Consider the following 288,358-nt stretch of genomic DNA (forward strand, 5'->3'; position numbering starts at 1 on the left):
CGAAACAGTATCAAGGTAGTCCGTTAATATATGTCACAACTTACCTTGCATATTTCAGCTTTAAAGAATATTTTCAAAAGGTCATTTGATCCAACAAACATGCCTAATCTGAACACACATTTGAATTTATTCAGTCTGACTGTAAATCTTCAAAGTTCACTGTTTGAAAACTGGCAACTGAAGAGTTGGCATCTTTCAGTCACCAACTCTACACCCAGCATCTGCTTGTCAACTGGCTGTTTGGGAGGAATGAAAGAAAAAAGCCTCTGATTTTTACCACATTACTGAGAGATGAAGCCAAAGTTGTTGAACCAGACCATTTTGTGTGGGAAACATGTTGAACCTTTTGCCTTGAACTTGTTTTACTTTTATTTTATCACATTTGCAAACTGCTACTTGTAAAAAGAAAATTAGAGTTTGCTATGAAGACTTGTGACGGCTCTCCTACACAGAATACTTGTTCTTTCTAGTACAATTTCAGTATTTTTAAAAAGTAATTTGTAACTTTTTTTACAGAAGCTTTTGTTTTTCTTCTATTGCCCTCTCCCTGCAAATAAGTTAAACCCTGACAAACTTTGTAATACTGGTTTTTGTTTATAAATCTTTCATAAAAAGTGTTGTTTCTCTTTGTGGTTCCTGTTGTTTTACCTTCAGACTGATGTTCTGTTAAAAGACGAGTGCTGCCACCCACTTAGGTCTAATTCAGTCATTTGTCTGGCTCCTTCCCCTCCCCAGGAACACTTCCCCTCAGCCTGTAAAATGATCACCGGATGGCTACTTGATTTCCCTCGTTTTTTCACTGCCTTCAACTCTCATCAGCTCTCCTCCTATTTTCACTTTCCCTGCTCTTCTGCAGCTCACAATCACCCCTTATCCTCTCCGTCTCTCCTTATCCATCATTTTATCTTTCTTCTTTGGGCTTTTTTAAATGGATGCTGTTTCCCAGGAGACCGGTCAGCTGACTGATGCTCCAAAAATCAATGCTGTAAATTCAAAGCATTAACGACTGTTGCTTAAGGATGATGAGGCAGATAGTTTCATCACTGAAATAATTTTGGGTTCTGAGTGAAATTAGATTTATTAAATACTTTGTATCATGTTATTTTTAAGTTCTTTTACGATTTTTAATGTTTTTGCTTTTTTTTTATGTCCATTTCAAAGTGAGGAGGAAAGTGATTCACGATTGGATTATGAAGGTGCAGAATAGTCTGCAAAAGCAGAGATATTGTCAATAGGGTACATTCTATGCACTGACGTTCTATGCTTTTCCTCCGCAGTATCAGTTTTTGTGTCCTCTTTTTGCCCTCAGCTACAGCTTAAATTTAGTGCAACAACTACCATGGTAACCTTTAATCTGCATTTATTGTACAGTAAAACTGCTTTTAGTTTAGTTTAGTTATTTTGAACAGCAGTGGTGTTTAGCTTTATCTTTTTTTGCTGCGGCTTAAACAGAGTTTCAGATACAGATAGAGCAAGGCAGTGAAAGTAAAGAGTGAATATTATAACTGTCAAAAGGCAATAAGTGTTAAATGTAATTTTATTCTGGACGTTATAACTGTATGTTGAAGGCTTTACGAAGATGTCTTCACCTTCACAACACACAGAAAAAGCATTCATCAGCTTCTCCCTTTGCAGCAGTGTCCACTCTCGCTCAAGAATTAAACCATAACCAATGATTCTGTCATATCAAATACTCTTTGTACCTTCAGTAGACTCACTAAAAGTGTTTGGAAATTTGTAACTGTAACTGAAAGGGAGTTTTGTATTTCTTCACTTCTAGGACAAAAACAGAGATGACACAGCTCAGGCTGGGATTAACACTTGGTGATTTAGTCATAAACTAATGATCATTTCACTGCACTTACACTGTGAAACTAAACTATAACCCCTTCAAAATGAAAAGAAGTCTTTACCATTCAGTGTTTAAAGTCTGACAGATTTGACCCAAATGTGATTTACTTTGCTCACACACAAAGCAGCAACAACAGCACAATTAAAAAATGGTTAAAAGATTAAACATCGACTGCGTTTATGGTTTTTATTGTGCCTCGGACAATCAAACCCTACAATAATACTATAAAAGATTTAGGACTTTCTCCCTGTTTTCCCATTTGTGGCTGTGAAGAGTTCCCAAATGTTGAAGAATTAAAATCATAACTGAATTATATTGTTGTAAGCTGATTCTTGGAGAAGGTGCCAGTAGTGGGATGGGCCACATTTTAACTGGATGTTTCTTCAGGATGGAGTAGTTTGTGTTTAAAGCTGCAGTAGATAACCTTGATGAGCTATGTTTTTTTTATTATTTTTAATAATCTGTGAAAATATCCAGCTCTGTCTTCTCCCTGTGCTCCTACTGCCATCTGCAGAAGTACGGCTCAGTCAGAAACAACCAATCAGAGCCAGGATGAGGGTCTTAGTGCTGTCAATCACATGTAATACAGTCAAGATAGCAGATGAACTAAGGTACAGCTTTCCACAATAAGAGCCTTGGACATTCATTCAAGGTCAAAATTATTATACCCCTGCAGATTTAGCTTTTCAGTAATCTTTATTTTACTAAAACATTTCTTCTGACTGGAAGTAGTCTATACTTGTTTATGTAATCCAGCTAGAGTCCCAACTTCAATTGGAGGGAGTCAAAGATTAGAGTGATGGCAAGGAGGCCTTCTAACCTCAAAGACTTGGAGCTCATCACCACACATAAATCTTCAAATACCAATGGAAACATGAAACACCTGCTCAGCAATGAAATTCCATGCCATTTTGAAAAATAATCATTTATCTAATAGGATCAGAAAGCATGTTGCTGGATTGCATTTTGTATTATTTCGCCAGGGAGCCTTATTTTGAGGCAGCTCTGCATCATGGCAATCCTGGTGTCTCTCCGTTGTTGCGTGATCAGCCAGGCTCAGGGGAGCCGGCTGCTCTGGCTGACTTCACTTCTTTTCAATGGGATCATCTTCCGCTGTTATAGTCACCGACACGGGGCTGAATTTCCGCACCCACAAACAACATCCCGCTCGTATCCACCCACATGTGCACACACACTCAGACTCATCCAGGGCGGGAGAGGCTTTAGGCGGGGAGGGCGGGGCCTGGAGGGAGGAGCACATAGGGATAGCCCCGACCGGAGGCACGCTTCTAGACTTGTGGATGAGGCAGAAAAGCCATTATGAATTGTCATGGTTGGCTGATCGCTCCCTTTTAGCTGCTGAGCTGCAAACAAAAGCAGCAGGCAGAAGCTGAAATAATGAATCTAGCCTCCACACACACTGTAGGACTGTATCAGACTTTGTGTGACCACAGATGCTTGTTGGGAGGTGAAGAAAAGTGCATGTTTGCAGGCATGTGTAGATGTGTTTACCGTTTACATTTGGAAAAGGAAAACAAAAGGATCCCATCTTAATTATGTGTTCTTTTATAAAAGCATCAGCAAAATGCATAAAAGTATTTAATGAAAGGATGCTAAACTTTTCAAATTTAACGGATCAAAATGTTTCTGGAGGTTAATGTGCTAACAGCATTGGTAGGATCTGCAGATGTTGCAGGAAAGCTATAATTAGCAGAACGCACAGACCTACATGCACAATTGTAGATTCAAACTCCCACACAAACATAAAATCCCCAGTGTGCTCAGTTTTTCAGTCAAACTGATTTCATTCACAACTTCACAATACTATTGAATAAATGCCAAAGAAATATGGGTGAAAGTATTTCACAAATACTTTGATTCAGGTTGCCTTTTAACAATGTTTGACGGACAACAAGTTTGTTTTTTGGAAGGTTTGTCAGAGATAAGAAGGTAAGTAAAACCATGACTTTAAGCCAGAACACTGACAACAAACTTTGTAGACTTGACAAATTGACAAAAGCATTAAAATACATTACCTTGCCAAATTCTCCAAACCCTCCAAATACTTGAATTTAGGTGTTCCAACACATACACAGGTTTTTGCAATCCCCTACCTTTGCATGGACACTGCTTCTACAAACATTTGTAAAAGAATGTTTTCACCTTGAGACCTCAAAAGCAACGCAAAAAGTCTACTAGGAAATTCTCTCGCTTCAAAATATTGCAGTCCCCTGTAAGTAATACCAGGTTCTGACCCTGCAACACCTGCTGCAGGGTCAGCAGATGCTGAAGGACGTAGTCTGTTAAGGTCACCAACTTACTGCAGAGTCTAAATGACCTTGAGATAAACTTGAATATTTTAAATATGCTGTAAATGTGAGTAGGCACATTTTTGGAGACTAATTTAGAGTTAAGTTTCACAAAAATCAGGGAATAAGTGAATCTGCAAATGCTGAACTAGGAGAGCAGAACCTTCCTGCCATGTGTCAAGTGTCGAGGGGATTATGATTTGGGACTGCTTGTGAGATCCATACTTCCACTATAAGATGATCTTTTGGACATTTTTATGCCCCAACTTTGTGGGAAGAGTTTTGGAATGGGTCCATCTTGCTCCAACATGAGCGAATTCAGTGTGTGAGTCGGTAGATTAAGGGTGGAGAGGGTGAATCAGACCTTCTTGTCCAACATTAGTGTCTGACCTTGTAAATATTCCAATTAAAAAAACTCTTAAATCTTATGAAAGGTGTTTCTAGAACAGTTTAAGATGTAACTGTATAGAGTAGGATTATAATATATGACATATTATGGATTAAGAATATAATATCACGGTCCTATGTGAAGGTAATTAACCCTAAACTCTTGGCGGTACATTGTCAGTCTAGTAGCAGTTGATCATTTGGCTGGATGAGGAGCCAAGAAAAACTAGTATCATTTGATCAGTTGTTCTGTGTTTCCAGATCTAAAACCCAGTATGTCCTGTCATAATATATGAAGATACTTAATATTATGTCCCCTGTATTAAACTGTGTTTAATTGTGAAATTTCAAAAAGGCTCCTTGTCTTTGAACATTGTACAATGAGAGTGACGCATTTGTTCCTGTTACATTAGTAAGCTTCAGACATTGAGGGAGCACATTTATATCAAGCTATAAATAGACCTCAAGTCATTTAGAGACCAATGGCAACTCTTGTCAACTCCCCTCTTTTTCCTTCAACTTTCTCCCCAAACATTCATTATGATGTATTCAAATCTGTCATTTACATTTGATGTTATGATAATTTTGACAATGTTATTTATTAATCATTGCCAGCGGATACAGTGAGAATGCTGATCTTTTGCTTTACCATTTTGGACTTTGGCAGTTTTAGTGGTTTGAGATCTGAAAATGATATCTGGCCAAACATCATTTCATACTAACAATTTCTCATTACACATTGGGGATGTCAAATTGGTTTGCTTTAACTACAGTAACTTTTCTTTCTGTATTCTACTCATTTTTCAGTTAATATGGAGTTGAACAGAGGCCATATTCTTATATTATTTTAGTAGAGTTGGCCGGTTCAAAAGTGAACCAGATTCACAATTTATGGAAATTGGATGGAAGATAAAATATTGAGAAACTAACATGAAATTAAATTGGATGATAAATTACATTTCTGCATCAAAAGACAATGGTCACACATATTAGCAAACTAACCCAGAGTTATCCAGTAAACTTTGATCAGTTAACACTGATCGCCATGATGACATCTTAAAACATTAATAATGTCCCATATTTGATCATCAGTGGAAATAGTGGAGCTAACACATAAATTCAGTCCTACCCATGTGATTTAGCTGCACAATATTTAAATGAATGGAAACATCACAGCTAAAAACTCACAGATCATGGAGGTTATAACAGAGATTGTGATCTGAATAGCTTCATTTCAATATCCTGTTATTTAAATGTGTTATTTAAAACACATTTAAATAACACGTCTGTACATTAGACAGGCAGAGGTGTTATGTCTTTTTTTAACCTCACTGATAACGTGTACATGCTGAACTCTCCAACTCCTGCTCACCTAAAGTGGTGAATCTGTGCTGACTCAGTCTCCAAACTGTTATTTCCTTTCATTGTGATGAATTCAAATCCAGTCACTCACTCACACATACAAGTGGGCAGGTGATGAATTTTCCATCAAATTTTTGTCGCTTGTTCTCTCACCGCCCACCTGACGTCAAATAAAGATATTTTTATCCTCTGGCTGTTTCCTGGAAGTTAAATTTAGACCCAGTAGTCATTTCTAAAATCAGATTAGTTATTGTGTCTGTAAAAAACTAACATCTAGGTATTATTTTTTCTTCATTTCTGTCTACTTCATTATTATTATTATTATTATTATTATTGTTGTTGTTGTTGTTATATTTTAACCGTTACATCAGCCTGAAATTAAAATCTTTGGGTTTTAACTTCTTTCTGAAGTTAAATTATTTCAGAAAGAAGAAGTCAGGTAAAAGTTGTCAGGTAGAAATCAACTTTCTGAAATTAACTCATTTTAAATTGAGAAATTGTGCAACCAAGTTATTCCACAACAGCTTAAAACAAATGCTGTGGTAATAAATAACACTACCAAGTTCTACAAAATAATTCAAATTAAATCATTTCTAAACAGTGCTGTGATGACTTCAGTTTGTTGTATCTTATCATAAAAAATGCAGTTTCATCGGTTAAAATATTCATTTTAATTATGCTAAATATTTTCTCTGTAAAGTTGAAGAAGAAAATTAAATTAATTTAAAATGTCTAAATTCAGAGTGGGAAAGACAGACATTTCTCAAAAACATTTGACATTGAGTCTGAGTTTGTGTCTAACATGATTTTTATGTCATTAAGTCCACATCTACTCGGGATTTAAGTCCCATGTAGATCTAAATCCCATAAATCTACACAGGATTTTTTTTCTTTATTTGAAACAGGAAATTTAAAAATTTTGCACATTGAATTTGCATTTTAGGGGACCCAAAATATTTTTAATAGATTCTAGAGTGAAAATATTTTCCTCAGGTATTCATGTGGACAGCAAGAATGCATCCTTTGTGAAAATGGTAACCATCCTAACATGACCTATATTTCAAGACATATCTTACGTACGAAGAACAATCGTGGATTACAGATGCCTGGTGGTGCATTTCAAAAGTTTCACAAAAGTCTACACTTCACAGAACATTTAGTTCTTTTTCTACCCCCTCCAAAGGCTTCCTAAAGAATAATCCCCTTTGAGGATGTCAGATTGTTAACTTATTTAGGGATTATATTCTGACTAAGAAGCCATGTGTAAAAAAATAGTGAAATGTTGCCTTGAGGGACAGAATATGTGATTTGAGTTCTCTTAGATTCATTATGTCTAAATCATATAAAACGGTTCTGCTCTTGAAGTATGATTTGAAGTAATTTAGCAAAGTAGCAGGAAACTTCTTTATTAGTCAAGCCCTATATCAAGACGTGTAGAAAATAACATTTTTCGCAACCAAACTGGGACAAAGCAGGATATTGGTGTTATTGAGCATAGAGGAGGATAATGGAAATATATCAACTTCATATAACTTCTTGAATTTTGATGTTGACATCTAAGAAAAAGGTTTCATTTAACCTCTTGAAAATTTTATGATTTGCCATTCATCAGTTGAAGGAAAAGAGTAGCCACAAGAAATGGTTTTTTACTGAATAATAAATTGGTCTTGTGTTTTCCACTGCATCTCTTCCCCATCTGTACAGCTTTCATCTTCTCCCTTCTCTCCCCCATTACCAGCTCCTTTACCTACTGAGGTCAGCAGACAATGAACCGCTTCAAAAGACTGGTTTGCTTTGGACTTTCCTTTTGGACAACGAGCGAACAATTATAGCAACTCCTCTGGTCTTGGGAACACACAGAAAGGATGTTGCCTAAAAACGGAAAGGAAAGGAAGTGGGAACAGAATAAAACAGGGAGTGAGTAAGGCCGAAAAGAGAGAGAGAGGAAGCCACAGTATCCTGCAATGATACGGTCACAGCCACAATCAAACACTGTGACATATCAGGGATGTGTGGAATGTAAGATATTTGCCATAAATAGCCTTCAGCTGGTTGTTCTGAGCTCTGTTTTTCTCTAGATATTTTTCCCATTTATTTTCATGTTCTGAATGACAGGAAAGGGAAGAGGAAAGGGAAGTGATAAGAGCTTTAACTTGGACAATTCTTTCCCAGAAAGGAGACTGGGCAACGACGCAAAAAGGAGTGGGAGTAATGGTTTGCTTACGCATGTACAGCCAGAATAAGAATGATTCCATGACGACTTCCAGGAAAAAAAAAAGGCTTCATGAAGGTTTTATTCATCAAGATCATGACACTTGTTAAATTTGCTTTTGCTTTTTTTTTTAGAAGTGGTATTTCCTCCTCTTTTGGCCCATAAAAATAAGAGTGAATTAAAATAATAATTTCTGTTAAAAAATTATTTCTTGACTATACATTTCTTGACTTTCTATCTATACATAAATATAAATATGAAACGTATCATAATTGTACAAAGACAAAAGAGAACATTAAACAATGAGTTTCTTAACCAAAAGTCTAAAATATTATCTATCTCAGATTTGAGGAAAATTAATATTTCAAACCTCTATATCAATACTGTGGAGCCTTTTTACCCTCCAAGTAAACAGATGTTTTTTTTTACAAATTACATACAGCCTCATTTGTACTTCTTGTTGACATGTAAACAGAATTTTTGGTCAAAAACAGTTTCAATTTACACACCCATTATTTTGTTCTGCCCTCAAAGTGGCAATGTTTGCAATTATGCCTCTTTGTCATTTTGTATTTTTGTTATTTTGATATTTTCATAACTCTTTTTTTAAAGTGCAGAACACTTGGCACACATTCGCCACTCAATATTTCATACCAACTCGGGAACAATTTGTTTTTGAGCTCTGATTTCTATACTCAACTCACAATCTCTCGTAAAGCCATGATTTTAATGACTTCAGTAAAATTATTTAAGAAAAAAAAGAGGCACAATTAATTATTGATATTTGTCAAATTAGGCACCATTTTGAATAACTCTGAGCCCCAGACTGTAGAAAATGCCTCCTATATCAGCACTAGCATTAGTGGCCTATGTACTGTACATCATTTTGACCGTCAAGGTTTTAAACTGAGGAAATATCAGGGCCTTACAGTAAGAGGAAGGCAACATCTCCAGTATATGTTTTTTTTTCAGTGGATCTCATTATGTTGCACAGGCACATTTTGTTTCTGTTTTTGTGTTAAAATTGGACAGAAGTATTATGCCAAAAAACATTCCCAGTAGGCTTTTTGAAATGTTCTGAACGTCATCAGGAAGTCCAAAACGTCCGGCATCTGATTTACTGAGAAAAGGTGTTCAAAGCGGAATAAATAGGCACTGAGTAAACCCTGCGATAAACAAGACTTTGGTTTTCTCAACCATTTCTGCTGTATCAGAGTGAAAGACTGTGATTAAAGTCAAACATGGTGTCAGACAGCAGTGCAAGTATGAGTTGTATAAATTGCAAGATGTTGAAAATAAATCCAAGAAAACAGAAAGTCATCTGACTCTTAAAGCCAACTTTTCCATTCAGGATATTTTTTGACTACTACAAGCGTCATCGCCGCAGTTGGTCTTGTGTGTGAGAGTGTATTTGTGTAAGTGAGACATCGCAGCTGAGTAGACAGGCCAGCATCCGGTCTATAGTACATGAGGGGCTGTGTGTGTGTGTGTGTGTGTGTGTGTTTTCTTGTCTAGAACAATAGCTGACAGTTCTTCCTCTGTTTGCTGAAATACAGGCAGTGATTTTGAGTCACACTGAGAACCTGTGACTGTGTCGTTAATAAGTTCTGCTGATTGCAGATGTTAAGGAACAATCACTCTATTTATAATCAAGACATTTGTATGATTGTGACTCAAGGCACAGTTCAGAGGTGGTGATGACTTTCTCTTGCTTTAGAAAGACAGTGTATTCAGTTGAGAGCATAAAGAGCAGAGAAGAAAAGACTTAGCTACAACAATAAACACATATGGAAACATTGAAGAAATGTTCAGTATGGAGAGTTTAATTCCAAATTCCTTTCACACCAAATGCCCAAGATTCTTTGTAAAATTAATGGACCTCAAGTTGCCTTGAGATTTGTGAAGGACTCAAGAAATGGGGCAAAAAAGAATAAATTTACCCCATTCCATTTTATACAAGAATTCTGAGTATGTCTGAGAAAGTTTCACATGCAGTTGTTGCTGTGTGCAACTGCTATCTTTATGTAGCTCACAAAAATCCACAAGAGTTCAAAAGGTCGCCTCAACCTTAGTTTGCCAAGCTTTACAAGAGAAAAGACAAATGATGGAAATTTGAATGTATTATTCACCCAAGGCAAATACGCAATGCCTTATTTTTTATGACAAGAGTCTCGTTTTTTTTTCTCTCCACTTTCAAGCCATGACAGTTCCTTAGTTACAGGTGTCACAACCACAACCTCCTTCCTTTATCTGCGTGCAGCTCAAAACCTACTGGCCCAGATCTGACCTGGTTTCTATCCGTGAAAGAGAAAATTCTATAAAAAGTTAGTCCTACATATTCAACCCCCTGTACTCTGCTACCTGTTAATAAAAGTAACTCAATGCCTTCAGAAGTCAGCTGAATTTGAAATAAAGTCCATCAGCGAATCTCCATAATTAAACATAGAGATGGCAGTGTCATGCTGAGGGAATGCCTTTCTTCAACAAACATAGTCAACTGGTCATAAATTATATAAATGTGAGTGGAGCTGAGTACAAGAAATTCCTGAAGAAAACCTGTTGGAGGCTGCAAAAGTCTTCAGTCCCGATGGAGGTTCGCCTTCCAGAAGACAAATGAGCCTCAAGCGCTAGATCAAATTATTTTCATATTAGAATGAGCCAGTCAAAGTTCAGATCTAAATTAGTTGGGGAATTACTTCGAGTGGAAAATTTACTGCTCTAACAAGCTTCATCAAATCTAAACTAAAGGTATTTTATGATTGGACACGCATGTTAGTCTATGTGCAAGGCTAGTAAACACATGCCCTACAAGACTTCAATTCAATTTATTCACTTAGCATAAAACCAGTTTCAAAACACTTTTCAACTAAAGTCATTTCAAGCCGATATCTTAAACTGTAATTTCAGTGAAAAGTAATTGACTTGTGTTGAATACAAAGAGTAATCACATTTAAAAAACAAAAAATTTAATTTTTTGTTTTTTAACTTCATCAATTTGTGTTGCTGTAACATAAAATTGAACTGAAATAGATTGATGATTATGGTTCTAATGTCTTAGGTAACCCTAAGCCATGCCACTTATTATTCTTAATATCAGAAATATTATAAAGTAATAGAAAATATTTCCATTACTAATTACAAATATACACTACCACAATGAAAAAACATTTGTTTTTCAGGTATGTAAAATATACTATTTAAATAAGAACAAAAAATATCTTCCATATATATATATATATATATAAACTTCTGGTTTCCAATGATTGGCACAAAACTTTAGTATTCGGTATACCAGATTTAAACCAAATTTTTTTCCAAAAAAAATTTAAGTCAAAAGAAGCATTGAAGTTTAACATGTATAATTTGAAGCCTGACAAAACAGTAAATCTGCCCTTTATTGTTGATCTTCAAAAACATCTTACTTTTATTTTTACTAAAGCCCAGCAAGCCTCCTTTGGTCATACTGTCAGTTTCTCTAGTGTATATTCTGAAGAGTCAAATAGTTATCAAATAGCATTTGTTCTATATGAGATTTCTACATGATCGATAATTCCCTAAATCTATCCATCGCACATAAATGATATATTCCTTCAGGGAAAACCACAAACATCTGTGTGACTCTCTTGGCTTTTAAAATGCTTTCTTTATCTCTCCTCATGTCCTTTTCACGCTTGTTTTTATGTTTCTCCCTTCTTCTCTTTACTCTCCTGCCGTCTCAGATAACGGTGGCAGATGGGATACCATTGTCAGCATTTCCAGTTGGATCAGCTGACGGATATGCATCTCCTATTTCTGTTCCTGTGCGTTCGTGTGTGAGCGGGGCAGAGCTTGTGTGGAGGAGAAAGGTGACGGGAATAGCATGCACACAGTGACACTGACAAAGCATATCTGTTTTCATTATCAGTCGAAGAAAGCAGGATGAAGGTGAGGCAGTAGAACGGAGTGTTTCTCCAAAATGAAATGAAAAAAAGGCCATCACAAGTTCTTATGTAGATGATTTTTAAAGATGAAAATAGAAACATAATAAAAGTACATATTAAACCAAATATAGTGAAAGTAAAGATTGAGGCTAAAATGGAAAGTGGAAGACAGACAGGAAGGGAGAGAAGTCAAGATGAAACTGAGGACAAGGAGACGAGTAAAAGATGAGAGACGATGTCTCAGTTCCTGTATGTGTGTATGTGTGTGTGTGTGTGTGTGTGTGTGTGTGGTGTGTGTGTGGGGGTGTGTGTGTGTGTGTGTGTGTGTGCTGGAAGGATTTGTGTTGCAGAGATCTTGGCCGCTGTCAGGCTTGGGGACTCCCAGAGGAAGCCAGTCCTTGTTCAGTTTACAGTGAATGATTCCCTTCCTGCCCTGCACAGCCCAACAGGCCAATGGCCAGCCAGATTGTGTGTGTGTGTGTGTGTGTGTATGTCTGTGTATTTGTCTGGGTTTGTGTGGCCAGCTGGAAAGCGGGTGGGGTCCTGTAAATTAGAGTTCAGACAGGTCGCTTTCTTGTTTTAACTTCCTAAACATATATGTGACACTTCTGTTTGAAAATGCAGGAGTGGGGGTAACAGGATATGGAGATGTAAGGCTAAACTGAATATTTTATCTTTAAACTTTTTCTGATATGATTTATAATTTTTACATTTGCCTGTGATCTCAAGAATTCTCTATTTTACATTTTTACCGTACTGGGATTTTAAATATAAATGTAAAAAATTAAGGCAGTGTGATCTATTTTATTATTTAGGCCAGTAATTTATGCAGAAGATGATGAGATTGGATGTGATCCACCTCTAATATTCCTGTGTTAAACCAATGCTGGAAAAGGAAAATGTAAGAGTATCTTTGTTAGAGTATCTCTGTAATATAGAATTACCATAATGTGATTTGTTTTTTTTGTTTTTTTTACTTTTTATGCAGCCTTATTCTGATTGGGAAACCTTTATATGTTCCATTCTCATGAAGTTACTCACAGGAAAATAATTTGTGGTGCACTGTATCTTTTTCCCATGGAAACAGTTGTATAAATAATCTGTAAGTAACCCACCATTATACATAAAATAACAGCAGCCTGAATCGCAATAAAACTTTAGAGGTTGAAGTATTTTAAGGCAGCAAAAGTCCTCTTTGAACTTAACTCTTCTCATGCTATCCAGTAGTTTTATGTACAATATTTTTGCTCTCAGGAATAGCTGTTGGATCGTCAGACTGGTTGTTAGAATAGAAATCATCTTTATAGTGATTTCCTCATTGGGAAAATTCAGCTGTACAGCAACAAAGTGACAGAAAAGCCAAAGCATTTAGATTTACACAAAAATAAAAATCTAAAAACAGAACTAAGAATAAAATACTGTACTGTTTCTAGTATTAGCTTTTCTATCAGCTATAAGAGCGACGATCAGATATGGATTTGGTGTCCTTGTTCCACTTCATCACTCAGCTATATGTTTCATTTAATATTCTGGTTGGTAGTAGGCAAGGCGAAGCAAGTTTATTTGTATACTAATAGCAACAAGGCAATTCAAAGTAGTTTACATGATGAAAACATATAACAAAATAAGCATTAAACATTAAATTGCAGAAATTTAATAAAGTAAAGAATCTCTGGAATGCAGTCTAACATGAATGATGTTTCAGTTAATATTAATCAAGAGCAACATGACACAAATATAGGAAATAGAGGTTGTAATCTGAAGGAAATCCTAAATATCCCATCAGTAGTCCTGATTCCCTCTACTCAGTACTGACCATAAACAAACTCAGCAGTTTCTACAGTATTCTCACTGTCGACTTTACTTACCTTTACTCATCTGAACACATCAGTCATTGTGTTCAGTCTGCTTAGTCTTTGTGTCATCTGACTATAACACTTCCTTCCGGTTTAAAAATAGCTCCCAGAGGAAACCATATGACTTTACTAAATCACCCCTTTGTTAGTTCTTGACTAAGCTCCTTGAGCTTTCCTGTTGTGCTTTGTATTTGTAAGCCCAATGAACACTGTCAAACAAACCCTTTTCTCAATTGGCACAATAAAATTACCAGCTTGTTTTGAGGTCAGTTATTACTCTTAAATTGAAGTTTAGAAGCTTTCACATTGTCAGAATTTTTAAGCCTTATTGAACTAATAAAAACTGAGTAATTTCAGAATTTTGACCAAGTGTTGTCCTCAGAATAAATTTGTAGTTTTAAGTCTAAAACTACAATGTCAAATTGTTGTATTTGGATAGGTAATCCTACTGGTATGTGTCTGAGATCTCAGTTTGATTCCCACAATAATTTGAAACTTGTCGGAAGATCAGCTGCAGCCATCCCAAACATTTTAAACCATGTTCCAGAAAACGTTTCCTCCCGGAAATTTTTCCTGGCAGGGTGGCCTCTGAAGCAGTCTCTTCAGGCCATGTTCTGTTACAGTCGTTACACATTAAGAACAGATTAGATGAAGAATGCCTTCGCTTCCAAAAACGTTGTGGTGAAAACATTTGATCGGGGTGAATGGAGGTCGTTTTGTTCACTTTGCTGTCATGGTTTCATGGTGAACATTTCAGCAGTCACGCAGTGGGAGTGAGCTCAAATCAGAGCATGTAGAAGAAATGGCCTTCAAATTCAAATTGGACTGCTTTTTGTTGCAATTAAATTTCCAGCTAACATAAAAAAACTTGACAACTACTAATTTTTATAAGTATTATTCATTTGTTATATTTTTTATTTGTTATTTTTCATCAAATTCATATGTATAAACAATCATTTCTAAATTCAGTACAGTAAGTTATAACTTCCCTCAACCGGAACTAACATCTTTCGAAACAATACCAATGCTGCCATCTTGTGGCCAAACAAATCTTTGTTTAATTACAATCAAAATAGGAATAGTCTTATTAACTAAGTTGCTAAAAAATTACACTACCTTGTGAGATGAAATGGAAAAAAAGCATTCCTAAATGCATAATTTAAAGTCATAAAAATTTTGTGCCAAACTGGATAAAATTATAATATTTAGCCCAAAAAAATGGATATTGAAAGAGTGAAACCTTATTGAATTACAGCCAAACCTCTTAAAAACAGCAATCAAGTCCCTAGCTAACATTTTAATCTATTTTGTCTGTATTACCATGGTTGTACATTGAACATGGAGTGTTTTTTTAAATAAAAACAATTTTATTTTGCATATCACAGAAACACAGAATAGAACACAGCGACTGCTTTGGTTGCAAAGATCTTCTATGTGAGAATTTTGGGTGAACTGTATGGAAATGTTCACATTAGGAAGACATATTGCTGACTGAAAACATTCTGGTGGAAACACTTTTGCCCCAGGATTCTTACACAAGCTGACTTTTAGATTTAAGGGAAGGATGAATTTAAAGCTATAAGTCAAACACCTGATTGTTGCTTGTGAGAATACATTTTCCCATGTTAAAAGTGCTTTCTTTTTCAGCAGCTTCTTGTTTTTAATGTATGCTATAATCATCGATTAATCCAGTCAGGTTGAACTAAAACATCTGCTCTCCTCCATGTTTAAAGACAGTAAACAGATAATGCTAACTTTTTAACTGCATTCAATTAAGGAGAGAGTGTTGACAACAGAAACTACCTTTCCATCCACCACAGGATTAAAATTAGCTTGAAGTTGCTTGTTCTACAACTGCTTATTATTGACTTATAGAGTTTGAATTGCACAACGAACTATGTCTTCTGATTTGTGTTTTGTTCTTATAGCAGAGTGATATGGAAAAAAAGTGAGACTAACAACCAGAGTTCCCTATCTACAGGCTATTATGATGACAGTTACTGAAAATAGCATGCTGATAAATGCCTGGGCAAATCAGATTATCACTGGTCTGAACTTAATCAGAATAATTGATTAGAATTCTGTCAGAATTTTAGTACTTCTGATTTTGGCTTACCTTGTGACTTTTCCTACTTGCATATTGCATGTATGTAAATTATCACATACATGCGATAGGGATCATCTTATACATTCATGCCTGAGTTTGGCGTTCAAAGCATAACATCACTTTTAGCTGCCTTGTACTCATGTTTTCTTTTTTTTCCCCACATTTTATTTTTTCAATATATTTCTTAATTTCAGTCCCTGGAAATGAATATGACTGCAGTATGCTATAAGCCTGAGACCAGCAAAAAGAAAGGGTGCAAAAATTATTATCTATGCCCTTCAAACACTACATAATACAAGATGGCTGGAAAAACATGTTTTTAGCGAAGAACCACATGACACAAGATAGTTGATTTATTTTTCTTTTTAACTGTGTTTAATGTTGAACAACAAAAGTTCAAGAAGTGGAGCAGAGATTTTGCTGCCAGAGCGATAAACAGTTATAAAGAGCTTTAATCACCTTTCAAAAGAGTCATCAAAACAACCCAGCTGTTATTCATTTTCACAGTTCTGCCTGAGAAGAAACTTGACTGGAATCATAAGCCATTCCATCCAGATGATACTTTTACAATTTTAAAAAATACATTAAATCACATTATGTACTGAAAATATTTGTCACAATGTTGAGGGTAAAATAACATTTGATTACTGGTAAAAAAACACATAGAATTACACTTACCATCAAGCCAGTACAAAGTTACAACCTATTGTGAAATCCAAACAGGTTTTCAGAGAAACTTCTTCATCTGTCTTCTTCTGACCAGATTCAAATAGCTTCCATTCAGTACAGCAACATATATGGTTTGTTGTTGCCATGAGTGGCTCTGTAGCACATATAAAAGTGGTTCCAGGAATAGATGATTTATTAAACAATTAGAACCGCAACTTCACCCCAATTTAGATTAATTACAAAACAATCATCCCCTGAACTGCACGTCTTAAAACCAGTGTTCAGTTTATACTGTTTGTTCCAGACACAACCAACTTTAAAGTTATTTTGTGAGCAAGATGTACATTTCTTTCTCTCAGCACCAAACTATGGCTCACAGTGAATGCTCATTCTGCAGCAGCGACATGCACTGGAGCCTTTTAGTGAGAAGGGAGGCTTTGTACTAGGGACTATTTTTTATTAGCTTATAAGTATGCATATAAGCTACATTATTTCTGTGTGCTCTAGTAGCCAAGCAATGACATTTTGTTGCCAACACTGTTATGTTTTTGTGCAATGACAATAAAATAAGTCCAAGTCTAATAAATATATTTTCAATCAGCTGTAGTGGGAAAAAAAAACTTTAGGGTTGTTCCTTTGAACTCTTTCAAAGTCACCTTTATAATGATTTGTCCAGCATATCATTCATAAAAATTATGTGAACTAAAATCCTTTCTGCGTTTTTCCAGGTTTTTATTTGAGCTTAGGCTGGTCTCGGCAGGAATAAAACGTTCTTCATACCCTGGTGGGTTTCTGTTCCCTTCATAGGAGTACCATTTGCCTTCAGAGCAACAAACCAGGTGTATTTCTGGGAGCGAAGTGTTGTGTAGCCGTTTGGTTCAATATGTTCCAAGAAGTTACACTCATCATTCACGGTTTCCTGGGAAAAAAGTATGTGCAAACAGCAGCAGTCAGACCATTTGATTCAAGGGTTCAAAGTAAATTCATCTCAATGATTGTACGGATTAATAAAATACGGCAATTTATTTTGTTATGTATATTAGATAAAAATCATTTTCATTTTAAGTACAGTTTTAAAAACGTGTAGATAATTACTTAGATTAAATGGATTCTGATAAGCGTACACTAGAAAAGCCAAAACTCACTCTTCCGCAGAGGTCTCCTTTATCGTTCATGGACAGGTACTTTTCCGATGATTCCCCTTGGATGAGAATAACTCCAACACCCACCGCCTGCAGCTTCATGATTACTGTAACATAATCAACATCACATTTCTGTGTGACTTTTTGTTTCCTTTCCAAGGCTAAATTTTAGAACATAATGTAACAAATGTCTTCCAAAAATGCTGCTTTTGCCCTCATGGAATGCTCCCCCAGACAAATGTGTTCAAAGGGTGAGGAGTTGTGATAAAAATCCCAAATTACTAAGCAGCTTTTACCAGAAATGTATTCTAAAAAGCTTGCACAAGAGATTAAGCTCCCCAGTGGCCACACATACTACAGATTACTTAGAAATGTTATGTTCCATAGTTTATAAGTCATTTTTTATAACTTTTATAGAACTTGTAAAAGTTACTGTTGTGGAAAACTTGTTACTTTCTTGAAGCTTACATGCTAGTTTCACAACGCATTCAATATGCTTTTTTATAGTTTCTAAGTTTTTGTCCTGAAACCTGAAGCTTACTTTTACAGGTTGCTTCCTTGGAAGTTAAAGGAGGATTTTATTGAACTAAAATGCTACTTTACTGAAACAGTCATGGTTCTTATAAAATACTTTTGGGGAATTCACAGGTTACTTCTCTGAAAAGTAGAATTTACTTGTAGAGTCTTTCTGACAGTGAAATGTTACTTTGTTATAATTTACAATTTCTTAAGATTAGATTACGATCACAACACTTAAAGGCTATTTTATCACTAAACTTACAGGCTGTTCTCTGGAACTTACAGGTTGCTTTTTAAAACCTATTGGTTGCATTAGTTGAATTTGTAAATTATTTTAGTGTAATTTATGTTACTTTTCTTTCCACATCTTTCAGATAACTTACATTACTTTCACTAAACTTCCATTTTACTTTACTAAATGATGCACTTTGCTGGAGCCTTCAAGTTACCTTAATGGAGTAATGATTTATCCTTCTACAATGAATAACTTAATGAGACTTTCAGAATTATTTTCCTAAATTTACAGGTAACTTTATTTGAATTTAGAATTTAATTTCCAAGAATATTAAGGCTACTTTCAGGAACTTGCAGGTGGCTAGCCAAATCTTTCAGAGACCTAAGTTGTGTCCGAATTCAAGATCTGCATCCTTCCAAGGCCGTGAAGAAACTAAGACCGGAAGTGGACAGGTTGAGTCTTCACCAACTGTCCCCGCCTCCACCTCACCGTAATTCATGTTGCCTAGCAACGGTGACAGCATGAAGCCTGTGAGCTTCATGCTGTCACAAAAAGAAAAACAAACAACTGAGCTGAAGTTTGTTTTTTAGTTATGCATTACTCCTGATTTCTGTATTATTCTTCATCTTTTGCAGTAAATGTTGTTCCATAGTAAAAAAAAGAAGAAGAAATCAGTTAGTTTGAATCTAAAATGTTCAAACGTGTATTGCACATTTCTACCAGGAATAAATAGCCTATAAGCAAATTATTCATTTTCAAATACAATATAATACTCTCCAAATCTCGGATAAATTATTACAGTTAAATAAAACTAATATGTTTTAAGGCTTCACTTTAATCAATCAAACCGATTTAAATACTTTAGTAGAACAAACAATTTACAACTCGATGTTACCTGCCTGAATAATATCGGTGTTTAACTGGACCGAACCTGCAGCGCCCCCTGGCGGCCGGCGAGGGGAGCTGACATGTCCGATAATGTTTGGGTGAACCGAGACTGACACACTAACATTCTCGCCTGAAAACGTTGTACAAAATCACGTTGTCATTTAAAGTGTAATGAAACAAAAATAATTTCCTACTCTTCGCCTGAACGATGGGACCCGCAATGAATTATGGGATATGGTGGGCCGTGAAGGAGACAAATCTGGGCTGAGGCCGCATGTGAAGGAGAGGCTATGATGTAAGCGACCTACAAATCCGTCCTTCGAAGGATGCAGACCCTGACATTGTTTAAAACGTCTTTGTTATGACAACTTGCCATTAACCAAGGCAAAACCGTTTTTGTCATCACAACTACATTAATCCAGACAAAAAATGTCTTTGTTATGACAACTCGACATGAACCAAGACAAAAACCGTTGTAGTCATGGCAACTTAACATTAATCAAGGCACAAAATGGCTTTGTTGTGACAACTTGATATTAGCCAGTAAATCATAATCTATCATAAATATGCAAATTATCAAGCTTTAAGAAAATGATGTAGCTCTATGTATTAATATTAAATTACTGTCACCTGTTAGTCTTAACTTTCTTCATCCCATTGATCCTGTTATGTCATGTTTATTACAGTGTCGTGTCAGTCTTACGCACACTCCATTAATTAAAGGTTCTCTCTTTTTTCAAGCTCACTCACTTTTGATTTGTCCACCAATGCTTCCAATTTACAAACAACATAATTCAGAAAATATAAAGATTTAAGACAAAGCAATAAATATTGGCTTTGTTCAGAACAAAGTTATCTGATAACTAACTCTGAAACGCAGCTTAAATGACAAAGAATAAACCGATAAATGCATTTTCCTCACTGTATGTGTCATCTTCCTCCCTCACGCCAGACACTGTTCCGTCTTGAGCTATCTTCAGGTGATATCCTCCAGTCTGACAGTAGAGCTTGACTCTTGTGCGTCTCTCCGGAACCGTGCCAAGGTCCTGGTTCTGTTGTAAAGACACAGGCCGACCAATCTCACCACCGCTCTGCTCGGCACCTGGAGGATTACGCCGGAAACATGAAGAGAGGAATGAGCAGCACCCCGCCATGTCTGCTGCTTAATCTGCTGAGTTTTGGAAATGCTCTCCTTTCTCTCCTGCCGAAAACCTGAACCTCTTCTGCTCTTTTTCCCCCCTACTTTTGTTGTTCTAAGTATGAGGATCCAAACTAGACTCAGGCGAGGCTAAGCCCGTTCTCAAACCAAACATAAATTTGAGAATAATTTTCCAATGCCAAACAAAACCAAACAAGAATAAACACTTGTTGCTATGGCGAAAAGTGGCGGTTTCTGATTTGGGCGACGTTGGCAACCGCTAACTCCCTCTTCCTCCCCCCACAACCGGAGGATCTAAATGTCAACAAACTAATAAATGATGCAAAGTATCATCACCCCTCTAACGGTCTCCAGTTAGCCTAGCGGACGCGACATTCACGTACAGAGGTACGTGAATGAAAGTCGGAGTACGAACTCAGGAACGGTAAATAGCTACTGGCCTGAGAGGCGATAAAACTTATGACCGTGAAATGTCGGCCATATTTTCTGCCACGGGAGTTCACCGCGGTGCTGCTATCATCGTTCACATCCCGCAGGGTGCTAATGCTAATGAAGCATCAACAAACCCAGGCGTTTTACGTGGTTGCGGTGAATTTTAATCACGTGAAATTGGCGGACACTCTGCTCAGTCTCTACTAGCATGACACCGTTCCCACGCCGAGAGACACGCTGTGGACTGTACTAACATTAACGGTGAGTACAGAGCTCTTCTTCGCCGCCATCTTGGCCTCTGACCACATCTCAGCCCTGCTGGCGCCAGCATGCCTTCCGCTCACGAAACGGATTAGGGAGTGTTTTTACTACACATTGATAGATCTTCTTAAGGGGGAGAGGGTGAACATGGAGGAACACATCTCCTCTGTTCTGTGTTTTATCTCTAAGTGCGCTGATGATGTCACACCACCAGGGCAGTAGTCTGTCCTCCAAACCAGAAACCCTGGCTGAATGTTGACGTGAGGCCTCTGCTGAAAGCTAGGGATGCTACATCGGCACTCCAAGAAACGAATTCAAGGTCACTTCACCACCAAGACATGTGGAAGGGCATCAAGTGCAACACAGACTACAACATCAGGAATGCACAATACCCCAGGGACTGCTCACTGCCAAGATGCACTCAGTGAGTTCTACACCAGCTTTGAGAATCCTAAAGCCCCCAGCAACAAACTTCTACTACCATCTGGTGAGAAGTCCTTCTGTGTGACCACAGCAGATGTGAGGAAGACCCTTCAGGGAATCAACCCCCATAAAGGGAACTGAGGTACTGTGCACATCAGCTGTCTGAGGTGTTGACAGACATCTTCAACACATCCCTGTCACTGGCACCGGTCCTCTCCCGTTTAAAGACCACCACTATTGTCCCTGTCTCGCAGCGCATCACAGGCCTGAATGACTACCAAACTATAGCCCAAACAACTGTAGTCATGAAGTGCTTCGAGAGGTTAGTCAATGACCCCATCAGAACTTCATCGATGTCACTTTAGACCCTCATCAGTACGCCTACAGGAAGAACCACTACACTGTTGACGCCATCTCATCAGTGGTCCACACAACTGTCACCCACCTGGAGAGCAGAAATTCTGCCATTCTCCTGCTCCTTCTGGATTTCTCCTCAGCCTTCAACACCTTCATCTCACAGACCCTGGTGCAGAAGCTCTTCTCTCTTGGACTGAGTCCCACACTGGGGAACAGGACACTGAACTTCCATGACCAACAGACCTCAGACTGTCTTCTGGCCACAACACCGTCTATTCCCCTATCACTCTCAGCACTAGCTCGCTGCAGGGCTGCATCCTGCGCCCCCTTCTCTTCAATCTGCTGACATGCTACTGCTTGACAAGACTCCCGAGTTCTCATATAGTGAAGTTTGCTGACGACACAGCAGTAGTGGGGCACATCACGAACAATGAGTCCAAATAAGAGGTGGAACATCTGGTACAGTGATGCAGAGACAATTACATGTGCATCAACTTGAAGAAGACCAATGGGATGGACAAGGATCCTCTTCATCCCCTGTACTTTGGAGGAGCAGCAAGTGGTCCATATATGTATGTGTGTGTATAAGTAAATCCATCCATCCATCCATTTTCTGAGCACCCTTCTCCCTAACGGGGTCGGGAGGTGCTGGTGCCTATCTCCAGCTGCATTCCGGGCGAGAGGCGGGATTCACCCTGGACAGGTCACCAGTCTGTCGCATGTGTATAAGTAAATACTTTTAAATACATAAATTAAATGTTAATTTTAATTAATTTATTATTTATTTGTTAGGCTTCTTGATCTGGGATTTGAATCACAAGCAAGCAATTGTGAAATGGTATGACATAAAAAACCATTATTCCTCGCTGGAAAAGTTACAAATTCTGCCATTAATAAATAACAGACCAGGTAGTGGTGATTGTTTGTCAAACCAAATATCCTATAAAAGTTCAATGCATAAGCCACTACTGCACTGAGGTGATATTTTGTATGCAGGCAAAAGAAGTCCAATGTCCAAGACTTGAAAGTGGTCCGAGCCACTTCAAGCCAAGGTTGCATTTTAAGGTTTATTTTTCCATTTGGCGAGCAAATAATAAAGACCAAACTTCTCATTGTTTCCTGCTGCCTCTCCTGCTCTAGGAAAACAAAATAGGCCCCAAACCAGTACTGATGCTTCTAGAAATGCACCCACAGTTCTTCCTGACTAACTTAAAAAGCAAATATAATTTTAAAAAAAGCAATGTAAAAATAAACAGTAAATAATTCAAAATATATAAATTAAACTACGAATACATTTTAACAAAATTCAAAGTAATAAAATAATAAAGAATAAATAGCTTAAACAGACCAGATGGCTTACTAATCCAGAGTTTTGCATGGATGTTGCTAAAACACCCTACATTCTTTATCCTGTTTAAAGGCCACGGTTTCTTGTCTTACCATATCTTTTCCTCAAGAATTTATCCAGTGCAAATGCGTACGCCAAATACAAATAGTTGGGGCTCACTTTCTTTTTATTTATCCTGGAGAACAAAAATCCCAGAGCAGCAGCTATCAAGAACTTTGTCCTGTAAGAACAAAAAACATGGTTGTTGATCCAGTCTGGCAGTGTTACTCCAACAACTCTGGTTCTTTATTACGACTTGTAAAAGAAAGAATCAGGTATTCAGGTATTGCTTCGTCAGAGCCAAGACATTCTGCATTTTGAAAAATGTCTTGGAAGAAAGGAAAGCAGGGAAGTGGGGAAAGAAGAAAGAATGAAAGGCCAGAGCCACAAAAGGAATGTGAAGCCTACCCCTTCACCAAGGAGGTTTTCCCCGAAACAGGACCTGAGGCGCATTAACATGGGATATTTAACATAAGTGCTGCCAGACCAGGACCTTTGGACAGAGTAGCAGCTGGTGATGACGTCAAAAGTCCAACCGACGACCCAGTCAGGATGCCGACGTGTGGGAGGAGAGCTTCAACCTGCGTGTATGTTGATGAGGTCAGGGGGCTTTTGGCTTCAAGTGGTGTAAAGATGTTTGATGTAAAGTGGAGGAAAGTTCAAAAAGCTGTTTATGGAAACAGATGTGTTTTGTTCAGCCTTCAATCATCTGAAGAAGCAGGTTTTAAACTTCTACAATGGCTCTCAAAAGTATGGAGTCGGCTGTTAAGATACCAGGTTCTCTTGATGTAAAACTCAGAACTCGATAAATAATTTTAGTAAATCACAAAAGCTGTTCCTCATATACTGTGATATTTATCAATTATAGTGAATTTTGCTAACCGAAAATATAGCTAAGCTCTTCTGGCTACATTTTTCCTGACACTTGCGCCTTTACGTAAAGCCATAATTTGAAGAGAAATTACAAAATAGTAAACATTTTTCTCAGACTAAAGAGAAATGTTTTTTCATCTATGCTCAGAAATATCTTGTTTCTGTGTTCAAATGTAGTGTAAAGTACTTAATATTTTTCTTTTATCCTGTAATTGATAAAGATTTAATTTCTTTGTTGCTAATTTTTTAATATGGTTGCCCAAATCCCAAAAACTAAAAGAAGAGGAAACTTTATCTGGGTTTAGTTGTTTGAGAAATATCAGTGCCTTATCTCCACATCAGCCTGCTGGACCTGAAAAATAAAAGGTGAAATGCCTTCATGAACTCGAAACACTAAGTTACCCTTTGCTTAGACATCCAGCTTTATTTTGACTTGGGTGACAGAGTCTACATCGACATCAGTAGATAAAAAGTTTGGTAATCCAAAACTCTTATTTCTAATCACATTCTCACTCTGTAACAATCATCTGTCACGTACCTGTGGGAAAGTCACGTGAGTGCCAACATGTCCTCCTTTCTTTTTCTTGTAGTTTGGTTGAAACAAGTTTGTTATCCTTCCGTGCTCTTGAGAAGTGTCTGCTTTTTATATATTAATTTGTATTTGTTCTCAGTCCTTATCTCACTAATATCGCCGGCCCTCCAACAGCATCAGAGGACTCATTTTAACAAGCCAGCGTCAGGACTAAAATTATCCTCTCAGACCACAGAGAGGGGCTGAGAAAGAGTGACACAGGCATCCAGGACACAGTGCTGAGCCAAAATCTGGAAAACAAAAAAGCTTTCTAACTGAGCACTAATGCCTGAGACTAATGCAACTATAAACATTTGATAAAAGAGATGACTGCAGTTCCCTTCTAGAATCCTTTATGGGCTCTCTCCTATGGGATTGGGTCGCATTACAAGGTAATAATTGACTTCACATGCCTGCAGACATTAGGCATTAAATCACTTTGCCGCTCAAATTTATGCATTATAAATTATGTTTTAAATGAGAGGAAATTAAGAAAAGAAACAGCAATAATGAAAATCTTGTGTCACATCAGGAAAATAATTTGCAAATTCGACCCAGTTTTGTTCAGGGCCGTTGGCAGAATTTGAGTTTGGGGCTGATTTTCACCAGCTTCAGAAAAAAAATATTAAAAAGCTGTGATAGTAAGGATGTGACTACAAACATTGAGAGTGCTTTAATAATAATAATAATAATAATAATAAAACCATTCATATTTAAAGTAAGGACTGGTGCAGCCTTTCCTATAATCAATAATCAGAAACTGCTGGATTGCTAGAACAACAGACTCACGGGAGTTACTTTATCCAAAAGAGGTAACACTAGTTACCTCTGTGTGTGTGTGTCACATTACTTCCGGTGTGGATGTGCACGTTACGTTTTTGAACCAGCAGGTGGCAGAACAGGCATCCTAAAAAATGCGTATAGTTGCATATAAATTTATACATTTATATTGATTTATACATTAAAACAATATAAATATATAAATCTCCAACATTTATTTATGACAATACATCAATAAACTTTTATAATTAATTACAATAATTCAGTACTAGATACACCATATGAAACAAATCAAAGCAGAGGTGAAAGTGAAACCTAACCGAGAAAGCGGCCTTTTCCTCTCATAGAGTATAAAGTTTAAGGAGAATAAAGGTTGTAAAGTTTAGCAAGTTAAGAATTAAATGATTACACAGCCTTACCAGTAGTCTTGTATGTCAGAAGGGGAAAATAGTGGTTTCCAGGTTGGCCAAACAAATTCTGATCTGAGTCTTCTTCCACATGTTTGTGTTGTTTCCTATATAGTTTGTGGCAAACTGTAAATGAAAGTAATCAAAGTAAAAAGGTCTGAGTAATGCAAATGCATTTAACCCACTTCAGTTTTTATTTGCAAGAAGAGGCAAAACATATATATATATATATCAAAGTCATGCTTTGTTTTTCTTCCACCTGACCATTTGATAGTTTCTGTGAAATCCCATAAATTGTAAGATGACCAAGTGTCAAGGATGTTTTGTGAGGTGCTTATAATGAAGAAGGAAGAGAAATTGAGATGACTTAAAGCTGTCAAATCCAGAATCTGACATTTTTGTGTTTTGTGTTTGCAAAAAAGAAAGAGAGAAAACTATTTCCTACATAGGAATATAATTTTGATATGTGGATTAAAAACTTAATTTTAAGACATAGTTAGCATGTTCAAAGAGGAGCCTCACTTGCGAAATAAAAGTCAGAAATAGACCATAAGTCAATTGCTTAGCAATTGTTTCAGTCTGTTTTATTAGTCAAGATAAAAACTTACCGGAGCTACTGACAGAAAAAAATGACAAGAGGCCTTGAATATTTAATTAGCTTCATCTTGATAGCCATAAAACATAAGGAGAGGGTTACATTTGCAATTATGCTGATTAGGAGTTTTATTTATGCTGTAAAGATATACTGTGTCTCTGACATATTTTGAGATGAATCAAATGAAGAACCTGATATCATCCACAGATTAATTATGTTATCCATCTAAGCATTGTGAGCCCTGTTTGTGCATAGAATTTAATTTTATAAAGAAAGGCAAAAAAGTTTCAGTTCTTGCAGTACATCAAAGACCAAACTTGTGTTGGATAATAAAACCTCAGACTTAAAGTTAATTTTTCTTGTGTGTTATTAGAGACTCAGACCAGCAGCTGCCAAATCTAAATATAGTTTGCATGTATTGTACCTGATTGCAAACCGGGTAAATCTGGTTTTTGAACCTGCCTACTGCATTTTCGAACATACACAAATAACAGACCACTTCCTGAGTGTGGGTGAACAGTTGAGCAGACTGAGGCAGATGGAGAAATGAGTGAGCAACCAGACGCCAATGTTCTCAGATTTTGGGGAAGGAAGCTGTGCTTCTAAATTTGAACTGTTTTAACACATGAAGCATAAACAAGCTGCGTGTGTCAATGACATATGTGCCATATATTAAAAAAGGGAATTCAAACTTGTGAAGCTTTGAGGAAGCTTGATGAACTACTTTATATTAAGGCAGTTCTTCTGTTCCAGTGCAAGGCAGTTGGCCTTATATAGCCATCTTGTTAAAAACACTTGCTGCAGTTGGATCCCTATGTAATTATATTACAGTTGTTGCCACCTCTGGAAAGCATAACCAGTAACTCGGTCAGAGGCAATGAGGTTTTTATACATATTCTTTGGCTATCTTTGTTTGATTATAAAAATGGTTTGACCATCTGAAACATGTCGGTGAGACAAGCAAAAAATTAATGATCAACACAGTGCTGTGAATTTTTGATAGTAATATAGATATGTCTTAACGTTGTGTAAAACATGCTTTCAACTCTTTTTAGTCAACTAAACAGTCACATATATTTTAACTAAAGGGATATTTTGGTTCCCTGTACAAAAGATCTCCTTTGATTCTTGTTTACTGAAGCAAATATGAATATTTATATATTTTATCTTACAAAACCTGGCAATGAATGGAGACTTTATCTGAGGAAAGTGAAGCCTGCCTGGCTTTAGATGCTGTTCTGTGTTCTTTAATGACTTCTCGTATGAATCGCTTATGTTTTCTCAAAGTGATTTTGGTAGGCAGCAACAGTGGGAAGGTTAACCACTAGCCTATGTTTTCTCTGTTTGTAGGAACATGTTGTTTGCTTCTGTTTTTGAATTTGTTTATTTTGGTGTATTGTGTGATGTTGGTATTGTTGCTTTGGAACAAGAAGATCTTGGGCTTAAATTGGCATGTTGTCCATGTTCAAGTGTGCATTGTTGCCTGGTACTCTGGCTTTCCCCCAATGTCCAAAAATATGCATGATAGGTCAATTATGATGTCTAAACTCTTGTTAGATGTGGGTGTGTTTATAGAAGGTTTTTTGTCCTGAGCTATTGCCAGATAAACTTTTTTTTTTACTGGGTTAAAGTGTGGGTTTAGTTTTTATAGAAATAATATCAACAATGATATATTCTTAGTTCAAACAACACATATTTAGACCAGGTGGCTTAGAACTGCAAAACACAACTGTTTTGTTTGTTTTCAGTGTCAAATTTTTGTCTTTGTAAAGGGGTTTTGTTGCTTTTGGAGACTTGAAACTGTCTGCTGCAAAGAGTTCATCATGGATATTTCACAATGATTTAAAAAACTGTCCTCTAATTAAAAATTTTAACAAACAAAAATATCCTTTATTATTAGTTCTATTTATCACTATAAGAATAATAAAAAAAAATCTATCAACTTAGATATCAGATCGTAATCTGATATCTAAGATCATCTCTTATATATCAGTTGCAGTGCTACATTCTACCAAGAGAGGGCGTTAGAAGTGATGGATTTAGAACCATTAGGCAGAGAAATTCCCTGTTTCCTTTGAAATGACATCAGCGTCTTCTCCGCTATGGCAAGTCATTGGAGTATTTTGCTAAAAGCTCCAGTTAGCTCCGGTCCCGCTAAAAGCAAAGATCGTCTATACCTAAGAGGATGTTCTATCAGATTAAATTAGCTAAAACTTGCCCTTCATCATATGTAAATTGAAACAAACCACCTCAAATATATGTGCATATATTTATCAATCAATCAATCAATCAAATTTTATTTGTATAGCACATTTCAGCAAGGCATTTCAAAGTGCTTTACATCATAAACACAAGAATACAAAGTCATGCAACATATAATAGACAGTACATTGTTACATATTACATTTCAAATGAAACTCTAAACAGGTGTGTTTTTAGTTGCGATTTAAAAGAAGTCAGGGTTTCCACTGTTTTACAGTTGTCTGGAAGTTTGTTCCAAATTTATGAAAACATATTTCCTTTATATGTCTTCTACATGAATGCATTTTAACTGTTTTGGGTTCCCGTTCAGCTCATTGGAGCAGTTGAAACTAATTATTAAAATGACCATTCTGTGAATAAATATACACTGGCAATAAAAGAGTAATACAGTGGGTCACGATGAATAGATTTCTGCAAGAATATTAAGATGAACAGTTGGCTTTACTACAGCCGCTTTTGTAGTGAAAAACTACATTGCTCAAGTTGTATTTGAGCGGTTTTTAGCTTTATGTTACGTAAAGACGTTTGAACCCGGTGTCCTGGTCTTTAAGCCAGAATTTGACACCAAATCCACGATGGTCTGTGCCAACAAGCAAAGAGGAAAAAAACTAATAAAAACTGCACCTGCATAAAGCACTTTGAAGCAATGATATGATGTGATCAGAGGGATATGTGCATAGAAACTTGTTTTTTCTATTATTTTAGCTATATAAAAAAGCTTAATGATGGAGAAACCATTACATGTTGTGAGTTATATGCAATAAAATATCTGTCATATAAAATCACATCTAGAAACATATCTAGACTGAGTCCTCTTTCCTACTTTTCTCTTAGCATTAGAGTAAACAAGTGAAAAACTAAACAATAGCAAATTAGTCAAAACAACCACAATCAGATGTTTTATCTCTTATGTGATGTCACCAGTGGCATGAGCACACAGAATGTTGTTATTGTTAAATATCTTTATTAAACTATAGTTTACAATAGCTAAACAATCAAACCACCCACCCACAATTGTCCTTTTGGCGTAACACAACATTTATAGTAAGTTCAACAATGAACTGCCTTAGTGGAAAAGTCTGAAAAGTAGGGGAGTGGATAATCAAAAGAATGGTGTACAGTAAAATCGCTTATAAAATCGTATTCAAAAACTTGACCAGAGTGAGTGCTCTTTATATTTTTATTATCTGCGCTTCGGAGAATCCCACGTGCGCCCGCCCCATTGGTGACGCTCTCCATTCCATGTGTCCCATTGGACAGAATGGACGTCAATCGGGGGATTATCCGCGTTGGAGTAGGTTTCTGGTCGTCTGCGGGGATGTGCTGATTCTGAACGGGCTTGTTTTAAAGCCGCCCAGTAGAGAACGTGTAGCTCCACGGTAGGAGCTGCTGGGAGCTGGAGCAGAGCTTTGTTTTTTTTCCTCTCCCTTCATCCCTTCTGGGAAGCTTTTTTTTTTAAATCAAAACGTCCTGGTCGAGAGGAATGTAGCACCAGTTTTACCTGAGACTGGATACCTTTGCGTTTCAGCGCACCAAGCTCCTTTATCTGGGACGTTTTATTTCATTTTATTTTATTTTGTTGGATAAATAAGAGAGCTCCTGCTGGTGCGTACAATTCAAAATAAATAGGGTTATGTAGGGACAGCTTCCTGGAACTGCTGTTTTACATGTTGCAATTGTATTTTCCATCATTGCGGAGGCAGTAGAAGTAGTAGTGTTAGCTCCCACCCTCCTGCTTCACTTCTTTTTCCTCTTTTCTCCGCTGGTTCCGAGTTGTTTTTTGTTTCTTTGGTTAGAGGATCAGTAGAAGATGGGACTACCCGCTCTGGAGTTTAGCGACTGCTACCTGGACAGCCCGCAGTTCAGGGACAGGCTCAAGTCCCACGAACTGGAGCTGGACAAAACCAACAAGTTCATCAAGGAGCTGATTAAAGACGGCAAAGCGCTGATCCAGGCTCTGAAATGTAAGTAAAGCTGGACAGGTGTACGTGTGCAGTTTGAACGGGACTGATGGAAACAGCTGATTTAAAGCAAAGAAATAAACAAAAACACATGTCCAAAAGGTTCCTGACAGCGCGCATGTCATTTATAAACAAGCATACTTGCGTCTATTGTAACCTTGGTAAAAATTATTGAAATATTAATTTGTTTTGTAGCATATTAAGCCAGTCTAGGAGAACATCAATATGTAATATTAATATTTATTCCCAGCAATTTATCTGCTCATATAACAAAGTTAGAAGAGCTAGCTACAGTCTGGTACGGATTTCCATGGTGATTTTTTTGTAATGTATATTGAAATGTAAAACAATGGGTAACTTTGCTTTTAGTTAAAAGGGTTATATTTTGTAAAATTAACTTTTATGAGCTTTACATCATGTTGTGATGTTATTCACTCATCAAAAACTCCTCCTTGATTCTTTAATGCTTATTTGAGAAATCCTTTAATATCCAATGGCAACCATAAAGTTGTACAAAACGTCTGGGTGGACCGAGCTCCACCTTTGAGACACAATGCCTCCTGGGTGCTGCAATCCAAACCTCCACCCCACAAATCTCCCAGTTAGCTCCTTCAGACTAGCCAGCAACAATTGGCTAACACCCGGTGGAACTGCAGGTCAGCTGAGCTCATTACACCAGCTACTTCTCAGTGAAATACTGCTAAAAATGTTGTTAAACGATTCATTTCAGCAAGAGCAGGATTTTTAAAGACACTGGCATTAAATTACAAAATCAAATTTCTTTTAGGTATTGTTTGATACTTCTATCACTGCTCCTAATATGTTATCCATTATTCTATTTTCATATTATCTAACATTTTTATAATATTTTCCAACATTTTCCTAGTTCAAGTTTTATGGCAGGCCTAACCAACCATTTTTAGTACTTACTTGAGTAAATACTTTTAGTGGGTGAAGGCGGTAGATGTGGGTACAATCTGGTAGCCACATCTACCAGATCATAGCTATGGCTATAATCATCAGTCTGTGAATGTATGCGTAAATGGAAATGACTGATTTCATGTAAAGCATCTTTGAGTGTCCTACTAAAATCGCAACAGAAGTCTGATTTCATTTGATTTAGATACTTATTATAGCCTTTTGCTATTATGCTTTTAGAGTAACACAAGTAAAACACGCTGGTATTAGTAGGTTAATTAGTCAGGCTATCTGCTCACAAAGCTAGCCTGCAGTCTGATGCTTAACAGTTATCCTGCTTGTATGTTATTAAATGTTTTAAAACAGTGTTAGGTGAATAAAAGTGATTGAGACCGTGACATGCAACATGTGCAACATCTAACTTCATAACTGTTTTTGACAAGCTTTTCATGTTTACATTTCTAATGCTAACATATAAATGGATTTATCCGATCAGATTACGTTTCCTGGCTGATATAAAACTTGGTGTCAGTTTTTGTTCAATTCTCTTACTATAAGCTGAGACTTTTTCTCCCAATTGACAATGAACATACTTACTTTAAGGATGATCTGATTTAACAGTTAAAACTTTATATATTTTCTAAGTTATATTATGCTACTTAAGCTGTAAAGCAGATTTTTAGGGTTTTTGCACATCAACACATCAATTGTGCCAATGAGTTTGTTCCTGTACGTGTTACTGATGACGGACATAACAGGAACAGTTGAGATCAGGCTGATTTGACTGTACAGTGCATAGTGTGCTCTCAAGCTGTCAGCACGTTTGTCCCTTTCGGCTTGTATTATTACGGGGCATTCAGGGAGACTGTTCGCTTTCATCTGAACTGATGAGTGCTGGCATTTATGTTGGTATGCTAATGGCTGTGCTGTCCGCTTTATGCTGATAAAAGCTGATTGCTGAAATACAGTTGAATATTATTTTCAAAAACTTCACGTTTTAATTTTCAGGAAAATTGCAGCATGATTTTAATATTTTTGCTGCACTTGTTTTGATATTTGTGTATGAGTTGATAATTCAGTGACTGTTGTGGAAGAAATGAAAATAAAACAGTGCTGTCACTCTGGAAAAGTGCATTTGAATAAATACAAATGTCTCATATGAAACTCAGTCATTGCTTTTATTTTTATATAACACGATGTGAAGCAGGGCTAATACTTTACATGAATTACTTTGTAAAAACATTATCTCTATTGATATGAATACCTTCTTTACTTTACACTATTGTCATCAATTCATTATCTAATAATAACATATTGATCATTTAATGTTTTCTGTGTTTTGATTTCAAAGTCCTTTACTGTTCCGTTTTCAGAGTCAGAGTTTATAGGATCTACTTTCAGCTTCCACTACAACCAGCGACCTGTCCAGGGTGTTTCCTTCAGAAAATAGCAGTCAAAGCTGTCTAGCAAAATGCGATTAAACCCTCTTATATTTATGTTTTGTTATTCTCTTTACATAATATTCTTTTAGCACTTAAGAAAATGAGCTAACAGTATGGATTGTGCCTCCAGGACAGATTCTGCGGTGACATTCCCAAAGAGAACTACTGTTGCTACTAGCTTTATAAGGTTTATACAACTAGCAGCTAGCGCTTTCCTGCCTCACTGTTTGCATGCAGAGAAGCAGCATTCAGCTTCTATGCACCACAAATCTGGAACAAACTTCCAGAAAACTGTCAAGCAGCTGAAACACTGACTTCCTTTAAATATCGACTAAAAACCCACCGGTTATTGGAGTTGTATTTAAAACGTAATCAATTACGAATTTAATGATGGCATTTGACTTAATGTCATGTTTTGATTGTTGATTCTATGTTGTTTTTGTGTTCATGATTTAAAGTACTTTGAAATGCCTTGCTGCTGAAATGTGCTATACAAATAAAATTTGATTGATTGATTGATTTGATATAAAACTGTAGCGACAGTTAGCATTCTCCTGAATTGCAGCATATTTTCAATTTTAAAAGCTACTTTAATAAATATTATGGAAAAATAATCCTGTGGTTTATTGTGAAGTGACCTTGTTTTTTTGGAGTGACCAAATCCTAGAATATCACTAGTGTCAGAAAATCACATTTAAAATCACATTAAAAATGTAATGTTCTTTGTTTTATGCCAATGTTACTCATCTGTTTGCTTTAAGTCAGCTGGATTTACTTCAGAGTTTGTGAAGTGGATTTTATTTTGAGGGACTGTGAGGATAATGAGAGACTGGAACGAGGGACTGTTTTCTCATGCAATGTGTTGCCAGAGAACTATTGGCAAAACTCATAAAGTTCATTAGACAAATGAAGTTTTCAAAATTTCAAAATATTGTATGACACACAGATGACATTTGGACCGTTTAAGTGGTTCATGTTATATCTTCACATTCACATTACTTTGCTCCTGTTAATTTAATAAAAGAAACAACTGGAGTTGTGGGATGTTGCTTTAGACTCAGAAGGGACTAGCTCAACACCATTCACTGCACAGCCAACATTACTATATATTTTTCTGTTCAGATCACTTTTAAAACAGAGATTTTCTATGTCAGTAGTTGCTTCCTCATTAAATATAGTAACATAAAAATTCTCAGACTCAAGTAATTTTTAAGTTGCAAAAGTTCCAAACAACTTTATATTCAGCTTATGTTTCAAGACTCAGTTCTTGACCAAAACCCAAAATTTGGGACTTGAGTCTCATGAACCAACTGCAGCTCAGCAATGAGGCCTGCATCAGACTACAGAAGGCCTTTTTCAGTGATTAGAGTCTTGTACTTGTAAAACTTGTAAACAATGTTATAGTTGAGATCCAGTAAATGGAAATCTTGCCTCTATGTTTCTTTCTTTATGTGCAACTTGAACTTTTAACCCGTTATATCAGCAACAGCTGTGCCATGCTTTGTTAAAGTAGCATGAATGCTCTGTCACTACCAATCTGCTCAGTTTAGTTTGCAGCTATTAAACACTATACTTGTTTTGTACCAAAAAGCTGGACCACACAAAGGATGATCTGATTTCTTGAGGTCCTTCTGCAAGATGTTGGAGCCAGTCTGACTTCTTACACCTCCACCTCCTCTGCCACTGAGCAGATACATGACTATTTAAATAGCGAAGGACAGTTTCTTGTGTCTATGAAGGCTTTCACTTGTGTTTTTATTCTGAATTAAACATTTAAAAACTGGAACCGACTATTACCATGTGCCATAAAGCATAGTACTTCTGCTCTATGTTCAATTGATTAACATGTTTTCTGTTAAGATCACAAAACATTTTGTAAGGTCAAACTGCTGTTATAAATGTTTTGAATTGTGCAGAAACCATAGAAATATATTATTTATTATTTTATAGACTTGAACCTCTATAGGAATTTACAAAGTAAACTTTTTTCTAGAAGAGAGAAACATAAAGTAGTAAAAAGCCTGTAAAAGATAAGCTTTTAGAGTGATGGCGCTGCCTCCTTGGGTTTTGTTACCAAAGATTATTGCAGATAAGTGTCAAGTATGATGAGAAACATGAAACTTCTTTAAAAAGCTGTTTTGACAAGTCATTACTCATGAGTGTGACTTTTTGAATGCAGCCTAATTTCACACATTCATCCACTGCACATATATAGCAGCTCCATCCTGTTTCTGTGGGTTGAACTGGTTGCTTTACTGTTGCAGCTACAGAGGGTAGCTTGTCACAAGTTGTCAGCACACAAACTCAGGCTCTTGAGTTAAGAATTTTTAAACATTCAAAAATGTAAATAAAAAAATTTCTACATGTATGAAAGTTTTGTATTAATATGTACTTGCATGTCTATGTGTTGACAGACTGACAAACACAGCTTGTCATTATGGAGGTTGTAAATGTGTAGATCACTACTCCACCTCGAACATGACACGACTTAATCGGCCAAATAAACCCTAATTACCAGCCTGACATTCTGGTGCCTTTTGGAAACAAGAAACTGAGTTTACATGACTTTACAAAACTCAAAAGGTTGGAATGTTTTCAGTCTGTCAGAAAGCATCTCTCAGACTTCTTTTCTTTGATATTGATGTCAACAACATTCTTGAAATTGAGTTTTTATCTTGCAAAATTCTGACTGAAATTTTGATTTTTTAAAGCATTTGTTTTATACAAAAAACCAAAATTTTTATGTCAAACACTGGCATAAATGTGTTAATGCAGTTTTTATTGTGTTTAGTCATGAGGATAAGTGCAAAGAAAAACAGCAGTGTTCCTCCATGGTTACATATATTTGGCAGAAATTTGTTGGACCAACAAATAGTGCTTGAATTGGTCAAGATGGAAAGATGCTAAAAACTTGAAGTCATGGCCTTTTTCCTGTTTATTTTTTAACAACACCGCTAACAACCCCCCCTCCCAAAAAAAAAAAACAAACAAAAAAACACATTTTGGATTATATTTACCCACGGGGACAATACAGGCTGAACATTTTGAGACAACAACTCCCTCAGCCCATGGTTCCATAGTAAGACTGACCTGACCTGGGGCTTGATCCTCTAAAGCCCATGCATTGCCCAGGCATGTGCTGTGTGCTTTGGCACTGGTTTAAGAACATCTTCCCATCCATCATCGTCTTGATAGTGGTACTGCTTTGAAGCAATTACTTAACATCAAATAAGATCTTAAAGTGGTCATAACAACCTCACAAACAAGCTGCTGGATGACTGAGGGCTTGTGTGTAATGGTCCTAGAAAAGGAGAGGTGGAAATTCCCTGAAACACACCGCGGTGCTGCAAGTTTCTCTGATTCTTTGCTTTTTTTCTGTAACTCTGTCTTTACATATCTGTAGCCACCCACACTGTTGTTGGAGGGCTGTAGGAAAGGCAATGGGAGTCATTCAGTGGCTCAGCTGTCAACAAGACTGATAGATGAGGGTCATAGACATACAAACACAAAACACCAAAACTAATTCTCTAACAGAGCCTGAGTGAACCTCTTTTTAAAATGTTCGGAGAAAAGGCGGAGTATGTGCCGCTGGGCTAAAGGAAGAAAAAGTGTCTCTGGGAAAGAAAAGAAGAAGAGAGGGTGTTGTTGTCATTCATGCTGCTCATGGAGGAGATCTGAGCGGAGCTATCTAGGTTGTGGATCTGAGTGAAGCAATGAAAAGAATGGGGGCAGAAAATTGAGCTGTGGTGTCCCTAAATCTGAATTCTGAACGTGTCACACGGGAGAATAGCGTCCATATTTTCACTTTTTGTACATATTTATCATTTTGTCTGCAGTTTTGCTCCAGACCTCCAGATCTGGATGAAGAGAATATGTTTATGTTCATTCTTTTGTTCTTTTCATAGATATATAAATTGCATCGCAGTGGGGGTTGGGGGTCTTGCTGTGGTTGTTAGGTAGAATACGAGAGGGAAATTAGGGCATGACTTGCCTCAGCTCTTTTGCTTTTGTTGTCTCGCTTTTTGTTGCAGTAGATTCTCAGTCATGGTTTGAAACACGTGCAGCGACACGCCCTGCATTTTTTTTTTCATTCAGTCCTCTTAAAGCAGGATTCTCAGTCATATTGACACAGTTTTATTTGGGTGGCTAATGCTGGGTCTAACAAAAGTCTAACACAGCAACGATTTTAAAAGGGAGAGGAACCCGCATCGCATTCTTCTCACTAAAAATAGACTAAAACATTTCACTAGACAATGAAAATGAATCAACCTTCAAAGCTGTATGCCTTTCTGTTAACAAGGCAGATTTGCAAAAAACTGTAGTGTTTCAGATTTACTGTGAAAAAAATCGGCCTACTTGGTTCGCTTGACTAAAATTATGCATGTTTGGTTAATTTTTTCGGCAGGGGAAAAACCCCCAATGCATTTTACATGAAATTTTTTAAAAAGTGTACATTCATGGCCCTTTAAACTTTCAGCTTGACAGTTTTACCTGCGTGGCAACAAGTTTTGACAGTAAAACAAAGCAGCCTATTATTGTGAAATTGACTGAAAAATGCATGTTTTTCAATATATTATTGAAAATCTAAATCTAAAAAAATGTGCTGTGCATTAGTACAGATTTAGTTTAGATTTAAATATTAAATCAATATTTAATATTTACAGAAATCAGTCAATCTGACTGAACATAAAGTCAGACTTTATGATCTAAGAACCACCCATCAAGTTGCCATTTCAGGTTCAGTTTAGCTTTCTCAAACATTGCCACATTATTGCACATTACTCCCTTCGCTCAGAAATAGAAATAATTTTATTGGAAATAAAAATCTAATGCATGCTAGAAATTACTTTGATACTGAATCCCCCCATTAGAGATGCTTAAGTAATTAATTGCACCAAACTGCACAAGCTAACTTACTTTTTGCTGATAAAGTATGTGGAAACTAAGATTAAAAACTGATGAAGCTCATCACCAAAGAACTCCAGCCAACGTCATTACTGACACTTTGATATCGACTATCTGACTCCAGCTGGACTAGGCCTGATAAATATTTCAGCGGTGAGGCATATTAGTTGCTCTGCCCTGCTTTATGTTTGTTTTCTCCCATGAGAACAATTTATTTCACTGATGTATAATCTCTGGTATACCCAGTTCTGTTTATGACAGAAGCTTGTTAGTTCAAAATAATATAAAAGCATATTTTTTTCCAGGGTAGCAGGTAAGACAAAAATGGTGATGATTAGTGGAACTGAAAAGAGAAGTGCTAAAGAAGCAGGGTTAGTATTTTCATATCTCTGATATAAAACAAGCTGTTATTAGAATTTCAGACATCATGCAAACTTAAATCAGGAAGTGAGATTCTGAAATCATTTCTAAACTTGAAGCATGCCTGGAACTGTAAGCAGGAGTTTCACATGCACACTTTCAGTGCAGCAGTGCATCTGCTTGACTAAAGTAACACGTTTACGGGTAATGTTCTTCTGATATACACAGTAATTACTCTCCTAATGATTTTTAACCAATAAAGCTGGAATTTCCTGTTGAAGTTAGTTTCAATTAACCTAGCTGAAATAAAACTTTGTCAAGGTGGAGTCATTAAGGCTCTTAAACTTTAATGTCACCCTGTTTAATATGGATATGGGAACTGGAAAACAACTCATAGGCTCACAGTTATTCGGAACTATTCAGAATAATTAAATATGTGTTCATTTAACCGAGAACGTATTTTCTAATAAATAATTAGAATCAAAATCAGATTTACTGGCAACCACTGTGAGCACAAACAACAAGTTCGACTTTTGCTTACAGACACTCACAGCACACAGACATTGAGAATAAATAGATAAACTTTATGGGACAAATATGTACAGGTTTTTTTGAACCACTTTTGATAAACATAGAAATATATGTAGTATTTGAGTGATTAATTTATTTCAGACATTTTCATCAAGAGAAAAAATAAATAAATAAAAGCAGTACTTGCTTAGTGTAAATGCAACCAACCATACAAATAAAGTTACTGGTCTGTCTACATGAACATATACTTATTTAAAGTGACAACCCTGCTAAAGAAAATAGTGAAGTTCTAACAGGCCCTTATCTTTAAAATAACTGTTAGTACTTTCAGATACTTGTAAAGTACTTAAACCAACTTCAGTGAGCACCAGCTTGTCCCATAGTCCCTCTTGTACAAATAAAAGGAACACACCTGGCATAGGGTGTAAAACGGGACATTTAGGAATGAAAGCAATACTGCTGGCTACACATTAATCCGATCACATTACTGGATCATAAAGCTTGAACAAGACGTGGAATCAAGCAGGAAGTGAAGTGAGAAACTCTGAGGAATGCTGTTTAACTTTCTGCACACGGCGACCTGATCACTGTGGTTTGGCTATAAAAACAGCAGCACAGAGACCATATAACACAGGTGGTTATGGAGGCAAATTGTTTAATTGCAGTGCTGTAACAGCAGATGGAGAGTGGTAAACTACTTTAACTTACTTCACCACCTCCTCTCTGTATTCAGTGTGAGATTCTTTACTTTAAGTTGAACATTTACAGTAAAGGGACCCGTTGGGTTTTAAGGTCTATTTCAGCTTAATGCAACAGATTACAAATGTAAAAGTAAACTAATAATAAAAAATTTTCAGTCAAATACCCCCTGGTTATTAATGTGAGTGCTTTTAACTAAAATTATGCGTTAGGCATTGTTTTTGGAAAAACTACTATGTATAATTACTCAGGTGTTATAATATTTTGGAGATAAGCATAGCTTGCATCAAAATACTCTTAGGTAAATACAATTGAGCATATTTGTGTCTCTCGCCTTTGATAGAGGTAATAAAATACTCATCGTTTACATCTGTATAACAGCTGTTAAAGTAATTTACAATAAAGTAAATTACACACAAACATTTCATTAAAATGTTTGCTTTCACATTTAAATAAAAAATGTCAAAGCAAACAATTGGTGTCTATAAAACGTAACAACCGCAAGTTTACAAATTTTGTTTCAGTTCACTCAACATTTCAAAGACGTTGCTTAAAAGAGGTAGTAATATTAAAGCAACACATCATTCCACTGCTAAAATATTTCATAAGGTTTATTAAAAATACTAGTGGCATACCCCACACAAAGCCTCAAATATTGTTTCTTGAGTTCAGGTGATATCCACCATGATGCAAACTTTGGTGTCCAGGGTTTTAGACAATCACCATGTTGGGTTAAAGGTTCAAAGTCTATGTGCCCTGACACGAATGTGTTACTGGGTATTAACCTCTTTTTCTCTTCAGAGTGTTACTGATTAGATGGAAATAAACTGGCAGTTAAATCAACAATATTCAAGTTGAGCCTCAATTTCTATTTAGTCATTTTTCATGAAACAATTTCAGGTATAAACAAGTCAGCATCCAGAGAACCACAGTAATATCTTTAACCTTTGTCTTCCAAATCATCATCCTGTGTAACATAATACTTATTTCAATGCAATGAGGTTTCTGTAAAGTGATAGACTGCCAGCAATAGTCTACAAATAAATAATTTAGTCTATCTCCAAGCGAGTACTGTAATGTTACACAGCAGTCATTTTTGTTCCCTTCAAACCATATTGTTTGGTTGTTTTTGACTGATTATTTTGTGTAAAATTTAATCTCTAAAGGTTTTTCTGGTGGACCCTCAGATGGAAACGTGGCTGCTGTTCTTTTTTTTGTTTTGCCTCCAGAGCAGTCATTGAAATTCAACCCCTTTGATAATGAGCTGCAAACCCACAGCCTGCAGAGCAGCAAAGGTGTGTCTTACAGCTTCTGTCCTTTAATAAGAAACTTCAGGCCTCTGCAGGTTCGACTGTCCGGACTTGCAATTTCAGCAAAAAAAATCCCAAACCTTTTCTCTAATGAATCGTCACACTTTACCAGAAAGCCCTGCAGTCTGAACAAGCCACACCTTCCCGTTTCCTTAGCTTTACAGCAGCAAAGCTCTTAAAGGTAAGACAACAGGTATGGCTTAAGCCCAGCAAAAAGGAGTCCACCAGAGCACATAACACCTACAGGCACGTTTACACATGCTGTAGATAATATAGATGTTTTCCCTTCACATCTAAGCTCTTAAATAAGTCAGAACAAAAGGAAAGAAGGCAGCAGCTGGCAGGCGAATCACGACTTGGCACCGTGTTTCAGGAAACCATGTCTGCAGGTTGTAAGGTGAAAGCAAGCTGTTACTGTACCCAGACACGACGGCACTTTCCTTGGTAAAGGAGGGAACATTCCCTCCTTTTTTAAAAAGCAGAAGCATGATTTGTATTGGACTTGCATTAGTGTGCTGATCAAAATTAAATTCATTTAAAAAATATTCAAAATAAAAATATCAAAAATATTCTATTAGCCAGTCAAGCAAATCCTATTCATACATAATTTTTCAAAAGAATGCTTTACAAAATAATGAAAACAAGAGGCAATGGCAAATAAACAATGAGAACATTTCCAGCCTGATACTTGATGACATGGAGCTCATCACAAATGGAAACATGTAAAAAAAGCTTTTCAGCCAATATAAGAAGGTTTGATTACTGCACTCCCAATAAATATGTTCCCACTGAAAATGGTATGAGTTATTTCGGATGTAACTTCTTTCTATCAAAATGTAAAACAAGAATCATATATTTTTTCAAAGTAAATACTCTTCTACGTTGTTGTATAATCATTTGAAAGTTATCTTCTCATTTCCTAACAACCATCTTGGGTCAATTTAAATCTGTCAGGCATCTGAACAGCTTTTGGATTAGATCTGTAAAGCTACAGACATGAATGAGGTTTAACTGGAAATTCATAATTTCAAATTAAAAAAGCAAACTAACCAAAAACATAAATTAAAAAAAAAATCATCTGCAGGAACAAAAGACTGTTTCTAAGGTGAGGGGCATAATAGAAAAGTGATGGCTCGCCGTCAGTTTTCATTCCTTCTTTCATATTGTGTTATTGTTATCATGTCTTGCCATTCATTGCCATTCTCGAAGCACCAAAGAGAACAAGTTTTTGCATGTTACAAAAGCAGGTTGTGCAGGTTACTGTTGATATTGAAATAATTGCTCTACAATACTGAATTACATTTTGCAGCTTTACGCAGCCACTACTGCTGGTAGAATATGATTTGTACATTTTTACATAAGCTTAAGCCTCTAGCTCATATGTTACCTTATTTATTTTTACAAGCTAACTTCCTGCTTATTCACTGTGAATCATTCTCTGAATTTCTAATTTAGAGGACATTTGCTAAGATATGTTTTCATAATTAGCAAACTGAATATGACTTGCCAATTAGAAAACCAGGTTTGGGTTTGCTGATTCTGATCTGTTAAAATAAACTTTGTAGTAATGAATGCTATCATTTCTATGCACTTTGTGTTTAGATCAGAATGTGGGAGTGGTTGACAGGGAAGTGGACAGAGAGAACAGAAGAGAAAGACAAGGAATATAAATAGCTGGAATCAGTGATCGACATTGTCAGACTTTAAGTTTTAAGTTTCTCCTCCATGTTTTCCCTTTTGGTTTCATGTCTGCTGTCCCTCTCCCTTTTCCTCTCTGTAGTCATTGGAATGCAAAATGTAGAAAAACTGAGTTGATCATCATTCCAAATAGATTACTGAATACGGACAGGAGTGCATGTTACATAAAATGCAGGAATCTTTAACCCCTGCCAGCATTTTATTGTTTAATTTTCTACCACAAGCAAACCCTATAGTGCACTTTGCCAGAGGTTGTGTTATTTTTATAAGAGCGGGACATGAGTGGCCCCCTGCTGTGGTAAAGTAATAACACTGGGCATCAGCTTGAACCAAGCAGAGCAGGCCCGCAGATGTGCTCTGGAACAGAAAGCTAGCTTATTATTTAAAAAAACACTTTTGCTAACAAAAACTACACACTAACACACATACAGATGGATTTTTTCAGGAAGCTGGGTCACCAGGTGGAGGTCTTTTAGACTTTGACATGCGGATAACTTGGGGCTTGAACCCCAAACCCTGTGATTAGTGGACTACCCACAAAGCCTTCTGAGCATCAAACTCAACCAAAATGTGCCAACATTAAACACATGCTTCAAATTATTGAACTTATTGCAGTGACCAAGTTCTGTTATAATATTTGTGTGAATGTACAGTTCCTTTGTAAAGAAAAAAAAACCACAAAAAACCCCAAACCTTTATTTATATTATAATAAACACTTCTCATAGTTTCTGAACAGCGAGTTGCATCATTTCAAAATTCTAAAATGTCTTTAGTTCAGAAGAAACATTCTTGGTAAAACTAAACAATTAGTCTTAACTTATTGGATTTAACTGTACATCGCAGCCTGAAGCCATAAGATGGGAAATGATGGTTCTCTAAATGACTGACCAATAGTAGCAGAGAACAAATGCATCCCATGTTTTTACCACAGAGTTTTCCTGTAAAAATGTTAAGAAATTATTCATTTTCCATTCACTTCACAACCACGAGTGTCTTTCATATTATTATATCAAAAAAGTTTATAGAAAAGCTCAGTTTCTTGTGATAATCTTTGCTATATAGTATGTGTTCTTGGTAGAGAGTTTGTTAGTCAAAAGAAATGCACAACTATTCAGTTGAGGGTTTCTGCAACAAAATGTTTCACTATAAATAATTTTATTTAACTTTGACCCAATTTACTTCATCAGAAGAAGCAGGATAATGATACAGGCAGGCAGGGGTGGGCTGAGAGGGGGACATTCGTCACCCTGCTGCCCAGAGCCAACCCAAACAAACCACATTTGACTGGCGTGGTGAGCAATGAAGTACATGTTTGTGTATTTAACAGTGCGCGTGTCTGCGTTCAGCTGCTGGCTGTTTTTGTCCCGCTTGTGCCAAGAATAACCCCCTGCTAAGAATATTTAATCCGCAGGTTATAACGCTCCTTCCTCTGAGGCTTGCTCTCTGCTCACCCCCATCTCTCTGACACCCAGTCTCACTCAGGCACACACATGTGGACAGCAGAGGGTTACTACTTTATACTGTCTGCTTTTTTTATTGTCACGGGTTACAGATTCCATTCGGAGCCATGCTGTCTCATTAGGAATGTGCACTTATGATCATTATGGTGTCTGATTTGGTTGTGAACACAATGTATCTGGTCAGACTGTGATCGTACTTCAGGTCAGAAGGTCAGGATTAACACTCACTCAAGGTTTTATGATGGTGTAGATGGAAGAGGATTGAGATTTAAGGCGGGGATTTGGGTGCATCTCTACAGGTTTGAGTTTTTTTGGGGGTTGTCTATTAGTGGCAGATGGAAGGGGCTTTAAGATTGTGGATTTGTTTTTTTGACATACTATTTCAGATCATTATGTACAAATTATTTCAACCTTTAAAAACATTTTATTGTCATATTATTCTTTTTTTAAGAGCTATTCAATTACAGGACTAAAATCTACCTACATTTAAAGCTACAGTTCTTGATATATTAATAGAAAACAACAGCTAAGAAATTGTAGTAAAAACATGGCTTTTTTTTGTTTTTTGGAAATTTGTATAATATATATTATTTTATTTATTCTGTTCTCTAACTGCTAGTCAGTTAATGGGATTTGAAGGTAATATTTACCTAAACAATAGATACATATATATTTTTAGCTGCATATATTTAAATGGTGTTTGGTTGTATTGCCTCTAATACATCAAACTAATATCAAACAATTTGGGTATGTTGTTCTAGGCTTCTCAGAATAGTTTTTTGGGATTTTGGTCCATTTCCAAACTGGTCCAATTGAGTCATATTTGTTGGCCACCTTCCTGCGCACACATTTTCAGTTCTGCCTACGTTTCTTTTCTAAAATAGAGATCATGACTTTGTGACAGTCACTCCAAAACTGATTTTTTTGTCCTTAGTAAGGTTGTAAGTTTAAGATTTGGGAATTTGGCCCATCTGAAAGATATATTTGCACCCAGGCTGGGCACTATATTCATGTCTGTTTGGAGTCTCAAAGTAGACTCTACATATACTAAACACAAATGACATTGCTTTCAATGATTAAAGGTCACAGAGTGATGGCAGAACAGATGAGAGGAGATACAGCAACTGAAATCACCATCAGGATATTTACTAATATTATAAACATCACACTTTATTTGTCTATTTTGCAGCTCTGCTTATTATTTGGCTTCTATCTCACTGAGACTTTAGTCTTTGGCTTTTCTAAATTCTTATACATCACCACTTCATTTTTCTTTATGTATTAGAGTTTGGAAGAGACGTCCGCGAACGCTCGTCATAACTGAATAAAGTCTGTTATATGTGGTCATACTACTCTCAGTTATTCTGCAGTCAAAACTGATCATTGAGAAATTCAAAATATTTTTGTCAAAATTAATTAGCATTTCTGTTTCTTTTAGCACAAGTGATCCAATCTTTGGTGTTTTTCATGTAAGAAAAGTTAACATGAAATATTATTATCTCTTGTTACATGTCATAAATATTTCTTGTAGATTCTGTTTTGGTTTGACGCAGTGTTGGTATGTCACCATCTTTTGTTACCATATTAGGATCTGCGCCGACTTTCTCTTTCTTAAGTTTATACAGGGAGTTTTCACAGAATTTGTCTCTAAACCTTAACTCTTATATAACATGTTTTCCCAAAAGATGCATGAGTTACTTTCTGAAGAAAAAAATTTAAGCAAGCATCAAAAAGACTCATTTTACAATATTTTTACATTTTACATTACAGTTAATCTTGCATTGCAGTGTCGAAAGCTACGGTTTTCACTAAGTCTTTCGCTCTGTCAGTAAAAAAAAAAAAGCAGAACATTTATCTTTGCAAATCAAACATGCGACATTAAGAGCCAGCTAAAACGCTGAGCACAGGAATCCTTCCCAGTATCAGATGGTGATAAAAGCATTTTTCCTGGCTCAACCACAACAACATAAAACTCATTTGCTTGGGTGAACATGGGGGATCCAGTAAAGTCAGTCTTTCATTCACTTTCAATGGACCATCACATATTGCAGTCTTTATCTACTCTTTGCTTGTCTAAGGAGCTATTGATTAGCCTCTCAGCTGTCAAGGAAAACATTGAAATTGCTAACTGAGTTGACTTCCTCTTGTTGTCATGCAGTTCTTCTTGTTAGTTGCCAAATATCATTTTATGTCTATGAACTGAAGAAAATAGAGATTTAAATCTCAATTACAAACACTTCTTTCTCTCCTTGTGGTTTTGACAAAACTATTTCCTAACACTATTGCATATAATAAGGTGGATGTAGGAGTTGTATGCCACTGTAAAAATATAGATTAGTGTAAGTGTACTGTCAAGCACAAGTTGAAAACTTAATTTTGTTCTGTTAATTACACATGCTACTATTAGTAATAGTAGTCCCTGATTAATGAAACTAATTTTGTTAATCAGAAATTAGTTTCCGATTTTCGATCACCAGTTTTTGAAAAGATTTGACCTTTTGACAGTTTTTTCTTTAAAACTATAAAAGGAGTAGGGTGAGCAGCATGTACATGAGATTGATTGACAGTGCTGAGATCCGTCTCCTGGCTCTGATTGATCAATTCCAGTCAGCACTGGGAGAACTGGGAAGGCAGGGTGTAGGGTGTTCTGTGTCTATTCTTGGTTTCTCATGTTGGCCACAGAAAAAGCTGTCAAACTGAAAGCCACTCAGCTGTACATCTGGATGGCTTCGATCCAGCCTGAGAGTGGCTGAGGAGAGTGATAGCCACCATGTCTAATAAAAGATACGAAACGTCTTAGAAGACTAAACTTGTTCTTTGCCCTTAGCCAGACAATATGGACATTGTAGCTGCACGAGTGCAATGTGATAATAAGAAATGATTGTGCCTGCAGGGCTGCTTATTTTCTCTTAATGGAAATGAGATGATAGGACACAGTAGACATTTTTTTCTGTTTGCTTTCAGAAGAACATTCCCATTACTCAACCTGTCTAGGAATAAGAGCAGCAGGTTATGTTCCATCAGGACTTGTCTCTCGACCTGTCTTAACCTCACAGCAGCTTGCTCGGGGCTGCAGCAGGTGTCAGAGACAGCTTGCTCACACATGCGTGCTTGCATGCTCACAGCAGCATGTTGAGACATACATCTTCAGCAGTGCAAATTTGCCATACTGCTATGGTCATCAAAATTCAACACATGTACAAATTTGCTGCTTAGAGTGATTCCTCACTGAGGCACTGACTTTAACGAAGCATTATACATGGTGGTGAAATAATAGGATTGGCCTGATAACCTAGTAATGTCTTGACAAGAATGAAGCAAAACGGAGGATACAGAATTAAAGGCAGGGAGATTACAGATCAGAGGTGGATGGTTCACATGGCGTTTTTCTTGCTGATTTCAGCCTTGATAATGGTGGGGGTTGATTTGGGGGGTTGGGCATTAATCTGGAAGACACGGCGACCCATTCATCAGGAACAAGAGCATATTTATTTAAATGCATATTTCTCTGCTTCCTTAGGCAAAGAGGTTCGGAAGAGAAAAGGAAATCAGGTCACCAGGAGAGGTTTAGAAAGAAAAGATCTGGTGTGATTAACATTTTGGTGCACATTAAAGTAAAAAGTATTTTTAGTTATCCAGATTCTGTTTGCTTATTTTTTGAGTTATTTGATACATTTCTACAGTATATAGGAATACCGCATGCAGTACAAAATTGAATCTGGATGACTATTAGCTTGGCTGGTAATTATCAAGCATCCCTGTTGATAATGGTAAGTCTAATTTGTAAATGCTCAGGGATTAACTTGACCAAGTTAAAAATTATCAAGTGGCACTGAATGTACCGTCATCATTTAAAAAAAAAAAGCCTAAATCCAAGTTACTCTTAGTGTATGGCAAGTTAGTGATATAGCTATTTTACAAACAATTTCAATCACAGAAGCTGAGTGTTCTTGTAGTGTGCTGTAGCACAATGTTTTCTTATAATAAATCTATTGCAGTTTTTCTGAATGGAAAACAGTCTGGCTGGAAAATCTACTTCCTCTTCCTGTTCTTGTTTGGGATTTCTTGTTTCAAACTTCCCAGAGCAGCAACACAAAAAGTAGGAAGGGTGGCCCCTGCAAACTTTTGTTAGAATTCTATATTACATATGGGGTGGGAATAAAACAAAATGTAAACAATATGGCAGAATGTTTAAAGAATTTATATTAGTATTCTTTGTAGATTGAAGCTTTTGAAGTAATCAATCAGGTAAACCAAAATAGCCTTAAAACTGCAGCGATGTACTATTTTCAACAAACTGTGAAAGCAGTAAGTGAAACCAGTACTTATTTAGGACAAAATAAATACAGGATACTTTCCTTCCTTTTTGAGTTTTAAATAGTTTTTGTGTCATTGTCTTTCTTTATCCTCCCCTCCATTTATCTCATCTTGATGGAATGAGGTCAGGAAATTTTTCAGTCAAGCCTGCAAGAGACATCTGATTTATTTCCTGGTTTATGTCTTTGCTTTGAACCGCTCATCCTTGTTGTCTTCAAGAAAAAGATCTGGGCCTTTTTACTTTAGTACAACCTCAGTACAGCTTTTTCCTGGTCAGTAGAATCACTGCCACCACTTGGGTAGAGTTTATATATTAGCATATTTGTTTAATTGCAAATTTCGTAGCTGAACAACCCAAACTGGTATCTGTATGATACCAGTTACCAGGGAGGTGTTTGAGTAGTTTTGGAAATGTAACAAATTTATGTGATTTAATTGGAAATTTATAGCTTGTCAGTCCTGAAAGCAATGTTATTGAGGGGCTAATACTATGTAATCAGTGTAATTGAGAATCAGCTTTATTTTTAAATCACTCTGAGTACTATTAATGATTTTATTATGTTAAAGGAAACCTAAATGAGTCTAATGAACAAAAAAAAAATGCTAATTTTACATTAACGCAACTACTGTCTGCTGGCATAAAGATGGATAAACCATCCTTCGGGTCAATATGCTAAATGTAAGTGTAGAAAACCAGTAATAAATAAATAAATACCTTCACTTTAAGAGTGTCACAGAGAATTGCAGGTAGTTTGTTTGTGTTCGTCTTTGGGCCAGAGGCAGGTTTGTGTCCTCATCAGTGGAGGAAGTGGAGAGAGACTATTTAGAGACTGGCACTAATCTGGTTACTGTATTTTCCATCTTCTTCTGTCTCTTTTTGCTTGTCACCACTGCTGCCACTCCGGCCTGATCTGGTCAGGGACCTACAGGGTTTATGTGTAAGGATGTGGCAGCATTTTCTGTCATGTGCCAAATTTGTTTTCAAAGCTGCATAAATGATCTAAAGGTTAACCTGCTTTAGTTTGTATTATTGGCACCTGGTTAAAGAAATGGATGAAACATTTCTGATGCTTTACTGTTACAGTCTGATTTATTTAAAACCTCTGTTTGTTTTGGGATGGCGGTTAGATTCTCTCACACCAATGATAGTCTCAACTGGAAACACAAAGTCTGGTATCCAGAAGGAAAACTAATCTTTTCTCATGCCACTCATTTACTTACCTTTGGAAATGAAATGTTACTTTTAGCTCCTTTTATCACTGTGAGCTCCCCGTTAGAGGAAGGTTGTATATTATGGTTCATTTCCTGTTTTGAAGAGGATGCCTGTGCTGCTAATAGGTCATGGATGTCACATCAGGTTAGGTTATTAGACGAGATGTTGGAGGACTGAATCGTTTTTCTAAAAATGTGTCTTCAGATTGTTTGACTTCTCTAGCAAACCAAAAGGAATTTCAGTGCAACATTGAACTGAACAGATTTTGTTTAGCATGTTTCCAATCTTTTTTCCTTAGGCTTAGATTTACCAGTACTAATTTGAGGAGATTCTTAATATTTGGATTCTTTCTCCTCCTGAGACAAACTGGACATTTCTTGTATATCTTATGAAAATAGTTAGCATGTCTAGCATTACTTTTCAGCAAGACTTTATCTTTCCACACCTCACTTATACTGAAAATGGCTACTACCTTTGAGTCTTATTTACTCTGCAACGATTATAACTTAAGTTAAAATCTCTAAACTGGGGTCACTAGGTGATTTATTTTTAAGGTTCTCTGCTGAGCAATGTTAAAATGTAACAGGAATAGAAACAAACAAATAAAAATGTGGTTAAACTTATTGGTTCCTGCAAGTAATCATTTACCTAATTAATGGGTTAACTTGTGTAGTAAATTGCTTGTACTTTAGTACAAGTCTGAGTCATCCTAGGTTTACATAACAGTCAGTCATTTACCCTTTATAAACACAAAATTAAGCATACTTTTTCTACACACTGATGCTGGTGATCTACATTGTCCATTGGCAAAACTGTGAGTTACTCAACAGGTTGTTGCTAGGTTGTCAGGTAGTTGATGCCACCAAACTCAAGTAGCTCATTGAAAGGTTGAATAGCTAAATCTTTTTCCTAGTCTACGTCTCCCAGAATGCACTGTAGTTCAGTGAATGTTGTTTATATATTTAATATTTATATTATTTCAGATGTATTATCTATTGATATTAATTGTGTGTTTGTCACAATATGTATGCTGTCTTTGATTTATTATTCTGCCCTGGTTGACAGTGAGGAAAACTTGAACTGTTTATTTGTCAGCTAAGAAATGGTAAAAAAACAGGGAAGTAGTTCACTTAACTGTAAACATTTTCATATTTTGTCACAAATCTCACAAATACAATCTTCATTTTGATACCTGCACGCAGCATAAGCTATCTCTGCTGTTTGCCCAAGTTTTTCAGCAAAAAAACACTTCCGGGCGAGAACTGGTGACACTCGTATACTTGTGGAGTCTGTGCTTTCCTCATTTTACAAGAACGCTTTAAAATTGGCAGTACACTTGGTGTTTTCCTTTAATTTTTGGGGTCAGTTCTACCCAGAGCAGGGCATTTTCTGGCTCCCCGCATGGATTCCAAGTCAGATCGTCCCAAATTCCTGGTGTGGATTTTTCCAGTGGCAGCGGGCAGTCTGCAGGATGATTTCACTCCACAAGTGCTCTCTTTTTTTAAACACAGAAAGAGGAAAGCCTCCCTGGTTGTCTCTGTTCGCTGTGTCAGCAACAGGCGTGGCAGTGCCAAAATGAGAGCGGGAGAAAGAGGTTGACTGGCGGTTAGAAAGCTTCAGAGGAAAGAGAGTGACAGAGCATAACGACTGAAAGAGACTGGCAGGAAACATAAGAAAGATGAAGGGTGATAAATATAAATGACAGAGGAAGGAAAAAAATATATGTAATACCAAAACACAGCTATGGACAAGCTAAACTTTCTACACTTTGTTGTGGTCTTTGTCCATGTTGCCAGGATACGACAACTATGTGACCTGGCACAAGAGGCAGCACATTGTGAAAGTGATGTACAGTGGTCCATTTTCCTCCCACAGCAAGACGGAGAACCTATAAATATTAGACTCCATCACACAATTCAACCTTTGGGCCTTTTGGCTTATTGCCCCTGTCAGGCTGTTTTGTCCCAAATACCAATCTGAGTCATTTAAAATTAAAAGGCATTTTAAGATAATTGATATTACACATGCTGATGTTGCAGTTGTGATGCTTTTTCTTTATATAATGCAGCTGTAATTATTGACTTGTATATTAAACTTTAAGTTAAATCCATATAAACAATTTAGATGGAGCAAACTATACCAGTTTTAAAAGTGTTCAGTATAAAGTATGTAATATAAAATAGGTTTGGGTTTACCATTTTTGGAAAATAGTATCTTATGTGAAATATTTTACTGATGCTGAACTAACAAAAGAAAATGAGGCCAAGCTGCTTCATAAACATTGCCAACATTTTTTATTAATCACTATGAATGAAAGATTTCCATTTCAAAACCACATAAACATAATTATCTCTGTACATTATGTGAAAAAAGCTATTTTCCTCGTCCCATAACTAGTGGCAGAAATGACTAATTGTGGCCACTAAAAATTTTTGAAAGAAGAGGAGTCATCTCTGTCAATAATTTCCCTAATCCAGCTTTAACTTTGTTTCCTTCCACCTGTTATGTGGAATATTTCGTTCAGTGATGTACATCTGCGTTCAGTTTTTCTAAGGGATGTGGTTTACAGGTCATTAAATAGCAAACTGTTCTTCTGCAAAATGGTCTCTTGTGCACATTTGTGGTTTGGCAGCATAATCGCTGCTGTTGTCTGTACAACCAGTGTCTGCATTGTCTTTGTGACCATTGATACCTAAAAAACAAAGTTTGATATAATCCATCATGGCTAATTTCAGAGGCAAAAATGGAGAGATCTAGTGCATGATACTTGGGTGATAAAATCTGTTTCAATGCATCAAGATGCTAAAATGTAAAATTATCTTTTAGTTGATTCCCAAATTAATTCTGAGTGATGCAAAAGATGAAATTTGGAAGCCTTTAATATGGAATCCGGATAATTAGAAACAGGAGTGGATGACTGAGCAAGAAATACAGCAGCAGATGCATGGCATGCTGTGTGAAATTAAACAAAAACAGTAGAAACTGCACGACACATTTTGACCCAGAAGTTGAACAGTTAATCTTGCAGGTTGAACATGAAATTTAGCTTTATTGTCTGAGGTATTTATTCTGCTTTGTTAATCTTAAACATCTTGGACTCTTCATTAACAATGCCTGCTAATCACACAGTGTATATGTAATTACTTGAAATAAAGGAAATTAATGGTATTAATAGCAGTTTTTCTCTTGTGATGTTGTCAAACCTGTAATTTCACTGGCTACTTAAATCAGGCAGTCCCGTATCAAATTTTTATCTCCTGCAGCTGTTTCTCAGCTCAGTTCTCTCTTTTCCTCTCTGCAGCTTTAGGATTTTCTCCCGTTCTGCTTCTCTCGGTTTTCCAAAGCCCTTCCTGCCCCCACTTCACCGTCTAACTTTCAGTTCTCTCTAGTTTGAGCTTTTGTTTGTCATTGTTAGCGTCGTTTTGTTCCCTTGCTTTATATAGCCATTGTTTGTCGATTTGTTGGCCTCTGAGTGCCATTCAGTCAGATTCTGATGAGCATGGTACTATTACAGGGCAAAGAACTCTGAACAAGCAGTGACAAGAACAACACTCCACACATTGTGCACTTGCCATTAGAAATGGAAAATTGCTTTAAGATCATTTCATGTTTTTGCTTTTTCAAATTCCATCCATATGATTCCTCTTACGCATCGGCAGTTTGGCTGGCGTTAAAGACAAATTGTGTGTAGTGCTTGATTAAAACGCAACTGGACTTGCTCTGCTTTTGAAATATTTGACATTTGATCCAAACAGGCTTTGTCAGGTAAATTGAAGAAGAAAAAAAACATCCTTAGCACATTCACACTTGTCTTGTTGCACTCTGCATTAAGATGTGCTGGAAGCCATCTGCTGAGATAGACAAAAGGAATGTTTCCAGTGTGCATGTGCATACGCCTGGTGTGCTATGTCAGCCATTGGTGCTGTGTCATGTGTTGGCCCATGTTTGCTTTTTCTAAGTGGTTCCAAATGTGGGGCTCTGAATGCACCGGTAGGTCCTCTGTGAGTTTTTATGTTTTACTGTCATGACTCCCACTTTCAGTGCAACTCAAGCCTCCTTCTTCTCCTGTCTGTGTTTATAGAGATGCTGGTAGCACACAAAGGTTTGAAGAGCATTATATTGTTGTAAATGCAAACAAAGGGTTATGTTATCCCTGCCTTGAGGAGAAAGTTCAACTTCTTCTAAGTGATTATTCTTTACAGCTGCTCATAGCTATAAAGTTGCAATCACCATGTACTTACATTTTGAAAAATCTGTCTCACTCAGAATCTAATTTAATTGTTTAAATCTAGAATAAAGGGTGTCTCATTTTCTTCACAGTCTTCATGGTAAAATGCTTGTTAAAATTAAAACTGAGACATTGGCTGGTGTTGGAGGGTAAGACTGGTGAATAGACTGGTAAGACTGGGTTCAGGCTGTACTTTTGCCACCAGCACAAGTATTTATACAAGTGGCCACAGGAAGTGTGTATCAAATGACTTTTTTCTAACTGGAGGTTTGAGAGTTTTGAAATGTTTCTGATCACGCATAGCCGTTCTACTCTGCTCTGCACAGAGCATCTACATTTATGTGTTTTGATTAACTAGTTACTAGTTTACATATTTCCATATGAAATGTTTTTCATATTCACTCCTTTTTAGTATATCTTCATTTTAATTTCAGTCTCTGCTAAGCTAAACTTTAGGTGGATAACTTTATTGTTTACCTAATAACCTGTTAAAATGATGATTGATAGATTGGTCGATTGATAACTTTGTTAAATGATTGATATACTGCTGTTTATTGATTATTAGATTAATTCAAAGGATTCTCAGTTGATTGATTTTACTGGTTGAATGGTAGATTTATTGGTTGGTTACATAATTTATTGATTGCTTCGTTGATTGGATGGAAGTTTTATTGGTTGATTGATTAGTGAGTTGGTCAGTTTTGGCTTAAATAGTTTGTGTTCTTTGATTTATTGTTTTGATAATTGGTTGTTTCCAGGGATGGACTGACAACCTGTCCACAGTGTTTAATTATTAAACTGGCTGACTAATTGAATTATTCTTAAATATTAATAAGGGATTTATTGATTGGTTGAGGACTTAGGGGTTGATTGAGTGATTGAATTATCTGATATTTGAGTAAATGGTTGAATGTTTGTTAAAATGATTGGTTAGTTAATGAATTCATTGATTTAATATTTTATTGTTTTATTGATTATTTGATTGATTGCTTAAGTGATTGAATTGTTGAGTCATGGCTAAGTTGAACTCATTTATGACCAGAAGACAATGTTGAATTGTCTCCTGGGTGGTTGATTATTTGGTGATATGGTTAACTGGTCAATAAGGAAGATGGCTGGGTGAATAATTAATTACTTGCTTTGTCAGTTAGCTAGCTGGATGGTTAACTGTTGACTGTGATTGCGAGTTGACCTTGTTGTTCATGTTCATTGCATTTGAGTAGAAATGTTTGTGTTGAAAACCTGAAGGTTGTTTTTAGGAGCTTTCCACCAACGTTTATTGAGAGCATGTTTAGTACACTTCCAGTCTGTTGGGGATGAATAATGCTGTTTTGACTTTCCATAACTATTTCTCCTCCATGTCTACACTCTTATGTTAGGTTGTTATTTGTAACCTAACATAAACTATGAAATAACTGTTCTTTATTCTTATCTAGTTGAAATGAAGACTCTTGTAAATTTTTAATTACTACCTTTACATTATTACTGTCCTTGTGTAAGTTGAACTAATTTATTAATAATTATCTTTTTTAATTTTGCATCTGAGCAACAAGCTGCTTTATACATACAATATTCGACTTTATTACAAGCTTTCAGGTGATGTGTATTTGATGATATTGTACATGTATAAGCTGTATTTTCAGATGGTGTTACAGGAAAAAATGACAAATCTGAGACTTTGCTGAACACAAGGCTCTTCTTTCATGGCTACATAAATCATTAATGTGGGAGATCAGGAACAATATGTTGCTCATCAGTGTTCACCCATGCAGCTAGGTTTCCTTAAAGCTGACACAGCAGAACAGACAGACGAAAGGCACCCTTTGGCCTCTACCTTCCCTTAACCCTTCAGTCGCCTTGGTAATATTGAAAAGCAGCTAAGTCCACTTCCTAGGTTTTTTATACATGTTCCCTTCCATTATGACGAATAGCTGCCAAGATGGAAATGTTACATTTTTTCTAAGTTTCAAACTGACCTTGTAAGCTGTGTTACAGGACAGACTGCTCATGCACCAAGATTTATATTAAACATGCAGTGACCTGCATATACATAGGACATTTTTTTTCAAAGGAAATGGGAACAACACCGATCAGATGTGTTGCCACAACAAATATCAACCATTGTGGTATGAGTGACATTCTGTTTTCACACGTATTATGGATATTTTATTTTTTGGATTTAACCCCAACAATAATTACTAACTGTACGTTTATCCTCATGTTAACCTTTTCTCAAGCTTTCATAACAAAACTTAATCATTTATGTTTGTTCAAGCCGTGATTTGGTCCCAAGAAGGGACAAGGCCACAGAGCCCTGTAATGTTACAGTGTTAACAGATTTATGTCCCCACAACATGAGTAATGCAAGTAATCCAAACCATTAACGCTTGTATTACAGTGAAGCAAGAAAGCGGGCCCAGAAAGATTTAGTTGTTGTCAGATGAACTGGGATTTGGCAGGAGTTTAAACAAATTAACATTTCAACACTGCTTAGTTTTTGTCCTAGAATTAGTGGTAAAAATGATGCTTCTTTGATTGGATCAATGTAAAACTAAGCAAGTTACAAAATGAGATTGTTAGTGTTCATCAGATCAGGTTAAGATTTTCTCATTGAACATTGAGTATTCTTTTTTCCTTTTGACTTTTAATATTACCTGGGCAGGGATTTGAAACAACATTTTCAAACACTTGTTCAGTTTTTTAACATTTTCCTAATACTAGCAAAAGCTCTTCTGTTCCCTCAAATACATCGCAGTCTACAAGCAATGCCACATACGGTGAAGATGTAGAAAAAGCTTTAAAACGAATTAATCTCTTATTGCATTCCTAGACAATATAAGCATTTTCACAGTTACTTATCTATAACATTGATTTAATGACTAGTGTAAGAATTTCCATGTCCCTGGGGGATAAATATGACGTGACATAACCTCTTCCTTTTATCAGTCCTTAAGATGGGAAAGATAATACAGCATGCCATTCAGGTAAAGTGGAAATGTTTCATTTATTACTTGCTGTAAAACTGACTGGAAAAGGTCAACTGCCCCCCAAAATGTATCTTTTCTTTCACCTTGTGAATGAAAAGACAAAGGACTGTCCATTTAGAAAACATTTATTAACTGCATGAATGCCAGTAATTAATTCATCCGGGGCAAAAGGCAGGGTACACTCTGTCAGTCCATCACAGGGAAATACAGAGACATGCAAGATACATGACCATGGACACATATAGGCTACACACACACACATGCGTGCACACACACACACACACACACACACACACACACACACACACACACACACACACACACACACACACACACACACCCCCCACACACACACACACACACACACACTTAGATCAAAGGGCAATTTGATCTAAGTTGCCCTTAGATCATGACCCAACCCAAGAGAGCTGGGTCATGTTAACCCAAATCTCATGTTTTTGAGACATGAGAGTCTCAAAACTCTCAAATTTGCATGACCTCAATCTGGAGGGGATGCAAATTCCATGCCAAGTGACACTTGTCTATTTTTGTCTTTATGCAAAAGTTGCTGTCATAAATTATCTTTTTTTCTTAAATCTTTGAATGATTTGAGATGATTTGCGTTTTTTTAGAACATCTTAGAAAATTGGTTTAATCTGCTAGAATTCTGCCGAATCTTCAGCATGAAATATTGTTTTCTAAATGATAATGCTCCCAAGTCTAACTGAAACATGCTGCAGCAAGAGTCACAGATAGTGGAGCTGCACTTTGCTTTGAGGCCACATGGGGTAAACACTATTAAAATAATGTTGTTACGCTTTTAGAAACAATAACAGCCACTAAGTAATATTTACACTTCTTTATATAATCTCTCCTACGTTTCAGTGTTTATCAAAACAAATGCTACTTGTTGTAGGCTGCAGTGTGACTTGCAATGTTTCGCCCTTTAATTAAGTCAGTAGATTCTAGTCTTTGCTTGGTTGCTAGGTTATGCAAAGAATAAAATGAGGGAACTAAAATCTTTCTTTTGTCCCTGCTGATGGATATTGTGTGAATTTGTACCAGTGGATGAATGAGGTTTTTATTCGCATGTGTGTGGAACAAAGCTACAGCAGAGTTCAGGCTACCACTGGATATCCTGTTGATATCACACTAGCCCATTCTTTTGATTGTGTATTTGTGGGTTTGAGCGGACAACACACACACACACAACGGCCCGTTGTGCCGCTGCATGGTTGTGGTTTATTGCACATGCCTTTTGTGTAGCTGACAGTGTTATGTGTGTGTTTTGCTGTGCAAGATGTCACATTCCAGCAGTGGTCCCTGGTATGCAGATGTCATTGTTAAACTAAGAACTGAGCATGAGTCAAATGTTACAGTTCAAAGAATTATTCCCACTCAATTTCTTGCTTGACAAAAACACTTTTGGTTTGAAAGTGACAAATCTCTGTAAAAAGTTAATTTGTCAAAGCCCAAATTCTCTGCCAATTCCAGCTCTCATTTTTATATTCTGAAATAACTGGCCCTTGAATTATTACTGAACAGATCCTCATTTATTGTTCATATTGATAGCAGATTCAGTGGAAGAAAAGAAAGGATTGAGGATTTATGGTGCATAGCGTTTCATTTAAATGAAGACAAAGTGATTACAGTACTGATATTGATTAAAATGTCTGAAATGTCTTATCTGTTGAGATCACTTCCCTCTTTCACACCTGTCAATGTAAATCTTTCTGCAAACTCTGTGACCTTCAGTAATTTTGGGATCATTACACATCAGGTGCGAGTATTTACGGTGAAAATCCAACAGGTGGTTTATAGAATTGGCACACTAAAGATGAATTCATGACTTTTGGAAAATTAAGTCCAACAAACAGTGATGTGGTGATGACAACAGATTTGCGACAAACATATTAGTATGAACAGTAGCTGTTTTGCTTTGCGTCAAGTCCAGGATTGGAATAATTGTGGGGCTCTTTCTCCCCGTTTTCATGTTCTTCTCTGGGTTCACTAGCTGCCTCCCACTAGCCTGGTGAAAACCAGTCTCCTGTTCTTACCTTAGCTTCATACAGAGGGTTTGGACTCACAGCTGTTGAGAAATAATTGCTGAAGGGGTGGACTATGTTGAAGTTTTACATTTTACACAATCGCTAATGTTTGCCCACAATGTATATAATGCGCCAGTTCAATGCTATAAAGCTTACTGGAAATTACCTGTGCTGTAAACAATCAGTCTTCACTGTGAAGAAAGAAGTGCAGAGTCAAAGTGTCCAACACAGGACTGAATGACTTCGTTCGCTTCCTCTGCTGCCATTGCTAAAGCTACAGGTAGATGACTATTCAAAGCAGCTTAGAAAATTAACATCATTGTTCTCAACTTCTCCTACTGTTTGCTGATTGGCCTGGTAGAAATCCACTTTAATGGAAAGAATCCAAGACGGATCACTGAAGCAAGATTAGCATCGAGTGGAATTGTGTAGAATGGCAACTGGCTGGGCATTTGCTGGTTGTGTTATCTAATATTCAGTCTGTTCTGTCTTTGAAATTGGCAAGTTGTGATTGATTTCATAAAATTGATAGACTCTAAAAATTACAGCTATAATAAAACCTTGAATTTAAATAAAGAATCTTAGGACTACAATATAAGATTAATTATTTAAAAAATTAAGCAGAGAGGCGAAAAAGGTTTGGAGATCTATTTTGAAATTTAAGCACAAGCAATAAGCAATTTTATTTATAATGCTAAAAGGCGCTTTAAAAAAAAAATTAATTTGCCTTCATTTCCCAGCATTGTGTGTTTATTAGGGGATGAAGGACAGAGGCATGGCAGGAATCCTTTCTTATAAGTGTGATAGAAGAGAGGAAAAGGACAAGGCCTGTGTCAACAGGGTCACCTATTTTTAGATTTCACCATCCTCTGCTGTCCTTCTAGGCTGGACTGGCTAATAGACTTGCACACACACGTGCACACACACAAACTAAACCGGAAAAAGAGAACATTGTTTATGCATAATCTGCAATCAACAATGTGTTTTCTTTTAATTGTAATATGCTATTGTAGGTTCCAAATATTTCACATATTTCCCTACCCTGGTTACTTTTTGTCACATTAACAGTAGGTCTAGTAATAAATCAGCTGCACCAATGATGGAATGCTGCTGAAGCAAAAAAAACTAAATAAATAAAAATAATTTAACTCTGTTTGACGTTCTTTCTTACATGAGATAAAGTAGTGTGAAAAAGTCATTATTTAGCCCCATTTGCACAGAGCCACTCTTCAGCTAAACTAAGATTTTTGTTTCAATCCAGCCGCTCGTCTTCATGACACCAATGACCTTAGTCTCTCCCACTGGTACCTTTTGAAACCAGGTCTGAGTGAAACTACCCTGTCACACCCTGCTCAGAGGTTTGAAAATACTCTGCAGTGTGAAAGTGCACAAGGTGTGAAAGCTTGTGCACTTTCACACCTGCAGGTTTTAGTCTACTCTTGCACAAGCAGATGACAACAAAAGGAATTGTGTTGTATTATCGATAAGGAATATGTATGTGTTACACGAAAACCGTGTTCATGGGAGAAGGAGACAGGATACCTTTTACAATGAGGTGGAAGGTATTGACGTGGAAGCTAAGGGTCAAAAACACATGTCTATTTGATGACATGCTAAAATGACAGTGCCAGCTAGTGGCTTGGCATGACAACTACAGCTGACTCAAGGCATCTTGATGACGGCGTCTAAATGTGAAGCTTTTCCCAATCAACGCCTGGAAATACTGGCAGTTTATACGCAGCAGTCTCGTTTAAACTTTGCCTTAATCATTACTCAGAAATGGATCATCATTTAATATTGACCAAATAAATAAATCCAAAAAGGTAACTACCAAATGCGGATTTTATACATTAAAGAACAAATATGTGAAAATGGTTTTGTATAATCATGACTAAATGGAAACTAAGATTTTTTTACTTGGAGTCACAGAAAAAAGTCGATTTCTCATTAAACACTGACAAACCTGTGAGTCATTTATACTGTACGTCTCGGAAAGTTTGGTGTTCTATCTGCTTATTGTTGCCATTGTTTAACTATCTGCTAAACATGAACATGTATTTCCATACACTTTAGAACAGATTTCATAAATGTGAAGGCATTACTGATTTGTTATTGGCCTTCCACACAACAGCCTCTCTGGACAATGTACTTGTTGCTACATTGCCTTATTTTATTGGAATCCACTTATTATGGAAATTTTTTAGAGAAATGTGTTGGCCAACAATATGGTTTTGATTTGCAAGTTTAGTTTGAATGACCTCAGAGCTATGATTTGGATTCTGTGTGTGTGTATGTCAATACTGATAGAACTCTCATGGACATGCGGGTTCAAATTTGTTAGCACTGTCTGTACAGTGAACCTCCGCCTATTTACGGTTCAGCACTGAGGTGCATTTCAAAGTAATTATCCTTTGTTTCATGCCAAACCCACCCAGAATGTTTGTAGTAGGAAACCTCAGTCTTAGTCGTATTTGACTAAAAACAGTTCTTGCCATGTTTAGCAAACTCTTATGTTTATGTTTGTGATGCTAGTCAAACAACCAGTTGGTGCATAGAATGTGTCTAATGGTTGTTTTGGAGACGTACAGACCCTAAATCAACTCTCTTTGGTACAGCTCTCCAGTGGTTGGGTGATTTATTTTACTTCTCAATCAGGGTTCCTGTAAGTATCTGTCTTTTACTCAATAGTCAATTGTTTTGTGTAAACAGTAGTTATATAAATACTGAAGCACCTTCAGCATTTGCTGAAGTGTGAACATTTACTGGCTCGATAACATGAAAGTATTTAGTATTTGTATACTTGCACATTAGTCTTCTGTACTTATTAGTCTTCTGTACTTCATGCATGTTGGAGAATCACCTCAAAGTTAAGAAATTATATTTGACTTTGTTTTGAGCAAAGAATGTGCTGGCCCTTACCGCAAAGTGAATTCTGGGATGAGCGTTTACTCTTCTGAAAGCTTCTGCATTGGTTTGTGGTTAGTTTATGAGAGAGACCACTTACAGAAGCAAAGGCTAGAGTCACAGAAGAAAAAGTAATGAGATTCGCTGTTCTTGCAAGGTGCAGAGGGGAACTGTCAGTGGTAAGAGGAAGAAACCAGAAAGAACAGAATGAAGTAAGGATATGTGTTAAATGAGTGATGGCGTTCTTGTAGTGTACACAAATACAAGACGTCATTGCTGGCAGAGCCGACTCTCATTCTCTCAGAGGCTACCCATGCTGCAAACATTGCCCTCATGCATTGTTTAAACAGAGCAAATAAAAGGTTAGTGAAAAATGTGTGATAGAAAGCTTTGTTTGCATCATATACTGTTATATAACGGGAGTTCACATTGCAGCCATGCTCTCTAATGTTTAATGGTTCTGAAAAACTTGACACGGATGAGTGAAGAAATGGAAACATATATTAAAAAGGTCCTTACAATAGGATTAAAGTAAGACAGTGAAATAAAATACTGACACTAAGAGCTAATTTAGATAATAAGCTCCACCCATCAAGGTGGAGGTTGATATGAAAGTACCTTTGCCCTACCAGGGTCATTCATTAGGTCATCTTCTGTCTGAGTAAATATTTTTTTTCCTGATAGATGGAGTGAGCATAAAGGATGGTAAATAATGGTCACAGGCAACTACCCTGTTGGCCAGAAAGATTCAAGTTTTAAAAAAATTTAATATACAAGTTAAGAGATCTCAATAACCCTAGTCTTAAGAATAAACTCAGTTAAATCCTGAGATTTAACTGAACATGATGCTGCACTAAAGTGATCCATTTGCAATGCACATTTTTAGAAAACTATTCACAGAGGTAACAAGTTATGGGGGAACACAGCCTTTTTTATTTGAATACAAGAATTGCCCTCTGGTGGCCATCAGAAACAATAATTGACTAAACATGTTACAGTAATTCAGTTAATTAAACATGTAATAGATGCTGTAGACTGCTACTGTTTACAGTGTGTGGTTCTAACCTGAGACTAGTATTCTCTTAGTATTAATAGATTTTTGGTATTTAAAGTTCTTATCTTTCAAATTCAGACTTTGTCATTATTTTTTGAATAATTTTAATGAGGTAAAGCCACTCTGACTCATTGCTTGGTGACATCCTACAGTGATTCATTGTGTCAGTCTTAAGAGAGAAAATGATGTATGTCTGTGTGTGCCAGCAGCATGTCCAATTCTCTGGCAGTTCTGTCAGGACTTGAGAGGCCTAGGATTCATTTCTGACTGGCAAACTGCACCGATCCTGCAGCATGTACACGAGCAAAGCCAACTACTGTCTGTTTTCTTTACACTCACTGTCCTTCCCATGACTCCCACATGTTTCTGTAAGAGACATGACTTGTCCATTTCTGTCATTTTTGTCAAATCCTATCTTTGTTTTCTGGACTATCATTGGATTTCAAACGGTAATTTTGTTCTGAATATGTCCTGATCCTTCTTAAAAAGTAGGACTTCCCTGCTGAGTTTTACCACATCATAATGTTACCCCTTTAAGTCTTTCTCTTTCTTCTTTGACCACCAGAACACAAGACCAGATATTATCCCCAAACCAACCATATAAAACGATCATTATTTTAAGTCTACTTGAGTGCCTTGATTCCTTTAGTCAGGATTGCATGCGAGACCATGGTTTCAGTGAGTCTCCCCCACAACGTGTGGTTTCTAAGAAACGTATGAATAATGTGTCTCCGTTTGTGCCTTCCTCGTTATCCTGCCCCTATTTCACTCTGAGCCTGTGTGTGCGGCTGACCTCAGCCAGCCCAGCAACAGGAGATGCTGTAGTAAAGCCAAATCTGCCCGTGAGTTATAATGCAAGAAAAGCCAAACTTGCTGCGAGTGTCTATCTCCTTGGCGCTTTTAGTGCCTTATGTTTGATTTGGATTCACATGCAACTGTTGAAGGACTTTTACTGCCTCATGTGGCGAATGTGACTTAAGGTTAATAGAACTTTTTGAACTTTTGAAGCACGAACATATGTGCAGATAAACAAGAGATGTAATTACAGAAGACAGGTTACGTATTTTAAGGAACTGCAATACAAGGCAGATATCTAGCATATTTTAAGGCAAGTTTACACCAACATGCAATGCCTTTTATGAGTCTGTGCAACCGATTGCATCCACAGTCAAGAATTTCATTTAGAAATGCATATTATTTATAATGTGCCTCAGTTAACTCTTTTCTTATTTTTCTGTTCTGTCAGGTTTGTCAACAGCAAAGAGGAAGTTTGCAGACTCTCTCAATGACTTCAAATTCCAGTGTATTGGTGATGCTGAAACAGATGACGAGATATGTATTGGTGAGTGTTGAAATGTTACCCTTGACGCCGGTATATCAGAAAAAGAAAGCCTATGAATGGACTCATGACAATGCTGTGTAGAAGAGAACAGGAATTTCAAAAGCCTCCTCATCTATTCTTTTCTTTTTTATCTGCAAATATGTTTTCAGAATTCCTGATCCATTTTGGAATTAAACTTTGTCTTTAGTAAACATTTAAACAACACAAAAGTTTTCAGGATGTGAGAGTTTTACTCCATTCCTGAGTTGTATTTCAGTTTTGAGTTTTTAGTTATGCTATGTGACAGTTATCTGATAGCAGTTTGTTTTTATTGTGTCATAATAAGTTATTTCAAAGCTACATTTACTGACAAAGGGATTACCAAGAACCTAAAAGGGTATGACTCACAAAACAAACTAGTGGTGGGATTTATTATGTACTGTCTATCTCAAGTCAAGTTAGCTTAATATCAATCTCGTTGTGCTGTAGAATAAAACTATTAATTCCCAGTTCTCATCTGGACAGTTTCTGTTCAAACATCCTGCTGTGTCAGTAGGAGTGCCGGCGCCATGCCCCTGTCATGACTGCCCAGCTCTGTCTGTGCAGGCTGCGGCTCCGAGCTTCGCTCTGACCCACCCATTACTTTTGTTTAACTATCCCCAGCTATCTTTCCTGAACAGCTTGACGCTCAACTGGGCTGAACTGTTGTTTGTGAGGAGTATTCATAGATGTGTCAGAACTGATATTCTCCCTGCTACAGAGGTTGCTGCTGCAAGGCAAAGCATGTTATGAAACAGGTGAAATTAAAATATAATTCTACATGACTGCATAAAATATTTGTAAAATCTGACAGTAAAGCAGTAGTGATTGTGGTTCCTGTGGAAGCTGTCATTTTCACAAGTGCTCCCCCTTTCTGCACGTGCTCAGTGTGAGATGAAGTGTGTCTGTGTTTGTATATGCGCCTGAAGCATCACACAGGCAGAGGCAACTCAAGTGGAAACTCTGACCCAAACAATGTAGGAGTGTCTCGCTTGCCAATGATCCGGGAAACTGTGTTCACTGTGAAAACATCAGACGCAAACTCTCTGAAGAGGGATTTCATTCCCAGTTAATTTCTCAGCTGTGTCAAAATGAGTTTACAGAGTTTAGTGAAGTATCCACGAACAAGAACAAATTTCATTCAAATCCACCTTTTCGCTTTTGCCTGTACTTATACTAAAAAGTAATCTCAACTGGACTGAATTAAAGTTTTGTTTCAAAGTAAGACCTCTACTTGGTTTGTTTATTGTTTTCATCTGTCTAATTTATTGCTTTTACCAACTTGATGTTCCTCAGCCAAGTCACTTCAGGAGTTTGCAGCTGTCCTACAAAACCTGGAGGATGAAAGGACAAGGATGGTGAGAGTCTAAAGTATTGATTACTTTTAAGACCTATTAGAATATTTTTTTCCCTTTATTTGACATAAGAAAACCTTTGGTCAAAATATAAAATTATACCATATTCAAATTTACAAGTAAACTTTGGCCTCTGTGATCTTTGTGTACTACACAAAATTTCTGCATAATCTGAAAAAGTAAGAACAATTCTGGAATTTATTGTCAAGTTTAAATAAGGAATTGATTATCGGTATATAAAATCTTTAAGAAACCTATCGATATTATCTTGTGATATTTTGCATTAAGTAATTTGTCTGATAGATTTTTTAATGTTCTCTGAACTTGAACAGCTCTAGTGTGATAATTCATATCACACATGCCATAAGATATAGTGCTGCTGAATGAGAAAACATGTCTGTGTGTCTACACTCTTCTGTAGATCGAAAACGCCAACGATGTGTTGATTATTCCACTGGAGAGGTTTAGGAAAGAGCAGATCAGTGCAGCCAAGGTAAGAGGAGCAACTCTGTACTATCACAGGACCAGTCCCAGAAACGGACATACATGAGCTGTGAATGAGTATTGATGTGTTCACACTGCCAGTGAAACATTGGTCAATAAACCTTTTGTTGTTGCTCTTGTAGCGGTTGGACAACACACAAAACCTTCATAGAGGTTGTACGCTTTTTAAAATAAATCTCACATAGCTCTCATATTTACAAAAAAATATTTAAATGTTTCATGTTTGTGCTTGAAAAGGTAAAGGAAGATGGGAATAAAACTTGCTCATATTAAAAAAAACCTACAATAAGAATTGACATAGGTCTTAAATAGTTCTCAGACTGCAGGGGACAATCAGATTATTACGAGTTAAAAAACGGTAAAAAATGAAAAGTTTTTTTTCACTGATTTTGCGACACTATTAAGGAGCATGCATGCATGGATTCTACATAGTAAATAAAGAAGGGAAAAAAACACTTTTCAAAATATGTAAACTATATAAATTAATTTGATTTAGCAAGTTTTCTACTAATACAAACATTACACTTTTGTGTTGCACCTAAACACGTTTCACACTTTTCAACATACTACATTTTATCACAGTTAAACTTAATTTATTCACTAGCATTATTATGAATGCTGAAATTTCTTTTTGTCATCGTTTCTTTGAATTGGAAGATAGAAATTGTGTCAGTACTGTAGTTTTTGCAGTGCAACCTATTTGTCTCCACACAAGGTTTCCTAGTTACAGAAGTTACTTTACTGTTTTACTCAGCATGTCAAGTACAACATGCATAATTTAATTGAAACATGGTTCACTGCAGCTCTGGTTAGCTGTATGCAAACTGAACTCACAGAAATAAAACGGCTTCATAAACTTAGCACTTTATTTTGAATGTTGGAAAATTGTATTACAAATATTAAAGCTGCACTCCTCAGATGTATACTACTTTTGGTAGAACAATATCCAGACAGTTCAGACAGACATGGATCCACTGCTGCCTCTGCCTCACCATTAGTCCCATTTTAAAGGGGAAAAAATCTGATATTGCAAGCAGGCATCTCAAATTTGATTTACAATATGATGAGTATGAACCAAAATACAGTGCTAGCAGCTCCAGACTCCAAAATAGATCAGGTTTGAAAAAACAATCCTAACAATCCCCAAAACAAGAGCTTTTCTCAGGTTCAACACGTTTAGTTTTATCCCTTCCCTGTGTCGTAAATGTGACATCTTATAATCTTCCTTTATTTAGGTCATGGTATGCTTAATCCATGCAGTTAGCAGCTGAAGGACCTAAATGGACATTGTTTGTAGTCCACAGTTGACCATTCCCTTTGTTTTTAGTCATTGTCTGATCGTGACACAGCGATCGGATGTACAGTCTCTAGGTCACAATGATAATCCCAGTTAAGCACTAAGTGAATTGGTAAAGTCTTTGTTTGACACAGTTTCACCGTGCTCTGAAGAAACAAATATAAGGTGAAGACATCCCAAGACATCCTAACATTATTCTGAGATGAATTTGAGGGTCATGAAAATATTACTGAAAACTGCTCTGTACATTTGGATGTGCTGCTGGTAATATGATGCCACTCTCTGTTCTCTTTTAACAATGCTTGAATTATTTAAGCAAATAGATTGAGAATCAACAATGAGCACAAACAAATATGTTGGTATAAATTACTGACAACTGAGGATAACCTATCCCTGCACATTAGACAATCTTCTTCATTTTCTGCTTTTAATATGTTTATAAATAGCTTGTACCTATGTGTGGCTTTTTGTTTCAACCGTGATTATTTCAAAGTGTTACAATTTTATGCCTTTCAATTATTTTTCTATTGTTAGCTTTCTGTCTGTTTGTGTAGGAGTTTCCCCAGAATGTTTCAGTTTATCCATCTCAACTAATTTCTGAGATTATAACGGCAGACGGAGAATCCCAGAGCATGATGCTTTCTCCACTGTGCTTCATAGTGGCTTTGGTGTTTAATTGTAAAGCACAATGTTGCTTTTGTGGCAAACACAGCGTTTGTCACTGTAGCACAAAAGTTCTTGTTGGTTTTCATCAAACCATAACACATTTTTGGAGATTTCAACCAAGCTTGAGTATTTTTTCTGGAAAAAGAAAGGTTCTGTCCTGCTTCTTTGTCAGGACACATGGGAAATACATCAGATTGTTGTCACATAAATACCACAACCTAGTGGGAAATGGCTGCAGCTCCTGCAGTGTTGCTGTTGGCTTCTTGGCAGCCTCTTTGTCCCAATTGCCCTCAATTGTTTTGAAATTTCAACTGCATGTTTACATAAACATATTTATAGTGGAATTATTGCAACAGTTTGTTTGGATTTGAAAATTAGCAACCCAGATATCCAATAAACCGTCTTTAGAACCTTCCTAAAGAAATACCTGCTCAGTAAGATTAGATAAATAACCAAATGAGGTGAATGCTTGCCTGAACATGCTAAGTGTGATGATGTATTGTTAAGCCTTGTGGGATTTTGGTGATTATTCACTTGGCATATTGAATCAGCGGTTTATGCCGTCATTGTAAATGTGATAAGTCAACTTGGTGCTGATGTTGGATTCTGTAAAGAAATATTTCTTGGGCCCTCTTTGGAAAGGTCACAACATCCTCCTCTACTGCCACCTGCTGGTGGGGAAAAATAGATACTTTTTTTTCTTCATCAAAATTATTTTTTAAATACAAGTATTGAAAAAGAACAACAATCTGGCCTTTTGCTGGTTTTATTGAATTGCAAATGCTTCTTTATCTTTTAAATAAAGCATGTTAAATCTACAATAAAGCCTTTACAGAAGTTGGTTGCAGAGATAGTAATTTCAGACTGAGTCTCTACAGAGAATCAAGGAGGCAGACTTTGAACAGAGGCCTGGATATTTAGAGTTGGGCTCATCCTTCCTGATGTGCTCTGCAGCTGTTTTCTAATTCCCATTTGGACCAGAGGAAAAACCCAGATGTTTGTTGCTTAGTTTGAACACTTTTCCCCAGTATATTTAAACTCTGTGTCTACACCCAGCTAATCATCTGACCATGTTCCTTTGTTCTTCTGCTGAAATACTCTATTGTTTGATAAACAGCTGGGCTCCCACAGAGGACAGTCTGAGTCTGAGTCCTGTAAAGAAAAAAAAAAAAGATTCTATGTTGATGAAAAAACCTTCAGAAATGTTTAGGCTCTTTGGTCATAAAACAGCTGAACAACTGCTGCTTTTTCGTCTTGTTCTTCCTATTTTTATTATCAATATTATTGATGGTTATATATATGTCGACTTAGAAATTAGTCAAATCGTCTTTCAAATGGCAGAAAGCTTATTTTGTTATTGACTCTTGATTGCTGGTGTTTATTCAGTTGGATGATTAAAGTTTGAGGAAACACAACACTCTGACCACACAACTGACCAAACTCTAGCTGATCTCCTTCTTTTGAGTAGAAAATTGACATATTGGAGGAGCAAGTTGCATCTGATTTGAGATTATTAAAGTTTCACTGGTTGCAGAATCATATCTTGAGAGAGGACTCAGATGGCTTTTAATGGGTGGCTCAATCCACAAATGCATTTTTCTTCCAAACATGGTACCATTTAAGAGGAAATATACAAGATTTCCAAAATAGTGCACAGAACTTCTTCTGTTGTTATTACACTTTGCTTGTGTGACACTTTTTCTCTGTTGGAAAAGGGCAACATTAATAAAAATGTATTGATTGAAAAACTGTATTGTGTTGTATTCTGTGTGGCAGGAAGCCAAGAAGAAATATGACAAAGAGACAGAGAAATACTGTGCAGTGCTAGAGAAGCATTTGAGCCTTTCAGCAAAGAAAAAAGAGTCCCATCTTCATGAAGTAAGGACATTTGTCTGCATCTACATCTCTTGAGTTTTACTTCTGTCCCTGTGATTTACCACTTGTATGCATTTCATTTTCTGTTTCAGGCGGACAACCAAGTGGATCACGTGAGGCAGCATTTCTATGAAGTTTCTCTGGAGTACGTCTTTAAGGTGCAAGAGGTCCAAGAGAGGAAGATGTTTGACTTTGTGGAACCTGTAAGACAACACCGCATTTTGTCATTTACCTTCAGTGCAATTTACGTGTTCTCTTAACTCATCTGCTGAATGGTTTGCATTACACCTGGATGTGTCATCTTTTGGTATCGAACAATGATTGAGTTTTAGTTGAGGGCCTCTCAACTGAGGTTTTTTGATGATATAAAGGAAAGTTGTTGACCACGTTGCACAGAAAAACTATTTTTTTATTTGCCTGGTCATATTATTCCCTCTTTTTTGTTGGGCTTTGTTTCAGCTGTTGGCATTTCTTCAAGGCCTGTTCACCTACTATCATCATGGCTATGAGTTGGCAAAGGACTTCAACCACTTCAAAACTGATCTCACCATCAGCATACAGAATGTAAGAACCCCAAAACAAACAAACATGTATTAGACTTCTGTTTAGATTTAGTTGGGACTAGAGATCAATTGAAATCCTTTTTGTATTGATTAATGTCAGTGTTTCCAGGTATTTGGTATCCTGTAAGCTGTTATTAATTGTTGTGCCATAACTTGGAAAGTTATAGCATAATAAAGTTATATTTGTTCTGGAGTCATGACTGTTAATGTGTAGAATTTTCCTACATGATATTACCAGGAAGTAAATGCTGGTAATATACTAAATGATACTAAGATTATACTTTTGAGTAATAAACACTCCACTTTCAAGATCAAATAGATACAAACCTGCCTTACCTAACATTAACAGGAGAAAACTAGGGTTGAGTAAAATGTAACTCTCCTACAAAGACAGTCTGATCCAAAAGTTTACATTATCTAAAAAGGAGTTTAAACCTTGACAAGTGTCAAATTTAATAAATGTCATAAATGTAACTATTCCAAGTTAAATAAACCTTATTCCCATAGAGGTTGTTTCTATTTCTAAAGATGTTCTGCAAATTCAAGACTTGACAATTCTATAAAGATTTTAATTTAGCAAATATTAGACTCTTGCAGGAGCACATTTTCTGTCAGTAATTGCTTTTGAATGTGATTCTGCCTGTGTGAAGGTTCCTGTTGATAAAAACCAAATCAGGTAACCTGTCATCAGTATGAATTTTGCTTCTTGTACTTGTGCGTACAGACAAGGAACCGTTTTGAGAGCACAAGGTCTGAGGTTGAGAGTCTGATGAGGAAGATGAAGGAGAATCCTCATGAGCACAAGAGTGTCAGCCAGCACACCATGGAGGGCTACCTGTTCGTGCTGGAGAAGCGTGAGTAAAACCCCGCCTTATATCTGTGATCTCACAGCAGTGAAAGGTTCATGTGTTTTTTTTTTTTTTTTTTTTTTTTTTTTTGCTGCTATTGTTTTGCTTCTGTCCATCTCTATTTCTTTGACCTTTTCTCTTTATTCCTCCATCTTCTTGTCCTGTCTGGTGCAATTATTCATCACCTCAGCTCTTGTTCTTTATTTCTCAGGTCCCTTTGTTTCTACGTGGGTGAAGTATTACTGCACTTACCACCGTGAGCCCAAGAAGTTTGCCATGGTTGTGTTTGACCCCAAATCAGGGGGTAAAATGGTGCGTGTCACTCACCAATCAGGGTTCTTGTCCTCATTTTAAACCACAGTCTGTAATTTGTTATGTGATAGAGCAGCACAAAGTAGCACTTCACTTTGAAGCATAAAAACTTTAGCAAGAATTTTTCAGTCAGAAATATAGAGCGTCAATTAATCTGCAGCTTCAGAAAGAGGAAAGTGATTCATCTTTGCTTCGCTTTACTTCATTAAGCTAACCTCCAACACCATGTCATATGCTTGTTTAGTTGAAGTACCTGTTTGTGTCAATGTTATTATTGTGCTACAGTGCTGTGCTTTTCCTCTCTTTTTTTATTGATCAGGGTGAGGAGGAGAGTTTCATCCTGAAGTCGTGCACCAGGAGGAAGACGGAGTCCATAGAAAAGAGGTTCTGTTTTGATGTCGAGGCCATGGACAGGTTCGAGTTTGTTGTTCGATTACCTGCTTCATCTTTTTAAATGACAAGATACTGAAACCGTTTTCCTTTCACCTACTCATCTATTGTCATTGGGCATTATTTAAACTGACAAGTGGATCTAAAACAACTTGAAATATCATTGTAACATTTATTTATTTGAACAATTTAGTTCTAAAGGTAGAATTATTACATAAACAAACTGAAATAAGTAGGTTTTATTTCTGCTTGGTTTTTACTCATATCTGCAAAAACTCATAATTAAACAAATAAAAAAATGAATATTTAATCATTTTTCCCAAATTCTTGAATGACATTAGCTCCATAATTGTGTTGAACTTGCACTAAAAATCATTCACATTTTCCAAGAAACAGAATATTGGGATGCATTATGAAATAGGGTAATGTAATCTAACTAAGATAAACCCTTAAAAATATATATTGTTTTGTTGAATCTTTGTAAAAGGGTTTTACATTTTTAATTGATTTGAATAATTAACATATTGATGTTCTTATTACGTGCTGAACCTATATATAACACAATTTAACAAAGCCGATTCCCAACATGTTAGATTTTGCAGTGTTGTAATTTGCCACCCTGGACACATGAGGGTGCCGTTGGCTTAATCAAGAAGAAACCTGTTGGCTCTCTGTCTGCGTTGTCCTTCCTCTACCTCTTCCTCCTTTTCCTCTTTTTGCATTTCTTTCCTTTTAAGTCTTCTTGATTGGTGTTTTTATACTGTTTTTACATTTTGCAAAGTGTAAATGCTTCTCAAAGAAGCGTATTCTGTCTCTTGTGACTTAACAACTTTTAAAAAAAAACTTTGGACTGTGCAAACTGATAATATAGTTCCCAAGTTTTTCATCTTAAATCTCCACCTCTATTAAAACAGGCTGATAAGTTTTACTTAGCAGCAGAGGCTGCAGGATGTGTCTGTGCTGTCTGGTCGGAGTGCGTCTGGGTGAGTGATGTCCTGTATCGGGGCAGCGGATACAGGACATCACTGTATCACGCAGAGCGTGGGAGCAAGAAGAAGATGAATGTTCTCGTCCTGACAGAGTGACTAGAATCGATTGTGAACTTGTTAGAAGGCAGAGACAGATTTAGCTAATGAGACTGCTTTAGTGACAAAGATGTGAGAACACACAATGAACACCGCTCCTCTCAGAATGATTCGTCTTCTCTTTGTGGATTAATGAATTCTTGCTGGCTGATGAATTTTTCAAGGAACGTACATCATCTGCCTACGATCCTTTTATGGTGAAAAATCTGATCTGAGCAGCTGATCATCAGATTTCAGCAGATTAGAATTAGAGCTCTGGCACGTGCAACAGAACACGTTTCACATTTGGGGTCAGGGGAGGGGAAATATCTCATTTCCATATTCAAATCAGTCTAAAAGTTTTTTTTTTAAACTTCCACAGTATTTTGCAAATAAAATGTCAAGATTACAGGTATACTTTACTTATAAGGCATTTGTTCCTGTGCAAAATGTAGTATTTGGATGTGGTTCTTCATGTGCATTTGGCCAGTACTGGGAAATTTGTTGATCTAACAGCCTCTAACTGAAAATGTTTGCCACTTACCATAAAATTTAAAACGCTAATGTCCCTTTTTGTCCCCCTTGTCTGTGTGTGTGTGTGTGTGTGTGTGTGTGTGTGTGTGTGTGTGTGTGTGTGTGCAGACAAGGTATAATCACCATGCAGGCTCTGTCAGAGGAGGATCGCAGGTTGTGGATGGAGGCTATGGATGGGAGAGAACCGGTAGGTTGCCATGGTTACTAGTTTGTGCTTATATGACGAAGACAAACAGTGATGGAGACAAAGGAGGAGAGAAGGGGACATCATGTCCTCTTAGCTTTTGTGCAACTTTCTCACATGTCCAACAAATGGTTTAGTTTGGGTTTATAAACTTTACGTTTTGCTACGTTTAACTGTTTTAGTGCCGCTCTCTGCGCCCACATTCAGAACCGTTCATTCATGGGTGTGTGTGCGTGTCTCGACACCTCCCTCATGTCCGCATGCAAACGGGCAAAGGTAATTGACACCACGCAAGCTGGAACGTGCAGCTGCAGAACTCGGGCAACCCGTCGTGAAATAAAATGTGCTTGTATTTTCTATCTCATCTGTAAAACCACCTTTGATGTTCAGACATGTTTGTTTTGTAACTGTTATAGTTTAATCAGTTCAATCTACTTGAGCATTACAGCAGGACCCCATTTTGGGGTTTTTTCATGTGAAAAACTTAGGAATGTTCACTTTATTTCAAAAAGGCTGTGATAATTTAGTTCAGCTGGTCTTATTTGTGTCTATTCAGCTTTGTGTGTTACAGTCAAAAGTTTCAGTCTGTAGATGGGCAAAACTTGTAGACATACCCCTAAGGATGTGCAGCTGTACTTGCAGTGGATTATGCTATGTATTGACTCAAGGCAAACCTAAATATAAATGCTTGTCACAATTTTTTTATGTTTATTTATAGAAGTGTTAAAAACTATGCATCATTTATGCCTCACCTTGCAATTATCCACTGCTTTGAGTTAGTTTGTGATAGTAAATGCCTCTTAAGTACACGGATGTTTGCGGAAAATGTTCAAAGGGTGTGAAAATGTTTGAAACTTGAAAGTTTGAAATCACTGACTTAGCCCCTTTTTGGACTGACCTTCCTCCGTACTGTGGGCTGTGTACACAATAATATCCTTGGAGTACTTTTCAGAACATTTATTCAACACATATTTGCCGGACGTGACTTTACCTCATTACTGCATATAAAACACTGATTATTGACATAGTTGTTTTCATGTTATTACCTCAACCTCTTTTTTGAGACAAAACCAGAAACTGTCAAACTTTTCCTTTGCCTTAGTAAAAACCAAAACCCTTTAAGCGCATAAATACCCAAAATTGAGTACAAATCAAAAAAAAAAAATGTTTTATGAATAAAAGTCCTTTAATTTTGCTATAGATAACACAGAAAAGCAATAATTTTCTTTGATTCTGTGCAGATATGGCTAATTGGATTTACAGGGTGTTCTAAAAACAAAATGAAATGTGATGTCTGGATGCATTTTCCCAGTAGCATATACATATTAATAACCTGTTAAAGATTTTTCATTTGTGCCAAGAGGGAAGGTTTGCTAGAGAAACTTTCATTCATGAGAAAGAATAACTTTTTCTCTATTGTTGTCCTATGTTTTCAGGTGTACAATCTCAACAAAGACAACCAAACTGAAGGCAGTAAGTAGATCAGTTTAAACATTTACTTATACAAAGGGTTTAGAGATTAATATACACTCCTGATCAAAATCTTAAGACCAGTCAAAAAATTGCAAGAATTAGCATTTTGCACTAATGAATCTTAAGAAGGTTCTAAGTAGAGCTTCACAATGTTAAAAGAAAACAATCAGTGCAAGAGACAAAAAACATTTGAGCGGGGAATTTTCTGAAAACTGCATTTACACTCAAACATGATTTTTTCAGCTGATCAAAAGTTTAAGACCATAGTCTTAAAAGCCAAAAGCTGTGCAAAAATCTGGATTCCATGTCATGTTCTGTGAAGTCTTTACACTGTCAAGACCTCCAGATGGCAAAAGCAAAAAAGCTCACTGACTTTGAACGTGGCAGGATTGTTGAGCTGCATAAGCAAGGCCTCTCACAACGTGCCATCGCTGCTGAGGTTGGACGCAGTAAAACAGTCATTTTGCATTTCTTAAATGATCCTGAGGGTTATGGAACAAAAAAGTCAAGTGGTAGACCACCAGCTCTGAGCCGCAGGATCCGATTGGCTGTCCGTCAAGACACGGGACGATCCTCTACCCAAATTAAAGCCATTACTGGTTCTGACTGCAGCCCAATAACCTCAGACGGCATCTGCGAGAGAAGGGCTTCAGAAACAAAAAACGTCTTCAAAGGCCACGTCTTGTTCAACGCCACAGAATTGCCCGTTTGGACTTTGCAAGGGTGCACCAAACATGGGACATTGAAAGGTGGAAGAAAGTTGTCTTCTCTGATGAGAAAAAATTTAACCTTGATGGTCCTGATGGCTTCCAACGTTACTGGCATGACAGGGAGATCCCACCTGAGATGTTTTCTACACGGCACAGTGGTGGGGGCGCCATCATGATTTGGGGTGCGTTTTCCTTCAATGGAACAATGGAGCTTCAGGTGCAGGGGCGTCAAACAGCAGCTGGCTATGTGGAGATGTTGCAGCAGGCATCCCTCATGACTGAGGGCCCTCGTCTGTGGTAATTATTGGGTTTTTCAACAGGACAATGCTGCAGTTCACAACGCCCGCCTGACAAAGGAGTTCTTCCAAGAGAATAGCATCACTCTTTTGGACCATCCTGCATGTTCCCCGGATCTAAACCCAATTGAACATTGGGGATGGATGGCAAGGGAAGTTTACAAAAATGGACATCAGTTCCAGACAGTGGATGCCCTTCGTGAAGCCATCTTCAACACTTGGAGCAATGTTCCCACTAGCCTCCTGGAAACACTGGCATCAAGCATGCCTAAACGATTGTTTGAAGTCAACAAGAATGGTGGAGCTACTCATTACTGAGTCCTTTTTTTTGATACTTTGATTTCTCTTTTGGGGGTTTTGGGTTTTTTGAGATATGGTCTTAAACTTTTGATCAGGTGGAAAAAATCATGTTTGAGAATAAATGCAGTTTTCAATTAATTCCCCGCTCAAAGTTTTTGTCTTTACGCTGATTTCTTCTTTTAACATTGTGAAGCTACTTAGAACCTTCTTAAGATTCAATAGTTCTAAATGCAAATTCTTGCAATTTTTTGACTGGTCTTAAGATTTTGATCAGGAGTGTATTTGAACTGGAAACACATTTTTAACTATGATGCAGTGAGTTGCTTCTTGTGTCATCATGTATTTTTTATAAGCTACTAATCTATTAATCGTTTGTCTCTCATCAACAGTGGCACAGCTGGATGTTACTGGGTTCAATGTCATGAAAAAATTCATCTACGCTGTGGAAACTCGAGGTATAATGTTAACAGTTTGGTTGATCTCCTGCTTCATTCGTGTGGTTTATTTTACTTTTGCATACATTTAGCTGACATCTGCTTTCCCCAGTTGGCATGGAATTCCTTTATTTTATTTTTATTTAAGCAAAGTGCTTTATGTAAAAATCTGTATATGAAATTTTGTTGAGCTCCTAAGGTAGCTCTGAGAAGTCTGAGAAAAGGGATATAACTTTGTGAATCATTACTCCACTATATTTGTTTATTTACTGAGCCTTTCATCAAGCTGTACCAAAACAAACGTAACTGTCAAACAAAACTAAACAGTGTCCATGAACCGGTAAACACTGAGGGAATTATTGCCCTGGATTTGATCCAGGAATATTAACAGAATGACACTAAATATGTAAATGTTGGTGTTTCTGTTGTTGGAATAACACGTTTATGTACTTAACGTGGCATCCTTGACATTGAAAGCCGTATTGAAAAAGTTTCAGTCTTGCACAAATCAAATTGAAGCTGCCACCTTATGAGTATGCGTCTCTTTGATGTTTCTGGACACTCCTGGCCTTCAAATGTTCCCCTAAAATGTCACAGTAAAGGTCTGCATGTTTCAAAAAAAAGACCACCTTATTTTATCCAATGCCCTTAGAGCATCTGTTGCTGCCTTCTTTATGCTTCTTCAGATACAGTCACACTGTGCATGAATATGTCACTTGTTTTTAATTATTTAAGTAAATTGAGTTTGGAGGTCAACCTTCTATGTACCTTATTCAATAATTACCTAAAATGTCTGCAGTATAACTTCCTTATTTCATCTCTGCATCTTCAGGTATTGATGAGCAGGGTCTGTACAGAATCGTTGGCGTAAGCTCCAAAGTACAAAAACTACTGAGCCTGACTATGGGTAAACACTGAAACACACACATTAAAGCATGTACAAATCCATTTTGGGGAAACTGAATCGTGTCTTTGTTTTTCAGATCCTAAGACTTGTGCTGACGTGGAGCTGGACAACCCAGAGTGGGAGATTAAAACAATGACGAGTGCCATCAAGCATTATCTGAGGTGTGTGTGGCAAAAATAGCCTCATTTCATTTCTATTTCTTTAATAACTGGATACTCTTTGCTTGATTAATCTCTGAATTAGACAGGCTATTTTAATTGCTTTATTACCTGAGTAGATATTGGTTTACGTGACATCTGTTTTCCAGGATGCTGCCTGCACCTCTCATGACATACCAGTACCAGAGGAGTTTCATCAAAGCCGCCAGTAAGTCTCTTCTTATTGTGCACCTCATTTGCCTCCCAAATGGTCATGAAAACAGGACAGACAGCTATTCAAAAAAAGGATACACAAAGTCCTACAAAGAGCAATACAGTGGCTGACTTTTTAGTTTGTTGCTGATTTCAGATGAAATCCTCTTGAATCGTCCCAGACAGTTTTGTTCGGATTAAGCATGGATTTTGATGTTTTCATTGTAATATGTGAGTTTTTTTCCCTTATTATGTGTTAGGAGATGCTTAGAAGAGTTTAAAACACAACAGCATCTGAACCAGCATATGAATGAGATAAATGGGGATTATTTTAGCCTTCTGGTTCTTTTTTTGTGATGTCTGTGACGCAGATTGCCTCCAGCCTGCGTGTGTGTGCTTGTGCGGATGAAAATTATACAGATTCAAATTTGACATGAAGGACGAAAGCTACGGGTTGCTGAAGTTAATGGTACAAAGTAGCTGAAGTCTATTTTTTGGGGTTATTTATTGTAAAAACCCAACTGAAAAAATATCTGTGTTTTATATGTAAAGCGCCTATTGAAGGAAAAAAAAAACTTGGCTTATTCTGCTTTTTAAATAATTGATTATCTCAAGTGTCCAACAGCTAAAGCAATCGTTTCAGTCCAGTGCATTCCTTGCCTGCTGCTGCTGGGATACAAAATAAACTCTTACAAGCAGAGGCTGGTCCACATTTTTTTCAGCAAGTCATCAGAACCATCAGATCCACTTGGATTTTTTAAGTATTTCTATAAAAAATTAGAAGTATTCAGTCAAAATGTATAAGTTTAATTTGTTATAAAAAAACAGTATGGTCATCCACCTGCCGTGATTGATGAAGAAAGAAGAGTGCCAATCAGTGAAGCAGGATAAAGGACTACCTCGCATTGTATGTCAAATGTTAGAAAATGCTTTTTACTGATGCAGCCCATCCAATATGACTGAGTTTTAGTACAAGCATCTCTAGATTTGTATTTAGGTTGCAGAGATATTCCCTAAAAGACTTATTGCTGTTATGAATGTGAAAGGCTTTTCTGCAGAATAGTGACTGTGTGGGGTGTTTGACTACAAATGCATGCCACACTTTTCAGATCTTAATTTCTGAAAAAAAATAAAAATGAAACTCATTTATTCAGACTAAGGTCTGAGGTTGGAAGTCGACAATATGTGAAAATTTTACAGTGGGCATAAATATTTTTCAAATATATATATATATATATATATATATATATATATATATATATATATATATATATATATATATATATATATATATATATATATATATATATATATATATATATATATATATATATAGATAGATAGATAGATAGATATATATATATATATATATATATATATATATATACACTCTTCCTTCTAATTTTTTCTTCTTTTTTTACTAAAAAATTCAAGTTTATTTCATTTTAATTGAGTTTGACCTAAAAGGATGGGCAGACAGGTCTTCTATGTTTGACTGTTAATCCTTTGAAAAGCTCAGTTGCAATGGGAATGAACTCCAGGAAATAACTGTGTGTCCCTGGCAACACTGCCAGGAAGCAGCTCCATACATAGCCAAGCCGAGCAGAGAGAGAGTAAAAGGCCTGTTTTTATATATTTGCCTGTTAGGCTTGTGGTGTTTCAGCGATATTTAAATGTGGAACTTTCCTCCATGTAACGCTTGGAATCATTGTTGTTTAATTTCCCTATACTGAATTTTTGCACTATTTTTGGAAAGCCTCCGGTTATGTCAGATTTTGCGTGACAGGAATCAGTACATGGAAGAATGCGGCTGAGTTCTCTTATTTTTTTGTCTCCTGGCTCATCTCAGAGAGCTGTGAGGACACTGTCCTGGTTTGAACTCCAGCTACAGACTCCTCCCTCGCTCCTTCTCTCTTTCACATCCCAACCATTTCCTCCCACCACCAACGCTCATTTTGCTCCTCCTCAAGTTTCCTCTTTGTTTACTCTCATCCTGTGTATCAGATTTAGACAAAAAAAAAAAAATAAAAATAAGAGAACGGGGTCAAAGTAAAAGAAAGATGTTGTGGGAACTGGTTTGGTGTAGAAAGAAGGAAGAATTAAGAGGAAGAGGAGGAGTAGAAGATGTGGTAGATGGAATCTGACTTCTAATATCTGTCTTTTGTGCTCATTGACAGGAGAATCAGTTTATTAACTTTACTGAGTGCCTACATCTGCTTGCAACATGTTTTTCCCTTTAACCTATTAATTTCCTCTGTACAGTTTAAATAATGTGATTCTTTCCTAATATTTTTCTGAGAGGTTACACTTTTAAACCCTCTAAAACCAAAGCAAATATCCAATCAATTTATGATATTGCTTTATATTAAATTGAGTGAAGAAATGAGAAGCAATACAATGGCAGTAGAGAACCTCTTGGAAATCAGCTGGTCTAACAAGTTTGGATTTTCCTATTAAACAAATATTAACTGATATCTATCTATTAACTGATATCTATCTTTTAAATCATTGCTTGGTTTCACCTGACAGGTGAAAGGATTTTCATTTTGCTCTTGGCTATAGAGAATGGGTGAAACCCAGTCAATGCTTGATCAAGCGATATCTCTAAAAATGTTGACTGGTACCTTTAAAACATATTTAATTTGCAATTGGTGCCTTTAACTCAAATTGCATGTTGTTCTTAACGGTTCTGAGACAGAGAGACTTTATCTGGAGAATGTTTTGTCAGAGGAATCAGCTCCTCTGAGCGGAGTAGTTTTTAAAATCAGCTTGATGGCGTCAGATGCCATTTGTGTAAGTAGTTAAATAGAAAGCGGTGGGGGCGTTCTTTACTTGTTTGACACCACTGATGTGCATTTCCCCTTATTCTCTCCCCTCATGTCAGTTCAGAGCTCAACTCTCTGTATCTGCTAATTTGTAAAGCAAATGTCTTCAAGCCCTGATGGGAAGATTTGCATAACTGAGAAATTATGAACAGCTTGAAATTATTTCTCGAATACTGTTTTTTTCCCCCCACACAACTACATTGCTGTGTTTTGTAGAAAGGGCCTCACAAAAATTTTCTTATCCTTTGAACTTAAAAAAAAAATTGGCATGTTATGACAACAAATGTAAACATAATTTATTGATTTCTTTAAAAAAATATTCTTGGTTCTGTTCACAGTTAAACCATGTGAAAAAAAATAATGATATACCCACCAAATTGTTATTTTTTCATTAAACAATTTTCATGTGTTAATGTCTGATCAAATTTTCTTTATCTCTGTGGCAAAAGGATTTAATTGCATTTAAGAAAAAATAACCAGGCTGGTATTCGCTGGCAGGTTAGGATGTTTTTCCGACATGAGCACAACCACAGCACACCAGCAATCTTGAGATTGAACGACAGCATGCTCTAAATGTGGGAAGGATGCGACACTGTACAAAACACTGTTAAGACATTCCTTCTGATTGGTTGTTTCTGGGACTGGTGTATTTCTGCAAACGGATACAGACAAACCTGATTTTTTTTCACAGATTATCTGTTTCATATTCCACTATCAGGATCTACTAACAGTTTCGACAAATAAGTGAAAAAAAATAATATTTATAAACTTTCCCTACTACAGCTTGTAGTGTTCATGGTAGGAAATGACAAGCAGGTGTCATATTTGTGATCAGATGCCTGACAGTGTTGACATTGCATTTTTATTGGGACATGTTTAAGATGTCTTGCACTACTCTTCTTATGCTCTCAATATAGTTTTGGTTTATATTTTAGTCTTCGGCCTTTACAGCAGTCAAAATTTGTGTGGATAGTTTTGATATGTGACTTGAGTATTTATGCCATTTTGCCAGTTTAATAAGTGCAACTTCCAGACTTTGTATGCATTAATAAATGCATACATACTTTAATGCAAAAACATCTTCACTTTTTTAGCCACTAAAATATTTATACTTCATATCAACATCGGCTCATATTGACATATTGTTGCATCCCTAATTAATTTAAACATAAATCGGACAATGGTATGAATAATTTTGGATTTAACTTTACATCTATGCATATTTGCAAATACTGCTTCTGGTTTCTGGTTCAATAATAAATATTGCCTGTAAAAAAAGAAAAAAAGAAAAGCTTTACTTTTTTTTTTCAATACTACTCCAGTTTCTAAAACTTTCTTTGAGTGTTTGTCACTTCTAGCAAATGCTATATTTTTATTGACAGTACATAGTTACAAAACAATTCACTTAAAACTAAGATAGATTGACAGAATATACACTTTTGAAGCCACAATAGCTATGTGATTTTATTTTTTGTGTGAACATCATAAAACATAAAAGTGTTAACATATGAAAGTAATAATGTTGTCAATATATTTTGATTGTCAGTCTGTGAGTTAGTTTATTGGTAAATGATCTTAATAAAGAAAGATCATTTCTTTATTGCTGTTATTTGTGTCTTTCTTCAGAGATGGACAACCCAGAGGCCAGAGTGACAGAGATCCATGCTCTTGTTCACCGATTACCTGAGAAGAACAGACAGATGTTGGAGCTGCTGATGAAACACCTGTCCAAGTAGGTGGAGATTACACGCAGGCTTTCTGAACCTGTAATGATACCAGCGATAGTGAATCTGTGTCCTACAATCCGTTTGGTGGAATCCAGTATCTCTTGATTTGTTCTGCCATCAGTCCTGGGAAAAAAATAAATAAATAAAAACGCTTGGATTCAGTATAATTTCTATGTAATTTGATGCATTGTGGGTTTACAATAGAAACCCTGGAGCCAACAGGAGAATCTCTTTTCCCAGGTTTTCTGTTCCAGGGAAGGATTGGGAGTAATCAAATCAGAAAAAACAAAACAAACAAACAAAAAAAATCTACACCAGCAGAAAATGAAAGATATTGGATCTACTTGTTAGGGTCCAGACCAAATTTTACCAAAAATGTATTTGCAGTCACCTGAGGAGGACTGAAGACAAGCTGTTTCTGCCAGGAATTTTTAGTCTCACATTGGAAAATTAAAAGACCATCACAAATACAGATTTTGGTTTATTATGACACAAAAAATCTGAAATTTAACTTTAATAAAATATTGTATTGTCCCGGCAACCTTTGCCGCCTGTCTTCCCCCCTCTCCTTGCCCTCTTTCCTGTCAGCCAACTGTCAAAAATACAAGCTACTAGCCACACAAAACCTCTTCGGAGAAAAAAATGATTTAAAAAAATAAATAAATTTTCTAACTTGAAAGTTGAAAAATCTGATTTCTGGATACAAACCATTATCAAAATCCTCTGACCATTTCTTATAATTGCTTTTCTCCCTCACCACATATGCAACATATTAAATTAATAGACTTTAATACTCTGGAGAAATCTATTGAATTATTGACGCATGCATTTATTGACTGCTGTATAATCAAAATGAGCCAGAGCCTAAAAAACAACTCGTGGCATGACAATAGTGGCTTATGTGTGATTATTCTGCTAAAGTATTCCACTGACATTGTGTATTCAGTCTAAACCTTCATCTAAGCCCAGTGGATTTATCAGGCTTTCCTTCTGGAGCTGCAGCATGATGCAATCTGTGATAAATGGGCCATCATCCATGTTTATAGTACCTGTGGGTGAGCGCATGCAGGCCTTTTGGTAGCGAGCATATTTCCACAAGCTTTTTTGGATTATAGCTGTCGATGGCCAACATCATAACCACTTTATGGATATGGTGACTATATCAGAGCACACCTTTGATCTTTGCAGTTTTCTGTTCCTATCAGCCTGCAGATTGATTTCATCATTGCTAAAGATGAGATAGTGTTTATATATGTAAAAGGTCAAATGCATAAATGAATCCAACCATTTGTAAATCATTGACAGAATTCAGTTCAGTCAATAAAACAGGAATACAGAAAGGTCAAGGTCATTTTAGTCTTTTTCACCATTATTGTCTTTTTTTATTTTTTTACCTATTTTTATTGGTAGATTTATTTGCCTTAACTAACTTCGGATTGTTTTAATTGTGAAATGTATTGCAGAAGCAAAAACATGCTTTAGACAGAAAACTGCTTTGACTTTCCCAGTCTTCCTCTGTGCTTTGTCCTTTTCTGACCTGCTGCTTGCAGACAGGCGATGCCCTCCTGTTCTCTGCGCTCTTTCAGCTTTTCTACAAAGGTCATTGTCAGGCTGTTGATTTACAGTGGATTTTTATGACTTTGTGCATGGCGACAGCTGCAGCCGGGGGCATTATCCTTTCATTGCATCAGCCCATCTGTCTGCTCCTTTCTCCTGAATGCACCATCTCTTAAGTTTTAGCAGGAAATTTCTTTGATTTATGACCAAGCGTCTACAAAGGAGATTAAAATGCATCGTGACCTTGCAAAATATGCCCCAAGCAAAATAAACAAAATGAAACTTTTATGTTTTTTATTTGAAATCACATCAGGTGATTTCAGTTTGAGCATTATGGAATGGCAGTTTGGAGGTAAATATGCATTCCTAAAATACCAGTGTAAACTATTTACAGATATGCCAATCAGCTACATTATAAATTAAATACTAGCAAATACAGAATTGTGTGGGTTGCACACAGAACATAATCAAAGTATAAACAGACAACCTCAGAGATTTTCTGTCATTATCTCACCTGGAAACTCCAACTGTGGGTCACTGGGGTCTGCAGATCTCAGGGAGGAAACTCCATAGATTCCTCAGCTGAAAAAAAATGTCGTCATATTGAGGCTTTTATCTTTTTTAGATTGATAAACTTAAGAGTGGCATGTTTTGCTATAGCCAAGTAGGCAACCCAACTACTGCAGCTAAGACTCCTCTGAGTCTCAAAGTGTTGCTCTAAGAAAAGAAGAATGACAGTGTTTTCATCCAATATGTGTAGAAATAAAGGGAAATTCTGTATTTTTTGGTAAGTAATTTATTAGTAATTTTTTTCTTTCACTTACTGAGGTTAAAGGTCTTGAACAGACAGTAAGGACAGACAATATGGCTGAAAAACACCTCAATATGTTTGCTTTTTATATCAGGATATATTAATAATTGTCAATATTGATAATTATTGATTCGTCTTCTGTTTTTGAAACACTTTCAAATTGGTGACAAGGCCTTTTCCACATAGCCACTATTTTTTTTGTTGTCAAAATGTTCTTTAAAATTACTTCACTCAGGTGATAGTGATAATCATTGTTCAGGTTTAATTGCTCTGAAATAGGATATTTTCTCCCTACAATTGGCAAATTCTTGTTTCTAGTTCTGACAAATGCATTTTTAACTAATAAATCCTGTCCAAATTTGACCTAAGCACAGGTATAGAAAATCCTCATCGTAGTAGGTGTCTCTATGCATCATGTTTTTATTCTTTCACTTTTCAACAACAATGTCATGTTATTTAAGTAAACGGTTATCTTTTTCTATTTTTATTTATCAAAATTTCTTGGGGGGGATTCAAAAAATCACAAGAAGCAGCAGATTTCAGTTCAATAAACAATGACTAGGCATTAGCACAGCAGTAAGATATTTCAGTCTTTGTGTAATATTTTTGCATTTATTTAAATGTAGTTCTCCTTTTTCATTGTTCTTCCTTCACAGCGTGGCCAGTCACCACCAGCAGAACTTGATGACAGTTGCCAATCTGGGCGTGGTCTTTGGGCCCACTCTGCTTCGCCCGCAGGAGGAGACGGTCGCAGCCATCATGGATATCAAGTTCCAAAACATTGTAGTGGAAATCCTCATAGAGCACCATGAGAAGGTAAGAGGAGGAGGAGGGCTGCGAGTTCAGGCACGATCAATAAATTGTACAGTGAAGATTTAACTTTTATTTTTCCTCATTCATCATTATTTATTCCACCTATTAGATCTAAACATGCCCACGGTAATTGTAAGTGCACTTTAAAGTCGCATGCCTCAAGCTGCTTATGCAGTTCACCATGGTAACAATATGTCTGCATGAGAGCCTGCCATTGGACACGATGTTCAGTCAATGAATGGAGCAAACAAGACGCGAGTAAAAGGTTCTTTCACCACATGCACACATGTTGACATGAGTAAGAGAATGTGTAGTAAATAGATGTCTCACACATAAATATATCATTTATTTTTACTTACTTCATCCTTCTGAGAGTCAACAGATGTAATTTGTGTAGATGTGATATATAACTGAGCAATTAAAATTTTCAACAAAAAACTCTTCTTAGGTTTCATCATTGCCACATTTTTAAAAAAACTGAATATGGTGAACTTTCTTAAATAATGTAAGAAATTTAAGAAAGTTTTGAAATTTGAAATGCTAGGCTCTTTCGGTGATCTTGTAATTCCTCTTAGATCTGGAGGTTCAGTAACTCATTTCTGGATGAAAATGAGTTTTGCAACCTTTTTGCAAAACCTCTTTTGATCAAAGCAGTTTTTTTGCGAGATGCATTAGAACGTGGAATTTCTTTTGTGAGGATGTGAAACTCATCCCAGTCTGACACATTTACCGATGAAGACTGAAGGAGTTTTTTAAAGACCAGTCATGTTTAACAGCCAATCCATGATGCCGCTGTGATGGTCTTTTTTATGTTTATTATATTATTGTTTAATTTAATGTTAGGATTTATTTTATGACATTTTGCTTTGCTATGTTTATTTATTGTCTTTTAAATTGTTTTATATTGCTAAAAGCCCATCTGGGTCTGTGCATTGCAAATTAACTGAGGCTAAAAAGGTTATGGTGTTCTGCTTATGGTTATGTTTAATGCTTGTTCCCATGCAAATAAAGAAAGAAAAAGAACAAAAAACTATTTAATTAAAAAAAACTATTAAATGAACTTGAATTAAACTACAACCACTATTCAGTATTTATCATTTTATAGTTGGTTTTGTTTTTTCTTTTTTTTCAAACATACATTTTCAACATTGACATTTGGGAATTTTATTGTTTCAGGTGCATGTCTGATATTTTATTTGTGTTTGATTTTTCTTAGTTCAAAAGATGCAGCTCATCTTGTCTGAGACAGATTTAGTTATAGGTACCTGTATGTCTTTACCTTTACCTTTCAGATATGTATTTGTAAAAGATTTGGAAATCTGCACACTTTTCCTTCCACTTTATGCACTGGCCTGTATTGATCTATTACAAAAATATTAAATTAAAATAAAATACATTGAACTTAACAGTTGTAATGTGAAAAAATCTTAACACGATTGTATTTTGCAGTTTGTTTTTCAGCTAACATGTTGATGACTTAAATAACTTCTAGTTTTCTCAAACCCAACCAGTTTGCTCACATTGGTTTCTTTATATAACGTTTGGATTTCAAGCAGATAATTGCATGATGAACATTGCTGTTTATTCTGTGAACTAATTATGTCCACAGACGTTTCAACAACAGCATAATGCTCCTCACAGGAAGGTTTTATGGGACTGTAAGGTTGAAAAGTTCCTTCCAATTTCCTTAGAGCTGTTTTTTTGTTTGTTTGTTTGTTTACACAGATATTTGGGGATGTGCCCAATTCGACAGGCAATTCAACAAACATGAGGCTCGACCAGTCGAGGAGGAGAAGCACTGAGAGCAAAGCACCGTCCTGCAGTGAAAGGCCTCTCACGCTATTCCACACACCGACACATTCTCAGACAGGTGAGCCCCATGCCCAAAAATAACACATTTTTATACTGTTCACCTTTTACGTACTTAAGTACTCTTATTGCATAAAGGTGTCAGCTTGCAATGGTATTTACAATTTTAGCAAAAAGTATGTTAATCCTGCCTTATTTTTGTAGGTGAAAAGAGGAACAGTGTTGGCAACACCCCAGCTGCTGACATGCAACACCCGGTGTCTTCCTCTACAAACTGTCACAGCAGCAGCAGCAGCAGTAGCAGCAGCAGCACCGGCAGCCACAATAAAACCCCCAGACACAGCCTGACCAGCAACGATGGAGAGCAGGACGGCCGACAAATCCGACCCAGCTCACTGTGAGTCATAACGTCTCATATGTACGGTTTCACTTCCTCACGCTGTTCAAACAGAGCCTTACACAAAGTATTTACACACCTAAACTTTTTTATTTATTTATTTTTTTGCATTTTGTCGTGTTGGGTGCACAGTATTCTAGTTTTAATATGGCAAATTTATGCCTTTAATCATGGAAACTCATAATTCATCCAAGTTTCTTATAAAATCTTAAAATTTCACGTTTTCTGGGCGGAAACCTACTCCCCCATGCCTATTTTTTTCTCTTATCTACTATGGCCCTAATATTTATGTTTTTCTTCTGCAGAAGAAAAATATGTTCTTCTGCTTAATGCTCCATGTAATTTTTTTTTTATTTTAGCTTAATTTTTTTCATTATTCCACGTGCTGCTTTCCCCCCAAAAAAGCAGCATGTGGTCAAAATTCTCCAAGTCTGTGTGAACAAACAGCAGAGGGTTTTATGTTGGAGCTAAGCATAGCTGCTGAGTTATTTTCAGCTTCACCACTATCAACCACAATGTCCACCCTATTCTTTGTGGACAGAAACTGTGTCTTTCTAAAGCTGTTGGTCTCTTTAGTGAGGTGTGAATGTTAAAAAAAGCTGCCAAAGCAAAGATAGAGCTGATAAAATGCTTGTGTTCTTGGCAGGGTTTCCTTTTGTAGAATCAGTCCCACACGGGAGAGATTTGGTGTCTGAGCTAACTTACAAATTCGATTTGTTCTTCAAAAAGAAATATTAAATGGTCATTTAGCTTTGGATTCCGTGATATCCTGGGACCAGTTACTCAGAAAATCTTAAATTTTTCCTTTCAGTTGCTAAGAGATTCACTTTGCTTTGTTGCAAAAATTTATTTTGCAAAGGGAAGAGTTATTTCAGACGAATTACTTTCAGAAAGTCTATTGGCATGATGCATGATGTAACTGTTTCCTCACATTATCTGAGCACTGATTACATTTTACTTGATCAAAAATAATCAAAGAAGAAACATGAACAGCCATATTAGTTTTTCTGCAATATTCAGCTGATTGGCTGAGACTCTGTGAACAACCAAACAAGCTGCTGGCTTGTGGAAATTCCTTGTTGCTCAATGAAGCTGCCCCACATGCAGCAACTGGTGCTGAGAGCAGCTGGCTGGAAAATGGCCAGAGTCCTGGAAATCTCTGTCTACTCTGTCTGCCTCAATCTGAGCATTTCTGATTCTCGGTCCCATTGTTTTCAAGAAGAGCAATTTCACACAGTGTATGTAAAAAGAAAACAAATGGGATTTGTATGCAAGTGATGTAATGGGCTACACCAGGGCTTGATCTGAAGATGCTCCACTGCCACAGCGTTGTCTGAAAAGTCCCAGCAGGTTTTTTACAGGAAGCTAAATGATCTGTGGTCACAGCAGAAAGTAGTTCAAACTAAAGGATCAGGCTACCAAGCATCACATCCTCCAAATAGCTACAGGGAAAAAATATGAATGGAATGTCAAGGATAGCAACAGCAAAATGTTTGCAGAAAATAGCATTAATATGGAGGAAAAAAATGTCTATTTGCTCTTCCACAACGCACTTGGTGGCAGGTTGTGCTGTTTCAAGGCAATATCTGCACTTGTTTCATATTTTAAATGTTTTGGCCAACTTAGCAACTTTTGCAAACAAAACTTGGACTACGAGTTTTGGCCTGTGTGTTTAATGTCTGAGTTTCTCAGCAATTGAGAAAAAACTGAAAACATACAATTTAAAAACTTTCTACAAATATGAATAGGTTTTAAAGGCTTGTAGGCCTCTAAAGCATCCCAGGAAGAGGAACTTACTTTTTTATAGCTGATGAATAAAAATGAAAACAAAATAAGTATTATAAAAAGTGAAGAAAATTTTAAACTTTTTTAATTCAGTAATAATTCTCTTTCCTACCACTGGCTTTGTACAAGTCTCCTACTTTGTTGTTGTAGTTTATTTGTTGTCACTTTGTCATTTGTGCTTTGTGTCTGTGTATGGGTGGCTGCCTGGGCACATTTGACTGACTCCGCTAATGAGACATTAAGAAGAGAAAGAGTGTTTACAGATGGATTTATTGGCACTAGCTGGTGGTTGGCTCATGTGTTACTTTAGACTTTTAGGGCTGATGTAACAGGAGCTTGGTCTGCCATAGCTCTCATAATGTCCTTGCTGCAGCTGCCTCTGGTTTGTAATCTAACCATTTTTTAAAATTTGCCTCTGTGTGGGGCCTTCCTCTGAAAGTTACACAGATGATTGCTTCACATAATCTTATATCCTCTGCTGTTCTTTTATTATTAATGGTTTTGAGATTTTCAACTAGAACTAAAACCACCTCTTGTTTGTTTCCATTTTCATTCAGTTGTGGTAAAAGCATTGTGTTTTTTGTGCATAGGTAATAATACCCATTTCACCCATTTCTGACTAACAAACAATAAGTTACACCTCCCTTGTGCATTTATGGCACGCCTCCTGAAGCATTTTCTACAGACAATAAAATCACAAAGATGAAAAGGCTTTAGGAAAATTTCTGTCATGTGAAGAAGTTGTCAGTGTTGCCTCATTGTTTCCTCATGACTCTCCAAATTTTCACTGATGGCTGTCCTAACAGTAAACTTAAAAGGTAACTACAGTAACAGTCTCGAAGCATGATGCATAATCTGGTCTTGCTTTTCACTCAAGCCGTTCAGCAGTTTGAGTTCATCAACAACATGCAGCGCCAGATTAGATGGACAGCGTGGTAAATTTATTGGTTGCCAATATTTAAACTAGAAATGAGCAAAAATATATGTAGAAACACACACAAAGACTTGCTAATTTCTGGTTTTAATCTGATACACAAGCAACTTTTTTTTCAGCTTTTGTTTCAAAAAACGGACTGATGGGACGCTGATAAAGACTATTTTTGTGTGCAAGTTTTTCAAAAAGGAGTTGGTCGATCATCAAAGCTATGCAAGTTAAAATACCATCTTACAAAAGGCCCAGATATCCTCAACGCTAATGTGAGCACCCACAGTCCACATTTCTAAACACAACTTTTTTTCAAATAAGTTAAATGAATGATCAGAAGTTCCTGAAACTCTTGAACGCTGAATAGGTAATTTTGTCACTTATTCCTTATTTGTTATTTGTTCTTCTGGTACAATTTGTATTACAACGAAACACAAAGCGAAACTATTCCTCATTATTAACCGGGCCAGCAAAACCTTTGGTTCATTTAAAAGCGTAATGAGCTGCAAATACACAGTACGTGCTAACTTCTGCACAAATATTGAGAAAAGTAACTGAATAGCTAGATGCTCCACCTTGGGAAAAGAAGCAGTTCAAATACATTTCTAAATGTCCCACAGTAACATAATAACTGGAATTGGATTTCTTCATGATCTGGCCAGTTTAGGATGAAAAATCCTGCACTATAAAAGTGGGAAGAAACTTTTCCTTTTACATAGTGAAACTGCTGCAGCACTCTGAAAGCACTCTAAAAGGAAGATGGATTTGACTCTCAGAATGCATAATCTACAAATATTTCATCCTTGAAGCCAAATGTTTTATGTTTCATTTGATCTGTAGCAGGACTCTCATCAGACATGGTCATGAACAAACAGGATCACTCTAAAAGCTCATGTTCTATTAAAGCTTTGATTTGCTCAACACATTCAACTTGTGTAGTTAAGTTTCTTTTTTACTTTCTGTCTTCAGACTGAACCCAAAGTGTCGAGGCAGTATACCCACAAGGTAGGAAAAGTCTTCCACATCCAAGTCATTTACACATTCTATATAGTAGAATGTGCAAATTTTTCTTTTCAGTGCAATGTCTCCGAGCCCCACCTCGCCTCGTTCTCCCTCCTGGCCGATGTTCTCAGCGCCTTCAAGTCCGCAGCCGATCTCATCCGCTTCCAGTGACTCTTCCCCAGTCAGGTTGGTCCATGTTTAAAGCTTGAAAGTTGATGCTCCAGGAGAAATACAAGTAAAAGTTTGCCTGTAGATTATTTTTGACTTAGGTCATAATTCAAAAGGAAAAACAATCAGAATTCAGCAGTAATATAAATGGCAACGAAGGACAATTTGACAGTTATAACATTAAATTGAATCAGGTAAAATGCCAATCATATTTGCTTTCACATTTTTATAAATCAAATACAAACATCAGCCGATGCTAGTAGTGCATAAATATCTAGTCCAGATTTAACTTGGCTAAAAGTAATAGGTGTTAAGATACTATTGATTTATTATAGTCCCCATGCCAAAAGAAATGGTGACATAACCCTTCTCTATAACACAAAAACTAGAAGAGTTTAATAATTTGTCAGACATAAAAAAATAAAACCCAACTAAGCAAATGTTTTATGCTCAGATTTATAGGATGTTATAAAATAGGTAATGCTAACAACAGCTGGTAAATATGATAGTTTTGTAAGCTCTAAGTGTGCAGTGAGAATACGGGAATTGAGCCTGTTTTCTCCAGCTGTTGAGCAAAGTTCATTCAAGTCCTATTAAAGTAAATGTCTGAAATGTTTATTGGGAACATTGTTCTGTGTCCTTTAGCATGACGCGACCGCTGATCTTCCCTATGAAAGGAGATTATTCAAAAGCTAAATCAGAAGATCAGGGGTTACATCCTGGATCGAGAAAGTTCTCTGAACTATTTATATATGGGCCAGACTGCACCCTTTCTTATATAAGTCTCTCTATTTAAATTGGAATAGAAAACAGCAACACCGATTGGTTGCACTCATTCACCTAAACCTTGGCAGATGTACAGCATTTGAACGCTCCACATTTAAGGACTTAAGTATCTGCTGATGCCAGAGGAGCTGCTAATACCTGGTTCTCTCTGTGACTGCTTAAAACCCAAAGTAGCCTTTTACTCAGAGCACTGTCTGGAAGAGTACCTGGTAAAGATGTGTAAACCCCCTAAAAATAGATTTCTCCTTTTCGTCTACTGAAGAATTTCTGTGTTGATTTGGGTTCATGAATCATCAATTTCTTAAAAAATTAGCAGGTTTCTTTCAGGGTCTTCACACTGATCATCCATATTGAAGTGGTTTTTCTACATTCACCCTTTGGTTCAAACCAGTAACTCCTGAATAGTTTTTATTATCTTTTTTGCTGGAAAGCTCAATTCCGATGTCATTGAACTCCATAGGTTTACAATTGTGATGGTAGGAGAGAAAGGCCTAACTCCTGCCACTTTTTTTTTTATCTACTTACAAATTTAGGCAAATATCTTTATTTTAAATTTCCATTTTCTATCATATGATTGTGCTGAGACACATCAGTTTCCTGCCCCTCCCATGTAGAAGAGCAGCAAAAACTAAAGGCCTGTTGTACTTATTCCCCAGGAAAAGGAAGTTATAAATTATTAATCAGAAATGTCAAGAAATTCTTTTAAAACGTAAAAATTATAATAAAACTAAGTAGATCAAAAAAATCTTCAGGAAGGTTTAGAAAATAGCAAAACAAGTGGCACCGCTACATTTGTAGAGTTTCTATTTCTTTGAGCTTAATACCAAGCTGAATAGATAAGTAAAATGTAGATAGTAACCTTTTTGAGTTTCTCAGTGTAACTTGCTGCTACTGCAGTAAGATCAGTTTATTTTAAATGTTTTTACGTCTTTACCAGAAGTTCGTGATAAAATTCTAAACATAAACAGAAGTTTAATCTACTAAACCACATATATAAATTAATTATCTGTTTTAAACAGAATGATGCTAAATCTTGATGTTTTGCTCCAACTTTCTGTGTGGTTGTAGTATCACAGGCAGGAAGGCTCGAGCGCTGTACGCTTGCAAGGCAGAGCACGACTCAGAGCTGTCCTTCATCGCTGGGACCGTCTTTGAGAATGGTGAGTCAGATGCCGGAGCTGGCAACAGTGAAGGAGAAAGACAGGATGTGTGTTGGCGTTATGGAAGTTAATTTGTTGTGAAAACACACAGTAAGCCGTAGGGATTTGCATTTCCTCAGACTTCCTTGTTACGGTTTGAAAGATTGTCTTCACCCTGCAAAATACTTTCTTAATATTCGAGTAAAGGAGCTGTTTGCTTAGTTTTTATTAAGACAAAGGAGACAAAGGAGGATTTTCATTAGCTTATTTGTCTTTTCTCCTACATGACTGGAAGAATTTAACATGTCAGCTTTTTTCAAAACTCCCACAATAGCTTCCTTTAAGTGAAGGCCATATTTGCACAGACTTAAATGTGAAAAACTATGAAAACTGTCTATACGCTGACTCACTCATTAACACTCACCGCAGCGCTTCACCTGTCTATCTGAATCTGTGTATTTATTGAAGAAATTCTGAAATGACAAACACACATAGCATTTTCTTGTTCTTACACGCTGACCTTTAAAATCTAAATAATGTTGGCATCTTAAAGACTATTGATAGTTATGTAATGCAGAGCAGTGTCATGTGAGCCCTCATGGGTCAAACTTTGTCCGTGGGGACATGTAATCCTCAAAGTGGTATCTGAACACTGCAGGCTTTTCATCAGCAGCCAAGGACGAAGCATTTAATCTGTCCTCAAGAAGCTCAGACTACAACCTCCATGATGTTTTTTTAAAACAGTCGTAATAATAACGCTGCTTTACAACATATGATTGCTTCCTGACTAGCACAGATATATTCAGTGATTTGAACTCTCAGAAAAACATAAAGACCAAACAGAGAGAACATCACTTTTGGAATGATGTTCTTTGGACAGATAAGTCCAAAGATAAATCTAGAGTACATATTGACAAAAAAAATAAATAAATTATAGCTCTCCAAAAGAAACTCTTGCCATCTGTGAAGTGGAAGTGGAAGTGCCATTTTTTTGCTGCTGCAGGACCTGACCAGGTCAACATTTAGCTCACCTCAGAACCTGCATGTGTAAAATGTAAACCAGTCTGTAAAGAAAACTTGAAACAGAACTGCAGCCGTTAGCATGATAGTGACCCACATCTCATGTCACTTTTGTATATTTTATGTCTTGATTGTCAAACATTGTGTCCCAGATTAGTTTCTGCACAACAGCCTGTTATTCCTGAACATATCGGACTTGACACATAAAGCTACACTTGTCATTAAGCTCACATATTTGTTTAATATTTGCTTTGTTAATGTCTAGTTTTGCTATAACTTATTGATAACGCAACTCAAATTGTATAAAGCTGAAACCAGATATCTGCACAGTAATACGATAACTTCGATTTACTTGATGCAAAATTAAAAAGACCTCCAAAAACGAAGGTCTTTCATTTCTCTTACAAAATTTAATCTGTTTTTTTATGTTGCTTTTGGAATCTGGACTTCTTATATTCCTGAGTGGCCTTTCAGTTGACATTGTTGTTGGACTTTCACTGTTGTCATCATCTTCAAAAACGTCTTTTTTTCTGCAAATTTAAACCAAAACAAGTTAATCTCTGGGACATGAGAACACATTTGTTTCAACAGACGAATGTTGCAACATGTGAAAGTTTCAAATTGTGTTGCTGATTTCTTGGTTGACTATTTCTTCCCATTATGTCACAGGAACCATTGTGGGTGAGGTGTTGCTTTAACATACATTCCTCGGTGTGCCTCTATTGAACTCAAATGTTGTGAATTAACCTGTCAGCAGCTTACAAAGCCATAACATCCCCTGCACTTTCCAGAATTGCTTAAAGTCTAATTAATCTTATTGTGTGTAAATATCTCATTTCAGCAACTTAATTCATGCCGTTATATTTTACGTCTTTCTGCTGCTTCCTTGCAGTTCATGCTTCCAGGGAGCCCGGCTGGCTGGAGGGGACTCTGGATGGTCGAACTGGACTCATTCCAGAAAACTATGTGGAGCTGCTATAGCCACAGCTGGACCAAGAAACCCAACGTAGACCAAGCTGGACTTGACTGCACAAAACTCCTCTGGAGCAGATTTTATTGACTTTGTGTTGACTAGATTGGAGAATAGAAACTGGACCAAGCAGAACCATATCAAAGGGATTTGGCGCAGGACTGAAGCATTGTGGATTTTGTCTGAATTGCACTGGGAAGAGAAAGAGGAAAAACTGAAACTGTTTTGTGATTGTGTTGATCTGAGTTCACAGTGAAGAAGATGTAAGTGTTATTGTGTCAGGGTGTAGATAACATGAGGGTTTGGTGAAATTACTCTTCTAAGTGAGCTGATATATTTGAGGTGAGAGCTGGGATTAATTTTTTAAATGTCTGTTTTATTACTCTGATCTGGACTGACACTTCCTCTTCGTTGCCCTTTGTCATTAAGCATTCACTTCATTATTGACAGGGAACAAGATAAATGGTAAGTGGCCTTCAGCTTTAAACTGTTAGTTCACCTCTCCATTGTTTGGTCGCTAATCCCCTTGGGAAATTTGAGCCTGGAACCAGACGGTGATGATTGGGCTCGGCTGTAAACATGTTTGCAGTCGCTCGTTCCAGGGGAAGACAGTCCGCTTCGCTGATGTTTAGCTGATGTCTGCCCCAGGGCAGATCCGCAAGGCAGATGAATATGCTTCAAACGGTTTGGGTCAGCGATGGTGCCACGCTCATTTATAAGTCTTTTCCTTTGCAGAGGCATCACTTGGAAAATAGAAATGTGAAAAATCTCACACAGGATCCAGAGGCAGCTCAGCAGTTTACAGTGAGGCGTAGGAGGAGCGACTGATTGCTGCTGGTTATAACAAGCCCAGATGCAAGGCCTTGCTGCGAGTGGAGAAATGATGAGTCATGTTTGCACTATGTTGGTCCATTCTTGGAATTCCAATCAACAGGAAACGTTTTCTCTCTCTATTTTTAACATTACAAAGCACCTGTGTGTTATTTTCCCTCTCTTACTTTTTCCATAATGCGGAATCTGAAGCTTTAATATTAGCAGCACAGAGAGAGAAGACATAATGTCATTCCTCAGCTTTGATCACATTATGAGGAATTATAAAGACAATATTAAGCATAATGATGTGAGGACAGAGTGACATTTTGATTTTATAGTTTATATATCATTTTCTGGGCTGCAGCGACTGCTCTTGTTTCCTGAGGTGAATGTTTTGGTAATAATTAGCTTTTTTTCCCTGTTCTATCTTTTATTATCAACATGATTCTTTTTAAAGAGATTTTTAAAAGGAGAAAAACTAATGGGAAAGTAAAAAAGCAAGCTAATGTGAAATAAGACTACTTTGTTCATATATAAACTTATTTATAAGATTTTCTTGAACGTAAAATTCCAGACTTCATCCTTTTGAGGTGTTTTTAATGATCCTGTAAATAAAAACAGCATTTTCATGGGATATATTTTTTTCACAAGTATGAAATTTTATATTTTGTATTTCTAGCTTACTAACTTAATTCCATTATTGCATTATTTGTTGCCAGAATTTTCTATCATTTATGTCTGTTCACAGCCTTAAATATTCCTACAGATTTTGGTGAAGGATTGTGAAGAATTAAAGATACATCTCAAGCAACTTCTGCTTTGAGTTTTACGTTTTACGGCTGGAGTTTTTGATAAATTTCTTGAGTGAGACAAAAAATATATTTTTTAATATTGGCCAATTTCAGTCACAGGCTGATGAATCGGTTCACCTTTGTTTGCTGTTTTCTATCCCACACTCTTCTAATCCTGAAAAAAAGGGACCCTCTACTTATTTAGAAATGTCTTTTTTATTTCATTTGAAGTGGATTCAGCAGAAACACTGGCATCTTTGGGTAAATGTTAACTCTTGCTGCATGATTATTAAATACCAAGTGATTTATTTTACTCCTTTAATGACTTAAAACTTTTTGCCATTTCTCAGTGCAGATCATCTGATTGGGTTGAGCTCTGATTTCATCTGAGTGGTTCACCACTTAATTCAGTTGCCTTTCAAAGGAATTAAATAAAATCAAATCAGATTAGACAGACTTTAGGCAGTTTGTTTTGTATTTGATAAAGCCTGTTAAGCTTTTTTTTTTTAAAGTTGTTCACTGGCCCAATAATGCTAGTTAAAAATTTTACTTTTGATCAAAGCAATAGTCCAGCTTTCTTTCCTCTATTTTTACCTTCTTGTTTGTGAAAAAAAATAATAAAAGGAATTGATCCGAAATTAATTCCATGCAACTTTGCTTCATTAGATATGCATGTTTTATTATCTGGAAAAATGATCTTAACCTGCCCATATTGGATCCTATTCAGAACTGAATTAGATTGCACCATGTAAATGAAGTCTAATTTTTTTTACATGGTCACAAAATTTTAGGCTTTTCCACCAACAAAATGTACTTTAAACTCAACCTCATGATGTTAACTTCACCACTTCATAGTTTTTGTTTCGTATTGAAAATAATCAAATTACACTTGAATAAATATGGCCATTTCTATCAGCCAAGAGGAGATACCTGACTGAAATAAGTTTTAGGCAGCAGTGTTGCAAAACAGGAACTTTATTGTGTAAGATGCTTTGAACTAGAGAAAAATCAGTTCTTCCACATTTCTGCCTTGAACCAGAGATAACAGACATCATCTGACACAATGCCAAATCCAATGTTGACAAAAACTAAACCAAAAAAAAAGAAGAAAAAAAAACAAACAAAAAACACAAAAACCTAATTTAACATGTAATCAAATAGGGGAAAATATTGACACTGAATACAGAAGTGTGAATATAAACCATTTTTAAACTTCTTTATATCTATATTTGTCTTTACATTACATTACATCTACATAACTGACATATGAACAAAAACAGACTTCAGTGAAAGCCATAGCTCTGTATACCAGTGAAACATGATCTGCCCTTAATGTTTAAAGATAATTGCATGTATTTTATACAAAGTAGACTGTGACAACCCATGTGAGGGTAGTGCAATTTTGTCAGGCTCTGGAAAACTTATTTTCACATGGAGATATTGTTTTTCCTTGTATTTTTTTTTTTTAAATGACCAGTAGATCTTTACAGCAATATACAGGAGATCCAAAGCCAAGACCTTTTAGAAAAAAACAAACAAAAAAAAGACACATTTGAAATAAAACCCAAAGTGCTAAGAAGTAAGCTCATAGGTGCTACACAAATTGTAACTGCTTGATTACATCAGTTTGTTTTCAGTTACTCCTCTGCTTTGGTCACTGTTGTTTAGCGCAAAACAAAAATTCAAAAATAAATGTCCTCTAGTCGGTTGCCCCAAGAGCCCGCTAGCTCACCTCTTCCTTATATAGTTTCATTAAAAAAAAAAAAAACACAGTGAGCATTCTTGTAGATTTGTGCACACACTTGTAGAATTGACATTTACTTCACAAGACAAACACTTCTTAATGTATTCATCACTTCTAATGATCTTTATCAAACACAAACGGGGAAAAAATTACTTTTTTGACTTATTTAATGTACAAAAATGATTAATTAAAATTAGTCATATCAAAGAGGATCAGGATAATGTATTTAAAAATCACACAAAATATATATATATATATTTTTACAATAGATCAACCTCCAAAAGCACTGATATTTGTCTATTTCCTGATTTGAAATTGTATTTCTATGGCTCTCTGTCTCCCTTTTGCAAGGCTTTTAGTCAAACTGAAATGTATAAGAAAGTCGTGAGTGCTGACAAACATGTAAAAATATGTTTTTTGTAATAACAGACACTTGTTTGCATTGCAATGGATATGTCACCGTTATTTATATACATCTAACCCTAAAAACAAGCCGTGGGGACAAGGGGGCGGGGAGGGGGCATAAAGCTCGTCTCCAGACTTGCCACTACCTGAATACGAATGTAATACTGAACATTCGTAATAACTGTAAATCCACCTGAAACAAGAGGATTCAGTTAAAATCCTGATTGATCAACACGCTGGGATAAAAGCAGATTCTGGGTGAGCTACAGCCGAAAAGCCTGTGAACTAAACAGTGACCCAGTAGGATTGGCTTCAAAGAAAAGAACATATGGCTCTTAATAGAAGAGTACTGCTAATTGTTTGTGCATCTAAGTAAAGAGCTGAAAATCCATATGATGTTTCTACACAGGTTCATGTATAAACTCCACTTTTCCAGACTCAGTTTTGCAGCATTCCCAGTTCTTTCACTTTAAGTGAATAATTATTAATGTTTTGTATGAATTTAGGACTGATATTTCAACTATACAAAAGCCAACAACAGGAGGAGGAATACAAAGAAGAGAAATAGGACAAAAGGAAAGGAACAGAAGGAACAACAACGTTAAGGAACAGGACAGCCATAAAAATGAAAACATTTCTTTACGCATACTTCTTTCATGCTTGTCAAAACTCTATAGAAACCCTGAAAGCCAACATCTTAGTTAGAAAAACAAAGGGCAATAGAGCAGGAAGGTGAACAGTGTTGTGTTTAGACTCAGCAGAAGCAGTTGCAAACATGAACAGTAGATTTGGCCACAAAGCTGGTACGAATGCTTTATCCACATAAACGACCGCAGCAACATCTGAATCTGAAAAAAATAATCATCTTTTAAACAATTGATCCTAATTAGCTGGTGTTATCTGTGACACTGTAGATCGAGCACCCTGAAGCAAAGTTACAAACCACCACTGTACACATGACCCTTCACATCTGCAGGATATTAAAAGAAAACTGATTAAAAAAAAAAACTCGTAATATTTGGCACAAATAGGACAAAAATATCTGATGTAATGAGACATCGCCTGAGCAAGAATAAACTAATCATGTGGACTAGACTGCAGCTTCTTACGTTTCAAATGGATGGATTCTACAATTAATTAAAAGGCAGGTTTTATGTATAAAGTGTATATTTAGACGCACCATTCACTGTTTTTTCAACTTTTTTCAATAACATTTTATAAAATCAGAGCATGAGGGGAAAAGTAGCCCAAATATATTTTCTGTTACATTTCTATTAGAAATCCACCAATCAAAGATTTATGAAAAAAATAAACAGTTCAGATTGTATTACTACATAAAAACTGCATGTACTTCATGCATATTCTTGTGCTTAATAAAAATCTGATACTTGTTCCATTATACTTTAATATTGTAGATCCTTGCAGGTTCTATAGGATTCAAGTTTACCTGCTGTATTAAAGAACCTGCAGCACAACACCTAATGCGTTATCGTCCTTAGCACCCAAATATTAATTACTCCAAAATGGAATGGGGACGTAAGACCTCAAAGAAAACTGGAAGCTGCTACAGCCTGGAAAAAGCTTGATTGGTGATTTCAAGACGCTATCACCACCTTTAAATGACATGACTTTATTGACTTTCAAAATACCAGAAATGTCCAATTCAAAGAGAAATCAGAAGTTGAGCAAACTAAAGCCAGCCAAAACATGAAGGTAAAAAAAGAGATGCATATGCAAGCGATGGCTATAATTAGCATAAAAACTAAAAGGCACTAGTTTTCCCTCAGATACATCCTGTGTAAACATGTGTCAGGTTGAACTGACCCTGATGCCTGGTGTGAGCTCTGAATGCGTGATCAGCGATGTGTACCTGCATAAAAACACATGAAGAAGGATCCACAAGCTGCTTTGTTTTTCTATTCTTCCATTGGTCATATCTTTTTTTTTTGTCCTTGAGTCCAGAAGAAAAGTTAGATTATTTTGCAATGTGTCCCCTTCGTCTCCAGACCGTGACCAACACTCACAGAGCAGAGAAGCACAGCAGGCGAGCGGACTGACACCAGGCAGGCAGATCAGGCTGGCGAGCATCGGTGTGACGAAACGGTTTTAGTAATGCAGGCAGGAGAGAGTAAGAGGCCATAGGACATCTTTAGAAACATTAAATGTCTGAGGTCTGGAGGTGAGGATTGAGAAAAAAAACACAGACGTTCTAAAGAAACATTCTTATTGTTCTTGGTGTGCCAAGAGACTGAGCTACAGTCAGTGGTAGCAGGTTTGAGGCTATAGGTAATTTCTGATTTCAGGCTGACCAGACCAGGGTGGCAAAACCAAAACCAAAATCTGAACCAGACTTATAGGGGAAAGCAGAACTGGTGCAAGAGAGCCTGAAGCAGTGAGGCAGTTAAGGCATCGATTCACAGTTTAAGGCCGTCACTTCTGATGAAACAGCAAAGGCTTGACGCTCCCGTCTTTGAATTTTGGTATCTGGTTGGTGATGATCTCCGTCAGCATCTCTGGGAATTCCACGCTGAGAGTCTTATTCACAAAGGTGTAGAAACAGACCTGCAGGAGACCCTCCACCATCTGGAACGGGACACACACACACACCCGGTCTTTAATGAGAATCGTTCTGTGAAGCTGTTTTCTGTTCGCTGGATGCTTTTCAAAGAAAGTGTGCTGCGATGAACAGAATATCAGAGGAGCTACAAAGAGTTGGAAGAGATTTGAAGGGAACATGAACACTGCAAAAACAATCTTACCAAGTATTTTTTTCTAGTTTCAGTGCAAATATCTTAGTGAACTAGGAGATTGATGAAAAGAACTAGTTCCATTGGCAGATTTCTTTTTTACTTTTAACAAAAAAATTCAAGAATTTAATCAATTCAAAAAATTGAAAAAAAAATTACAAGAGAAAAATTCTTACATCTTGCTGAAAAGTTATTGGTAAGTTAGTTTTATCTTAATTAAAGTATACTGAGGTATTTGAAAAAGAAACTAAACCAAAATTAACTGATAAAATTTTGTGTTTTTGTAGTGAAACCACTCATTTATGAAAGGAAGTAGCAAGTCTGTGAATAATATGAATCAAAACTCAGCTTAAAGTAATTTTCTCCAAATGATTGAAATTTTCAGACACTCATGTTTTAGGACTTAAAACAAATTTTAATGTCAGATAAAGTGAGTAAAAGCAAAATCCAGTCAGATTTGTGTGAAGAATTAACATGGTGCCACATTGATTTCTATGTTTCATTCAAACGGGCTACCAGAGCAGATGGCCTGACTAATGAACAGCTGTAAGAGAAGAAGAAAAAGTCCCATTTCGCTGAGCAGATATGAGTGTTTGTGTAACAAACCTCCTGCATGGAGTCCAGTAGCTTAGTTAGCTGGTAGAATCGCTGCCAGTTCTGACTCGTGTTCTCCTCTCTCTTCACAATGGCTTTCCCTAGCTCCTTGATGTAAGTCATCCTGATCTCATCAAAAACCGCCTGGCTCTTTAGGCCTTCTTTTGGAACTGCACACATGGAAAACAGAGGCACACAGAAATGACTGTGGGTGTAGCTTAGATGGAAATAAATATAATTTTCAAAAATTGTCCCCAAGAATGGGGACAATATTTCTTTAGTCTTTTGTTTCCTTGTTGTTTTGTTTTGTCTGTTTTTTTTCACTCCCATTCAGATAATCCTGAGCTTGTGAGGAGCTGGAATAAAATCCAGAGTATTTTGTCACACCTTTTGTTCAAAGTGCAATTATATTCACATCTTGACAACCAACCAATTTTATTGACTTTAAACTGCAAAGGGAAAGAGAACAGTATATAAAGATTGTCCTTTAAGACTCAGGAAGGTTGAATACATATGCACACCACACTTTTTAGAGTTTTATATCTCAGAAAACATATTTACCATTTGCCTTCCACTTTATGAATATGGATTACTTTGGGGTGGTCTGCAACATCAAATTCCAACATATTCAAAACTGCACTTGTACTATTACAGAAAGTGTAAGAGTTCAATAGTTTTGTAGGGCTAAAATGCTTCTCTGGCTGAAGCTGATAAAACAAAAAATGCTTCCTGGGTTGCTTCAGTTTTGATAAATGTGCTCTCGAGTTATTTAATCAGCTCTTACCAAAGCTGTCCTGACCTGATACTTTCTCCTTCACTGTGGGGACCAGATGGAAATAGCTCTTAGGTACAAAAATGCAACCTGTGCTCACTATGGAAATGTAATCTCTCTGAAGAGCACACTTTTCCCTGAATGTCAAAGAAACAGCTAGAAAGAACAGTCTATTCCTCTGCAATTCACAGTTTGCAAAGGAAAGGGGAAGAGAACTGTCTTGGTGTTTAATAGTGTAAGAATAACCAAAAGAGACTGTGTGTCCAATTCTTTAACATTTTCTGTACAATAAAAAGGCTGAAAAGCATTTGCATTTTCCTCTGATGTAGTTAAGGTCATTCTTTTAATTTATAACAGTTTGGAAAGCAACTCAAATCCATTCAGACATGATTAAGACTACATGAATAAATCGCTGGTCAGCCACCAAAAATGGAACATTCGAATCTGGGAAATGAGACTTTCTTGTAATGAGTCTCCTCTCATTATTTTGACAATTTCTGACAATTACATAAGTCAGAAAGCAGCATATAACTAATTTCCTCAGAAAAGAAACAAAATTACGTCCATCTTGACAACCTGTATTCTTCAAGTCAAAACAAGGAAATTGGGTTTCTTTCAGGAAATTGCTTTTGAAAAACTAATGACAAAATGCTGATTTTAATATTTAGCATTGTCAAAGATCATGTAAGAAAAAATGAAATGTTATTATAAAGATTCTTATGAAATAATTTTATGAGCTTGATGCTTAAAATGAAAGCAAAGCTACAATTCCTGCTTATTTTTAAAAAACAAAAATACAAGAAACCTTGAAATGAACAGCCAAAGGGAAAAAACATCCCTTCAGTACTTTCAACAAGGAGATAAAAAAAAAAAAATCATGATTAAACCAACCAATCACAAATAATCGATTTCTGATGCAGTTTTCAATTTTTGGATGAAAATTAGAAAACTGTCCAGATTTAAGATTTACTGACCAATTCTAACAATTTTCTTTTGCTAGAATATCAAAATTTAGTTTCTCAGAAAAACACAAAAAAAATTCAGAATATTTCATAATCCTCTCCCAGATTCACCAGTGGGATTCATTCTAATATTCTTAAGGTCAGTCCATGTTGCTTCTGCACTTTTTCCATCTACTAAACTTTCCGGTAATAAGCTTAGGCAAAGCAATCTGTAAAGACTCAGCTTCCCACATCTATATCTTCTTTATTAGATTCATTTGGTAATAAAATCTGCTGGAAAACACTCCGTAAAACCCGATAGATAATGAGTTCTAACACATCACTAAGGTTCATCAATAAGATTCTTTATAAAAAATAAGGAACCTTTATTGATACATTCTTTCCCTTAATTTTTATATTTAATTAGAATTTTTCACAATAGAACATCATTAAGCAGTCAAATAAAAAAAAAAACATTCTGTTGAAATCTTTTAATAGAATGCTAAGAGGTGTTTTATTACCTGTACTCAGCAGTAACAGGACCTTCATGCAGAGGTACTCATCATAGGACACCTGCAGTCGGACAAACTCATTGCAAATCTTCAGCATCTGCTCACACTGCTCACCCATTAAAGGCAGCTTCATGCGCTCTCTGGAACAGGACAGGGTGCACAACAAACAGACGGAAGAAATTTTTGTTTGATTCAACATCAATTTTTTGATTCTGTAATTATTTTCTTTTAATTAAAAGTGATACAATACTGCAAAAAACATCAAAAAAATAAAAACAAGAATATACATTTTTAAATCATACTTTCATTCTTAAATGCAACAAACAATAACGTATCATCAACAATTGAAATGGCACTGGCTGTGACTCACTCAACTAAAGCTTGTTCTTTCACTGCTCAGTACATTTTAAATCTTAATAGAAAGTGATGCTTTTATCGAGCAAAAGAAAAGCAGCTATGAGGGTTCAGATGCTCATCTAGTGCAATCCCTTACAAAACATTTCAAAACACCATTGTTCAGGAGAATGAAAATGAGACATGGATTTTGAATCTTTTTTATAAAATCAATTATTTTTTTAAAATAAAATTACATGGGGGCATGTATTTAACCACCTTTTGCTGCAATAACAGCTGCAAGTACTATAAGAAATGTCTCAACCAGCTTTACACATCTAGATGATGAAACATTAATCAGTTTTCTTGTCTGAGTGTCTGAACATCAGATTTTTCAACCCTGCAACAGATAATTAGATTAATAAATCTATCTGATAATGTGTTGCTGATGAAAGACTTAAAAGTATTCAGATGTCTGGTACGTACTCATTTATGACGAGATCTGGAGCAAAACAGAGCATTTTGCCGTTACATTGCTCAAAGGACCTCCAGCCGAGGCTGAAGGACATGAGGAAAAGCCAGGAGCACTGCAGCAACGTCATCTGATCATCGAGGTGCAGGTTACGGAAGCCTGAGAGGGACACATAAACTCTGTTAAATATACAGGCACGAAAATGACACAACCAGATAAAGTGAATCCTAACATAAAATTTAACATTTTCATTTTCTTTTAGAATATCTGCCTAAATTTTTTGGAGGGGTTAGATTGCAACTTTCCCATAAGGTTTTACTGAAACAATTATTGTTCTCTTTAAAATAAATTAAGGTTAAGATTATGTTAGCATGATGTCATCCTGTATGTTAAATGCATGACATACCAAGTGTACATTTTCCATAGGTAACTATGATATGAACTTTGTCAATATCAAAAGACACATTTAAAAAATATATCATTTTTAGAATAATATTCTTTTGATAATCATAAATGCCCAGCCACTAACAAGTAAGTATACAGTGATGGTGAAAATTGTTTTGAAACTAAAAATTTACCAATCATGGCTTTAAAAAACAATATTTAATATTTCAGAAAATTAGCAGTCCACAGAATAAACTGAAACTAAATTGCATACATTTGTGGAGTGAACTGCTGTAACTGCATTTCCTCAGTTGCAGTGATAGCAACCTCATATAATTTGTCTCATATAAAGTCTTCCCTTTAGGATGATGGTTTGTGGGTAATGTGGTTTTGAGTTGTTTCAGGATGTTGTCTGTAGTTTACGCGGTTCAACAATTGTGTAAAATTTAGAATTTTTATGAGAGCTTATTGTATGCTTTCAATGCTCTCTCTCTCTCTCTATATATATATATATATATATAGATGGATTTGTAAAGGGAGGGAGCCAGAAACAGACTGTTGCATTTTGGTGGCGCTACATCTGGAAAATTCTCATTTATCAAGCTGTAATACTCCTTGATAAATTGCTTTCAATTAATACTGAAAGCAATGTTCATTGTTGAATTTTTCTAGTAGAAAGTTTTTTTTTTCTGGTTTTATGTCACATACATAAAACCAGATGTCTTCATGAATTTCTGAAATTCTCACTGTGTTCTCAAACACCAAAAACGAAGCTTTAAAACACCCCATTTATGATCATTTAAAGAGGAATTCACCTTGATCATTATCAAAGTTATCTGAGTTCTGACATGAGCCACAATTACTCCACGCTCTCATTCAGCTGCTGGAAACCACACATTTTATCACAAGGTAGTTGAGCATCTGTCTCTACTGCAGGGTAGAGGCATAAAAACCAGTCCTCTACTTACAATCTAACCAATTAAAGTAGCTCAACCACGACGTGCCTTCTGTATTTAATCAGATACAAGCAGCCTCGGCTTTGCATTACGAACTCTTGAATTTCAGAAACGGTAGATTTTCAAACCTGAAAAAATGTCATCTTTTACTGAGACATCTGGAGAGTCGTTTAAAGGTTAACCAACTACTAAAAAAGGTAAAGATCAAAACCACACTTAAGGGTGAAGAAGATTTTGCTACCTGGCAGCGACTTGGCCCATTTGACGGCAGAGATGACCTGCTGGCCTCCCAGTCTGTTGAGGGTGCTCATGAGACGAGATGAGCTGTCCGGCAGCGTGCTGTCGTAGCCTGAGTAGATGATCTCGGGCTCGATGGCCTTCAGGACGGACAGCATGGTGGGCACGAGCTGTGGCATGCTTCTGGGTACGATGGGCATGGGCAGGCTGCTGGCAGGTTCTGAGGGCCTGGATGGAGTTTGCACTTTAATCTTGTTAAGCTTCTTGTTTTTCCTCGCTGAGGGGACAAGGTTGTCAAAAAATTTGAATTTATTAACATATATAACATATATTAACATATATCTATTACAAAATTATTATTGTTAGAAGTATGAATTTTATGTGATAAACAGAGAAATGCCAAAAAAATAAACAGAGCAAATTTAAATGAAAAACAATAAATATTCAAAATGTCAGTGTTCTTCTTAAGCCTTCATTTTTTTATTTGTTCTTCTTAGCCATCATTTGATCCAGGTGCATTAAACCAGAGAGGGAACCAAAACATCTCGAGGTCCGACTTTGGGCACCACTGTTTCAGAGAAACGGAGGTTCTCAAGGGGAGTCTAGCTAAGGGTTACGTTCCCATTTAAAACTTTTACATGAACAATTTCTCCTTAAAACTTCAACACTAATTCCACTTTTGCATTAGAATTTAACTTGATAAATATGTTGTTCTGGTCTGTTGGGGAATATATAGCAAAATGGAGAATGTTAAGCATAAATTACCAGAAAAACATGAAAAAATGATATAGAACGAAAACAAACTTGACAATAAAGAAAAAAACAAATATTTCTTTTCTTTTTATGTCCAGAGCAACCAGGTGAAGAGCTAAACTGCTGATGCAGATTAACTGATTTACCACTGAGAAAACATTCAACACTCCCCTATGGTCATATGATATGGATTATGACCAAAAGAACAAGATCTTGAACACAAACAGTTAAAATCAGCTTTTCAGAACTGTCAGGTCTATTTCTGAGCCTCTCTATGAGCTGCACAGAAAAGTCCTTGAAGGCTGGACTTTAAGTTTTAGATGCGCCCTGAGTCAAATTCTCAGTCGCCAAGTGCTTTAAAGACCTGTTAACAAATTAATAATTTATTGATAATATTTGGGTGCTGCTGCAGTTTTAACATGGCAATAAATATTTTGAGCATGACCATGCTAATATTACAATCAAATGAGTCACTGTTTGTTCTTCAGGAGAAAATAAACAGCAGGAGAAAATTCCGTGGACATCTTGTAAGTAATCCACATATTATAAAATGGGATACAATCTTGAATAAAACCTATATTTAAATCTCTGCTTAGCCTGAATTAATTAATTTAACACTGACTTAGCACTTTTGTCAGCCTTTGGCCCCAGATTAATGCAGATTTATGTATTTAAAAGTAAGAAGGAAGAGCATATCGGGTCAGGAACGGCACTTCAGCTACTTTCCAACCCTTAAGGTATGCACTGTTATAAAGATCAACAAAACTCTAATATCCTGGTTTTTCTGACTTCCTCTCCATTACTGCACTAGTTTTTGCTCACACTCTCTACATTTTCTGGGTGCCATTTTCTGTGACTAAATGTGACAAACAGATGTGGAGAGGTTAACACTGGAAAAAAAGAAATAGCAAGCTTTTTCTACACTCTATCTTTTTTAATTTCCTCCCCTGGCGTTTCTATGGCAACAGTAAGCCTTTCAATACAAAGCCTGTCTGTTGATGCACCGACGTCCATCAAATCCCACTTCCTGTCCTCCTGTCTGTCTTGCTAACCACCAGCTTGTACAAAGTATATCAACAGCAATTTAATACGCTAAAAAACCAAAACATGTGCTTAACTAACATCCAACTTCAATGCAATTAAAGCAGCTGCTGTGTTAAACCTGATGACTCCCAGATTCAATGCTTTTTTTTAATGCCTAAGTTCATGGTTCCTAAAAATATTGCTATCAAACTCAATATTTTACACATTTTTTTTCTTAAAAATGTTTGTATTAAGACTCCTCAAAATTAAAAGTAGACATTTTAACAGTGATCGAGCTCAACATGCTCAAAACACAATAAAAACGACCCAAATTCAAAACTTAAGAGAGCAACAATAATTAACATTTCTTTAAAAGATGTATTTTCCTTAAAACGGCCTTGGTCCTGTAAAAGGTCAGATGTCGGATGACATTTCAGAAATAACAAGAGGGCTAAATATGCATGAGTAAATTCTGGGATTTCTACGTTGTGTTTCATTTAAATGAAAAACAATTTGACAAGGAACAGAGCCACTCAAGGTAAAACTTTCCAAATCTGATCTCATTGTTGTGTGATTGGTGCGTTTCTAAAAGCTGCTCCTGAGAGAAGGGGTTCATTATTCTGGCCATGAATGAGCATGTTGCAGAGGTAACACCAGTTTTTCAGGTTCAGTGGCAATGCTCTGGCAGTCAAAACAAAAAGAACTGCTGCCAAGTGATCACAAGCTCCACTGCTTTTACCGATTTTATATACATGCAATATGAAAACACAGACCAGCTGTTTCAGGAAATTAATGACAGCAATATAGATTTGAATCTTTTCAGAAAAAAACTTTTCATTTTCTGCACCTATTCAAATCTTGACAAAACTGAAAAGAAAATTTGATATTTTGTTGCAGACTGAGCAAAAACTGACTCAATATAAAGTTGTATCAAGGTTGGATTCTGAACAAAGTAGCAAATGACTTATTCTGAAGAAGTGCTACTCTGTTATTTTCTCTTCCTCCCAAGACTTGTTTTTAAATCAATATTGACAATGACGTAAAGGAGATTCTGAGAAAGTTCTTAACCGAAATATTTTTGCTCAATTATTGCAAACCGTTAACCAACATATAAAAACATTTTCTGACATGCTTTTGAACATTTCTTGGCTTTTTGAAACAGTTTCTGAATATGCTCTAAAGTCAGTTTTTCAGCAACCCAAAAATAACAGAATGTTTTACAAAATCAGTCTATACTAATTCCAAAGTAGATGTTGGGTGCAAAGTTTTCAACAAATCTATTTTTTCAACAGATCTATTTTTCTAATATACCTTCTTTAACAATTTTTTTTTTGTTTCACTGCAGTGAAAGGCAGTCATGCAAAGTATCACAAGGAAGTGTATACTGTACTAGGGCTTGTAACACTTTCAATCTAAGAAGGTTTATGGATATTTTTGCAAGCTACTTTATACTGAGTTTCATTTTTCCTCTGAGGTCTTTATTGTGCAAATTAATCATATCTTTCTGGAATATAACCCCCCAGCGTAACAAAGTGGTTGTAGAAAGGTGTAGTTAGAGGGAGACCGTTCTTCCTCTTAATTCCTTGGCTTTCCATTTTACTCAGGATTTGCACGGCCATGCCAACATTTAAGTGAGCCAATGCATTCAGTCCTATTAAGCTTATTTGCTTCCTTTTTTACCCAGGAATTCCTCTCCCTGAAAAAGCTGAGTTACAGTGAAAGACCAGAGCAGACCTTGTTCATTCACTTGCCACAGTATTTACCTTCCAGGTTCATTCCAGCCTGGAGACATTTCCTGAAGCGACATGCTGGACAGTTCTTCCTGCGGATCTTATCAATGATGCAGTCATTTCTTCCCGCGCACAGATAGTTGTGCTGACCTGTAAAGACAAATGGAGGAGGAAGAGGAGAGGGGATAAGGGAGACACAAATTAGCCGACTAAGACGGTTTGAGGAGGATTAGCCTGAGCAGCCTGCAGAACCACTTTCGCCACCTGTTGATTTTATAGCAAACCCTCACAAACTTGTGGCATCCCAGTAGTGTTGACAGCGGCACCCTCTCAAGTCTGTGTTTCTACCACCAAGCTGATTTACCTCTTAATAAATGTTTATTCTACACAAGCATTGTGCCATAACCACTACAGACGTGGGAGAAAAAAAAGAAAGTCTTTGATTAGAAGCAAGTTAATAAGAAAAGGGAGGCAGTGATAGATGTGTGACCAGAGGGAAGAAATTCAGTAGATTTCCCTTTTGCTTGTGCAACAAAGTAAAGCCCTTCTGGGGAATATTTCTACACCACGTTATTATCACCTCTTAATATCTTTTTGATTTGATGCTTTACAAACACAGCTAGCCTTTGCTGTATATTTCCTGGGGCGAACGTTAGGGTATGTTTTACAAAGTAACTGCAATCTCTTCTCTACATGGATCAAAATGGGGACCAAAAATAAGGATGTCCAGCTACACTCATCTGTTAAAGTTTCGTTATGAGACTCGTCCAACGGCATTCCAACTGCCACATTCGCCCAAAACAAATATAACTGATGGAGTTTATGAGTCACCAACCCAACATTGAGCTGCAGACAAGCTGCTGAGACATTGCAGTGCATACAGTTAAAACCAGATATGCATACATTATATAAAAATAACAACCTTTTCACTCACTCCTCATACTGAGAAGTTTTTATATATAAGTGCGTGTGTGTATTTGTAAAATTGGAAGAATGAAGAGAACTGTTTGATTATTTCAAATATTTCAGTTGAAAAACAACATTATCATCCCTTAATCCAATTTGAGAAAGCTGAGATAACAATGTCATTGTTTGTCAACCTGGGACTGATTGACTCAAACATTTTGAGTTAAATAAAATGCATACATGGATGCATTTTATTTACTTGTGTGACATCATGAAAAAATATAAAGAAATAAACCTAAGGATAAAAACAAAAGTTCACAGCAATGATCATATTTAACATTTATTGTATTTAAAACTCATCATAATATCTTTGTGTTCGAAGAGAATCAGGGCCACATCATCACTGATACTCTATCGTACTTAGCAGAGGGCATCAGGTTTGTTCCTCATATTTCTCATTTTTAAAAGCTAGTCATACAATGTTAGGCTCACCTGTTCAGTTAAAATCCCTTGCAATGATTTGCACCGATTACAAAAATTAAGTATGGAGATTTCTTTCTTTTTCTGTTTCGGGGAGTCATAAACTGTGGTTCTCATGCAACCTTGTTTGTCTGTAGATTTAAAACATTCAATAACTGCTCTATCAGTTGCTTGGGGCAACTTTCGACAAGTTGCTTCAACATGTTATGTTGTATCCTATACCGGCAGAAACAATAAATCATTCCTTTCTCATTGAAAGTTCCTACACACTGATTGCTTTAAGTTTTTAACTATATTTACTCTGTAAGGTCCCATAAGCCCTGCATAGATCATCTTATTTATCAAGACAATGATTTCATGATGTGGATTTTTTTGTGGTTCTCAGAATGAATGCACTCAGAGCATTTCTTTTTTCATAAGCTTTTCATGGTGAGATTGCTCTGCAGAACATCATTGATTTAGTCTTGTTGGCTCACTTTTACCAGGTGAGCGTGCATCGTATTAAGACTTTGTTCTTTTTTAAGACTTTCTTCTCACATTATCAAGAATAAAATAAAAAAATGTCTGATGGAGACAAAATTAATTTATGTGCAGTGGAATTACTTGGAATATATATTTTTGTTCAACTCCAAGGTCAATGTGCATGATGTGTTGATTATGTGGCATGACTAGAAAATATTACTTTAATGTTTTTAACAAGAATTCATGCTAAAGGGTTAGTGCTTCAACTGAATGTGTAATGAAATCTTACTTGCTCATTCCAAACAGCAATAAAGAGGCTTCTGCAGGTATCCTTTTTCAGTGTAGTAAAGCTTCTGCAATGCAACGAGAAGCAACTGAATACCCCCTCCTCATGTATTCAAAGTTACCATTAAAGATAATATAGCTAGTGCAGGAGTAGTGTTGCTTCATACTGAGAAGTTTGAGCATGACTGCAGGAGACGTCATCTGCACAGAAACAAGGCTGCATTCAAAGTCATGCACTGCCTGAACAAAAAGCCCTTTGGGACCACAATGACTGGTCTATTAATAACAGTCTCACTGCAGATCTTTGAAACATCCAGGGCTGGATGCAATGTTTTGAACCAAACTGCATTCTTTAATGTTCATGGTGGTTTGTAAGAGGATGTGAATACTTTCTGCATAGGTGGACTCTACCCTAAGGTGTTGCTGCTGGTAAAACTTAACCAGAATCAACTTTACTGGTCAAACCTGTCGGCACAAAGAAGGAATTTGACTTTGGTTTTCAGCCTTCACAGCATATTGATGTTAAAACTTTTAACAACATTTGTAGTGTGACAATTAGATTTTATAGTAAGTGAACATGTGTAATTTATTTGTGAAACATGAGAAAGTTCTTAACATGAAGAAAATGCATTTTCATCACCTGCCAGCACAGAAAACCCAAAAACAGGATGCAACGACATCTGGCCACAACATGGTGAATTAACTGTTGAGCACAGGTTTAAACTGGGTTAACCACACAACATCTTCAGGTGTTGTTCATATTAAGGTTAATTTCCTTTTAAATATCTAATGTCTCTTGAGTCTCTAAAACTGGAGTTTAATCTTTAAGACAGTTGTGGCTGTACAAAGAGTAAAAATGTTTACAATATGAAAAAGTGGAGGAAAACTATATTATTATAACTATATTTTAGTTTTTAGCTTCTTGTTTGTAGATTACATTTCCATTGTTTCTTTGAAACAAATTTCTTTAAGGGACTCTACAATTGCTTAACACTGTGATGCCTGGACGGTCGCAATTCAGGTGGAGTCAAATTGTTAAAAGTCAAATTGTTAAAACCCACTTTGAAAACTCATTGTAGGACTAATCCCATTACTATTTGTGTTTAATGGCAATAGGCATAGTAGATGCACACTATTTGGGAGAAATAAAGGGCATGCAGATCCTTCAGGCATCTACATTTGCAATCACTGATCATTTACGATAGGTTGTGCAAACAACGTGCAAATAAAGCTTTACCAAGATGAGTCACAGCTAGAGTCATTTCCTTTAAATGACGTGTTAAGACATTCTGTCTCAACACCAACTCTAGGAGTGCTGGAGCCTGGATCTCCTGATCATCTGTAAACACTGAACCAGGGACAGCAAGCAAATTATTAGCTCAGCTTAATGATGCTTCCTCTTGCAGTGATAGCGGCTGATGTGAAGTGCAGTGTGGACACCAAACACAACAAAACTTCATACATTTGTATATAGCAATGCAGATTTTTTATTTTGCCGACAAATTTTATCTAGTAATCCAATCTATCCATGCTTGATTGGGATATGAATCTGAAAAGAAAATGAGATCCATTTCTCACACTTTTCAAATAGGAAAGACAAGAGAGTGCGCTATTTCAGAAAGAAAAGCCTGTTTGTCTTTATAAGACAGGAAATGGCTTTAGGAAAATTGCTTCTTGCCTCGCCTTGTTCATACCCACAGAAAGTCATGAGTTGGTTTCTGGTTTTAAGAGATACTAAAGAAAATCCTGGTTTCAAAACCTCCAAAATTTTCACACATACTCTTCATGTATATAACATTATTTTAAATGTAATGATAAAAAGTAACAATCAGTAAATAATTGTAGCTTTTCTGTGTTATATAAAAAAAAACTTTTGTTTGTGATAAGCAAAATTAGTTTTACATTGCTGCAGTAACATAATGCTGTGATTTTTCTTTTTAACTTAAGATGCAAATATCATAGCAGCCCAATCCCATTTTCCAAAATCATAAGGATTACTGTTAAATGATTGCAAAATCACTTTTTTTCCAAGCATAGTTTCTCCCTTATTTTCCACTTTAAAATAAAAGTTACTCCGAATATATTTATTCAGAAGTTGTTTTGTTTTTAAAAGAAGCCCACAGTAATTTTTAGTATTTTTTTTTAAATAAATTCACTGGTACTGCAGTAGTGATAATGCTACTGTACCAGAAGAATAATTTATGGTTTTAAAACATCTTGAACAGGGTTGCCATTAGTTGTAGAGGGGATACTTGAAGGGAGAAATAACAGTAACCATGTAAAACAAGTTACACTGAAACAAACTGCAACCTGAAAATAATTCAGACTGGTCATCGGTGTTAAGGCCCGGTGGTGTGAACACAAAATGACAATACCGAGGCTGTCATCTGCAGATTTCACTGACGTGTCAGAGTGCCATCTCAATCACCAACGTAAACAACCATCTGTGGTGTCAAATATGCCAGCTGAGTGTTTTATCAGACTTCGATTTGCTGACCAGATTCCAGAGATGCCCTCATGGTCCAGAGATACCAAATTTGAAAATATGAATGGGTGCAATAATATGAAATATAATCCATAATTTATTATTTTTATTATTTTAAATTGGAGAAATAGAACTTAGTTTTGTGTAACTGCAAGAACATTAGTTAAATCATATTTTTATTCTTCAGTAAGAGTAAACAATTAAATAACTAAAAACTAAGTAAATAAATCCAAATAGGAATAAAATGACCCAGAAACCTTTTGAACAATATCTCAAAAGTCCATTACATTCTGTATCACGAGGCTTTTTAAACACCTGAGCAGCAAAGAGACAGAACTCCAGAGATAAAGTGGGTCAACAGAAGAGGTTTAAGTGAAATGGATGGTGGTTGTAACATCAACTCTGAGAACCCAGGCTAATCAAGAAGAAGAGGTGAAGTAGGGCGAGATGAAACCGAAAAGCACAATAATCATTCAAAAGGAACCAACGCTCATTTGAATCATCAAATCAGAAATCTGCATGCATTCAGAGACAGTGGGCAGCAGAGGCTTGTGTGGATGTGTAGGCAGACTGCTAACATTTTAGTGCTGAAGAAATGCAGGGACATGAGCGAATCAGAAGTGACACAGTTTTCATCATAATCACAATTACAATGATTACTATTATTAATGCAGTTTAAAAGTGCATTTATTTACCATCTGTGTTTTGCCGTGCTCTCCATCCTTCACCATAGAGATGATGAGCAGAGAACAGACAAGGGGGAGAAAAACAAAAATGACACACATAACTTTCTCAGTGCTACTATTGGCAGTTATTTTCAAAATAAAGCGACAGTTCAGTTCTGTCCCATCGGTGGTTACACCAGCACGACATCATAAAAGCAGGCAAAGCAAAAAAACAAACAAACAAAAAACACTCATGCAAGTTCTAGTACCGTAAAAATAAGCTCATATTCAGCTCATGTTTGAAGACACAAAGAAGAATATTTAAATATCAAATCCTGTTAACGTGCAAAGTGTTGTACTTTAATCCTCAAATCACAAATAACTGGAGCCTTTAAATCCTGAGATGAAAAGTAATTCTTATTTCTCCATTTCTGTTTGCTGTTCGCTACATTTAGGAGAAGGTAGTTTATACCAGAATGACAAAACCTATGTAAGTGTGGAAGAGATATATGGACTGCTCTATGGATTTAGGAAAATCATTCCACAAAAACGGCAGTGCTTTTTAAAATTAGTGACAATATTGAAAATGCTAAATGAATCTTTCTGCATTTTCTTATATTTTTTTACTCTTGCTATTGTGTAAACTGTTAAAAGTCTACATAATTTTATCTTATTTCACCAACACATTTTGACAGATGCCCCATTGACTTGACATGATGCTTTATTCTGACTGATAAAACTAAACTAAGAGTTTCCAGTGACTGTATGGTTTCAGTTCCATCCTTTCATTGCTTTTGTGAGGCATGTTTTGCAATCATCTGAGGAATTTTGTGTAATTAAGTTGAAGTTGTTTTACCTCATTCTTCTGGAAGAATTACTGGGTGAATAGGGAGTTACCATTTTAAGAACCAGCTTACTTTAAGGGCATTTTCACCCAGCTGTTCCTGTAGCTACTTTATATTTTATTTTACAATAAGGGCTGATCTGCATAGGTACACTTTCAGATATTGCACATTCTCTGCTGAGTCCACACTCATTCAAAGAATGGGTTGTACTTTGGCAGACCGAGTCTCTGACTTCATTGAGACTGAACTCGGACAGGTTTTGCTTTGTGTTTTTAAACATGACCTGAAATAATGTGCAAGCATTTATTATTACTCTTTAAGCATCATGAAAAGATATTCTAGTCTTTGAGTTCTTGAGTACTGTTAATGACAAAAAAATCTAAACCACAAATCTGAAACGAACCAAATTTAGCAGTTTTGTGACAGCAATGTCCCATGTGCAGGTTTTCAGTATCTTTTGCATTAACATGTATACTCGGATCCTGCAGAAGCCAGATTGAAATGTAAAATAAGGAGCAATGATTTGTGAAAGCAAGTTTGTTCACCAGCAGTGGTATTTGAGGTTAGAGTGGAAGCAGACAGAGGAAGCAACTGAAACAGAGTGAAAGCAGGACAAGGCCACTGGTCTCTTAACCAGGGAGAAAAGGATTAGTGAGGGTCATCTCTTTGCAGTGGGCACTGCGTCAGCATTGGATCAATAAGAATTAAGGGACTAGCTTATTTATTATTCACCAAGGCTTTGCAAGCCAATTGTTGATGAGTGCAAGCAATGATCAATTGTGAGGAACAAAACATCCAGAAAGTAACACCACGTCTACAGGGACAGCTTGTAAAAAGACAGAAACAGTAAAAGCACAGGAAAGAACACAGAGTAATCCAGAAAAAAGCAATAGACCCAATAGATGTTTATCATCTGTCAGCTGCATTCCTTTTGTTCTCAACATATTTACATGACTGCAAAACAAAGATCTAGAAAAATAAAAACTCAACAAGACGATATTAGAGGAGAAAACAAGTAGAATAAGAATCCATTTAGTTTACTGTAGGATAATATGAGGGATGGAACGGTTCATTTTCAGTTTGAAATCTGAAAATTTTAAACGTATTAACGTAATAATTAACAATGAAAAACATGTGTTTGCAGGTTCACGTTGAGTGGAAACAATAGCAGCAACTCTATTTCAAATAGAATGAAGTGGCTCTCCTACTTATCATGACTAAATGATAATCCATCCCTGGTGTCCCATTAGTGCTACAGTATCTGCTCATCTAATAATCATTCTGCCCTGCTGCTGGGACCATTCCCACCAAGTTCTCTTATTGTTGCTGCACCATAAAAATGAAAATTATTCTTCAACTTCTCTGTCTTTGTGAATGAAACCATTTGTCAAACTCTTTAAGTGGAGTAAAACTGCAACCTTACGCCAAAGCTGAGAAATATATTTAGCTGTACAGAAGCACAGTTTGCTCATACCAGGATATGATGCTCATGTTAGCAAATTCATATGATGTTCATCTAGCTTACACTAAATTTGCTGAGAGATATTCTGCTTTGGCACAAATTAAGTGTTCAAGTTTTATTTAAAAAAAAAAAACCTAATGAAGAACGGTGGATAAGTTGGTGATTATACCTTGTGGAGCCTATAACAGGAAGTGGGTTGAATCTTTGTGGTGAACATCTTCAACTAGTGTTAAAAATGGGTAACATAGCATGAATTTAACATTCTTTAAATCTTTTTACCAAATCAGAAAGCATTCTGTAACTAAGGATATCTCACTATTTAGTGTTCAAAAATCACAGGCAGCCTTAAAATCAAAACTACAGGACATAGGATTTTTTTAAATCTACATAGATCATCAATCTGCGATGTTTTACAATTATGTAGTATTAACAAAATACAAAAAGGTGAATTGAAGTCATGATCATAGTGACATTAACCGAATATAGAACCGTTCCACCCCTGGACAATCACATTAGCCAAATTTGATTATATAGGTTAGATTATTTAATTGTCTTTTAATTAGTAGATTTGTGATGATTTTTAAAAATGACATTAAGTATCTCTGCAACGACAATAAAAAAGAAAAAGGAGACTGGAACTAGAATTTTAAATAACAAAATTGCATATAAAGGAGTAAAACAATCTACCTGCCAGTTTACCTAAGTTAACATTGACATTTGGAGAAACAACAAAAGTGTAGATGTGACAAAACTATTAACAATCAAATCCTTCAAATATCTGCTGCATGTTTAACAAATGGACATGCAAAAAAATACATTAATGTAACTTGGTGTTAAAGACTCAAATTTTCAGAAAAAGACAACTTGTGTTTTTACGGATAAAAATCACAACTGTTTCCACAAAGTGAGGCACGTCTGAGAGAAATCAGTGAAGTGTGATCAGTGTGTGGTAGGTATCTAGGACTAACCTTCAACAGCCCTTTTGAAGAACACTTTGCAGCTGCCACAGGTCACCACCCCGTAATGGCATCCTGATGCCTCATCCGAGCACACCAGACAGATCTTATGGGCTTGGCCACCGGGCTTGGACTGGCCTGTCACGGCAGTGCTGCTGTTCTCTCCTGTTCTGGCTGATGAGCTGGAATTAAAGCAGAGAAGAGGGTGGGGTTAAAAAAACACGCTCAGAATGTGTGGTATGCATAAAAATATGCGAGTTTTCAGGAAAAATTATAGCCTGCAGAAGCATGATTTACAGGTGAAAAGTGGCATGTTGTATTGTTGCTAGGAGACGTCAAAGTCCCTCTGATAGGTCTGGCTTACAACGAAAAAACAGCAAGAAAGGCATCGTTTTAACTATTTTCTCAAAAGACAAAGATAAAAAAATATATATATTAGGAACAAAAGCATATATTGGTCACAAAAAAATAGAAACACAATTATGTTTTTTATTTCCTTTTTATTTGGTGAGAAGAAATAAATTACTCATTATGCGACATAATTAATAGAGTTCTTATTTTGATGAGCTCGCTGCTTCTGCTTTCATTAATATGAAAGCAAATAAGCTAAACAATGTGCAGCTTATCTCCAGCAACAGTGTTTTTGTGCACAAGCTAAGCTCCAAATCTCAGGCCAGGCCTGCAATTTTATTATAATGCCTATTAAACCCTTGTTAAATCCTGCTGTGTACACACTTGCGACTGTCATTTTCTCTTTGGTAATGATTGAAGTTACCATAACTTCTACCACGCATCATGAAACCTAAATTACCACAAACGGTGAATTTTAGCTATTGTAGCAGCAGCATGCGCAGCAGGATTATGACAGGAATTTGACCGAATTAAACAAACTCTCCTCTATTGTGTTGTAGCACACAGGAGAGAACCCACATTAAAATTATGAAGCAACCGTTTTGCTAAGCTTGCTTCCAAAAAAAAGTAGGTCTATATGTGCAAATATAGGAACAAGTGAAGGGATTGATACCGTTGAACTTTTCAGCATTTCGTCACATTGTAAGCAAATACTTCAGTGTTTGTCACTAGGATCCTATGATAGAGTACCGATGACAAGTAGTTTCTACTTCACAAGTCATGTGCAGTAGAAAACAATGCCATGGTGTTGGTATTCAGCCCCTTGTACTCTGATACCCCTAAATGTCCTGCAAACCAATTTAATCTGTATGTAATTTCACTGCAGTATAATCACAGCTGTATTTATAGAGAACAACAGAAAAAATAAGATTAAGAAAAACATCAGGGATTCAAGGGTGAAGATGTGGATAAGTTTAAGTAGAGTTAAGTTAAAGGCAAGATCAGGTTAGGTTATTTCAAGTTTCAAACATCTCATGGAGCCCAGTTTAATCCACCATCAAGAAATAGAAAGAAAACGATGACAAACCAGCCCCATAGTGAAACGGTGTTCAGATTTCAATTGTAAAAAAAAAAAAAGGTTTCTGAAAAACACGTCTAATTTTACTTCTTAGCTACTCAACAATAAACTAATTTCTGTTTTTACATAAAGTCTGAATAAAATACACTTACGTTTTTGGGTGACTTGACAAAAACGTTCAAGGAATACATTTTTCAACATTGAACTCTGATCCTTTTTCAAACCATCACGTGTTTCAGGCCTTTGGAAAGATGATACTTTCTTGTGTATTTTAGATTGTAACAAAACGGTGTAGAAATGGTGGATCTTGGAAGGCATCCAATTAAAAATGTTTGTCTATGTCGTATCAGTAGTAAAGATTTCTCCTGGCACATGAAGACCAGCTATAGTGACACAAACTTCCAAAGCAATACAAATGTAAATGCTAAGATTTCGTCAATCTCCAGTGAGACAGTCAAACACTTTTTTACAAATGGCGGAAACAAAGTGGGGAAGGGAAAGCAGGGAGCTTCTTGCAAGTGGCACCATCTCATTAATAAAGAATTCTAGTTTATAGATGATATAATCTAAGTTCAGAAAGATACCAGTACCAGAAAAATATAGAATATCGATGAGTTGTTTGTTTATTTTTGTGGTCTGCAGAGAAAATCATTCATGTTCATAATAACCCAGAACATAGCATATAGGTTTATTCTCACCCTCATACGTAAACACCTGGGAACATAAATGACAAAATGCGGCCTATACTGAAACTTTTAAAACCACATCCTATAACTGCTTGTTCTGTCTCATTAAGAATCTGGGTCAAAATTAACACGTACTTTTGCTAACCAGTGTTTACATATATGAAAATACTTTGCTATCCTTCTGACATAATAAAAAGAAAAAAACACATTGCTGACGTTGCTTCTTTGTTTAAAGTAAACACACCACAGTGTCACATGCCCAAACAAAAAACACACAGCCAACCTCTCCCCTCCAGAAAAAATACACAAAAAGCAACAAGAGGGAAAGATATCAGTTAAAAAAAACATCGGCCGAGTTTTATTTATAGGACCAAGAAATTGCTGTTAATCCCTAGAAAAGCCAGGTAAGCTTTTGCACGTGGTGTTTTGCATTGCTTCCTTTACTCAGATCCCTCTATGATCTACAGTAACTAATTGGCTTCAGAAGTAAACACAGTCCACCTGTGTGTAATCTAATCCCAGTATTAAATACAATGGCTCTGTTCTGCAGAGAAAACCAGGCAAAACATCTCCATCTCTACATGGACATCATGGAGGTTTCAGAAAATATTGCTCCATTTCATGTATGTCTGTCACATAAAATAAAAAAAAAAAATAAAAAATTGAAACAAGGAAGGCAGATATTTTTGACACTGAAGCTCTACTGAGCCTTTGGATCTGTGGACCTTCATGGACTGCACTGGCTTAATGGATGCTTCATTGAACTGGAATCTGAGGAGATGGAAAAGTTCTGCAAACAAGCTCCATGTGTGTAATGTTCCCCAGATGCAGCACTGCAACAAGATAACTGATTTTAGACTTTTGATTTTATTGAAGTTTACTTGCTTTAGTTAATCAGTGCGTCTGATGCAAATGACAAACGTTTTTATTCATGCAACTACCCTCTGCGGTAACGCGTGGCCTGATTCAATTAAATAATTTTACTGGTACACAGTAAATGCTTAGAAACCATCTAAGCACACCATGAATCTTAGCTGCTGCCTTGTAAAACATGCTGGTTGTAACAATGGCTCATCAGTAGAGAAGTATGCCGTTTACAGAAAAAAAACATCCTGTTAACTTCTGTTATGAGGGGCAGTAACTGTACACTGTGATGTACTTATGTTTCGTTATGGACAGCTTTGGTCGGATTAAGCTGAAGATGCTATGAAGACTAATTATTGAGTGGCTGATGACTCGTGGAGTCTCCCTCTGGAATACTTAGACCCTGCAAAAATTCAATAGATCAAATAAAACCACCAACAATTCAAGCATATTTAGTGGTGGAAATTACTTTGAATTTGCTATGTTTGGTTTCAATATGATGCCCCAGTTTTATCGTTATAATTTTAAAATGCATTTGATGACTAAATAGTCAAGTTACATAATTCTATTTGCTTCAGTCTAGTGACTAAAATAAATAACCACAGTGAAGGGTTAAATGTAACATTTATAAAAGGCCTTTCTCATACGCTCCATTCATCACTGAGGCATCAACTATGGCTCTGAACTATTTAAAGCCGATTCAAACCCCATTAGAAGTGGAACCATAGTGCACCAAATCTCAGCAAAAGTGCTGCACAAGCCCGAACTGTGATACACAGACACCTAGCCAATGTTTACTGATAAATTGCAAAGTGATTTTCTAATAATAATAATTTTGAAAAACATGGAAAAATCTAGTAGGTGCCCTCACTCACACAGTGATAGATATTTGCAGGAACAGAAGACTGCTGTGTTTTATTGTTTTTCCAGTGCAAATACCTTTTCTTCCTTTGAGCCCTGAAATCTCAAAGATCTGACTCAACACTGAGTTACCATTTATTCATTTTCTCCATTTGACTTTTGTCAGTGTCAACATGGGCTCACTATGTGTGATGAAAAATGAAACTGTTGCCATAATAATAAAATATTGTCTGTTAGCTTTAACGATCAATGACAAACTACTGTCATTGAAATCACTAAAAAGACCATTTATTCCTACAAACCAGCTTTCACATCATTGAAAGGGGCAGAAAACATTTCACCCAAACAACGTCAATCTTTCAGAATCTAACCCTCTGACAGAAATACCTCTTTTAACTTGAGAGCCAAAAATGCCAGTGAAATGAGATGCTATTTGAATGCAAGAATATCACATTACCCTCGGTTATAACTATTCTCTACGTTTGCTGGCCCCAAAGCCATTCAAATCAAATTAAATTAGAGAGCATGTTGTTCAGAAATGTTCCAGCTATGACACCTTTTAAGTCAAAGAATGCCTAACGAGTATCATTTATTATTTAATAACTCCAATTCAAAACAGGGTTAAAATTAAATTTGAATAAAAATCCAAAATAGAATTTATATGATTAGATAATTGTATAATCATATGTTTGAAAAATCAGACTGCCCTCAATGACACGTCGTGACAAACAAGGTTTCTGCAGAAACTAAGAGACACTGAACTGGGCTGACCTGTTATGTCACTGGAGAATCATTTACTGTAGCAGTTATTACAGTGGGAACTAAAGCTAGCCAAGTTTTTTTTTCTCATATCAAGATCAAAGCTTCAGATTTTTGTTTCAAACAAAAAGCATGGAGTGATCACAGCAGAGAAATAACAGCTACTCTACATGTGAAATGCTTTGGTTCAAACAAAACTTTCACAGTTTCGAAGACTGACAATAGCATGAAAATGCATCTATTGCTTTTTGTCTTATTTTCAACAACTGCTGTTTACATACTGTTTTAAGTACGTGTAATAAATGTGTGAATAATATAAAGTAAAAAAGAAAAAGTCTCAAATAAATAATATGACAGATAAAATGACAAAAGTCACTTATCTTAGTAGTTGTGTACATTTTTACATCAGAACATTTTCTGCTTTAAATGAACAAATAAAACCAAAATATCTGATTTATGTATTTCGAACAAATATTTCCACTTCAATTGCTTATAAGATGCATTAATAGATTTTATGAAAGTAATATTGTTTGCTGAAATTATTTGGTGTTTATTAAAAGTGTTCTCCTGTTTGATCACATCTGCACATCTTTGCAAAACATGGTTCTTGTTATTTGTGTATCGTAGGGGTTTTCCCAGTGGTACCTCTGGTACTAAACTAGGGCTGACAACTTGTTTAAGATACACACACATAAATGCACATTCATTTTCCCACACCCAGACAGCCAGATCTTTAACACGTCATTTTACTTCTGCCAGTAAATGTTTCCTTCCTCTGTTGTATTCTAAATTTTTTAGATGATTTACATGCGGAGCAGCAGTTTAACTGTAGTATTACTCATGTCTGTAGATGGATATCATCTGGTACAGCAGAGAGTTGGTGACAGAGCGGCTCCAGTCATTTCATTATAATGCTGAAACTATCAGAACTAAAAACACAAACAGCATGAAAGCTTCAACTCTATTTTGTTAAGTGAGACCCACACTCTGATGCCACAATGGTTTTTAAAAAAAAACTTTAGTCACTCAGATTAGTTCATTCTGTTATGATCATGTTTTAGATCAAGACAGTGCTTATTATTTGACTGGATGAAAGCATACGTTTGTGCCCCAAATCACAATTTACAGAAGCTGCATGTTATTCTACACATAGTCCAGAATAATTATTAGTCCCAATAATGGAATGGAAGCTACTGTGACATTCATTTTGCATCAAGTTTTAATGTAAAAATGTTTGTCTCTTTTATTTGCTTCTATTAAATCAGGGCGAAAGGTGGTAAGAAACATGTTTAAAAGTTTGATTTATAACAACAACAACAACAAAGCGATTATGTCCCAAACTATCTAAACTGAATACAGTTTGTGTTGAATTCCTTTATAAAAACATAATTTAGTGCAAAGTAAAGTAGCAATACATTTGTTTAAAACAAAGCAGCAGAGCAGGTTAACAATTCTGTGTTTTTTAAAACTTTGTAAAGCTTTATTTATATACAACTCTTTTAAAAGACATCCTTGAAAATTTGATTAGCTATGCAATTAGTTTAAATATGGTGCAAGTTTTAGTTTCTTTTGTAGAATCTCCTTGTCTTTTATAATCCTCACTTTCTCTATCTGAACCAGATCCATTTCACGACAAATCTCCTCATTCCTCTTCTGTTTAAATGTTCCCCTCACTCCCTTCTTTCCTCTTCCCCCACCGAACCCGCCTCATCTGCTTTGATTATATAACACGGGCATTACTGCTGGAGTAGACGCCTCCCATCTCCACCCCCACCCAGGCCTCTTGGCCAATCCGCTGTCAGTGCCAGCAGGGAGTTTGGAAGAGGTCAGGCGAGTCATGAGATTATCCAACTCACCTACCGGGAGATAAGAGTGTATGTGACACTAATGGGGAGACTTGCATGCACATGCATTCAAGTTTGTTTGTTGATTTGGGTTTTTCTAAGTGCAGATATGAAAACTCACATTGCAAATCATATTTCAATTGCATAACAGCTCGGTCTTTTGCTCTTTTCTTATTCCTAAGCACGACACTCAAACGCCCACCCGTCAGAAATATCAGCATGTCTACATCTCCTACACCGTGCTGTCAGTGCAAAACCACTTTTTTCTGGGAAACAGCCTGGGTGTATGAATGGACTTAAAATAGATAATTGGCAGAAAAATCCATAAATCAAATCAAAAATGACAATTTATAGGGACCTCAGAAAATTCTGTTTTTATCTTGCAAAAAAAACAAATAATACTGAAAACGTCATTCATTCAATCTGCTCTGACATATGCAACAAACTATACACAGCCTCATTGTGAGCTCATGAAGGTCAACATGAGTGAGTCACCCTCAAAAAGGAAAATCTAGTAATTCAAGGAAGCTCGCGTTGACTTCCTCTATCGCGTCAAGTGACAGTTGTGCCATCCCACTTCTCGTCCTCATCTTCTTGTGCCCAAAAATACACACCAGCAACAGACGCAAGCCTATGAGGAATCACTAACCAAGCGGCAACAATGATAACTCATTAAGGCACATTTCCATTGAGGCTCATCGGTGAACCGGGGTCAAGCTTTCACTCTGCTCTGTCGCTTTCTTTTCAGCCTCGTTTTCCTCTCTGCTACAACAACACAGCAAAGGGACTAAAAATACACCATGGCAATACGAGATGGTGCAAACATGTAACAAATATGGGGCAACATATTACACATTACAATCATTCAGTAGGCTAAGAAGGGGTGATTTTAAATTAGCTCTTATGGGAAACAGAAGAAGAAAAAGCGAGAGACACACGAGCTGCAGAATGGTGTGACAGATAGGATGCAGCAGTTCACTAAAGTTCACTAACATAGTTAGTGAACATATCCAATTTCCTATTGGATATGTTACTACAATTCATGTTGAATCCCATAAAGAAGAATAATAGAAAACCATATTTCAACTGTAACTGCTCAGGCGATCTGCTGAAATTCAGTAAGTTCATTTTAAATCTTTTGAATAAATTTCAAACACTGACTTTAGTAAAAGTTTACAATTCTGACGTAAAGTTAACAAATCATACGACAATTAGAACATTGCAATAAAGAAAAACATGAGATTTTAATGTAGCAATATTACGTTATGGCAATGCAATCAAAAGGGAAGGAAGGGAAATGCCTGAATTCCTCAGCTTGCAAGCACATTCATAAAAAAATGTTGAAAGACTGAAGACCTTTCAAAGCCTAGAAGACATTTTATTGCTTTTAAACACCTTACAAAATAGTCACTTTTTCCCACACATTTCTTAAATTCAGTATCTCTAAGAGTAAAGAAGCTGTGCATCTTATGACATGGAACATTTTTCAGATAATTTCTGCACAAAGCTCAACCAAAAGACATCAGCAGAAACGATTAGCACACAAGGAAACAGATCAATTGCAAAGTGTGAAAAAAAGTACATAGTCTTCTTTTCTCCTACAACTTCAACGTAGAAAATAGCACTAAGAACAAAGGTTAACAGTCAGAAGCAGCTCCACAAAACATCTACTGATCCACCCTGAGAATGGTTGTGTTTAGGCCAGATGGGGTCACATGTTAGATCCCTGGAGCAAAGTTCTGCTCAACTGGAATGTGGAGCAATACAGGAAACTGGGCCACATGCTTTAGACCAGCTGGAGAGAATCGAGTTTATATCTTTTATTTAAATATGTACAGTGGAAAATATAAATGATCAGTTCTGCCACAGTGATTTTAGTTAGGGAACATTTTGTGGATCCTTTAGTTTACACATTATAGACCTAAAAGTTGTTTTTTGTTGTTTTTTTCTTAAATCAGAAGTGGGTTTTTTCCTCAATTAAAGCCACATTTAAAAAAAAAAACTAAGCTTAACTTATTTTGTCTAACATCATCTTTGTTTTAATAATACAAGAAGTTCAAGTTGCAGGCATGTAGAGAGTATTTCAGCTTCACTCCCCTCCCCCAACTCTTGGACTGAAGACTTGCAAAAATACTTAACTATTTTGGAGTTGTGGTTCAGAAAATTCGGTCCTACACTGATTATAAAACATTGGTCTTCCGGTTATTTAAATTATAATAAAAAAGCCACAAAATCTGGGGCAAAAGACTGGCATCATCCCTCATTTCTTTACCATTGCTTCCAGGAAGACGGATGTTTTTGCAAACTTGTGAAGTTCATCAGCAGTTCCCAGAGATTCTTTTACAGTTTTTTGTTGGACTTTGGCTGCATTTTCAATAACTTTCTGCCCAAATTCAAGGTTCAAGGGAAAGAGCATTTGCTGTGTGGACAAAAAAAAATTTGGAAATATATCAAAGACACCGCAATGTCACAGTCATTAAACAGTATTTTAGCCCTAGAAAGGTTGATTTCAAACTATTTCAGATGAAATTTTTACCTAAATAAATGAACAAAAACTTAGTCTAAGAATATTGATTACATGTTTTATTTTATTTTAAAGTCTGCTCAGAAATGAGGACATGCTGCAGCAACGTCTGTATTATTCACCTTATCTTGACGCAAGGAAATGCATGAGTGTGCTTGTGTGTGTGTGGTGCAGGGAACCTTCAATTGCTCCCAGCAGATTCGATTTGGTGCTGGCACATTGTGTGTCTTAAATCAGATAGATGGCCAGCGCCCTCAGGGTGCAGAGCTCCCATTTCCCCTGCTCCTCTTATGTAATTAGCTTTCATTTAGGACTTTAAATGCTTTAGCCCCCACAAATTACGCAGAAGAAACGTCTTTTCTCCCCTTTTCACCCACTTTTTCTTTCCCACTTTCATTTTAAAAAGAAAATCATTTAATTCTCACCCAATTTCTGATTAATTAAACTGCACTATTTCCAGTAGTATTTTCATGATTGTGTTAGCATCATTACAGGCAGTATTAATCACAGTGTTTATAAGACAGTGGAGGTTTCTATGGCTGATTCTCTGTTGCTGAATTAAGGTGGTCATCTACAGCAAATACACAGCTTGTGGTTGTGCTTTACTGCAACCGCATAAACATTTATCATTCTCATAGAAACTTAAATTGCTAGAATTTAACCTTTCAAGTTTCAAGAAAAAATTTTCACAATTTAAAGGTGTGAAATGATCATGATTAAATGAAAACTGTGCCAAAAATAATGTGGCTTGAGTTGCAGGAAAGGAAAAGAAAAATGTTAAAACTGATGTGTTCATGTGTAACGTTTTCACTGTCGGTTACTTCAACTTTGATATTCTGACCAGATAACAACCCATCTAGTCCATGCATGCAAAGCTGTAGGTTTACCAAACAGAATGACACCATAAAAAAGGTATTGAGCAAATAAAGAAATTGAGTTGCAAAAAAAGCACAGGAGATCATGGCACCAGCTAAACTCTATCAGTAATTAGAAAGCAATTTATAGACTCGGTGCAAGATGGTTCAGTCCTAACTGATGACCCACAAAGAGGTACCTTATCACCAAGGATTTACAAAAACCTGGCAAACAAGTTCCCTGTTAGAGCAGAAGATCTGAGAGCTCCTACAGCTGAGAGAGATGCAAAGCTAGCAGAACGACCTCTGCAAAAATGGAAGTCTGTGGAGAGCATAAAGGAACGCTGATGGAAAGCAAAATCATTTTCTAATTGCATTCCTGGTGGTTCTGCAGATGGAACGTGGTTCCAGGACTTTAGTTTTTTTTTTCTTACTCCAGTCTGATGAATGGAGGTATTTCATTTCAGGATTATTCAAAAAAATAAATAAATCCATGATAAATGGTAAATGTAGATTTCTTATTAGTTTTGACAATATTGTGAACTTTCAATTTCCTGCTTATGAAACTTTTCCTTTCAGCATTTAAGCATAGCTGTAGGACAGAAACAGCAGAGCACATTTATTACTAAGCATTATTGGCTTATTAGCTTTGCTTTATTTTGTGTTATGTTTATCTAAATTATTAAACTGTAGTTTCATCAATAAAATAATTATTGGTTCTATAAGTACTTTCCATAGACACCTTAGAGTCTTTCCATGTTGGTGTATGTGCAACTATCCTTCATTGATTATTCTGAGAAATAAAATGCATAATTCTTTTAAAAAGATGCAAAGTCAAGTGTGATATTTGTTTCACTTGACTCCTACTTCTCTATTTTTGAGACAGAATAAAGGCTTGAAATCAAAGCACCTGATCAAATCTTAAATGTCAGCACACTGTTGTTAAAGACTATTAACTCTGGTAATCTGATATGCATTCGAATGGCAGCTCATGAGAATACGCTTTAGCCTCTGAGTGAAGAAAGCAACCACAATAAAATTACCGTTGGCATCAGCTGAACAGATGACAGTGACTCCTGTTGTTCAGTAGACGATTACATTACAGCCCGTTAACATCTCTCCGTTTCATCTGTGCTGTTACATTCACTGAATTCAGAGTGTGGACAGCATGCAGCCTTTTTTTGTGATGGACTTTACAATCATCTTCAGTAAAAAAAACAACACCTGCACAGCCCTTTGTGGCTGCTGCAAAGTAGACGATGCAGGGCAAGCTGTTGGAGCAAGTGGGCAAGAGTTCAGAGGAACGTCTAAAACAGCAGCAGCAGTGAAAGCTTTGGCTCACTAATGGAGGGTTACATTTACATACGCCCACCATGTCTGTCTGCAAAAAGATTAATAGCGTTGAAGATGCAAACTGAATTCTGCTGACATACAAAGAGAGAATTATGGAAGGGCAAGAGGCCAATCGTGTGGGTGCAAAGGCTGCTGAATGAGAGCGAAAATAAAGAACCAGTTCAGATTCACACATAACTGGGATTTCTTTAATAAAACAAATTATCTGAGCTTTTAAGCAACGGTGAGAAATTAGATGTTCCCAAGTTGGTTCAACTTCATGAAGTAATAGTAACTGGCAGGGCACTCAAAGGTTGACATTAGATTCACTGTCGTAGCTAAGAAAAGGACAAAAAAATGTAGTCACAGGTAAAGAAAATAAAGGATTTTAGATGCAAGTGATTTCACTAAAATGTTTATATGCAGTCTTCTTCATCAGAAAAGTGGTTCAGCTTGGAACACCAAATATATTTCATGTTTTGATTCCATATTAATCCACAGAATCCTGCAGAGTTTGCCGTCACGCAAACACACCAGAGGAAGAGCAGGAATTACCACAGTGCTGATCGTCCCCCACATGCCGCTGTGCTTCAGCGGGTGACTCTGGGAGAACATTCGGCGTTGGAAAAATTTAGTTGCGAAGCAAATTTGGCTGTTAGGAAATATCAACAAAGCTCCATTATGAAATCCAGGGACAGTCATTGCATGGAAATGAACTAACATAAGATTGTTTCCACTGACAAACTACTAAGCTGTTGACCAAGTAAACATTTCAGCTAATGAAACATCTCTAATCAGCTTGTTGCATTTGTTACGCTATGAAGGTTAACTGATAATAATCTGCGTTGTAAGCATCTAAAAAAAATAATTTCAACACGCTTTAGTTAATATGACATGTCAAAATAACAATAACATACATACAGTATGCATTTTAATATCGGCTGTGATTTTCTATATTTTTGCAGCAATTTTCAATTTCAACTGAACACACCTTACATTATACATTATGGAATGCAGTGGAAAACTGGAAGTCTTATTTAAATTGAAGGCTAGTTCTTGTGTCTACAGAATAATGTCCACTATGTTTTAACCCAATAACATGTCACCTTATTGTAAATCCGTACTCTTACTGTTAAGATCTAAGTAAGCCCATTTCTCATGGTGCAAATTATTAGTCTTGTATTCCACTTGATTCCACTCAGGTCCAATACATAACACACAAAACTGTCCAGTCTCAGGCACTGCTACCACACATAGTTAAATATTGTTCAATAATTAGAAGCCTGATGCAATGTTTGTTGGACTGTCACAGCGGCCTCTGATGAGCACTGCCTTTTCTTAGCTTGAAGTAAACTGGTTAGAAAACTTACAACAGAAGAACGAAAAGGAAAAACTCTTTTGTTGCTTTGATCTTAGCAGCCTTTAAGTTTACATTTTTCGCTTGCTAGATTTCTTTGGTGCATATTAAAGTCTGAGTCTATCACTTCACTTTCAACCAACGCTCTGCCCGTAAAGCGCCACATGCGATGAAAGGAGGAAATTATTAACAAGGTGAAATACAATAAAATTCCACTCATTTAATTTTTTACCCATTCCTGCCTCAGGTGAAATCCCAATGAGACTGAAGAAATATGTACATCACAAAAGTAATATGTGACTAGATAAGATAAATATGATGTTGTAAAAATATTTTCCCATGATTTCACAAGTCATGAAATTTCATAAACTGTGCTCACAGTTGGGATTTTTTCTTAGAAGACTTTGAAGATAGATGAGGTAGTTAAGATAAAAATAACAGAAGAACAGGATGAAGCAATAAAAGCTGATCCAGCAGAGGCAGGCGCAACGAGAAGAGAGAAAACGAGCCAAGTTTGGAGGGTTCTGACAACAGAACGGAGCAGCGCAGGCCAAAACGCCTCCTCTCCTAACATGACTGCTTCCTATGGGAACCCCGCTGGAATATGATCCACGCAGTGGTGGCCTCTGGTTGGGGAGGGGAAGAATTTCACTTAGGTGAATTGACGTTTTGCTCCCGATATTGTAATCTAGATATCCACAGACATGGTGTTGAGCCACAAGCTGAAGGGAAATTATGCCTGCTTTTGTCAACAGAGTTTAGAGCAGAAAATGCTTGGAGGCATAAAATAAAATACCATAAATTTAATCTAATTTAATATTAGAACACCAGAGATTGATGTTTGCAAAAAAATATAGTTTTCTGTATGTTTCGAGATAAAAGGCTTAATTTGAACTGTAACATATGCAGTTTAGAAATGGAAAATGAAAATGAGTGTATAGGCAATGCATCACCACACTGTTTTTGTTTCATCTCAGGAACTGTGGCTAAAAAATAAAAAAAAAAGAAAGAAAAACCCCCAGCATCTGCTGGACTGATTTAATGGAGGTAAACAAAACCATTAGTGGTGAAACCAGCACTTTTCACCACAGGTCAACATTAATGGATCAACCACAATAAAGCAGCATCTCTTCAAACAAATGCATCAGCGGTGGGCTCCAGAGAGGATGCATGTATTAACTCGCCTGTGACACAAACACACGAGAGCAGACATTTACTTCTCCCTTAACCTCCACCGGAGCTCCTGTCTGCAGAATTTGGAGTCCATCAGAGCTCCCGCTCCTGAGGCCTTCTCATTTTGGGTCAACATGTGTTGCTAAGGAGAGACAGGCTTCCTGTTCTGGGGCTTCATTCTAATTGGGAAGCATCTGGACATCTAGGACATTTTTTCCCCTCACTTTCATATTTACATGGGAATTAGATTTTCTTCTCAGTGTTATTTTCTGACATAGAATGACTTGAGTGAAGCGTGGGGTGCAGTTAGGGACCAGTTAGGGAATCAAGGCCACCAACAAATATTTCAGTTGGTGGACTTTACATTTATTTTTTTACGTTTCTAAGAATCTGAGAACGACATTTTCCTTTTTTTTCCCCAACTCATGACAGTTCTGCAAATTAAACCAGGTTTATGATACCACACTTGCACAATGTGACATGCTTATTTTCAAAAGATTTTTTTTTCAAATTCAATGCTAGTTTGTAATATTTTTTTTTTCTATAGAATATATAAAAATATTTTCTTTTTAACAGTTCTACATTGTGGTGTAAGACTTGATTAAAAACCTGAACAAATGTACTTTAGTTAGAGTTGGTAAATAGTAAATTGCATATACAGTAATATGGTATTTCCGTGTAATACCAGATGACACAGACAGTATTTTTCAAGGTAACATTGGGTAAATAAGAAGCTGATGATTAATTATGTAATAAATTAAATAATATTCTGCCCTCATAAATAACATGCTGCATGCCATTTATTTTACTCCACCACACAGTAACTTTCTTGGATTGTTGCAAACATGCAATAAAAATTGTTACCTGAGTGGAGGGAAGTAGTTCCCAGGTCAGGCCTGTAAGCCTTGTTTGGTTTTTTTAGGCAAATGTAAATATTTTCAAACAGCCAGCCTAATCCTTCTTTCAACAGAGGATAACTTCTAGGAGAATTATTTTTCTTCAGCACACACTGGCACAGCAAGGGGTTGGGGAGTGGCAGCATTACGTTTATGCTACATAAAAACAGTTTTTTCTTTAGCATAAACAAGAAATGCATTTATACCAGAGAATTCAGAATAATCATTACATTCTTTCCGTAAATCTCTTCAAACTACACCCAGTTTGCCTCCTGGTAAATGACACTGTGTGTGTATTGCTGGACTCTTGACGGCTCCTCCAGGATTTACAGAAGCAAAAAGCTGACGTATACAAAAACAGTTTGCAAAATGGAAACTATTTTCTTAAAACTTCTACTTTACGACTACAGTTCTGTTAAACTGCAACACACGGAGGTTTAAACACAATATTACTACTCTGTTATTTCAGCTGGTATTCACATTTTCTCAGGATGCAGCTGCCTACCTTTCCCCAAACATCCAAAAAAAAAAAAAAAAAAGTCATCTGGCAAAATCATTTGTTGAAATGATTTACCTCACTTATAAAAGAATGACAAAAGAACTACATCTGGGCTTCAGTGCTAAATCTTATTAAATATACCTTAATGTTCCTTCCACAATGTTTAATCAATAATACTTATACATCTTGTCCAATCTTCAGCCTAAAAAAAGGAAAAAAAAGGACATAGCTCCATTGTCCTCTATAATTATTAGATGAGTGACAAGAGTGCAAAAGTCTTGAACTTGTGTATTCCACTTAATTCCACACAGGTCCACTTCAAGACTTTTGGTGGGTATCTGATGTTAAAATAATTCCTGTATATCTCTAGGCATGCAGTGTGGAGAATCGTCTTGCTCACTGAGTGTTGTGATAAACGTCCTACTCCAGCCTTAAACCATGTTTATGACAATTCAAGCTGTCATAAAGATCTTAAATATTGCTCACTCTGCAGATAAGAGCAAGTCGTGATAAGATTTCTTTTTTCTTTTCTCAAGTAATTTCCACAAAAATTTAACTGAATTGAATGCCATGTTCTCTCATTTTTTCTTCATTGAAGAATGGCTAAATGAGATAGGATTCCTATATTTTGCAAGGAAAGAGGAAATCATGATTACAAAACTGTTTCTCAAGATCGTAAGTGTCAGGTTTGCCCCTAATTGTAACACTGACGATTTTGAGAAAAACAATTTCTCACAATATTTTCACTTCACTACTTCTCAAAATTTGTCACTGGAAAAAAGGTCACTTTGCTCTTTAAAATATTTTCACCTATGGTGTCACTATATCGACAAAGGGGTGTGCAGTTATAATATCGTTTATCACTTATTGTGATAAATTTATTATAAGAATTTTCATTTATCATTGTCACAATGAATTGTTGACACAAGTTTAAGGATTTCATGTTGGTTATTTTCTTTCTTGTCCTTACCAAATGTAAAGCATTTTTATAAAAACTGCTGTGTGTGCAGAGTCCCACGCCAGCAGGCTGCAGTGGATTTGTGTGTCTGTGCCTTTAATTCCAGCCACAGTGGTCGGCTCGCTCTCTCTGTGCTAATCTTTCAAAACAAACACAGTGAAAAGCATCTGACTGCTCTCCAATGAGCCCCATTATGAATGATTTTTAAAGATGGTTTAAAGTAGAGAAGTACTTCACGGCGATAATAAATAGAACTTTGAACTGAGGATCCTCCGGGAGGCCAAGTTTTCTGTCTGCCGTTTTTCCTGCACTGGACTGCTTGATGGTGTGCATGCTTGTGTTAATTTCCAGACATTGTAGTATTCTAAATTAATTGTAATGAATAAATTCACTTATTTTTGAAAAATCTCAACTTCTACAAATCTAAATTTGAGAAAAGTTCTTAAATAAAACATGGTGTTAATTAGGACCAATCATTTAAAGTGACAGGCTCTTTTATTACACAATCTAGAAGGTGATTAAAATTATATTAATAGAAAATGACATTATGTGAGCTTTTATTTTTTTACTGAGCTGGAGAAAACACTGGATATAATTCATAATTCATAAAAAAAATTGTGTTTCATGTTGTGGTATGCAAAATGTTTGAAATATATGAACATTTTTGCAAAAAATGTTCATATATTTTGAATATTTGTTTTCCCAAATATTCAAAATTCATCAGATAAATTGAAAATACAAAAATAATTGTTAAATTTGGCATAATTAATTCTGTGCAAAAACAGATGTGAGTATCTCGTACTTTACTTTCCAGATTCAGAATGATATATTTTTTTATTATACTTTTTTTTAAACCAGAAAATGACATGATACTAAAATTAAACATATTCATGAATGTAATAGATCAAAACATAGTTTAGTCACTAGTGGCAGATACTTTTCTTTCTTTTCTGTCGAAGGGCTAAATGTATCTTAAGATATGCTTAACAAAGGTAAAACAAACAGAGCCCATTTCATTTTAAAAATAGAAGCCGAGAACAAATAAACTGCCTCTCTCCACCATCATTTCTCTTCCCAAATGTGCAAGAAAAATTATATAAAATTTACCATTATACTGCATTTCAGCAATGGAAAAAAAAGTATTTTATCTAAAGACACAGACAAAACAAACGGCTGAAACTTCACAGCAGCAGAAAACAAGTCGTCTAAGTTAAATGCATCTTCTGAACTTTATTTTACTAATGGAAATAAAGTTTTACACAGGTTGTTTCAGGGTTTTAACTTAATTCATGAGGTCTCAAATTAAGACTATGGGGATTATGTGGCTTAAATATACACTGATGATTGATGGTTACCGCACAATCTTATTTTACACTTGATGCTTTACAAATCCAACTTTAGCCCAAGCATTTGAAATAAAAAACAAGTTATAGCCATCTTAATTTCTAAACAAACATATTACTCATCACAAATATGTTCTAATAGACAAAAAAATGAGCCGGCGTCTTTTCTGACAAACAGCATTTGCTGCTCTGCTGCTGCGAGAAGAGGATAGACAGGAAACGCTGATGAATCAGTGGTGAGATAGCACTAAACACAAGAGAAAGGAAAGAGAGAAGATAGAGAAAAACAGGCAGAGTGTCGGCTGTAATTAAGAGCTGAAAGGCTGATGTACCATGTAGTGAGGAGCAAAGTGTGGTGGAGAGGGAACGGCAGTCATTAGAGCAAACGCTCACGCCATCACAGTCAGAGTTTCGCTCATTTAAAGAGCAAAAGCAGAGCGAGCTCAATGCAGCTGCATTAAGAACATTTATTAACCTACAACAAACAGACATTATGAAATCAAAGCAAGTTAAAGCCAGCTTGTGCTTTTCTAGGTAAAAGACACAAGCAGAACTACTCCTTGTGAAATGATACAACAATGGCTCAGACAGCTAATGGTGTTACTTAAAGAATGTTGAAATTTGGTTATTTTTTTTAAAGTAATAACTCTGGAAACATTTTTATTGAAATTAAGACATCATCTTAATTCCAACAAATCTTATCAGCACCACAATTGACTGTTTACGCTTTCATAAACCAGAGGCTAATTAAGTTTCGCACGTATGCTACATTTAACCTTTGCATGCAAATAACACACCAGGTTAATCAGACTGATTGTGAAATGTCTACATGGCTCTGTTCTGTTTGTGAAAAGCCCGCAGATTGTTGCAAACAGTGAGCATCTTGACAACTGAAGAAAAAAATTCATATTTCTGTAATGTAAGCATTATTGTTACAACTGTCTCAACAAAGATACAGGCACTGTTAAAATAAAATCACCTACACAATGGATTTACTTTGTTAGACTTGATTATTTTAACATCACAGAAAATTCTGATTATGTCTGGACCTTGTAGGAAAACATTACAAACAGAAAGAATGCACAGGAATTTCTTCCTATTGTCCTCGTGTGTTGAGGGTCTTTGCCCTCTCTGTAGTCATGGCACTACACAGAGGGCAAATATTTTTGCATTTCCTGTACAATTTACAGGATATTGTTAATGTTTTATAGACAATATTCAACCCATAATTTTCAATTGGTTAGTTGAAACAAAATGGTCTCTGCTAAAATCTTTGCAATTTTATCACTTCACAGACATTGCAGAAAATATTTCAAAGTAATCAACAGAAGTAACTGAAAATGAATCTATAACGTAGGGTATTACATAAAAATTTAATGAACCTAGATATTTTATGTTTTCGTTTACTTTTTAAATCTATGTAAAGAACCTTGTGTTACACTAGTTTATTAGGAAAGTGCCATAAAAATAGAGTTTTATAGAACGACTGATTTATTTACACTACAAAAGAACTATTGAAATACGATTCCTTTGCATTGAACCACTAAGACCAGTTTCTCACAGGCTGTCAGTAAAATACCTCTGGGTTTTTTCCACTCTGTCTGAAACTACCTTACTCTGCAAAAGAGACACAGAGAATGTTAACCCACTGACTGAACTCAAACTGTGAAAGTGGAAAGTGGTCTCCAGCATCAAGACATTGTAACAGGTTCTTAAAAGCTGTAATTTGCTAATTAAAGTATTGCTTTACACAAGATCTTGTCATTGGATTTTTGTTTTTTCCTCCATCTGGTCTGAGTCGCTAACTGCTGCCTTTTTGGAACGCGTACTGATTTCTTGCCTCATCTTTTTCTATAAGGTATTATGGTTTCCTCTGCATTTTCTATGAGTGGAAATAGGTGACCCATATGCGATAAATAAGACGCTTGTCGGGAATTCTAAACTAAGCAGTCCTGTTCAGCAGCTTGAGAATAATAGCAATGCTAAATCAGGTTGGTAAACAATATGAAAGCAAAGAACGCAAACTTTTACCCTTAAAGAAACAGAGTGAAGTCTCATAAAAAGTAAAGTTTTGTTAAAACTTAAAGGATGTAAATAAAAAGACAAGGTGAAATGAAGTTTGGCCTGGAAGCTTTGGGAAGACTTAGAAAAGTCTGACAAAGCTGCAGTCGGGTACAGACTTTGGCCCAGCTGGAATGGGGCCCATTTACAGGAAAGCTCCTCCTTATTCTCCCTTTCTCTGCATTCTCCACAGCTACAACACGAACAGTCAAAGACCAAATAGGGAAGATTTGTATGTGCAGAACATACATAAAAATAAAAAATAAACTGCATACATTTCCAGAGTTTCTGTTAGTGATACCAAACAAATAACAAGAAGAGTAATGTTGCGGGGGATTTGATGACATGTTACTAAGCTCTGAAATAACTTATTTAAACCTGCCAGTCTGGTTCCATCAAAGAAGAGCATAAAGTTGCTTTCCAAAGGACTAAATAAAAATAAGATTATTGCCAGAGGTGCAGGAAAGCATAGACTAAAGCAAACAGTTTGAATAAAGCAAAATACCTTCTATCCTTTTTAATGTGGTACTTTCTACAAGAATCTACTATCTAGACTATTTAAATTTTATTGTTGTAAATTTTTTCCCTCTATTTCTATTTTTCAGGCCATGCTCCATTTACCACAGTTCAAGATTTTAACCTTTTAATCATTTAATCATCATGCCAGCAGGAAATTCCTACAGTATATTCTTCAGTAAAAATGCTCATGTTTCACAGAATCTACTCCAAAAAGGTAAAACATAATTTAACTGCCTTCATTTTATTTCTGGAAAGAAAATGTAGCTTTTTTTCCCTGCGCCTTAATTGCATAAACTATCCCAGACTAAGCTGTGAATCTCAGTATGTAAAACATTTAGTTATTTTTTTCTGACTCAGAGATTAACAAATATGTGCCTTTCTGAAAGGCATGTTCTCCTGTCTTGGCATTTTGAAGAGCAGTGAGTAAAAGTTAGCCTGTCTGGCTCTGACCACACGGGAACACTTTGTTCTAAAATGAAACTTTTTAACCGTCTGTGTCTCATGTCCATATGACATTTCAGAGGACCTTAAATATGTTTTAAAACAGGTCCAGAGTAAAAATTCCCCTTTTGCATATTCATATGGGCAGTGAAAGCTCCTCTCCTGCGAGACTATTTGACGTATGAATCCAACTTCTAACTGTAACCTATGACCCCAAACATGACATACACTACAACAATGGCAGAAGACACGTTCCTCTTTTATTCTATAATCCTCTTAAATTTTATAATCTAACGCAGCATGTGTTGAAAGCATGTATTGAATCGTCATTCCAAAGACTCGACTTGCACTTTGTCGTTGTCTTTTGTGTTTACTGCTAACTTCATGTGTCCCATATTCCATTTTTAATCCCATTTCCATGGAAAAATAGTGTTTTGTTGATAACATTTCTGAAAATGGTCCTGTGTGGATGCAGGTGTTTTTGAAACCGAGAACTTGTTTTCATTAGATGTGGATGAGGCCTCATATTTACACGGATGGGAAACAGGAGGCCATGTCATTTTGTGATTATTGAATCAATTAATCCCAAAGGAAAGACGGAAGTCGAACATATAGAAAATTCTTATGATAAAGAGTTAGAGGCATCAGCCAGGCCTAAAACTAAATAGTTTCAGTTCTTGTTGTAGGAAACGCACTACTTGACAAACTTCACCCTGTGGAGAAAGAGGTTTGGCGAGTAAGCAGCTACAAGTTCAGCAGAAAACGCTACCGATAGTGTTGTAGAATAGTTCTAAAGAAATGCAGGCCGCTCCTTTAAATCGACAGCCAATGAGTGACGTGAGGAGATGAGTGATGACCACAGCGATGCATGGCTCTTCCTGTTGCTATGGGTTAGCACCACTTCAAAGGAGCTAAGAATATGTTTCACTTTTATCCAAACTCTTCACACAAAAATGTTTTTTTTTTTGCTCAGTCACAAATATGAAAAACTCCACATTTATCAGTTTCTCACACTTTGTCCTTTTAGTACAACTCTTAACACAGACCAGATGTGTTCTCCTTATCATATAAAATTAACATGTGAAAACGAGGAGGGAAGTGAGTGTAAATGACCCATACCATACTGCTGTAATAAAAGTCACTGTGACTTGGATTTATTGCTGGCAATAAGTGTACCTGCCGAGCATGCTTAAAATTAAGTAGAAGCAGTGAAAGAAACTGTCTCCTGGTGAGAAAAGTCTGTGCTTTAACCTACTTGGACATGCATATCACTGTTTCAGTCTTGGCTTCGCTGCAGATTAAGAGGCACATAAGGGCAATGAAACATTGACAACTAGCAGAAGATCTATACTGCAGTTTGACATCTGGCTCAGGCAGACAAATGGAGAGAATGAGGGGAATGAACACAATGAAGCCAGTGACGTAGGCTTAAAGCGGCAAAGGAAGAGTCTTAGACAGGAAGAGAGGAGGAATCGAAGAGAGAAAAGAGAGCAGGGAGGAAAAGGAGGAACTAAGAACTGATTGTTGGATGTAAAGCCCCGAACCTTTGTTTGTCTTTCTTTGTTTCAACAGAACAAAGTCATACTCTTTGAAAATGTTCACTTAAAGTAGAGCTGTAATGTTGTTTTAGTAGATCTGATAAAAAAAAAAAAAAAGAAGAAAATACACCCTCGTTAAGATACACACATGATCTGTTTTTTATGGAGGATGGAAATGATTTAAGTCAAACCTCAAGATTACAAAACGACAGCCCACAAATTTTATTAATTAATTTATTTTAATGAACAAGAACCAAAGTTGTGTTGGTGAAAAAGTTGAAGATAGTCCAATAAAAATCCTGGACAGAAGTAAAATAAGTAGTTTCTAGAATTTTAACAGTCACTTTGTTTTCAATGTTTCATTGGCTTAAATGAAACTTTAAAGCCACATCACTGAAAAAAAAAAAAAAGAAAATTGTACCATAAATGAATTTTATGTCTTAAGTGCATATAGTGGAAACAAAATAACATAAGAAATATCAAATCAAAACAAAAGTAGTCAAGAAGGCAATATTTCAATTAAATAAAAAGTTAATCCAACCCAATTCCAGTTTGGGTCACATGGATTTTTAGCTACTTTTTGAACAAATCTTTTGAGTCAATAAAATGTCTTCAAGCCTTAAGAGTCACCTTTATCCTGATTATGTGCAAATCTACTTTAATAAACATAGAATTTATCAACAGAATGCATTCATACTTGAGATTATAGAGAATCAGAAATTAGGTAACTATTTCAGAAATATTTTAGTATAATTTATATCTGAATGGAAAAGAAGAAAAGTACAATTTGAACACCAATAACTGAGTATATACCACACTGATCTTGTTTAGCTATAAATTTATGAAACATCTGTGATATAATCCATAAAAATATGCACCAGAAGCAGATATTTAAAAGAAACGAAGCCTGGCCTTAGTTTTACCGTTAACAGAGCTAGAAATAGACAAGCTTCAGACATAGAGGAGCGTCTATTTTAAAGGATGACAGAGTGCCAGTTGAGAGCTCAGCCCATGTTCCCACACCAATAAATGAAATGAAGTCACAAAAAGGGACAGAATAAACGCAGGCTATTAAAACAAGCAAAATGGAAATATAGATGTATATTTTTAAATATTACTACAAAGAATGAAAACCTTTCACAACATGTGCAGTTGTTATCACTGTATCTTTATCTTGCACACACACTAGCCAATCGTGAGTGACCAGGCGTGTTAAGCAGCGGCTGGTTTAGATTCATGATAAAGTTTACGCCCATTTTTGCTTCCACCAGTATTGACACCGACACATGGACCCGCATAACTCTGTGTGGGCAAACCGAACAGGTTCAGGGGCAAAATGAGAGACACGGTTTAAAAATAAAATAAAATAAAATAAAAAGCTCGTAGATCTAAAAAAAAAAAAACCCTAGCCTATTTTGAACAAATCCTCTACAATTACTGGCATTTTTGATCAAGGTGAGGAAAATGTTTTAAAATAAATTCTTATTGATATTTTTCTATTGTTTCTTGCTGCACAACTTGCAGGGCATAAAGAGACACGCAGGACAAACAACCACACAAACTCATACTCATACAATTTAGACTATAAAATCGACCAGTCAGTCATGGTTTTGTAATGTGGGAGGAAGCCGAGTACCCAGAGAGAACCCATGCATGCATAGGGAGAATATGCAAACTCCATGCAGGAAGATCTCATGTCAAGACTTGCATTCAGAAACATCTTGCTGCAAGACAATGGCGCTACAAACTGCAACACTATCAGCAGCTCAAAAGACAAATTATCTTTTTAAAAATGTATTTTCTTTGGAAGTAAAAGTAAATAAAGTTACACAGATGGATCAGTTAGAGAGATACAACAACCAGTGTGTCTAATGAATCAAAAACTGATTCAATGAAGGCATTAGAACCAAAGATTTGTAGTATTTCTGGTCTGTAAGGCTTATCACCCAGGAAAATGAATCATCTTTTGTATCTAATAGAAATCATGTATGCTTTGAAGTGTACAGTAAATGGGAATAATGCTCTAATGCATTAATTTTCAGTCAAATTCAGAACCACTACCTCTATCAAAGAACCTGCAGCACATTTATTCTCTTTTATGCTTTGAAAAGTCCTGATCATGAAAAAAACAAACAAACAGCATAATCTCCCTAAAAAGCCTGATGGACACATCTTTATCAAGTCCAATTTACTTTATTGAGTACATTAAGAGATCGTGGAATAAAAATCAAACCAAAAGAATGATACAATCTTCACTTTTATTTTGCTTTATGAGAGAATATTGCAATGGAGTCAGTTAATGTGTAGGCTGCTGTAATCTCTAAATATATTTTTCTAAACCATGCACCATATGACTATACAAACAAAGAGCTATGTCTACAGGAAAGGCTTCTTTCTCAACTTATAAACTGTAAATAAATTCTGCTTTGAGTTTTTAACGGTTTTCCATTTTAGTTTCAGAAGCAATGTTGAGGTGGGCAGAGACAACCAGCCAGCAGAAGGAGAAGAAGATACACTTTGTCAACCGCATTCATAAAAAAACCTGAACTGAAATGCCATACATTACTTCAAAATTAGGCCACTGACACAATTTCTCTAAAAGCAGCCAGTATGGATCATAAGATTACATAAAGCACGAGACAGGCTGAGAGCTTCAGAGCCTCAATGTTTGTTCTCCACATGCACAGTTACCTTGCTCAGGTAAATCATTTACTCACCTATGGCACAAGGTCCTCTGTAATGTCTGGTAGGAGGCAATATTATGCTGGATCTAATTTTTTCTCATAAAATAATAAAATAGGCATTTTATTTAGAGAAGCAAAAATTTCATTTCCATGTGATAGCTCAAAGTCGACACAGCCAACTTATAAGCATACATTTGACTCGTGCATTATCACACAGTTTGTCTGGAAGACCAAATGCCGTATGAGTGTCACTCAATGTAAAGCTCATAAGCTCTGAAAAAGTTGTTAATTACATATGAGCAGCTAAACAATTAAAGTGACTAATAAACAGGTCATTTATTCCTATAAAACATTTCTAATTTGTTATTCGGCTTTAAACAACAGGCTTTGACAACTCAATTTTGGCATTATTGTGAATTGCAAAACAAATGAAGATAAATTTAGCTCCATTTGAAATAAAAACAAACTAAGGTCTTCTTTTGGACAGTAAAAGACTGTAGGTTCTCGTAACTTGTTCCATTAAAAAAAAGAAAAAAAAGAAAAATCAAAGCAAAAAACAAGGTTCCTACAGGTTTCTGACTCCAAAATCATCTCACATTTAAACAGACATTCAGTACTTCAAGAACACAAAATACATTCATGCTTCAATACAATTGAATACAATACAATACAATATACAATATGCTTACTGTGTGCCACATTTTTGCCTGTGAGCTGCTGGTAACTATAATTTCCTGAGGGAGTCTTCCCAAGGGATCAATAAAGTCAAGTCTAAGTCTAAGTCTAAGTCTAATTCCCAGCTATTTACACCTGCAGGAAATGGTCTCCAGGTTTCACAAGCTTGCACAAAGGTAAATAAAAAGAACAATGACTCTGAGCCTAAAAGGACTGGTTAAGTTGCTCTCACTTCAACAGGTGGCAGGTTGCCCTTCAAGGGGCCTGAACCCGTGACCCCCTGCTGACAGTCTCCTTGGTAACTCTGTCATCCTGCTCACACCGATCATGTGTCAAGAAAACTCCCTAACCCTTGTTTGTAGAACAACAGGGGCAGGAAAAGAAAGCCCATAATCCTGATCCAGTCCACACTCTTTCTCACATGCTGTTGGGATACACTTCTTTCTTACTAAGTGCTGAGATCTCCACAAAATTGTATTCTGGCACAGTGAGTCAGATTTAATTATGCAGAAAAACATATTTGTCACATTTTAATGCACTGGATTTAAAAAAAAAAAAAATCAAACGTGCAAGCTCAGTTAGCGGGAATAAAACCCATTTTAAATCTGCTCCTCCTGCTGCTGGAAAACAAATAGCTGAACTCTGAACTTTGGCTGTCAAACCCAGACACACCCAGACGAGTTTTCCTTTAGTTCAATGTGAAACACTGCGAGAGAAAAGCAATGTGTGTAGAGAAAACTTTTTTTTTTCCCGCTTTTAGTCTCACAGGTTTCTCGCCAAGTCGGACGTAGCCTCGAAGTTGACTGCCCAAAAAGCCGAGCACATCAGACGACACATACAGTTTTATATAAATAAAACAGTTTGACAACTTGCCTGAAGAGCAAAACTGTATTCAAAGAAAAGTAGAAAGCATTGCAAGGAAAACTTTTTTTCTTTTTGCTTTCAGCAAATTCCCTCACTTGACTCATGATCACCAAAGCAAGTTTAATCACGTTGGAGAATTTATTAGACTTGTGATGATGCACAGTTATTATGAACGTCTGTTAGTCTTGCCACAACTTCTCTCAGACAGCATGATAATAAGGATGGAATTCCTCAATGTTCTTCATGGTTTCTAATCTGAATGAAGTTAATGCAAAAAAAAAAAAAAAAAAAAAAAAAAAAACAAACAAACAAAAAAATAATAATAAAAGGCTGGGAAATTATAACTTTAAGGAATAAAGGATTTTATTATTTTTTCACAATGGTGTCATTCCATTATCTAAGAACAAAAAAAAAGGATTTTCATTCTGATGAAATACCAGATGATCCAAGAATTGCATTGAAACTGAGTTTATTCTCGAACCACACACCAAGCCTTAGGCCTCCAATGCCTGTGCCACGGATCTGAGTTGCTGCACAAGTTTCAGATTATAGCAAAAGAAATGTTGCACACTTGCATAATAAAAGAAATATAAAAAAATTATGAATTAATTAGTCTGATTGGCCAAAATTACATCAACTGTAACTGTTCTGTCAGAGTAAAAGTTTTCTGCTGCAGAGTAAGCACTCTATTTCTCAGCATGATTTTTATATCCTGCATTTTAGTGTTGAGCGGAAAACATAGCTGTTCTATTATGAAAAACTGTCTTTTTGCACATTTTCGTACTTCCATTTATTTCTACTGCATCTAGAAACAGTTCAAGAGCTTAAAGACACTCCACTCTGACAGTTTTTGGCAACAACTTAATGTTTTTTGATGTCTGGAAAATTAGCCGATTCAAAAGCCTCTTGATTAATAAGTCATAATTGGCTTGCAACCCAAGTGTAACTCGAGGAATGTTGACGAGATGGTTTTACCTCTGTATGAACTGTTCAATAGTCAGTGGAAAAAAACTTGTGTTTTGTTTTTTATTGCAATAAACACGTGTTCATTCACATTCTTCCAGAGAACAGGTTAATTTTACTTTTTAATGGCAATGGTCCAGACATAATACCAATGAAAGTTGCAGTTTGTGGAAAAATCATTTCACCAAGGACTCAATTGAAAACAACCAGCAGCATTTAGCTCCACAAAAGGGAAGTTCTGTCTCAACCATTAGCAGCAAATCTGCAGTTTAAACACTCCCAAAAACATATATGTCTATATATAGTGTGTAATATAAAGGAAGGGAACGTGTGGAACAAAGGCGATGCAATACATGGCCATGGGATTCAATGAGCAGGTAAAAAACTTGTGAATACCTCAGTTATGAAACTACTCAGAGAAACGTACAAAAATCACTGTGTCTTACTCTTTTACATTAAAACACATTAGATAAAAGATAACCGTATATATAGTCGTATAGAATTTGATACTCCATCCTGTTCAGGCTGACAGATGAAAAGAAATGGATGAACAATTGGGCAGAGAATCATGACAAATGTGAAACAAATTTAGATTTAAAGACCCAGACCTCTAATGATCATATAAAAATACTCCATAACTATCAGCGAAGTTCAAATGTCTGAAAATTTTTCTCTTTTTGAGCCTCAAATGCTATAAAAAGCTATTTGGTCGAGGGGGATTTAGCGCAGAGTCTATGGTGTGAGTATCTGAAGTGGTGAGGGGAAAGCAACTTCCACCAACACCTCAGAAAAACCCGTTTCCTGTGGAAAACCCTGAGACAGTCACATGTACAAACCTCTAAAAAATGTTTAGACTGTCTTGTAAAAAGTATTAGCAGGGGTGTCTCTTTTCATGATTTAAGTCTTCCAATTCAAAAACAAGCTTGTCTGTACCAAGCACTGCATTTCCTGAAAATATGGGATGTGATGCAATCTTGCACAATAGTAATATTTACAGCATATGAAAGCCAGCGTAACCCATTGGCTGTGAATGTTCCCTCATAGCATTCTTACTACTTTTATCAATCTGCCATGGTAAAGAGGGCGAGGGAACATTAGACCGAACCACTACAGCCTTTAGACTCCTCACTTCCTGTTTCCTGGTTGACCCGTTGCCAAACACAACAAGCTCAATCGTGTTTATAAAGTACAGTGAGGGAGTGAGATCGGGGCTATATTTATGCTCACTCCAGACATATCCGATCACAGTTTAGCAGGCTGCATATTTCTTTTTTCACATCAACCTAACCATGGCAGAAGAGGTCACACACACACCTGCCCAGTTACCGAATTACATGGAGGTATTTCAGGAACATTTGTGTCATATATCCAATTCTTTCAAATGATGATTTTCTATGCGACATAAAAGAGGGCGGATATAAATCCATAGTAAATCTTGTAGCAATGAAACAATGCTAACAGTTCATATATAATTTAAAAAAATAAAAACATGAATCATAATCAGAATGTTGTTCAAAGCAGATAAGTAAATTTAAAACACTTTTTTTTAAAACAAAAAGAGGCTGAGTCCTTAAGTTTTACTCATTAATAACAATGCAAACCACTTAGTTCCAAAATTTTACTGAATCATTCAACATGTTTGCGGTTTTATGTTTCTGGAAATAATAAAAAAAGGCTCACTCTGTCCTGTAAAATAGGTCAAATCCATCATGTAGCCTACTAGACAGACCTTGAAATGCACACAAGACCCAACATAGGCGTCAACAAGCGAGCAGGCACCGCAGCAATCTTAAAAAAAGCAACAGCTTGGCTGCTTAGAGGCCTCAACCTCCTTTGGCTCCATGACCTGTGACACCCAACCAAAGCCTGCTTCAAAGACTCAGTTCAAACAGGAGAGGGGGGCAGGGTGACATACACAGAGAGAAGATATACAAAAGGGCATAAAAATGAGAAGCAACAAAATGTGGGATAAATATCTACGAATAGATTTACATTAAATATATTTAAGCTACCATTCAAGTATGAAGTTAAAGTATAATTTTCTGCAATATAAAATATTCCACTTCACTTCACAAAAAACCATTTAAACATCAAATGCACAGCTTAGAAAGCTCTGGAAAAGAAATTCTTCCCTTCTGAACAATCATTATTATTATTCACATAAATTCTACCAAACAAAGAAATTACGTTTGAAAAAGGCAGAAGTGGTTATGGGAAAAAAGACTGAAGACTTAATGTAAAGCAAAAGCACAATTTAGAAAGAGAGATACAGTAAAACAAAAGATATCAAGTGTGGTAGCCCAAAGGGTAACAAGGGATATCCGTAAACAGGAACTCAAACTATGTAGATTTACATTGGAATAATCTGAACAGATTACAAATCCAGGAAAGTGAGTTAACAGAGACAACACTGACAGCACTGGGATTCATCTACCTTTTATCTGCTCTACCTGAGATAAAATAACAATATGTTCATATAAAAAAAATTAATTACACAAAAAATAAATGCCAGCCTCATCGAAAGACTTTTGTTACATTTCGACACACAACAGCATATGAGCTCTTACAACACAGTCACAACTTCCAGCAACAAGATGACATCTCAGTAGCTTGCAGACTATACAAGCAGTAACATGTAAAAATATGCAGCCTAAGATGCTTCAAGTCAGACCCACAACCAAAACGAACAACAAGCTCTGAATGCAGACAAGAAACAATTATAAAATCAGAGAAACATGCGATGCTTCCCATTTACACATAGATGGAAACACTATAAGTATGTACTGCACATTTTTATTTCCTACAAAAGACTGCTTATCAGGGATACAATTGATAAAATTATACTTTGATTTCCATATATGCACGCATATTTAAACTTAACAGTATTGCATCAAGACTTAGAGCAACAAGGGACCAACAGAAAAACACGCAGAGCAAATCTGCAGAATCAGTGTAGATACTTTTTCAGTGCTAAGTTTAAAGCAACACGGCAAGCATTTTTCATCTGTATTGAATTAAATCCTTAATGAACTGTCACTCAAAGGTCCTCTAGGGATATTAGGAATGAAATATTGCTCTGCAACATAAGGCTAATATATTGCTGTTCCTATTGGAATTGGTTTAATTCTATGGTGAGTAATATATTTGTTAGTATATATTATACTATGGTGAGTAATGTATAATATAAATTGAGCAGAAACAGAAACAGGAATAGCCCTGTTTTCCAATCCAGTGGATATGAATGAATTGTCATTTTTGTAATGTTAACTGATCAGGAATTGTTTTGAAAGGCTAAGGAGAAATTTGAAACGTCTAATAAATACATCTCACACATCTATTTACAAGCACAAAATTTGTAAAAAAAAAAAAGTATTTGAGGGACTGAAAGATGTTAAGAAGAAAAACATAATTACTGCATAAAGTGTTATTTATGTATCTTATGTTTTACGACTGCACACATTATAACATAACTTCTAAAATCAACTTGAACTTTTATTTTTACATCTTCCTCAACCCTAAACAGTCACATCTGGATAATAGCATGTGAATATTCAAGTCAAATGGATTTAATAGAGGAAAACAATTTATTTAAAAGGTGAAAAACATCTGCAACAAAAGTACTAGCCAGCACCGTTCTCAGAAGGGTGCTCAAAATAGCAAAGAAAAAAATTAAAAACAGTTGACAGTTTGTAGACCAAGAGACACCCTCGCACTATTGTACACGTGGCCATTCTGTACACACACACACACACACACACACACACACACACACACACACACCACACACACACACACACGCGCACCCCCTCACCCCCCCCCCACACACACGCAAAAAAAACAGTCAAAGTCCTGTTAACGCACTCAATAACATAAAAAACAGCTACAGGGAAGAGTTCAGCACTTTTCTAAATATTTTTAAATTAGTAATGGATAAACACTTAACACCAAAGTCATGGGAATAATCATGATAATGGCAAGCAGTAAGGTTTACTTTCATTTGACATAATATACTAAAATATGTAAAGCTGTTTTTTTTAATTAACTAAGGCTTATGTGTAGTTTAATGAATCTGTTTCTAAAGGGTGGGCCATTAGTTTCCATACATAGGAGAATGTAAAATGTATATTTCTTTTATATTTGAGATACCTAAGAAGATGCGTTTGACAAAAGAACAAAGAATTGTTCTGGATCGGGAAGCAGTTGCACGGTTGGACGAAACTTTAATAGAAAACATGGACGAGCATCACACACAGCAAGTTTCAGAAAACTGTCATGACATGCAGCGATTACAGAGTCCCACAAAAATAAAAACGGTTGTCCATTATAAAATGTTTATTTTTTAATTTTATGTTCAATGTTTCAATTTCAAATTCAGTTTGCTAGTCTACTAGACATAAAGATTTCTCACTCTTCTGTTTCTATTCTCACTTTGAGATGAATTTTGTGTCTTTCAAAACATTTATGACATGTGATATTATTTATTGTGGCATTTAACATCAACTACCAATCCACTAGTTCAAACAATTGCCATTTTGGTCAATTACAGTTATACAGGTATGCAAAGCTTTTAAAAGATTAGTATTAACACTTTTGCAAGTGTTTGCTTTGAGAGGCCAGAGTGTGCAGGTGTGTTTGATGTTTTCTCAGGTTGTATGGAGAGTCAGCTGGCAGAAGGGAAGCTTAAACGCATATGTATCACTTGCAAGAGCTGAACTAATCTGTCTAAAAATATTTCTGACTATAAATGATCTGGCCAGTGCCTTACACCCCTTTTTATTAAGTGTGGTTTCTGCAAGTTAAATAATCATTTTCATAACTTCGATATAACTAGCATGATAGCATTAGAGAACAAAATATGACAGTCAGTTTCAGTTCCAACTAAATATTGAAACCTTCCTTTAAGTAAAGTTTCGACAAATATTAATTTTCCCATGATTAGGGAGGTGGTAATGTATCAGGACTCCAGAATGTTTTGAAGAGTCTTGAAATACAATAATCAGAATCCAGTTTGTGTATACAAACTAGGACTTCGACTTCAGCTCCACATTGCTCTCAATGAAGACATCATACATACAAAAATATAATAAAACAGGTCAGGAACAAATGGTTTCTGACTGTAAATGTTCATATAAACGTTGCAATGTTGAATGTCTGGAAATGTATACCTTTTGAAAGGGGATTATTTACAATATTCTCGAGATTTTTTAACTTGAAAACTTTCCATGAAATTTAAGAGGAATTTAAAGGAAACTTGAATGCTAGCCCTTAACTACTGTCTTCCATTCATCTGAAATTGTGTCACAGGGTCAAAGGTCCAGGAGGAAATCCTAGACATATTTTCCCCATTGAAATCCTCCAGCAAATTCTAGAGATTCCCAAGGGGTTTAGAGGCCAAACAGGATTTACACTCCCTCCAGCAAGTTCTGGTTCCCCAAGGTCTTCTACTGGGAAAACCTGAAAATTCTGATCATATGCCAAATCTACCTTAACTAACTCCTGTTGATGTTCATATACATGCTTTCGATGCACAATTATTGAACAGTAAGAATCTCATCCCAAGTTGGTATCATAACTGAAATGTATTACCAAGTACAAAAATTGTTTTTCAAAACCTAAAGTGAAGTTAGAGCAAAGATTTTTTGAAATTGTACCATCCACACATTTAAAATCAATGTAGATCTCCAACTTCATTTTGATTGAGTCTCAACCCTTTTTAGAGCACCATGTGTCTTTTTCTATCGAGTGCATGAAAGATTTTTTTTTGCATTATGAGGCTTCTGCCATGCACATAATTGACAAGCATGCATCAAAGGGACACAGTATGAAATAACACAGCATGCTGTTACACCTGTGATCAGGAAGTTAGACACACCATATTAGTCTGACAGTGAAGCTGAGTCCTTTGTTCATCTATCACTTACTTGCAAACAAGGCTGTAGAGATTCACCCAGCATTAATCAAGCAACATCTAGTCTTCAACTCGGATGCAAAAAGACGCTTATGAAGCCTGAAAAATTAATCTCTCTATTTTTTTAATGTTTCACTTCGCAGCTCATCTAGTTATCAGATGGTACTTTCAGGGCTGAAAGTGAGGTGTGCCTACCAGACACGTCTCACTGAGCTGCATGCTCTCAGTTTTCTCACATTTCTCATTTCCTTTGTGTTTAAGCTCCACTATGATGCATTTTCACAAACGTACTTACAATACACCTTGATGATAAGACACTTCCACTTAGACAGTTTCATGGGATTATGAAATCTTTACAATAAAAAATTACTCAACAGAGCCACTTTAAAGAGTAATGTCTCTTTCACTGAACATTCAACATTTTTTCTCCAGCCACCTTCTAATCTGGCAACACTTCAGCTAGTTTTCCAACCATGTCTGACCTCTAAAGGGAAAAAAGGTCTTGAAGTTCAACTTTGGCATTCCTAAAATGTGACACAATGGGGATACATCAGAAGAATGTGTGTCTAGCTATGTCTGCCCATTGGGAGGTGATAAGCGCCAGATGCCCTGCACCCCAGGAGTGATAGGACTTCTCTTGCTAAAGAATGTTACGCACTGAAGCAAAAACTGGAAAACACACTAAACTGATTGCATTTTGAAAAATCAAAACTTCTTGAAGCTCATAAATGCAAATTCCAGCCACTCTACAGCACACAGCTAAAGCAAAGGTAGGGAAATGAAGTTATCTAGAGTAATAATTCAATTCATACCTTGTGAAGCCGACAGAAAAATTCCCCAAAGCTGCAGCAGACTGAAGACCATCACTGGTGCTCTGAATCCCAGAGGCTTCTCCATACCTCTTTCCGCTTATCCAGCTCTCCATGACTCCTGGCAAGTTTGAGTATGTGCCAAAAGGCTTCTGGTCTTGCAAGCCTGCTGTCCCAGGATTGCCTCTATAGTGGTACCCAGTTCCCGTGGCAAGACCCATGGCAGACGATATGGTTCCCACCCCATGCAGAGGGCTCATACCACTCTGCAGACATTGGGACTGGCAGGAACTAGCACCGTCCTGCTTCTCCTGTTTGACCACACCAGGGGTACGGATGTGGATGAAGTCGGGATCCTTCTCCTCCTTGATGACAACACTGGAAAGCATTCCGGGTGGCTGCTGCTGTTGAAGCTTATGTTGCTTTACCAGCTGCTGCTGCTCTGTGCCATTCAAACCAATACTGTGAGCCCCATTACCTAACAGGGACTTTTCACCAACGCTGACGCTCTCCTGGAGGATGGTATCCAAATGTGCCACCTCTGAATCCAACTCAAAAGCACTGATTTCTGGCAGGGAGTTCGGAAGGTCCAGGTCTTGCCAGATATCTGCATCATCAATTAGCTGAGCAGTGCTCCCATCCAGACTGCAAGAACCAACACCTGCTTGTCCACCATAAGTTTCTAATTCCTTGTCCAGAGAGAAAATCCCTTCCTGCTTAATTTGCTGAGGGAACAGGTCAGGCAAAGGGAGTTTCCCCAGGACTGAGTTTTCTGACGTGTTAATGATAGAAGTGGACGTCTGGTCGAGATCAGAAGTATTCTGGTTCAACAAAGGCAAACTGTCCCCATAGTTGAATATATTCTGTTCTTGTTTGTGCATTCTGCTCATTTTATCCTCCTTATTTGACTCAAGGCAGCCTCCAAGTTCCCCCTGGTCTTTGGTTCCCCCTTGTCCATTCGGTGCCACTTTGCTCTGTTTCACAGACCCGGGACTGGGCAGATGCATTGTGGGTTGAAGCAGTAAACCAGATGTGCTGACTGAATCTCTGCCTACTTCAGGTCTGATCCCTGCAAATGTAAGTTTGTCGTTCCGATTACCGTTGTGCTTTGGTCCACCCTGATCCATCTTGTCATTCTGCAAACACAATTATCAATAAACAGATGAGTCATAAGGAAATAAACATAGATGTGATATTAATGAATGCAATGACATCTGCAGTAGAAAACCTTACTAGAATATTGATCATTTACAGCTACAGGTGTCAACAAAGTTCAAAAGTGTCACATTACAGTACATACTGTATAGTGCAAACTACAGTTTGCACTATTTCATAGTTTGCACTATTATATAGTGCAAACTATTTAATAGTTTGCACCATGTGTCTGCAAACACATGGTGCAAACTACTCTACTGTATGGGTATTCTTTTATCCATTTTACCTTGAAAACCACAGAAATACTATAGCACTGTCACTACTTCAACAATAGAACATGACAGCTAAGAATAGAAAATGTGTCCACAAACTTTTACGGAGCAGAAATTACTAAAATGTGCATTTCATATGTTTGAATAGTGTCCTCTTCTCTGGCTTAAGAGTTAAGACATGCCCAGGCACAAACTTGCTTTTCGAGTGAAACCGCTGACGGTCCCGCTTACAGAGAGCGTGTGTGCAACAGCATGCATCTGTTGGAAGAGATTAACCCACTGAGGGGCCGCTGGGCATTTGCTGAAGGCCTTAGCGAGCATCTAGCTCTGTTGGCAAACACAGGCAGTCGAGTACAAACTGTTTAAGGTGGCGAGTCAAGAAGCAGAAATAGCACAAGGTAAAGGCAAACATTTCTCATTCAATACCATAATAAATTTATCTGGACATTTTATGTCCTGAAAATCAGTCTTGCAACCATCCATATAAATGTACTTGTTAACCTATACTTGTTTAACGCCTATGCGTTTTGTGCACATTTTGAATGTCTCTCTCCTTACCTCTCTGATTCATGACAACTGCACATGAAAGTGTCTGACATTCAGTTTCAATACTTTTGTTGAATACTGCAATGGCACTATCAATTGTAATTAAGACACAATTCCATCACTCTTTTCTCATTTTCATGACATCCTCACAACTCTTTGTTAACTTAACCATTTAGGAGCATTATAGGGAGTGAAAGTCCACCAAAGTGGTCAAATATATTATTATTTGCATGTCAGGTAAAGTATTTTCCCCAAAGAACATCCAGATAGACATTTGCTATTACTATATTGCACACATTAATTTTTTAAATTGATAGATTGTGCAGTTCTAATAACTACAGTACCAGTAAGTTTAGAACAGATCAGCATGTCTGAATTGATTGGAGTCTGATTGGTTTTGTTTACCCCAATCCAGACAGTTCAGTTCACAGCATGAAGCTATGCTGAGCCAAGCACCAAGTGCTGAGCTAAAAACACAAATAAATCATCAGTTATCCAACTTAAATTAAAAAACAACTTTTTCCAGATGGAAATTATTGCTTTATTGCTTTGGGAGACAATGAAAGTAGCTCTTCAATGTAGTTTTTTCTTTGGGCTTTTTTCAAGGAAAAAATAGAAAGGTTGGAATTTGAGGTAAATAAAGGCTCACAAAAAACTATATTTTATACAGGCTAAAAATATATCAATTTAAAAAACATCTTCTGAAAAAAAAGTATATTAGGAATATCAGGTTTAACAAATAAGTAAATAAAATCCAAAAATTGGTTTGAAAGAACTAACAAAAAGGGATATAGTGAGAATAAAATTTGAAAAATAGATTTTATATAAAGCAATACACATAAGTAAACATGGAGATGGCGCTTTAGGAAAATAAAAGTTAGTAAATTTAAAGTTCATAAATTTAAATCAAAAATAAAATACAGTTTTAAAAACAGTATTTAACGGGGTGGCAACGGCTCACGGAAAACCTGCTTTAAAAAGTTCGAGGTTTCCTGACTTCCCATACTGTACGTTTCCACAGAGCGTTTTATGATCAGATCAACCTGTTGGCTGCGAAGGAAACTGCACTCGATCATTTGCCTGAAGAAGGAGCAAAACAAACGCTTAAAACTGTTGTTATCATGTTTATTGGGAACTCCATATTAAGACCGAGTTAGTTCGCTTTAGCAGCGTGAGGCTCCCCCCCCCCGCCTCTCCGTTTCTAACTGTGCCACTCGGTGCTCGGCTGTCAGCGCGCTTGTCACGCACCACCGTGGACGGTCCTCGTCGGCCTACTCGACGGGAACCACAAGGTTTTTACCGCTGCAACAAAAACAAAAACAAAAACAAAACAAGAAAGAAAAAAAAGTAGTTGCACCTGAAAGTAGTCCTTACCTTAAGTGAGAGAAAACTCCCTCGATTAGGTCATCTCCTGTCAGAACAAGTTGTTTCAGAAATAAACACATATGAGAAATAACGCAGTGTCCACCGGATCAAGCTGTGGAATAAGCCCAACTTCTTACTGCGCTGATGTTTCCTGCTGAAATAGCAGAAGAGCGAGTAGCGACGTCTCTGTCCGAGTGACAGGAAAACATTCTCCGCGATATTTCTTTCTCAAGACCCAACACCGTCGCTGTGCGCCGATTCTCGGATCCGTCTGCAACTTTTAATGCACCTCGTCAGCAGCAGGGGGACGCAGAGAGGAGAAAGAGAAATAAAAGTCTGTCGCTCCGGATCTTCAGAGTTAATCCATAAAGAATCGACCAAATGTGCAGTGCAATGCTCAGCCCTCTGCGCCGAGAAAAAGCAGTGAGTACATTAAAGTTATATAATAGAGCCGCGGTGCTGCGGCCCACTCAGCGGCAAACTCAGACAGGGCGATCTGTTAGAGAAGCGGAGACAAATCCACCTAAAACGTTAGCCGCGTTTCCGTTTTGGTGTTTCAAAATAAAGGGCGGGCGAGACCGTCCGCTTTACACTGTCTCTTAAGCACTTTATCCACACTTGTAAAATGTATCGTTATTCCCAGCTGTCACACATTTAGAGCAGATGTCACAGCTGTCTTCACGTGTTTATGTTTGTCCTCTCCAGGCACGTCGCGGTTCTTTTACTCTGAAGAGAAAGCGCGCAGTCTGGACTCCTCTGCAAAGCCTGTTGGGGGCAGCTTGACCTCTCTGTGAGTTTGGCACTTGGCGGTTAACGCCCCTTTTACCCACTGAAACTCCGTCTGCTGCGGAATCTGTCAGTGTCACCTCTAACCTGCAAGCATTTAATCTAGGAAGCCGAACCCATGTTCGGTGCTCCTCTGGTCGAACCGAGCGTCGTTTCTGGGGTCTGATTAGGGTCAGGGTATCAACTGAGGCGGGGGGATTCAGTTGCCTTTGGATGAGGTCATATAGATACTGTATTTCCTGTTTCTCAATGTTGCCTTTCTCAGGCATATAAAGAAAGCTCAAGTCAGGGAGAAAGTCTAAAATATCAAACTCTGTGATTTCACTTCCGATGCGAGACGTGAAATATTTGTTATAATTGTGTTATAAGTAATTTTTTGGAGATTTCCTGCAGCAACAATGTGACAAATATGTTCATGAAAATGCTAAATACAGTTAACCCGTTGCCATTTCTGCACTTGGCGGTGATTTACACAGGAAGGATCTTTGTTCACCCAGATAAAGCTGGAGGCTGTGCAGCAGCCTTCATATTCCTGTGTGGAATGGCAGCAGAAACCAGAACTTGTTAGATATTTTCAGTCAAAATAGCTGTCTGATTTAAAAGTAAAATGATGTAAAACAAAATAGCCTATACAAGTGATTTAAGTGAACACTAGGCAGCTCTTCTGACTCTGATACATATCCTGTTCTCAGTACATGTTTCAAATAGGAAGATCAACTCTTCGCTTCCCATGTAACCAACAATTGTTGTGTAACTACACAATGCAAACATGACAATGCTGTGGTCTCAAACTTCATTCCTCAGGGGCCAGTGCTTTGCAGCCTGTAGATGAATTTCAGACCCAACTTACCCGAATCATATTAATGACCTCAACATGCAGCCAAAATTCAACAGAAACTTGCTAATCGCCAAATTACTTGTTTCAGGTGTGTTGAGGCTGATACACATCCAAAGGTTTCAGCAACTGAACTGAAGTTAGAGACCCCATGGTTCAAAGATTGATATTTAAAGTCACTTTTGCATAATTGACAGTGAAGTTGTTTAAGATTGCATTTGAAAATGGCAGAAGTCCACTTTGGTCTTTGCCTGTCTCAGACTAGCTCCTGCTTTATGGCATAACTAATCTGGATTTATGCAAAATTATGATACCAATAAAGCAATCAACTACAGTAAGATATCAGCTGCTTATCCACCTATCACTTTTTGACAAACATTTTTGAAGCTTCATCATCTCTTCTGCATTTCTATCTGATTGAATGGTAGTGTTTACAAGAAACTTTGAACCCTCTGGACTGAAATCCTTGCACCAGATGACATTTCAGTTTGTGCTTAAAGTTGTGAATTAGTTATTACATACTTACTTTCCTGTAATGTAGTGAAGGTTATTTTTTATTTATTTTTTTTGCTGGAGTAGAGAGTGCAGGGTCAAAGGGTTGGATATCAGCAAGCTCCATTCTGGAAACCTGAAGCCCCTTCTCTACAGCTATGCAGGGAAACTCCCTACAAAGATAATCAGCTGATATATATTGTTTCTTACTGAGGGCATCTTCTTTGAAAACATATAAGTTACTTGGCTAAGACAGGAAAGGGAGCCACTCCACAATATTGGTAATATATACTAATCCACATTAAGTTTCTTATTTTCCAATCAGAGGTATTGTATTGCTGGCATTGTTGTGAAAACCGTTTTTATGAAGGTATCAGTGAGTTTCAATTTGTCTAATATAGAATGGTTTGCAAAATTATTCATACCTTTAAACATTTTGAAATTCTGTGAAATTACAACCACAAATTGTGATAGTTTAACACAAAGTAAAACACAACTGTGAAATGGGATGAAAATATATATGGTTTTCTTGATTATTTATGGAAAAAAAAGTGAAACATGTGATGTTCCTGTGAATTTATGCTCCTCTATCTCTAAATAAAATCCATTGCCTCAAGTAACTGGCCATTTATTCATTTATTTATATTGTGCTAATTCACAGCAAAAGTCATCTCAAGGTACTTTACAAAAACATTTAATTTGTATACAGAAATACAGATACAAAGTCGATGACATGCATCAACGCAGTCTAGTTCAATTTATTTTTTAAATTGGTAAAACTGTCCATCTAAGGAAACTCAGTTCTGATGTTGGCAGTGGACAGTTTTTGAGTCATTCATTTTACTGCAGTCCTTCACATTGAGATGCTTTTAGTGAGAGTGGAAAGGAAATCTCCCCTGTAATGGAGAGAAGTAAAGATGGATCAGTGTCTGAAAAAACAGTATCAGAAAACAGAAGCCTTCAGAAGTCACCTACTCTAGTTCGGAAAAACTTGTATGGTTAAAAGAACTAACATTCATATCACCCTGAACACATTGTTACAAAGAAACATGGTGGTGGCAGAATCATGCTGTGGGATTGTTTTCTTCAGCAAAAACTGAGAATCAGGTTGAAGTTGATGAGATGTTGAATGACGTCATGTAGAGACTGATACTATAGCAAAAGTTGGAGTGTGAGAAGAGTTGAGACCAATGAAATGGTTTAGATGAGGGGTGTGAAACTCAGTTTCATTTTAGGCCAAATAAATGTTAATAATGTCCTCAAAAGGCCAGTAGTGACAGAATACATTGATAAAACCTATTAACACATCATCAAAATAAGAATAATTAGCCGTCTGCATTTGATAAGTACTTGTTAAAATTAATTATTACTGAAGATCTTTTCACATTGATGTCACTTGGCAGTATTCAGATTAAAACCGCTTTGATTTGATTGATTAAAGATTCTTTAAGCATATTGAAGGTTCTAATTAGGTGTCCCATTAGAGTCTAGATGGCCACATATAAAGTTATGGTGGGCCGGATATGGCCGCCAGGCCTTGAGTTTCACACATGTGGTTTAGATCAAAGCATATTTATTGGCTAGTTAAAAACCGAACTTAAATCCTTTGAAGAATTTGTGGAAAGGCTTAATAATCACTTAATGCTTTCCACCCGATTTGACTGAACTTGTATTTAATAAGGAAAATTGTGTAAAGTTGGTAGACGATAGATTGGACTTGCAGTTGTTATTGTAGCGGAGAGTGGTTCTATATCTTGACTCAGTCGGACGCTGAAAGGATATGCAAACTTTTCAGATTTCAGAAAAAAAAAAAAAAAACTAGGTGTTGTTTATTCCTCAACTTGGAATTTTGCACTACTATGTGTTGGGGTTATTAAATGTGATTCCACCAAAATACATTAGAGTTAGTGATTTTACAATGACAAAAGTTGAGAAAATGCAATACTATTGCTAAGGACTGTATATGTAACTGAAAAATAATTTTACCATCTACTTTCCTTTTAACTTGATGAAAATTTCAAGTTTTAATGAATCATCCACAACTTGTATCCCTGACAAAAATTTCACTTCTCTTAGTCATTCTGTAGAAGACCAATCCATGGAAATATGTAAATTATATCTGCTCAGTTTGAAGAAGTGATTGGAGGGAAAGTGAATAGTCCAGTCTGTGCAGACAACCAAAAATAAACGGATGAGTAGACTGGAACCAACAGCCAGGAGCAGAAAGGTAAAGAAGCAGGCAGGAGGAGGGGGTGACAGAGGTCTGCAGGTATGGTCCTCCATCCAAGTCATCTGATTAGAAGGAACAAAATGTGTCCTGGGCATGCAGATGTCTCATTAAATGCCAATGGAGCTGGAGAGAGAGAGGAGCTCCCAAGGGCTTGAGAAAACCATGCTGTTCTCAAAACATCACAGAGAACACTGTGAGTTTTTAATGCCCGGTAACAATGGGCGATCCTATTTACCAATAAATAATGAAAACACTGAACACGCCGTGCTCCATGTGCATGTGTGTGCAACTGTAAATTCGGGGGGAATTATGCTGCTTTGGTTTTATAACACAGCTTGCTTCTGAATGCTCAGCAGAACTCAATAGGTTGAAGACAGGCTGTCTTCATAGGAGTGGTAACCAAATCAATGTTGAAACTTTGAACATTTGGTCTCAAATGTTTTTCTTTTAAGAAAAGTACATAACAAAAGTCTCAACACATAACAAAAGTTTATGGTTGTGGGGCTGGAGGTCAGTGGCATTGTTTGGTTTGGTTTGACAATGTTAATCACAAAATAATTCTAAAAGAGAAGAAGCAATGAGTTGTTGAAAAAGGTGCAAGACTTTGAAACAGCCCAAACTGAAAGCAGACTTGGAGCCTTGTTGATACTTGTGTGTATTTTCCCCAAGGTTAGTGAATATTGCATGTGAGTGAGGGAGAGTCTAAAACATCCACTGAAGTGGCAAAACAATGTCACTTACATGTTCCCAGAACAGCTGGTTGTGTTTGTGGAAGTGCCACAAGGAGCTGGTGATGCTTCAATGCAGTAACTAGATAATTATGGAAGAGGTGGATAGGAGCACATCTGTAACTCGAGCCTCAGACACCTGACACACAGTTGTCTGTAATTAGGCACAAACAGGAAGGAGAAGAAAAAGCAAGACTTGCTACAAAGCAGTATCCTTCCCAGCACAACCCCATCTTCTCTGGTGAGCATCAGGTTGTAGAAATCTTGAATCTGCTTGAAAGTTGTGATGTATTTTCTGTTGACTCAAAGGACTAAAAGCTAGATAGACGATCATATTTGGGTGGAAAAGAGAGCTGGCATAAATAATTAGAGTGGGAATGTGTCTATTGAATGAGATTCAATGAATATTAGGAATTATGGTTGAACTTTGACTGAGTTTCAAAATGTTATATCAAAGAAGTGACACTTTTGGAGACAAGAATGAAACTACTTGGATAAATCAGAATACCCACGTTTTTTTAAAAAGAAGTAACCAAATATTTTTACAGACATTTTGAGAATTTGGCTCATACCACAGGGAAGAAAGAAATGAAAAAACAAACAAAAATAAAACTTGGAGACATTCTTATATAAATCTCAATCTGGGTTTGGGTATGTAACTGTTTTCAGAGCTGATATTTGAGCCTGACCAAAGTGACCTGGACCTTCTTCTGAATGTGAACAATTAGAATACAAGCTTCTAATGGTCCTTTGGAGGTGAGTGATGAATAGTTATGGTCCTAGGCCAAGAACATTATCTGCAAATATGAAAGTAGAAAAAAAAATGGTTTATGTAGAAGTCAGGATGTTTGTTTGGTTGTTTACTGTTATGTGGCAAAGGTTCAAATACTAAAGATCTGGGTGTTGACTGGAATTCGGTTAAAGATTCTCTGCAGAGGTAAAGAAACCCATTTCTGGTCCAGATCTGGCACATGTTGGGCCAAGTAATTTCTAAGACATTTGGGCTGCAGTGAAAAACAGTGAGAACACTTAATGACTATATGTCATTAAGTGGAGAAACTATAGAGCACTAGGGAACCTTTCAGGAATAGCTGGCCCCACAAAATTACTCCAAGAGCAAAGCAAAGACTCTTCCTGGAAATCACAAAAGAACCCAATACAACGTATAAATCACTGCAGGCCGTGCAGTGTCAATGATGCAACAGTCAGGAGACTGAGAAAGGTCAGGATCCATGAAAGAGTTCAGAGGTGACAGTAACGGCTGTTTTGAAGGAAAAGTGTTAGAGCTGTAACATGTCCTGGTATGACATTAAACTAGCTGTATGTTTTTGAAAACCTGGAATATGGCCAAATAAAACAATTCTAAGAAGTGTCTGCCACAATTCCTCAACTATGATGTAAATGACTATTTACCAGGTATCTCAAACACTTGATGACAGGTGTTTCTGCCAGCCATGGCTGGATTTGTCCATCTAGGTTTTTAAGATTCCCAAATAAAAATAGAAAAATATTAGAACGCACTTTAGCTTAAAATTTCAGAAAAGAGGAAACAGAAAGAAAGGCGTGTCCATTTTGTCTTAAAATGGATTTTAACCAGAAGATTGTTTGGACCACTCGAGACCACAAAGATTGTTTTTTTTACCTCCCACTGATACCAGAGTTCCTCCTTTTCATTTAGTTTTGTTTGCAAGTTGTCAAGCTCATAAAGCACAAAGATTCAGCTGAGAGTTTGTAACTGGACACAGTGACAAAACTTCATTTTATAAGAGATACGACCAAAATGAACCATCAGGCTGGATATAAAACACAACGTGAATATTGTTCGGATGCTTTCTTTCAGGACATGGAGTAAAGAACAAGCAAGGACCTTAGAATCCCTAAGACAAATTTATTTTGTCTTAGGGATTCTGGTGCAGGAAACCTGCAGATAGACATTGCTTCCCAGAAGCAATGTCTGGGAAGTCTGATTTAACCTTGAGGCTAAATCAGACTGGCATTTTAAAGGGACCCTCAGGATCTGTGTTGTTTTCTTGGAGCTACTGTCATTTTTACAGAGCCCTCTGCAGCTCTGCTAACACGACTGTTCCACTGAAAACATTGGTATAATATCAAAATAAAATCTATCTGAAGTTACACATGAATAGCAAAGCATTACTAAGGATCTTCATCAACAATACCAACAGTAAGTCCTTCATACTTTTCCCCAAAAGCCCTTCACCGACATTCATTCAGGTCTTATTTAACTCAGTAATGTTGGGCAGGAAGGGCAGTGAGGAAGGAAGAATTTCTTTTAACACGGAAGAACCAAAAGGAAACAATGAGTGCTTAAAGTGGACCAGGTATTTCAAACTTAAAGAGATCTCCTGACTCTGAGAGAGAAAACTCCACTCGAAATGGGCTTGGAAACTACGGAGAGACATTATTATTATTGATAAGTATTTCATAAGTACTCCATCAAATAAGTGAATGTGCCCAGGAAATAAAATAAGATAAAAACTTAAAATATTTTTAATGGATAACTTATTTTGTCATTCACAGTTTTATGTATTTATTTAAATCAGGTTTTGTTTTTAATTTATTTTTGATTTATTCCATGATGATGTTTTATTTTGTGACACTTTTATTTTTTCAGACAAACCACAAACCAGTGCTTTTTTATGTGAGGTTTGTGTTTGCATCAAAAAGCACAAAGGCAGCAGCAGTCAAAGAATCTTTTGAAAACATTTCCTCTTTTACATAGCATTGTGTAACGTAAAGAGATTACAAAAGTATCCAAAGTCTTAATCATGAGAGCATGCTGTCACGCTATAACTGCAAACTTTAATATAGTTAATGCAGTTTTATTTGATTGTTGAACTGAAGTAAAAGGAAAATGTATACTGGTTGTCAAAGATTTTACATATAAAAGTCTAAAAAATGCTGGATTGAACGCTGATTGAATATTTTGTAAAACACCTGCAGCTGCAGCTGCAAGTAAGTCGTTTGAGGTACATCTCTTACGAGCTTTGCAAATTTGAAAACTAAAATGTTTGTCCATTTTCATTTTACAAAAGTAAGATGGAGTGAAGTGTGTCTGAATGGAAGTATTACCACATATATTCTCGCATTTAGGTCTGGGCTTTGACTAGGCAACTAATTTCACGACAAATCTCATATCAAAACACTTTATAAGACAAACAGATTAAATTTATATTCTAAAATATGTAATCAGTCACATATATTCATATATCCACAGAATGGATGGATATCTGTTAAATTTTTGACATTTGATTTTTCTTGTGTGTTTAATGTAGATGATGTAAACAATGGAAGGAAGTCTATTTAAAAAATAGAAAATCTATTTTCAGCAATGTAATGCTGGTGAAAGTGATGCAGCAAATCTGCTGGAGTTGACTTTTGATGTCAGGAACATGTTCTTTGTCTTAGGGATTTTTCTTAATCAAGCTTCATTGTTGCATTGTGTACATGTATACTATATTTAATTAGCTAGACATAATCACCAAAGCTTAAAGCTGCAGTAAATAACTTTTATAAAAATATTTCTTGACATATTTATTGAAACAGTCATGACAGTTTAGTATGAGACAGATAATATATGAAAAAAAATGTAGCTCCTCTTGCTTCTCCCAGTTCTACCAGGACTAGCTAGAAACAACCAATCAGAGCCAGGAGGAGGGTCTTAGCGCTGTTAATTATGCCCGTGTATGTGTGTCACTCTCGTTCTCTGCTATCATACAGCTTCTCCCTGTCAACCGGGCCTGTGGTGAATACTAAGGCTAGTTAGCCAGGTCGTAGATCATGGTGGATAAACCTTTTTCTTGTAACGGTGAGTTGCTTTTATGCCATGAGGTTGATTGGCATCGCTAAGATGCTCCTCCTGGTTCTGACTTGTTGTTTTTGACCAGGGGAGGTGTGTTTCTTTACATACCAATAGCAGCACAGGGAGGAGGTGGTGGAGCTTGAGCTTTTCACAGTTTATCTATCTCATGACATGGCGATTGTCTTAACAAAACGAAAAAGACCAGATTTTTTTAATAGAAGACGCATACCGTAACTTTAAAGTAAGATTTCAATTTCCAAGATATTTGATGGATAGAAAACATATTCAGTTCATGTTTAACTGTTACAAACCTTTAACTGGAACAGATTTTATGGAGTCTGTGTGTGGCTTTGATGTACATGTGATTTATTCAGGAACAGCAGGGATGGCGGTTCAGGGATGGCGGTTCATGGTAAAGGCCTCCAGTGAGATTGTAATCACATGGTACAAATCTCACAGGAGTGAATGTTTTTAATGTTGCTACATGAGCTGTAATGCTTGACTTAACATTAATCACAATAATGGTGTCAGTAGGTTTATTGAGACATCAAAGTGAGGCTTCACTTTGCAAATGCAAAGTTTAGTAGGGTTTTTTACTATTATGTTTTACACAGTGCAACTGTGAGAAAGTGTGAGGAAATTGGTCTGGAAAATTTATTGACTGGAGCCATACAAAAGCTTTCATTCACTTGAACTTTTATATATTTCCAAATGTAAAAACCACAAATATAATTACATTTACTGGAAATCACAAATTAACAGATAACTGTAAAGAGGTCAGATAGAGATAAGCATGTTTCAAAATGTTTAGAAGGTGAAAAGCAAAAAGTGTGGCATCTGTTTAACCCATGTTACAATTTTATTCCAAAATAAAACACAATAAAACTGTTTGTATAAATGGGAATATATTTAAGAATCTGGATGTGTAACTGTAGTGGCCATACACCAAGACTTGGCAGCTGTTAATGCAATTAAAGGTTGTTCCAGTAAATATTCATGTAGACACAATTATTTTTGTCCAGATAAAAAAGACAAAAAAAAAAAAAATCATAGTGTTGAAAACCACATTTATGTGGTTTTCCAACAACCACTTATTGGTTGTTTTCAAGGAAAACATTAAAGTTTTTTAGTCGAATGTAGCAAAATATAAAAAGCTTAAGGAGTTTGAATAGTTTGGTAACTTAATCATATCTACTATGTGAATGGAATACAACTTTTCTATTCTTTCTGTCCCATTTCTGTCTGGTTATTGCCAATTAAATCCACTAGTTCAAAAATAACCTTTTAAAAAAGGAAAAGTATTTGTGCACAAATTTTCATACTTGGTTGAGAGAATGCAAAAGTGCTATCAAAATAATCTGAAATTAATATTTACAAGTTTTACTTGTAAACACATTTATGGTTGCCTTTCAAAACACGTTCAGTTTATCATCTGAAGGGGAAGAGAAAGAAACAGGCTTCCTCATGAAGGATATGACTAAATATTAAAAATGGTGCAACATTGCATTATTACCCACAATTTCTTGTGCAAGACTATTTGTTTAGTTCTATTTTAATCTGTTTCTTTTTGTTGTCAGCAATGTTGATCCTTTGTTTTTTGTTTTTGTTTCCATTGGGTTTATAAATATTAAAAATTATTTCGTCTGACCAGAAGTCATGCGTGTTTGTTGAACTCTTTTAATACGCAAGTGTTTAAAAGATTCAGTTTAACTCAGTGTAATCATTTATCTTAACTCCTTCCATCCCTCACATGAAAATGATTTTTAAGATGAGTTGCACATAGAGATGGTTTTGACATTTTACTTATCACAAAATAAATTTTACTGTAACAAATGTTTCCGTCTAGTGTGCTCTCTCTTTATTTCATACACTCCCATTTCATTTGTAGCAAAAAATGTCAAAGTGCAAATCTCCACACTGAACACAAATTTTTAAAAAAAAATCTAAGCAAAAGAGATTTTGTTCTCTAATTTGGATCAGTTTTGCATACAGAAAGGAATGAGGCCAGCAGTTAAGTGAACTGAACATACTGACCTTTGGATTTAACAGCTGACAAGGCAATATGATCTATTAGCTGCAAGACAAGGCTTTACAATAAATCAGCCTCACAAAGAGCAATTAGCTGACTACAAAGTAACTGCATAACATACAGGCTTACGACCCAGGAGTTCATTTTCACTTTTCCAAATTTAGAGAAGAAATTATGACATTATTTCCTCTCATTTTGACTTTTTCATGCAAGAGAACTAATACATTTTCCAAATAATCATTTTGATCTATATATATATATATATATATACATATAGCATGCAGTCAGTATACAGTGAATTCAAATGACTATGGCTAAGGGGTATTCAGATTAAGTCAGGCAATAGAAGGATGGACAGATAAGCAGGGCCTGACATTGAAAAGTCAATGGAAAAGATGCAAATCCGGGACTGGTCTTCGTTCATCACGAAGACAAACAGGACAAACCAAATACACATACACACACACACACACACAAGTACACGCATACATACACCCACAAGCACACGCACACCTGAGAGTAATTTAGAACATACAATTCATCTAAATTCCATGAAAATTGAATTACAATGTATATAGAAATGATTTTCTTGTTCATTGTTTTCAATCAATAACACTCTGAAAAAGACTTTTGTTCTAATCCAATGTAAAGGAGGAGATAAATGCCTTAAGAAAAAATGTTCTTACAGCATGTACTGTTAAATACATTTGGCATGTAAACATTTCTGAGATGATATTCAACCTCATGACATTTTTATATTTCTATGTTCATTAGATCTTTTTGTAAACAAACACAACTTAAACTGTACCTCTACTTTTCTCTGTTGCATCCGGTGCAACCTGAGAATGGGTCTGTTTACATTCTCTTTGAGCAAGCGACAAATTTCACTGGTGGTGTAACCTTTTATCAGATACATTGCACTGCCAGAGCAGCAGACAGTTCAAAGGAGCTCTGATGCAGTATCTTTAGCAGGAAGAAGAATAGGTTTTGCTTTCGGCGTGTCCTGCACCTGACGGCTGCGTGAGACCAGCAGCAGTTTGTTGTGGTAATTATGAATCTATCACTGTTGACAGAAATTTTCAAGACAAGAACCAGCTTTTTGAATATTACATTTTTTCCAAGATCTTTACCTACTTCACTCACAGGTGGAGGAAATTAGGGTGTACATGGAGCAATTATATATGCAAAACTGTTACATATATGATTGATATAATTACTGTTCCATAATAAACATCCGTAGAGGGAAAACAGTCAGCTGCCTCCAATGCAGCAATACAGTTGGGTCAGGGACTGTTACGGGAGTTTCCCCAAATGATGTGTTTGTGGTAAAGTCAGTGCAACATTTCAGCTCTTTGGGTAGCCTTCTCTGCTAATTTAATCAGATATAAGTCCCAAGACAAAGTACATTAAAAGAAAAACGACGAAATCTGTAAAAAAAAAAGATATCTGCTGGTGTTTTTTTCAAAGAAAAAGGAACCACAGCTCTGTACCAAACACTGTAAAGAGTTGACACGTGTTAGATCTGCAGTCAAGAGAGGTTTGCTGCAAGTCCTGACTTCAATGCTTTGGTGTCAAGAAAGTAAAACAAAGGCTTGTCTGTACTCTGCTACATCAAGCAAGACAGTCTTGAACAATGCAAGGGCAATAGTGGAATGTAAAAGTTCAGTTTATTTATGCAGGACCACTTCACAAATTACTAAAAAAAGTCATTAAAAATTCAATTATGTATCCATTCCAACTGATCCTAGTCATCATTAAAATAAAAGTTTTCTATCTGAGGAATCCACCAGATTACATTGAGTCGCTGACTTCTGGTTTTCACTCCTGTTGCAGCAACAGTAGACATTTAGTCAGGGTATAAACTATGAGGATTGGAGCCAGATTAAGATCTGCTTCTCCTGGCACTTTAAGACATTCTGGGAACCAGCAGTAAAACTGCAGTCTGAGAGCAAAGTACTCTGAACTTATGAAACAATTAGATCTCTGATGTATGACGGAGCTTGAATTTTAAGGGCTTTTGTAAGTGAGAAGGAGATTCTTAAATTCTATTTTGAATTTAACAGGCAGCCATATGCTCCATGCATAATCTAACAGTGCCCCCCACAGGTCACATCATTTATATAACTAGTGGTAATTAATACAATTATTCAGATAATTCCGTTGCCCTTTGAGGATTTTCAGACAGAGACAGAGCATCTGCATAGCGTAGCATGAGATTAAGTAACATTATCAGATCATTAACATTTGCATAGAGCATAATTACAATTTCATAATAATGGTGGCTATCTGTTTTAAAAATGCCAAGAATTTTTCAACAAGTCCCCAAAATTGGTGGGACCCATACTAAAGTATGTTACACATACTGAATCAGATACAGAGAAAGGCAATCATTAATAATACATATTAGTTTTCAATGAACAATTAATGTAAGACCCATTTGGTGCAAAGGAAAATCCAGAGGAAAGCAACTTTTGCTCTGCGAATTGCAAATATATTAATTTGCTTTGTCCAAATGAACATTCTGAGGCTTGTGCTCATGATTCTTCCTGCACATGAATCAACATTATGTTGTTATTTGCAACATAATGTCAATGCAATGCATTTTTGATGAGTCAGATAGAACCCATTCGGCAAACATCATAGTGATGGATGCACAATCATAGTGATGGATGCACAATTACTTGTGTAGAATGTTGAATTACTACCTTTTAGAGTATGCAAGTTTTCTTTTTCTTTCTGTACAGAGGTTAATGGAATGGAGGTGACTGTAAACTTTGTCATAACATAAAACGTTTTAAAATTGTGAGAGAGAAAAATAGGCAAGTCTCTTAGATTATGGTTTGTTGTGTGGCATCACCTCTCATCCAAAATGCTTCTTCAATTTCAAACATGCTAGGAGGTAATGAACCTATAGTTACTAGAAACATCACACTGATAGACACTGATGGTATAAATTAGGATAGATGAGTCACTGATGTCAGAGCCTTTATTCAGCTCAATGTTTGCGTTGCTGTTGCCATATGATCCAGACATGTCTCTAATAGTGCCATGTGAATTGTTTTGGTCACATGTCCCAAGTTTTGGTCACATGCCCGTGGAAACAAATTGGTGCTACAGAATATGTGTCAGAAAGATTAAATCAGAGGGTGTTGGTGATATGATTATAACTAAAACTCAATGCCTGTTACTTCCAGCCATGTTCAGAATTCGAGAAGTGTTTGGTGATGAATTGAAACATCTTCAAGATACAACAGAAAAAGTCCAGTTGCCTTCTATCTAGGTACTTATGCATTGTCATGGATGATTGGAAATAAACACCAGCATGACACAGATGTATTCAATCATTTCTCTTGTGGTTGGTGGCAAACCACTAACATTTTCTACTTGAAATGTCCAAACAAAACAGATTTAGAAGGTTTAAGTTCTGTTAACGTTTCAAAGTTTTCCAATGTTAGTCGAAATGATCGTCCTTGGGTTTCTATGTTTTAACCAAGAAGCTTGAGTCCATTTTTAAAACAACTGAGAAAACAGAATCAGCAGCATTCATGTACCGTAAGTGAACTGAAGGTAAATTAGCAATAACATCTAAAACTTTGCACTTTCCCTGGTTGAGTGGCGACTTGGACTCAATAAAACAAATGTCAATGATTTTGTATTGAATAGTTTATCTTGTTTCATAATAATATGAAAAGGTTACATGCACATACAATAACTCAGTATTTTTAAATCACTTCTTTTCAGTTTAATGGTCCTCTGCAGCCCTCAGTAGCTATTAGTCTATTCTGTTTTTCCAATGTTTAGCCAGCTGTTGTTTTCACAGGTGATATGTGGCAAACAGATGTTCTTTTTAACAGCCTGACTCACTAACATGACAATAAGGGAGGCAGAAGGAGAGAGGGAGAACTAGCTCTCTGGTTCTTTTATGGAAGAGTAAAAGAGAGTGAAAGGGGATCGAATAGCAAATCCTCAGATTTGCAGAGGTTTCGCAGCCACTGCATCCAAAAAAGGCAATCACTCAAAACAGGCAGATCATGAAAAAGGACAGATTTGTCAGAAGGCTCAGTGTTTGGAAAAAAACATTTTGAAATAACTTAGTAAAAATATCATTTTAAAAAACCCAGAAACCTCTGTGTTTCATGTTTTTTGAAACAGGAATAGCAACACTTTTCTCATTTGGAGGATTTCAGTATTATAGATGTTTTTTTTTTAATCTAAATATGGTATCAACACAAAAAAGTAAATGCATAGTTTTATTGAGCCTAAGACAAGAACCTTTGTTTGGGTGAACTAAAGAGAAAGTTAATTTATTTAGAAGAAAGTGAAATAAGTTAAATTATGTATTGTATCAAAAGCATTATGATAACTTGAAGTGAATGTTGCTTTTCAAAAACCTTTTTGCTCAGACTGTAGTTGTACTTGCTTTAAAACATCTTCAAATTAACTGCGGGAGTTTGGAAGCCAAAAAGTACGCTGTAGCCTTGACAACATGATAATTGTTCATAGCAAAGGGAATCAGAATAATTTCTCTCTGGTGTTTCAGCTGCAATCAGCCTGGATTCAAAAAGAAAGACATGAAGTGCTTTCAAAACTAAATAATGGAAACTGACTTGACTTTTCAATTATCAAAATTACAAACACAGTATCTGACTAAAATATTTTTCTTTGTGCAATTTACAAACATAAACTTTATTACAAATGTATTAATTTATGAAGTGACAAAAGCTTTTTATAATAGCTCGGCCCTATGTGAGAACTTGTTTCCCCTTCTTTTTAATTTTTTTTTACATTCTTTGCAAATGAAAAACAGCCTGGAGTCCTATACTGGCACAACCAGTAATTAATCGAATATAATTATTGGTTGTGCCACTTTTGCCTTGAAATCCCATTTGTGACAACTGACATTTAGTCTTTTATTTGTCAACTTTTCTTTGCAGAATTAGAAAAAAAAAAGCAAATTCAGTGGAGTTTTTAATCATCAAAGGGAGAATTAAGACGATGGCATCTTTGTTGGGTTTTAATCCAGACTTTGGACTAAGCTGCTCAAAATCATTAAGTTAGTTTTTTGGTAGAGAGCAGAATTAACAAATTACGACAAGTTCTTGAAGCAATTAAGCAGCCCTAGTTCTATACACTACCATTACCATGTTATCTGTTGAGGCACGGTTTTCTGAAATTACTTTGTCAGATTATATTTGTCTGATTTAAAAATGTACTTTATGATCTGAGGCATTTAAGTATGTCAAAAAATGAGAAGGCTAAAACAATCTGTTTGAGTCAAATACCATTTAGCAGCACTGAAGACATAAAAAATAACATTGAGTTGGTCATTATACTCTCTGCAGATTGAAAAAGGGAAATAATCAATAGAGGACATCAGCAGCTTCTTAATTTACAGTAAATGTCAACCATTCTCTCATTCGAGACATCCTTCCCTTTGGTTCATTCTATTTGTTCATTCAGCCCCAAGCATAGTTTTTTTTTGTGCTCATTTAGATGAGTTTGCAGCTTTCATCCCAGCTCATTTTTCTACCAGTAAAGCTGTCACCATGGTTACATACTGTGTTGTGACCTTTCGAGGTCAACCTGTGATGTGCTAAGTGCTCGGTGTACACTGAGGATACGGCTTAGTGCATGACTGTGCTAGCACAAAAGGAGCAGATCCACCAGCATATATCCCTGCTCACACACCGTCTATGCAAAACGCCAACATTTAAAACAGGCCAGACTTCAACCTCATCAAGTTGCTGTCATCCTGTAAGCTTCAATACTTTAAGTCATATCATCTGCAACAAACAAATAAACAGATGAAAGGCAAGAAAATGTTGCATTAGAAAGCACAAATCCAAAGCTGTTGAGATGGCACAAAAAATTTAGTTTTTGTTGTAATTGTTCAAGCTAACTAAAGCATATTCTGGTGGGAGTGCTTTCTGTGATGTCCTGAATTTATATAGGACTCCAGGCAGTTTTCATTTGCAAAGAATGTGAAAAAAATTAAAAAAGAAAGAAAGCAGAAACTGTGTTAGAGAGAAATAAAAGTGTTAGAGAGAGAAATAAAAGAGAAATAAAAGTGTCCAGTTTCCAGGCTGGACGCAAGAAGGATTTGATGCAAGGAAAGGCAGAAAAACACAGAAGTCAATACTTTTACCTGGAGGGGTTTTGACTCGATTGCTCTGTTGATGCAGAGAAAAAACATAGATGGAGTGTGAAACTAGCCCTTTTGTTCTGTATAATGCAATTTGGTACCATATGAAGAAGACCAGCAGACACAAATTTCCACTGAAGCACTCATTAGTAAAGGAATATGCATCTGTATAATATTTTTTTGCAACATGTACTTTCAAAGTGGCACAAGCAGTAGCTTAATTAATTTAATAATGACCAGAGTAGTTTGTGCTTTTTGAAAAGGCAATTACAGCGTCATATTTAAAGCAGTGCATCAAATACTGCTCCAGACTGGTGGAGCCTGGCTGTTGTTTGAAATTACAAACATGGGCAGTTACTCAAGGCAACCCGAGATGGGCTGGCATACACAACAGTGTTTGATAAAGGGCACTGCTTTATCTCTCAAAGGGAGCTGGCTACCTTACTGGATTGCAGAACCCTTTCTTTCACCCCCTAATCTAAGAAGATTTCTTGGATTTTGAGTCCATTTTAAAGAAGGCAATATAGCTGATGTCAGACTCTTTACAAAAGGTCAAACCTCTTTTCATTTTTAAGGAAGGGGACAAGAGAATACTTTCCAGCAACAGGGGGATAATCACACTTCCCAGTCGTCCAGTAAAACCCAGTTTCTCTATGCTGTTGGAAAGCAGATCTTGATGAATTGGTGAATCTTAGATTCACAATGATCTCTGTGGGTTTTGACTTGTCCATCGAACTGTGGGCCAGATGTCTACTCTCTTAGAGACGCTAAGAGGATTGGTTGGAGTCTGGTTGTTCAGCCCACATGTGTTTTGTGGATCTGGAGATCTTATGTCCCTGAAGCAGTTTCCAGGCTGTACCCAGGGAGTCTGGAGTGCCACAGATTCCTTTAAAAGTTTTTATGCCGTGATATACTCAAAGCAATTCTCAATACAAAGTCAGTCTTTTCCCCAGTGTGGGTTGGACTCTCCTAGTGCTGCTTCTAGTTCGTGATCTTGCGTGTGGTTTTTTCAGACTGCCAGGATCTCAAAGTACAGCTGTCATGAAGATTGGTGGCCTGAAGGTCACAATTTAACTTTCTGACAGTAATGTGGTTGTACTGGCATCTTCAAGCCATAACCCTCAAAGTTTGCAGCTGAGTCTGAAGCAGCCTGGATAATAGCCAGCTCCTCTAAGTCTGGGTCTCTCCTTTGTGCTCAGGGTCAGATGGCTCAGGGGAAAGACAAAGGAATTGGAGGCTAATCTGTCACGTTAAAGAAGAGCTAAGCAAAAAGAAGCAAAGCTCTCAGTTTACCCTATTGTCCAAACTCCAACTCTAACCCATGCTCATAAAATGTGGTTCATGAACGAAATAAAACGTTACTGTTATCATCCAGAAACAAGCACCTGAAATAAGTATTCTCTATCGGGTTTGTCTTTGTGTTTGGTGAGAAACTCTGGATCCTTGGAGGAAGCTTTGAGCAGAGCTGAACTTCCTGTGTATCGATAGGAGTCTGTCAGTATAGCTGAGGTTTTCCAGCCTCCTCTCACTAGGAGGCTCCCACAGAACAAGCTGAAGGAAATACCAGGCTTTTCCTTGCCGACCTCTTACCTAATTCACTCAGTCTTGAGTTAGTAGCACACTATCAAAGCACAAATTGATGAATAATTTAACAATTTCAAAGTAATAGCATGGTATAAAACCAACAAGATAGGTTAGGTTGAGCTTGTAGCCTCCACTCATGTGCTATATCTTTGTCAAATTTAGCAAATTTAATACATTTTGTGGGAGTTTCTGGGTATTTTAAAATGTCAGTAATTTCGGGTGACTCTTTACCTCATAAATAATGGCCTGTGTGAATTTGTGGTGTATTGTGTTTTTCAGTCGAGGTTAAATTATAGCAATTTTAAATTCTGATGAAATTAAGTCATTGACAAACAACACAGTACTGGGAAATTAACAGTAGATAAATCCAGTGAAGGAGCTTGAGTCGGCATGACTTTCCAATGTAGTTTTTGTTCTTACACTGCTGCATTTCCATTTATAATAGTTGCCATTATATTTGTAAAGACTGAAATAAACGTGGAAACAAGTTTGTTGATTATTTTGAGTGTGTGTGTAATTTCATGTTAAGTCCGTGCACCAGGTATAATAGCTGTGAGACAATTCATTGTGTATTTTGTTCTTGAAATGCACATCTCTAGTTTCTCACACATACTCAATGCATACACCACAGTCTGTATGGAAGCCTGTTGTTGATGAGTTATTATGGCTGAAAGTCAAGGAGCTCTTTGACATTGATTCTATAATAGACATTCTGAAGTGAATATGAAATGAACGACTGCACTCAGGTAAATTTAGATGGAAAGTTCACATATTCCTCGTACAGTTGAGAAAAAGTTTTACATGCAGTGCATAAGACGGCAATTACCCCTTTTTTATTACTGGCTTTAAAGTTCAACAACTATTTCTGAAATGGTGAGTAAGGATTAACAAACTTTTCTTATTTCTTAAATACCAAAATAACTTGAAATGTTGTAGAATGTTATTTCATTCTTCAAATTTACCTTCATATTTTTTCTTCATATTTGTTAGAAAGGCCTCTCACGCTGGTTAATCACTCTGTTTTTCTTAACTGCTTGGAACTTTGATCCATTCTTTCTGACAGAAGTGGAGCAACTTTGTTACGTTTCAAGACCACATTATCTGCACATGCGAAAAATATTTATCGCAAGTTGTGATCAATCTTTGATTTTCTGACTAATGTCTTGAGATGCTGCTTCAGTGGTTCCACATAATGTTCTTTCTTTGTGATATTTTCTAATTTAAAAGTGCACCAGTCCCCCTCTTTATAAAATTCACTTCATTTTACAATCATTTACATCATTGTGAGGCTTTATATGGTTGATCTGTACTTCATAGTGGCGTTCCAAGACTTGCAAACTGTACCCATCCCCCTCTAAATATAACACTTTTTTATATTGCTTTTTTTTAGAGACAATTATTTCATCTTTGTGTGGCCTTTCAACTCATTGAAATATATTTCACTGTGGAGACAAGCACTAACCTGTCAACTTCAGCTCACATATGATGCATGATGGTATGAAGGCTGGAGATTCAATTGATTTTTATATTTCATTTAAGTATGTAAACAGACGTCTCCTGCACCTTCAGGCATCTGGAAATCAGAACAGGTCTAAATAACAATTCTCTTCATAAAATCTTTCTCGACTTACTTACATTTTTCCGTGATGTCACATATCAGTGGTTGCCTTGAGATAAATCTGCATATGACTTCATTTAATTCAAATGTTGTGAAGTAATAACATAATATAAAATAATATCAAATATATAAAGTTTAGTCTAATTTAATGCATGACTGAAACAGAGAATTATTGTGTGGCTTTATTGCAGTTCTTGAACCTGAGTAAATAGAAAACATTTTGGCTTCCAATATAAAATCACATTTTTCTCATTTATTTTTCTTTGATCAGAATTAAATGCCAAGATTTTCCCTTTCAGTTTCTGTGTGACTATAATTATGATAATGACTTTTTAGATGTAAAGGTCAGCCATGACATGTGCATGCTGACACTTTCACTGCTGCTGAAAGTTTTGTGCTGGAAACATGTTGAAAGCCATTTTTCTGGTTTAACTACGAGGTCAAAATGTTCATGTTACCAGTAACCATTTCAATTATATTTTCAGACCACTGCACAGCGTTCTAGTTCAGCTCAGTCCATTCCAAATAAGCCTGGAGCCAGACATAATGTACTTTATTTGTGTTTTTGTCGTTACAAATCAGAAACTGCTTTATTTATAGTGAAAAAATGCTTTCTGTGAAAATTATTTTTCAAAATAAGACCTGTAAGAACAACCAGCCTATAGATTATGGCATTTTTCGTGATGCAATCCTGATGAGGATTTTACATTTTTATCTGTAGGGACATCTGTTTTTTATTGCTTTCCTATACAGTCAAGTTATAGACAGCTTAATCCCTTCCAATCCATTTATATTAAATATACTCTATTTATGGTAATCTTTTTATTATTTAATTTCTTACCAGTCTAGTTTTTAAAAACAGTGCCCAAATGCATCATGAAAAAATATCTGTTACACATTGAGGAATGATTTCCAAATTACTGATCAACAATTAGTAACAAGTACAGAAACAATCTGAGTGTACAGATAAATTAAGCACTCAGGACATTGGTAATTCAATTTGAAGAAATGCCTGAAAGTAGAGGAACGTTGAGGGCTGTCTTAGCTGGAACAACTAAATATAAATCTGAAACCAGCACATAAAGCAGTCACAGTATTCTGCATGTATTAGAGCTCTCCAATATGCATAAAAAGCTTTAAGGTGTATTGAGAAGCTATTGCAATACGATAGTCTTTCTATGGCAATAACTCAATCTTACTAATAAATGTTGTAAAATACAACATATAATTTAAATGCCTCAATTCAGAGAGGAAAGGTGCATGTAAAGATTCCTATTGGCTAAATTAATTCTGCCCTTAACTGTTTTTTTTAATAAATGTGACATTTTTGAGTTAACTTTACTTTTTAGACTTAATCACAATGTTTAGGGACACTAAATCAGGAACACGGTGTGACACAGGCTCATTTTTAACTTTTCGAAATGATAGAAAATTTTCTTCAAATAAAGCAGATGTCTCTATCAATGAAAAATAGCTGCTCACCTAATCACACTCATATCTACAGTCAGAGCAATAATGACAACTCAATCTGCTACAAACAAAGCTAGACCAGGACTTTTAGTTATTTTGCCACCATGAAAGCAGAGCACACTGGTAAGCATGGTAAAAACACATATCCAAACCTCACTGTTAGAGAGGTGCAGCAAATTTATTTGGGATTATGCAACTGCAGTAAAGCATTGACTCTGATGGAAGATCTAATTACAGGTGGCAGGTGGCAGGTGGCAATGTAATTTAAAGGTCAAAAATGACTCCTAAAAAAAGAAAGAAAGAAAAAAAAAGAGTTCTCAAGGGTTAGGGTTGTCAATGCGTTGCAGTGTTTTTGGACTGTGGAAGGAAGCTGGAGAGAACCCACGGATGCACAGGGAGAAAAAGCAAACTCCATGACAAAAGACCCCGGGCTGGGATTCAAACCCAGCATTGTTACAAACATTTCTACAACAGTGCAGTTTTCATTTCTACAACTACATGTAACTAAATAATGACAAAAATAACAATAAAAAGTTAATCTAAGCATAAACAAATGTTTAGATATAAATAAAAAATACAAACGTGTGTATTGGGTAAGCATGAGGTATGTGTTATGGGTCAGTATACAGAAAAATTATTGATGCAAATTTTATGTTACATGCCAAAAAAAACCCAACAACTAGAACTTAATTATGAATAGAAAAATTATATTTAGTTAAATATTAACCTTCAAAAGCATCCAATAAACACATTATTAAAGTGCAGGTTTTCTGATTATAGTGGCCTATATGGGGGTTTTGAGGTTTACTTGTTTACAAAGATCATCACATGCACACTCCACCTCTTGAAAATATATATATTTTTTGTTTGCTTTAAAGTCTTTCTTTTCTAAATATTTTGTCTTTATCTGTCCTTTCTTTCTGGTCGTTTATGTATCTGAAAAGTCATCCCAAACCAGAGGTTTCATTAACTTGCTAATTGTTGCACTAATAAGAGGCTTGTTTATCTAGCAGGAGTAATTAGATGTGTCATGTAGCATCAATTAGGCCCATGGTGTTTAATGTGACATTAGGATGCAGACAGAGATAATGTTCCCATGCCTACTCCAGCTTGGACACATCGATTATGGAGGACTTATTACACAATTTCCCCAAGAAGGATAGACTGATGATGAGTGCTTATATTCCTAAAGATAAGAGGAGATGTAATATACATTGGGATTCCTAAGACTGTGATAGCGAATACTAGCCATACACATTGTCATCTTCCACAGAATCTCTACTGGTTTTTACAAACAAAATAAATTAGAGATACGCCAATATATTTTGATGGGTTCTGTTTGAAACTCAAAATTCAGATTGTTTCTTGACCAGTCAAAGCACCATATGTAAACAAAACCAACTTAAGCAGAAAACAGCTCTTTTCCATGTAACAATTGTGACTGTATGAAGAAGACTCAAAGTCTTATTAATTTTCCAGAATCAGCGAGGTGTTTAAATATAATGACAGAAGAACCAGAAAAGCTGCAATAAAGTATTTATATACACAGTCAAAATGAGGTTATCAAGCTGTAAAAAGGTACATGTAATAGAATCAGTCTGAAGAACATATTATTAGTCCAATACGTCTGAATTGAGCATAAATTGGGATTTGGAAGTGTTACCGCCTTTTGGAAATCCTACAGTTTAAAGTAAGAATCTACATTGTCTGAGATATAATGAAATTGCATCTCTCAGAAGGAAGGCTAGGAAAAATAGATTAAACGTTGTTCTTGCCTTCTATTATTATTCCTCTTGAAAAAAATTGGCACCAGACAAAAGTGTCATCTGAAGGTAAATTTATTACAAAAGTGGCAACAAAAGCTTGAGGGGTTTTTACAGAAACTATGTGATAAACAGCTTGTTCAATTTGTACACATTATATTAGTGTGATAAATTTACATGGAGAAGAAAACAGGGAACCTTGTGAAAACTAAAGAAGAGATTGCAAAACACTTCATCGCAATATATGGAGTTGGAGTGGAAACAGAACTTTCATACAATACTACAAAGGAAACAGTTTTTACACACTATGACAAGCATTATGTTAAAGCCAGCCTTACCCAATGAATTTATCACATGTAGAACAGGAGTTTGTCTACTGAGTTGTGTGTATCATGCATCCAAATTTGGCTCACACGGACAGTAGTCCATTCAGCCAATTGTCCAGTGGCTGGTGTCCTGCCATAGCCTCCTGTGGCTTTACTGAGACTCATTAGTGGTCCAACAATCAGAGCACAATGATCTAATTTGCTGTCAAGCTGTGCGTCATGCATGGCTGAACATAGGAGATCTGTAGATGTACAGTACAGAAGAAGGTAAGAAGTGAGGCAGCAGTGGTGGATATAACACCCAGAAGACTATTCTAATTGCCTTGCACTCATTTTATGCACCTGCATTGATTCTCCATATATTGGTACATTCTTCAAACCCATGTTTCCTTTTTCGTACTTTGCAATTTCTTATCATGTTACAAATATAATGGTTACAAATGGTTTTCTACTTATCTGATACAGACCACAGGGGTGATCAATCTGAGAGAGACAACTGTAGAATTTACTCCCCATCTACACTCTCCATCATAAGGTTTTCCCAGGTTAGAAGCACTTCAGCTTAATCCTGGCCAACTAGCAGGAAATGAGGTTCTGATTTTAAATCTTACCCAGGTTATTCTGTGTAAAGTCTACATTTTCAGCTCCCCCATGAACCTGGATCATAAAGATAAGGCACATTTGCTTAGCCACCATTAATCTGCTCAATATACACTCTTTTGATCTAGGTGGAGAATAGAGAGATGACCAATAACTCAAACATATTTGTCATTGCCTTGATTTTCCAGGGTACACCCCTTTTGATTATTTTCTTTGGTTAAGGACAGAGACATTCAACTTAAATGAGGCATGAATAACAAGTCAATAAAAATTTAGACAACAATTGTGGCTATGCTGTATTGAGATGTGAATTGACAAATATTTATCTGTCTTGCAACCAAACTGTGTTTGACATGGACATTTGCTGCCAGCTGTAACAATAGATGACATCGGTAAGATATGACACCTGCAGGGAGCTCAATGCCATGTTGCTCATTGTTCCATGTGCAAACAGCGGCTCCTGAAAAACTGAACATGGAAGCTTTGAGATAAGATTCGATTGCCGATTACTTCATGGGTTTTTCTCCTTCTTTCTGTTTGTCTAGAATAACTATTGGATGTGAGGAAGGTGACAGACAGGAAATGTTTGCAAGAGTTGGTGTCAGGCGTTAGAGTTCGCCCAAACTGCTGGGTTACTTAATTCCTCATCATTGTTTATGTGGTTGAATTACCATGACAGTGTTGTTTCCTTCTCAGATGTCTATATTCTGTCTGTGTTTCGGTCCAGAATATCAAACTCCAAACTCTGACTGCTGGGCCATTTAATGAATAATTTAAGCTTTGAGGTTATGCAAGGTTCTATCAAGACCGTTTTCTTCTGCTTGAGCTCTTCTGTTCGAGTTATACATAGATTTTTTTTTTGCATCTCACTTAATTGCTGCCCTGTTAATTTTAGGGTTCTGGAGGAAGCTTAAAGAGGTTTATCCATCATAACAATGAGGTCCCTCCCCACCCAAAACATTTTATTTATGCTGTTCTAAAGCAGAGAAGAATGAATTTCAGATTAAGCTTGCAATATGTTTGCAATCTATTGCATGTGTGGCATTTGTTAGTTTACATGCTCTGAATCTTTATTATGGAAGTTGTTGGGAACAGGGTTCTAATAAGACAGTTGTTGATTGAGTGTTATGTATGGTATTTTTGTGACACTTTAGTAACTTCAGAGCTCTGGGACCTGTGATCAGTAAATACATTTGCTCAGCGTTTTCATTAAGGATATGTCAAAAGCTTTGGTTACTGCATGGAGGGATTGTATAACAATCAGACCAGAAGAAATTATGTTGAAAAATGAAGAAGGAAGCTATCATTAATAAATAAAAAGGCAGGGTAATAAGGCATATCTATATTTTATTAGACTAGCAACTGCAAGAAAAAGAAACAACAGGCTTCTGAACACCTGCAGTTTGGTGGTTCAAATTGAACAAACCCAGCCTTGTTCACTGAGAGGATTTCTATAGTGGAACATAAAGCCAGGCCATTTCTTTTTTACTGTTGTCCTACTATAAAATATTAGCAAAAACACAAAGACAAAAAAAAAAAAAAAGAGATCAGGTGCTGGAACTGCAGACTTGGAGTAAGAAGGTTTTTAGGTTTGAAGCTTTTGTGCATGTAGCACAATGAGGTTCTCTCCAAATACTCTAGTTGTCTGTGAGTATCAGCTGCTTAGTACGTTTCTCAATTTTGTGAACTAACATCCTTCATGTCGTCTCTGGGTGTCTTCCACTGAACACATAGTAAATCCAAGTTTACAACAAAAAGTGGTCAAAATCTCATTTTAAAAATGCTGTTTTACAATATTGACAGTATGATTTTAAACATATGTCCTGTCCAGTCAGGGATTCCATTTTATCTCACATGTAGCACATTTCTAAGTGGAGCTATCAGAATTATGGCAAATAAACATCTGAGAAAAAAAGTACAAGGAAAAGACAAATACAAGCGATGAGTCACAGCTCTTCTAATAAAAGCCCCAGTGATATCAGCAACATTGAAGCTTGTGTGTCTTAGCTGCAACTGAATGCTCCTGATTTGAATTATCACACTTATGTTATGCATTCTGAATGAGAATTGCCCAGCAGGACCAGATGGATCCCAGTCCTGTCCAGATGCTCCACGCCGAATCTCAAACATGAAGCAACTGAAGCAAACAGTACAAACAAAACCTTCGTAATTCATTCACTTTCTGTTTCATTTTGTAGGACTGTGAAATAACAGACTATTAAATTAAGATAACAAAGAAATGATTTCTCACCGACTGCAGCTTACTTCTCACTAAACAATGATAAAGTGTAAATGATGAAGGTAAAATCTTCACAATGTCTAACCAGGTTTGAATGTTTTGAGAGAACATGCTTGATCAAATTTTAAAAAGTTAACTTTTAAGACCTCACAAGTTAACCTTAAAACTTCATGACAGTTATTCTGTCAGGAGGTTGACAGGATAGCTATTAGTGATGCACAACACAAACCTGCTATTATTAAGACATTAGAGGTCCTGCTTGTGGTTTGCCATGGGTTTACACAGTAAATGTAGGCTAAAAGCGAACTGAAGTAGAAAAAAGTATATTTTTGGCCTGGATGCAAAATGATTTGTGTGGTGGAACTATACACTCACACCTACAAATAATCCTTATAATTTCCTTTTTTAAAAACAATGTTCTAATCTTTGTTAGTCTATAAAACACCATTAAAATCATACTGAAAAACATACCGACTTTTCTTTCACATGATGGTGTGTGCTTTCTTTCTGCTTTATTCAACTAAAACTTAAGTTAGTTTTTTTTAAATAAAATGTCTTACCTTTTATTTTTGGAGATGGCTTTCTGTGATTAAATCCCTAACACAAACAAGTATGTTCACAGAAGTCATTGAAGCACACATTACCTTCGCATCCATCCATGAATGCAAATTCACTGATGCACATGCTCATGAACATATCATTCATCTTTCCTCTGCCAGATTCTGCAATGTTTGCATTGGTTCATTGAGTTCTGAATCCACTGTTAGATTAGTCCACAGTGCAATGAGGGCTGACAATTAGCCTAATGAAGTGCAGGAGAAAATCACACTCAGTGCTGTGTTAACAGTTGCTCAGTGAATATTCATGCGTTGTCGGTTTTGCAGATGTACTTAAAGGCGGCGCAACGTTGCTGAATACCAATCATTATATTTCAGCCTGTCACTTGTTTCAGCAAAAGTAACATCCTGATCACCCTCACTGCTCGGAGGATTAGAAAAGTAATGTTTTTCTGAAATGAAACATTTTTATAAATCAAATTTTCTCAAACATACCCCTCAAAATGTAAACTACAACTATAAAAGGCTTATTAATAATTTAAAAAGTTATTGCCTGAGCTGTTAATTTATTTCACCCTAGTGTTGTCTTGCGGGTCAAAAATGACCCACTAGCATGTTTAGCTGTAGAAAAAAATACCCTGAACAATCTTTTTCCGACTTGAAATTTTATGACTTTTCCTAAATTGACCCCGTTAGAAAAAGTGATACTTTGTTTTTTATATTTCCTTGTGGGCTGTACACCTCTAGGGTACAAGGATTGTCCTATGGGTCATTTTGGACCCGTGAATTATAAAAACATTTAAACACCAGAAAGAGTTCAAAGGCCACACACAAACTTTTCCTAATACATAAACACACAACACCCCACACACACACTTTCGCCAGCTCACTGCCCCACAGGACCTTCATGAAATGAACATCATCTTCATTTTATGTTCAACACCTCATGTTGAGCAGAAGATGTTCTTCAACATCCCATAAAATTATGAGATGTTGAACAATAACTCAATATAGGAACTGATGTAAAATTGTTTTTAAAAAATCTAACGTTTTGTTTTGCTGTGTTTTGATAGATATTTTAATCATTCATTTGAACCGTTGACAAAATTGTTGACTTTTCAGTATAATTAATTCAAAAGTAATAACTTCACATTTATATAATTACAATAATAAACCTTTACTGTGTAAAAGTAAACTGCTACATCACTTGGTTTGTGGTAAAAAGTAAACAAGAATGTAATACTGTTGATCATCTTTTTGCATTAACAAAAACACATGATAAAAAATGAATTCATTTGAGTTGAATTGATAAATATCAGATTATTTCATCATGCAAAATAGATTGTGGATTTAAATTTCAATTAATCTACTTTATTTTGGGGCTTTTGTCAGGGCAAGGGGAGTAAACAGAATGTTAATAAGGTTAAGGGTTAAATAAAAACAGAGTTTTCATGCACTATTTGGCCAGTTTTACCTCATCCTTTGAACATAACTTTCTGTGAATGGCTTATCAAGTTGTTTATTGTGAAGGGGTTCAAACTTTATTCTGTAATTTTTAAAAGACGATGGATTTGGCTGCTCAGAAGAAATGTTGTGTAGAATTCTCCAAAGTCATTTCAAAGAGTTTTATCTTTGATTAATTCAAACATTAATGATGCCGTCTATGATCCCTTTATGGAGAATTATTCTTTTAGAGTAGATAAATACTACATGAACTGTTGTCCATGCAATATTCTAGTTAATCTGGATTTAAGCTTTTACGTCTGCAGCTCATTTTCGTAATTCCTATGTTATAGTCCACAAACTATAATGCAAAAGCAGATAATCTGTTTTAATGATGTGTTTCCTTCCTATTCTTTATTTTTATTGAACTGTTTTAGAATTATTCCTCGTCAACCCTGAGCTGCTGGCCACTGGACAGCCAGGATGAGGGCGGGACAGACTGTGAGTCACACCGGCCAGATGGAAGTCAGATTATCCTCCATTAGATGACATAATGCTATGGTGGTCTTCTTTTCCCAGACCCAAACAAAGCAGTCTGTTGGTTCTATATCAGGATGCAGGTTCCACAGATGAAATGTAATAAAAGAAAAGAAAGAAAGAAAAAGTAGCAACACACCTATCGATATTATGCTTTTAAGCCACAAAACATTATTACAGTCAGGTTCTGTTGTTTGTCCCAGAAGCATGACTTCTACAACAAATTGTCTCTAATATATTATGTCCTTATTGTCTCATTTAAATAAAGTTTCTAATGTGGTTCTTTGTTCATAAATACAAGTTTTTTCATAATCACTTTAAAAATCTGAAAACAGTAAAACACACAAATAAGCAAATAACAAAAATATGAGAAACAGTTCATTGTGGTTCAAGGTGGGTGGGTTTGGAACTCAACCCACCCACTTTCTCATGAAACCCACTGGTCTACAGTGGGCTGTAAATTTCTTATGGTGACTTAATGTAAAAAGAAGTCAAGATTTAGTCATCGCTCTGGGGAAAATATCAGTCTGAAGTCGGTTCATACAGTAGAATACAAAGCAATGTTCTGAGAAGCAACCGAACACTGACACCCAGTGGCAGATTTGTGTAAATTAAATTTCCCTTGAAACCTGTTCTTCAGTTCCGCTTAATACCTGAAGTGATTGTGAGAGGTTGTGTTGTTTGAAACGTGTGGCTTCAGCTGACCTCTAAAGTGCTTACCACTTCTCTAAGGTTTAAACAATGTCATCTAATTAAATTTACATCAATCAGTAATTAAAACCCAGAAGTTTTTGGATGAAAGCTGTGGTTTTGCAATTGCGATTAGATTTATCAAAATATAAATAAATGTCAACAATGCAATATATTTTTTTTCTTTTGGAAAGAAAGAATCATTAGAAATAATCAAAACTCTCATTTTTTCCCCTAATAGTAAAAGTTCATACCAAACTTTTCCAGACTGTGGAAACGCCCCACAAAATGTCTGGCAACCAGATCCACAAAGAAAATAAGCCTTAACTGTGGGGTTGGACATTTAAAACATAAACAGATTGGGAACATCAGTGTTAGTGAAATCAGATGCCAGTAATAAGACCTTATTAAAGTCAGAAATAAAATGTAGAAAAATCCCCCAAAACACATTGAATCCCCTGAGTGAGATGTATGATTCTGCAACTGAAACATGATGCAAATTTGCTGAGACCAAACAATGTGCAAACATGGTGGCATCACTGCCAACATCCTGTTACCTTTACGCATACAAGAATAACTCTGGGTAAACAGAGGCTGCAGTATTTGTGTGTTCAAGAGGACGAGGAGCATAACACTTCAAACAGCATAACTGCAAATGTGACTTGGTTTATCTCAATAGTGTGGCCATAATAAAAAAAGGTGTTCACTCACCGCTAACAAACAAAATACAGTTTGCAGTATTGATGTAACCACCTTATATTCAAGTTACAGTTATAAATAACTCACATGTCTTTACCATCTGTTTGACCCTGGACACAAATATTTTCCTATTTTTGATTGCAAAACATCTCAAATGAGAGGATGGAATGAATCTGTAAATGTCAATTTTTAAGAGCAGACTTAGTTTCCCACTAAACACTGCATTTTGCATGGAGGTCATAAAAGATAACTGTTAAGTCTCCTTAATGACTCTTCTTTCCACTCTCTCTTAAAGGTCAGATTTGTTTACCATTGAAATTGGTCCTGTCAAAAGGATCTCCTACCTGTACTTCTCTGCTGCTCCTCCAGCGTTACTGATGACTTGCTCAGCCAGTAACTTATGAATCATTTTGCTTCCATGTAATGCTAGACTATTTTGTATTACACTACTAGAAGAAAACAATAAACAAGATTCAATTTTGTAGTTTCAAAGTTAGAAATAATATAAACTTTGATAAGTATTTTTGCAAAACCTTTCAGTAAGTGCCACTTTTAATTTATAATAGACAACAAAATAAAGGTGTGGACAAAGCATGTAAATTATTTATATTGATCGAGTGAGATGCTTTTCACAAAAGGTGGTTGAGAACAAAAGGGTCCACATCTTCAATCCGTTTATCCTCTCATTATTTTGTAATTTGTGGAACTTCCACAAGAATGATGATCATATAAAGCATTATGTAATCACAAAAACTTTCAAAACCAACTTTAATGTGGATGAGCAGACATGTACAGAATACACAAAGCATACAGAGAAGAATCTCTAAAATTAGAAAAGAACTGTATAGAAACAAGTATGTCAGGACAAAAGGGAGTTTCATCCAGACTACTTATTCCCAATAGTTAATCCATTTATTTTTGTTACAACACCCCTGTGCAACTGTGGTTGTGTTTTTCTGAATGGCAACGATGCTCAAACGAATATCTTAAGATCAAATAAAATAGGTCAGAAGATGCAGCATAGCTTATGTCTTTCTGATGAAGAAGACTCATGGCTCCATGGATTAAAAAGGTTTGAGCAATAAAACATCCACTGAGGAACAGCAGCATAAACAGCTGTGGACCAATGCAGACAGGAAGTTGATTGCTTCCCTTAGAGTTGCTGTTTTAGATCCTGTGGGTGTTTGCCTGAAATAAACTCTTCATACAAATCATAATTTTATGGCATTTCTTACTGGGTCTTTGTAAAAACTGAGAATCTGTTCCCAGGTGTGTTAATTGAATATACTTCCTGGATTTTTCATCCGTTGACTTCATTTATGTCCTCAAATAGAAAAAAAAATAAAAATCATTGGGCTGTGTGATGCCATATAAGGGTCGAAAATGGTCCACAGCAGGTTGTTTTTCCATCAGATTTATTTAACAGTACTCTTCTTTCAGATGCATGAAGGGAACAAGCTGCAGAGGATTCCTAGATGATACGAATCACTTGAGTCTTCACAGATTCGGGTCGGAATGTGGCGAGAGGAGGCGGCTTTTACAAATCCTAGATGCCATTTAGACGAGGAGGCTCCAATTTTTTTTTCAGCAACTGTGTAATTAGTCAATAATTACACTAATTACATTGATTCTAATTAGACTGAAAATACAGAAAGTGGGGAGCAGTTACTTTAAACTGTTGTGCAAAGATTTTTTTAGAAGACAGAGATGAGTGCAAAGACCCCGTATAGCAAAGCACATGGATAAGCAACCAACGACTGCTGCCCATCCATAGCCAACGCTGATATGAAGATCTTTGAGGCAGAGAAACTGCACCAGCCGATAATTGTTGCTGTTAGTATAATCCCCATCATGCCCCTAGAGAGAGCAGGACAGCAGTAAGTTAAGAGTCACCAATGCTTGAATAAACATTCACAAACCTGAACACACCGTAGTTTTATTTTGAACTAAAATCCATGACTGCTAATAATTCTGGTATTTTGGACAAATAAACCTGACCAGGTCGTCAATATTAGACAGTTTGACCATGTACTTACTGTAATGAGAACACAACTCCAAAGCTGGAGAGGATGATCATAGGAAGGAGGCAGTATCCCAACACACTGGCCACACAGCCGAAGGACACGCCCGTCATACTCATGAGGTTGAGGAGGCAGTACATGGCGAGGCAACCGATCGCACTGATGCCGTACACGTAACCAAACTGAATCTTACCCGACTGTAATAGGAAAGTGGGGGAAAAAGTGCCAAACAGACAGAGGATATGGATTTATTGACTGAAGCCTACTACGACTGTGAAGACTGAAGAACATAATTAAGTCCATTATTTACCAGGAGAAGAGTTGCCCCAAAGGCCAAACAAAAGACCATCGGACCAGCCAGGTCTGTCTCATTCATGATGCTCCCATCTGCTACTTTCAGTGGATGGAGAACTGTGAGAGTCTTCTGCCAGATATGGTCAAAATTGATCCCTAATTCTACAAACAAAAAGAAACAAAAACCTACATTAAGGATGTCTTGGTCATGTATGAACATATCTAATGCCAAAAAATACTGCATATGAATTCTACATGGAGTAACATCAAGAAAGAATTAATACAACCAGTATTTGTGGAAAATGATTTAGTGTCTGTACATTTTTATTTTGAACTTTATTAAGAAGCACTTATATTCTTATTTTCTAGAGAATTTGTAATACACATTTCCTCTCGACATCTCAAATGAAAGACCTTTTATGATGCTAAAACCTTAGTTTTAATCAACTTCAGTAAAAAAATAAAGCTAATAGCTACTCAAAATAATTACTAATTAAGAAATGTCAGTGATCATGGTGAAGGTGTATGTAAGCTGCCATAATTTTAAAGTTTCAGAATAAAACTAATCAATATGTTTGGGAAATTAAATTTAGAACAAAGCTGTGGTCAAGATAAAATGGGAAAGTTAGTCACATAGTCGCAAAAGCTAATCATTATATTAAAAAATAATCTCATAATTTTTCTGATGAGATTAATGTCCTTCCTAATTTAATACATGGATACTGTAGAAGCAGTAGCAAGAAACAACATAGTAAAATATTGGTGTGAGAACATCTTTATATATCAACAAAAAGTCACATTAAACACATAAGAAAAGGGAAAACAAAACTCTAGGAAATGACTCAACTTTGGTAGCCTTTTAATTGTATCAAATGCCTGTAAAACGGTTATTCTGACTTTTTAATGCAACATATTTGGAAACAGTTGTAGTTTTTAGTCACACCAATACTAGCAATACCATTAATTATTTTGGGCTTAAAATTCAATTGGTGCTTCTGTTCCAAGTTTTTACAAATGAATCAAAAGGGAATTCCAAAAAGAGATATTCTATTTTTTATTTTCAGCAATGGTCAGATTGTGGCTCACTTACCTTCTAACAGTGGCGGCTCGTCATCAAAGCTGTTACTGTACATGGACTGTGATGCATTTGGGGTGTAGGTCTGTGTGGGTTGGAAGATCTGTCCTGTATACGGCTGCTGGGGTTGCATCATTCCTTGGGATGGGTAGCCCATCGGCTGCGAATAATCATACTGACCATACGGCCTGTGGACAATTTATTAGCAATAAACAGAAGTTTGTGAAGAAAATTATCAAAAAGGAGGATGTTTGTGATCTTGAATTAGAGCTTAAAAACAAATAAAGGACTAAATGAATGCTGTAGATATGAGCTAAACTGTTCAAGTAAGTTTCGACTTTCATGAGACTTCGTAAGCCAGAAATATCACAACTGAAGAAAAAAATAAGGAAATGTGTTTCTCTTACTTGTTGTAAGGGTTTTCAGAGTTGCTGTAGCCATATCCGGCCTGGTTTTGGTCATCTACGCTGTAGCTCGACTGGTAGAAGTCAGTGTTGAAGTTATCAAACCCCGACATTCTTACTCTGCTAATACCAAAGAGATACAACTGGTTTTATTTACATTTAATATTGTGACACTATAGTACCTACAATGACCTTAAATACACACCTGTAATTGTTTCAAAGAATTGTCAACAATACATTATCCTGGGATTATTTGAGAGTGAGGTTTATTAAACTTGTCACTTTAAACACATTTCATACAAAACAAACAAACAAACAAAAAAACTATTATACATTCAACACAATCAAGCTTGTGGGTGAGCCAGCAAAATTAGTAGGTAGGCAATGGCGCCTCTCCTTGGTGGACACCTGCATTTCACATTTTAAATTCACATTTTTGTGAATTTAAAATGAAGCCGTATCTAGCAGGAGGATAATTTGTACTAAGTCACAAAATTTTGTTATAAGCTACTCATAATAAACTACTGGGAAAAGGTGGTTATATGTCTCCAATAAATTATATTCACGCAGCAAGGAAGGTCAGAGTTATGTTGTTATTTTATCAGGTCTGTACCCTGTCAAATTATGTAGAAGTCAAAAGGATAAAAAAAATTAATATGGACAAAATAAATAAAAATGCTAACACTTCTTTAAACAGAATGAAAAACACTCCTTAACCCTTAACTTAGAGGTATAAATAATGGATGCCAATGAGAGATCTATATATCTATATTCAATTCTCCCTAAGACATGAAAATAATCAACTACAACAGAGAAATGAAATACACTAATATGAAATTTGTTCAGTATGTAGAACTGAAATGATTTATTTGTGTGTGTGTTAAACTGCATAACAAATTAGGGAAAAAAATAATTGACCCAGGAACAAAAGATATATAAAACAACATCACTAATAACGTAAAGATAAAACGTACGTCATTCATCGTAAACACCACACCTATAATTACGATGGCCATCTCTTCTGCAGGTCAGATTGTTTTTTTTTTTTTTTTCTGAGCTCCCTAATGTTTTACATAATCTAATTTTGATTTCAATAACATAGTCACTGTCACCATATTAGTCTCTATTGAAATTATTTAATTTCTAAGATTCCCAGTACCATTTTGGTCAATGCAAGCTTAATGGTTTAATCTAATTTCTTTTAATCCACAATCAAAGCTAATTTTAGCAGGCTGAAAGGTTTGTAACCAGGTACCGAGATTAACTTTAACAAGGAAATCTATTTGTTCTGAAAATGGGAACTTGTACACATGACTGAAATACTTAGAAACCTTTTTATTTTATAACAATAAAGACACAAGACAAAATGCACACATAAGTCTAAAGAGGATTTGATTTCAAAGTAAAGAAATAATGACAGCTTCCTCTAAGAAAAAACGGACAAATGTATGTTTACGTGTATTTTGGTAACAACTGCGTTGAATAGCTTAATTTAACAAACCGTTAGCATTCCCAAAATGCTAACACTTCTTTAAACAGAATGAAAAACACTCCTAAAACACGTTCTTTCACAAGACAGTACACAACAATATGCAATTAAGTACACAGAATATCAGACGACTTCAAAATGAAAAAAAATATTAGAAAAACTGCAAATATAGCCTTTCATCTTTAGCAGGCTAACCTTCCCGTTTACTCAGAGGCTAGTTTGTTAGCTTCTGCTAACTCTAACAGATGCTGAAAATTTTCTTAGAATCCGTACACGTAAAGCCAAAGTCAGCTTACGTTTCATATTTAATTAAACAGACTCATTGATGATATAAAAGCAACAAAGATTATCCTTACCTGTGATGTCAGCTGGACAACACTTTGTTGAGCCCTGCCAACTCCACTGTGGTTGCTACGTGTCAGGAGAAAGACGGAAAGCCGTTAAGGACATAACATCTTACTCGCAGAAGAAAAAGCTGCCTCCTGCTGGCAGCTCTGACTCATGAGACTGACAGTCAGGATGAGTCAGTATATAGCCTTAGCTTTTGTAAGTATGTGAATTCATACTAACAGACACAATAAGAATTGTGGAAGATGACGAATGGATACATTGGCTAATATTAAGCTTTCCAGCAACAAACTATCCAACTGGGTTAATCATCCCATTCCCACTATTAAGAATGATGATCTATGATGGTTAGAGATTGTTTGTTCCTCTAAGGCAGTGAGACAATAGTTAGAGTGAATAGTGTAATTTTTTTTAAATAGAAGGAGGATTTGTACAAAATTGATTTGAATTATATATAAAAAAAATTAAATGGATTACCTTTAGCAGCATAATGAGCCAACACGTACGTACACATAAATTATTCTAGAAACAAAATATTTGCTAACAACAGTGCTCACTCTGTAACCTTGTGAAATGTCATAGAAGTCCTACCCTATTTTCAGAATTAGATTTTATACAAAGCATTGAAAACAACACTGGTGATATTAGGAAAAAAGTGGTTTTTTAAATGTGATTTTCCCTCATGCATATTAAAAGTTAGATATTAAGTATTTTTTTACAGCTAAATGTGGCCATCAATCTGCAAGGTTTTGACTGAAGATGAAAGTTTGCTGCAACTGAATAAAAATATATTGCATTAAATTTTTAATTCAAGCATTATCAATCACTAAAAGATCAGAGAAAAACCTTTCTTTTGAAAAAAGGTAATATTTTTCATACTACAATGAAAAACACAAAAAAAAAACTATATAAATACATCTGATAAAATATCTGTGCTTTAATAAATAAATACTACTAATAAAAAAAGCTTCTGCTTTGTCCCCTATGACACCACATCAGCTGATTGATATATAGCTAGAAAACCCACAGGTCTAACAATTGTAAATAGATACACAGGGTAGATGATAACAAAGATAATGCAAGAGACATGTACAGGGCTCCTGGAAAGAACAAAGGTACTCTCTTTCAACAGGAAGCAGGGGAGAAGATCAATCACCCGGCATGAGCAGGAGAACTGCACCACTTCCATAATGCAGGCGGATACTGGCTCTTTGATGATGTGCATTATGCAAAATAATGGGGCTCCTGACCTATGCTGAGAGGAAGGTGGGACAGCAGGAAATGAGAATAACAGATGTCATTTTGAACTGTGGGATAGGAAATAGGCAAACGTGAGGGAAAGACACAAAAATAAGGAGTCATTTCATTGCTTTTAAAGGGCAAGAGCATAAAGAGAGAGAAGTAAAAGAGAAAAAAAACAGATTAATTTAGGTGACAGTTCACATTAGCAAAATATCTGTAACACCCACTGACTGGATCGCTTACCCAGAACTTATTAAATTTAAATATTTCCTGTCTCGGAGGTGAAACAGCCACACTCTCAGCCATCATGACAGAAAAATACATTCGACATAAATTAATTTCAACGGTGTGGAAGGGAAATAAATTATACAGCATTTGCTCTGTCCTGGCCTCAAGACACAGAGAATTTGGAGTGAGGAAATAACACATTCAGAAAGAGTACCCACTTTTCACCTGAGACATATTGAGTTTGTTCAAAATGAGTATTCATTTTCTGTTTAGGGGAAATGATACACAGCACTCAGCTTTTTTTTAAGAGTTGCATGATCAAAAACTATTTGGCTAGTTTATGAATCGTCTTGGAAAAACAAATACCTTCATGCAATGATTAACTATCGTATTGCTTGAAAGAAAAAAAAAATCTTTTTGCACATTGCAATTGTTATTAAAAGAGTTGTGAGCTAGAAAAACAATCAAATTACAAAAACATCATTCACAGTCTTATGCCAAGGTGAGGTTAACATCTCAACATGTGGAAGTAAATCTGTAATACCTGCACTTTTTGAATGGTTTAATAATGGTTTCCATTTCAGACTGTTTGGTTTTAACCTTGATTAATCTATTTGAGAGATTCTTCTACATGAGAACTGATTTAATTATATTAATTAGTTTTCAACAATCCTTCTGAAAATTCACTTGCTAAATTTATTTGAACTAATTCAATGTTTTATCTACAGCAACATTAATTATGACTTTAGTTATTAACCGATTCTTCTCATTTCTACAGAGCCTAACCAATCCATCTATGCACCTTCTGCTCCATTTTGCTATCACTCATAAAGACACCTGAACAACCCGATTCAACAAGACAGCAAAAAATTTCAGTAACTCCTGAAAAATAAAGATGTGGTCCATTTTTCTACAGCCAGGAAGAAAACCACACTCTTCTTGACTCCAAGGTCTGGTCATTGATAAATACCCTGCAGAAAGTACATCAGTACCAAAAAAACAAAGACTTCTGTAAAACTCTCAGCTGGATCAACAAATGGATCCTTTGACAAAATTGCTTTGACACATAAAACAGAAATACTTAACTGAAAGAGTGTGACTAATCAGGAGTTAAAATGGGTCATTTTCCATTCATTGCTTTCCATCATACTTAGACTCTTAATCACTCTGGTTTATGAAGAACATGTATTTCTACCTAATCCACTTAATTAAAGAAAATTAAAAAGTGCCAGAAAGGGTAATTGAATTTAGGGCAGTGTATTGCCATATACTGTCATAATTGCCTTCTTTAATATGGCCTCTGCTGTAATCCTGCCTTTGCTGTCTGGGTGAATGAGAGGATTAAAAGCAGCGAATTTCGTCTGATGAAGCAAACCCTCGTTGACAGCCACCTACTGTCTCCTCCATCAGGATTTCTCACATTTCCCCCACAAGCATTAAGCAGACAGAAAAATCAAAATTTATGCTCTGTTGTAAAAATACAGAAAGTGACAGGTAATTTAATAAAATAAATATGAGTGAAATTTATGTAAGTGATACTTGTAGGTTTGTTTATAGCTGAATTAATTGGGTACATATATTTAAAACCTTTATCAGATTAACCTCTCTGATAAATCATCATCAAATTCGATTTCCACCCTCAATACTGATCGCATCACAAATTAGAAGATGTCTGATATGGATGAGAGGACAAACCTTTTAATTGATTTACGTAATATATTTTTGTGTATCCTTTTCTACATTGCAAGTTTGGGAAGAATCTCTTTTTGAATTTTGGTATCTCTGCTACTTTGTGTTTTTGTCTTTTTTATAAGGTCTGAATGGTGACTTGGTAGGAGTACTGTGACTCCTGATTCTATTCTATTCTATTCTATTCTATTCTATTCTATTCTATTCTATTCTATTCTATTCTATTCTATTCTGTTGAAGTCTCCTTTATCAAAAGCAGATTTGAATGGCTTTCGTAAAGCTCTGAAAATAATGCTAATTTTTATGGCAACATGAGATACCCATCCATGGAAGTAGGCAACAAGGTAATATGACTCTGATATCTATAAACTGATAGCATACAGTTTATATCTGACCAATACATAATCTTCTCCTTTCCACACAGAGATCGATGAGCAGCTCTTTAAAAGCCTTTTTCTTTTGTGTGAATGTTCCACATAAGCTATTTCAGTGAACCGCAATTGCAAATATATTGCAAAGTTGCCTACTCTGTATTGCTTCTGTGGTGACTTTTATTTGTCACTACAGAAGCATGTAGTGACAAATGTGTTACACAGATTAAAACAGCTGTGTGAACTCGAAGAAGTGTTTTCTTCTATTAATTATCCAACCGTCTTCTCATTTGGATGAAAACCCCATTTATTTTCTTTTAAAATTATCTTAAGTTGAACAGATTGCCTTTGCACAAATGCTGATGTTGTGTGAGACATCTGAAAGATAATCAAAGGTAAAATCTTTTTGTCATGGTGTGGCAAATTATAAAAACCAACCAGTCATCCATTTGCCATAACTATAAATAAAATACAAACTATGAAAAAGAATCATACCACAAAGAAATGGCTGCTGCAGTTCTGAAGCCGTATTTAGTAGGTTTTTATTTTTCAAGGATCACACAGCTAGTCTCTGACATTAGTCACCATTTTAGAGCTGTTGGCCAGTTGTTGTGATAAAGATGAAGGAATTGACATCTATTAGTGGAAAAAAATCTTAATACAAAAAAGTATACCACAAACAAAACATAGCACACTAATATATGAAGTTAAATATTTTCTGGTGAGATGTTGATACACATGCCCTAGGTTTGTGACTCAGCTACAAAGACAACACAGTTCAATTGCAATATTTGTCAGTGGATCCTTAACTGTCACTAAAAAAACAAAACAAACTCACTCAACTTTTTGCAGATGGACTGTTCTAGATTTTGTGATGCTTTAGTTCTGACTTGTTTCTGTTTGGCATCAGGCAGCTTTAGCCAACCCACCAGTGTCCCACATGTCAAAACAGATTTAGAAACATCCAAAATAAATCTCTTATCACAAAATGTTACTCCACTCTCCTGCTTCCCATTCTTCCTGGGCTGCTGACAGGTTTCATTGTATTATTGGTTTTCACCAAAGTGACTAAAGAGATCCCATTTTTTGGGATATGTGTCACATGAATTAAAATTTCAGCAAAAGTTTGTCAAGCTTTGTCAAGTCCAACATTTCTTAATTTAGGCTAAAATAGCCCTCAGTGATGAGACTCACAACATCAATTTGTTTCACTGCTAACAGACAAATACCTTGAAATACCTTGAAAAGATATTTGTCTTTTTGAGGTTTGTTCTTTACTTGTATTTGAATGTTTCAGATCATCAATGAAACTTTACTATTAGAAAAAGACAAGGGAAGCAAATAAAAAAAGTTTTCAAATTATGATTTCAATTATTAAAGTTAAAAAGCTCTCCAAACCAAGCTGGTCTATGAAAAAGTAATTATTCTTTCATCCTTTCATCCCAGGTGTGATTGCTGTCTAAATGTAGAATAAAGAAATCATATAAACAGGTCCTGACTGTCTAACTAAGGAGAAATACTTCAAATGCAACACATCATGCTCTGATCTTAAATAAGTAAAGAACTAATTAGAAATAAATGTATTCATCTGCCAAGGTTACAAAATCATTTCTCATGCTTTGAGAGTTAAATTTCAGCAAAAGAAATTATTCACAAATGGAAAATAAGTGGAACAGTGGTGAACCTTTCCCGGCTACTGCCGAAGCAGCCGGGAGTAGAAGGTTAATGTGATGTTCGAAAGGCAGACCACAGCAAAGAGTAAAAGCTTCTTAAAGAGACAGAGGCCAATTTCAAGGCCTGTAATTGTGAAGTCAAATTTCATTTAAGTTATGTTTGATAATATTTGCTGTATACAGCATTTTTGTAGCAAGTCAAGTAGCTCCTTGATTGTGCTACAAAATAGCACTTTGTGTCAAGAAAATGCATAGCACCACCACTTTAAAATTTGAAGACTCTTCAAATATTTTTACAATGCATAGTAATAAATGTGAAGGGTGATGCATATTTATAGAACATAAATGGATGGTTCTACTTCTGAGTTTACGCACAGAAACGCACACACTCACACACACACACCTGAAATCTAAACATTGTCATGTTTGTTTTTTCATTCAGTTGCATCTGCCATCATCTGCAAAATGTCTACTTCCTGTCAACTGTCATTCTTGGTGTGCAGTAATTTCCCAATGGAATGGTTCAGCTTTTTTTGAGCAGGAGCGAACAGAGTCCTGCTGCATGTTCATTTTTTACATCGTCTACTCACCAACTGTCACTTCCTCTTTCTCACACTACTAGATGCTGCATATGCAGAGGGAGACAACTACAGTGAAAATGAAAAGCCATACCCTTTATAAAAGGTCAAGTTTCCAGGTTGTAAATATCAAGCCAAGAAAAATACTTTCAAGACTGTTTCCACAATTAAGATGCAATTTGTCCTATTCAAATAAACTGTCTTTATGGGAGTTTCTTAATATTTGTATCTTTTAGCTATTGGATACAAATATAGGGTGCAACGTGGTTGCACAAAACTATCAGCTGCTATTAGCTACAGAAAAAGCTATGGTGAATTATACAGTTCATGTGTCGAACTGTATAATTCACCAAGTAGATTGGTGGATGGCACTCTGATAAGAACAGAGATTAATTGAAGAACAGCTCTATAAATAAAAAGATGGAACAACAAGAGTGATCCAGCAGAGAGAGGACTTGGCAGCAGGTGGATCTGACAAGGAGTAACTAAAATTGGCAAGCCCAGAAATGCTGGGGAGGTGATTAGTGAAACCAGTACTAGGGCACTCTAATCAGCAGAATGCAATGAAGCTACCAGGGGAGCAAACTCTCAATGAAACTGACTATAGTTTGGAGGCAATACAAGGAAACCTGAGGGAATAATTGATAAATATGGTATAACAACTCCAACTCAACACAAATGACCAGACCTAAAACAAAGGTAAAGATCAAAAGCACATGCATTACTCAAAATAAATATCTGGCATATGGAACAGACAAAATCAAACTCAAAGTCCATTAAATCACAGTATACATATGCAATAACATATCGTTACTGTCTTAAGAGTCTGACATTAATACCTTAGGAGCTGCAGATTCTGTTCTGAATGTGAGAACAATATTCTGAATTCTCTCATAATTCATGGGCAGATGGGAAAGATAAAAGCCCTCTATTTGAAAGAATGGATTTAGGCCTGGCTGAACTCTACCATGACCTTGTGGAAAAATGTGTTATGGTCCAAAGCAGCCAAACAGAGATTTTGGCATAAATTCCAAAGGGTGAATTTGGCACAAAAAGTACACTTCACATTACCAAAAGAACATCATACCCACAGGGAAACATGGAGTCAATTCATCACAATCCAATGGATCTGGAGATCTTTGGCAAGAGAGAGCAGGCAAATAATAACAAGTCAGAATGATGTACACCAAAACACTCCTACTATGAACGCTGAGATTGAATAGTAATTTAAAAACACATTAGTTTGAGGTTGTGCAATGCAACCAGCTTTATTCTGTTTCTATTTTTCACATATTTTTCTTAAACAAATTTGTCTGTGTTGAGATGAGGCAGAATGAAGTTGGGAAACTATAATGGTTTCTTACATCACAAAAACTTAATGTTTTAACAGGAAAGTGTAAATTTTTAAACCTCTGTAGTTTTTCACCAGTTATTTTTTTCTTACTCTGCATTATAAATATGTCCGAAATTCTTAAAGCAGATGGATTAATGCAATATGTTTAGTTACGCACAATGCTCAAAAATATACTATACTCAACATCTTTTCAGAATTTGCAAAATAGATTTTACTGGTATTAGATGGAAAGCAAAATTGGATGCTATACCTTTAAAATGGCTTTACAGTTTAAAATACTTCTAGAGATTTGGTTCCATCAAGTGATTTGTCACACTGAGGACCTGCAAAACTATTCTTTAATCCCAAGAGTCTGTGAGAACTCCACAGGAAAACCTGGGAAGAAAGAGATATGTTGTGCTGTGACAAGGACACACTCCTACACACGGACAGAAACTGCACACTGCAGGAAAGCCGACTGTGAAAGTAAACGAGCACGGCTATCTGCTCCTTTGCAGAGTTCCCTTGTGAACCGTAAGCTGAGGCCGAGGGGCCAAGAGAGAGTGGATGCTTAGCAACATCTAGTCTACATAGTTCTCCATGTCAACAGGGTGAGCATCCCTTTAGGCTCCATGATCTCTGCTTAGGTCTGCACCACAGAGGAATAGTGCCACAAATACTTTGAGAAATAGAAGTCCACTAACAACAAAGAACGTTTATTTGTCAAGCGTGAGAATGATAATGTTTGGATATGGGGTATGAGGAGGAAATTAAAAACTTTAATAAATCAAATGAATGACATTTTCAAATATAATTTGATAATCATAGCTATAAATTGGTTTAATGTATGTTTCTACCAGTTTTGCACCTCAGAGGCAAAATTTTGGGTTTTACATTCTATCTCAAATTAAGTCCAATTAAATATTTTGTATCTGAATGTCAATCATCAAGTCTTGTCACGTTGCTGTCTAGATGAGTTCTGGTCTTTGTTCTGGACCAGAACTCATCTACAGAGTTACAACTGACCTCAAATCTGCTTATCTGACAAGTCCCCTCTTTGCTGGCAAGTCAGTTTGAGATAATGGCCAGATTTAGGTTTAATTACCTAAAGTTGGACTATATTTGCTCATCTGGCATGTTTTTCTTAATGTAAAATATTTTTATTATCTTTCCATTTCACTTTTACTCAGTAGATTTTCTTGATTTGTCACATTAAATATGAGTAACTTACATGGAACTGTTGCTATCGTGACTAAAAGGCACCAGATCTATCATTTGCTAGAGTTCATCATTCAGAATCTGAGTATGTTGAACTTGGCATGGATCCGGTTCCATCCTGGGTGTTATGTCCATCTCATCGCAGCTCATCTGCGTCTCTGCATAAAACAATGAATCAGGACTGGCACACACACTGAATCGTTGGATGCTTTTTTTTTTACACGAAGAAATGAATAATAATTTCTTCCTCCTCTCCGGAGCTATCACATCCTGCCATCCTTTCACAACACCCACAACTTCATTGTGGCCAACTGCTCTCCGAGTGCCACATGGTGCAAACTGAATCACTCTCCCACTATTGTAAGGCTGAAGCAAGATGTTGCCTTTAAGTTTGACATCCACAATCATGATTTTGTTCTCTTTTATAGATAGCAGGCATAGATAATTCCTTCCATTAGAAACATTGGTACTTGGTCAAAACCTGTTGTGCAAAAATTCTAAAGATCAACACATTACTTCAGGCAACAGGTATTTTGTCTATTGTTCAAAAAGATGAATATTAATCACTCAACCATTAATTGGTTAAATTCTCCTTAAGATTAATGTAAAGTATAATGTGCATTTGTGGATCAACAATAAAACACATTTAACATTTTCTGTGTAAGTGAAAGTCACAATTTGTCGAAAAAAATACAATGAAAAATGCATCCAGTAGATGGACCAACAGTCAGTATGAACACTTCATAATAAAAGAGTACTTAAAGTTGGAATTGCCTAGAGGTAAATATACTTAGAATTACAAATTCATGTTTACATTCTTCATTCAGTCAGACTGAACCTGGCCTGTTAATGACAGCTGTAACAGCAACAAGACATGTTTTTTCAAGGTATTAATATACATACTTGCTAGACTTTTAAGATTTTTATTTGTGTCAATCTTGCATTTAAAAAAAGGCCTGATACAATTTATTGACTGCATTGGTTGCTTGACCACATTTTATTGACTGGTGTAACAAATTTAGTCCCAGCATTATAATCAAGTATGCAAATATCTTTCCATTGCATCCGTATGAACTACAACTATGAATCCAAAGCAGATTTGAAATCACTGTTTAGTCCCATGCTCCCCTGCAGAGCTGGTCACTTAGTGAGGTAACAAAGTAGACTATATCTGTAAAGTAGAAGAAAACCCATAAGTGGTTCTCAAAATGTCTTTTTACAGAATCTGACAAAAGTCATGACAGTTGATAATCTGAAGCCAGATCTGGAAAAATAGCCAATACAATATTATATGTATAAAAAATAAACAATATATAATTTCCTTTCATTTCTCAATGATGTGCTATTTGTGTTGGTCTATCACATAAAATATTTTTTTTTTGTCATTGAAAAATGAGAAAAAGTTAAAGGGGTACAAATATTTTGCAAGGTATTTTCAATATTTCACTGTATGTTTGTATAATTTATCATGTATCAAATATTAATGCTCTGGTTGTCTTTGTAGTTGTCATTTTATATTATCAGATATTTTGGAAGAGAGGCAGAGGAAACAGGTTTAACTCTGAGCAGATGGCCAATCATCTGCTCTTTAAATAGTAGCACAGCAGGGAGCCTGTAAAAGTTCACATTTTCAACTTTTCTGCTCCAAGTTCTGTGTTGGAGCAGAAAAGCTTTCCACTTATCGTGCCTCTGGTCAACCTGCTTTGCTCCAGATGCCAAAACTGCTGTAATGTTCTGTGGACCTATGGTTAAATAAACTTGTCTCCTGGGAGTACAGTGTAGGAAAAACTGCAGAGGCTTGTGCACGAACTGGATAAAGAGAGGTCTAAAGAGCAATGTCGGAGTGTCACAAAAAAATCTAACTGAAATTTCTTCTTGAACAAATAAAAATACTGAGACAAGGTCACTTAATTGCTCTGTTGTAAATATTACAGAGGAATGTGTTTTAATTTGACAAAATCAGCCTTCTATCACCTGAAGAACATCTCCAGGATTAGAGGACTAATGTCTCAGCCAGATCTAGAGAAACTCATCCATGCGTTTGTCTTTAGTCGCATTGATTATTGCAACAGCATCTTCACAGGCCTGTCCAACAAATCAATCAAACAGCTTCAGTTGATCCAGAATGCTGCTGCTCACGTTCTCACTAGAACCAGGAAGATAGAGCACATAACACCAGTTTTAAAGTCCCTCCACTGGCTCCCTGTAGCTCAAAGAATAGATTTTAAAATACTGTTGTTAGTTTATAAATCACTGAACGGTTTAGCACCACAATACATCAAAGATCTGCTGTTGTTGTATCAACCTTCCAGACCTCTCAGGTCTTCTGGTTCTGGTCTGCTCTGCATCCCCAGAACCAGAATCAAAAGAGGAGAAGCAGCTTTCAGCATCTATGCACCAAAAATTTGGAACAAACTTCCAGAAAACTGTAAAACAGTGGAAACCCCTGACTTCCTTCAAATCTCAAGTAAAAACGCACCTGTTTAGAATTGTATTTGAAATGTAATATGTATGGATTTGATTTTGTTGATATGTTTGTATTCTTTTTTTTTTCCTGTTGTGGGCAACGGGGCCCGGCGAATACCCGTGGTTAAACGGACGGCGGAGTCCGGCGGTAACAGGCGCTTAAATTCCGTGTCAAAGGGAAGGGGGAAGAAAGGGAAAAAAGAGGGAAAAAAATAAATAAATAAAAAACCTTGGTATTTTATTCTATGTTGCATGCCTTTGTGTTTTGTGTTTATGATGTAAAGCACTTTGAAATGCCTTGTAGCTGAAATGTGCTATACAAATAAAATTTGATTGATTGATTGATCATTTTGGGCAAATTTTGGCTCTGCTCTCTGGAAGAATATGTTTGTCCTTTAAACTATTGAATCTTCATGTTGATATTTGTTGATTATTTTGTGCATCTAAAGCTGTTTCATCGGTTCTCTTAGCTAAAAATAGTTTATTTGATGAAGAAACAGAAATATTGAGTTTGTTACCGATTCCCATGATGACTTCCTGGAGTTTATGTTTGAAGATCAATGACGCATGGATCAAACATGCCTTAATGAGGTTTGATCACGTATCGCTAGCAAAAAGCTGAAAAACCTGGTGAATTTGAACAGCAGTCACCTCCCCTCACAGCTGCTTTATGATCCAAATAGATTTTCTTTGTTGGCAGTAATAAATAAATATAGAGTCGTGGCTGAAAATAGTTTTTCTTTTTTAAAAGGAATGGCAATGTTTCATTCTTAGCAGCTCTCTGATCATGGTTGCAGGTGCAGCAGAAAGTGAAGACATTTTTCCTCAGAGGTCCCTCCTTTTCTATGACAGTTCAAATTATTTATCCAGCTGCATTTTTTTCAACATAGTGTGTTCGTATCAGTATTCAAGACATTTATCCCAAGTTACATGGATTTAGAATTTAGAAAAAGGAAAGCATGGCTTCTCAATGAACAATTAAAAAAGTAATGTCTTTAATTTGATTGTATTTATTCAGTCACAACATACATAAAAAAAGAATAATGGTTTTTCAATCTTTTTCTTTTTTAAGGATTTTTTGGCTCTTCTGGTCTTTATTTGACAGCGAATTGACTGGAAGGTGGATTTTTGGATGGGGGAACTTACGAAGACACCTCTTGACCTCCACTCTCTTCAGGTGAGCCCTCAGATTTCAGTTAGGCTAAAGTTATATGCATATAAATAACAGCTTTTTATGTTTGTAAAAGTTTGCAGAATTGAACAACTCCAACTATATATATGTTTTTGTAATCAACATGGCCTGCTCCTGGTTTCTTTAATAATGCAATTCTTAGTGTTTCCCAATTACACAACCTAAAATATTTGCATAATGTCTTTCTAATGGTTAATGCAGTGCCTCTTAGGTGAAAAGGAGAGCTCGTTTAGTTTGTTTTGCAGTTTTAGCTTCTCCTGAATGAGAACAGACTTTCAGGAGCGATATGGACAAACAACTTATCCATACCAAGCTTTTAACTCATAGACTGTTTAAAACTAACATTATTTCCATTCTCAGGCACTGCAAATGTGCATTAACCAGACCTGAAAAATGAATGAATAAATAATGATCCCTTTCTGAGACCACAGGGAGTCACTTTCGTAAATACCCTCCAACCCACTCTCCGAGTGAAGGGGATTTATGCATTGAATGTCTGCTTGCTGTACTTGTAGATTTCTCATCACCTGGCATCATTCAGTGAGCGGTGGTAATGAGAGATGGAAGTGAGAGAAGTATGTTGTTTATTTCAACCATCTGTGACTGGACTGAAAATTTCCTTTAATAGATTTTTTGTGCAATGCACAGAAAGAAAGTGATTGTGCTCGCAAGCAGATCTGTGTCAAGGAAGAGAAGCACTCATGATTTAGTTGTAAGAGCAATAAGTCGATTACTTTTTCAAGTGAAAAATTTTAAATATCTCTGATCTGGTGGTGGCCCTCATAGAAAAATAATAAATTATGAATGTCACTGCTGTGCTTGGGGACTGAATATTTTATCATACATTTTGTAGGAGCGAATGCAAAACTGATTAAACAAATTTTGAGATGTAAAAAGAATGTCAGAGGGAAAGTATAGTGGGTCTGAAAGCCTGTAAATGAGGTTTTACCAAGAAGCTTTGAGACACAGTGCATTATAAGCAGTTTTCATATCCTTTGAACTTTTTCACATTCCACAAACTTCCATTATTTGTTTGGGACTTCATGAGAGATAGACCAACTCAAAGTAGACTATATCTGTAAAGTAGAAGAAAACCCATAAGTGGTTCTCAAAATGTCTTTTTACAGAATCTGACAAAAGTCATGACAGTTGATAATCTGAAGCCAGATCTGGAAAAATAGCCAATACAATATTATATGTATAAAAAATAAACAATATATAATTTCCTTTCATTTCTCAATGATGTGCTATTTGTGTTGGTCTATCACATAAAATATTTTTTTTTTGTCATTGAAAAATGAGAAAAAGTTAAAGGGGTACAAATATTTTTGCAAGGTAGTATTTTCAATATTTCACTGTATGTTTGTATAATTTATCATGTATCAAATATTAATGCTCTGGTTGTCTTTGTAGTTGTCGTTTTATATTATCAGATATTTTGGAAGAGAGGCAGAGGAAACAGGTTTAACTCTGAGCAGATGGCCAATCATCTGCTCTTTAAATAGTAGCACAGCAGGGAGCCTGTAATGTGCATATATATTTAAGATGAAGCTGCCAACGTGGCCTAATTCTGGGTGACTGCTCAGGTCCCAGCTTGGCACACCTCTCCTGCCTCTGTACGTCATTTTCATTCTAATATCTTTTCTAATGTTTGGTCTTGATCACTTGTTGTATTGTCTTCTCTCTTTTCAATTTTTCTCCCATCTTATTAAATGATTTGGGGAAATAATTAGTAAATTATATGACATTAATGATGAATGAGTATGCTGTGTTTACTATGCTGTGTTGATGGATGTAAGCTGACATTTTGTTTCTCTTGGTATATAATTGTACTTCCAGAACAGATTATTCCAGATTGAACTTATGTTAATGCTACTGTAAAAAAAACACTCAAATTAGACTTTAAAAAATGCAGCAAAATAAATCACTTTAATGTGGCATATCGCCACATTAAAGTTGAAATATGCAAGAATATTAATAGAACTGACCTCAGAGTCCAATGAAATCTAGTCTGATAATTCTATTGCACATCATTTAAATTCAGCATTTATTACCGTGGCATTTAATCTATTTTTGTCGAATTTACATGAACATGTTTTCATTAAATTATGAATTAATATTGTTCAGAACAGTCAGTTAAAAGCCATTTTGAAAACTTTTCCTTCCAGTTCATAATTACACACCACTGGCCATCGGTTTTCTACTATATCACACAATATCTTTACAATATTTTGAAGTTTGTGGTTGTTACCTGAGAAAATGTGAAAAGATTTAAGGGTTATTTTTATTTTTTTCTACACACTGATAAATAAAGTTAAAAGATACTTGGATTTATTTATTTTTTTAATCTCTACAATACTTATATTTACACCTTGCTTTGTAGAGTCTGTAAATTCTGCAGCAAAGTGCTTTGTTTTCACTTCAATCCCTTATTTGCTAATCGGTCTTTTGGTGTGAGGGTTATATGTGCAGATAAAGAAAAAAATACATATGTAGAAACTTTTTTGAAAATTAATAGTTTGAATATCTGAACAGTTTAAGTATTTGTTTTATTTGAATTTTGTCCAACCAGAAAAGGAACCTAGAATCTCAATTACAAGGGCTCTCTGTCGATTAGCACTAAAATAGAGCAAACCATTAGATTCACACATAAACGTTGAAAGTTATCAAAAAAATATTCAAAAATACAAACAAAACTGAAATTAGTCCAGTTACATATGACAATAGTTTAATCAAGCAAAATTATCAATCAGAGTATTGTTTAAAATTTTGACTAGGTTTATCGTTGACGTATCAGCCATACTTTCTGTCAACTAAACAGCTGTAACGGTGTGGGGTCCCTCCATAGTCTGAGAAGGACTAAACAGAAGAGGGCGCTGTTGGGCGTTTTTTGAACCGAGGAGAAAAAACCCAGACGCTGTTCCCGCTCAGTTGCACTGAGAATCGCTCATCTGGGCTGCAAATATTTTATCTCTAGGAAAGTAAATATCCAAATACATTTCTGGAAAAGAAAAATCTGGTAATATTTAAATTGGGAAATCCATATTTGATTTATTGAAAGAAGCTTAAAGCAAATCGAATCAAGCTGCAGAGCATATTTATGTAGAAATAAAGGCACAAAGATGGATGCAGTACTGGCTATGAAATCCCGAAAACTTTAAATTTGACACATAAACAAGTATGCTCATTTTACTGCAACGGCACGGCCTTCATGCATTATACATATAGGAAAGCAAGTGTGATAAATATCAAAGAAAATGCAACATTTTTATTTTTTTATTTTTTACAGAACGTGCATGTGTGCATGTATGAATGTGTGAACCAGAGGAAGAGGAGGGGGGACAGCACAGCAGAGGAGAGAGAAGAAGACACCACCCAACTCTGTCGGGAAAGGGAGGTGGTGCGCGCAGAGGAAGCTAAGGAGGAGAGCAGCACCACCGACAGCTCCCTGCAGCAGCAGCGGCGGCGGCGCGGACTTTTCTGCTCTGAAAGAAAAAAAAAAACACATGGATTTAGATTTTTATACAATTTAAGAAGAGCAAAGAATATTTATTTTTATGACTGTACAGAAAGAACACAGAATCATCAGTGAAGTTTCTCATCACTCCAAGGCGTTTTCTCATCCGCCTCTTTGGACTATATCCTAAAAATAAGTTGATCTACTTTCTTCGTAAGGAAAGCTTTTTTCTTTGTTGGGAAATACTACCGGGAACAAAAAAATACGCATGCAAGGCAAGTTTTTTTTTACTCAATGCATTAAGGTTTCTTTCAGCCTCCATATGATGCTGTTTTCCCCAGAGGCAGTAGAGTCCTACAGCCACTAATGTGAGCCTCTAATTCAGTTTTCCACTCTCGCGCAGCACTGATTCTTTTTTCCTCCACCAAAGTCACCCACGAGGCGCGCTGCGTGCCCAGCAACGGATAAATAAACCTACACTGGTGTCTTAGTGTCGCTGAATTAATGTTGATGGAGGGAAAACGCAAAAGGGGAAGGTTTTGAGATGAAGTTGGAGACTCTGTCACCAAATACAGGAGGACGCGCCTTTTGACAGCCTTTATTTCAATTTTTTCATTATTTTGAGAGCTCCTGCCGGGAGAGGAAAAGAATGGCGCTGAGTGGAAACTGCAGAACTATTCCCAAAGACCTGCAGGCTTCAGTTCAGAACAGTTTCCCTGATGTTGTTGAGTTAAACGTAGGGGGGCAGGTTTATTACACCCGCCACTCAACTTTGGTGGGGACCCCGAATTCGTTGCTCGGTAAGCTGTTCTCCTCCAAAAAAGACGCATCTAACGATTTGGCGAGAGACCCCAAGGGCCGGTACTTCATCGACAGGGACGGGTTTTTATTCCGATATGTTCTGGACTACCTCCGGGACAAGCAAGTCGTCCTGCCGGATCACTTCCCCGAGAAAGGGAGGCTCCGGAAAGAGGCAGAGTACTTCCAGCTGCCCGACCTGGTGAAGCTTTTGACCCCAGAGGACATCAAGCACAGTCCGGACGACTTCTTTCACAGCGACCATGAAGATAGCTCTCAGGGTAGCGACCACCGACAGTGCCCACCACCCTCTCTGGTCCCCGCGGACAGGAAGAGCGGTTTCATCACGGTGGGATACCGGGGGTCGTGCACCATGGGCCGGGAGAGCCAGAGCGACGCCAAGTTCAGGAGAGTACCTCGGATACTGATCTGCGGCAGGGTGGCTCTGGCTAAAGAGGTGTTCGGGGAGACTCTCAACGAGAGCCGGGATCCGGACCGGACCCCGGAGCGATACACCTCCCGGTTTTATCTCAAGTTCAAGCATCTGGAGAGAGCCTTTGATATGTTGTCGGAGTGCGGTTTCCAGATGGTGGCCTGCAACTCCTCAGTCACTGCCTCGTTTGTCAACCAGCACACAGAGGACAAGATTTGGTCCAGTTACACTGAATACGTCTTCTACCGTAAGTGTGAAAGTCTTTGTTATCGTGTTCTGCAGAGGGCAGTGGCGGTGCACGGTTGGATGGTGGACTGGGACTTTGATTGTGGCGGTGGTACTCCCAGTTAAGTCCAGAACCAAACCGCTCAAGTCTTAACTAAACTGTTTCTTAATCAACCGGTGACACAGAATCTTGTGAAATCCAATGTTTAATGAATGGCAAATACAGAAATAGTTATTTTATAGTTTATGAAACTTTTTTAGGGTTTAAAATGAATAATGTATTTATCATTCAGGAAACATTCACAGCTTGATAGTAATGCTAAGTGTATCTGATTAATAATTTATTTTCCATGTACTGTCTGGGGTCCAACTTCATGTTCACTGTGACTGGGAATTATTCACTCCCAAAATGACAAAGTTATATGTGTGCTCATTTCTTAAACCAATTCCTTACCATACTTACCATACTGTCTTTATGACACGACTGCTATAACCAAAGAGTCAGAAAAATAAACATCAATTTGTTTTCTATATCCAGTTAATTCTTACAGTTTTACTACTTTGGTACTGATGCACACACACAGTCATGGCAAAGTAACATTTAAACTGACCAGTTAACCAACATGCATGTCGTCATGCTGTGGGATGATGCCAAACAACTCAAATAGAAACCATGACTGGACAGGAAGATCATGAAAACCCCATACAGGAAGGTCTTGAGAAGGGTGTGAACCAAGACCCTCTGGCTTGGTCTTGGTTGCAGGAGTGCGACCTGTTCCACAGTTCATCCAGTAGCAATATTTGCTTACTATAATAAAACACATTTAATATTAGCTGGTGGGACTCAATCGAAAGAATGGACTTCATACAACCTTTGGCCAGCTCAACAAATGACCACTAGGAGGCGCACCTGATTTGCCTGGTGACTTTATAAAAACATCTAAAAGATCTGATTGGTAGGAAGCAGCTTTTTTGTTCTAAAACTCATACATTCGGTCTAATTTCCTTTGACACAATGCAAAACATTTTTAATCAAATTTTATGAGACTTGGGAAAATAAATGCCTCACGTTTATCTCTCTGGAACCTCAGGGTACGTCTTGTAGGCTGGAGGCATGCACAAAATATTTCCATGCTTGGTTGGAGTCTGAAGGTTTTTTCTGAACAGTGTGGAACAAAACCAATTAGAGCTCACCTCTCATAATTGGGGTTAAGTCAAGGCGTTGTTATCACTCAGTGGAAGCAACAAACACTTAACTGACAAGCTAATTTGTGTTTTAATCTCACTGTGCTCAAACCTATTACAGCATGTTGCAGCATTTTGCTGGATCTCCTGCAAGAGTTTATATTTCAGAAGATTTAACCAGATTTTAATCATTTCCCCTCAGCACTGTGGAAGCTGTCAGAGCAACGATCTGTCAGGGGGTCTGCCATTTCTCATCACGGTGCAATTTGCTTCCCCACCTCCTCTCTCTTTCATCCAGCCAGCACTTTCTTTCAACTTCTTGCACTTCCTTCTGGCTTTGCTATTGCTATCCTTCCAATTCTCCATCTGTGCGTCTTGCTAGCTGCTATTTAGGATTCCTGAGGGGGAGGGTGTAGGAAAGAGCTCATCATGTGTTTTATAGTGGCTGTTGTAAGATTTTATGAAGCCACAATATTATCCACATTCTTTTATATAACAGTGCATGATTTATCTCAAATCTGTGCCTGAATTCTTTGCACAATTACCTAAAACAAAGTTTTCTCTTTAATCCAAAGAGCTTTTAGCACTGAGGAGGCCTGAGATGAGACAAAAGAAAAAGAGAAAAAAATTAATAAATAAAATAATGCTGCAGTGCTGAAAACAACATTTAAAAAAAATAATTGGATGGTGTCATACAATGGGCAAGTGGGTGATTATTTTATCCTGACGATAATTCTCTCTTTTTTTCAAATCACTTAATAAAAACCTTGCACTGACCACACATACACAAGTGCATCTTTTGGCAGAGCCTTGCAGAAGTACTCGCGTCTTGACACATTCAGTCACATACTTTCATTTTTTATCGGTATTATGTGTAGCTACACAAAAGTAGAAGGAAATTAATACGAGCTTTGACATTTTTTTATCAAATGTGTTAATGCCCTCAATAACCTGCAGTGTTCCTGGGTCTTCACGACGCTATTTGTGGACTCATGTACTCAAATAAAGTTTTGGGTCCTTCACAGGAGTGCCGTATTTAAACAGAGTTTACAATACATGCCATGTGTCATTTTCATTCTATTTCTCAATTATGCACAACTTTGCATTGGTTGGTGGGATAAAATCCTAGTAAAATATGTCAAAGTTTTTTTTCTTAATGTAACAAATGTAATCTTTCATACCTCAGTCCTCACTGTGTGATGAATTTGTCTGGTGTCAAAATTAATAAATATATTTTTCACATTTATTGTGATGTAGAATTTATTGCAGGCAGTATTAATCCTTGATTTTTTTCTGAATTCAACGAAGACAAAAGCTTTTGAAAATGTCGTCATATTTACATCCTAGCATTAGGAATAGCAAGTAACACATCTCTTCAGGCATATTGTTATCCCTCATCTTCTTGTAACAGATTTCAGTTGTTTTCATCTAAAATTAAAACATGCATTCTGCATCAAGGACAAGTTGGAACAACAGTCCCATACTTATACTGAAGGCTTTCAGTATAAGTGCTGAAAAGCCTTTTTGTTGTATTTCCACTGTAAGATCTTATGTTAGTGATTCTCCTGAGTTTAAAGTCCCTCCTTCCTGTGGGACAAACCTCACTTGATGATCTAATTACACCCACTAATATGTAAATGTTGGTTACAATCTTGTAATAAATTAGTTCCTGCAATGGTTAAATAATTCAAAGAAAACTCATGAAACTCAGACTTAACTGAACTGAGGATCTCAGAGTCTCAATTATATTGAGGGAGGCGATTTTTCTGTCTGTTTCTGTCTCAGTTCATTTGCTTCCTTTGAGAAAGAGTCAGAGCAAACATTTTTCTCCTGATTTGAGAGTGTACTCAAGGAAGAAAATGTTTCCTTTTTCGAGTCACAGGAGGTCACTCGCAGTTTCAGTTAAACAGTATTAGACAGTTTGCTACGCTGCAATCATCAACACACCGAGTGAGAATCTGTTGGAAGTGGAAAATATAAATCCTGGAGTTTTTCGAGATCAATATTAAAAGTGCACAGAAGTTATTTCAGTTGTGGTTATCTAATGGATTAAAGTATTTTTTGGGTTGACTTGAGCCTGGTAAAAACCAACCCCTTGTTCTAAGCTTTGCTTTCATGCAGAGGATCTGGATATTCAGCTAATGAGAAACAATTGCTTCCTGAAATGGTGGACTCTGATGAAGCTTTAAATTTTACTCAGTCACTAATGTTTGGTTGCAACATATATAATGCGGCAGCTTAATGAAGCTTACCGTAAATTGCGTGGACTTAAATGACTCCAGGGGGAGTAGCACCAGCTTTGCCAGCAGTGAAATGTCTCCTTGTCCTCTGACTTTAATTGCTCAATACTTGGAAGTGTGGTCAACACATATGAATGGCTCTGTTTACTTCCTCAACTGCCATTGCTAAGCTTCATTTTAGAAATGGGTGAATGCCTGAATGTAGTGTGAAGTGCTTTGAGGTAATTTGGACTTGATAAAGTTCTACACAAGTGAAGGCCATTTAACTAATGGGTTGGACCACTTTCTTGTCTTCAAAACTGACATAACGTTAATAGTCATAACGTTAATAGTCAGTGATGTGATGTGTACGAAGTGCTCAAATAGTATTGACAGACTCAATGTCACTGTACCTTCGCTGCCACCTGCCCAAACAGGTGATACAAGTCAGTATAAATGTATAATTTTATAATAGTCACTCCAAACCTGACCATAGAGATTTCAAACCTGTATTGATCCTTCAGTGCTTAACCAGTATATATTTACTAGTTTTTGGTGAACCTGGGAGAATAGTATACTCAATTTGCAGTTTTTAGCTAACAGAGCAGCACCATCCTCTACTGTTATAACACATCTGTTGAAGGTTTGACATGTGATGTCATGGCTGCACGGTGGAGCAGCTAGTATTACTGTTGTCTTCCAGCATGAGGCTCCTGGTTTTAAATGCCGGCCTGATGTCTCTCTGCATGTAGTTTGAATGTTCTTCCAGTGCATATGTAGGTTCTCACTGGGTACTCCAGCTTCCTCCCAAACTCAAACTAATCTGCCCATTTTCCTCTGATCTCTAACAGCAACAAAGCATTTTTATCCACATAGCGGCTGCTCTGTGGATATTCTCTCTTTTTGGAAACATTCTATGAAATTCTGAAAGACGGTTGATGTTGAAAATCCCAAAAGATCATCAGTTTCTATAATACATATTTATGTGTTAACAAAAGAATTTTATTGCTGTGCCTAACACATTAGTTTATTACCACTGGTTTATAAATTCTCCTCATGCATCTGTAGGTTCTCTGTGGATACTCAGGCTTTTTACCACAGTAAAAAAAGACATGCATTATTCTGGCACGGTAAATTGCCTTTAGGTGCCCTTAGGTGCTAGGTGTATACCAGCATTCTCTCACAACCCTGCACGTATGCAGAAAGTATGGACAATGGTCGGATGGATGATGCTTTGTAAAAACTTTAGACTTACAAAATTCTAAGAAAAAAATTAAAAAACAAAACATACAAACCCAGAAACCAGTGTGGTAAACCACAGATGTGGTAAGGAAGCATTTTTCCTTTTTCTAATAAAGACCAGATTTTATTTAGCGCTTGTGAAAAATGAAATGAGAGAATGTTTTGCATTCAGTTTTGAATGTTCACAGCTTACAAGCATTATCAAATCCTTCAGGTGGTTAACAATAAAGACAAGCAAATAGGGAATTTTCTTGCATGATATGTGAGAAAACTAAGAAAATGTGGTAGTTTATAAAATATTTAAAAAAAATGTTGCAAAGTACCTGATAAAAATATAATTAGCTCACTTTAATTTTGTTAGTTATAGGTTTAATGTCTGTCTATATTGACTTGATTTACTTTCAGTTAATTGTAATGTTCGTTTATTTATTAATTTATTTAGTAAAGAGAAGGGCGACTGTAATACTTCTAAGTCACAGTTTTGATATCACATGTTCACACAGCTACCAGCTACTAAGGAAGCACAGCAGAACAATTTAGTGGGCGGGACTCAGGATAACTGAGCTCTACATTAATGGTCTCCATGAAACACAATGCCATTGACTCTTGGCTCTCAAAACTCCCAATTTAGCTCTAACAAGGTAAATCAAGCAGTGGTGAGAGCTGCAAAAAGAGCTTGTTAATGCAATACCTGGTAGTATATCTGTGAGCTGCTGCATCGTCTTGACAAAAGTAACAGCTTCTGAATTTTGCCAACAGTTGCTCATTAGGAGAAACTCACTTGAAGGTGAGGTCTTTATTTTAAGGCAAACTGTACACACAATAAGAGGCACACTCATCAAGAATGCAGGACACACAAAAGCAACCAAGTAGTTATGTGAAAGCATAGATGCTCTCTGAGATGCATGCAGGGAGCTTGTTTAAAGCTGTAGTCACACAGAGAATTAAATGCATCATCTGACAGACTCTTGTTTATTTGACTAGCACTTCTCTCCCCCACCCCATCCTCCGTTTTCGTCCTCTTCCTTCTCTTTTCCCCTTGTCTTCTCCTTTCATGTATTGTCATTTTGCTCCAGTCAATCACAGCTGTCTTTTCTTTCTCGTCTTGGTTCCCACCTTCCCCTCTCCTCACTCTTCATTTTGCTGCGCTGCAGGGGCAGGGAGCACAGTGGCGGCACCAGTTGCCTTTACATGCCTGACTGCACCGTCACGCCTCCTGTCTCACTTCTTATTCATATCTCTGTCTGTCTGCCCACCGCCACCAATTTTGCATCAACCGTCAAATTCGGCTGTCTCATTTCATTTTTGTGTGAGATCGGGTCTGATTTTTACATTATGACCAGGCTTTACTCAACTGTGTGCTTTTAAAATTAAAATACTATTGTTGAGGTCTTCCAAATGACTTCTACGCAAAGAAGCACATTTCTCAGCTCAGAGTAGAAGAATCTGACTGCCTGGTACAGTTCTGTCCTTAACCTTATTGATCAGCTACAAGATAAATTGCGGCATCAGCTCTGATCAGATCTTCCCAATTTCACCTCAAACATGCTGATGCTGCTGAATGGCTGCAAACCCTCACAGCTGGACTCTTTTTAGAACAGAGGAATGTCATTTATATCATAAGTGTGTTTTTATTATGTCTGTAACAAAAAAAAAAAGGTTTCTATGATCCATGCTCACATAGATGTGCTTATATTATTAGCTATGATGCCTAGACACTGGAAATGATAGTTGAATGCCATCTACTGTTATTTTAAACAGTAACTGTTTAGTACTGATACCCACTTGACAGTTGAGTAGCTTCTTGCAATTAAGATTAGACAATTAAGTCAGAAGTTGACAAATGTGTATAATGTTAATTCATTTTCATTTAATTTGGGGCTTTTTTAACTGTATTGTGAACTCAAAAGATGAAACACAATTTTAATTTGACTAATCATTGGTGAAATGTTACTCAGTATGTTGGACATAAACTATAGCTATCAACAAGCTTCTGGGATAATTCTGACCAGACCACTCTTCTGATCAGAAATAGAAGAGCTCGTTTTAATTAGACGGTTTCCTGGCACTGACATGGCTTTTAAGCCACGTCCATACATTTTCATTAGGGCTGAGATCAGAGTCATACCCGAAGCCTAATGTGCAATATCCATTCTAGTTTTGACTAGACCAGTTCTGATGTGGGTTTCACTGGAATACAGAGTTGTGTTCAGGTTTCCCTCATTTTACTCAAAATACCAGGTGTATTTGTATTTGTATTCCTATAATGGATGAAATAGCTCTTAGAGATAAGCAAGACCTCAAACACAAAGCTGTGTTTGAGGACAATGTGATCTGAAGATAAACAATGCATTATTTAGCACTAAACACAAACTCATTTGTCTGTTGTTGACTAAATACTGGAGATTCTAGTTCATCAAAGCAATAACACTTTTTGTTTTGATGCTGAAATTATTGTTGAATGAATAGGTGCGAGCTGCCCAAGTAAAAACTGTCAGCAAACGCTGATCATAGTCAATATGGTCATCGGCAGTTTATAATGTAGTTCAGTAATTATGTTTGTGTTTTGTACAGCATGGATATTAAAAACAAACTTTTCTTCTCTAAACCTTTAATAAAAACTTTTTCAATTATATCGGCTCAGATCTTAAACTTGATTTCCTGAGGATCCGTGGAATAATTACTTAAACTATGCAGCTTATCATTTCTCTCAAATGGTGATTAATTTGAAATATAGGAGATATTTTTGAATTACTCTCTAAAAGCATCCATAACACTGATGAGATTACTCACTTAACATGACAGATCTGTAAGTAAGATAAATGCAGACTACGCTCTCTTTACTGTGAAAATGGGTTGTTGTTTTCCAACTTTGTCCGCAAAAAACTATCAAATGAAATCTGTGTCCTTGAATTCAGTGTTCAGTCTACTGCTGCTTAAAGCTAATCAAGCTATAGTAAAAATAAATGTTTGGAGTTTTATTTATAAAAAATGTTTAAAACTGCTGTTCATTTCACAATTATGTTTGTAAAATCTCAATAAAAGACCTTAAAGTTTGTGGTTGGAGCGTAATAACATTCAGAAAGATTCAACAGTTACAAACACCTTTATATGACTCTGTAGCTTGTATATTTTATCCTGGTTGTTTGTGTTCAGTAACTGACATTTAATTTCCAGGTTCACTGAAAGAACTCTGAAATTGCCCACTTGAAAGATTCAATTTTTTCATGCCAAAAGCCTCAGCCTCTTAGGTCAGTTTCAACTTGTTATTCAATACCCAGATTCACTCCACTGACTGCAGATATCAGCCTCTTTCTTTCTTATTTTCATTTTTCTTCCTTTCTTTCTGTGTATTTTTGTTTTGTTTTCACTTATGACTATTCAAATTCTTGATCATGTCTGGGGCCATAGAAGGTTAAATTTGCTGCATGTCTGCAGTGAATGATAATTAATCATCTCTGTTGACAGCACTTTATTGAATCCACTTGAGGGTCCAACAGCAAAGCTCTCAACAGAATAATTTAAAGATAAATATGAAATTGTGGACATGGCATCATGGAAACATTCTTAAAATTTGGTATGCAAATAGGAAAATAAATTTTTGTGGCTTAGGATGTATTTTCTCCACCGTTAGCATTAACACAACAAAATGCCATCAGGTGAAATGAGTGTCATCACAAAGGGGGCTTTCATGTATGCCACTGTGTGCCACTCTGCACCATTAGCTTGTTACACACAGATGAGTAACTCCTCGTGGGGCAAATGCGTTTTGGCAGGTGGAAGCGGTTATGGGCGAGTGCTTGCTTTAATGCATGACCTGCACTGCGCTACTTGAGGCTTTCGCACACCCGTTGAGCCATCAGCAAAACACACCTGGACTCCACCAGCTGCAGACATGCATTTATACTCGCATATAGCCGGCAAACCTCACTTATAAGCAACACAAGCTGCATGGTGTTCATCCCTGCGAGATTCTCCCAGACCTGTCAGTGATGACATTAGGTGCAAGAGCTCCATTCTGCAAGCGTGTGGAAAGCGATTAGTCGAGGCCAAGACAGGCCTTCACAGTGCAATGGAGTCTTGATGGGAACAGCTGCTGAAACAGTCTCAGTAAGAGAGAGCATCAGCCTATACTTCAAATTTGTAATGGTTGGACTGGGAAAGAATGAAGTCGGGAGGAAAATACGGTTTGATCCTTAGCAAAGACAGCCGTTATTACGTTGTTTGACTGCCCTGGAGTTTTGTCTAATGCACTGAGCTGATTATGTCAGGCCCAAAGTAGAATTTAATTTGGGGGCCCACTTCCAGTTAAGCTCATCCCCCTCCTGGCACCAACACCCCAAAGTCAGCAATAAAATTGACCATGTTCCATAGTCTTTCTTGGCTTCAAGATAAGCAATATTATGTCCTTCATGAAATTAATAGCCAAAAATAAAATGTGGAAATATGCTTATTTCTCTAACTTGTTCATTTGGTCTGGCAGTCATGTTTGGTGTGCAGCTTTTCAATCCAAACTTAGCAGAGATTGGAAGGAGGACCAACGTTTATTTGCATTTGCTTATAAAGAAATTGCATACAAGTTGGACGAGATGCGAGTCAAACAGCAAAACTGAGTAACGTAGAAGAATTAAATTACATAAGTCTAGATTTTCAATCTAGACTTTTTATTGAATTAAGGTTTGAAAAACAGCCATTCATACTCCACACAGTAAAATCTGATATTATATTCTTATCATTAGTTTACAGCATTTTATTATAAAAACTGTCCTGCAGCAATAAGGGGTAAGAAAAGAAGGTGAAAAGACAAATGATCTGTATAAAATAGTAGAGGAAGCAAAGAAATATTGAGGTTTAAAAGAAAACTGAATTCAACATTTACTTTCCAAATTGCGTTTACTTGAACCTTAATGTTATAAAGAGTACCCAAGAGTTTAGAATGACGAATGTCACCTGATTGCAACAGTGTTTTATACTTATTTCTTTGTGAGACACCACAGAGAGACGTGGGACCCACGTTGCAATAAGGAGACAACAGCTGAGACAAAAGAACAGAAAAAGTGGGTCAGACATGGAGAAATTACAGACTTTGTTGTTTGTCTCACCTCCCCTTGACCTTCTCCTATGCAGGCTTAGCATAGCTGCGTACCGTGGACTCCTATAATCCCATCCCCTGGAGACTCTGCAGGACTACAGAGCTCTGACAGAAAGAGACTGAGCCAGGAAGAAATGAAAAGGAAAACAAAGTGAGCAACACACAAAAAAACAAGTTTCCCACAGTCCTGTAGGACAGCCTCTCCTCTCTGCCATCTATCAGTCCATTTTCTCCTCCTCTGTGACTCTTGACTTTCTGTTCTCTCCCAGTTGGTGCTCATAGCTGATACAATGCTGATGCTCTTCCCCTGTTGTGTTGGAATAAGTGTTCCATGGTGCGATGAGGTGTGGAGCGTTGCTATAATGACAGAAGCTACAGCTGCAGAGACTCTTCACAGGCCCAGCTCAGCGACTGGCTGCTGCAATGCATCAATGCTTTAATGGCCCTGTGTTTTCGCACGTCCTGATTGGCTGGAAATGCCATAGGCACAATTTGAATGGCTCACAGAAGTTCCGCTGGATTTGAAGTTGCCTTGCTTAATTACAGCAGCATCTGTTTTCTTTCTGGGATTGCAGTTCTCCTGCCATTTGGATCTGCATCCACGGTGAGCAGACATAGATGACAAACAAAGTTCAATAAATTCTCTTTAATTTGTTATTTTGTCTCTGTGAGAGTGGGTTTAAGTTTAAAATGTGTCACTGAGAAGGTCACTTGAAATCTCTTATTGTTTAAAACTGGGAAATGTGAGACACAATGAACGTTTTCTTACAATGAATAGAAATGCTCTTCTCAGATTGTCGATGTTGGTCAACTGCAGACCAAGAATGTAGAAAAAAAAACATCTATTCCAAATGTAAATCAGTAAAAATCTGGTTCTAGTCTCTGACTGGCCGTTGCATCTCTAGCAACAGTATTACTTTAAAGCTTTTTGGGCTTCCAGCTTGTAAATAGTGACAAAAGCCTTTTTGCATATTTGAGCTCTTTTCTTTCTTTTCTTCTAAACTGTCACTGTCAACCTAATTCATAGCAACCATGGGTCCTAATAATTACATGGTTCTCCTCATGCATATCTAACTCCCAAGCCTAAATCCCCAGTGTGCCTTAGACAGTGGAGTTTCACTGTCCTGCAAGGAAAATTTCATCCAGGCTTTTTCCCCAAGCATGCTGAGTTCAGCGGCTTATAACAGCAAAGAGACACAGGATAAGACGAAGAGGAGAATGAGCGTGGGACTTCTGACTCAGTGGGTAACTGACCTGGCCAATTTAAAAATGCTCCAGATTTAGCACAAATAAAGCATGAATGAAGACAGAGGGGTTAATAATTATCACAATGAGATGAGGTAAAAAAATGGAAGAAGCAGACAAGGAGGGATATATTGAACTTTTTGTAGATGAATATAGTAGTATTAGATATGTTTTATGTTTAATTAGGTTACACATGATTAAGTAGAAGTAAAAGAAATGCGAATAAATTATATGAACATATCATAGTGAATAATTTTAAGCACTTTCTGAATGAAATGTAAAGGGATAGGAGGAGGCAGTTGGGTGTTACTAGGAGGAACCATAGAAAAACAAATTCACAGTGACCAGGTTACAGTTCATGCAACATGCAAATTTTCACACAAAACAGTTAAGGTCCATTTGTCTCTTTACAGTAACAAAACCTGTTATACTTCAAGTTTATTCTATTCTGTCATTAAACCAACTTTACTAAAAGCGTGTCCTGGCAAAGATATTTAAGGATCGTTTTCTTATAAATTATCTATTGACTAAACATGATTATGTATTCACTACATCTCAGGAAGAGTCTCACCAAGAATGGTGTAAAAAAGTCCATGAAAGGCGGCATTTATTCTACCTTTTTTAAGCCTGGGTACATAAATAAATAAATAAAAATGTAGAAAAATACTGCAGTTTGAGTTTTTTTAAAAAAAACAAATCTTTAGTTTCACAAAAGCCTTTTTGAACTAAAAATGTCATAGTTCAATCAAAAAAAATTAAATAAAAGAAAGTGTATTAAGAGTTTTAGTTTTCATGACGAATTGCCACTTAATGAATAAATGAACATTCGAAGCTTAAATTATCTGGGGCAGCCAGTGGGAAGCTGATTTTTTAGTTACTGACCTTTTTTAAATTAAGTGTAATGATATATAGTAAAGGGGAGTAACAAAGATCATAACTGGACCCACAAGTTCCTTTAAACCTGCTGATCTGATCACCTGCTGGATGGAAAATCTGGGACAGCTCAGCCTTTTTTTTATTATTACTGATACACTGTGCCCCTGGCATAGTAATATATAGAACTATTCCCTGTACAGTGATACCATGCTGGATATACTGAATCTTGAGATATTTCTACCATGATTCTGCTTATCTTTGCTTTTTCATGTTGGGGAATTGCCAAAAGTAAGTCAAAATTTCTTTGACTTAAAAAGGTTTGATGTAAATTTAAAGTTTGCATCAAACTTTAAATGCAAAATTAGTAACAATTAAATATGCAACTTTAATGTGGATCACAGTAATTTTGTTAACATTACATTTAATGATTTGTCTGAAGGAGCCATCATCAACTTCTTGTTTTACCCTTGTCATGCAGGTCACATGCTGTTTCACAATCTGCTGACAAACTTCTCTCCCCTCGAGCAAATTATTTCAGGGCATCGTGTTAAACAGCTTGGGGTGAGCAAAAGCTGTTTTCTGCTGTTAAGCTGGTTTTATTTTTTGAATAAATTAAGTTTTTGATCTTGTCCCCTTCACATTGGGATCAAAGACTAATTTCACATGATGCCCTGTTTACATCAGTGTGAAAGCTTTTAACAAACATTTTCCTCACCATGACTTTGTGGGTGTTGTTGTGAAACTATCTCATCAATGACCTCTTATTTAAAGTCACTTTTCAGGTTGAGCCAATTGAATTAGAAAATGAATGCTAATGGCAGACCTTGGAATTTGTTTTTTGCAAAACCCTTTGAAACTATATCCTTTTCCTTCCACATCTGTTCTGCATTCTAATGTGACAAAGGTTCAACAAGTTTTCCTGATGCTTGCAAAGCCCTGCGGGTCTAACTTATCTTCTCATATACTTGCATTTTTCCTCTTATTTTCCAAAGATAAGATTCTGATTAAACAGATACTAATTCCTCAGAGACAGGTCCTTAAAACTTCAGAGCAAAACTTCACAGTTTGATTGTTTTCGGATCATTTCTTGCTTCTTTGTGCCTCATTAGAGTCACACGTTGTCACTTTCCCAGCAGAGGTCCACAGCTTGATGGAGCATATGGTCATACTGCTTTAATTCCATTCCACAAAGTCTTGTAGCTTCCTAGGGCAGAATGTCAGTGGCATTTCATTTGGAAGCGGCAGTGAAGTCTTAATGTCCATTAAGAAAGCCAGTGGCACTAATGCAGAAACTCCAGGGAAATTAACTCAGACAGAAATTACCATACTAGCTTGTGATACATGCCCACTGTGTCCGTTTTGGTTCTGAAAGCAGAATATTGAGCCCGATGAAGGAAAAAACATTTGTTTCAAATTTGTTTTTATCATTACTGTGAGAAACCACGTGATATGTTGATACAAAGAGAGGAAATTGCTAAGGCATCTGCTTCTTAAATAGATTATTAAAACCTAATAAACAGTGGCAGTTTCCAACATGAGTTCCATAACTTTTTGTCCAGGGTGGCATTAGGTCACCTGTGCTAAAAAAAAGCTAAAATGTAAATTGAAGAAACTTTCTTTTGCTTGTTAGCATGTCTATGCTAAAAAGCAGGGCATGAAAAGGTGGGGCTATAGGTACTCTCTGGTGTTGCATGTAGCAGAACTGATTGTAATTGGCTTAAAACAAGAGGAGTGAAAAAAAACAGAAAGTGAATGTGTCCGCCACCTGGACTGAAACCCAACACACAGGATGCAATAGCGATGGTTGCAATGGTGGTAAATTTGAAACATTTTTCAACTTTATTGTGTAACATTACAGGCCCACTTGTGCAAGTGCAGGTGTATAAGCTCCAAAATTTTCTATGCACACATTTTGGAGGTTGCTTGACTGAAGGAAGGAAAGCAATTGACACCTTAATGCACGAGAAATTAATTAGAGACAGCAATGGCACCTCCATTGTGTCTATTGCTTACATCCAAACTGGAAATGAAAGTTGGTGTCTGAGTCAAGTTTCTACATCAGTGCTGAATTATTTTTAAAAGCCTCTGGAATGAGTTTGAAAATAAATGTGTAATTAGAACCGAGTCACTGGAAAGTAACTACTCATAACACCATTTTAGATTTATTTATATCTCTATTTTTCTTTTTGCTAAAAACAAAAGGAGAAATGTGTTGGTGGTCTTTAGGGTTCAGGATAACTTTAGAGCGAGAGAAGCAGGAAAACCACATCATAAACATATGCTGAATGATTCTGCATTGATCACAGATTGTTCAAAAACACTGGTTGGTTTCTGAAATGTACAAGCAAATTAGCAGTTTTCACATAAAAAGTTAAACTGTCAATTATTACCACTTAAAAGTATACTGCCTGTAAATTGCATAAATTAAGGATTAATATTAAGAGCTCTGCCGTATTAAAACAGCAATTCACTTATAAGGTGACAATACTTTAAAGTTATGAGACAGGAGAAGTCATAACTCTAAATTTTAATTCTGTGTCTCATTAGTAATCCCTCCGAGTCATCTTAGTCTACTCAGCTGCTTGCAAGAGCATTCTATTATTGCTTCTTCAATCCTAAGTAACTGTGAAGCACACTGTTCATTAAAAACACTCTCATATATGACAGGCTTATGTTCACACCATGCATGCACAACCCCTCTCTTATCTAAATGTACACATAGAGGTTGCCTTACACAAACAGCTCACAGATGAAAAATGGTTCTCATTAGAGGGATGATTATAATTCACCCTGCTCACTTGAACACACTTCACTGTTCGGTTGTGTCCCCTCTGTTGATTTATGCGAAGCAGGGTTGATTTTGATTAATGCCCCAGGATTCATTACAAAAGACACAAAATGTTACCCACACAATGACCCATATTGAGCTGGGCCAGAAGCGCCCCGGATGGCCTAAAATTTCGGCTTCAGTATGTTTCCTTGGCTTTCATCTCAAGTGGCTTTAAAGACAAAGCTGGATTTACAAATCAAAGCTCCCACCTGAACCAGTGAGTTCAGTTCTCTGGTCTCCAGAAAGCTTTGAATGCACCTGGCTGAAGTACATGTGTTCTGTAGTCTAATGCCTAACCTAGGAGTGCAGAGTGGAGTTTTAGTGGAATTTGGTTATTAGATAAGAGCAACCACACCCTATATAATTGCAAAAATTTCACAAAAATCCAAAGACAAATGAGATACAGCACTTTCAAATAGATTTGAACACTTTATATGCAGTTTGTAGTTTGACATATTAACTCACTTTAGACATGACATTGAACAAAATGTCATAGCAAAGATTGTGTTATCTACACCATAAGTGCAATAAGCTATAGACTAGTCAGTCAACCAATCAACTAATCACAGCCAAAGTTAAATAAAATGCTTTCATGAGAAGAAGCAGACAATCTTTGTAAAATATACAGCCATTCATGACACGGTCAATCATTTCCAGGTGCACAGAATTGATTGACCCCAAGTGGGAAAATCATTTGTAGCTGAATTTGTCAGAAAATAAAGCCACTTCTTTCAGTCCTGTAAGCCATTTCAATCATTTAACTTGGAAAACATCAAGTAGATTTCTGTCAGAAAGCCTGCATATAAAGTAGGATGAGATGAAATCATTGCAATGATTTGCTATGAGAATCATTGCAAATCATTCACACTACTGGTTCGATCAAAGAAAGCTATTATTTGACTGTTTTTATTGTCAAATAGTTATTTGACAATATTTTTGAGCCACTCCAAAAATAACTCACAAAGGAATCATTCACTTGAGTTGTGGCTTTGCTTGGTTAACATTTGGTAGATTTTTGGAGTTTAAGATTTTCTTTATTTTCTGTCTCAACTGTAAAAATGAACAAAACCTAAACAATCAAACAAAAGATTTAAGTATCACACCAAGCTTTTGTCGCTGTTTATTATTCACACTGAAATAAATTATTGAGTGATGCTCACAGAGGACTGCATTATCTGTGGCAGCCCAAGACATGCTATTGCCTGTTGGCGAAAATAATGGGTTGCAAAGTTTGACCCAATGCATCCATACCACTTCTGCGATGATCCCCAAAGCATCCACAATATTATTTGCAGAGTGTGGCTAATGATTCGCCAGCTGTGACCATGTGTGATTATGGTCACGTTTGTAAATTTGTTTTGCAGGACAACAGCGGGTTTATCAGGGTGTAAACATCTGATAACACAAATGCACACAGGTACACACTCGCACACATTATACAGATAAGATCAGACTGCAGTCCAGCTTAGAGACACATTGTTTACAGCAAGATTAACCTGGCTGAAGCTTTAGAGGGATTAGTAAGCAGCACGTGTCCCAAATCAACACACCAGCACAGACCAACAGTCGATTCTGTAAACTCCATCCATACCATAGATTGAAAGTCTAGATCTGATCTCTGGAGCGTGGTAATGCTCATTTGGCCGTGAACGTATTCGGGTGTGCTGGGGAGGGAAACAGGCAAATGGAACAAAGCAATTATGCACATCCATCGGATCAGAAACTTGTTTAGCGAATTAAAATCATTACTGGCTGACATTTAGATACAGTGATCCCCTGTAATCACTAAAAATCTCTCATGACTGGTAAAATGGTGGGATTAGACCCGTAATGTAACTGTGACAGAGAATTATGACTCCTCCTCAATGAAGAGCAAATCTCATTCAGCCTGGTTCACTCTTTGTGCTTTTTGCGTGCTCCCGTGAGCGCTGGATCGGTGGCCTTTTCAGATTTAATTCTGATGTTTTCATGCAACGCCCAAGAAAAAACAGCCCTCTCAGAGATCGCTCTTTCCCCAGTTCCTCCTCGTAACTTCAGTCTCTCCTCTCAGTCATGCTTGGTTACACTAATGGCCCAGCTTTGTTTATTTTTTCTTCAGCAGACAATTTTACAATTGGAGAGATGTGCCAGATTGCACAAACAAACAATGTGAAAAAAATTGGTTTAAAATAAACAAAACAAAAGCAAATGAGGGTTAGTCAAGCAAAGACTCAATAAATATTCAAGATGTTTCTCAGATGCAGATTACTTCATAAATGAAATCAATTTAGAATACAAATCCTTTGGTCCCCTAGATGACTAAAGGTTATTTTATGTTTCTACTACTTTTATATTGTTATTATTATTGTTGGCTGCCTTAAAGAATCGTAATGATGTAGAGTCCAATTATAATAAGTTTAACATTATGTAGCAAAGAGGTCAAAGAACATTATAAACATTATAAACAGTTTGCTTCCCTAAAATGTAATGCGTAAATATTCATGTGCAAAATTTGTATTTATTTTTGCAGTCAAATATTCTGACATTACTTTAAATTAAGTTTTTATTTGTACCTTTGTTGCATTTAAAAAAATTCCATTTGATACCTGACTGTACTTAGGGAATGGTTTCTGAGTCTGAACACTGAATGAACCATGTGCAGTTTGCTTTTACCATCCTTAAAGCCGACAAAATAGCTTTACAAAAATATCACCATATACCCAGATTGAGTCATAGCACACTGATAGTTTTTTTTGGGCTGAAATGTATAAGTGGGCGTTGAATAAAAAAATGCCAAAAGCAATTTTTTGTTTCCATTTGTTTGTTTTTTTTTTCTTTCAGGGTCACGCCTTTCTGTTCTGTATCTGCTGCTTTAAGCATTTGATTCTCAGCCAAATGAGCAGATCAGATAGTTTCCTCTGGAGCGTTTGAAGCACAAAAGTATTATAATAAGAGCCCAAGTCTTTGTTTTCCATGAAAATACCTGGCTGGTGGTGTCCTGAGTCAGACATTACATTTCAAGGAGCAAAGCTTATAGCGTGCTAGACTTTTCATTGCTGTTTCTCTTACTGGGCTTACAGTGCTGAGATTTTCTGGTAATATAGTTAGATCTCTTAATAATCCTTTTCTACCTTCCCGTTTCCTGTTACTGTGTCCTTGACTGTCAGCTGAAATTAGTTTGTGTCTTTACTGTTCACTCTATTATCTCTTCCTGACTTTCCTTCTCCCTCATTTTTTGCCTCGCTTGACCATTCTTTGTCCTGCAAGAGTCTGGTTAAGCTGTTATTTGGCCATAGTTTTTTGTGAGGGCGTTTGATTTCGAAACTTTGTATTCATCTCAGTTTCTCTTTTCTTTTCTTTCCAAATGCCCCAGGTCTAAATCAGTCACAGCCAAAGTATATTCATTCTTTTCTTTTGTTTTCCAATCACCTCCTCGCTCACTGTCGAGGTTCACACTGGCAAAAGGAGGCATTTTTGGCCATCTGCCACTGCTGAATTAAAGCTATTGGATCTAATCAACAAAATGTGGTCATCTATGAACATTCTGGACAAAACATGTCAAATATTAGAAACTAATAATAATGTTAAAGTCTAAAAATACTGAATTACAGCATAAATAACTAAAACCTATAAGTCATTTTGGTTGTCAGCATTTTAAACTTATAATTAGGGATAAAAAGTAATTTCAGAGCTTATAATGCTAAGTAAATCTCTTTATAACAATGTAAAAAAATAAAAAAAAGATCCAAATTAATATTGCTCCCTTAATGGTAATTTCTTTAGAGCCTGCCTGACCTTCAGTTAATATTGTCTGCTGCTTCTCGCACAGCACCTCCAACAACTTCCTGATCAGTACCAAGTTTCAAATAGTTTAGATTTTCTTGCAGAATTGAACAAGATAATCCAAGAAATTACATTTTAAAAAGACTGATTCATCTATGTAGTCCAGCTAAAACAAACCTCTAGGCTTGATGCCCTTTTGTCAAACTCTAGCAATTTTCTTGCAGATTCTGCGGTGTTTCCAGGCCAGATGAAATATTTAATCCTTCCATCATGTTTTGAGTCCGCCTCAGGGTCTTCTATTAGGTTACGTGCTCAGAATACCTTGATAGCTATGGCATCCTTGAAATGCAAAAGACCAGTAAATCTTCTTTGGGCTTCTTATCTTGGTCAGAAATCTACTCAGTCTGTCTCAGAAAGGCAAAACTAGATACTCAGTAAAATATACAAGCTTGTTATAGCAATCATAACAGGTTCCCTTCATGACTGAGTCCCTTCACACAATCATGCAATCCAGAAGGATGAATTACATCAATAACTTTAAGTTGAATGAGCAGGTTATTTTCAATGTGTCACAGGTAGATTGAAGAACTTGAAGTTCACAATGTTCAAACCTGCCTAATATAAAACCTACAGTAATGTACAAACTGTCAAATTACAGTGAAACACTCTCAAGATGTAATTCAGAATTAACTTTATATAGCCTTCATCAAACCCACAATTAATGCTAACAAGAAAGTTTGACAAATGTACAGACCAATGTCTATAAAGGTGATATTTTCACTTGAGTTTTTGTTGTGAATCTAATATAAAAAATAAACTGAATAGACAGTAAATGGGTTTTTGACTCCAGGGTGAAGCTTGGATATGTTGTCCAATTTTCTTGCACTGGCATGTAGTCTAGTAACTGACTATATGCTTTTTGACAATGGGGTTGAATTTGTTTCATAGGAATAATAAAAGGTTTGTCTGAAAGAACAGACTTTCAGACAAAGTCAGTACCAAGTTTCAAATAGTCTATAAGCTTATTTTAAATGTTCAAAATAACATTTCTCATCTTATGTTTATTATTGGCTGAATTGACCTTTTAACTTACTATTGTGTATTGACAATGAATTTCTGATTTCAGAAATATGTGAACAAAACACACATATAAAAGTACAGAATAACTTTGCTTTGTCCTCCTCTGGATATGCTTGTATTGACATAACAAGGGCAAGGACATGGTTTATACAATAATATCTAAGTCTCGACATTTTTATTCTTTCTTTTAGTTTAAAATGTCAGTTGTTTTCAAGTATTCGTATTTATATGCATCCTTGTATTTCAATCAATGAAAGAATAAATATGTGATGGACTGAAACACTTTAAAAGCTGGAAACAGAAAACAGTCTTGGTAAAAATGATTGTAAACCAAAAATACATTTTGTGTATAAGAAGCAACGTAAACACAACTTATCAATTTTCTCCTTTTCAATTTGCATTTCCAATTCAATCTATCCATCTTCCTACTCTGATAAGCTTCCCACTCGTTGCCTAAGTAAAAAAAAAGAAGATTTCCACAGTATGATTCAACCAAACCCACAGCATAGACAGCATGTTCACAGTAATGTCCAAAGTTATCTTTCCACAACACAAATTTATCCTAAATCTGTGAGGCTTATGAGGCTGTCGCATGTAGATGGTCTCTATATGATAATTATGTGGCCTTTAATGGGATCTCAAATTTATTTATAATCAGTAGAATTACTTGGGATGAATGCAAATGTTTGTTTCTTATATTTGTGAGTATATTAAAATCATTTATCTATCTGTGCATCTTTTCCTTCTATTTCAGTTATGCAAAACTTTCTGTTCGTCTATCCATTAAAATTCTTACATAATACTCATTTTATTTTTTGCGAGTTATTATGAAATGCCTTTTTTGTTCATTTGGATTTTAACCATCTGAATTGCTCCTCTTGCAAGTCTGTCCCATTTGCGCTTATGTATCTCTTCATTTTATGTCACAATAAGCGAAAGCAGACGGCTTCGGTTATGTTTTGCTTTTTTTCATATTTGTTCCTTATGTAGTATTCTTGTCGCATCTGTTGATCATTGCAATCGTGGGAGTTAATTTGTATTTGATGAAAATGTCATCAGTATCAATTAAAGGATAACTAATTTGAAATTTTAAAGTAATGAATTTAAATACACTTCCCTACAATACATGCACTCCAAGGAAAGTCAGAAATCCATTGGTGTAGTAGAAAAAGTGAGGGATGTCATTTCAGTGGGTGGGATGCTAATATGAATGGATGTCTCTCATATATTTCATGGAGCTACCAGTCAGCTGAAGTGATGAGTTTGTGCATTCACATTGAACGGAGGACTTCTTGTGATCAACTTTGTTAGGGTGTGATGAATGTGAGCCACAACGACTTCATTTTGGGGAGACTAGGTGCACCTCGACGTGATGAGTTGGTTTCTGAATTTAGTTGAGAGCAGCTCTCAGATTGATGGAGTGGCTCCAGGTTCCCGTGTAGGTAAAGGATTGGTTTCAGCTCTCTGTATTCCAGACAGTTTCATAATGTTGGTGAACATTCCTTCTCAGATGTCTTGGGAGTTTTTATGACCTTGATTATCCAAATATTAAAGTAACTCAGAGTGAAATAAAGAAAAACTATCATGTCGGAATTGAATTAGGCTGCTGTACCTGCCTGTAAATATGATAATTCATACTGAACAAAATTTTAGGAAGGGAAAGGTTTTTTTTTCTTTCTTTTCTTTTAGGTTTATGATAAGACTGACTTTGAACATGGAGAATATTGGAAGAATTTCCTCAATATAAATGTGGCATAAAAAGTGTCACCTACATTATACAGCATATGTGTTCAGTTTGTTATTTAGATTACAGTCATTGGTACTAAAATTGTAGAATTACTCAAATCTGTTTTATTTATTTTGAAGGTAATGATTACAGTAAATAGTCAGCTTTTCTACATTAGGGTGGCTGAGGCCACTGCTTTAATGTTGCATAGCATTTAGCATGGAAAAAAGTTCCTCCATTACTCCATATGGTGTCAGTCTTCATAAAATGGCAAAACTATGAAAAAATAAACTTGCTATAGAAAACTATTCAATGCTAGTCTAAGGTGCTCTTTAATTCGTGTTGTCTCATGTGACAAACTTTCATCAGAATTTATTTTTCTCCAGTTTGTGTTGTTTCAGTTATCTTCTGTTTTAGCAGACCTGCCGGTTTTAGCTTGGGTTAGTTAGAAAACCATCACTTGGACGCAGCTTGTACGAATGTGTGACACCTGACTTTTCTCACATTTTGCTTCTTCAGACAGGAAAGTTCAAACATCCTCCACAATAGGAGTTTTCTGTGCTGGTAAAGCAGAACTGTGACTGAAAGATCAGGCTGAGGAGAGGCGACTTTTGTTTCCAAATCAGACTGTGGCACAGGAAGCGAGGTGGAGAGTGTGGAACCATAGTTTTGCAATAATTTCTCTCTTTTTAATTTGTTAATTTAAGAAGTACAGTACATGATTCCTTAATCAAGACTTCATATTTGTCAGGAAGTAGTTCACTTTATTTTTACACAATAATGTGTTTATTCACAAATGCTGTGATCTGTGCATTTAGTCAGCTTTTCCACATTTTAGTTACAGTCATCTAATGTATTGTTTTATGTGTGTTAGTATCATTCAGTTACCCACTTGCATTGCCCCCCAAGCTGTTGAAACTACGTGATAGGATAGAGGATGTGACTAACATGTGTACCTAGAGCTGCTCAGAATGGTATTTGTTTAGATAATATAAATTCATGTGTTGGCTCCATGGTATCTTGTTTCTGCTGAGGTAATATTTTTTTTCTGGATTGCTTCTCATATGGCCTCTTGGGAATAAACAATCTTCTGCCGTTTGCATCTAAACAACTCCATTAGGACAATTACTATTTTGTTTCAGTATTTCTCAAAGGCACCTCAACTGTGGCAGGAAGAATTACACGTTCACTCCTACCCCTTCATTTGCTTTTATAGCTGACAGCAAAGCAAGGCCATAATCTTTGTCTGACTAGGACGTATCTCAGGTGCAACCCATGCATTTTCTGCACCATAAATTGTAAGGTCATGTCTGATAGAATAGGGGGTCTGATCTGTTATTATCAAGTGATATTTCTACTCAGTGGGCTGACTTTCAGCGCTGCTTCACTTGCTCCTGGATCATCAGATAAAGCAGCGGTCTGACAGGGAAGATATTGGTTGGCAGAGCCTTCAGAGGCTCCCCTCAGTTTGTGATGGCAGCATGTTTTTAAAAATCTATAAAACAGCGCAGCACCACACTTAAAGATGCTAAAACACAAATGGGATGGAATTCACATGTAACAGACACAAAATGCACAGTTTTTGACACATAGCACAACCTTTGAATCAACATAGTAGGGAAAGTTCTTCTTAATCTTCACTTTGTATTTTTATCCAAAACTGGACACCTACATCTCCAGAATGAGACATATGAGCTGGAATAGTTTCATGGAATGCTATTTAAAACCCCTTGTTGTATCTCCTCATACGATAAGGCCACTGTGTCAGGACGTTTATCTGACAACAGATGCAATTGGATTTGCTCAGGTAAACCTAAAAGGGGAAGTAGGGATTATTTCCCTGTGAGCATAAAAAATGTGGATAGTCATTGTTTAATGAGATTTCAGATTGTAATGTTTAAGAGATAAACATTGATAAAGTTGATGTTTAAATCATTTTGATAAGGAAAATTCAAAGAGCAAGTTTGTTCTTGATTGACTTTAACTTCAGTAAATATAAAGTAGTTAAATTATTTATTAATTTGTTTGCTTTTATTTTTAAATGCATTTACAACTTATTTTTTTTGACATTTAATTTTGAAATATTTAGACAGTAAATTGACACATTGAGTGAAATTATATGTAGTTATTGTGAAAAATTTTCTGGTTTGCAGCACCGAAGGGAAACATGTGAAATTTTTGGTAAATTGTAAGAAGACTGGCATAACCTTTTTGAACTTTTTCTCCAATCTTTTTTGAAAACATCAGGTTTATATAAGGAAGGGAAGCTCTTTAATGTTTAAACCAATTGCTTTATCTAACACACCATCCACTGCCCATGAAGGCATCTTTGAAATCTAAAGTTTATTTTGTGATGCTCAGATGATGCACCACATGACTCAAAATTTGGCGGGACATCCTGGACAAGATGAAAGAGAAATTGTTTAATGTCATTGCAGCAAGTCTTCAATTTATGGCTGTGCAAGAAAGATACAAAGAAAACGGTTTGGTGCTGAACCTTTCAGAGAGACGCTGCTTTGAGGTCTGCCTGAAAACGATTTTTCACAGTAATTTCCAGGGTTGAGGTCTTTGAGGTTTTGATTGTTTGGGCTGAAATGTACTTGGTGCCTTTTTGTATATTACAATTCTGGTGCTGATGGCTTCAGGAAATGTCTGATCAGAAAATTGAATTCACTATTGAATTCCATTTCTATGCATCTTAGTGTTCTCTGGGGACTACCAGCTTCATGGCATGCAGTGAAAAATGAAATATTCACTGAGGTGCTATCCTTATTTCATACATGTTCATCTTGGAGCTCAGGAAATGAGATCCAAGGTGGTTTAGACAGTTGGCTATTACACTGAAAGAAAAGAAGTTGAGAGATTAGTTTTTCTAAATACCATGTATTTATCTCTGATGATGAACAGGACAGTTTCAGCATCTGCTTAGTGTTTTGTCTTTGTGTCATGACAGCTTAATGCAATACGTAAGTCTTTGCTGGGAGTGTGTTTTATTCACATTATCAGAAATACTGCTTTGTTTAAAACAACATAAAACCGCCTACTCTACTAAAAACCCTCAAACTTACAAATTGTCCAGTAATAACTGTAAAACTGTGTTAAAATGTTTTAGACATACACTGAAAATAAATTGCAGGTGTATACACCTCAAACCTTTGGTCATTTTGTCTCATTTCAGCCACAAATTTAATGCATTTAAACTTAATTTTATTGCACCTAATTTAAAAGATGGTTCAGTACATAAGTAATATTGCTAAATCATAAAATTCATGCACAAATGAAACTTCAACATTAACTTGCTGGTTGGTCTGGTGAACACAGTGCAGATGTTTGCCTGTGGTCCACCACTTCCCCAGCTGTTCTGTAAATCTTTTTTGTCGGTACGTTTCACAGAAGAGATTTTTGAAGCTGACAAACACCAATAAAAACGGCTTCTTGACAGATGAGATAAGAATAGGCAACATCTGCTACAGACATCAAAGTGTTGCAATATCAAAGTGGGTGCAGGTTTGTAGCTGTCCAATTCCTAGGCCTAAACTGATGTTAATGTGTTGAAAAAAAATCTACAGCAGGAGTTTAACAGATGGTTTTCCAGCTGGGAGTTGATAAATCTTATGTCTTTAGAGGTGCTGTTTTTTTGGACGATGACTTTAAACCATTTAAACAGCAGCAGATATATTGAGTGGTTCTCTCACAAACTGCACTTTCTGTTGGGTAAATATTAAAAAAAAAAAAAAAACAGAAAATATCAGTGTTAAGACTGGCATAATGGTTGGTATTTTTCAGTTCCGCAGAACATTTCAGTAAACAGTCTAAATGCTCTGTTTATGTCATTCCATCATTTATTAGTTCAGGAAAGACTGCACTGTTTCCATTAATAAATTAAAGTGTTTTGACCTGCAGTTTTGTTTGATCAAATCTCTGCAGGGAAGGTTGCTCTGTAAGGGAAGTTAGAAGAAAAGGAAGATATTGAACAAGGAGAGGATATTGAATTGAAGCTTCCAATAGAAGAAGTGGAACTTTATCCAGGAAGGCTAAAGCAGTAAGTCTAAATAGATACATTTTATGACTGAGTATTTTCTATATTTCTTTAAAATAGAATAAGTAAACAATTATTGTAGAAGATTTTCACACATTTAAAAACTGTTCTTAACCTATCTGTATTAAAAACTGAATCAAAAAATGTATACCACCACCAGTTGTAAGCAATAATAACAAATAAACAATCACATACAACAATTTAGCATAAAATATTTGTTTCACTCTGGGATAGCTCTGAAATGGGTTTGGATACTTAAATCCAAAGTCTACTGCCATTCAAATGCAAATTAACTTACACATAACTTGTAACAACAAGTCACAACTGCAACTGTAGAAAAATGCAGGTCCACATTTTTTAGATCACAGACAGGTTTTATACCAGGATTATAAAGAATGACCAATATTTTCAGAGCAACTATAAAGCCATCTTTATTGAAGTGAATCAAGATGTTTTAGCAACACCCAGAGAAGAAGGATTTAAGCTGAGGGCATCTCTCAAATTGCTGCCTGTCTAAGTGTCACTGTTTCTGGAAAGAGAGTGACAGCAGCCTCTCAAATTCTGACAAACATACACTCTGTCAGTTGGATTTCTAGTTTGTGCTTCATGCTATTTTGTCCACTTTTCTCTCTTCCTTTCACTTCCTTTCATTTATTTCCCTTTTCAATTATTTTAACTGTCTTTAAGAAAAAAACAAAAAGACTATCACTACCTGAGGAACCTTTTCAGGCACAAATCTTCCTCTCTAAAGTGCGAAATGTTTGTTTCCTAAAAATCTGCAGCTGGATCTGTGAATGAGCTGATTTCAAAGCTGAGCTCCTCTGGGAACAGATGCCCCACTAATGGAAAGAGGACAGACATGAAAAAGACCCAACAACAACAAAAAAACACACCTGAGCATAGCCGTGTATTTATAGTATAGTACTTATTATTTATTTTTTAATCCTTTCTACAAAAAAGACCTAATAAATAAAAAACCAACCCTTCCATAGTTCATTTTTTCATGCTATTTGTAGTGAAATGACAGTCGACCCCATTATGATTTTAGGGTTTTGTTTCTTTTGTACTTGTGCACATGAAGAGTCTGTCACAAACTTGAAGAAACACATAGTAATGTAATGGGATCTGCTTTGTGTGTTTTTCTCACATATACATAATACATTAATTGTAGAGTTTAATATATTTGTGGAGTAAAGAGAAAACAGCCCAAAATGGCATTAATAACAATAATAACTTCTGGTATAATTGCCACTTTGTTTACCTTCAACGTTGACAGATGTGCAAAATTCTTCGATTAAGCAATCTGTTTTGGAAATATCTGGTGGCTGAGAGCCAAAGGTCACCTAGTTATGTTATCATAAGATTACAACCATCAGTCATAATTTATGGGCAATTCCTTGTAACAATGTCCTGAAATCATCTATAAGACGTTTAATCAATTGGTGTCTCCTTATTTATAGACCGACCATCCATCCATCACTGTCTATTCCAGCTTATCCTTGCAGAGGGGCTGGTGTCTCTCTTCAGCGGCCATGGGGAGAGAGGCAAGTTACACAGTGGGCAGGACGCCAGCCTATCCAAGGGCAACAGAGAGGCACACAGGACAAACAATCTTACAAACACACACTCATACCCAGGAGCTTATGTAGATACCTAATACACAACAGCACTGCGTAGGAGAAGAGAGGATCCATCCATCTATAATCTGTACCTGCTTATCTGTGCAGGGTCACGGGGGCAGGGTGGATGGAGTTTTGCCACTGTAATCAAATGGACGTTTTGATGTTCATGTTCCAGACCTTCTTGCATATTGAACGATAAAGAGATTTCTCTTCAAAAATAGTTTCTGTACAGTGACATAAACAGAGACATAATAATACAGCCACAGTGCTTAGAATAAATGTGCTAACATGCAAGTCTGCCGATCAGAGAAGCCTAGCTCTTGTGCTGCACATCAGCAAAGTCATATTGTACAAACCTTTGAAGGAAAAAGCTTGTGAATTTTTTTTTCCGTTTCCCAACAGCAAACTGAACAATCTGTTATTTTAGTTGATTTTTATTGAAGGCTCCAGTACTACTTTATACCTCAGCTCCACACAACTACGAGATGTTCAGAACACAATGTTAACAAATAAAAAATGTGCGTTGGAGTAAGAACTTTTCCCAAGAATAAAGTCAATAGTGCATTCAATTACCTTCAAAGGGTTTTAAATGAACATTTTAATCAGCAGTGTCATTACTCTGTAACCTTCCAACCTGTGAACAGACTGGCAACTATTCTGTCTTTGTTTAAAATAATAAGGTGGAACATTCTCTACGTTGTTTTTCTTACCTAAAGTTTATAATTACTCAAATTTAAGTACCTCTAAATACTAAGTGATTTATTATCTCTGATTGGTGAAACAGAATAATCGAAAGAGGATGCACTCCTTTGTACTGTGACTATATCTTTCAGCTTGACATAATGCTTTCCTGCTCAGAGACAAACTATCTTGGTGCAGCTTTCTGCATCAATAAGTGATCTTAGCAGTCCCATACATTTCTAAGATCTGAGCATGTGACAAGGTGAAACTGCAAGACAGATGTTTTAATTTCTGAACAGTAGTTGATCAATCAATTTAGGCATTTTGTAGGTATTACGGTTCTCTAAATTCAGGCCATTTTACAGCTGCATACTGTTAATTAATTAGACAGAGTAGAAGATAAACGTAGTGACAAAGAGTCTGTGAATCTTGATTTTTAAAGGAGAATTTTACTAATAGATTAGGTGCCTGGGGATAAATCCTTTCTCCAGGAGTGAGGTTGGCAGCCTTCTATAATCAGTAACCAGCATTTGTCCAGTAAATTTATTTTAATTTTCCTCCTCAAGCATGCTGTTTAAAGAAACATGATTTATATTCATGTCACCACCTGGGGGAGATTTTCCGAACAACAAATCACTCCTGAGCAGCTTCAGCCGGAACAATCACAACCTCCGGGTTGCACTCAAGAGCTCAGCACTTATCGCCATCCATCTCTAACCTTTGGGATAGACCTACAGGTCAAGGAAATTGTTTTATAAATGCCACTTGGATGAGTGTCAGTGTCACATAGAAGGTTAAACAAAATTACAATATGCTAAGAAGGTAAGGATGAATTTCAGAGAATATATATTTTAATCAACAAGTTTGCATCCTGCAGACTATGCGCAGTAACTTATATATTTTACAAGGATGGCTCAAAAATATTTTTAGTTCAACTTAACATCACACACTGAACTATGAATCTTCAGAGACACAGACAAAAGAGTCTGATGCTTTGAACTTTGATTTGATATATGCTAAAATTTTAAACTGTTTGCTCTGGACTTAAATCTGATTTTTATATTAGACCAAGTGAATGAAGTTGTACAGCATTTCTTTGGTATTTTTTCTGAGAATTTCTTGTGTCAACAGACAGAATGATGCTTTGAGAAGATGCACCAACAACATATGATTCAATAAGTGGAGAGACGTGCTTGTTAAAATATAATTTCCACGTCTTAAAAGTGTACTACACAAAGTTCATCGTACAAGGGTTCCTTCTCACTCCTTGACAAAAACTCAAATTGACAGATAACTTGTACCACCGAGGTGTTTGCTATATTAATTACCCCATGTTTTTTGGGGTAATTAACAGTAGCGTCACTCTTTTTCACATTGACAAAATGAGTCAGCTGAGATGTTTTGGTCAGGTTTCCAACTATTCACACTTGTTTAGAGGACAAGCATGTCCTCCCAATGGGACAAGGAGACCTAAGGGAAGATCCAGAACAAGGTCAGACAAGATATTGTAGATATTGTACTTGTCTGAGATATGTACCATATCTCAGACAAGATATGTACAATATCTCAGACAAGTACCTTGAGATTCCCAAAATTGAGGTGGAGGATATTGCTGGTCCCTTCTGGACCTGTTGCCCCTTTGACTCAAGCTCATATAAGCAGAATAAAAGCAAAGAATGGACCGGTGGTTTTTGGTTGAGGCTCTCCACATTTTCACATGCCAGAGAGGAACGTGCCTGGAACACCTCACCATGAGGACATCCAGTAGACATTCTAATCAGATACCAGGGCTACTATAGTAGATTTTAAGTTGGAAACAAAATGACTTCTTTTCAGTCTTCCTGAATATGAAAACCTGGAAAACTGAGATGTTTTGCTTGAAACAGTAAAATATTCCTGAAGCATTTGTTAAAAATGTGCATTTTTGTATTTTAAGCTTATAAATTTAAGCACAGCAATTAAGCATAAGCTCTAGAGTGTGATTAATCTGATTTAACATTTTAATCGATTGACAGCACTAATAAGCCACTTTATGAAATTTGATGTTTCAATTTGCTCCACAACATTTTTGCTGTCCCTTTTTAAGTGGTTTTCTTCACTGAACAACTAAACATTCCTTTGGAGGTTCTCTGTAATGCTCAGTGTCTTATGCTTATGGATCTTATGTCACTCTGATGTTGATAGATTTCAGTCTGTCTTATTTAGTTTCTGGACTAAGTTGCCATGGAGAGTTGCTGGGAGGGATTTTAGTGGCTACGAGTTTCAGAGGTTTAGAGCCTCATGTTGATCGACATGGATGCAAATTATGCAAAGCATTCCACTGTGACAGTTCAGTGCATTCTTGGATGCTGCCTCTAAGCAGAAGTCTGTAAATGAATAGAGGACTCGACGATGACACATAAAGTACAGAGCTGACCCAAACAAGAAGACAGTACATTCATTCCCCAAAGGGACAAAAAAAACAAAACAAAAAAAAACACATGCATTGAGTGAAGGATAATTAAACACATGTATCATCCTAAGTAAATAAAGAAGACTGCTCAGCACTGATAAATTGTAAAGCGGATGTGGAGTCACTCCTTTGAAAGGAATGCACTCAGTGAGTGGCTTTACCATGACACATTCTGTATATTTATTTCTGTTTTCAGTACCAAATAAGCACAGCAGTGCAAAAACTATATAGAGCTTCAGTAACTCATTGAATGACTAATAAAGTTATGATTCATTTTGCTGAAGTAGAACAAAAGTGTGTTCTAGCAGTTCTAAGAACATCAATTATACGAGAAGATGCACCGAGAAGATGCACCAACAATGTTTGGTTGACTTTCAGTTTATTTGACTGATAGTATTCAGACATTGTTTTTTGAAGGTTTTGAAGTTATGATTATAATTAGTTATGCTTATAATTATCTATAAAAGCTCATGTCATGTTCTGTTTTAGTGGAGTATACATGGATGTGTATGTAAAAAATCTGCAAGCTTCAAGCAATTTCTTTTTATACCGGCATTTTTTTATTTTTTTATTTAGTGGCATCACCATTTACCACATTAAAGAGTCAAAGCTGGCAGGTGTGCATATTTTATAACCCTCCATACCTCTAAAATCAAAAAAATCAAATCAAATGTTATTTGTATAGCACATTTCAGCAGCAAGGCATTTCAAAGTGCTTTACATTATAAACACAAAAACACAAAGTCATGCAACATAGAATGAACAATACATTGTTACATATTACATTTCAAATACAATTCTAAACAGGTGTGTTTTTAGTTGAGATTTAAAGGAAGTCAGGGTTTCTGCTGTTTTACAGTTTTCTGGAAGTTTGTTCCAAATTTTTGGTGCATAGATGCTGAAAGCTGCTTCTCCTCTTTTGGTTCTGGTTCTGGGGACCAGCAGACCAGAACCAGAAGACCTGAGAGGTCTTTGATGTATTGTGATCTTTGATATATTGTGGTGCTAAACTGTTCAGTGATTTATAAACTAACAACAGTATTTTAAAATCTATTCTTTGAGCAACAGGGAGCCAGTGGAGGGACTTCAAAATCGGTGTTAATATCCTCCGTTATTTTGATCATCTGAATCATTGGTCTTTAAATCTGGTCATTGGGGCCCACTGAACATATTTAGGTAATTCCCTGCTGCCACATGCCTCCCTTAAATAAATTGGTAATTTTTTGCAGCACTTCATGGAATGCTGCAGAGCTGCTGCAACCTTTTTAACCTGGTGTACTTGGAGCAGGGATACAGCCAAAACATCTAGGACAGTTAACTCTGAGGACTAGCATTGGGGAACACTGATCCAAATTGCGTGAGTGTAATTTTCTGATAAACTAAAGTGAGCTATTTATTTTGTAACAAAAACCTAAGGGTTTGTTTCTTATTACTGTGACTAATTAATACATTTCACCTTTCATCTCACTGTTCTGATCATATCCTCACATGGTGTGGATGTTGCTGCTTGAAAGCTCATTGAATACATGAAGGAATAGATTTTCCTTGATGTTTTGGTGTTAGCCCTCATTATCCAATAACTAAACAGATAGTTCTCAGCCCTATTATCAGTCTATCTGGAGCTACATTTGAAAAACTTCAATGAATTGATTTTGCAAAATCCATTCTCTATTTTCCCTTGTTCAGTTTTTGTGATTCTAAAATTGTCTCGCTGTGACTCTGCTAGAAAGTGGGTTACGATCCGATGACGTAACATCCATGACTACATTGTTTTCCTGAGTGAACACAGATCCTAAAACTTCCTTTGAAATTACTCTGGAATTGGGACACAACTCCTTCATCTCTGCTTATGCGTTTCTCTGCGGTGCTGAAATATTTAAGCACCTCGTCTCAGAGCCACTGAAACATTTAAATGCTGCCTCTTTTTCACACATGCAGATTACAAACTGGTGAGTTATTTTCTATGTTTTGAAAATTCAAAATATGCATGTGATTTAAACATACACATGCATATATAGATGTATGTTTAAATCACATATGTTTTGATTCAGATGTATTGTGAAAACCTTTGTTTTCACAATAATGTATAAAAACTTTTTGAAATGAACTGTATGATTTCATCACAGATTTTGAGGTGTTTATTTTCTAGAATAAAACTGTGCTCTCTTCCCACCCACACACAATTAGACTGGATTGCATTATATCTTCAAACATTTCCTTCTCTGTTTGAGGCCTTGGGAGGGAATATAAGTCTTTCTTCCTCAAAGTCTTTTCCACATCAAAGTAGTCTGGTTACACAGAGATAGAACCAGACTAAGAGAAAGGGACCGCAGTGATGGAAAAAAAGTGAGGACTCGCAAGTTTGCAGGCACATCGATCATCGATTTCTGCTTTGACTTTGTCTCATATTCTGAGGCACGACACACCGCCTCGTCATTCCACACCATTCACTCCTCCGTGCACATGTCCATGCAGAATAGTACAATTGCATAGCAGAATGCCAGTTAAACAGCAGGGCTGTGTACAGATTGCAGTCTCTGAGGGGAGATGACTTCAATGGCTTAAAGGATATTGGGCGAACAAGTCGATCCTATAGACAAGACTCAGTGGAGCTATGTAATCATTTGTGGATATGTTTATTTTCACTGTCTTCTCTTTTTGCTCTCTATCCTCCTATGTCTGATCCAACTCAGTTTTCTTAACTTTTGTCTACCTTCTTATATGTTTCATCCATCCATCTACTTCTATCCGTCTCTCTTCATCCCCTTTCTCATTAAACTTTCCCATGCTCCATCACCTATGATATTTGAGTTCTTCCCACTGCACCAATATACCCGGACAGAAAATTGTGTCGAAAAGTAACTTATTCTAGACGTTGAGGCTGATAGGACATGATGAGAAGGGCTTTAATCCCAGAAATTGTGCAGTCATTGGAAATCATAGAGGAGGTAGAAGAAGGTCCAGCAAAACAATTACAAATAGGGAGCTGACAGTGTTGTGTTGGTGGAAGGCAAAAACACCTTGATTATTTTAGTTAAGAATAAACTGGGAAAATGTTTTATCTGTTGGTTTCTTTAAAATAAATTTATTGTCCTAATTTATTTGATTATTCTTCAAAACTTTAAGAATAACATCTGAGTGTAGGGTAACTCCAGGATGATCTCCCACTGTCTTGTAGTTTACATGAAGGCACGTCATAATGAATGGAGATTCCCCACACATGCAGAATATTGTAAAATCTATTTTGTGATGCTATATTAAGATTTCTTCCTCTTGGTCTCAGTTACAGAATTTGAAGGACACACAACCTCAGGTGTGCACACATTTAGCACCTGCAAACAGTTTAATGATTTTTCTTGAAACTGGGATTTTCATTTTGAAGGTAAGAACACTCAACAGGTGGGTAATTAAGTTTAGTTGCAAGCCAAATGCTTTTTTTCTTTGTTTTGCAAAACAAAAATGCTCCACAGCTCTCAGTGTTTGGTAATGACGTGAATCAGCAGGAGGAATTGTGAGGCTCACATTCAGCCAAAAACAGCAGTGCTAATTAGAATACAGTAAAATGGACAATGACTCAGAACACATAACAAAAGGAGCTCAAGATTTTGCTCAGGAAACAGGGATGAGATTAGTCTGTAACAAGTTAATCAGCTTATTTCGAACCGATCAAGGGACATTTGAAAGGGAAAGAAGATAGACCAGCAAAGAGAGATAAAAGACAGCTTCAAAGGCGGACACTCATCATTTGATGTTTGTCATGTCTTTCAGGTATGAGTCATTTTTAATAAACACCTGGAAAATGTAAGTAAAAAGGAAGTTGTTTTTTTTTACCCTAAAATAAGTGTCATTAAATATACAAAACAAAATTTAACACTTTTTGCAAAAGTTTTATTTTGTTAAACCTTCAAGGAGTTTCTAGTGAACTTGTAAAGAATTTGCATAATTTTCTTCTCTAGTACTCCGGACTTTTTAATTATCTTTTCTTCAGGCTTTTTCTAGCTGCCTTCATTGTACCTGATTACGCCAACACATGGGATATTGTGTGAAAATAAGATGAAGAAAATTAAAGGGAAAAGAAAGATGTGTCAACGTGAATTGAATTCTATCTGAAAACAAGTCTTTAAGAAGTGACGAAGAGGTCTAAGAAAGACCTTATAGAACCTTAGAGTTGTATCATAATCTTTTTAAACTGAAAGATTGTGGCAACTATCTTGTTAATGTTAAATGGTGTTTTATTTTTATTTTTAAGTAGCACAGTTATTCTTGGCAGGCTTACTGAAGTTCACTTATTAAAGTGAATAAAAAATTTATCTTTGTGAAAAAGCTAGATGCAACAAAGAGCCAAAGCATCCATTGTTAAACTGTTGCTTTATGACACTTTCATAAGTATTTATCATCCTTGGATTTTCTATTTTTTGTAACATTGTGACCACAAACGTCAACATATTTTATTCTCTTGCGATAAACTTAGAGAACATACTGCTTAATTATGAGCAGAACAGAAAAAAACCCATAATTTTTTTAAATAAAAATTAAACAATCTGCAAAGCGAAACTCTATAGCGCTACCTTTTACAGCAATTCAGCTGCTTTCCTTGAATGCTTTTCTCAGAAGGAATGCAGTATTTATAGCATGAATTAAAACTGTAATAAACTTGGTCCCATGATATTATAGTTTTTCTCTGTACATTCATAAATGTTATAACCAACACACAACATCTTGTATTTTTCCCAAACTCAGCTGTAGATTCTAATTCACTAGTCTCCATAACAACTCAATAATCTCATAACAGAGCACAAAACATTAAAGGGATACACAGAATAAAGATTAAAAATACTCTTCTGTTCTTTATCAGTGGCTTGTATAACTGACAAAGGTCCAACTACCCTGGATGCTGAATGTCTTGTTGCCCATCCTGCTTTAGGGCCATAGTATAATTCCTTCACATTCAATATCAATCTGATTAGAGCACAAAATTGCCTTTCCACTGAACCTCTTAGTGCTTTAGCAGTTTCTCTCTCCTAGCACCATATTTTTGTTCCTTTTACCATCTTTCTTTTTCTCTTGTCTGCCTCATTCGTTTTCTATCTTTATAATTACTGCATGCCTTTCTATCTTCTTCACTTCCTCCGCTTATCCATCTTACTCCTAACTACAGCCATAATTTCTTTAAATCTGTCCTACGTCTCTCTTTATTTTGTGCTTTAAACAGTGTCACTTCATCTGATTCTCACTCCCTCTTTCTTTCACATTTTCCCCATCCATTTTCTTTTACTTTTTGTCATCGCCACTTGTGTCTAGTTATTTTCTTTATCTACAACAGCCAGAGTGAAAGCTGTTCTCCTGTTCTTTTCCATGCTCACCCCATTAGCCCATTAGAAGCTGCAGCTAGATGTACATTATTCTGCTCCCAGGGGACATCCTATCACTTTCACACAGTCGGAGAGCCACAGAAGAAGGCGTGTACTGAAGGCCAGTGCTCCAGCACGCTTTGTTAGGTGTGTCTCAGGCTTGAACGATTAGCAATTACCCTGTCTGGCTAAACTCTAGGAGGACTTGATGGAGTCAGCACTCTCTTCTAATCAGACAGAATAATGAAGATGTTTTTCTCTCAGAATAAATAAATATTTGATGTCATGGTGTTATACAATTTAAATGGTATGTACAAGATTAGATTTTGGAGTTTGCTGTTTATAAAAATTTTGAGCTTCTGAATAAAATTTAAAACTCGAAGTACAATTAAAATCATATGTAGACATTAGCTTATTAATTTTATTTTAATAATTAGGTCCAGCCAGTGGTACAAGAATATGCATTGTATTTAGTAATGGAAAAAAATAAATACAACACATTATCATTATTTATTAAGAAAAAGTTGTTTAACTGTGGCCTATGGAAGAAAATGTATTTTTACAGAAAGATCATCTTGAACACATCTTGAAAATTGGGGATCAGATGAAATTATGATCATATGGACTTGAGAGTGAATCTCCCTCTTTTTTGACCCCCGGCTTTAATCATCAAGAGTCCACTCCCATCTGTGACCAGCTAAGCATTGCTAAGAATAATCCCTCCACAAGAGAAGCATAACTCCTGATTATTCCCATCCATCTTTCCATCTACCTCTATGGCTCTGCTGTTACCCTGTCTCCTCCTCAGCTCTCTGGTCTGTTACCTGAGCAGCAAAATGATGGATTTGTTTTCATCAGACCTTGTGACCTCCCCTCTGGCCGTGAACTGCGTTGGCCAGACTGAAAATGACATTTAGCCCACAGCTCTCCACCCTGTCTCTGTGAGGTCCATGCTGGACCTTTAAGCTCTGAATCCAACTGGCATATTTACTCTGCTGATACAACATATAGAGAGACAAAGACAAAGGGGAGAGCAGAAATGTACAGAACATGAACTGGCAATGGTTTGTAACTGAGTGGAATAAAACACTGTGTGAACCTATTACTGATACTAGATTGCAATAGTCTTCTATGCATGAAGAAGAATAAACCCCACCGACATAAAAATATTTCTAGATAACTTTATTCATTGTTGTTACAGTAAGATGTGTATCTCATCTGAATCTCATCTCATTTGGTTATCCATACTCCCAACTCTCCCCCAATACCTCATCACCACCCTATGATAGTGGTTAAAATATTCTTTGAAGTGAAGTGCTCCTTTAAGAAGCAGATATACCTCCCACTGACTCATTATAAATATAGATGACTTAATGTGCTTGTATGCTTCATGTAAGTCATGCAGCAGACATCAGTATACATTACTGTTATGCTTTTCAGACCGGAATATGACATACTACCAAAATAAAGTCATTTATATACCTAAACTAAACTTTTTTATATTTATGTTCTACAACAAATGATTATATTTAAGTTATACATTAAAAAAGCTTATTTGTGAAATTTAAAATATGTTTATTTAGAAATTATTTCCATTTATGAGTGTATTTGAAAGCTCACCCTTTATTCTCTTTTTAACTGAAAAGTAGCAGCTTTTATGGGCTTGCCGGCATTGTCCAATAGTCCACCCACTAAACTACTGAAGCAGCTGGAAAGCCATGCCACTTAGAAATAAGAGCTTACGTGGAGAGAATACACAGCAAGGAGCAAAACAGGACTCAGAACAGTACTGATAACATTTCAATTAGGCATTTGCAGCTGTCATATTTCAATAAATCCTACCTCATACTTACAAATCAATAACTCACCCAGAAGAAAACATTTCAATTTACAATTTGATTTATATTTTATGATTTACAAGCAATGTGTCTGAATCTGGGAACAATTTAATGAAACAACTGTTACCTATCTATGTAACTTTGCAGAATTATATTATTTTTGTACCTTGTATGTAGACAGCTTTACATTTCATCTTTAATATTATTACTAGTTGGACAAAAAAAACACTGTGAATAAAAAAAACTATCATATCAACTTGATTGATTAATCCTTAATATCTCAAAAAATTTATTGAGAGGTCCAAAACATTTTCCAATGAAAATGTCCACAAATCAACATACAAAAATTTTCCAAATCACTTAATGTTCATTTTGATGTTGGGATCCAGTGATATTACTTTGAGCTTTTACAAAGACGTATATTAAAAAATGCAAGCGCTTCACCACTCCCTCTCACAGATAAAGTTCATCTCAGTTACTTGCATTCAAAATCTGATTCTTTCATCATTTCCTGTCTTTCTGACCAGAGGCAAGAGCTGGAGACTGAATCAACTGGCAAAATTTAACCTTCATCCTGGCTAAGCTCCATGATCACCACAACAGCATTTGCAGCACTGCAGGAGTTCCAGTATCACAAAGACTTGTTTGCTAGTAATTATGATTCACACTGCAAATAATACAATAAGAATCAATAAGAAAGTGCAAATGAAGCATTTTAAGAGATGTTCCATTCACTTGTCAAAAAGTCATTCACTTCTTTAAAAAAAAAAAAATCTGTATTAAGCAGGCTATTAAAGAAGGATTGATGCTTGTACAAGGCACTGTTTAATTCAGTGCCAAATCATAAGACAACAAAAAGCAAGTGCACCATCACATTAAGCATGCTGTTTGTTTTCCAGTTGCGGTATGATCACATATTTGGTGTGTTTTGATGTAAAACTTGCAGTACAAGTACAAAATTCGTGAAGAAACAGGCAATCTGCATTCTAACAGCAAAGAGGCACATATCTGGCTCTTGAGTAAAAGCTCTAAGGGCTTGTAGTAGCATAATGTACTGTGATACTGTCTACCGATGTTAGATGCATATCTTTTAGCAGCTTCACAAGGACACAAAAATGTCATTTTTTTCTGTCAAGTGTTTGGACCTTTGAAATTGTTCCCCCATCACTTGTTCTGTGTTTTACATTCTCTGTGATTTTCCGAGTAACTTTATGACAAGTTTTCAACCCTTACAAGCTATATATGTGCAGACAGTCAGTGCAAACATAACTCAAACAAATGTTAAAGAGCAATGGTAGACTTCTTCAATTCCACTCCCTCTAGGTCTCACACAGAAAAATACTAGCACTGAAAATGTCAGACACACTCGCAGCTCTCCCCCTCTATGTTTATCTCGTTCTCTGAGGAGGCAAATATCCAATTCTCCGTTTTTATGCATCTCCCACTGGCTGTGAATTTGATGTTTGCCCAGCTTGTTTAGGTCTTTGATAGGATTGTCACTCATGTGTGATCTCAAAGTGTACAAAATGGAGACAAATGTGACTGAGCTTTTACTTATTGTTTTATTTTAGGAGGACTTTTAAAGACTGGAAGAAACCAAGTTAGGGGATTTTGTGCTGATGGCACTTTTTGCAGCTTATGTCAATAGTGTACACTGTCACTACAGATTCACAGTATATCAACCTATACATGCCACCACAGTGTTTCACCAAATGTGAAACTTTGGGTTTCAGTGTTGGTGTTTGTCAGAGGTTCGCTTTCCTAACTTTTTCAGTTGTTCAAACCTTTCCTTAAATATGAATCATTTTGACTTTGCTTGCATTGTTTTGTGTTATATGTGAAATATCCACTAACAACAGTTAGTGAATTCTTTAGCATATTTGCATAGTGAAAAACACAGTGAAAACACTCCAGAATGTGGGGGACAATTTTCTCCATAAAGGTCAAAAGGTCAAAAGGTCAGCTGCTGATGAAGTGGACTGGCAGCAGGAAGAGGATGTCAATAGTGCCTCAGAAAAACATTGTCACTCATATGAGTGTCACTTCATATGGAAATGTGACCTTAGGTTGTGTGACACGACAAGGACCAATATCTGAGCAAAATTTTATATTCTCAACCAGACAAGAAAACGGTTGGATTTGTTTGATGGATGAATGAGTATGTATTTAAGAAAAGCAGGAATACAATTCTACCTAGAAAAGACAACGATAAAGCACTGGTCAATATTTATGAAGGCTGTAAAAGTACAGCATTCGTATTAAGGGGGTGCATCAGTATTCATGAAATGGGTAACTTCAATGTGCTTGAAGGTGCCATCTATGAAGAAGTGCATATTGCTTGCAGAATTTTTTTACTTCCCAAACTTTGCAGGAATCTTTCCTCTTGAACAAGCCTGTTGTCAGAGCGACCATTCAGTTGCATTGAGTCATTAAATTTGGAGCAGTCTTGTAAACTCAGACTTGCTCCCCAGTAGGTTTTGTATGGAGTGAAACTTTAAAGTCATATAGAAAACCTCATATCTAAGTTATACTATTAACACACATCTATACAGGAAAATAGTTTTTCACTTATGTGAATTACTATTATGAAGGCAATGAGCAAGGTGAATATGTTCAGATACCAAACCAAGACAAAGACATTGGTAGATCTCTCTTTTCAATCCCTAAACTGTAAAATATTCATATTTTCCCTCAATATGACATAAAGCAAAATCCATTTGTTTCTTAGAGCAAAGGTCCCCAACCACCAGCCGTGGCCCGGTACCGGTCCGTGGACCAACTGGTACCGGGCCGCTCAAGAAATAATTAAATATTTCCATTTAATCTATTATGTGAGTCTGGAAGATATTTTATTTTGAAAATCCGGATTCTCTCTGTTACGTCTTGCGCGCCAACATTGAGCCACAAGCAGCAAAATGTGAAAGAAACAAATCAGATCTTTGGAAAGTTTCTCTGTGAAGGGAAAAGGCCCAGAGAAGAGGCAGAAGAATGGATTTATCCCAGTAGGTTAAATCTCCCACATTCCAAGCTGCTCTGCATGATATGGTGACCGGCTCGTTAATGAGGGAATGAAGCTTCAAAATGCTTCGCCACATAGAGACCAAGTAACACCCTGTGCATAAGCAACACTTCGGGTGTCATTGTCTCCCATCACTCCCAGATGGGAGAAACAAGCTCTGGGCTCCCTTTTAAAATGTTTCGTATCTGACATAAAATCAGTTCAGCCGACAAAAAAGAAAAAAAAAACTCCTTCATTCGCACCGACAGATCTTTTGTCTGAGTCACTGAGCGGAGAAATCCGTGTTTTCCACCCGGAAGTCACGGACATTAATTATTTTGATGAGTTAAAATTTTCATGAAAGTAAAACGTTCGTTTTTGTGGCGCATCTGTGTCGTATTTTAAAGGAATATGTAAACGTTACCAAAGCGACCAGTCAGCAGCGTTAGGGCAGTGGTTGAGAATAATGGAGCCCTCCACTGCTCCTCCCCCCGCGCCGCAGCAAAAACTGCCAGGTCTCGACCCGTCTGCGGTAATAAAAAGGTTGGGGACCACTGTCTGAAAAGCATAAAAATGAAAAAAATTATATAAATAATCTAATCCCATTCCAATTATTTTATGTCACATTTTTCACATTACACATGAAAAAATTAGGAAAAGTAAGCCAATTACAAAGAAGTGCAACTCTAATTACATAAATCCTGGTATCTAGCTTGGCAGTGCCAACTAGCTGAATAGGATCCTTGCTGTGCTTAGACATGGCCTAATTTGTTTTCCCACTAATTGCATCTAAAGAAAGCTTAAAATTAAAGGGGTGAAATGCCTCCTAAAATTAGTCTTCCACACTGATAATTTGTTAGCAGGGAACTATGTTCATTCAAGAATAAGAGGAAAAGAAAAAGAAAAATCGTTAATGATAGCAATTAAAGAAATAACTGATGTAAACATAAGGAATGAAGAAAACAGTAAAAGCCATGGAATGGAAAAATGGAAAACAATAAAGGAAAAACAGAGGGAATCACAATGAGGCTATTCAGAAGCACACCTGCATCATCTAAAGACTCACTATTATCGCTGCAACTTTGCTTCCCTAAGCCCCGCTGATATCTTCTTGTGGCTAGCATATTGAGGTAAAGGCGAGTGTTGTGCTGGCAGGGGAGGTTGAATTTCTGGCCACACTCCAGATCCTCCGAGCTACAGATGAGCTCAGGGCCCAACGTCTGGCATGGAGAGGAGAGGTAAGGAAGAAAGACAAACTCACAGTGGCAGTCTTAAATAGTGGCCTTGCTCTGTCTCACACACACATACACCTCTATGTATGTGTGTGTGCAGACATACACAAACATTTAGGATGTATGTGTGACCTAAATGCAGAGAAAGAGAGAGGTGCTGAGTTTCTTTGGGTAAAGCGCTTTAGGAGTTAAAATAAATATTTCTCAGTGTTTAAAACATTTAAATAATGTATTCTTTATTTTTTTGATAAATGGCCCAGACATGAGCTGCTAATGTTTGAATTATTTTGCAGCACAATATAATAAGAAATATAATGATAAAATAGCAATGCTGTGTAGAATGCCATAAAATCTTAAGTCATGCTTTTATACTGAATCCTAATGAGAAAAGTTCATCCTCAACCAACTATCCTGCTGATACTAGCATCTAAATAGAAAGTTTGATGACTTGCTAAGTTCACCAACCAACTACTCAAACAACATTATCGGTAAACTTAAGAGGTGTCTAGATAAAGACACCTGAGGTCCATTTTGAGGACTGAATGAGAGCTTAATGACCATCTGGACTCTGTGTCTAGACACAGTTAGGGTGTCTGTATCTAGACACCTTAACTAGATACAGACATCACAGAGTACCCCATGAGTATTGCTTGGAGTTTCCAGAAAGAGAATGTGTGAAACATTGGAAGACTGTACACTTCAGACAGTGTTTCCTAAATAAGCAGAGTGGTGTGATTACAGACACACTGGTCAGGGTTGGTACTAAGCTATAAAAGGCCTGAAGCAAATACATGACAGTTACTGTATTTTTAAAAATAGATTTGGAGCTTAGATCTGAGAATGATGTCACATTCAAACTACTATTTGCAAAATAACAAATTTGTTCATTAATACAGAATAAACACCACTATGTGTGCTACTAGGTTAATAAGAAACAATATGTTAGTGCTAATAAATAAAAATGTCTATAGTGATGTATGTAACAGCTATGTTGGATTCATTTGTATTTTTGTTTGTGAACTAAGAACATTTGATTTTCTTAGTTCACAAACAAAAAAAGTTGTTTTATTACAGATTCTGCTGTGTGAGAAATCAATTTTCATGTAATATGCTTTTTATTTTTAAGTCTACAACTTAATGTGTTACTAAATATTTAATTTGTAAAAGCTAATGAACACAACATAATCATAAAACAACATCAGATTATTTCTTTTAACAGCAGAATTTTGGCATGTTCTGCTTTTTAAGTGTCTCTAAAGCTCCCTTTAGCAAGTTGATTTTTAAAAAGAAAAAAACCAACTAGAGGCAATTCCAGCAGCTTTGTCTGGTGTTACTGGAGATACTTGGAAGCAAGTATTGTTCTTACTCATTTTCTGTGAGGAGCAGCTGTTGCCATGGTCCCTTTGCCCATCACTGATGGAACCAGATCAATTCCCCCTCATCCCTTCTCCAAATAAATGGCGCAAGCACAAAGCCACCACTTACTGATCCTCCCATGGTCAGAGTGGGAAATATACAAATGTTTTTGTCGTAATCCTTTACTTCATATCCTGATTGTTGATGTAAATTGTAAACAACAATGTAGATTATACATAAACATTTTAAAGAATGGTTTAGTTTAACTTTACATTGGCTTAAAAATCAAACCAAGCTGGCCATATGAATGTTTTATGGTATTTGTTTTACATTGTATTCCAAACCCAATGAGTAATCCTTCCATCCATTAAGCATTTCAAATAACAGTCAGAACAAGGAAAAGACTTCAAAGTGGGGCCACTTGTGCATTTCTAAAAAGATCTCAAGTTGTTCATGAAAACTTTTCCAAATTTCTCTGAACAAATTATTCAAACCGTAATCTACTACTGACCTCACAGGGATTTCTAATAATTGTAGAACCCCACTCAAAAATAATAAATTTGCAAATTCATGGACCTTTTAAGAATGCTACACTTTCTCCTCTTCTTGCCATGTGTCATCAAAGATCTTTAATATTTCCCCTGTCACATCAGTCGCCCCCTGAGCATAAGGAGGACTGAGTGAGAGCTTCATGACTATCGCCCAGCACTACGTCTCTCTCTGTTGTCATAAAGTGCTTTCAGCATAAAATCTTGGCCTACAATACATCTCCATTAACCACCACAATATTCCATTATAGCTCGGCTGCAGACCAGCCTCACCCATTCTACTTTGGAAATAAATTACAAGGACTGAGAAATGTGAAGTGTACAACCGTATAAGAAAATACTGTAGGGCACCAAGAGCACAGCAGTGAGTTCTGCGTTGAATTGGAACTTAAAGAAGTTGAAATTATTATTTTGAATTGAGATCTTTACCTCCACCTGCAACAAAGATTGAAATACAATTCCCTCAATGGTCGATTTTGAATTATAATCTTATTTATAACTAATATGTGAATGCCACTTTGTTGAATGAAATTACCATGTACAGTTAAACATCACAAGCAACTAACTCAGATAATTTACTGAACTGCAAGGTCAGCAAAAAATGCCATATCTACTTATCCAAGAATCTGTTTGAAAAATAGCTTTCATCTTTTCTTTCCACTCTTGAGTCAGCAGTTCAAGTATATCTACATGCAAATCCATTAAATGCATCTCAGAGATTGATAGACCTTATTTAAAGCAAAGAAAGCAACACTATAACTGTGCAGGACTCAGAAGTTCAGACAAGACAAAACAAAAAGAAATAATTCATTATTGTCACTAAAATGACAATGTCTTTTAGAATGCATGTGGTAAATCTAGTAATCATGCTCTCAGACTCATGTGTACACATTATGAATTAAAGTATATGCAACAGTTTCTCCAGAGTACCAGCCAGTTGCTGTCAACATGAGTTCATCTGATGATGCCCAGATAATGACTCTTAAATCATTTGAACTACTCTTTAATCATCTGTTTGTCTGCATTTAGGTTTCTAGTAGTGATAAATGAGTGAAAGATGAGAAAACAATATGTAAGAAAGGAAGGGGTAGAAGGCTTTGCTTACCACATGGCTAGATATTTAGAGTTGTGTTGAACTACATCATAGTCACAGCGTACACTTTCAATAGAAACAGTTAAATGTTGTACTTTGAACAATAAATAGTTGAAGAGAAGAGATAAAAAGAAAATATTTGCTTGCAGAAAAGTCAACAAAAATGCAGAACATGGGCCTTTTGCAGCACAAATTTGAAATTTGAAGTTTTCTTGAAAGTAATATTAAAATGTTTCAAGCATGTGGTAAGCAGCATCAAGCTCAGACTGTGTTTCACTGCCTTTGGAAATGGTGCATTCAACACATATTCGATTTTTTAACAAATACCACCCTGAAACAAAATCCCATTCAAATTAATCCTAAAAACCCTAAAATTAATATATCAATGAGTGCATGTATTCTTCTGACTGACCCTGCTGTCTTTGCGAATTACTGTGCTTTTGAGCCATGCAACTGTTTATTCATCGCATTATAAAATAGAATGACTTGCATTGGGTAACGCATTTTAAGGGAATAAATTAGCAATATAACTACAGAAATGAATCTTATATAAAAATTTCAGAGTGGGCAACCGCATTACAAAGTAATGAAAATACAATCTATATACAGTCAGTCTACAAGTTCAAATATTATTGAAAAGTGAACTTATTTTAGTAACTAAGCAAAGTATTGTGTAGGTTAGCTTATATTTTCAAGATTTTATTTTTTAATTATGAATTTCCACACAAAAACATGGCATCTAAGATAACAAAATGAGAGTAGACCATTAAAAACATTTTCGTATAGAAATGTGGACTAAAAATATATTTAATACCTGCTTACAATATTCTAAAATGTACTTTAATTTGAACAAGTATCAGCAGAACAACTATACTAAATTAGCCTACTCAAAATTAATGTAGAAATTATGACATATAAAAAAACTGTACTTTACTTTCAGGCTAATTGTCTTTTAAGTAAACAGTAAAGTCTACTGACAATATCTAACTTCACCAGTTGAAGTCTAACTTCAACTGGTGCTTCAGTCTCTTGAAGCACCATAAGTTCTGTTTGATGTCAATAACAGAACTTTTTCTTCTCTCCTCACTCTGTTTTCAGGACTTGAATTCTGCTAAAATGAATCTAATGACATTTGCATTTCTTATAAGTGCTCTTTAAAATACTCTCTGTAGCCAGTGCAGTTTCAGTTCACAAGAATATAATCTAAACAAAAACATTCTTGGTCTGTTCTTTTTAAAGAATTAATCTGGAATGAATTAGTGAACTGTTGGATAGAAGAGCACCTTCAAGTTGCTTATTTTCAATTAATAATTCAGATTATTTTTGAATATTTGTCAACAAATGTCTCACATAAAAACAAAATCTTCCTTTAGAGCTATGAAAAAGAAGTAATAAGATATAATTTGAAAAATATTCAGTGTCTTGAGGAAAACCCCCCGCAAAGACTGCATGAGTCACACGCAACCGCTGAGTGGTAAACAACATTCTGGAAGGTCAGTTTAACTCAACTTACAAATATCAATGACTGTGAATGAAGTTCTTAATGTACATGTAATGTTTCTCATATATAGAAATATTAGAAAACAAAATGGTCATAACATCATTATATTTATTTAATGCACAACTATAATGGATCTGTTGAGGCAAATGGCTCCAAAATAAACAAACACCCATTGGCATCTCCTGTGACCCAGGTTAATATATTTAGTGCCAGTTTTTAATACATCAGCATATGTGTATATAGCTTATGGATGTATTATCATGTCATTGTCTGATTACTTCAGTAGTTGCATGGAAAATGGAAGCTTAGCAGCTGCACTTGTGATGTGATTTGTATTAAAAGAGACTGTTGATCCAGTCTATTATAGCGCTCCAATTTACTGAAGCCAACTAGACATATGGAATGAAATAATACTTTATGTACAGAAGCAAAATGGACAAGCAGAAACACTTCCCAGGTCATTTCATCCAAATTCAATCTGATATAAATGAAAAGTTGAGTATCTACTTGTACTATTGGAACTAGGCAGCTAAAATAGTCACCTATACTTGAACTTGCCAACAGCAAGGTTGATGAATATGAGATTTTAATGTGAATCATAGAGGTTTTGTGTAGGCTAATGTTCAGAATGGACATTTTTGATTAGAAACAACTGTACAGGCTTTTGAGGTCCAGTAACACATCTGGAAATCAGTTTTTGGCACTGACCATATGCCTCACCGCCCATGGCGGCACACACAGAAGTAACACATCAAAGGCAGCTTTACAACTGGAAGGACAAGATCCAACTGAGTTCATTTGTTTGCATTTCCAGTCAATGATGACTGGGTGCCCCACTTTGTTTTGGAATTTGTAAGCAAATGTGGGAAGAAAATGTTAATGTAATAAATGAAAGTGGTATTTGATTAGCTACTTCTAATTAAAGTTACATCCCGTTTTTCAGCCCATTCTGGCCCTTTGAGGATGCAAAAGAAGGGGATCACCCAAGGCCTTTCTGGTGTCCGAGAATCAACTGCATAAACCATAGTAATAACTCAAAAAGCTGCTTTATTTGCTGAATTAAAGCAACTATTAAGAAGGAGCGTGTCATGTTCCGTGTTTTTCTGTTGTGTTTATTTGAGTTTTCTGTCTGTCCCGAGTCTCCTCGTTGTCCTGTCTTCCCCCTTGATTGTTCCCAGGTGTGTCTTGTTCCCCTGATTACCCTCAGTGTATTTAGTCCCTCCTGTGTCCTTTGTCCCTCATTGGGTCCTTGTCAGATTGTCGTTGTTTTTCGTAAGTTGTCGCTAGTTTGTTTTGTGCCGCCCTTAAGACCAGTTGCAACCGGTGTGAGCCCTGGCTTCCGCTCAGCCGTGCTGCCTGGCCGCGGACTACTGTTTGGACTGTTTTTCTGGACTGTTTCATTAAAATTTTTCACTATTTACATTACCTGGGTCTCCAGCGCTTGCCTCACCGCCTCACCTCCACCACCACTTCCTGACAGAGCGCATATATTTCACAACACAAGCAGTCACTTAGCTATGGGAAATTACTTTTGATCATTTTGTTTCTGTGGTTGAAAGTTTCTTTAATGAAATGCCAGGGAAAGTATGGGCTGAGAGATGCTTTGCACAGTAATAATGTAACTCTGCCCACACACCAATTAAATAATCAGGTTTTTATACTGTCAAGGTTTTTACATAAAGAAGTAAAAGACAAAAGGAATTATATTTGTAAACATTTGTGTATTTACAACTACACATGAAAAAAAAATCCAAGATAAATTTAAATGTCACAGTTGCCATTATTTTAACTGTTGTCATAAATCTCCCCATGTATTTTAATCAAAATTACACATCTTTCACAATAATAATATAAAAAAGAGCCTATTGATGTTGTCTTATTATCTCCACTTGAATAAACTTTTTTAATCTTTTTTTCTTTTTCTATATTCCTCTGATAAGTCTGCCTAGACTTTAGCACATCTGTCCTTACAGGTTCTTTGTTGTATCATCTTTGCTAAATGATGTATATCCACTTTGGACTCTGACATCTCAGTTATGATCATCTGGTGACAGCTGGAGTTACAGCTCTCCTTCTCTCTGACTGATAGATTTTGTCTGCTAGTTCCAAACGTAAAAGATGCAAATGCTCAAAAGATGTTCATGTTTTGAAATAAGAACTCTAGAAAAGTCTTGAAAAGACACAATATATTAAAAATAGACTGTACAAACAACCTGCGGTAAGTTGAAATCTTGTGTGTTCACTGAATAAATTGATTGGATTTTTTATTTAGAAATGAGTGTTAGAGAACACTTTGTCCTGTGAGGAGTTGTTGCTCTGCTTTTACTGAAATTTTTTAATTATAAGATGTTTGCATCAGTGAACTCCAATTCATGCTAAAACATTTCTTCCTAACTCAACCGGAATGAAAATGTAAATTTTTCTCATCTTCTCATTCTCCTTTTTCAATTGTTCTATTTATTACAGCAGATATATCTCATCTTTACACATATATTAATCATCTCCACTCATTACTGTTCGTAATAGTATTATTGTGCCACATATCAGACTAATTTCATTTGCATGTACTCTGTGGACAATAGATCTTTAATGTTGGTCTTTTCGTTTTATTCAGCATTTCAACACCTTAAAACTAAGCTAATATCTGATATGTCAGAGTGTTCCAACATATCAAATATAGCATGTGAAATACATAATATCCAAATGAAATATTATATATTTCATTTGGAATTGCTTGATTGAAGTTATTTACAATTTTTCAACTGAGTAACTAATAAATTGATTCTTAGGGCGATGGGCAAAATAGAAACAATTTAGAAACAGAAAACAATCATCATAAAAACATATTTTCTAGCAATAATCAAGTTTTATGGTCTTAATCCTCTGGTGTTTATCAAGTTCTTCAACCAACACACCAATGATTCTGCAATATCTTCATCCACATAAACAAAAACAGAAACAGTTCTGAAAAACTAAATAACGCCCCAAGATAAATAGCTGCGTACCAAAATCATCATAATGCAATTTAAAATATATCAAATGTATTTTTGAAACTTTATCATTAATGTCCAGTAGACTATAAAATAAGGTTCTAGAGAAAAGCATTATTTAGATTGGCAGCAGCAAGCAGCAAAATGTTACTATCGTGCTTCTCTATGGATTTATTTATTTTTTCATCCACATGCAAGACACACTGTCCTACACAGTTGAAATTAGTAGAACTAATACTCTTAATCCTTAAACTAAGATGGTTTAGGGTTATGCCTGAAAAGTCTTCAGGATGCCTCCAGAGTGATCCATTTTTAACTCAGAGAAGAGATCAAGAGTAAAGAAAGGAAGATTCAACATTTCAAGCAGAGATCAGTGAACAAAATCATTAGACGGATAGAGTAATGAATTAAAGAATTGTGAGAAAGCTTTTAAGTGTCTCTTTAAATATGCACACAATTAGTTCATGTTTTTATGCTCAAATTAAATATGACCAATGAGGGCATAATTAGGGCACTAATCATATCTAAAATGGGTAGTCTGAACAACTATAGAGCATACAGAAAAACAATTCCATGTTTCAGATTCATAAGCTTTAACATTGTGTTTAGAATTGCTGAACAGATGAGGCACTATTAAATAGAAGAGTCAAAACACACAAACTTATCTGAATCATCAGAATTTGATATGCTATTTTTTTCTCATTTGTCAAAGCTAATAACTGACCAAAAACAGGGAAAAATAAAAACACTGGTTTAAAAATAGTGATACAAAACATTGTGTGCCTGTTCTGGGCCAAAAACTGTAAAAAGAATCACAATAAAATAAAACATGTATTAAAATAATTTTTCACTGAATGGGAGAATGCTGATTATATTTACTGTGCCATGCTGGCTAGTGCTTGGATTATCATCGAAAAGTGATGCAAAACCAAATCCAGGTAGCCTTTTATATTTTTGGCCAGGCTAAAACAAAGGTAATAATACGTGATGGAAGAATAGAGAATATAAACTAGAAGAAGATAAGGATATTTGTTATTCCTGATGCTGTTTAGTTAATAGATATTACAGAGTTGCATTGTGCTCATTCATCTTGCTCTGAAGCAAACACTTTGGATTTGCCTTTGATGTCAGATTTAGCTCTTGAACTTTGAAGTAATCTGCATTGCAAATAAATGCAACATTATGAAAAAAAGAAGAAAGCATTTTATATTTTAATGAGTCCAAGATTGAACAGAATATTGTAGTGTGTTGTTAAGTGGTTGTGCAAATTAAACAATAATAATGACTTTGTTCAAAATGCAATATTAATAAAAAACAATTCTAACAAAACATGTAAAATAAGGCTAAAAAAATGTTTTGAAATAAAATAATTATGACATACTACAAATAAGTATTGACATGCCCATTTCCCATCTTAAATTTTGACTTAACTTATTATCTGAACATTTTCTTGTCTTGTATACAATTAATTCTAAAAGTATCCATACCCCTTATAATGTTAAATGTAAAATTATTGAATAAGAAGCTTATTTTATATAGATAATTCAGCATTGAAAATGAGTGTTCATTTTTTAAAATGAATAATTTATCTTTGTATCAACATTTCATTTAAAACAAATGTTTGTCTTCACAAGTTTTCTCTTAGATCCAAGTCAGGACTCAGTAGTTGGGACTTCAAATTGTTGATATTGGCTCCAGTTAAAAAAAAAAAAAAAAAACATGTTAGAAATATATTTGATATACTTGAAAATTACTTTAGCTTTAAAAATCTGACATGGTCATTAAACATTTTGGGCTTAACTGTATAGTGGGAGATTGAGGGTCAATGGAAAAGAAAGAAAAAGTGAAACCTTGCCAACAGTTCTTTTGAAAAATACAGTGGCGGATTTAATATTTGTAAAACATTGTTCAACTCCAGTGCTTGAAAGTCACTTTGTCATGTTGATTAGGCAATTCATCCATTTGATCCAGGTGTCCCTCCTCATTTAAAGAACAAAAAGTCTTAAATCTGACCTGAGTAGCTAAACTGTCCAGAGGTCGATCCAGTCTGGTCTTCTGTGTCAAAAACTTTGGTCAGAATCAGCAGCAATAAAACAGTAGCTGACACAGAATACCAAGAATAAATCATTCAACATCAATCTGAACACTGCTTCTGTAGAATGATTCACTCAAAAAAAGACTGTAATATGACTGCTGAGTTATAAACTTCCGGCCTTGGTGCTTGAAACTTCTTCATGGTAGAAAATGTTTTGTCACAACCCAACTTTTAACTCTATTGCAATTTTCTTAAAAGCACTAGACATCAGCGAGGAAACTAAGAGCGTCTTTTCGAAATGATCTGCTTCTTATCATTTTAGTATTTGCATTAAGTCTGAACTTGTAAGAGTTGTTGAGTTGTCTTTTAAAGGTCACCTTAGTGATTTATTACAGACTGAATATGTTGTCAGTCAAAGTGTTTGACTTCAAAACCTATTCTCTTCCCTTGCCAGCAACTATATCGCTCTCAGAAGACATACAGAATTCATGCCAGCGCTTGACTGTCAAGTCACAAAATGCACCAGAGCTTCAAAACTCTGAATGTTTCTGTGTTGCCTCCCAGTGCTTTAGGGAGACCAGTCAGGAAATTGAGTCTGTCTGATAAACTCAAGCTACGGTAATGAAAATGTGGAGACATTTGTCTGTCTCTGAGTCTTTGGGTATCGATGACTTTTAAAAATTGACTTGCAATGCATCTGTCTTTAAAAACTCAGATTGCATCATTACACTCCTCAAAGTCATTCGGTTGAATGAGAGCATTTAAAACGAGATCCGTAGTCTTACTTCCATATAATTCAACAGACATCACAGCACAAGTTTCTAAATAGTTTTGTGTAATATTCAAGGTGAAATGAGACTTTGCAACTCCAGGTGTTATACAATGTTATAATGTTGTCTGACATTTTATTCTGAGACCATACAAAGCTCAAGTAAAAAAAAAGAAAGAAAACATTTCATTGCCTCATTCCTCAAATAATGTGTTATACTGGTCTGTAGCCCTGACCTGTGCGCCACAACTTATTGGAGTAGGAACGAAATGCATTACAGGTAATCACACGTACGTCAACAGAGAGAGAGAGCTATTAATGTCAAATCAAATCTTCCTACTGACTGACCTCTGGAAAGCAGACACTGCAAAAAGTCTGGGCAAAAGATAGGGCTTTTGCTGGAATCTGATGCATTGTTGTTTTCTTTACTTCATATAAGTACAAGACAAAGGTGAAGTGTGTTGAAGAGTCTTCTAAGGTTGTCTATTTTGCTTAGTCACAATAGCCTCCTGTCAACACATGGACGCACGCACTTCCTCCTCCGCTCTTTATCTCTCGATTGATTGCTCTAATCAGTGGGATGCAGTCAAGCTCTGTGAGAGTGCCACGCTATTTTCCACTTTACTAACCCATGAAGGGTAGGAATACTCCCAATTTCAGCTCAACCAGGTCAGATGGAAACAAGTCACAGTTAAAAAAAAGAAAGGAAAAAAGCAGCATCTTCATGGAAAAAAACCCAAAACTTTTCTTTAAAGAAACAGTAATCTGGATACTTTGAGTTTATGTCAGTGATAGACAAAATTAACAATTATTTTATCTCAGTAGATTCAATTGAGTGTTACATATTTCAGGAAAGAATGAAAATCCTTTTATTTCCTTGCATAAGACGAGTTCTGCTGAAGAGCAAACAGTTTAATCTGCTGGCAGAGAGAAAAGCTGGCAGGTAAGAAGTCAGGGTGAACAAGCTGCTTTACAGCTGGTATAGACAAATGCTCCATACAGACCAGAAAACTTCAAGATCATTCAAATTTAGGCTTATGCCTGATGATGTTGGAACATACTCAAGACTCAAACTGTGATCTTACTGGTGTGCCAGAAAAGGAATTAAAAAAAATAGAAAATGTAGCTACAATGTGAAAAATGTGTCCAACATTTCCTTGCAGAGGTTTACAATCACCAAGTATGAAAAACAGGGGGCAGACAATTTTACTGATGTATTTTTTTTCCAATCGAAAACATTTCACCCTCACTGTTTTTGTAGCTATCACCAAACATATCTGATCATCCTGTTGAGTAAAAATGGTAGAGCTTTTTTAACATTGTTTTGTTTCCCGTTATGAACCGTGCTTTTAAGCTATATTCATACATTTTAATGGAGTTCAGATAGCCTAATATGAAGCTTTCCAATTCTTCCCATAACCAGTTACAATGTGATTTTGGGATGATTTTTCACTGGAACACGCAACTGTAAATCAATATCAGACCTGAGAGTTGAGATGAAGACAAAAATTTGGAAGTACTCATTCTTAATCATTCAGTTCATATTATGCAATCCACAAATGCAAGAGGCAATGGAGGAATCTTACCGCATGATGGTCTCCTTTACTTTGTGCAGTTTCCCCTCTTGAAAACGCATGTTTTTTATCAACTGGATTCCACTCAAAGGACCAAGTATTTGTCTCCGTTTATCCCCCATCTAGTTACCAATGTTAGAACATTGCTCTCACAGATGGTCCAGAAGCAGGGACGGACCTTTAAGCAATTTCAAAAGAAGAAAAAATAAACATTACAAACCTGTACTTTCTGGATGTACATAAATTAATTTTACACAGTCTGCAAAAATAATACTGAGCAAACTACAAAAATGAACCACTGCACATCAACCCACAAAGTGAAGTGAACAATTAACTAACTTAAGTTCTTTAGACATTTCAAATTAATATTTACAAAAGTTTACTTTTTGATTTTAAAATATATCAATATTGTCAAGTTAATCTGACAATATTTTACCCAGTTAAATTACCCATATGTTTAATAAATTGATAGTTAAAAAAAACAAAACCCAACAATCTTTCCAACCATCTAAATCAACTATTGATATTACAGTTTTCACAACTACAATATGACAACACAGGTTAACGAGCCGGTGGCTAGGCTAAAGCTAATCCAGAATGTAAGCAGTAGTGATCTCACAATAATAATGTAGTTTCTGTTTTACCGACTGTCTCTCTGCTTGTTTGGAGATGTATCAGGCAGATGTTCAAAGGTTACACCAAACTCCCGGGTTTGTTTGTTTGTTTGTTTGTTTGCTTTGTGTTGCCTTGCCTGCCACTTCTAATTTTTCAGTCATTGTCCGTCCCTCTTTATGGTCCGGGTATAACAACCACTTTTCCGCCATGTTTTTTTTCTGTCAAGTCTTTTCTTTATTTCATGTTTCTTTTTTCTTTTCTCTTTATTTATTTTTCCTTCTATTCCTCTTCTTCTGATTTGACTTCACAATGATGCTGTTTGATATTTGGTTGCTTTTAAAGTGTTCTCAGGTTTTTCATTTTGATGCTTTCAAAGATTTTTTTGCTCAGTCTGTGGTAGGCTATATTTAGCAAATATGTATCCAAATTGCATCCGGGTTATCTATATGGGTAGCTCCAGATTACAGGCTGTTCTTTCTAGGTTGGCACAATCACAGTTCAAGTTGATGATGACCTTGCTTGACAGAAATAGTGATGTTTCAACAGTTCCCAGATTATGATCAACTTGATCACTTGATTTGGTGACTTTGAGGACAATGTTCCCCAAATCACACCTAATTTCTTTTTTTAAATGGAAAAAGCAGGCTAATGTTGAATGATCCAGGCATGGAAATTATGAGGACTGTGCTTGAAACCAGACAGTTTAAATTTACTTTACTAATTATGGCAAAAAGACAGGTGAAATGTTCTGCCAGAATTATTAAGCAAGAACATGAAGGGCTGTCATCATAGCTTTCGGGAAGCTCTTAAATTTCCTTAAATGTTCAGTGGCTGAATTTATTTGACAAAGGAAAGGCTTAAATTAAATACAGTGAAATGAGACTTAAGATTCTGCAGAAAATGAAAGCACCTGTCTTCAGATTGTGTGATGCTCGACACAATGAAGGAAATTCAGACAACTATGTTTTATTCATGTTCATCTGACTGTTGCTGAATGCCTGTTTTTACCTTGTGCTCTCCACACAAAGTAGTAGTGGTGGTTGCAGTTTTTGTGCATTCCTGTCGACAGAAAGGACAGGGAGTGGAACAACAGTGTGACAGGGACAGACAGAGCAGGAGAGGGTGATGGAGATGCAATCAGAAAAAAACTCCAGTGAGATGACAGTAAAGGCCAAAGGGACAGGAGAAAATAGGAGATAAACAATTGAGAGAAAGTACAAAGGGAAGAAAAAAGAAATGGAAAAAAAAGGAAGCTGAGACAAAATGTGTGAGTCACATAGTGAGAGTAAAAAACTGTAAGAAAAGAGTGAAGAATGAAAGTGAAAGAGAAATCAGTGTGTGTGAGGGTGTGTGTGCATGCAGATGTGTGTGTATGAGAGAGAGAGAGGGACAGAGAGAGAGAGACAGAGAGAGAGAGAGACAGAGAGAGGGGTGGGGGCAAGATTAGGGAGGCGATATCAGGCTGTCCATCAGTGTCACAGAGCTTGTGTCCTCTGTAAGTCATTTCATTCATCAGCCTGGAAGCTCAGATTGTGTCTGGATGGCCTGTTTACCTATTCTACATCATAGCATCAAAATGTGTGCGTGTTATATCTGCTTTCAGAATAGACCTCTGCTGAATCAACTCTAAATATTGATGTAAAAATACCAGTACACAATTTTACAACCTGGACCACATGGTAAAACATCACATATGTAAACACACTAGTTTACATAAAATTCTAATATTCAAATTTGAGTTATTTACTATCATTTCGTCATTAACTTACTTCCTACCGTTTTAAAGTTTAGTTTTTTTAAAAGCTCCATATTGAAAACATACATCTAGTCATTACTTTGTAAAAACAATTGTATTCCTAATGTAATACATGATGCTAAAGAGCTTTGGGCACTAACATTATCATTTTTGTATGCAGCAAAGGAAAACGCTTCACTGAATTATGTTTAATCAGCACATTCTTTTCTCCTTCACTGCTGAGCATATACTTGAGACCAAAAAGAACCACTTAGCAAAAACCCATCTGTGTTCAAATGAGGGTTGTCATCAATCAAGCAACCCTCTGCTCTTATAGTGTCAGTGTGGACAATGTGCGGTGGCTGATTGACAGGAAACAGTGCATTATGTTTAAAAGTGACACTAATGTACTGGTGTTGGTTAACTGACTGACTAATACTATAAATAAATAATAAATCTACAGCAAATCAAGAAAATAATAGTATAAGCGTAACTGGCAATGTGCAGGAAATAAATTAAATATGCAAAATTAATCAAAAATATATACTACTTCATTAAGCTTTCTTGAGTTCTGTTTTGTCCTCAGAAGTTTGTCCACTTTTATTGTAATGCTGCTCCTGACATGTTATTGGCTTGTTTTCCAGATTAAAGCATTTAAACCATCAAACAGCAAATCAAAGGTTTTCTTATGGACAGATGGCATCGACTCATGTAGTTCATGTGATAAAAGCTTCTTGAGAACCCAAATTCCTATTCTGTATTATTTTCTTTTTCTTTTCTTGAACTTCTTTTACTGTTGACTTTTTTTTATCATGGGAAAGAACATCCATCATCTCCTCTCCCCACTCTCCTGCTTCCTATATTTTTTTTTTTTAGCTGGCATTTGGTCAGTTGTGACACAGCGTTATAAAACTCTGCACTTTGCTAGAAATCAGTGATTGCTACAATTTTCTAGCCCTGCTTTGGGGGATAATCTGGTGCAACCTCTTGCTGCAAGCTTCAAATTAGGTTTTCAACTCTACATAATTCTCCCAGGGGAATGTACTCATTTGCTGTTTTGCATGAGTGTATGCATATATTCTTGGAGCTCAGAAGTAAAAGGTAGATTTAATTTAAACTTTTCGAATGAACATGCATTTATCAAAATGCTGTGTGGGTTGTCAGAGAACTGCTCACCAACAGTAAAGGTCTACTGTAAGAGGGTTTTTCATATGCTTCCAGATGCATTCCACTAAAACGCGTGATTATTAGTGGTGCTCATGACAATGCTTATTTGTTTATGCTAAAACAAGTGCAAAGTAGAAGTAGGCACCACTGGAGACATTTAGATTATCTTCCATTTCTTTATTTCTAGTGAAGAAAATAATTAATCCAACTGGCCTCATTTTGCCAAATGCGCAAGATGTGTCTGATGCGCCTCTCATACATTTTCTCATCTATTCCATTCTCAAGCATAATGTTCCCTGCATTTCCATCAGTCATCAAGGTCCATTAAAGAGCCGTTCATCTGAGAGGCCACTCTATGACATTAGGCGAATAATGCATCATTTCGGCCTGATGGGAGCTGGTGGGGGTAAATTAGTGGCACTGATTGAGAACCCCGGTTTACATTGATTACCTCTAAGCCGTTGGAGCATGGAAAGACATTTTGTAAACCTTGCCTCCTATTTCATATTGAGCTTGTGCAAAATATTGTGAAAGAGAGAGAGAGAGAAAAAAAGACCAACGAAGCAGTAATAAAGACAAATTAAAGCAGCGTTCATTTCACTACTGCTTGAGATTGAATAACTGTTGCCTAGGATACTGTGAATTTAAACACAGGAGGAGGGAGAAGCAAAATGGGCTGAGAATGAAAAGGAGTCAAAAGAGAGATAGACAGAAACAGCGGGACGTATCGTTTAGCTTTGTGCCTCTTATCGATTCCACCCTGTCATCACTGAGGAGACCACTTAGCCATTAAAAGATTAGGCTTGTAGTAGACCTATATCTCACAAGGACAGGCAAGTTGATGATGATGAAGTAGTTTATGGAGAGCCTTCAAAATGTAGTGATATATTACAAATTCATACAACAAAAAGAGCAGCAACACAGAGATATGTTTTCTTGCTGTGGGGATGTAAATCTCACACAACATAACTCTTTAAGGACATGCAAAGTAAGTTCACTAATAGCTTCAACATTTATGCTATATGTTCTTTTTCTCACAAAATGTTTGTAAAAATGGAAAAAAAAACTGTAGAAGAGTTTTTTTTTTTTTTTTAAATTGCAGTGGGAATCCCGTTTTCTTATTTAAGATCCTTCTGTCCAAAAGTGTTCATACACTATTACTTGTTTCATCTATTGTCACATTACAACCTTAAACTTTCTGGAGAATGAATGATACGCACTGTGAAAGAGGAAACAACTGAAGAATAAACTGACATTTATCTAATAAAGTCACTTTTAATGTTTAAAAGTTCACTTTTCTTTCTTTCTTGAGTTAACACACAACTTTCTTCTAAAAAATCTGTCATGTTAGTCATATTTTTTGTTTAAAAGCTTTAGTGTTGTTTAATCTATAAATAGATCATAAAAATAGACACAGAGTTTTAATTTAATTTAATTTATATTCTATATATTTTCAAATAAGCCTCACAAATCTACCACATCACAATGAATAAGAGTAAGTTTTATTTTTGCCATATTTTCATAGCAAATATTTATGGTATTTATTCTGAAAATTGAAGCTTCAATCATGATCTTGTTAACTATGTAAAGAGAGAATGATTCCTTTTTTAAGATAGACCTGACGAGTCAGACTGCTAAATAAAACCAGGAAATCATGAGAAGAGTAGGCGGCTATATCCTTACATTTTTGTTGAATAGAGTTAATATAAAGCCTGAAGTCATAAGGAAATGAAACAATGAGTAGCCGGTGTGTGATGACTGGAGATGGCAGTGACACTGAGATACACAATAAATGTTATAGAAACATAATTTAAAAAAAAATAAGAGGATGAATATGTGTGCACTTCCAATCTAAATTTAGATCTGTATGTTTTAGTTTTAAGATTATTTATGTTTTGGTTATTTTTTTTTTACTTTTCCATACACTCTCATTTGACCAGGGCACCTGCATGACTGCCCTCCATGGGTTGTGGTAAACTTTAAACAGGAAGGCTTATGACTGTCTTTCAACAATGTCTTTTCTCTTACCGCTCTTCTGTGAAAGTCAGATCTTATGAATTTTAGCTGTTCTATTGACAGATCCTCCCATCTGAGCTGTTCATCTTGGCAGTTTCTCCAGAGTTGCAGTGGGCATTTTGGCTGCATCCCAGGTTAATGTTCTCCTTGTCATTTTTATTATTATTCCCAAATCGCTGAGGCCTTTGCAGTTATTAGTGTGTCAGTAAATTTCAAGGTTGAAAAGTGAAGGGGCTTAATACAGATACAGGGCACCCTTCTTTGACCTTTGATGCATGAATTCAGAAAATTGCTTGTGACTGAATGTTAAGTCACATGTGATTAATCTATGTAATAATACATCTATTACATTCATTGAATTGCTTTATCAGAATGTATGACAACTTGCTGTGAGTCATTTCCAAATCTTTTTGAAACTGTTTCAAATTGTTCCCAAGAAGACATTTCTTTAAATGTACAGCAGGATGTAGGTTTCCTGTCTGTGGGTAGCTATTTGTGTCTGCAAGTCCAGGAGAACAAACCACACATTGTCATAGTTGTTTTGTATGGAAAAAAAAAAAAAAAAAAAAAAAAAAAACAAAACATTTGGATATGCATATGCACGTGGGACTATTTCAGAAGGCAATGGAAGAATTAAATGTAGGGTGTCACAAGACAGCCTGCCTCGAGTATGTTCAAGTAGATATATAAGTGCGTTCATGCATGAATAACTAAAAGCACACTCAAATAGAGACCTATGCACTTTAGAACTCTGAAAAAAAGACAAGTGTCTTAATAACACTTAGCCTTACATCAACTCTTCAGACCAAGTGAAAGTCTGACTATGCCAAAAGCTGTTAAAAGTTAATGACCCAGCAAACCTTGAAATTCATTCACATGATGCAAGCCCATGAATCAACTAACTTCAAAAAAAGCAGCAAAACTCTCTAAACACTTTGGCTGAGGTTCACTCCTCTAGCTTCTACAGCACAGAAATTTAAAGTGACATTCTCTCATTTTTTTACTTATAATTTGCCCAAGGTTTCTTTTTGCCAAACGGATGGTCCTTAGTGGACACATTAGCAATGACACATCACTTTACTGTCACTTAGACATTTGTACTCTGTGATAGGGTTCTCTTGCTACTCCTGTCTTTATGTATGAATGTGCATGGAGAGAGATAAACATGCGATATTCCTGTCTCTCTGTGTTTGCTTGCTGTGGCCTACTTCCTCCACCTACCCGTCATACAGAGTCCCTAATGAGGCCCCTGGGAAGCTGTCAAGAGCTGGTGCTTCTCCCAAACAGCTCTGCTTCCAAGTCGATTTCAAAGCTTTTGCCTTTAAGGCTGCACAGCCTATGAACTGCCAGGTTTGGTATCCAGCCGTCCGATTTTGTCACCATTCTTACAAATACTAACAACAGCAGATTTGGTATGGCTGCCAGGATATTTGAAATAACGCTGTACATCCATTTGTTCACATGTGTTTGCACAAACTGACAAACTTCCCTGACAAACAAGCCGACACACACCCATCTGGGTACAAGCCATTGCCTTATGTGAGCTGATTTAATTCAGTCTGTCCCCTCACCAGTTTCTCTGTCTCATATTGAGAGCTGTTGGGGAGATTCAGTGATTACTAGAAACAAAGAGGTCCCATAAAGAGTGCAGATATTGCTTCACACTCAACAAATACATGCAATTCAGCAATACAATGAGAGCCTTGATGGAGAGAACACAAGCATGCAGAGATTTACAGCAATGAAGAATGCCACCTTCCTTGAAGGAAAAGTCGGGTTCCTTCCAGTTCACCGACCATGCTTTTCTTCCATATCCCACTTTGAGCTGTTTTCCTGAAATCCTCTCTACTAGGAATACTTCAAGTGAAATGGGGCAATAGCAATAAAACATTCTTCACCAGTAATATTCAGACTCATGCTCTCAACATAGAGAAGAAACTTAAAGTGAACTGGAAAGAGAAAAAAAAAAACAACTCTCAGCTTCTTTTGTTTGCAAAGAAAGCTCATGGACATGAGATGGCAAATTGTGAGTTTATTTGCAGAATAGCATCAATAAAATTTGTTATTTTTGTCATCCAGGTTCTTATTTTTTCATCTTTATAGTACCATAAAATGCTTGTCTTGTAAATTATTACATCTTTAAAGCCCATTTTCCATTGTCCAATCTTACTCTAACCACTGATGTCTGATTTGGTAAGTAAGGAACATCTAAATTGCAGTATGTTCTTTTCTATTATTGGGGTGAATATGGGCAGGAATGTGTGCAGCCATGCTGTGGTCGACAATCCAATGACGTTTGCAGCAACACTAAGCAGTGACAACCTGGAGGTTGTGGTTTTAATGGATTCATATAAACTCAGAAATCTGCTTCTGGCTTAATGACAAACATCCAGAAATGCCACATAATTCAGACTAAAGGCTAAAATGATGTTACATCTCATCCTCCATTTCAGTGTTACTACAGCTTACTCAAATATGCCCAATTATTTAATTTTGTCTAATGAAAAGTCATTGCTGGCCCAAATATAATGAAAACAATTTAGATTAGCTGATTTGTTTGCTACACGTAAAATCAATTTATATTCTGACACTTTATTTTTCAAACATGTTGAAACTTTGGATCTCAGTGAAATGATGTAAACTATTAGCCACACATGAAATTTATTGAAAAGAAAAATCAAAACAAAGTATAAAATGCACATCACAGCAAACTGGTGTTATGTAATTCTGGTGTTTCCCTGTGGCTGGCGAAAAATCTGAAACTGAACATTGACCAAAGCAGCATCTTTTCTCACTTCTTTATTCTTTGGAGAGACGTTTGGCTTGCAGGACTGCAAAATCACAATCATTCCAAAACTAGAAGGATGTGTTCCTGCTCACATTTATTCTTCTTGACACTGAGCAGTTCTCTCATGGCTGACCTATCAAACCTTTATGTCCTCTAAAAATCTGTAATGCAGAAGAGTTGAAAATATATAAGGGAAAATATGAAAGAATCTTCTACAACTTTGTTCACTAAGATTTTCTGTAGCATCTTGGCACAGAAATTGTGCAATTTAATTGACTCAACACTATGGTGTCATTGCTGATAAAAAACAGCCAGTGTTCTGGGATGTTCCTCCAGCAGAGTGCCTAACCTCCTGGGATTCATAGTAAACAGAGACAGCTGCAATCAGTGGCACGCTTGCACAGTCTGGTACCATCAGCATGTTTCATTATGTTTGCAAGCGTGCTCACTCCTGAGAAGCCAAATTTTTAAACTTATGTTTCTCATTTATTTATATTTTTTGGGTCAGGCCCCAGTGAAATATGGAAAAACAAACAAACAAAAAAAAAATTCAAAAACTTAAAATCCATTCAACATTTACAATGCTGTTTTTCAATCTGTTGAGGTTAGATTGATACGTTTTTCAAATTATGACAATTTTGCAATAGGCCTTTAATCTGAATGTAACCTTTCTAGTCACAACATGTGTTGCATATTGCAAACATCCAGTCCTATATTTTGTGTGAAACCAAACCACTTCATTTGTACTGTGACTAGATTATTCCTTTGAAGATGCTGATTGAAATATAGTTTTATGTTTTGGATGCAAAACAGGATCATAGAATTTTGGACCTCAATTATGTCCAGAATGAATTGCAGCTGACTATACTTGGATGCAGATTCAATTAGTGACCACATTTTGATTCCAGATTTGGCTTGGCCCAGTTCTGAAACACTAATTGAAATTGTCACGTGACACTGATGTAGCACCAGATTGAGTGCTAAACTGAAGCAATGTAGGGAGCATGGTTTTACATGGTGTTGAAAGTATGACAAAAAGAACCCACATCTGATACTGATTCTAAATGTCATGCCCAATTTTGGATAATAAACTTAGAGGGACATAAATATATATAGAAGTGAAGGTTTTAGTCATTTAATGTAACCATTAATGGCCAGATTTAGACCAGTAAGGACAAAGCTTAATAGTTTAAGATTAACTGAAGTCTACAAACTTTAGTTTTTGAATTTTTATTTTCACACGTTGTGGGAGGCGGCCGCGTCGCTTGACACGTTGTGGGAGGCGGCCGCGTCGCTTGACACGTTGTGGGAGGCGGCCGCGTCGCTTGACACGTTGTGGGAGGCGGCCGCGTCGCTTGACACGTTGTGGGAGGCGGCCGCGTCGCTTGACACGTTGTGGGAGGCGGCCGCGTCGCTTGACACGTTGTGGGAGGCGGCCGCGCTTGACACGTTGTGGGAGGCGGCCGCGCGCTTGACACGTTGTGGGAGGCGGCCGCGCCGCTTGACTCGTTGTGGGAGGCGGCCGCGCGCTTGACTCGTTGTGGGAGGCGGCCGCGCCGCTTGACTCGTTGTGGGAGGCGGCCGCGCCGCTTGACTCGTTGTGGGAGGCGGCCGCGCGCTTGACTCGTTGTGGGAGCGGCCGCGTCGCTTGACTCGTTGTGGGAGGCGGCCGCGTCGCTTGACTCGTTGTGGGAGGCGGCCGCGTCGCTTGACTCGTTGTGGGAGGCGCCGCGTCGCTTGACTCGTTGTGGGGAGGCGGCCGCGTCGATTGACTCGTTGTGGGAGGCGGCCGCGTCGCTTGACTCGTTGTGGGAGGCGGCCGCGTCGCTTGACTCGTTGTGGGAGGCGGCCGCGTCGCTTGACTCGTTGTGGGAGGCGGCCGCGTCGCTTGACTCGTTGTGGGAGGCGGCCGCGTCGCTTGACTCGTTGTGGGAGGCGGCCGCGTCGCTTGACTCGTTGTGGGAGGCGGTGCCAATGTGTAATTGTTCTGAGAATTATATACCATCATCAAAGACTGCATGCAGGAGTCTCTGTCCTCCTTTTCTGTTACTGAAATAGCCCATGTTGCCCCTCCCCCACCATGGCCTTTCGGTACATTTATGAAAATATTCAGACCTTACCTTCTTTAGTTTGTTGTTTCCACATAAAATTCCTTGGTTGAATGGTAGTGCTCCACCTCAGAGAACTATACTTTTCTGACAATCCTGCAAACAGACCACATTGTTATTTTCCTGACAGACTTTTAAAAATGGCTTCACTTGTCAACTTACCAACTTGAGTATTTTGCACACCATTTTGAGCGAACGGCCAACTTGATCCTATGGATAAGATTTGCAGTTTAGGTGTACATTTGAAATGGTTCAAATTTCTTTAAGGTGGATATACCAAGCTTTTAAATCAATTCCTCTGTTTATCTTAACTCCTCATTTACTTGTTCTAAGCAGAAACCAAAAGCCATGTTGTATATTATTCATGTTGCAACACAACTTGGCTGTCAGTTTAGCTTCATTTAGAGCCAGTGGCTTTGCTGTGGTCCCCCATGTCAGAAGCAGAGAGAATCTAACCTCATAGAAAGTATTTTTGAAAATCCCTCGATACAGAAATTGAAGCGGCTACACTCCCCTAGGATGGAGTGTTGGGCAGTCGACCAGAATGAACCTTTTGATTCGTCTACATGCAACTTCAGCATAACTAAAATTTGATTAGCCATTTACTGCTCAACTCTTTAGAAGTTTGTACAGGAAATGCAGTGGTGTCATAGACAAGTCATAATAAACAGAGAGATATTGACTGAAAAATCTACCCCAAAATAAAATGGCTACACAATACCAGGAGACAAGTTAAAATAAAATAAAAAAGCTAAAACAGTGAATTTAGCATGATATGTCTCCTTAAAAAATTACTTGGATTTTTTTTTATTTTAAAGCACCAGAAAGCCACATTGCACTAACAACACAGAAAACTTGAAAAGAGACACAGAGCAGACAAACCTCTGTGAAGGCACACAGCCACCACACAAGTGAACAGGATTCCAGCACACCCCATGGCTCCTGTTGCTATCTGAAAATGCAATCACTATTTGACGCTTAAAAACCTTTTCATGCGTAGGTGGCACAGCTGAAGTTGATCAACCCTAATTGGGTTTTTCCACCTGAAAATTCTTTGTTCTCAATGAGAGCAAAGATTTCCTGTGACAGTCATGTTATGTAACTTGAGCTCACATGAGAAAACTTGCATAAAGAAGCACAGATTCAGCTACATTTTTAAAAATGGGTTTAAGGTCTGAAGCTAGTCATGCTTTACATAATTGTCTCACGTATATTAAATTGAGATGAAGATTAATGATAAACTAAATCTAGAACAATCTTTATTCATTATTTTTTTAAAAAAACAAAAAATATATATATTTTTTTAAGGACCTTGAAATGAGATTGCTCTGATACACATTCAGAGCGAATGTATAAAAACTGTTGATAATTAGAACATCATCAACAGTAAAAAGATATTTTCTCCTTTGGAATCCTAACTGTGTTTTTGGGGTTTAAATTTTAGTAATTCTGCTTGTTTTATATTCTTTTGTTAAAAAAAATCCTCGTCACTCTAGTGGATGTTTAACAGAGCCTGTGTTGATAAACTCTGGAATATGTTTATAAATTTTATTTACATTATGACAGAATTTAAAGCATAGATTTTTGAATCCTGAATATACTGCAACTAATATGTACATAGTGATTTCTGTTGTTTTTAACTATAAATAGATTGAAGAGCATTGGTCTGAGCGGCGTGTTGTCAGAATTGATTGTTTGATCTTGAAGACAAATCTTTACCAAGTGTTTATGTTTCTGTGACAGTTGCAGTATGCAATCAATGATTGCACATAAGTAGAAACATAAAGCTTTAATTGACGAAGTTTGATGTTCTAAAGCACAAATTGACAGGAGTAAAAATTCTACGTAAGGTATTTTTCTTATGTAATGTGGCTCTGAAACATTGTGCAACACCAGTATTTGAGGATGAAACTAAATGTCATTCAACCAGATAAACAATACAAAACAATGTGATGCAGCCAAGAAAAACACTACAAAAACATACAGAAGAGAGAAAAAGCTGTCAGATAAAACAGATTGTTTTATGAAGCTCAACACACAAATGCATCATTTTATTCCGCTGTGCAAGAGACTAATACTTTAGCGATGCAAGAAAGACAGGAGAGAAGAAAAATGAGTGGGAAGGAGGCAGTGTAATTCTTCATTCTTGTTATCCATTATGCCAAACTTGCAAATATTGTTCCAACCAAAAAGATGCTTATAGAAAGAAACATTTTTATTTTAAAAACTGACATCGTTGCCCAGAACTCCATTTCAGGAACACAGACACTTTAATCAATAGCTGACCAACCAAGCTAATCTTCTCGAAGCTAAATAGTAGACAGGAGACATGTAAAGCAGACACATGATTTGACCAGCATCTGTCATGGTGACAGATGCTGGTCTGTCACCATGATTGAAGATACTGAATCACTGCCATATTTAAGTAATGTTCTCCTGACCTCTTCTTGAAGCAAATACATGTAGACAAAAATCACTTCATTGATGTGATTCAACCAGTTTCCAAGCACAGACATGTAAATTGAGAATAAAATTTGTCAAAAACTTTGTACAAATTATGTGACTTAGTTGCAAGGAAATGTGAGAGGAAATCAAACGTAGATGAGATTCCTGTTTTTGTTCCTCCATGAAAAACTAGAGCTGACACGTACCTTAGATCTTCTCTGTGCCCTCGGTCTGTATTTGAGTTTCTGAGCTAAAATAGAATTCATTTTGTTATGCTCATACAGATCCTGACCCAGAAAGTAGATTTTTTTTTACCTATTAGGAAATCAGAGTACATGAAAAGTGTTATGTTTCTATTTTATCAATGATTTTGCAACAGAACGACGTGACAGAGGGAGGACCATGCTATCAATGTCATCTTAAAGATTACAACATATACATTTCGAAAAAAAAAATTAATTTAACATTGTACAGCTGTGCAAAGTAACTACAGATTGAGCATGCTGATCACCTCATTGTTAAAAACTGACAGGAAATGTTTAACCCCTCTCAGATTTTCGGAACCATTAACCATAAATCAAGCTTTATGGATCCAGTTTTTTCTTAAATATTAGATTTTAATTCAGCAAGCTCACAGGCGTATGTGTGCTTTCAAAATGTGCAGCCGTTATTGCAAAAGCAAAGATGCATGGCTGAATTGGTGTGAGCACATTCATAAAACCTGTATTGAAAAATTCACCATCATTATCTGAAACTTATTCAGTACAAGTAAATTTGTTGTGAACCGTAATGTTGTCGCCTTGTAGCTGATTGTCGAGTCATGTTTACAGATCTTAAAGGGGCGTTTGTCTAACCCACATCAGACACTGATGCATAATACAGAAATGCTGTTGATAAATGATCCATATTTGGCTGTACTGATTATACGGCACCAGTCTAATTTCCGGTATTTATATGAAACTGGTAAAATAATTGTATTTATTTACAGTTATGTGTAGTTGTAGTATAGTTAGATGTATTTTCACTTTATTGCACTTTGTCATATGGTTGTTAAATAGATTTATTGAAATAAAAAATCCACACAGTCTGACTAAATATTGTAGAAAACCTATTTGCTTAAGAACAGAACAGATTAAAAAGTTTGATTAGCAGTGAATTGAATCCTCCATCTGATGTCAAAAGTTTGGATGAATTTAAATTGTAGGTATGCTTTGAAATGCTTTGTGCTGTGGTGGAATAACTCCAGGTGACTTAGATAGATAACATTCAAAAACAATTCAACAGCAGTGACTTGAGGCTATCTTAAAATCTGAAATACACATTCAATGTTCTCTTTGAAGTTTTTTATATGAAAGTATAAAAAAACAACAATTTCCAGCTTATGCTGGAAATCTTAGGCATCTGACAGTCATGATGTTTACCCATTCACAGTGATTGCTGGTAATTTGCCTAAGGTTGCATTTTTAATAACCAACCTGCTTTTAAAATCCCCAGGAGATTTTACATGATAACTTCAGATTATCATTGGAACCAAAAAAAGGTCCTCTGAGGCTACAGAAACATTTAAAATAGAAATATATTGGAAGAAAAGATAAAACAGAAAAAAAGATGTAGGAAACTGAGAAGGGACACAGACCCAGACGGCAGAGTTGAGATTTTGTTGTGCCAAGATCATTTATCTCCACTGAACAGCCTCCGAGTGCAGAAAGGCTGTATGACAGAAATCAATCAGAGGGCAATCGTCCATACAGAGGCACTAATGTTCCAACCTATCAATACAGGCAGAGCAGAGAGGAGAAGGACTGCAGGAGGAAGAGGAAGGTGAAAAAAAGCAGATGAGGTTTTCTGAGCTTTTCCTTAAGTGAGAAAACATTTCCAGTGGAACCCTTATTTCCCCTGCAGTTCAGAAGAAGGAAACAAAAATATTTTTCCCAGAACAAACCGACATAATAAAGTTAATACGTGAGTTTGTTGTGATTTACCATTCGATATTCTGGGTCAAGCAAAGTTGAATGATTCCACTTGAGTTAGTGAAGGCATTTTAAAGTAGCCTTATATGAAACTGATGGATCAATTATGTGCTCCATCAGCTCATACATTGTTGATATCTGGCATTTAAATTTTCATGTTTCCCACGGCTTCAATGAGTAACTTCACAGTTCCCAGTCTGGTCAATCTCCATTCAACTGTGCCTCAGGGTCCTTCAGAACCTCTTGTAGAATATAAGCAGCCTAGATTTATTATTTGATTTTGCCTTGGTGTCTACCGGCCGAACAAAGCAGGGCTGATAATAAAAGCAATGCCACGCACAAATCAGACAAACAGGTTTGTGAGTCAAGCCACAAATTGTGGAAGAAAAGTAGATGATTCAAAAATAGCACAAATTCTTGTTGTTCTTGGTGCTGACATCTAAACAGAGGCCGTACACGATCAGGGAGAAGCAAGTCGAATCCTTTGGTCACTGTCAGCTTCTGTATCTATTGCATTAATATGTCAAACCGTCTGCAGTTTACTAATGGAAATGAGAAAATCTTCTCCAGCTGTTTCCTGTATCTTACAAAATGATGAAACAAGGTGGAATGAAGTTTCTCAATACTTACTTATCATGATTTCATTTTATAGCAAACAGTTTAACAGGTTTAGAAAATCCAGCTAATGCACAATGTAGAGTAAAATAAACAGTTATTCTGACATAAACAATTCTATCAAACACAAAGTAAGAGAAAAGGATTGCTTTTGGTAAATTATGTACATGAATACTCATTGAACTTGTTTGCATTTTGTCATGTTAAAACCAACATCTTTTTGCTATAACTTCTTTCCAAATCACTTATTTAGTAAAAAGAGTTCGTCAATTTTATCTCAGTATAAGGACAATTCTACTGTCAAGGTTTCAGAGGTTTTTCAGTGAACTTTATTGAAAAACCAGCCTGACAGACCAAAGGATACAATAGAAAGGTCAGAGACTTTGTTGTACAACCTGTTTAATGTTTGTCCCAAGTGATATATGGGGAAAAACAGCTAATATGGACAAAGTGCTCTGATCAGTTTAGGCCAAATTTAACTTCTTGACTAGACATTAAATCTTTTAGGGACAAAAAAAAGAACTTCAGGCTGTGGCACACGTTCATCTTTACACATGTAACCTGAACTAAAATACCCTTTAGATAAAAGCATAGTTTTTTAGTATTTTGGGAAAGTTTAAACCTAAAACCATTTAAATGGCAGTGGTGGAACTGACAATTGTTCATAAATACTTTCTATCTAGTCTGACTTTGCTTAAGCAATTTAGCAAAAAACAATGAGCAAAAATATTTAGTCTCTAGATGTGGAAAGACCCAAAAATGACTTCTTACAGTTATTGCAGCTAAAGGTGCTTCTTTAACTCATCGCTCCCTGAAGAGTCAAAAACAAATGCATGTCACTCTATTTCAGTTTTTTATGTGTATGAAATATTATGCCACCTTTTCTTCCATTTTCCATCATACAAGACTTTGTGTTGATGTTACATATTGCAGTTTGTGGATTTTAAAGTGACAAAATGCAAGAAAGATGTGGATACTTTTTTATTGTGCTGCAAACATTATTTTTGATTATGCAGTGTTTGTATAATTGATTTCATTCAGCTTGATCGCCAAAATAAATAAGCTGTTCAAAGGACATATTTTATGCCATGCAGCTGCTCCTTGTAGAAAACAAGCAGACCAACTAATTCCTAATGCGAGAGCATGATAAATTCATTACAGTACATACAATTAGCTTTGACTTTGTGTGTTGTTGAGTTTATTTATTTCATTATCTTGAGAGTGTGGTGTGAATTAGCTTTGCTGTCCAGAGCTGACAAGAGTTGTAGAGGTTCCTGCTGAGATCAATACATCAGTGCCTGTAGCTGCTGTCAGGAGCTGTGGCGGGTTTATGTGTGTGTCTAATAGCATGTGACACTCATTAGACTTCAATCAGACCTTCTGCCCACCTGCCTGAAAAAGACAAGTCAGTGACCACACAACTCCACTTCTGCATGTCACGTGTCTCACATAGACATGCACAGAGGAAGAATGTGGACGCTGAATGATGCATACCAGAGGCATGGCTGACAGTCTGGCACCTCTGATGACACGAATGGAGATGCCACCTGACACCAGAATTCCTCTTTCTGCACAACATAACAGATAATAGTTTCAAACCTTGTTGTCACTTGTTCTGGGATGCAGAAAAAAAGGCGTGCAGAATCTGCTTTCAAGCACTTCTGCACACAGACACACTGATGATGCACAAAATATGTGGAAAAGGCAGACTTAAAGAAAAGCACAAACTGACCCATAACACTATCATTTGGCATGCACATACAAATATTATCATCCATGATTAAATAAACACTCATGCATGTATTCAACCCTGAAGTCAAGCTTGATCATGTTCTCACATTAGCGCATGCCAACAACACATTGACATGACCTGTGGCAGATCTATAAGTAGAAATCCACAAACCCAAAGGCTCTAATGATGTAAGCTGCATAATTCACCTTCTTGTTTTAGAAAAATATTCTATTACCAAATGTGTAGCAACAATTGTTTAGAAATTACCCATTTTTATCTGAGCCACTATTCAGTTTGAGGGGCAAAAGGGACATTTTCTCCACTTTCAGTGTTGTTCAAACAATCCCAAAGCAAGCCCCTTTTGTACAATAAAAGGTTTACTTTCCTATTATTTTTATTGGTCCCTTCTGCACATTGGATGATTAAGCATTCTGTTAAAGGCTCATAACAAATGTCTTTGATTCACTTCCATTCTAACTTTTATCCAGAGGGTTCTACTTTAAACTGAATGAAAACTAAAGATTCTCTTTTAGGTCCTGTTTTTATTGACAGAAACAAAATAGAAACATCTAGTTTAATGCTGCGCATAGGTGCAGTTGTTAGAATAAAACTCCCACTACGGCACCAAATGCTCACTATTCAAAACAGGAGCACATCAAAAGTCACATGCACACTTAAAAGACTTCATGTTCTATACAGTACATTATATTTCCTCAGGTTTCTGACCTGCATGACCTATTTTTTTCAGTTCTTCAGTAGGAGAAAATAAACAGTAGGGAGGCACTGCATATGATCATTGCAGTGCCTTTTTAAATTATGTATTACTTATATTTATAGTTATTTATAGTTATTCACACAATAAATAGTGTGAATAACAATGTATGAACTTTCTGCAATTTAAATGACTAAGTTTAACAAAACAAGAGACAATTACAAATATCTCCAATCTGAACAGTCCATGTTGCACTTTAAAACATTGACCTTTGAAGAAGAAACCTAAAACAAGGTAAATGTTGACACTTTAAAAAAGTGTTTGTATTTCAAAATTCTAGACTGAGGATGTGTGAGCTTTCAAATCTTAAGGTGATGGTGAAAATAATACCAACTGAAAATGTTTACTTTGAAGTCATATTAGTACTATCTATGTTATATTTTTGCTTCATATATGATTTGAGTATCATTTCACATGTGAGTCCATTTCCTTTGTACCTAATTTACATAGATGGTCATTAAACTTAGTTATGCAAGATAATGATAATGTCTTCAAGTAACATGAACATTAAGGAAAGCAAGAAGAACAAACTTTATAGTTACATCCTCCCTTTCCATTAGCATGACCACAAAACCATTCAGTGTTAATCCCAATGAGAAAATGTTCATCTGCACATTTACAGTTTCATTCTTCACTTCATTTAGCAAAAAAAAAAAAAAAATCACCATTGCCATTACTTGGTGTGCGTTGGCTCACTCATCAACACTACATATTTAACTCTCCTTTTTTGTGAACGTAATTAGGGTATTACTGTGAAACTATAGAGACACCACTCACTTATTTCACAGATCTCAATTATCAGTGCTTAGCTTCTCCATTTGCTGTAAATTGTTTCTTTCCTCCTTTTTTACATATAAGATCGTCATGGAGTTTTGGATTTCATAGGAATAAAAAGTGAAAGGAATTACAAATGTAACTCCTTGCTAGCAGTCTTTATACTGGAAGCCTGTGAATTAAAGTGGATTTGAAGAATTAGAAGGAGGTAGATATAATTACCAAATGCCAGAGTGTAGTCACAAAATCATATATCAACCTTACAGACACAAGGCTCCACAGACTCTTGCTCAGGACAAGGCGTGTTGAGACATTTGTTATAACAGTGTTTGCCACAAGGTTCATTTTATGTGGACAAGCTGATTGTCTTGAAGCTGACTCTCCAGAGACGGGGCCCATTTTTCAAACCACTGGTTATGTGTCTGCATCTCATCGATCAGCGGACTCACTGTTCGCTCAGAGCAACATGAATTAACTTGTGTTCCTAAACACGGCCTTGAAGGAGATTCTCATTGCCATAATTCTGTTTCTTGGACCTGGATGATTGCGTTGTTTCATACAGGTCATGCATTTTTAGAAGAGTGCAGGCTGCAAATTTTACTCTAACCGATTGCATTATTGATCTCAATGGCTTCCAGCTCTCTAAATTCCCTTGTTTCCACTTGTTGCTCTCATGATAAAGGGTGAATGTTTGCTGGGGAGGCAGTTTTTGTTCTGAGTGTGCTATTTAGCTGTTCTATATTATGCTACTTTGATTAGTTATGCTAGTTATTTACTTGCAGTTCCATGAAATAAATGTGATAGTTTTATTATTGCACTTTTGTAAAAATGTCTTGTAAATATTTCATGAATATGTTTGGGAGATTAAATTATGGCACCAAGGTTGCACCGAGGAACAAAGATAATTATGCAAAAACAGAAAATTAGTAGTAACAGTAGCAGTCATCATAGTTGTAGTTGTAGTGTTAATATTTCAGTCACACACATAATACTTCTAACATATTCACACCAAATACTTTTTGCATCAAACTCTATATGTTGTAAAGAAATGTTTGGTCTTGATAAATGAACTATTGCCAAAGTGTGATTGTATCTTTATCAGTGGTAAAAGTAATACATAATTAAAAATACATTAAAATTATATTTAACATATACAAACATATGGAAAAGTAATCCCAGGAAAATGAGAGGAGGGCCACTACATAAACTAATTTCTGCAAAGAATTTTACAGGTTAAAGTATTGCTAATTTGACAATTGCTGTACATACACTTTTATATGTGTAACTGTGTAATTTCTGTTTGTCAAACATTCCCCATTCCATTACAAGGGTTTAAGTTGTTTTTTGAGATTCTAACAGTCATTATAATTCTCCTTACATTCTGTAGTTCTAACACATAGTTGCAGGCAACTATTCACACTGTTGTATTTTACCAGCAGAACCCGAGGTTTTTATTTGCTTTATAGTTTGCCGTTTGAAGTACAGAAGATAGAAATGTTCCTTCAGGCTTTAAATGAATAAAGTTTTAATGGCAGTTGTGCAAAAAAAATAACCAAACTGGTTACTGGTGAAGCAACACAAAAGACAAGATACCAAATGATTAAAGATTCACATTGATTAAAATAGTTACAAAATCATTATTTGCTATCAGTTGTAGCTGCTCAAAGCTGACAAGTAGTTTATCAACATCTTTATTTGTTAGGTTTTGCACATTCTACTTGTCAGGTTGGTTTTATATATCAACTTCTGTTTAGACTGTTTAAAGAGTGTGATCAGAAAGTGATGGCTGGTTCTGTTGTCTTTAAAGTTTTATGCATTATGAATAATTACAGATATACTTGAAGTGGATAATTTCTACTTGTGCTTACATAAACATTTAAATGGGTCAAACTTAACCTAAATATCTGGAAAAAATTTTCTTATTTGGAGCAGGATTTATCTAATTCTTAAGTGGTGAGAGAAAAGCTTGTAAATCTTAACCATGACTTAAACTTAGCAATTAGACAGATTTCTAAAGTTTTTCCAAACTACATTTCACACTATGTGGTTTTTGCTAACTTCATTTTCTCTCAATCCCACTTGTGTTTGCAAGGAAGAGTCTGTGACAAAGCGTTTGAAACTTCTGTTCTTATTGGTGTGGTTTCTAAATATGTTTAGAATTTTAGCTTTAAAATTGCAATACTTGTAATTTTATTGGGTAGTCATTATCAGTCTCTACTTTGAAAAAGTAGCTTTTTATGTTTTCTTTTTATTCAAATAAAAACTCTTGTTAAATCACCAAATATTTTATGAGGTTTTAATTATAATATTGAAATTTTACTGTGACGTTTTAACCTCAGGACTATCAAAGCTTCACGCACCCCCTGTGATCATCGATGCCCCCTAAGGGGAGGGCATGGACCCCAGACTGGGAAGCACCACTCCCTTTGTATGAAGGCGTGCACACTAATGTGTGTTTGTGTCTGCAGGAGCTGAGATGTGTAAATGCCAACAGTAATTAAGGAGATCCAGAGCTGGTATGGTTGAAAAAGGGGGTTGTGTTCTATTTCTGTCAGTAGCTTTGATGGGTGAGGTTTACTTTGAACACAGAAGGCACAGTGTGTAAGAATATGTGTGTGTGTATGCGTATGGGATCTGTACCCAGTGTTAAGCTGTCCACAAAATCCACCTATTTATACTCATAAATGTAGCTATAGTGGCTGTTTATGAGTAAGACTCTGAGGAGCAAATATTTGTCTATTATGCAGGCGCCACAGCTATTAACAATCCAAATATGCTTCAGAGAATACAGAAAATTAAAAGCAGGGAGAGTTTTATTTTCCATAAAGTTATTTAAATGCTTAGTAATACAGGAAAAACAAAAAGTAAGCCAATATTCTACCCAATTAGTAGAAGATGCATGGCAGCCAGAATCTGTCAGACTATAAATGTGTGGGAATAAAGATGAAGTGAAGCAGCGCCTACAATCATCGGTTAGGGTGGAGCATGGAGGGTGTTTGCCTCCAGGGTTTTGATCTACCCTCACTAAACAGCGAAGAGTCCATCAGCAACAGATACACTCTCAATTATTCAGGAGGTTAGAATGAAAAATGAATGGTTGCTTCCTGTAGTCAGAGGTGTGGTGCTGCACTGGTGCCTGAATGTTTAAGGCACCAGATCTGCACCAGATCTGCACCAGATCTGCGTTTACAGCAGATCTTAGTAAAGGTGACGATTTCCTCTTGGTGATAGGTGGATGGGTGCTTTTGTTTCATTACTGACTGAGACCACAACTACTGGACAGATGCCTCGATCTCTTCAACACAGAGGAACTCAAATGTTTTCTTGCTTGGCACTCTGACTTGCTTAGGATGTTTTCTGTGGTCATTGGGTGCTTTAGGTCTCTAAAAAGATCAGAAATATTTCACTGTCTCAGCCACGGTGGTGCGGGAAAGGGAGACAAATGTTTCAGGTGCTGCTGAAAAGCTCCTAGAGCATGAGCATGTCATTTAAGAGGAGTAATGTTCTGAGGAGTCATATTCAGTTAAATTTATTCTTTGTTTGACCTTAGATTAGTTTAGTTCTAATGATTTGCGTGCATGTAAATATTTATGGTACCATTTATTGTTTTATGTTAGGTTTGTGTAAATAAAAACCAGCATCTTTGTCTCACTGTGTAATGGGTGTCGGTGCAAATGTAGCATGCAGCTCTGAATAAATCCACCTTGACTACATTTTGCTGAACCACCACAGGTCAAACATTATCTTTTTGAAAACACATTTTTGCATTTAGAAGAAATATTTGAGAGAGCAGATACTTTTTCACAGTACTTTACATGTACATATATACATTTTGAACTTTTGCTTTCAATTTTAAAAAAGTTTTTAGCTCTTTGTGGATGTAAGTGGCTCGTGCAATGCAGGATTAACAAATGCAGGAATGTCACACGTTGGCCCTCTTCACTTTTAGGATTAGAGCGGTGGAAACTCAGTTGTTCCTGATGCCATGTCACTTTGTTCTAGATAATAACTATTTGGCACCAGCTGACTACAAATCTTTGTCTTCCCTATGACTTCTTACTTTGTCTTTCTTTTCCTTTCTAAATAATTTGTGTCTTCCTTTGTCCTATTGTCAAGTTTTTTTTCTTCAAGCAGATTGATCTACAAAGAAAGGAAAAAGTGAGGGAAAAAAGAAGCTCTCTGTGGAATCTAATATTATCTCCTGTTCTGCTTGTCTTGTCTCCACAGGTGGTCCATCACGCTGGTCTTCTCCTCCATGTGACTGCTGCTGCAAAAACCACAAGGGTGATGGGGAAGGTGAGAGTGGCACTTCATTCAACGAGCTTTCAACCTCCAGCTCGGAGAGCCAGTCGGAGACCAGCTCTCCCCAGGGAACAGTCATCAGAGGTCCAGTCAGCCGTCAGTCGCACCCTCATGCCAAGGTCCAGACCCTCGACAGGCCACCTAAGAAAGGCCCAGTTAGCATGATTCAGCAGTCTGACCAGCGACGAAAGAGTGACTTGCTGCGCACTCTTACAGCCAGCTCGCGAGACACCAGTGGCTGCAAGAAACGGCCGGTAAAAGAAAAGCCAACGGTTCAGGAGGAGCTGCAAAAATGCATTCAAGACTTCCACAAGATCAAGATCCCAGAGAGGTTTCCTGGAAGGCAGTATGTGTGGCAGACCGACCTGCTGAGAAAGTACCGCCTTTGAGCCTGAATTTTGGAGGGAAGCGTGGAGGGAGCAAGCAAGCACACGGCCAAGGATCAGTTACTGTTTTTCCATCATGGATTTTTTCAAACAAAATCAACTTTGAGGAGGACACTTCATGACGTAATGTTGAAAGTTAAAAGAAAGAAATAATTATCAAAAAAGGCAGTTGCAAAGGTTCTTGGTAAATGTAGTATGTACAGTTTGTGTTTCTATGTAGTTTAGACCAAGTATATACTGTATGTATGTGCAATAACTTGCAGACTGCATCAGCATTGGACCAAAACAACAAAGCTAACTGATCAAACAGCTGAAATCATTACTGGTTGCACCTGGTGTTACTGATGGCTAATGGATTGCACGGACTGTAATCAGCCGTCCTTTTGACTGAAAAAAATTACAAAGCAACATTTCTGATCCAACAAAGACAAACACTGATTTACTGCGTGATTGTATGAGTGTGGTGGTGTGTACGTGTGTGTTTGTACCCAGGTGGCCTGGAGGTCAAAGATAAATCTGCATCGGGACTCATCAATAATTCATGCAGTTCTAACAGAGCTCTCACCATAAATACTCCCTGAGATTTCTGCTGCCAGAGTGGCCCAAACAGCTGGGCTGATTACTTTACTTTTAGGTAACATTTGGAGACTCTTGAGCCAGAAGGAGGCACAATTTCATCAGCATATAAATTAATTCCCCTTCTTAGAGACAGGTTATGTTGCAAATGTGCCCCAAGAGCACCAAGCAGCAGCACATTGCTCTAGTTTTTACAAAGCTGCCTGGATGTAAATTAACAGCCAGTTGTGAGGAATAAGGGAAAGAGAAAAAGCAAAGGGTTGGTAGAACTGAGTAAAACTGTAAAACACAGTCATCATATTCACATAAACAAAAACAAAAAATTCCACCTTACTCACACTGAACAATAAATCATGGTATAATTAAAGCCTCACTTGGTTTGACAGTACCATACAGCCAGGAAAGGCTGTACTAGTGGTGTTTTCTAACTCTCCCAACACGGTTCAAGGCTTGAGCTATTGATTAGCTTGTCAACAGTTTCTGTTGACAAGCTAATCAATAGTTATTGATGATCGGTCTGATGAAAGAGCTGATATATGTAGTTCTTGTTTACAGTTACTAATGAAGTCTTTGGGTTTCTAACAAAAAGATGCAACTTGTGATTTATTAAAGATTAGCCATTACTCTTGTATTTAAGTTAGCAGAAGCAAGGGAATGTATTGCAAAGCAGCTACAGAAATTAGGATAGCAGTGATCTTTAATAAAAAAAACTAAAAGAAAAACTGCTACAATACTAGATAAATAAAGTTACTTCACCTTTTTATTGAAATTATAATGGAAACATTAAAGTCCAATTTAAATTATGTGGTT

At 36.4% G+C, this 288,358-nt stretch overlaps 5 protein-coding genes and 2 long non-coding RNA genes across 16 annotated transcripts in view; 3 read left to right on the top strand and 4 right to left on the bottom strand.

Annotated features, from left to right (window-relative positions):
* Positions 1 to 16,352: 16,352 nt before the first annotated feature.
* Positions 16,353 to 20,849, bottom strand: LOC129373597 (putative fibroblast growth factor 1). The gene is made up of 3 exons (XM_055051610.1): positions 20,381 to 20,849; positions 17,820 to 17,923; positions 16,353 to 17,593 (listed from the first exon to the last, which is right to left on the bottom strand). Exons 1-3 carry the CDS (start codon positions 20,610 to 20,612, stop codon positions 17,417 to 17,419), a joined length of 513 nt encoding a protein of 170 aa, XP_054907585.1. The 5' UTR covers positions 20,613 to 20,849; the 3' UTR covers positions 16,353 to 17,416.
* A 39-nt stretch (positions 20,850 to 20,888) lies between these two features.
* LOC129373594 (rho GTPase-activating protein 26-like) lies at positions 20,889 to 97,781 on the top strand. 2 transcript variants are annotated; one of them, XM_055051606.1, is made up of 25 exons: positions 20,889 to 21,310; positions 30,762 to 30,929; positions 64,248 to 64,343; positions 65,658 to 65,719; positions 66,138 to 66,209; positions 69,960 to 70,061; positions 70,151 to 70,261; positions 70,518 to 70,622; positions 71,346 to 71,475; positions 71,681 to 71,781; positions 72,101 to 72,195; positions 73,878 to 73,956; positions 75,390 to 75,426; positions 77,122 to 77,187; positions 77,999 to 78,073; positions 78,150 to 78,234; positions 78,381 to 78,439; positions 82,875 to 82,980; positions 86,000 to 86,159; positions 87,882 to 88,026; positions 88,170 to 88,362; positions 92,042 to 92,077; positions 92,150 to 92,260; positions 94,097 to 94,188; positions 96,080 to 97,781. In XM_055051606.1, exons 2-25 carry the CDS (start codon positions 30,776 to 30,778, stop codon positions 96,166 to 96,168), a joined length of 2,361 nt encoding a protein of 786 aa, XP_054907581.1. In that variant the 5' UTR covers positions 20,889 to 21,310; positions 30,762 to 30,775; the 3' UTR covers positions 96,169 to 97,781. The 2 variants fall into 2 exon arrangements, with proteins under 2 accessions (XP_054907581.1, XP_054907580.1); XM_055051605.1 differs by lacking the exon at positions 20,889 to 21,310 and adding an exon at positions 30,292 to 30,570.
* Positions 97,782 to 98,718: 937 nt separating this feature from the next.
* On the bottom strand, positions 98,719 to 157,571 carry LOC129373595 (glucocorticoid receptor-like). 3 transcript variants are annotated; one of them, XM_055051608.1, is made up of 11 exons: positions 157,227 to 157,571; positions 157,099 to 157,135; positions 153,755 to 154,887; positions 119,923 to 120,092; positions 116,678 to 116,704; positions 111,398 to 111,514; positions 107,863 to 108,135; positions 106,296 to 106,440; positions 105,486 to 105,616; positions 103,264 to 103,421; positions 98,719 to 102,493 (listed from the first exon to the last, which is right to left on the bottom strand). In XM_055051608.1, exons 3-11 carry the CDS (start codon positions 154,876 to 154,878, stop codon positions 102,341 to 102,343), a joined length of 2,298 nt encoding a protein of 765 aa, XP_054907583.1. In that variant the 5' UTR covers positions 154,879 to 154,887; positions 157,099 to 157,135; positions 157,227 to 157,571; the 3' UTR covers positions 98,719 to 102,340. The 3 variants fall into 3 exon arrangements, with proteins under 3 accessions (XP_054907583.1, XP_054907582.1, XP_054907584.1); XM_055051607.1 differs by having other exon boundaries at positions 157,099 to 157,571; XM_055051609.1 differs by lacking the exon at positions 116,678 to 116,704 and having other exon boundaries at positions 157,099 to 157,571.
* On the top strand, positions 157,424 to 186,443 carry LOC129373598 (uncharacterized). Its single transcript, XR_008607385.1, has 3 exons — positions 157,424 to 157,512; positions 157,795 to 157,879; positions 186,189 to 186,443. It is a non-coding gene; the product is annotated as an uncharacterized LOC129373598 (long non-coding RNA).
* A 1,985-nt stretch (positions 186,444 to 188,428) lies between these two features.
* Positions 188,429 to 193,424, bottom strand: yipf5 (Yip1 domain family, member 5). Of its 2 annotated transcripts, none has more exons than XM_055051706.1 (6): positions 193,317 to 193,424; positions 191,475 to 191,591; positions 191,083 to 191,255; positions 190,009 to 190,154; positions 189,714 to 189,895; positions 188,429 to 189,534 (listed from the first exon to the last, which is right to left on the bottom strand). In XM_055051706.1, exons 2-6 carry the CDS (start codon positions 191,582 to 191,584, stop codon positions 189,372 to 189,374), a joined length of 774 nt encoding a protein of 257 aa, XP_054907681.1. In that variant the 5' UTR covers positions 191,585 to 191,591; positions 193,317 to 193,424; the 3' UTR covers positions 188,429 to 189,371. The 2 variants fall into 2 exon arrangements, with proteins under 2 accessions (XP_054907681.1, XP_054907682.1); XM_055051707.1 differs by having other exon boundaries at positions 191,475 to 191,594; positions 193,317 to 193,418.
* A 15,006-nt stretch (positions 193,425 to 208,430) lies between these two features.
* Positions 208,431 to 264,411, bottom strand: LOC129373565 (uncharacterized). Its single transcript, XR_008607381.1, has 4 exons — positions 264,192 to 264,411; positions 263,560 to 263,725; positions 219,960 to 220,068; positions 208,431 to 208,783 (listed from the first exon to the last, which is right to left on the bottom strand). It is a non-coding gene; the product is annotated as an uncharacterized LOC129373565 (long non-coding RNA).
* kctd16b (potassium channel tetramerization domain containing 16b) overlaps positions 208,775 to 288,358 on the top strand; it is an 84,105-nt gene continuing 4,521 nt past the window's right edge. The window contains exons 1-6 of one of the 6 annotated variants that reach the window (XR_008607379.1): positions 208,775 to 210,233; positions 219,855 to 219,914; positions 219,985 to 220,100; positions 220,219 to 220,553; positions 235,396 to 235,510; positions 236,968 to 237,168. Coding sequence is in view for 3 of the 6 variants with exons in the window: in XM_055051566.1 (XP_054907541.1) it covers positions 209,405 to 210,233; positions 286,512 to 286,975 (1,293 nt within the window). In the remaining 3 variants the exon portion in view is untranslated. Of the gene's footprint in view, positions 210,234 to 219,854; positions 219,915 to 219,984; positions 220,559 to 235,395; positions 235,511 to 236,967; positions 237,169 to 286,511 lie in introns of those variants that run through there. The other 5 variants (XR_008607378.1, XR_008607380.1, XM_055051568.1 and 2 more) reach the window with 5 other exon arrangements.

This window comes from Poeciliopsis prolifica, unplaced genomic scaffold (assembly GCF_027474105.1).
Source record: "Poeciliopsis prolifica strain line A6 unplaced genomic scaffold, Auburn_PproV2 SCAFFOLD033, whole genome shotgun sequence".
NCBI classification, from domain to species: Eukaryota; Metazoa; Chordata; class Actinopteri; order Cyprinodontiformes; family Poeciliidae; genus Poeciliopsis; species Poeciliopsis prolifica.

Bases quoted from the DNA above. Each gene is read 5' to 3' on its own strand.
- LOC129373597 (XM_055051610.1), bottom strand. From the start codon at position 20,612: ATGGCGGGGTGCTGCTCATTCCTCTCTTCATGTTTCCGGCGTAATCCT. The intron at 17,924-20,380 runs GTGAGGAAAATG...ATTATGTTACAG, and splicing joins GGAGGAAGATGACACATACA to TAATCATGAAGCTGCAGGCG. The intron at 17,594-17,819 runs GTGAGTTTTGGC...CTTTTTTCCCAG, and splicing joins AAGGAGACCTCTGCGGAAGA to GAAACCGTGAATGATGAGTG.
- LOC129373594 (XM_055051606.1), top strand. From the start codon at position 30,776: ATGGGACTACCCGCTCTGGAGTTTAGCGACTGCTACCTGGACAGCCCG. The intron at 71,782-72,100 runs GTGCGTGTCACT...TTTATTGATCAG, and splicing joins CCAAATCAGGGGGTAAAATG to GGTGAGGAGGAGAGTTTCAT. The intron at 88,027-88,169 runs GTGAGCCCCATG...TTATTTTTGTAG, and splicing joins ACCGACACATTCTCAGACAG to GTGAAAAGAGGAACAGTGTT.
- LOC129373595 (XM_055051608.1), bottom strand. From the start codon at position 154,878: ATGGATCAGGGTGGACCAAAGCACAACGGTAATCGGAACGACAAACTT. The intron at 120,093-153,754 runs GTATGAATTGAA...CTTTAATTCCAG, and splicing joins TTTTCTGTCGGCTTCACAAG to CTCATCAGCCAGAACAGGAG. The intron at 103,422-105,485 runs GTAATAAAACAC...CCATGTGTGCAG, and splicing joins CCTGTTACTGCTGAGTACAG to TTCCAAAAGAAGGCCTAAAG.
- yipf5 (XM_055051706.1), bottom strand. From the start codon at position 191,584: ATGTCGGGGTTTGATAACTTCAACACTGACTTCTACCAGTCGAGCTAC. The intron at 191,256-191,474 runs GTAAGAGAAACA...AATTGTCCACAG, and splicing joins TCTGAAAACCCTTACAACAA to GCCGTATGGTCAGTATGATT. The intron at 190,155-191,082 runs GTAAGTGAGCCA...TTTTGTTTGTAG, and splicing joins CGAGCCGCCACTGTTAGAAG to AATTAGGGATCAATTTTGAC.